Source organism: Doryrhamphus excisus, linkage group LG5, assembly GCF_037039965.1.
Source record: "Doryrhamphus excisus strain RoL-2023G ecotype Guam linkage group LG5, RoL_Dexc_Guam_v1.1, whole genome shotgun sequence".
Taxonomy (NCBI): Eukaryota; Metazoa; Chordata; class Actinopteri; order Syngnathiformes; family Syngnathidae; genus Doryrhamphus; species Doryrhamphus excisus.
The window spans coordinates 23,672,100-23,927,189 of NC_136361.1; the positions used below are offsets into that span (position 1 = coordinate 23,672,100).

The window sequence follows — 255,090 nt, forward strand, 5'->3', positions numbered from 1 at the left end:
CCGGTGCGTAGGAGTAAGACTGGCAAGGAGACGCGACGCCCCCCAACACGCATTGCGGCCATCTCACCTCATCAGACATTCAACATTCATCACACAGGCCTTTGTTTCAATTGATTGATCAGTTACTTTGTAGACAAGCAAACACGTGAAACAAAGTCAATGTAGCCCCCCCGCTGGTTCTGAGTGTCACCGTGTCCATCACTCATAACAAAGCGGAGCAACATGAGAGGCCAGTCAAAGGCTTCCACCAAAAGTGTCTTGCAGGACCACGGATGGAGACTTTTGGTGGAGGAAATTCAGAAGGTTTTCCTGATTCATAAAGTATCTGTCATTTAAGAACGAGCACGTTCTGCATAACGTTACACCACAATAGTCCGTTCACTCGTCACGCTCCGACACTGGCGACACGGACACGGGATGGGAAGATTTAAACGGAACCTTGAGGTGAAAATACAGACCTGATCAAAATCTAAGACCAGTTGAAAATTAGCAAGTTTTATTCTCTGATGAGGAAAAATGAAACCTTGAAGGTCCAGATGTCTTCTAACGTCACTGGCATGACAAGGAGATCCCACTTGAGATGTTTTCTACCCGGCACAGTGGGGGGGTCCATCATGATCTGGGGTGCTTTCCCGTTCAGTAGAACACTGGAGCCTCAGGTGGTGCAGGGTCGTCAAACGTGCAGATGTGGCGGCAGGCATCCCTCATGACGGAGGGTCCTGGTCTGTGTGGTAACAGCTGGGTCCTTCAACGGGTGACTAGGATGATCTAGCGTCTGCCTGGAAAAAAACCCTTAGAAATAATGTTTTGATGTCTGACGTTTGAATGCACCACACGCTGCCGTTTGCACCATTGGCTTGCTATGCCGGTGCAGAAGGGAAGGAAAGGCCGAGAGCCATCCAACACACAGCTGCAGATATCTGCTGGAGAGGAGTGTGTCAGTCCACAGGAAAAGAAAGGCCCAAATAAATATTGGTCCAGTATGTATACATTTATCATTTTGTGTAAATGACAGAAAATCCAAACTTAAGCACCCCAACTGTTTCTGAAAATGATTTGTAGCAATCAATGGCAAAACATGACACAAGATGACTATGTAAGTAAAAAGTCATGTCTGTTCCTAAGTATGTTGCTCTATCTGGAAGAGCGACACGCAGTGCTGAGTAAAAGTTCTGGCGGAGCGGTTTTGTGCAGCCACAGTGATGAGTCAGGGTGCTGAGCTGCTGCCGGGAAAAGCAACTCGACTGTGGTCGGTCCAGAAAGATGTTGAAAGAGTATATTTATAGGGCAGCAGGATGAGAAGCATCAAGCCGGACTCCTGGAAACGCTACAATAAACATCCAGCCATGCTTTTACAATCACTGCATCTCACCGTTGCTCATTTGGAGACATTTCTCCATTACAAAATCATTTATTCAATCAAACATTAGGTAGACAAAATAAGTGTGCAACCTTATCAGAAAAACATAAGCAATAGTTTATAACCCCCCTCCAACTCCAATGAAATAACATTTAATAAAGATTTCAGCAATATTTTTCAATAGCTTACAAAATCGACTAAACTGAGCTGCGGGCTTTTCCATTTCTCGCATTAAAAAAAATCAGTCAAAGAATGAAAGAAACAGGCTTTTTATTATCTGGAATGTAAAATTGAACATACGCTAGTATATGAAATCCCTTCACTTAAATGGATTTATGACAGCAGCAGGCTTGTCAGACTTAACACGGACAATAAAACGGATTGACTACAGTTCTAAAGCCGCAAATCACCAATGGCAGCCAGGTTTTCCCCAAATCAAATATTGCAAAATAGTCCAAAGTGTAAACCTTTCATACAGCAATAAAAACATATGAAGACAAACGCAGTAACTGTAGATACTGCTGACAAAGCCACTACACACTAGTATTGTGGTATTTGCTCATTAACTAGTCTCTGCACAAGTTCAACAATTTCATAAACGTCTTTTTCAAAATATTATTAACATTAAGGGCAGATCACGTTTCACATTGCATGTCCTCCTGTGTATCATTCAATCAAACATGAGCACGTCATGCATCTAAGACAACAGGCACTTGTAGATTACAACTATTTCACTCCTCCTGTCAGTTGGCATTCTGTACTAGCGCTAATAAAGTCAAATCCAAGTCAAGCGACCTATTGCACCGCATTGGGAATTTGACAGCAAACTTGATGGACGTAACACTGAGCAACAGCGGAAGGCATCCCAATCTCAGCCGTGGTAAACAAAAGGAAAAGAGCAGGCTATGGAAGAAGCGCTAAGCATGTGACATCGTCTGCTGTCGTTGGCACTTGTTTTTTGTCTAACTTTCCAGTGAAACGTCCAAAAGCGCAAGCCAGATGATGTGATGAAGATACACGTAAGCCCGGGAAGCTTCCAGCTCAATGATCCCATTTTCCGAATGAAAAACATCAAACCTTTCACCTGGAAAGTTTAGCATTCTTAAACTAGCCGTTTCCTTTCATGTTGTTACTTTCAGATCAATACTTGTTTATATTGTTTTTTCCTTTTCATCTGCCGTAGTCAACATTGGAAGTCGCTGACAGACATCAGTGACCACGTTGGAGAAATAAAACTCAACTTAAAGTCAATACTTCTTGTTCTTATGGCCTGGTTATTGCGAGAGCTTGGAGGAGCTTGAACAGATCGTTCCCAGTCTGCCGTTCACTTGGACCGTCTTTGTGGGCGCGGCCACCTAGATGTGGGAAAAAAACACACAAATAATTCGATGGGCATTGAACCTATCCCTACCGGACTGTTCAGATTGTCTCACAAGCAGGGCAGTCAAAAGCAGCCCGTTAAGGCCGGTAGCTCTTTATTTCATCAATGAAGTTGAATGCTTGTGCGTAATTAATTAGCCGCCTCTCAGGTTCTGACGGCAATCACACATAAATAAAGTCTGGGAACCACGGATATAGCCTATTCAATGTTGTTGGCTTTTTAATAGTTTTTTTCTTCCCTCTCTACTTTGGTGCAGACTCAATCACAACAATGTGCAAATCACATGGAAATCTGCCCTAAAAGTCAACTTTTTCTTCTTGGAAATATTCTTAAGTCCATAGCCTGATGAATCTGAGGTGAGCCCATTTGTTCGCCGTATGGAAAAGGATGAAAGATGTGAGGAAAGAACGAGGACACGTTTCTATGGTGAGGACTTTCTTGCTCCATTGTTGATAAGACGTCTTTTATTTCAATAAAGCCGCTTTGCGCTTTCACTTGCAGGGCTAATGGTAATACTTGGCTTTATTTTGGATTGTGTTTTCTTTTGCTCTGCCATCAGGACAGCTGGGACAGAAGGAACACTGGAAATGTGACGCATGGGAATGCATGAGTTAAACAGTAAAAAGTAGAAGAGTAAAAACAGTCAAATGACCTTTTTGAGCTTTTCTGCAGCTGATCCAGAGCGGATGGCTTCCATCATGGCTTCCCTGGCGATGACAGGGTTCATGAAGGCGTTTGCACTCGGACGTGCTACAGCGTTCTGCTGGGCTTGGTGCACGAAGGACGGAGGTTGTTGGTGAGATGCAAACATGGTGGGTAGCAGCAGCGGTGGCGATGCAAAGACAGGAGAAGAGTAAGCCAAAGAAGCTGATGAAGGAGAGGGAAAATGTTCCCTTTGTTCTTCTTCAGAAGCTGCCATCCGGAACCTTTGTAGCTCTTCAGCAGCCTCTGATTTAGTCTGAACCCAAGGAAGCCAAACAAAGATGCGGCATTAATATCAAATGGTCGGATGTCAGTCAGGACAACAGTTTTGTGGCTGTGAACGTAACTCTCATGGTCTACATTGCAACCTAAAGCTGATACTTTGGGCGAGAGTCGGGGTACACAGTGGACAGGTCGCTAGTCACCACAGGACACATTCCCGCTTACATTTACCCTTATGGGGTAGGTCTTCCAGTTGACCGAACATGCATGTTATCGTGCCAGAGAAGACCAGAGTACCCAGGTAAACACATGGAAGCACGAGAACATGCAAACTTGACAGAGAGGTCAAAAGTGGGATTCAAACCCAGACCCACGTGGCTGTGATCTGAAAATGCCAACCCAGCGGTTCTAAATTATCTGTCATGTCATTTTCCCCATGCACTCATTTGGAGGTTTTCAAAACCACAATGCTAATCGCTAATGCTAATGGATAATACTCCGCATGGGGGCACCCGCCCATTAGCGAACCACTGTGGAACCACATCAACCATTGTGCTATACCATTGGTGGTTATTTCTACGACCAAGACCTGGAGTTGACAGACATGGTCCAGTGGAACTGACTAACTGGACTCTGGAGTATTTTACCTTCCTAAGCCTTTCACAGCAGCTCTGGGCTCTAATGGCGGAAAAAAGAGCAGACCTATCACCGTCATCAGAAGAGGCCTCTTTGCTTCTGGTACCAGATGAGGATATCTAGTCATGTCAAAAAAATGTAGAACTGTAGATTAGTGTCTTCTTGCCCAAAGAAGAGAGCATCAAAGCCAAACTCTTCATTTTATCACATACATCTCATCCAAAAGTGACGAAGAGCTCACCTTCTTGAGCCTGTCCTTGGCGCCACTTGCTTGGATGGCCTCCATTAGGTTGGTGTGCAGAGAGGTCTCTCTCTCAATAGATCTACAGATCACTGGCCTAAACTTTTTAACCGGTCCAAATAGATTCAGAGGTGGAGGTTCCTGAGTGACAGCACTGTCCGACATTCTACGTAGTGGTTGTGGTTGTGGGTCAGCGGCTGTCAGACACGAGCTTGATTGAAGACGACTGCTACGAGAAGTCGTGGGGCTTCTACATTGATAATTCTGGACTTGTCTAACGCCGCCATCAGTCCCATCAGTCATGGTTGTTTGAGTGACACCACTTGACTGAAAGTGTTTAATTTTGTCCGACACAAGCCCGAGTGACCAGGAACTGCCTTGTGTGGAGTCAACACAGCTTCCTCCCTTGTCTTCTCTGACTTGTCTCTGGCTATCTGACACAAATTCGGGGTAGCTCTTGGACCTCACGGGACCAGGGTGCTCAGATTGACTCATCTTATTATCGATCAAAGAGATCTTGGAGGACTGTCGTGGATTGACTTGGATCGAGTGACCCAGCGAACGGAAGGCAACTTTGGGTTGTGTTAAAGGACTGGACTGCAAAGGGAAAGACACTATGTTGGTTTTCGTGGCGGTCTTGGGGGTGTACTTATTAATGGCAGACGCCACATATTGACTGGAGGTACATCTGGACGTTTTGAGGAAGGTGTGAAGGTCAGGAGCAAGTGGTGGCTGCTTAAAACCTGCAGGTACTGAAGTATTATTATTGACTTCTGCTTGTTGCTGTTTAGCAGAGACAATAGTCGTTGTTGATTGGTTGGTTTTACGATCTGTCTCTTTGAACTGGGTACACTCTGTCGGATTATTCAGTCTGTGTTGGGTTTTCACAAGTTCTCTTCTGTCAGTGCTCAACGTGGTCTCTGAAGTTTTCAAGTTTTCCAAGCTCCCCTTTGCCTTGTCAGTCACGCCTTTGCTACAAGGGCCTGCACATTCACTGGAGCTCCAAAAAGCTTTGGCTTTTCCTAACAGGGGGGAGGCATCGGTGCTGGGAATCCCAGACTGTGTGGGCTCAACTCCTTTGCTGTGGTGGCCGCCGCCGCATTTCATGATATTTCCTTGCTCGTCAATCTTAATGGCACCAGCAGTTAAGGGGGCAGATGCATTTTGGGGAGGACCTTGCATGACCGAGGGTTTGGGAGGAACAACAGTGAACGTTTTCATACCAAATCGAGAGGTGGGATTGCAAGTAACTTTCCTTTGCACAACATTAGAGCTGGAGTTTGGGTACACACTATGAGTGCCCCCCCCTTCCGTGGATAATGATCGCTGGCTAGCATGGGGTCGAACTGAACTGTCCTGAGGTGAACAATCAGCTTTACTCTTTAGATCAGATCTGAGACTTTGATTTTTTATCATGTTGTTGCTCGATTCCGGGGACTCATTGACTGAAAATGATTGTTTATCATCCTCCTTCACATCTTTAGTCATCTGGTCTTGTGCTCTTTTGTAAATGGTGTCCTTTGAGTCAACACTTGGCCCCTTTTCCTGTGGCATTCTATACTGATCAGGTTTAGATACGTGCTTGGCATTCACAATGCTTTTAGTAGACGCTGTGCAAGCATTGTTGTTTTTGTTGCTCAACTCTGCAGCACCCTCTGAACCTGTGATGAAAAGGGGAAAATAATCATCTCAACAGCCTTTGATGCATTATTAGTGCTGCTTCACATGGCCACAACTGGACTACATCGGGTGGTAGTTCTTCCTACCTTTCCTGTGAGATAACTTCATGTCAGTGAGTACGGTTGCCGTATTTCCCTCTCCAGGTTGATGGTCATCCACTATTTCATCTATAGCAGTGACCGGTACATCCATGTCCACCACAGAAACAGGCACCCTGTGGATCGCTGTGTAAATAAAGGTAGTTTTGTAAATGTGTATTCTTTTAAAAACTGTTATCTATGGTTAAGCAATGATGCAATTAACACTAACTGCAATAACACTAGCACAGACATGGTTGTTGAATACATTACAGGTGGTCCTCGATGTCAAAGATTGGTACTGGGGTCGTGGGCAACTCCAAAATTCAGACACTTCAGTGTGAGCAGAAGACGAGAATTTATTGATTTGAGGAGTACGAGATTAGGAGTAAGGAAATCCTTGGTAGGCAGTGCAGCCAAGGCTGGGCTTCAAACGATGGAGCCTTTAGGGATTTGCCATCAAAGACGATGTGATGATGTTTCCACATCAGAGCATACATCAGGACGCTGTAATAAGGGAATGGAAGATGCAAGGGGGAGGGGGGAGAGGGACAGGACCCGGGCCCCAGGATTGTCTGTTTAGGAGCGTTGGAAGTCACAAACAGGTCAAGGATCAAAGAGCAGGGTGTTCAAGAACTCTGGGATGTAACCTTCCCTAACCACAAGGTAGAACGTCAAGAACACAAGGACGAATGGTCGGCAGGTGGGGGTCTCCAACAGGTAGTGCCACTCCTCCAGGGCCATTCTGACCACCAACTGCTCGTTATAAAAACATAGCTGCAGCTTTTGATCCTCAGCGTTTTGGAATAACACTGCTTCGACACCGGTGTCGACGGCGTCCACTCCAACGACGTACCGCCTGGAAGGGTCAGCTTGGATCAGGATTTGGGCGGTGGTAAACAGCTGCTTAAGCTCCTGGAATGCTTTTTCTGCCTGGTGGTTCCAACTGAAGCTGTTGTCCATATTAATGCCACATGGGAATCCCACGTGGCTGAAAACGCTGCAGCCCCTTCCTGGTCTGAGGTGTTAGCTTCTCTGCCCAGCCTTTACTTTGTCAGTCCGTCTAGACACAGCCTTTTCCCAGAATGTAGCCCAGGAATTGAAACGCTTTGACAGCTGTTAGTTCTCCAGCAAGCACTGGAGAACCTGGCAAACATTAGAAATGTGTTCATTAATGTGTAGATGAAATGAAAATGTCAGGTAAGTAAACAAAAGCAAGAAGTCCCAAGCATGTCGCTGGTCAGAGCATGAAAGATGGTCGGGGTTGGACAGGCCAAACGGATATTCATAAAGCCCCAAAGTTGTGTTCCTCTCTGGCTCTCTCCGGCATCGCTGTTTTGGACTTGGTTAGACTTTGAAGGATCGCTGAATGATGTCCTCGTGACACCTTAGTATCAGCCAAAGACAAGAATTAGTTAATAATACGAGAAGAGGAATATGGGTGGAGGGAATCCTCCGTGGGCAGAAGGCTGTGCAGCGAGAAATGCAGCGGGACTCCGGTGGGGATGTAGGTCAATCTCACACTCCAGCCATCAAAGATGATGTGGCGATGATTCCACATCAGGGCCGTCTGAGGTTATACACCAAGACAATGTAATAAGGGAATGAAGGAGGCAAGGAGAGAAGGAGAGAAGGGAACCAGTATGCCGCAGGTTCCTAACATGTTGCGGTTCAGCCGACAGTAGCCTGTTTTGTTTTTTGCAACAAAGATCGCTATTCAACCACCTCCTCGTCATCCTTACAGCATCCGGGCAATTTATGATAGCGCATACATAAACCACAAACCGCCGTAAACCAAGGACCACCTGTACTACAATATAATCAAAGCAGTATCATTATCTGACGGCTCAGTAGGTGTAAGTCGTAGAACCCTCACCTGAAAGGTCTGCAGCCAAATTGGCCTGATGGAGCCATTTATATTTGTCTTCATAGGTGCCTTTTACTCTGCCTGACTTTGCCTGGAGTTTGATGTGACTGTGACAGAGAAGGATAAAGAATCAGAGGACATGCAAAAAGAGATAAGGGCATGCAGCCAACCAGCATTCTGTTCTCTTCACAGCATGATGTCTGTTGTACTGATAAAGAATAAAAAATATGAAGGGTTAAATGTACCATCCTCATCACTTAAAGACATTTCAGACATAGCAAACTGAAAACAAAATAACCAAATCAAATATAATGTCTTCAAAAGAAACACGTGAACGGCCGCCATTTTCAGAAAACAGTTTCCTGGAGCTTTCCTGGAATAGTTGCTAGTGACAACAGTTAGGTCACTCATACTGGATGGGATACCATTGATACTGGATGGGATACCAGTGATACTGGATGGGATACCACTGATACCTGATGGGATACCATTGATACTGGATGGGATACCACTGATACTGGATGGGATACCATTGATACTGGATGGGATACCACTGATACTGGATGGGATACCATTGATACTGGATGGGATACCATTGATACTGGATGGGATACCATTGATACTGGATGGGATACCATTGATACTGGATGGGATACCATTCATACTGGATGGGATACCATTCATACTGGTTAGGGTACCACTGATACTGAATGGGATACCATTGATACTGGATGGGATACCATTCATACTGGATGGGATACAATTGATACTGGATGGGATACCATTGATACTGGATGGGATACCATTGATACTGGATGTGATACCATTGATACTGGATGGGATACCATTGATACTGGATGTGATACCATTCATACTGGATGTGATACCATTCATACTGGTTGGGGTACCATTCATACTGGATGGGATACCATTCATACTGGTTGGGGTACCATTCATACTGGATGGGATACCATTCATACTGGTTGGGGTACTACTCATACTGGATGGGATACCATTGATACTGGATGGGATACAATTGATACTGGATGGGATACCATTGATACTGGATGGGATACCATTGATACTGGATGTGATACCATTGATACTGGATGGGATACCATTCATACTGAATGGGATACCATTCATCCTGGTTGGGGTACCACTCATACTGGATGGGATACCATTGATACTGGATGGGATACCATTGATACTGGATGTGATACCATTCATACTGGATGTGATACCATTCATACTGGTTGGGGTACCATTCATACTGGTTGGGATACCATTCATACAGATGGGATACCATTGATACTGGTTGGGGTACCACTCATACTGGATGGGGTACCACTCATACTGGATGGGATACCACTGATACTGGATGGGATACCATTGATACTGGATGTGATACCATTCATACTGGATGTGATACCATTCATACTGGTTGGGGTACCATTCATACTGGATGGGATACCATTCATACTGGTTGGGGTACCATTCATACTGGATGGGATACCATTCATACTGGTTGGGGTACCACTCATACTGGATGGGATACCATTCATACTGGATGTCATACCATTCATGCTGGTTGGGATACCATTCACTTTGCACTAAGGCCTTTCTAGCAGAATCACTCAAACTGAGCACTAAAAGGTTGAAAATGTCAGCTTTGGCTACAAATTGAATACAAACACATGGTGAGAAGCGTTCTTGTTATTACAGCTGGCACACTAAAAACTGCTGAGGCTTCTAAAAATGAACTGTGATGGGTGACTCTTCAGATGAAAACACTGGCACGGCATTGATCACCAAGTCAGTGGCTCCAACGCTAACAAGAAAAAGAAAGGCATGCATCTCTCTTGCCTATTGAAATTGATAAATAGTCATATATTTGTTGTTGGCAGATGCTTGGCTTCCAAAGTCAGATTGGAGCATACGGAGATGCAGCAAGTTAGAAAAGAAACGTCTCGATGTTCCATCAACATTGAAGTGCTCATGACACCAAAAGACATTAAAATTGATATTTCCGCGATGCAAAACAACATTAAAATGCATATTTCCTGTGTTAGAAGTGTGCTTGAATGTTGACGTGACTTTGATAACGCTCCCTCCTGGACTACATTGGATTCATATCGTTGTGTTGCATTTTTTTCATTTTCCGTTATGTATTTTCTGATATTACGTCCGCTTGTTGCGTGGCAGGCTTTTGCTCAAACACTCAAGCAGACAAAGCCTATTCATATTTTAAAAGGAAGCAATCGTCGCTTTAAAGTCTTCCGTATTTTGTTGGGCTCATTTGGAGGACACTTGTTTTAAAACTGCCTCGGAAAAAGATGATAATTTGGGACTGAATTTGCATTTCCAGAGGGTGATAATAACCATCAGCTGTCACGATTATCTTTCTTCGATTCAGACCAGGATCTTGGCCCTCATTTTTTTAAATAGATTTAATACAATATGGGCTTTCATGCCAAATGTCAATCACTGCCAGATATAGCATAAATCTCTAATACTTTATGTAAATATGCATAGTAGCATTCTCCTTGAGCCACACGGTGGCCGTGTGGTTAGCATGGATATCGGGAAAACCTGGGTTTGATTCTCCGCTTGTACATCTCTATTAACAAAATAGTTTTAGCACACGGATACTTTTTTTTTCAAACATTTTTTGGTGTCATGACCACTTTAATTTGGCAGATACAAAGGGCCGTGTTTAATTCCCATGCACCTTCCATGACCTCTTTACCTGTCGTTTGAATTCCAGGTGGCACATCCTTCATCGCTGTCACTGGAAATGTCCCGAACCGGCCCAGACTCCTTCTCTCGCCTGGCTTTACCGCTCCTCTCCAAAAACAAACTACCCTCCGGGGATGTGGGATGGGTGTCAGATGGAGAGCTCACCAGGCCCGAGTCGTCACCATCTACCATTCCTTCAGAAGCGGCATAACCTTGATCCGGGAGGCTGCTGCCACTGCTGCTTCCCAGGGACAGTCTCTCCTCCTCGGGGCCTTTATTTCCGGGGTCCTTGACGTGAGCTGCGGTGCTCTGCATCGAGTGCAGCCAGGCTGGAGAGGACAAACACATGTTACTCTCAGGGGTCGCTCAATGGAGGGATAGTAGCAGTTAGTACAGTTAGGAACAATCAACTCCAACCTCCACATCCACAAAAGTGCATTAAAAACGTACATAAAAGCAAATGTCTAAGAACAAGCTTTGATCGGAACAGAAAAGGAACTTTCCAATCGTTTGGTTGAACTGCTGGGAGTTCCTGCAGTGCCGAACGCAAAGACAAGTTTACAACACAAGAAGACAGTTGTTTGAAAAGAAGCACATGATGCAGCATCAACATCCTAACAGGCAAGAAATGGATGGGGAAAGAAAAAAAACAGGAAGTATTTATGTTAGTTTCAACATTCATTCTGGCACCACAAACACACAAACCAGAAAAAACACAAGCCAAATATACAAACACGAGCTCCGTGCACAACCACTTGTGGCTTGATAAAACAACTTAAATGATGTGTGGGTACAAGTACAGTAAACAAACCCTTTTAATTAGACTTTTTTACAGTACTGTTTTAGGTTCCAGGGAAGACACTATTGATTCATACCCTGTCATCTCTTTAGTACAGTTTGGTCAGTTTTGTGGATTTGGGGGGAACCTATTTAGTCTGTCACTGTCACTAACTAAACTCGGCCAAGAGAACAATGTACCATTTGTTGGCTTTCCTGCAGGCTGGCCAGCGTGCACAGAAGTGTGAGCTCAATAGAGAGTTCTTGGAAACGGGAGCGCAACCTTGGTTGTAATGCTCCTATTAATGATTGTGTGCACTGTGTGTGCGTGTGCATGTATATTTAGTCCGTCAGGTCATGATGTGGCGATGACTCAAGGCTATCGAGACTCCAAACTCATTTCCAAAAACAGCTTAGTCATGGCAGCGACATCCACACACGTGCACACATTGCCGCATGTGAAGTGTCAGATCTCCACTGCAAACATCAGACACATGCTTCACTTATTGCAATATTTTGTCATACGGGTCTGTCGCAGCCTTCGCAATCTTATTTGAAATCCTTTATTACAAACAATTCCAGTTTATCTGTTGTTTTCCATGTTAAAATATTATGCTTACAACTTTTTTCTCACATCATAATGACAAATTAATGAAGTACATGACGTATTAGTGAGCTCCAATAACAATGTACTTCCCATCGCTCTAAATTAACTACGTTCATCTGAAAAGACTCATTTAATCTGGATGCTTGGATTGTACACAACGGTGTGTGCGATGGCCTATCATGCTGACAAAGACTGAAAAGGCAATCATTGTAGCGTATACAAATACATTCTTGTCACACATTTGAGGACTATCCGTCTAAAAGATTAATGGCATGACTGAGGTAATCATTTTGATCATATAAAATGGCCGAAGCAGCCACCTCCAGCTAGAAGGAACACATCTTTGGCCCATGACCTGGTTTTCAAAAAGATTGTCTGCCAAACGAGACAGCGTGCATTCAGGCATCGGGTTTCTGAACCCCTTCAACACAACCAGTCAGAACATACAGTATTATGTCCAATTATTGATCTGCACATATCCCATCACCGTGGCTGATATCGCATTACCTTGCCTCGCTGCTCCACCTTTACATCACCCATCCATCACCTCGTAAGTGATACACGCCGGGCTGAGCTCATCTGTCATTGGATAACCTTCTGACCACATACTTTGCGTCCATTTTTACCGCAGCAGAGGGTCTCCCTCATAATCAATAGTAACCAGATCCAGATCGATCAAACTGATTTAAAAACAACCTAAAACTGTTTTTAAAGGATTTGTTTTTCAGCAACTAGTCAGTTTGCCCTCTGCTGTATCGTTCCGCTAATTCGGGTGCTCAAACAAAACACAAAGCTATACTGACTCAACTTGTCCATGTATTTTTTAGTGCCACTCCTAACTAGCCACCATGGGGCCAAATTAATGACATCCGTCAGGTATATACGTATTAATCATTATTTTCTGCATATACTATCAATTATTCCCAAATTTAAATTTGAGTGTTTAACGGCTCAGTGGATTTACATTATTTACCACTGTAGCTACAAATTGAAGGAAAACCTAACGTGAACAAACAGAAGGAGGCATCCAACAAAAAAGAGGATTGACTAAAGAGTAATAGAGGAAAGGGTGAAGTCGAAGAAAGGGTGAAGTTGAAGAAAGGGTGAAGTCGAAGAAAGGGTGAAGTCGAAGAAAGGGCGAAGTCGAAGAAAGGGTGAAGTCGAAGAAAGGCTTCAGCGGCGTTTGGAGCGCAGGCGTACCGGGCCGCAGCAGTACACTGCAAAAGGGTGCAGGGTATGGGGGGGGGGGGGGGGTGAAGAGAAGAACATACAATTTTTTTAATTTACAAGACTATGAATATGACAGGAATGGAAACGGAAACAATTTCATGGGTAGACCTAGAAAGAGAAAGAAATTGAGAGCAAGAGCCAGCAAAAAAAAACAAAAAAACAAAACAAAACACTGAACATGTGCTGAAAAATGGAATATGACAAAAGCCTTGGAGTATGCAAATATCTTTCAAACTCAGAATAACAGGCAACAATAAAGAACAATCTATGGTCCCAACCTGTAGAAAACATACAGTGAAGAAAATAAGTATTTGAACACCCTGCTATTTTGCTATTTCTCCCACTTAGAAATCATGGAGGGGTCTGAAATTTTAATCGTAGGTGCATGTCCACTGTGAGAGAGATAAACTAAAAAGAAAAATCCAGAAATCACAATGCATGATTTTTTAACAATTTATTTGTGTGATACAGCTGCAAATAAGTATTTGAACACCTGTGTATCATCTAGAATTCTGACCCTGAAAGACCTGTTAGTCTGCCCATTAGAAGTCCACCTGCACTCCATGTATCATCCTGAATCAGATGCACCTGTTTGAGGTCGTTAGCTGCATAAAGACACCTGTCCACCCCATACAATCAGTAAGACTTTAACTTGTAACATGGCGAAGACCAAAGAGCTGTCCAAAGACACCAGAGACAAAATTGTACACCTCCACAAGGCTGGAAAGGGCTACGGAGTAATTACCAAGCAGCTTGGTGAAAAAAGGTCCACTGTTGGAGCTATCATTAGAAAATGGAAGAAGCTAAACATGACGGTCAATCTCAATCGGAGTGGAGCCCCATGCAAGATATCACCTCGTGGGGTCTCAATGATTCTAAGAAAGGTGAGGAATCAGCCCAGAACTACACGACAGGACTTGGTCAATGACCTGAAAAGAGCTGGGACCACCGTTTCCAAGGTTACTGTAGGTAATACACTAAGACGTCATGATGTGAAATCATGCATGGCACGAAAGGTTCCCCTGCTTAAACCAGCACATGTCAAGGCCCGTCTTAAGTTTGCATATGACCATTTGGATGATACAGAGGAGTCATGGGAGAAAGTTTTATGGTCAGATGAGACCAAAATAGAACTTTTTGCTCATAATTCCAATAAGCGTGTTTGGAGGAAGAAGAATGAAGAGTACAATCCGAAGAACACCATCCCTACTGTGAAGCATGGGGGTGGTAGCATCATGCTTTGGGGGTGTTTTTCTGCACATGGGACAGGACGAGTGCACTGCATTAAAGAGAGGATGACTGGGGCCGTGTATTGTGAGATTTTGGGGAACAACCTCCTTCCCTCTGTCAGAGCATTGAAGATGGGTCGTGGCTGGGTCTTCCAACACGACAACGACCCGAAGCACACAGCCAGGAAAACCAAGGAGTGGCTCCGTAAGAAGCATATCAAGGTTCTAGCATGGCCCAGCCAGTCTCCAGACCTGAACCCAATCGAAAATCTTTGGAGGGAGCTCAAACTCCGTGTTTCTCAGCGACAGCCCAGAAACCTGACTGATCTAGAGAAGATCTGTGTGGAGGAGTGGGCCAAGATCCCTCCTGCAGTGTGTGCAAACCTGGTGAAAAACTACAGGAAACGTTTGACCTCTGTAATAGCAAACAAAGGCTACTGTACCAAATATTAACATTCATTTTCTCAGGTGTTCAAATACTTATTTGCAGCTGTATCACACAAATAAATTGTTAAAAAATCATGCATTGTGATTTCTGGATTTTTCTTTTTAGTTTATCTCTCTCACAGTGGACATGCACCTACGATGAAAATTTCAGACCCCTCCATGATTTCTAAGTGGGAGAAATAGCAAAATAGCAGGGTGTTCAAATACTTATTTTCTTCACTGTATACTGTATATAGCCCCCCCCCCAGTCTACTTTAAAGCACCCTTATGTATAAATCCAACATATAAAGCACTCCAGTTTAATTAGTGTTGACCAAAGCCCTGACCCTTTGGACCGGAGGATTATTGGTTGCCGTTTATAAACATGGAGCACCTTGACCTCACATGGACCCACTAACACTAACAAGCCAGTCTGCCGCAGTTGAAATCCGAGGAAAGAGTTCAATATTCACGTGCAAGGACAAAGGCTTCTGTGAAAGAAAAAAAGAAAAAGGAATCCATCTGGCACCTACACTGGGGAGCAGTGTCCTCCTTTTCCACGGCGCTCCGTGGGGAGCCGCTTTCTATGGGTTCAAATGAAGGGGAGTGCAGGGAAGGGGTAGACACGGTAGGGTGTTCCCGGGCCGGGGAACGACGGGGCTTGGGTGGAGCTGGCAGATCAGCTGTCCCTGGAGGAGAAACAAGTGTGCAGGCCAGATCATTTTACTTGTACGAATGGCGGATGGAACACAAACACCTCTTATCTGACTGAAAGTCGGAAAGAATACCTACAGTCAGTCACCGTGACAATCTTTTTTATAGTTTGGCAACATATTGGCCGTAGTGATTTCTCACTGCACTTTCCAGGGAGTGCTTGTTACTCAAACAATAGCATCTTTATGCTGAGATTTTCAGGTGATAAAGTTCATGTCTCTGCAAGCAGGCTGTTTAATCTGTGCAACAGAGTTAATACGTGCTGTGCAGTGGACCGTAAATGCTTTTTTACGTGACCGAAACCTGGCTACATGAAGATGAACTCGCAACAGGTCGACAAAACTCGTCAATTGCAGTTTACTACAAGGTGAACCCGTCTGCCTGTTGACTGGAATGGTGCCATGAAAGTCTTATAAATGTGTCCGTGCGTCTTTTGCCCTTACAAAAAAGGTTTATTTGATGAAAAACAAATCCATCCATGTGATTTACTGTGGCTGCAGGGGCAATAAGGCAATTCTGCAGACAGCATTATTCATACACGGCCAACAAACGTCCCGCATGGTCTTGCAATACATCAGTGTGCTGTCTCAGTCTGCACATACTGTTGATGTGCTACTTTATCTTTTACTCTATTGTATACATCGAGGCAGAGCTGAGATGACAAACCACCCGATCGTAACCCAAGCATGTTCACAAGCAAGGTGAAACTTCACCTGATGTCTGGTAAATACACACAATACAACACAATACAAACTTCTCTACAATAGGCTGCACTGTCTCTGCCTGGGCAAGGATGGGGCCACCCCGTGCAAGGATGGGGCCACCCCGTGCAAGGATGGGGCCACCCCGTGCAAGGATGGGGCCACCCCGTGCAATGATGGGGCCACCCCATGCAATGATGGGGCCACCCCATGCAATGATGGGGCCACCCCATTGTATTAAAAACTGTTGATGTACTGAATTTAAGTGAATACTAATGGTACACTAACTACATGTATTCTTTTTTTTTTTTTTGGTAATTCCCCACACGGTACACAAAGTGAGGGCCAGAAAATGTTGAGTCAGCATTGCGATGCACCTCCACAAGCCCGAGTAGCGTTCCTACATGCAACCCAAAATGCAAATCATTCAGCACACAGCAAGGCGAGCAAGGAGGCTCCAAACCTGGAGACAGTCTGGAGGCACAATCTCTCAGCGTGTCCTACATCTACCCCGGAGCGTCCTACTGGCTGGAGCATGCCAAGAACACCTCACCAGGGGGCGTCCAGGAGGCCACCGGACGACTTGCCCAAGCCACCTGAACTGGCTTCTCTTTATGTTAAGAAGAAGTGGATCTTTTCTGAGCTCCTCCCGGATGACCATGCTCCTTTACTTTAATGATCCGCGTTCTGACTATCCTCACACCATCGTGTGTTATCCCTCTTCCTGGTTTTATCCTCATCTTCAACCAGCTCTCCATTTAAACCCCCTGAAAAAGCTCCTGTTTCTACCTTCTCACATTCATCCTGCGGCCTCCAACTTCCCATGCCCCATTCTTTGAACTCCCTGCCTCTCACCTTCCTCGCCCTTCTTCTGAAGTTTACAACTCTATCATCTCCGCCTCCGTCACGCATGGCAGCCCTCTGCTGCAATCTCACTCTTGCTACCAGTAAAGATCTGATCAATAGGGGGGTAGCTGAAGTTCAAGTAGATCCTGTTTAAATCTGTGATGGATGTGTTTGTCTTTGTATCTGCCAGCTTTGAAGGATTATGTGAGTGGCTGCATGCATATGGGAGTGAGACGCAAAGAGTGGAAAAAAAAGGGGGGGGGGGGTGAAATGAAGGGATTGAAAAGTGAGGGCACGAGTAAAGGACGGCGGAGTTTCCAAATATGACGAAAACCAGCTCCACTCGTTCCTGCATTTGAAGAATGACACGAGCACATACAATCTTTCACCAGCTTATCATTCTTGGCGTTAAAATGTTAAAATGTTGCTGCAGGATGACAGCTCTGCACTTTCGTTCTAAACAGGGAGGAAAAAACTGCAAGCAATCTGGCTTAAACATTCACTGCTAAGATTATTGATTATTTCATTTGAGTATAAATTCTTCCCAGGTGAAGTTAGAAAATGTGAAACGCAAAGTGGTTGGAATCAAGGCATGAATTATTACTACTCTAAAACCATTCAGAGACTAGTATAGCTCTTTTGATTCTATTTCTGCTGTCTGTATCTTGGATGTAAAATAATATGTAATTATAATGTAAATGTAATTATAGTATAAATGTAATTATAGTTCGTATGCAGAAAACGCAAAATACATTTAAGTGATGCATGAAGTGAATAAATGAACATTTAGAATTTAACTTTTCTCATTTTCTTTACCAAAATGATGAGATCTCTACACAAGATTAGAGATAAGCCACATACTCACTTTCATCCTTATCCGTATTTATGTATTCACTCCTAACGCTCTGTGATTGGCCAGTCACACACAGACCGCCTCTCCCTAGACAGACCTCATTCACGTACACCATGTGTCGTGTCGGTCACACTGCCTCCACAATATTAGGTTTTCTTCAGCTCTATTTCGGTTTGTATGGAACGTTACTTGGTAAACATGTCTCGTAACGCACGCGGTGCATTTGGGTTACTCACGTATGCATCGGGGTAGCATGACCGATATTTTCCTTGAAATGTATTTTTGTCTTATTCCATAAAGGCAAGATAAAACAGGCGTGCTACTACAATATACCGATATGTTCATTTTCAGTTGCCGGTATACAGACAGTGGTGACCGTGACCCATTGACTGGCCATAACATTAGGTACACCTGCACCGTGTCGACATCCAAAACCCGCGGTCTAATATTACAGCCCTCTCAATATGTTGAAGTATGTATGCACACTGCGATCATAAACATAACAGTGCATTTGACAAGACATGTTTTCGTCTGCTCTCTTCCAATTTGGCTGGTGAGATAAAGTCACGTGTTATATATACAGCGAAGAAGGCTTCCTGTTTGCCATCATTGCATCTTTACACGAATCACCAACTTCCTACAGACAGTGGAATGATAATCTGGGAATCATTTTTTAAAATGTCAAGCGGGACCAAAGACTAAAACTGTACCTGAGATAAACGCTGCTTTGCACATTGCTGTGTGTTGTATTGATATTTACCCGTTGCGCTGTGTCCGTTGGTCTCGACTTCACTCTCTGTCCCGGAGATGCTAGTTGAAGCCACCACTGATCTGCTGGACTCATTGCCAGCCATTTCTAATTCCCTCTTTTTTTTGGAGGTTTTTGCAGGGGCTTGGATCTGCACTGATCCGCTTGCATTGCTGCTGGTGAGTGTACTGTAGCGGGATGTCGTGTCCGTGTCAAGATCAGAGTCATCAAGGCAGTGGCTGACTTCAGAGCTGGAATCCTGGATGACTTGGCTGTCGGAAGTGCTGCTGCTTGGAGTTAGGGAACCTCGTTTAGCGGCGCCGCTGACGACCGATGGAGGTTGAACCTCAATCCTCAGGGACTGTGGCCTAACTGCTGTGACGGTGGTGGAAGTGGCTGGGTTTGAATGGGCCGTCTTGGTGCGCAAAGCCGGAGAAGGTTTTACACACGTATGGTTGTCGGGGGTGGGCGTGGCAGAAGTAGACCCGTTATGGTCGTCTGGGGTGATGGAACCTCCGGTGGAAGGAGGCGATGGAGCTTTTCTTTTCCTCTGCTGGCTTTCTGAGCCATACCCCGTCTGATGGGACACAAAATGAAAATGGAGGAAATATAGTTAAGAAAATAAAAGGTGGACACCTCTTACTTGTTCGTGTGTGTGTGTGTGTGTGTTTTCTATCCATATATCAGCCTGCAAAATGATACATTCAAGAGTCAAGTACTAAGTAATCAAATCCAAGTAGAGTTTTGGCAAGCCTTTTGCTGTTCAATTCCCAATGCCAACATTCCTCTTAACTTTTCCAACAACACAAATTACAATGTCTGTCAGTAATACAATTCATTTGATGAAGTAGTTCTTCACATCACGATCCTTCATTCTGTAACTGTGACACATGTCATACTTATTCCAGGAGACAGGGGGCTCCTGCTGGATTACGTAATGCTTTAATGTTGAAACACTGTTCACCTCGGGCTTTTTATCGACAGGCCACTGATGGGAGTTGAGACACAGCTGAGACACAAGCACAATTATGGGATTTCTCCTCGACAAGGACACAAATAAACCAACATATTTATCAGGCTTTGGCGCCAAGAACTTGAAAGCAAAAAGGTAAAATGATGTCAAGTGATATTTAATTCAAACATGAATTATGACCGTGTTCTGTCACACCAACGGACACAAGGTAACCAATCACGATTGTACTTAAGATTTAAAAAAACAGCTAAAACGAAAGAGCGTCAGAAATAGCGGAAAGAAAGCGCTACGTCACAAGACTTATGTTGAAACCTCTTCTTCCAAAGAAACCCCAATTACTGCTGCAGAACTCTACTGGGATGCTGCATGTAGCCGTGCATCATGCAACACAACAAGAACGAGGACATCGGCATTATGTTGCCATTTTACAGGCTGGACCGGGTCCCCCCATGAACTCAATGAACTCGCTCCATGACATGCTATGTAAATCTAAATGCCCCCAACTGGTTGTCTTTCTACTCTTGCTTGGTCCCCCACTTATTTGCCTCTGTGGCATTCACACATATATGAATACTGTCACATACCAGTGGATGTGGGCCAAAGTTGAAGCTGAAATGGGTGAGTGACTGCGATGAAGACAAATGTGTGTATGTGGAGTGTGCACATGCATGTTTGTGAATATGCTCCCTGCAGAGTGAAACATAAGTCTGCAACCCAACCCTGCTTATGAAAAGAACAGGGCAGCCACAGCACACATTTTCCTTATTCACATGTACGCTTGGACAGACTCACATAAATATCGACACACACACACACACACCCGGGGGGGGGGGGGGGGGGGGAGTGCAGCTTATATCTCGGGCTGAGCTGCATGAGTGGATAAGGACATGGTTAAAGGTTAAGCAAGCCCTGCTCTCATTGGCTGACTGTTAAAAAAACCTCACATATTTTGAAGTTAGTGACTGAAACAAACACTTGCTGTAACTATTACTGTATATCACATACATGTACTACATTGAATTGTATATGTAGCAGCCTCATGAAGGCACTGTGCTAAGTGTGCTACTCTTTATGCATACATGCATCGTACAAAGTAGAAAAGCTAACATTGGTTATGTGAAACATGACCACACGTCTTTCTTTTTTATGTGTTCTAAAGAGACAACTATCCATGGAGTAAGTCACCATATTGATTCTGATACATGCAGCACATAGTGATTGCGATCACAGTCCATCTCGCCGTGTGCATACTAAACATGGAATGCGGGCTAATACTTTATGGATAATTTGGTGGTCTTTTTGGAGTTGTTTATACTGGGGGTGCTCCCATCGCTGATCTGTATCAGTGTAAAAGCAAGGTATTGATATCGGCCGATACTTGTTTTGTAACGCCGATAACCTCCGCCGATCCATCCGTCTCCACTGCAGCATTCAGCACAAGCATGTCTGCCGTGTGTGGGATCTTTTAAAAGCTTTAGATTGGTGCAGCATTTAGAGGGCGAGTAATTGGCAAGGTGTGCAATGTGATCATTCGTTTTTAGGGCTTCATAGCCAAAATAGGTGTGTCCCGTTACGTGCATTGTAAGCGCCCACATGATGGCTGTTTTTCATTTTGTGGAACACAGAAAAGGACAAAAAGACATTTGTTGTCATGTTTCATATAAAGACTGTGGATGATGGGCAAAAATACAGTTTTCCTTTAAATATTGAAAATAGACCAAAAATAGAACAAAATGATCAACTTTTCTCCAGCCTCTCAAACTGATTACTAGATAATAAAAGTATTAAAAAAATGCTTTTATTTTTTAGATTTACTGATGCATGATTTTCCCTGCCTACACACGCTCTGCACTTGTTTTCCTTCAACATGTCATGTTTGGACGTATATTTAAAAGGATATTTGTCTTTATGCAAAAGCAATTAGAAGGCTTTGCCAAGGGAGTTTGGTGTGTCTATTAAATTTTCCACTCCTTGGTTTGAGAGGCACAGGGCCCCATGTCGGAGCATGTTGATCAGATCGGACCACCCATGGAGGCTTCAACCTGGTGGCGTGACCATTCATCAGTTGTTTTGAGGCACTCTTGACGGGCGAGGGGCTTTGTAACAGGGCAACATTACGGCGCTAATGTGGAATGTGAAATAGAGTATGTGCGTGTTTGACAGAGGCTTACAGTGTAAATGTGAGCATGTGAACATCAGCATGCATGAGTACCTTCATATGTGCTTGTGTATGTGTGCATATTTCCAAGATGATAATAATAGAAGATGAACTGTCTCCACACAGCAAGGGCAAGAAGGTCAAAACCATTGTAACAGCAGACAGCGGGACAGTTAGCATGTGTTGGGGTCATTGTGTGTGTACGTGTGGTATAATGGTCGCGTGGATGTGCATCTGTGATGAAAATATTTACTGTTAACAATGTGCGTGGAAATGGTGAAGACGAGCCAAGGATAAGGAGACGCATGGCTGACCCAGTTCCACAATCATCTACTTTGTCCTACTAACCCACTCTGAGAAATGACAGGTTTGGCAACATGTGCGATTGGGCATACTAACATATACGTACGTATATACAGGGGCAGGCAAAATGATCTGACACATTTGTAGGTTAAATAAAAGGCAAATAAAGTACAGAAACAAAGACGTGTTTTTGAGAGAGACAGAGAGAGTATATATATAGTGTATATATATATATATACTGTATACTTATTAGGGTTGGCCGATATGGACCTTAGCGCATATCACAATATTGTTGGGTTATGGCATTATGAAACAATATAACATTTTAATTCCAGAGTCTTATATAAAAAGCGAGAAACCTTAAACCATTAATGACATACACTCTCAAATTATAAAGCAACCCCAAAACAGTAGTTTTGGGTTCCATGGCAAAGTCCATCTTTCAGTTAAAGGTCTTTCTCATCGGTAAGTGCTGTTTTGTAGGAACAAAACAGCACAATTGGAACTTAATGGCGGGATCGGTGTTTCCCACAGGACTTCAATCTATTGGTGGTGGCGAGGGAAGAGGGTGGTGTGGTGCAATCACGTCAATGTCACGTCACATCGTCAATGTCCAATGTTCATCTCCATGATGGTCATACATCAGGCAATAATGTGTAAGAAAAACCACTATGTTTAAATCTACAGATGGTGACCAAAACGCCAAAGTTATCAGTTATAAAAAGCAATAGCTTGAATAGCTTGTAAAAATGCTTGAAGGTGACATTGTGCAATTCATGTCTTCAACATGAATCCTCGACAGAAGCACAGAGGTCTGACAGTCTTTTCATAAAAAGTTCATTCTTGACCTTATTACGCCATAGTACCCAATTCCCACACCACACTCGCAACAGCAACACAACACCTCCTCATTAACAAACAACCACAGTCACGGCGACTGAGATGCATTCAAACCCACATGGCCCAGTGGGGGAAAAGGGATTTGTGTCATCAGACCACTATTTATGAGGAGTATTTTCCCAAAGGTTTGGGGATCATCAAGATGTTTTCTCACAAAAGCCGTGTTTTTGTGTTGTCATTGATTATTATTACATTTGTTTGATGATCTGAAACATTTAAGTGTGACAACAAAATAAGAAATCAGGAGGGGGCAAACACTTCTTCACACCGCGGTACCCGTGTCAGACGTGACAGCACCTAATTCTGACTTCCCTCTCCTGTTTTCTTGCTTCAGTTATTTTGCACTTATCTTTCCGCTTCCACACAACAGATAGGAGCACAAACACATTTGACTCAAGGAGGACCCACTGTTGCGTTGCAATGAAACACAAAGCTCCACAAAGCTCCAATCTCTGTTATCATAATGTAGACATAGCTTCCCTTTGACAACCACAATAACGGTGTGCCGAGGAGAAAAAAAAATAAAAACAAGCTTGTGTTTTCCTGAACTCTATGTTCCAAAACAATTCTGTTTGGTTCAGCACTCATACAAACGTACATTGTTCAGCTAAAAACAAACTTGAGAATGCATGACAACTTCTACAATCATCTCATCTCCGTGTAAGTTGGTATAACTCCCTTGGAATACCTCGGGGCTGTTTACACAGGGTTTTTTGAAGGTGGTTGTATTTGTTGCTACTACATTTAGCATAGCATCAGGTGCATTTGAGGAAATTGCAACAGTAGTAAAAAGCTGCTCCTTCCTGACCATTCTTCCGTCTCTCTCATCTCTTCATGCTTTTCTTCATCACACTTGCACTGCTTTAAGCCCCCAGTGAAACACTATTATGGGATCACCAATCTGCCCCCAGTGAAACACTATTGTGGGATCACCAGGTTTGCCCCCAGTGAAACACTATTATGGGATCACCAATCTGCCCCCAGTGAAACACTATTGTGGGATCACCAGGTTTGCCCCCAGTGAAACACTATTATGGGATCACCAATCTGCCCCCAGTGAAACACTATTGTGGGATCACCAGGTTTGCCCCCAGTGAAACACTATTATGGGATCACCAGGTCTGCCCCCAGTGAAACACTATTATGGGATCACCAGGTTTGCCCCCAGTGAAACACTTGTGGGATCACCAGGTTTGCCCCCAGTGAAACACTGTTGTGGGATCACCAGGTTTGCCCCCAGTGAAACACTATTGTGGGATCACCAAGTCTGCCCCCAGTGAAACACTATTATGGGATCATCAGGTTTGCCCCCAGTGAAACACTATTATGGGCTCACCAATCTGCCCCCAGTGAAACACTATTATGGGATCCCCAAGTCTGCCCCCAGTGAAACACTGTTGTGGGATCACCAAGTCTGCCCCCAAGGAAACACTATTATGGGATCACCAGGTTTGCCCCCAGTGAAACACTGTTGTGGGATCACCAATCTGCCCCCAGTGAAACACTATTGTGAGATCACCAAGTCTGCCCCCAGTGAAACACTATTATGGGATCACCAGGTTTGCCCCCAGTGAAACACTTGTGGGATCACCAGGTTTGCCCCCAGTGAAACACTGTTGTGGGATCCCCAGGTTTGCCCCCAGTGAAACACTATTGTGGGATCCCCAAGTCTGCCCCCAGTGAAACACTATTATGGGATCACCAGGTTTGCCCCCAGTGAAACACTTGTGGGATCGCCAGGTTTGCCCCCAGTGAAACACTTGTGGGATCGCCAGGTTTGCCCCCAGTGAAACACTGTTGTGGGATCACCAAGTCTGCCCCCAGTGAAACACTATTATGGGATCACCAAGTCTGCCCCCAGTGAAACACTGTTGTGGGATCACCAGGTTTGCCCCCAGTGAAACACTATTATGGGCTCACCAATCTGCCCCCAGTGAAACACTATTATGGGCTCACCAATCTGCCCCCAGTGAAACACTATTATGGGATCCCCAAGTCTGCCCCCAGTGAAACACTATTGTGGGATCCCCAAGTCTGCCCCCAGTGAAACACTATTCTGGGATCCCCAAGTCTGCCCCCAGTGAAACACTATTGTGGGATCACCAAGTAAGAGTCCGGCTGAACTCATTTTGACTGAATACTTGGTGCAGCCCAGCCTCACCCACCGTTTACCTGCAGCGGCCCCCAGCTAAGTGAAGTTTGAGCCCTGATTTGTCGACCACCTACATTTTGACACTTCACGACTACGCAGTACAGAAAAAAGCCTGCTTGTCAGTCAAAAATGTTTACAATGTTTTACAATGACGTACTTGTTGACTGAAGACGATAAAACAATGGCTGTCCGCTTTTATCCTTCTGACTGCACACGACACACGATGTGAAAGCTAAAACACGAGGCATCCTGCACTACAGCGTGACCTTGCTATGCATGGGAGCTATGAATATCCATTAGACTGTCAGGCAGGGTAACAGGCAGGTAGATAAATCTACCATCCATTAAGGCAGTCAACAAGTCCTTAGATGACCTTTCTAATTCTATTCTCTGAGGCTAGCCCTCTTGACTTCTGCCAGTGTCTCGCTATTTTAGCTGTGTTGTTTGCATCACTCTTAATCTTTCAGGTTGACAGATTATACTTTCTCTCTCGGAGTGTATGCGGGGTAATTTAACTCAGAAGGCTTAAGATTGTTGGATAAACATCACCCAAGTGTAGCTACTCCAGCTATGACATCCTGGTACCCTCCTTGCTATATTTCAGTTCCGAGAGTGTACGTACTAATACAATATTGTAATACAGTAAAACCTTGTTTTCCTACGCTCCAGTTGTCGTGCAAGTTGGTTGTCATCTAAAATGTTTGCCTGAGATCATTTACGCAATTAACTAGTCTTTGCCCTCTACGGTATTGGTCCAGGGCTGCATAGTGGTCGAGTGGTTAGCGCACTGGCCACACGTGAGGATAAGCGGTATAAGATGAATGAATGAATGAATGTATTGTTCCAAACAAAGCAACCTATGCTGACTCAGTGTCTTAATATTGATTTCATGAAACAAGACACAAGCTAAACATTTCCCAGCATGCAACAAAATGGGAGATAGCGTTTATGTTGATACAGGTCACCCTGACTTACGCGACTGAAGTACAGACCAAAACATTACAAGGCTTTGTCAAGCACATACTACGAAGCTGGAGTGCTTCATAGAGTCACAATATTTGATGTTTGATGAACGTCACATTTTTCCAAATCACAAAATGGTCTTTTATGAAAGGCAATTTAACCCTCCCTCAAAAAAATCCCTGCCACATGAGTCTGTTGTCTCTGGCTCAAGCAAGCAGTTGATAAAAACTTACCAAAACTGCATAAACAACTTCCAAAAAACATTTGACAGTGTGTAATACCCTCTTCCATACCACAAAATGGTGCAAGATAAAGTCTTTACTTAGTTGTAATGTGTATTATTGTGTACTTCTGAATACTTATATATACTCATATTACTCACCTGATCAGCCTCGGAATGACTGTGTCCCATAGAGGACACCAGGGGCCCTGGTGGTGGTGCTGGAGCCCTCCGCTTTTTGGTGTCAAGCTTGGGAGACGTCCTCAAGACGTTCACGACTGACTGAGACTGGGTCAAGGTGTGGGACCTGTCCTCTGTGCCTGGAGGTCCTCCCCGTGTGGACAACCCCTGGGGGGTAAGATGAAGAGTTAAAAAGGGCTGATGTCAAGCGAGGGCAACGATGCTAGGATCAATGCTAAGTTGTAAATATTTCACCAAAAAATGCATCTCAGCTTTGTGATATAGGCGAAATAACACAGTAGTTTGAACTTCACTCTTTTTTTTATTTTTCAAATATTTCAAACTTTCTTTTTGTCTGAAGTACAAGCTTTTAACATGGCCAGATATCCTGCATGTCTCAGACATTTACACAACACCAAACAAAGCCAAAAGACTAAAGCACAGCTTCGGTGCCGACACGGTCACAGACACATCCTAAATCCTTGAAATAACTACAAAGTCCTGGAAAAGACATAAATTATGAATCTTGTTCACTGTGCTGTTTGATTGACAGAGTAAGAAAAGGAAAAGTGAGAGGTAGGGTATATGTCAAATGGGAGTCTGTCAGAGCTAAAATAAATAATACAAGTGGCACATTGATGCAACTTCCTTTTGGACTCCTGAAAAACGTAAAGCTTGTGTTCAAAGTACAAGATCTGGATGAACTCTGTCTGACTTCTTCACCTGCTCGCTCTCTACAGTAAACAATCTGAAATCTGTCAAGAGCAAGAGATGAAAACATAAGCGTGCAAAATGTGTCCCAGCATTTGGGAGGAAAATAAGCTCCAAATGCCGGGAAGCCACAAGATGCACCTTCAGCTTTAGCTAAAATATTTGGAATCTTTACTACAATTCGATTTTGACCATTTAAACAGGAAATTGGTCAATTGATCAAATTCTAAAAAACTACAAGAATTCCACGAATTCCAAGTAATGAGTGTAATGAGCCACAGGATAACTATGTGCTCAATATTGTTGGCGCTGGTTTCAAGCGCTTGGCTTCCACGAGCGGCACTAAGGATAAAGATCGTATTGTAACGTCACACAGACGTTCCAAGGTTAAACGAAGCAGGCTACTTTTGGTGAAAACAAGTCAGAAATTACAGTCAACATAATAGCCGGGTCGCTGAGCCTCCGGAAGTGACGGTAAAAACTTAGTAGTAGCATTACTATCGAAGTGAAAAGGTTGCTCGTGCTTTGGATTTGGATGTAATATTACTAAGTCTTATGTATTCTGTCCAGCGGTCTGGTACAGTGGAGTGACTTGTGGTATAATTTAGGCATAAGAGCCGACTTGCACCAAAACTCAACTTACATGACAGTCCAGGAACAAAAGGCATACATAAGCAAACAAAGTACCATGTAATGTACTTTCCATGATGACAATCAGGGTAAACCCGCCTTGCAGCATGACATGCTTTTGTTTTAAGACCACACATGCACACACACAGCTACACGGTCAGGCCCCTAATGAACAATTAGAGATAAGAGGTTGGGCTTTTAGTGCTGATGTAGCCAAGCTGGGGTAATATGATGCCTTCATGCTGATAAGCCTCTGTGTGCGTGTGCATGGACATGGGTGTGTGTGGTCACACAAACAGATGTCCATCTGCATTAAAGGCCACTGGGAAGCACACGACCCCCCCACTGCACCCACCCACCACCCAGCTACTTTTTGGTGGCTTCACTAAATTAACTATTACTATTCAAATAATAGGGCAACGTTAACATTTCTGAGGGGAATGAGAAGTAGATGGAAGTTGAAGAGAAGCCTCAAGCATGGTGGGACAGCAGTGATTTAGAACGAGACAGGCAGCCATTTCATCAAACGTCAAACAGATCTGAGGTTATCCCCAGATGGATGCTGCTAACCAGAGGTTCATGGCTTCCTCATCAAATCAATGTGACTGGGTTGTGGGAAGCACAGGTAGGGAGCTACTTAATGCATCTATCATCCATTTGGTTCATTATGAATGTATGCTGCACAGCATTTCTTTAAAAGGGGCTACAATTACATTGAAATAGTAAAACACTTGGTAAATAACTGGTTGGAAATGACTGGCATTAGAAACTGACGTGACTTGAGCACAAAAAGGCAATAAAGTTGGTGATCATTTGCTGCCCTCTACAGGACACCATTAGAATGCAGGGTTTGATCACTGCAGGGTTTTTCACTTGGGTCGCAGGGCATGCTGGAGCCTATCACAGGAGGGATCCACCCTGGCCTGGTGGCCAGCCAATCACAGGGCACATATAGACAAACAACCATTCCCAGCCACATGCACGACCCCAAGTCAACAATACATCTACTTTGTGAGGAGAATTCCATAACTTTGTTGAATGAAGTGTTTGAAGTACTCACGTAGGAGCTTTGGTCTGCATATTGACTTTTATCATGGCAGTCATCCATGCCAAAAGAGGATGTCTCTGTCTGCAAAGGGAAGGCAAAGCTGACATGCAACATTCAAATGCCAAGCCGTGCAGTATTTGGCAACGTTACATCCGGAGGAAGTATGAATTGCATGCAGCACTCAGGCTCCATCAATGAATGACCATGTTGAGTCTCACCTTGGACTTCCTCCGGCCAAACTGGAAAAATCCAAAAAGGCCTTTCTTAGACCCCCTGTCTAAACTGGTGGAGCTGATGGAGCTGGTGGAGTCTGCAAAACAAAAAAAAATGGATTTCAGCACGTGTGTTATATATATATATATGTATATATATATATGGTTGTATATGTATACAACCAAATATTAGTTTGAACATAATGTTGATTGACAAGTCGACTAATGTATTCCTATTTTAACAGTGAAACAAGTGAGTGGCCAGGCAATGCAATGCTATGTTCAATCAGTAGAGGGCGCTACAGGGTTAGTACTGAGGTCCACTGGTTCCTAATCAAAATAACTGGAAATTGGAATCACTGGGGAAACACTATTAATTATTTTGGGGAGGCAAGCTATGGTAGTAAACACAAAAAGGTTGGGTTAGTATTGAGTAATATATGTTAGTGATGTACACTAGCTAGTGATAACGAGCAACATTATTATGGTTGTAGTCAACGCTATGATGGATATGACTAATACCTGAATAGTTTAGCGCAGGTGTGGAAGCCGTTTTTTGGTGCAAAACTGGAAAAAATGACAGGATTTAGTCGATACAATAGCTGGCCATTACCAGTGGCTGCTCATTAAACGTCTGTTTATTTAATGTTGCCTTGAGGACTTGGTAACGATTGTCAGTTAACATGAGAGAGGCACAGATATTCACACAACAAAATGAAAAAGAAATACCAAATTTCTTCAGTATTTACTGGATTTTAACCAAATTGTTGTTGGTATGAGCCAAGGAGTCTGCATGTTCATTCTCGGTAAAAAAAGAAAGTGCCCAGATTTACCTCGACCCTGATCAAGGACATAGAGCTCCTTAATTCCCAGCTGTGCTAGAGACTTGTCCAGTGGCAACTGGTCACGACTGATGCTGTCCTTGAGGAGCTGGACACGTCTCGGGTCCAACTCGCACTTTTCACAAATGACTGGTATCAGTGCCTGGAGTGGCACCAACGGGTTGACCCGCACCACCGCCTTCTGACCGCCGTGATAGTTCACCATCAAACGCACTGTTTTCTGGAGACGGACAAAGTTGGTCAAAAGTCAGACATCCAATTTTAAGATTACGACATGCCAAGGTAAATGAGTGAAGTAGACATAATCATTATTTTGACACAATTTGAAAATTCCAGGAATGTAAAGTCCTTTCTCTCTACCTCTCAGGGTACTAATACTTGGGACCCCACTCTGCACTCCAAATACACAGCATGTTCTATAAAGCCTCCTCAGTGAATCGACTGACCTTGTGCAATTTCAAGTTATCCATGCATTACTGTTTTATTGGATTTCAATAATGTTCATGGTCAAATATTAAATATTGCCATCAGTCAGTCGGCTTTACAATAGGTACTGCATCTTCAAATATACTCCGTCTGAGACAGTGTCCCTCCCTGGCCACAGGCCAGCAAACGTTCACATGGAGCGATCGCAGCCAATGAGTCCCCAGACGAGAAATAATGCATGGTAACCAAAGGTAAGGCACTCATCAAATATTCAAACTGTAGGAGAATCGTGGCGAGAAAGAGGAGAGAGGGTAAAATAGCTTAGCCACATGTGAGAAAATGATGTTAAAAAGCCCAGAATTACGCTAAAAACCCACTAGACCAAACCTCTGCCCTACCATGGCCCCTCAGAGGCCTTGCTTTCTGCCAGTGGTCAGAGGACCAAGGTAGATAATATATGACTTTAGTGGGGAGCTACGCAGAAAGGTATTATTGAAAAAAGCAAGCTGTTTCTGGAAGAAAATACATAGTCACAAGGATAATCACATTTTTATAAATAAACGTTTACTACGAGAAAATAATCTCCACTCAGACCACACAGAAAGCGTAAAGTTAGACATTAAAAACTTTAAGGGTGCGCGACAACGCCAACATTCAAATGACAAAACCAGATCACCTCAGGGGCTTTGGGTGCCAGTCTGCGCACCACCTTCTCTTCGTAGGCTTTCTCCTTGATGAGGACAAAGGCAACATTGAGGGAGCCCAGCAGTGCGTTGGGCTTGAAACCCAAAGAGTGGCCTTCGGGTGACAACAGCTCCAGGGTGTGCAGTGCTGGATTCAGATGGTAGCGGCTACACAGGTCGACCAGCAAGTCCATCAGCGCCTTACTGACAGAGGAACAAAGAGTGAGGGGAGGGGGGAAGAAAGTGAAAGAGAAGGAGGAAGAGGATGGACAGCAGGAATGGTGGGAGGGAGTTTGAAAGAAAGAACCACAGAAGAGATGAGGAGAGAAGATTGAGTTACCAAGCCAAGCTAGCTTTACTTCCAGTAAAGAGAATACTAATTACAAAACACTTTCACCTGATGGCCTCAAGACCAAAAGCAAGTCCGCTAGGCGACATTGATGCCAACAATATGAGCAAATTGATGCATCGGTTTCTGCCATATGCAAAAATGTCCATTTGCACTTCACTCATTCAAATGGCATAGCTGGTACCTCAAATTGGTTCATTTAGGAGAACACTCGCCATCCCTCCTTCATCGCATTCATTGATTCCAGACATGACCGTAAAAAGGGAATTTCAGCTAAGTTGGATTCAGTATTCAAAAATTGAATATTTCCATAACTGTTTATGACCTTCTAAAATGTTTTTAACATTAGATTAGAGCCCAATAAATGTGAAATAACACCCCTATAACGCGCCATCTTTATACTCACATTACCTGATATGGTAGATATGATAATAAATAATAAGACCCTTCGCATTGGGAAGGTTCCTTGTTGTTATAGTATCTTAAATATAATGAGGATCTTCCATCCTCCCTAGGATGCATGATTCTAGGATGTATGTCCCTAGGAGGCATGTCCCGAGGATGTATGTCCGTAGGATGCATGTCCCTTCATATATATCCGCCATACACAGACGTATACTCCAACGGGACTGCATTGAAGTGACACAAGCGATGGCTGCTGTCTACCGTATACTCACCTCACTTGTTAGCCTCCAATTTGCAGTATGTAACTGAAACTTACGGGTTTGAAACAGAGGAATGACAAAAGAAGCAGGACAAAAAGTATGACACAATGACTTAAGTGCATGTGTGCTAATAACAGCTGTCAAATTGGTTTACAATATTCAGTGTTACCATGTTGAGTGATTCCCATAAATTCATTCATCACACATTGGGTTAAGTCCCAAACACATGACTGACTCCAGACCTACAGGACGGAGAATACCATGCGTGCCTGTGCAGCTATACTGTGGAAATCTCAGAGACCTCAACGTCCTGAGGCTCAGCTCAGCGAGCATCATTAACAGTGTCAAGAATAATGTTGAGAATATTTCTGATGGCTAATGATGTTTGGGACCAATGTGAAGTTATGTATTAAAAGAGAAATAAAGCACTAAAACGACTTGTTGTTCTGTACCAGGTAGAAAGTCCTGGATTTCTGCAACTCATTAGGGACCGCCTGTTAAAAGCTCGGCTTCCATGGGTGCACTCCGAGAGACAAAGCTTCTGCTGAGACTGGGAATAGGTCCCTTGAAAAGGCCCCACTGGCACAGAAAGCCAAACAGACAGGGAGGGGACAAACCCACCAAGCAGGAACTAAATGATTGTTAAACAACTTGAGGTATGCAGGATTTGATGTTTTCTAGTCAAACAAAGGATTATTTAATGTGCCGAACACAAACAACCGCTCTGTTCTCACCTTCCATCCTCGGTTACAGATGTCCGGTAGCCTTGCGGGAGAGTCAACTCAAAATCCACAGTCAGCGTCATTATGTTCTCTCTGAAGTCCATGCCCGGTGTTCCACCCCCATCGGGTACAGGGTTTGTAAAGATGTGGCGAGGGGCAGGTTGAGGGGCCTGAGGCGGAGGTGGGGCACGTGCCTTCATTCTCCTAAGTGGCAAATTCAAATATCATTTAGTGATCATATACAGTAAATACTTGGGAAACAACATTATGAATCCACAAATATAACAACAGAAAATTATGCTTCCAATAAGTATTGTTTACACAGCATGGCCAACAGATGAAAGCATCAAGTAGCATGTTCTTGCCTGCCAGCATTTTATATTTTGCAACAATCAAGAGATACTTTGGGATGATGTTGTAATGTGCCATAACAAACAAGCATGGACATCAGTTTATTGCACTGGCTTCACGTATGCTTCTGGATAATACAGTTCTGCTGCAACATTTCTATAAATGACCAACTTTAGTTAAACAAAAGACATTTTAGCACCAATATCCACCAAAATGATGACCAACATCCAAAATAAAACTAACTGCAGTAATGCTAAGGTGTGAACTACAACGACATGTGTGCTTCTGACTATTTAGGTGACAGCTTCCAATGTGCTGTTGAAAACTATAAAGTGTACTTCCAGCTGATTTGCCAAACCACATAACGCCAACATAACCTCACAAACTCCCTCCCAGTCCAAACAGCACAAATATAAGATTAGATAAACGTCCCACTCACGTCAGAAGGAGTCCTTGTGCAGATGAAAGATTCTACAATTGTTGACAGTGTTTATCAATTCAGTTGAAAGGATCTGTCACTCAACATAGACAGAATGTGTGTGTGATCTGATATGCATCTGTCAAGGTATTCCAGCTTAATAAGAGGCCAGGGAAGGAGGAATGCATGATCATCACACAGCAAGCGGACTCTAACCTTAAGTTAACAATTAACTGTCAAGTAAGACATCAACTAAATGATTACGCAATATAGAAAGTGGTTTCTACGGGCTGGACTTCCAGGACTTGGAAGTGGTCCTCCCACATAGACACGATTGAGAAACAGGCGCAGCAGAGGATGCGCTTCTTGAGACTGATCAAGAAGTTCAACCTGCCTAAGGAACTGTAACAGCCTTCTATGATGCAATAATACGGTCTGTTCTTTGCACCTCCCATCTGTTTGCTTTGGCTCTGTTACCAAAGCGCAGACGGCAACAGACAATCAGGTCCACAGAAAAAAAACATCAGGACCAACCTGACCCTCTATAGGGGAACTGTTCCAGTCCGCAGCTAAGTGGAGGGCAGGCATCATCTCAGAGGCCACAAACTGTTCACCAAATTCACCAACCAGACACACAAAAATAGAACAGTTAATAGCACGCAGCCCCCACAAGCTGACATGCATGCAAGTATGGATGGAAGACATTTCACCAAATGTCCCAAATGCTCTGCAAACATTCCGCGCTGAAGGAAGAAAATCATTGAGCATCCCTTATCTGCCACCTCAAACGCGAGCATTGCTAGGACATGTTTGAGTCATTCTTACCTCCAGGGGTGCAGACTACAGTTAAATCTAAAAAAAAAAAGGCAAATAAGTTACTAGTATCAGTCTTGAGAAGCAGCACGTTATGGATATTGGTATCGGAAGAAGAAAATATTGTGCACAGCTAATAACTCAGCTAACAAAGACGCAAACATGTGCAGAAGAAAAGAACATTTCCCCCCAGAGATAGACTCTCCGATGTGGAAGTGACTTGATTTTTCCTGTCGGGTAGTAGAAGTGTATATTTGGAGTACTGTGCTGTACCAGTCTGGGTGTAGTCCAAAGGAAGCATCTCTATAAACATCCAATAGAGGTTCCTGACTAAATGTGACATATTGGTCTTTCAGGTACTCGAGACCAGAAAACAGTAGTCCAACGGCATAATAGCCCTTTGTCATAAACACAACTTAGGAAACTTGTCACTTTAATTGTTAATTTATTGGCAGACGGCAAATAAAGGGAAGCTGTGGGCTGAGGATCTAACCTGGTCCGCACTGTGGATCCCACTGGTCTAATGTGACAAGGCTGATTTGGGTCTCTGGGACGCTCTATCACTCTGTTTTATGTGGAAATAAAATGCACAAAAAGTATGTTCCTTTGTATCTTCTGCTATCTAAAATTAAAAATGAGCTATCAAAGAAATCTTGGTCAAATGGCTATTAAATCAGGAAATACAGAACACTATTCAGAAGTACTTCATGTGACAAATTTGGCTCACAAAACAATGAGCTACTATTCCCTCATGTAGAGCACTAATTGGGAATGTAGCAGGTAGTCAAAAATTAGCACAAATTGACCTCAATAAAACAATAAATAGCTTTATTGTCATTCATAATTATAGCTATATTGTATGTATGTCATATTACTGTGAGGGCAAACAGGCATGTATTTAAATGTGGTGACAAATGAACTTGAACCAATTTCCTTCAAAACACAATGCATACTTGTGTCTGTATGGAGTCTGTGAACGCATGCCTCGAGAACCAAACTCTCTCCCACAAAATGTGCACACTTGAGTTGTAATCCCTGTTTATGCAATGGGCACGATGAGCGTGACCCACATTGCATTCAGCCACTCCCTGAACACTCAACACACATACAGGCACCCATGTCCTGCTACCCAGGCAGCATGCCACTCTGGTGTCATGGTGTCGCCATGGCAACCTATATTTACACCACTTGGTTGCTGAGACGTGCAGACCTCAGTTTAGTAGCAGCTGTGGATTTTGAAAACACACAAGACGCAAATGACCAAGTTATTGAAAAACAAAGAAAATAGGAGTGAAATGGAGACTACAATACAATTCAATAAAGTATCATAAACACACGAACAATGTTAGGACATACCGCCTCCCAACATGCCTAGATGCTCCTATGACCAATGGGTGGTGAAAATACATCCTAATGTGAAGCTCCAAGTGGCCCACGTCAGAAGTTTTCTACACTCTTGGGATTTGACTGTGGATTGTTTGAGTCCTTCTAAAGTGATTTCAATTCTAAAAAGGTTAACTAAGCTATGTAACTGGCGAGGAGCAATTTCACACATTCAGTCATTTTCTGTGCATCTATGTTTGTGTTGGTCAAAAACACACACTCTCCATTCGGGACACAACTAATGTCGGTCTGTCTTCCTCGCTCACTACCCCGCATACCACAGTGACATGTGACAGCAGCTTTCCAAAAATAAATCAGAAGCCCATAACAGCTGCATAATATAGTCTACTGTAGATGCTTGGCATTGATCACACACGCTGTGTGGAAATAAGGGATGACTTGAGTCTTGAAGCAATTGAGGCACGGTGGTGTATGATGTGTATTTGGGTGTTGATACAGTGTCAACATGTTCATCATCGTCGCTTGGAAGTTGAGCAACAACAATATGGCAACTCCTTCCAGCACCATGAGTCTGTTCAATATGACACTGGCAGGAAAACAGGAAAACAGGAGTTCAGAACAACCAGAGCAAGATTCAAGATAGTATGCCATAGTCAAGCACACAGCGATCATTTATTCATTTAGAGAGTTATGATTGAAGCGCATACTGCAAAGGATAATGTAATTTCTGTTATATTTTATATCATATTTATATCATATGGGAGAGTGTCCCTACCATCTACTGTTCCAATTAGTTTTCCTTACTGAAACCGAGGGAAACAAGCACTGACGAAAGTGGAAATAAAATGTCAAAAGCCCAGAAGTCATTGGATCGTGGAAAAGTCTGCCAAGGTGGCAGTAAGTCAATCCACATGTTTCTACTAAGATTCTCATTTGCTGGTGACCTCTCCAGGGTGTATGCTGCCTCCTACACAAAGTCAGCTGGGATAGGCTCCAGCATACCCCCACAACCCTAGTGAGGTTAAGCAGCTTAAACAGAGCAAGATGAGCCTCTTTGCCCGATTGTTGAATGTGTGACATAAGACATAATACAGCAATTGCAAAAAATCTTATTTTTAAATGCACCGCAAGTTTCAACCTCAAGACATCTGCCTTCCTATTTGGCTAGCACAATTCCCGCAATGCTCCGGCATCCGGAAAAGATAGACCCCAAACGGATTATTTCCGTTGTGTCCTCCGGCCTCAGCAACCGGAGTTAAAGCATGCCAATAACAGGGATTTCAATCTTGCTGAATGCTTCCGGAGGCTGCACCGGAGCTGTTCAGGACTTATCAAGAGAATTGCCCATCAACATCATTTGGAGACATCCCAAAGCCAAAAGACCACTTCAAGGCAATTTAAAGGAGAGTTAAAGGAGAATTAAAGGAGAACAAGACAATGTGGAGTCTAATAAACTGGGAACATAAAAAGTGGAACATACCCGTGAACATGACATGCGTATACATAGCATATTCCGACCATATTGCAGTGGTTGGAAAATGTAAAGTTGACGAATGCCAAAGTGACACCGCATATTTGTTTCCAGAATGCAGCCCTTTGGGGTAAAAAAGTACTTGTACAAGATCCAAAAGTATCAACAATTCCAACAATGCATAGCTTAAAATGATCGCTTGAGTTATCTCTTCTTTCACTGGAGTTAAAATTCACTCACTTTTTTCCTAAATATACAGTTATCCTTCAAGTCATGGAGGGAAAAGAAGAGCAAACTCCCATTGGCAGCAGTGCAGACTAAGCGGCTGACCACAGGAGGTTTTACTCGGGATCATTTCTCTGATGGCAGTCCTGGGTGGGGAGGTTTTATTTGCAACACTTTCATATTTTCCGATCTTTTGAAACAGAGAAGGGTACAGTCAAATGACTCATTTTTTTGGGTGCATTGACAGACTGATACAAATGGTACCCAAATACTCTTTCACCTGATCAGTGGTTAAACACTGCAGCCAGCAATGGCAGGTCAACGCAAACAGGAGATGTGGTGGCCAATCGTTATGTCTGGGTGTGTTCTACAGACTGTAATGCCGTACTTGATATATCCTCACCCACTGTCTCTCTGTGGCTGGCTTTTTACAGCTGAACAGACGGAAACAGGAGGCAAAAAAGGCCTCTTTAAATGCATAGCAAGCCAGAGCAGCAATAAAGTGACAAAGTTAGTCCAAGCGGGGGTGCAGATGGTAGATCTCACAAACTCATCTGATTAAAGTCATCTTAAAAGTTTATGACTTTCTCAACATGTTGTGTCAATGAAAATATCTATTAAAATGTGAACAGCTCTGTTAGGCACTTAAGTACGTAGAATACAAGCAGGAATAAACATTTCTCTCGACTTGCTTTGGGAGTGATATGTACATTTTGAAGTCAGTTACAATCCAAAAACCGCTACTACTGTAGAATGACTTTGTGTACAGACTTTTATGAGTTGTGTTGCAGCTGTTATGGACAACATAATAAAAAGGTACAACTCCTAATCAAGAAAAAAACAGATAACAGGGTGAGTTGTCATGGCGCCGTGATACGGACTGCAATCACACCTTGAACGGATGAAAAGGTAACCGACACTGCAAGCTGCGTCGTATCACTAAAGGCAGACTTTACAGTGAGGGGAATTAGACCATGCTGCTGGTGACATCATCAGCACGGAGTATCTCTGCAAGTGATGAATGACTCACCAAACACGTGATGCATGTCTGCAGTGTTTAAAGCGTCCCTGACATGATCCATCAACTTTACCTGAATATGTTGTATATTGTTTGTAACCACGTTTTTGATTAGCAAAAATTACATTTACAGTTCACGGCACCAGCCACACCAAAGTTGCTTGCAGCTCAGCCTCATTTCCCAAAGTGACATCATCGGTGTGACGCCGCTCAGCTGAACCAGCGTAAACAAAGGTTTTGAGGTAGATCGTTGACTTAGTTCAGCGTATTTTTCATCAAGATAGTAGTGTGCCAAAATGTTGTGTTGCTGCTGGATGTTCACAGCACTCTAAACTTCACTATACTCACTGTAGACATCCACTTTCTTGTACACGGCTATGTTTGTTCACCTGAGCGGTAGTATCCTGATGGAGTCACTTCGAGAACTGAACTGCAAGGGCCAGCTTCTCATGGCTCTCGCCATGAACTATAAATGTAATTTTTGCAAATTCACTGCTCGATTTGAAAAATCCAACAACGCAGAACATAATTAGAAACAACATTTAAGCTAAGTTGATGAATCATGTCATGACCATTTAACCAATCCTGACATTGATTCATGACTCAAGCAAGTCAATGACACATCAGCATGCACAATGTCAAATGAGAATGACTTCAGGAAACTAAGCTGAGTGTAATTCTCCTCCAACGCTGAGCCAGGAGATGACCTCAAGTAGCCACAATTATACTGTAGTAAGCAGTCTTCATAAATAAATGTCGAGGCGAGACACTCCCAAGGTTTTTGCTCATTTTGATTTAAATAAACCGAGCACGTCACATGCAAAAACCCCCCAGGCAGGGCCGTCCAAAGTGTGGCCCGGGGGCTATTTGGGGACCACAGCTTTTTTTATTGGTCTGCACCACATACTAAAATTATTTAACAAGAAAAATTGTTTTATGCAAAATGGAAGAAGCAGCACTGATTTTACAAGAATAAAGTCAAAATAACAGATAATCAATGTGAAAAAGTCTACAGTAAGGCATAAACATGGGATGCTCCGCTTGACCGGCATAGGAATTCTGGGTCCCGAGAAAAAAACAAAAATCAGGTTGCCCCCTCCAGTATTTTTATTTAATTTTTTAAATAATCACCTATTTTGGGGGCTCCTGGAATTGTCCTGACTTTTCCTACAATATACTAATCTAAAAATGTATGGCTGACCCTTATTGATCAGAGAGGCTGCATCCAGGGCGGCCGTATCTTTCGCTTGTCCACCCTCACTCACACATTTTAATGGAAATGTCCGTCGGGCTTGTTATTACAACCCTGTACAGTAGATGGCATCATAACTCTGCTTCATTATCAGCTAATTAGCACAACCAGAACTGATGTAGTCGTGTATTATAACACATCCGTTCATTAATATAGCGTGGCGTTAGATGGTGGCACTAACTGACACGTGACGATAGTGTACCTCATCTGTCAAATCAGCACATACCTACACCGAGTCCAGAAAACATGAATGCTTTATTTTAATCACCCAGCCCTGCATGAAGCATGTTGTCTTTTCTCTCCCATACGCTCGGACACACACTTGACTGGTGGCCAATTAATCTGACTGGTGGCCAATCAATCTCCAATCCTACAATAAATACACGTGCCTTTCTAAATCAGCTGGTGTTTGCATCGACTGCCACACCCTGTACACAATAAAAACGCACTTTGGACAGCAACACCCGGCACTGATGTTCATTCTGTACATCTGTAATAGACCTTGGTCCCTTTCTCTACATAAGCAACTAAAGAGACAATTAGAGTAAGTGTGGCTGGCTTATAGAGAAAACACTGGGGGGGGGGGGGCAGGTTCATCCTGGTCATGCTGGAACTCACCAGCTGCAGACACTCAATGGCACAGTATCACTATGTACTACATGGCACAGTACAGTAAATCTGTATCACTATGTACTACATGACACAGTACTGTAAATCTGTATCACTATGTACTACATGGCACAGCACTGTAAATCTGTATCACTATGTACTACATGACACAGTACTGTAAATCTGTATCACTATGTACTACATGACACAGTACTGTAATTCCGTATCACTATGTACTACATGACACAGTACTGTAAATCCGTATCACTGTGTACTACATGACACAGTACTGTAAATCTGTATCACTGTGTACTACATGACACAGTACTGTAAATCTGTATCACTGTGTACTACATGACACAGCACTGTAAATCTGTATCACTGTGTACTACATGACACAGTACTGTAATTCCGTATCACTATGTACTACATGACACAGTACTGTAAATCTGTATCACTGTGTACTACATGACACAGTACTGTAATTCCATATCACTATGTACTACATGACACAGTACTGTAATTCCGTATCACTATGTACTACATGACACAGTACTGTAAATCTGTATCACTGTGTACTACATGACCCAGTACTGTAATTCTGTATCACTATGTACTACATGACACACTACTGTAATTCCGTATCACTACGTACTACATGACAAAGTACTGTAATTCTGTAACACTATGTACTAAATGACACAGTACTGTAGTTCTGTATCACTATGTAGTACATGACACAGTACTGTAGTTCTGTATCAATATGTAGTACATGACACAGTACTGTAGTTCTGTATCACTATGTAGTACAAGACACAGTACTGTAGTTCCGTATCACTATGTACTACATGACACAGTACTGTAGTTCTGTGACACTATATAGTACATGACACAGTACTGTAGTTCTGTATCACTATATAGTACATGACACAGTACTGTAGTTCTGTATCAATATGTACTACATGACACAGTACTGTAGTTCTGTATCAATATGTAGTACATGACACAGTACTGTAGTTCTGTATCACTATGTAGTATATGACACAGTACTGTAGTTCTGGATCACTATGTAGTATATGACACAGTACTGTAGTTCTGTATCAATATGTACTACATGACACAGTACTGTAGTTCTGTATCAATATGTAGTACATGACACAGTACTGTAGTTCTGTATCACAATGTAGTACATGACACAGTACTGTAGTTCTGTATCACTAGATAACTATCTCTGCAGCCCTTGAGCCAAAATACCCAGCTGGTACACACAAGCTACACATAGTACTACATATACTACATGTGCTGGTACCAATTGCTTTTCATTGACTTACCCAGAAGCCGCTTGTGAAGATTCTGCTGTTGCGGTGAAATCCAGATTGAGGAGAAGATTGCGGCGCTCAAGATGTGCTCCAAAGCTCCGCTACTTATTTAGAGTGTGGATATCCAGCGTGTTTTTTCCTGGAGGTTAGCAAAACAAAGCACGTATTTTGAGGGGGGCCACGACTTACTGTGTACATTGTGTCATAAGGTCCAACAAGTGGGTGAGCAAAGGTGACGCACTGGCGCAAAACACAACGCTAAGTACTTTGAAGGCTAACTACGACACGCAAAGGACAAAATTATGTGTTGTTTTTTTTAATTACATATTTTGCCAGAGGAAGAACTCACTTACTCAATGCCATTTTGCGTAGGCTGTTGCTTGTCAAGTCCACTTGATTTTAATCTTCGAGCTCTCCCCCAGCTGATTCTCCCTGAGCTACTGTCAATGTAGACAGTGACGAAACCCAACTTCCGGTTTACTGTTAAATAAAAGCTTCATTGTTGTTCTTCGGCGTGTTATAGAGCCTTTTGAAGAGTAACCTAGCTTTAATCGAGAAATATAAAGACATATAAATGTATATTTAAGTTACTAATGTCAGTTCTAAAATAATCTAATATAACATCACCTCGTTCGACTTTTATTTGAATAACAATGCTTCCGTGGAGCGACTGTTCCAATCTAACTTGATGCAATCTTCGTCTAACCCGCCTTCGTCAGCAGATCCCACGTCAATCTTTCTCAGTGGGAATTGGGAAATCACTTAGCGCCAGGTGGAGTTTGAAAACCCGCTTAAATATTTCATTGTCGTTACAATTATTCTCAAAATAAATTATTGTAGCAGTAGTTATTTATGCGTGTTTTATTATGATTAAAGAAATAAACCAAAAACTAAAAACTGAGATTCTGAAATGTATCTTCCTACAACCTCAAATTGTGCTGTGCAAAAGTAAGCAATACTGTTTTCCACCACAAGAGGTCACTACTACTACACTGCATACCACACCTTGTTTATGCAATACTGTACAGTACTTGATGGTAATCATCGGTGGCACATGCATGACATTTGTATTCATATCGGACAATTATTTTCTTTGTTCATCACACCAAAACGAATGTATTCAATTAGCATTTACGTTTAGCATGGAAGGCAAGTTAAAGTAGTAGAAGTAGTGCTATTTCTTTTGGTAAATCCTAAATGCCAAAATAACAGCAAAAATCTCGGACACTGTAAAGACAAAAGCTGAAACACTGATACTGATATTTTTATTTTAGATAAGTTTAACTATGCCTTAACCTTTTAATTTCAAGGCCAGTTACAGTCACTAATTCATGAGAATGTTTTGATGTACTTGCCCTTCCTTTATTTTGTGTATCTTCACATTATTATGCAGTGTCATGAGTACACACCTGATAAGGATCTTCAGCTTCACACAACACAAGAGCTTCTGTTTTTTCAAAGATCGGGACAGAGCACCAAAGAGCTGACAGCGAGACATCACGGATAGCGAACCATGTCAGGTAACATTTGTGAAGACTTTTATTGGAGAAATCTGAGCATGGATGTCTATATGTGCCCTGTGATTGGCTGGCAACCAGTCCAGGGTGGACGCCGTCTCCTGCCTGAAGACAGCTGGGATAGGCTCCGGCATACCCGCAACTCTAGTGAGGATAAGCGGCATAGAAAATGAATGGATGGATAAATAATTTGAGTTATGTTTAAAATTGATCATGTTGCAACCGTTTTCTCGCAGAGACAACTTCAGAGAATACTGTCACCGTCACCGTGACGACTGAATATGATTATTCAGAGTACTTTGATGGAAGTGACTATTATAGTCCTTGCGTCAGTCGTGGTACAATGGACTTCAGCAGGATGCTCATCACGGTTCTCTTCTCGTTGGTTTTCATCCTGGGCCTCATCGGTGAGTGTTGGCTACGCTAGCTACCACGTACGAGCTGACAACCTTCACACCTTTTCTTTCCAGGTAATGTTCTGGTGGTGTGCGTCCTGGTGAAACATCGCAAACAGAGCACCTTCACAGATATCTGCCTCTTCAACCTGGCTCTGTCTGACCTGATCTTCATCATCATGCTGCCGCTCTACATCGACTACGCCGTGGTCAAACGTTGGCGCCACGGGGACTTCCTGTGCCATTTTGCAGGTGGCTTCAAGAGGACCGGCTTCTTCGGCAGCATCTTCATCCTGGTTGTCATGACACTGGACCGCTACATGGTCATCACGCACGGCGTCAAGGTGGCAAAGTACCGCACCACCCGAACAGGGGCCGCCCTCACCGTCGTCGTGTGGCTGCTGAGCTTGTGCGTCTCCCTTCCTGCTTTTATTTTCACCAAAGAGACAAACGGGCCTGGTTGCGACTATGACCCAGAGAGCAAGGCATGGGGGGTGTACGACGTCTCGGCAAATACCATATTGGGCCTGGTGCTCCCCTTAATGGTGATGGTCATGTGCTACTCCAGGATCATCCCAGTCCTGATGAGGATAAGGAGTTCCAAGAAGCAGCGTGTGGTCAAGTTGATAGTTTCCATCATGGTTGTCTTCTTCGTCTTATGGACGCCATATAACATTTCACGTCTTCTTATCTTCCTGCAATCTGACTGGAATTTGCTGAACGACTGCGACTCCGCCCATAACGTGAAAATGTCCCTAGTAGTGAGTGAGACCCTTGCGTTCACACACTGCTGCTTGAATCCCATCATATACGCCTTTGTGGGACAGAAGTTCATGAGGCGCGTATGTCTGCTGTTGGGTGGCTGGGGGCCTGGGACCAAACGTTCACGCAGGGATTCATCGGATAGCTTTTCCAGAAGGAGCTCTGTGGCGTCCACTTTATCGGAAACGCTTCTCATTATGTAGGGGATCGGACTCCATTGCATCAAAGGCCTTGAAATATCTACTGTATCTACTGTATCTACCATATCCCCTTCAAAATAAAACCTGTTGAGGATCACAGGTGATTGAAGTTGAAGTTGAGGCATTCACCTTCTGAATGCCTTGTATTGTATTTTATATCAATTCACTGAAAATGCTTAACTTGAGCCAAGAATATGCAAAATTCATATGCATCGTTTTTGAGTAACAGGCTGCAGTCAAGCACTAAACACCAATAAACTACTGATTCATTTAGTTTCAATAAACATGAGAAATTCAGCTTCACGACAGGACACGCTACACTGTAAAAAAAAAATCCAAGTTGACTCAACTTGAAAAATTGTGTAACTGCCTCGCTGCCTTAAAATTTTGATTAAATCTCGCAAATTATTTCAGGTAATTTCAACTCACAACGAAGTTTCTCTAACTTAACAAGTTCACGTGACTTATTGCTTTGTTTTGGGAACTTTCTTCATTAGGTCAAATAAACAAATATTTTTGTTGTATCAACAATAGAACTCAAGTAATCTCAACTCACTTTTGATTTAGTCTAACTAATTAGCTCAAGTAAATTCAACTCACAATTAAATTGAAATTAATTGAAATAATTTGTTGACCTGATTTGAAAATTAGTTGAGATTACTTGATTTACTAACCCTAACCCTAACCCTAACCCTAACCCTAACCCTAACCCTAACCCTAACCCTAACCCTAACCCTAACCCTAACCCTAACCCTAACCCTAACCCTCTTACATGGGCCCAAAAGCGCCCATCCCCCCATCGAAAACCTGGGTGGGGCGGCCCGTGTCAAAGTTGGGATGTTTTGTCTGAAAGGTTACATTTATCGTACTCTGTGACAAAGTAAACACATCAACTTACAACCTCAATTTTCTGTCATTTTGTTAACCAATCAAGGATAAAAACCCAATTCCATTATCAGCGGACACGCCTCCGCTCACAGAGACCAAGCGTGGAGTAGCGAGAGAGGAAAACACATGGCGGTATATCAAGGCTGGCAAAATGATATGTATATGTGTGATCCATCAATTTATTCATTCCGTTTTGGCAAGAAGACCGTGTTCATAAATCATAAAGATGACTGCAAGACTGAACCGCAGGAAACAAAACGATTAAAAACACTAAAAGATCAATGAACCTAACGATCTAATCCAATCATTCCCAACTGCGTGTCAACCGGCCAAGCATCAGCTTCTGGTTGCTTTTCCGTCACGTTTGGCGCAAACATTTCTCAGCAAGTCACATGTCACCTCTGTGCGGTGCGTGGGAAACAACACCTTCGCTCGTCTTTTACCAGAAACGAGCTTTGCCACAGGATTTGACTAGAAAAAGGCAGCGACACATGTCAACAGGATGATGTGCAAGCTGACACGGGACAGGACGCCACTTGAGGTAACTCATTTTGGGAACTTATTTGACTTTTAGCTAAACCTCGTTGGCTTCGCTCACCAACTTCACAAAAAGATGTTGGAATAGTTGTGTATGTGAATGTGTGTGTGAATGTGTGTGTATGTAAATGTGTGTATGTAAATGTGTGTGTGTGCGGTCACACCATGACAGCAACAGGAAGTGAGGGTCGCAGGGCTGTCAAAGCTGTGGCTCAGCGTTATAAAAAAGTGAAGCCTGTGATGTTAACACAATTATACCTAAGACCACAGAAGTGGAGTCGGCCTTTATTCGAAACAAAGATGTACTTCCTGTTCCAAACCTCATGTTGTCGGTGTTGCACAGCCGATGCTTCGTGTTCAAATTAGCTATAGCGCTTGAAACAGTGTTAGCCCTGAAGGTCATAGCTGACGTTAAAGTTCAAGTGAAAGGGCAGGAAAGTCCAGCATATTTGACACAAAGTTCACGTCATGAACCAATGCACGGAAATGTTACAGAGGAATGGAGCATCTTCATGGTTAAAAGAACAAGATGAGCCGGTGCTTGTACTATATTATATAAATATATATATTATATTTGATATTTGTTCTCAATCAGAAAACACTCCACACTCTTTATTGCTCTCTGGTTCTACCATATCTTACTTTTTGGGTGGAAATATGGGCTAATAACTATAAAAGCAATCTTCACTCGCTAAATGTACTGCAAAAAAGGTCAGTAAGGATAATTCATAATGCCGCCTACAGAGAACATACTAACTCCTTATTTGTAAAATCACAAATACTTCAACTTGCTGATATAGTTCATCTTCAAACAGCTAAAATAATGCATAAGGCTAAAAATAACCAATTAGCTAAAAATGTCATCCAATACTTCTCTACAAGAGAAGAGAAATATGATCTCAGGGAAGAACTACATTTGAATACAAGGATGAAGAGTCTTGAACCAGTCATGATGTGCTATATATATCACTATATTGACACTTACTATGGTACCCATTATGGCATTGGATGCTCATATCACCAAAATAAATAAATAAATACATAAATACATAAAAAAACTTAAACCATATTAGGAAAGCAGGAAGTGAACAAATGTAACAGTTAGTGATTGTAAAAGTACCAGATGGAGGGGTAGGATTTAATAAGCTTTGCTTCTTCCTACTCCTTTTGGACATGTGGAACTGGGAACTGATTATGGGATGCACTCAATTGGAATCTGATGCATGTTCAAATGAAATAAAACCATTACCATTACCATTACCATTATCATTACCATTACCATTACCATTACCATTACCATTACAATTACCATTACCATTACAATTACCATTGCCATTACATTACATTACCATTACCATTACCATTAACTATTACCATTACCATTACCATTACCATTACCATTACCATTACCATTACCATTACCATTACCATTGCCATTACATTACCATTACCATTACCATTACCATTACCATTACCATTACCATTACCATTACCATTACATTACCATTACCATTACCATTACATTACCATTACCATTACCATTACCATTACCATTGCCATTGCCATTGCCATTGCCATTGCCATTACCATTACCATTACCATTACCATTACCATTGCCATTGCCATTGCCATTACATTACCATTACCATTACCATTACCATTACCATTACCATTACCATTGCCATTGCCATTACCATTACCATTACCATTACCATTGCCATTACCATTACCATTACCATTCTATTACCATTACCATTGCCATTACATTACCATTACCATTACCATTACCATTACCATTACCATTACCATTACCATTACCATTACCATTACCATTACCATTACCATTACCATTACCATATTTCAAGAGCATGATAACATAATAAAGGAGGTTACTTTTACCATTAAAAGCCAGTGTAGCATGGCAAATGTTTTATTTTGTGATTCAACCTCCCGCGGTTGATTTGTTGCTGGTGCAGTTTCATTTTGAATAAATGAAGCATATTTTGTATGAAGTCACGTTGTCGGTGTCTTCACGGGCACCGCAGCTCCAGGGGGGATTATGATGACATTTGGCACAAATCAGTCTAGTCCTTGTTTTATTTCTGCTCACACAGACCGATGGACGCCACAGAGAACAAGACCTTCATGTATGATTATGAATATTTTGATCCCAACTCCACAAACGACGGCGATGGAAGTCCACGCCACTCTGATGAATCCGTGGCCTTACGTGTTATCTTCTGCGTCCTCTTCTTCCTTGGTCTGCTGGGTATGTTCAGAAAATGAAATATGTCATAATAAAGATCATTTTAGCGATAAATGCTCAGCAGTCGACCTCACAGAGACTAGCGTTTATTCCACAGGCAACACGGCTGTTCTGTGGATTCTCCATCGCTTCATCAAGCTGAAGACGCTGACTGACGTATGTCTCCTCAACCTGGCCGTGTCTGACTTGACTCTGGCAGCATCTCTCCTCCTGTGGGCGTACGATTCCCACAACCTTGCACTATGCAAACTCGCTACGGGGGTCTATCAGGTGGGAGCGTTTTACCGATAACACCCAGATTAATACAGGACAGATTCCCCAAAATATGTAGCATTATTGTTTTGGTGTGAATGACAGCGATGGCGGTCTGTAGTTGAGGTATATTATTTTGGTACTTGATCCCGTGTGCCTTTTTTAATGAACTTAAGGAATCTCTGCTCCTGAACAGCTGGGATTCTACAGCGGGACTTTGTTTGTCACCCTGATGAGTGCGGACCGCTACCTGGCCATCGTCCATGCTGTGGCGGCCATGCGAGCCCGCACGCTGGGCCACGGAATCACAGCCAGCGCTGCTATCTGGGTTGCCTCCATCGTCATGGCAACCCCGCAGGTGCTGTTTGCCTCCATCGAGACGGGTGCCAACACCTCCCCGAGTTGCCAGCCCATCTATCCGGACCACCGCCAGCGGTTTTGGAAGATGCTGCGAAACTTCAGTGAGAACGCGGTCAGCATCTTCCTGTGTCTGCCAATGCAGATGTTCTGCTACGTGAAGATCCTGCTTGTCTTGTCCAAGACGAGGAACTCCAAAAAGGCTCGGGCTGTGAAGCTGATCTTCACCATCGTGTGCGTGTTTGTTGTCTGCTGGGTTCCCTACAACGTTGTCGTTTTCCTTCAGACGTTGCAGCTCTTTGAGATCCTACACACCTACAGGTCTTCAAGAGCCATCAACACGGCCATGGCCTGGTCGGAGATCATTGCGCTGTCCCACTGCTGCCTCAATCCTGTCATTTACGCATTAGTTGGGGAGAAGTTTCGCAAGCCTTTGGGCGATTTGGTGTCTAGATATCGTAACAAGAGCAGAGAGTCTGTCGGTCATGGAGACGCGTCAGATAAAGAGACGTCCAACACCGCCTTGCGATCACAACAAGGATAGGACCCACGTGCTTGACATAATCCATTAGCTGTGTGGAATTCACTGTTGCTTCATTTTCACTGATGTTCGATACCGCTGATCTAATTTCTGATCCGATACTGAGTAAAATATTTAAAATATATATTTGTATATATAGGCTGTTGACCGCAGTTCAATTCCATTCTCGGCCATCTCTGTGTGGAGTTTGCATGTTCTCCCCGTGCATGCGTGGGTTTTCTCCGGGTACTCCGGTTTCCTCCCACATTCCAAAAACATGCTAGGTTAATTAGCCACTCCAAATTGTCCATAGGTATGAATGTGAGTGTGAATGGTTGTTTGTCTATATGTGCCCTGGGATTGGCTGGCCACCAGTCCAGGGTGTACCCCGCCTCTTGCCCGAAGTCAGCTGGGATAGGCTGAGGATAAGCGGTAGAAAATAAATGAATGAATGAATATGCATATAAATATACATATATAGTAAATATACCGTATTTTCTGGACCATAAGTTTCTCCGGAGTATCAGTTGCATTTTTTGCATGTCATTTATTTCCCAAACTACTTGACCAAAACAGACATTACGTCCTCTTGGAAGGCAAGTTCTACCAATAAAAGAATAGAGAACAGGCTGAATAGGTGTAAGATATGCTAACACAATGCTTATTCAGCTACACAAAACATAAACATGAACACAAAAGGTGTCCAGTGTTTATATAATATAAACACTTTTTATAAGTTGCTCTGGAGTATAAGTCACAGGAACAGCCAACCTATGAAAAAAGAAATACAGTATATGTATGTAAACATATTCATTAAGACTGACCAGCTGTATCTCATCTCATGTTTCCATTGTTATTGTTTATTTTTAGATACTTTTTAAAAGTTCACATGAAAAATGTACAATGTCATGTTTGTTATGTGAATACAAATAAATTCACGATTCATATTTCATGTAGATTTATTCATCAGAGTAAAGTCCAGAGGTTCCAGCCATGATAAGCCATTTATTTCCTAAATAAAGCAAAATCATGATCATGTTAAGAGGCGAGCGCCAACACAGCCCAAACGTTGCATGTCGCTTTGCTCTCTGGCAGTATTGCAGTTGCGAGTTCAACACCTGGTACAACACCTCGCCGCACGCCACCCCTGACTTGTGGTTCCGCGTTTGAAGCATCCTCAGGAAGTGTCGCCTCGATGCCGCTGCTCTTATTTCATCCGTTTCAGGTGGTTCATTGGCCGACGTGATCAGGCCAGGTTAGCATCAACATCAGCTGAAAGGTAACGTTTACTTTTTACGTTCATAAACTTTGGGACAGATGGAAGAATTATGCAAACTGAATATGATTTAGCAAGGATAACATTCCCATTATTATCATTCCATCACAATTGTATGCCTCTTAATACGCTATATGTCAACTGTAGGTATGAACAATAACTGTAATATTTGTTATGAATTATCCACTTAAATTAAGTTTTACATGCAGAATGTTACCATCCTGTCAAAGTGCGGCTTGTGATGAACTTTCATTTTGCAGGCGGACAAATATGGCCGCACCAAGTCCTGCTGTTCTCATTGGCTTGACCGTACCGAAGTAAGAATCACTTTATGCTTTTTATTTCCTGTTGTTGCTGCCGTAGCCATAAATAAGACGCATCAGATGGCTGGGATGTTGGAACCGGTTCCTCGCTTAAAATAAGCCCCTGCTGGGGTTGTCCCCTGTGGGTGGTCGCCACGCCGAAGACGCCGATCTCCTGGCATGCTAGTCCACCGTGCGGCCCCATGACCAACAACGATGTTCTTAAACCTTGCCAGACGGGACCATGTTCACCGTTTGGGCATAGAACGCCACAGAAGATAGAAAATAAAAGGCAATTTTTTCACAAAATATCAAAGACTGATCCTGAAAACTGAGGATTCTTACTAAACGCACCATTCCAGGTCACTGGTGTCACTGGTGTGTGTGATTGACAGGAAGAAAAGCTCTGATTTGCTGGAGTCAATTGCTCTGTGACTCCATAAATGGCTTTTTTCCATGAAAACAAAGAGCTTCTGTTCCCATATTTGGGTCAATACGACATTTGGTTTCACGCTTACACCCGACCTTCCGAGTTGCCATGGAAATTTGAGGAATGAGATCCGTTTGTTTATGTCTTACTTTCCTCCTCCGGCTTCCCTGCAGGCCGACGTCCACAGCTTGGGCGGACAACTCGAGTGCAACGGCGGAGTACGATGACCTATACGACTACACCTTGCCTGACGATGGCGACTTCGGGAGGTGCGTTTACGAGCGTCACGGAGCCTATTTTCTTCCCGCCGTCTACTCCGTGTTCTTCGTCCTGGGAATTCTGGGGAACACCCTGGTCATCTGGGTCATCGTTTGTGGCTTGCGACTTCGCAACATGACGGACGTGTGCTTGGTAAATTTGGCGGTGGCTGACCTCCTGTTGGCCGCCTCCCTCCCCTTCCTGGCCCACCAAGGGCGGGACCAGTGGATATTTGGGGACGCCATGTGTAAAACGGTGCTCGGCATCTACCACATCGTTTTCTATGCCGGTATTTTCTTCATCACGTTAATGAGCATCGACAGGTACTTGGCCATTGTGCACGCCGTGTACGCCATGAGGGCACGCACTCGCTCTTTTGGGGCGACGGCAGCGGGCGTGACGTGGCTCGCTGGGTTTCTGTCCTCGTTCCCTGAAGTCACCTTCTTACAGACCGTACAGCAGTCCAACCCTTCCAAAGCCTCGTTCTGCTTCCCCGTCTATCCCAACCGGGACGGCACGAGCTCTCACTTCTGGAGCGTCTTCAGCCTTTTTAAAATGAACGTTTTGGGTTTGTTTGTCCCCGCGGCCATCATGGCGTTCTGCTACTCTCAAATCATCCGGCGGCTGCTCTCCAGCCAGTCGCCCAAGAGGCAGGCCATCCATTTGGTCCTGGTGGTGATGGCGGTCTTCTTGGTCTGCTGGGTGCCCTACAACGTGGCGTCCTTCTTCAGAGCGCTGGAGCTGCTGCACATCTACACGGAGTGCCAAAGCAGCAAAGCCATCAGGTTGGCTTTGCAAATCACCGAAATGGTGGCTTACCTTCACAGCTGCCTCAATCCTGTGCTCTACGTCTTTGTGGGGGAGAAGTTCAGGAGGAACCTGCTCAGGTTGATCCACAGGGCTCCGTGTGGGCTGTGTCGGCTGGTCAGGGTGGTCCTGCCTCAGGAACACCTCAGCAGGTCCTTCATCTCCCAAACCACCAGCCTGGATGAGAGGAGCACTGCCGTGTAAAGTGGCGGCCATGTTTAGTTTGGGGGGCTTTCATGGACCAGAGATCAGTCACTGGGTGGAGATACACCCACTGGACATTACATTAGGTACACCCAAGCTCAAAGGCACAAATTGCTTAAAAAGTAAAAAAAAAAAGGTTGGAGGGGGCGACACTGTCATTTAGTCTTGTTCTTGTTTTTTTTTTTTGTTTTTTTTTGTTTTTTTTAGAAAAAAGGACCTGCTAACTACGGCAGAGTATTAGGGATAATACTCTAATACTCTAATACTTTAAAGTATTAGGGCTGGAATTGAAAAATACAAATATTTTGACAAGAAAGTCATAAATATACTTTACTTATATACTTTATACTTACTTATACATAATATACTTTATTCTTGTACTTTGATGGGCGAAAAAATATATACTTCCGAGAATAAAGTTGTTAATTTATGAGAATAAAGTTGCAGATTTACAAAAATAAAGTCTTGACTTTATGAGAATAAAAATAAATTTATGTAAAATTGTCTTTTAAAATCTACTTTTAAAGAGTAAACCCGTAATCTCAGAATATTTTTATATTCCTAATAATATAACGAATTCATAAGAATAACATCATAAATTTATGAGAAAAAAGCCATAATATTACAGGAATAAAGTCCAAAATTTAAGGGAATAAAGTCTTAAAATTGAAGGGAATAAAGTCTTACATTTAGGGTGAAAAGTCAGTCAGTCATCAATGTTTGAGATTTAAGTGGGGAATAAGATTATACATTTATGGAACTTTTTTGAAACTACATTTATGAACTCAATTTTTAAAAACATTTACACACTTTTTTCTTGCAATATTACAACTTTTTTTACTTCTAAATTTACAGGAAAAAGTCATAATTTAACAGAGTAAAGTCCTAAATGTACAAGAATAGTTCTTCAGGAAATTGTGTATTGTTTAAATGGCAAGTGAGAAAATGAAGCAGAGCGAGTCTGTGAGATGTTGTGAGGTCACGTACTCGCAGATGCAAGAGGAAACGAGGGCAGTAAAACAAACCTTGAAGCCTCAACATGGAAGTCATGCCATAAACGCACCGCTGAATTCATCTGCATGTGTTGTGCAATAAAACGCTTGTGATGCACAGCCAGTCATCTTCTACGTTATTGCTACACCGTTAGCAGGGAGCTACCGTTTATCATTCATAGGCTTTTAAAAGCTACGCCATTTTCCACAAAAGGCTTTTGTCTTCATGGCGTTGTAGTGTGCGCCTCTAAATCATGTGATGACACCCCCAACATTAAAAAAAGTTCAGTTCCCACAATAAACATACAAAACCTCCCAGGCAGGACTTGCTCCTTGAACGTTTAATGGCAAAATAACACGACAAACTAAGATATTTACAACACGAAGTAACATGTAAACACCATCTTCTGTACAGAGAATATACATGCAAAAGTAAAAATGACGTCATCATACAACATTCAAATTGACATGGGCGCATCGTCAGTGTTGAAGGTTCCAATATTTCCAATATGAAACAGTCACTGAATGAGGTTTACATCCTGGCTGGAGGCCAACCGCCCCCCCGGCCCCCCCTCTCTGTACATCTTTACATTACCGGGAAGAGGAGGAGGAGGAGGAGGAGGAGGAGGAGGAGGAGGAGATGGGCTCACAAAGGCATTGACTTAATTACAACATATTATGCTGAGTCTCATCAGCAATATTTTAAGGAACTCAGATGCACAAAGAAAAATAGAAAATGTGCAGAACGACTTCTTCAACTTTGCCGTCTTCTAATCAAATTAGAAGCAAGTTTTCCTTTTCCTTTGCTTTCCTTTAGCTACCATACCGGACTGTCGGGACAAAAAGTGGCTCCATAAGTAAGAAAGGTCTCCTATATGTCTATACGCATATATTCATATACGCTATCTGCCTAACTTAGCTCGGAATGCACACAAAAGCAAGCAAAGCGAAGTCCAGCTTTTTCCTCAGCAGTGAAATCATAAATCATAAATTAAAAGTCTTAAATATTCGGGTTCCCTGCGCTCTCCATAAGTTAACACGACAAATCATAACAACATCGGAAATAAAAGCATGGACAACTTTGGTATTGTTATGGAAACAAACTAAAAAAGCATAAGTGCCTGATTCTTTTAATAGTACACGTTTGATACATTTTGCAGATATTAATACTGAACTTAATACAAAAAGAGTTAACACAATACAGACGTCTATCGCAGTACCGGGTACGTACATGCCTTTTTTGTCGTTAAAGAATACGGCTACAACACAAGTCTTCATAAATAGTTGCATACATGTTGAAGCTGCAACATTGCACATGGGAACCGATGCAGAATGCGTGCGCGTCCAACTTCGCTCCTCGCCAACATCCTTCCTGCAAACAACGTAAGACTTTCAGTCGAGTGGCGACCAATGAAAAAGCGACGTGTTTATTTACAAATAAGGCGCGGATCGTAGAAGCTTTGCTGAAAAGGTTTTGTTCACGTAGTTTGTGCCGACGACGGCACGCACGATTGCACTCCCGCGAGGGGAACCACGGTTTGGTCTTCACGGTGCTGGAAGGACAAGCGGGCCTCGCTATTGGCCGCCGCTTGGCTTCCATCTCCCTGCTGGTTCATTTGATGCTAACTGTACACTTTGACTTGGAAAAAGTCATCTCCTTACAAAAACAAGCTTGCGGTCAACTAAAAGCAGCCTGGCCGTACGCTTGTCTACTTCCTGTTTCCTTTTTCTCCACGCTAAGTCGGGTTTTTGTGCAGGCATACACGCGGCACGCCAGGGTTGGGCAGGGAGGGGGCGGAGTCAAAGGGTTTATCAGCAGACGTCAAATCAGTCAGTCAGCAGCAGCAGGACGCTTGTGGATCAGTGAGAGAGAAGGTCATCGGTGAGGAGGAACAGCAGCGAGGAACTTCCTGTCACATGTGGTTGAGCAGGCGGCTGTGAAGGAAGGCCTTCAGGGTCCCGATGGGCCGGGCGTCGTTCTGGTGTTTCCGTCTCTCAATGAAGGAAATGAGTCTGGACGTGTCCAGGTGCGATGCGCTGTGATGCTGCGATGGCGGCGGCGGCGGCGGCGATGCGGCGTATCTGCCGTCCCTGTCCGTCACTCCCGGAGGACGCAGCCAGCGGTCCTGGAGGCAGAAGGTCGCCGACGGCCGCCGCTCGGCCTCGCCCTGCAGCAGCAGGCACACGAAGTCGCGGGCGGCCGCGCTCACGCCTTCGAAGTAGTCCTCCGGGAAGCTGAAGTCCAGGCGGCAGATGTTCAGACACGTCTCCTCCAGGCTCTCATCCAGGAAGGGCGACGCGCCGCTCAGCACCACGTAGGTCAGCACACCTGCGAGGCAGCCACGAGTCAACGTTACATGCTAACAACATACGTGAGCTGAACGGGACACACACCTAAACTCCACATGTCGGACATCAGCGAGGCGGGCTGACCCAGGACCAGCTCCGGGGCTGAGAACTCCGGGCTTCCCACCAGAGGATGGATGAAGCAGGAAGGCGGGTTGAGCTGGACGGCATCTCCAAAGTCAGTGAGCTTCACCACAGGCTGAGAAGACACTTGTTCCACCACAATGTTCTCGGGCTAAAAAGCCAAAAAAAAAAACGTGTTTGGGCGGAGTTAGGACTCGTCGCACAGGAAACCATGACGACAAGGGGGCGTGTTTACTTTGAGGTCGAGGTGCGCTATCCGCCAGCCGTGCAGGTACTGCAGTGCTTCCAGGATATCTCGAAGGTACAGAGCCACCTTCTCCTCCGTCAGGTTGCCCCAGCTCACAATGTAGTCCAGGAATCGTCCTTGGTCGGCCCTGAACACACCAGCACCGCACCAACGCCACTTTGGCGTCACAAACATTCCGTGGAAGGTCTCAAACTTCTAATGGGATGGCGTACGCTAGCGTGCAAACTTACATCTCCAGTATCAGGACGTAGCTGTTGGCGGTCTCGTACGTGTCCAGCAAGCGGACCAGGTTGGGATGATCCACGGTCTGAAGGAGTCTGATCTCCTGCAGAACCTGTTCCCGACGCAACAGCTTCTTGTTGACGTGTTTGGCCGCCACCGTCCATTTGCTCCCTCGCTGGTCGCACCGCTTGGTCACCGAGAAGCGGCCTCTGGGAAACGCCACAGGAGGATTATTACATCATTTGGATTCCACTTCAATTATTCTGTGGCGCTCCGATATATGTAGACGCGGCAAGTCCCGTGGTTTGGATATTATTGTGGAATTCTTACCTTCCGAGTTCAGAAATATCCGTGTAGTGGGACTCGAAACCGCGTTTCCAGATGACGCTGCTGTTATCATCAGGGGTTCCTGGGAAAGAACAGGAGGATGTTCACGATTACGATGAAGTCATCGCCATTCGCCGATCAACTCAAACGGCGTCCGTGTGGATAAGAACGATATCTGGCACACGCCAGGACCAAAGTCTCTCACCTGACACTCTGAGGCTGGCGGAGGAGGTGACGGAACCTGCTGCGTTCATGGCCACGCAGGAGTACGTGCCGCTATCGTCATCAGACACCTCCAGGATACTCAGAGTCACCTCTCCTGTCTCGCTGCAGAAACACGCAGGTATCGTTTTTTTTTACTACGAGAGCCGTCCAGAAATACGACATGACGATGGCGAACATGAAGACCTGAGGACCCTTCCCTCGCCATCCGACCCAAACAGAAGTAATCGACTTTGAACCTGTAGGTGATGCTGTACTGTCCGTTGTTGCTCAGCGTGCCGCCGTCCGGCCCTCGCCAGGTGACGGCGGCTCGGGGTCGACCGCTCACTTTGCACCTCAGAGTCACATTGTCGCCGCTATCGCATGCTACATCGCTAAGCGGGATGAGGAACTCCGGAGGAGCTGCAAGGGAGAAGAAGAGGAGGAAAAATGAGAGTCGCTGAGTCGATGCTTGTGTATCGTTACACCCTAAAATGCTAGATATCAGAGATCGTTATATGCCCCGTTTTCCGGACTAGGAGTCGCTAGGTATGTATAATGAAAAAGAAAGGTCCATAAGAAATGTATTTTATAAAATCAGAGACCAATAAAAATAAACTAGGTGGTACGCTAACGTCTCATATTATTGAATTATTATTATTATATATTTTTTATTATTATATTATATTAATTAAATTATTATTATTATATAATTATTAATTATAGCCCATCAACATAATTACTTTACTTTGGCTTGTAATCTGCAGAATAAGATTTTCTTTTTGGGGGCCTTTGTGTTCCATCTTTCCGTCTCAGTTGTCTTTGAAAGTTGATGTTTACATTATAAATGTTTAGTCGCAGACCAACCAAACCATAAAAAAATCTGTACAATACGGCGATTAACAATGAATATTTTATTCAAATTCTTGCGTCGGTGTAAGTCTGCAGCAAAACAGACGGCGTTCCCGCTAATTAATGAGCGTGACGGCGGCCAACTTGGAAGATCACATGTATTGGCTTTCCAAACTTCCTGTACTTTGTCTGTGTTATCTCCAAAGCAGAAATTGTGTGTGAATTTTGCAAACATTAATATTGACTTCCACTGCGAATAGAGGATACAATTACAGTTACTATCAGCAATTACCATAAGAATTACAACCATGGAATGTAATTTCACCAACAGCTGAGACTAAAAGATCCTTGTGAAGATCCCTGCAGGTTCGGAGAACGTCTAATTAAAATATCGTCAGCGCAGTCAAATAAAAATAAGAGTGACTATCATCCTAGAATAGATTATGCTTGATTGACATGCTTGGGATTGACACAACCATGTGACCTACCATCATAGATGGAGTTGGTGTTGAGAAGCTGTAATAAACACAAAGACAAACATAAGCTCCCAGCACAGACGACATTCCAGAAAGAAAAGGAGGACGATGATCTCCATTCTCCACCTTGCCAGAGACTTTGCTGGCCAGGTTATCCTGAGATTTGCGGTATCCGTTCTCCAACTTCCTGCCTTCCTTGTCTCTCTTCTCGGACTTGCGTCGGATACGAAGTGCAGTATGCCATGAAAGTGATTTTCTAAACCCAAGTAGAGAGATGACATCACCACTGACCTTTTCCAGGACATATTTCTTCATATTTAGGCGACCATGTTGTCTTACTTGATGGTTCCCTCGGGGAGTTCAGGGGTGGTGGAGGATGAAGTATGTCCCAATACAAAGCCAGGAATCCAACCCTCGGCTGCGGGGCAGTGCTCGTTTGCGGCCCGATACACCAGGAACATGTTCTGCTGGTTGCTGGCTAGTATTTGAACCACCTCACCCTGCGCCACGCTGATCTCGTCCTCCTTCACGGCCACGTAGTCCTGGGTCACCAACATGGTGGACACGCTGCTGCTGCTGCTGCTGCTTTCACTCTAGTGAAGACCACAAGATAGGAAGGAGCATGAAACATCTTGCAAACATGAAGTAATTCATATTTAATATCAATCAAATGTATGATTTGATGATTAAAGGTGCAAGCGTTAAAGGAAGCAGGTTAAAGTGCTCGGCATCCTGGACGTGTTGATAGGACAGGAAAAGGGAGTGATGACTTTTGTCACATGACATTCGAAGGATGGGCCCCCGTCCACATGGAAACGCTCCTGCCGGAGTGGGAAGTACTCACATGTACACGGGAACGGATCACCGAGTGGAAAGGATGTAATACACAAGGCTCACCTACGTGTGGCGCTATACTATACTATACTATACTATACTATACTATACTATACTATGCTATGCTATGCTATGCTATACTATGCTATACTATACTATACTATACAATACTATACTATACTATGCTATACTATACTATACTATACTATACAGGAAGAACGCATGCATAAATCCGTCTTCCGCTTCCCAAGGCTGATCGAAATTTAGGAGAAGTGGAATTACTGCGAGTCATTTTGGAGTATAAAATATAAGAGGAAGCCGTTTTCCAAAAAATACAGTTTCAGGACACCCGGAAGGCCGTTTCCATGTGGATGGGAGGCTGAAAAGATCCAATACTTTGGACCTGAAACCTTTCCGTGGGGGTGACCCCTAAATCAGCGTGGAAACACACGAGTCCACGTTTGGAGGACTTAGGCTGGGCGAGGAAGGAAAGGATGTGATGCGGTCAAAGAGGCGTTTGTGTGTTAGAGCTGGTTCGGGATTAGGATTCCTTCTTAGAAGAATGACTGGAAAAGGTGAGAGACGATGCTTGTCAGATGTTCAAGGTCAAGGTCACACACAGCGAAGCCGGAAGAGAATGTGAAGTGGAAAGGCTCTATGGATGAGATCTTCTGTTAGTAGAAGAACCAAATGCTGGTCTCACTCGCACGCTGGCTGAGGTTAGTGCACTCGGCTAGCCGTTAATCTCCAGCGGAGTCGTCGCTGTAAGCCATTCTCATTCTGACTGACAGCGGCCAGTCAGTGAAGGCGGGGTTAGTGGCGGCGGGTTGCTTCTCCGGAGCCAAGACCTCAACCTGTCCTTACCCCGTTGCTGTGGGTGGAGTGTACGGACTGCTCGCTGGTGGAAGAGCACGTGCTCATGCGGTCCAAATCCTTACTGTGGGCGGAGTGGCGGTGATGAGGAGGGATCCCCCTGATGAAGGACTCCCCTCCGCCAAGACCGTCCCCCACGTAGGAACTCGGTCGCCGGGTGGGAGAAGCAGGCACTGGCGGGACCGTAGGCCAGAAAGGGTTGCCCTTATGAGCGGGGCTGGATGGGACCAGGGCGTCCTTTTCTCCTCCAGGAGACTGGGGCGAGACCAGAGGCGAGACTGTCCTGACGCGGGGGTTCTTGAGGGCCAGATGCAGAGGAGGGACCGCCATTTGTGGGATGGCGGCTGCTTTTTGGCTTTCTTCAGAGCCTCCCGAACCGTGTCTGACGCCTCGCTCCAATTTGCCTGCCGGTCTGATGCTGTTAGCTCCGCCTCCATTGCTGGCATCCGACTCCATCTTTTGCTCCTCTGAATCCAACAGTTGGCCGTTTGAAGGGTTGCCGGGATACAAGTTAGAGGGGCCGGACTGAGGGTGGCAGGGTGACCACGTACCTGCTGATCTGTCAGGCCCCTCGGGGCCCGGGGGGTGGTGGTGGTGGACTGGCTGGGGGAGACGCGAAGACGGCTGGGGAATTCTGGAGGGTCGAGAGCGAGGACCACACAAGGAGGAGTTGCCTGCCGATCCTCCAGAGCCGCCGCCGCCTCCACCTCCACCCAGACTGGCGGTACTGGTGGAGCTGCTGCCTCCTGGAAGGCCTCCGGTACCACTGCTGCTACTGTTGGGTGGACCCCCAGGCCCACTGCCCCCCACGTGGTTCCTCTGGTACTCTATGGGGGACGTCAGAGCTGTGGCAGGAAAATGAAAAGTTACTGGTTTTCATCCAATGTTTACATTTCAACTAAAGCGACTTTGGACGCGAGGCGGGGTCGACCCTGGACTCGTCACCAGCAGAACAAACACAGTCAAACATTTCCAATTTCCACTTTGAGTTGCTAATGTTGGGACCTCTCTCACCATTGAGGAAGTTGCGCTGGTTCTCCAGGATCTGGCTGACGTGGTGGATCCAGATTTGACTGACTCCAGGACTCGTGGAATGGAGGGCGTACCTCTCCACGTTACCAGCAGAAGACCTGGAGGTCAGTGTGAACTTGCAGGGGTCTTCTGCATTTTCTTCCAGACCCAACCAGCTCACCTGCCATGGTGGGATGGGATGAGATGAGCGCCGTAGGAGGACAGGAATGGTGAGAACCAAAAGCTCGTAGGAACAGACTAACCTTGATGCTGTTCTTGAAGAGGTAGCCAGGAGTAGAAAAGCCCTTTTTCTTGTCCAAGGGTTCACTGAATATAACAATCTGCTCAAAAAGGAAGACTCTCCTCTCTTTCATTCTGGACAAAAGTCCTCCATCCTGGTCTGAAACCAAAAAGGTGTCTTGGAGGAGCAACCTGCCCTGTGCTACAATTTTACCCTAAAGATAGAAGGAGAGCAGAGTGTCAAGTCTTGGGAGGGGAGGGGGTGAAGTAGTGAATACTGACACCTTGTGGCCAATGACAAAACTACCACTACTACAACGACTACTAGATGACATGTAAAAGAATAACAGTACAATATCAAAGTTATGAAAGGTGGTACAAATAAATCCTAACACGACCCCAACCTTCATGTCAGCGATAACTATGGTGATGATTGGACACCACGTTGTTTATAAATATCAATATATGAATACAATGTGCGTGAATAAGCCCATCTACCTGCCCACATGCACACAAAAAACTTATTATTATTTATTCAAAATTATTTAAATTATTTGTGCAATTTACGGTTTACGCTGTACATTGTTGTTCATATTAGATCTATTTATTCACCACATTATTATTATCACTATTTATTATTATACGTTTATTTATTATATTATTACATATATTATCCATCCATCCATCCATACATTTGTACATACATTTGTTTCTGTGTCCATGTAACAATTCCAGCCATTTCATTTCACCTACGACTAACAACGCCACTGTACACGTGTTCGGAGGCCATGTCATACACGTAAATGCCCGCCATTCATTTCCCAGATGCTCAAACAAAGCCAACTATTGACAGCAGTCTTACATCAAAGCCTTGAAGGCGTCCAACATTCATCATGTCGTTGCAGCGCTTGGGAACCACACACATCACCTCTACAGCTTTCTGGAAGGAAGGAAGAGAAGCAAACTGACTTCAAGAATACGGCTGCATGCATGCGTGATGTCACATCCTTCAGTAGGCCACATCATCTTTTGTTTTAACAGCTACTCCTACTTTGTAACAGACATGGTCAAAGTAGTATTTAGAAACGGAGCATTTAGTCTTACCTCCAGCTCCGTAGAATCCACTCCAGCCTTCTTAGAGACCTTGAGAAGATCCTAGTCATGATAATACACAAAGTCTTCAGCAAAAATGTCCATGCGGCGTAAAAACAAACACGTTGCAGCGCGTTACCTTGAGGAGTAGCTGGTACTTCATGATGCGTTGGACAGGCTTGATGAGCAAATCGGTGATCTGCAACCTGTGTCCCAAACGCTGCTTAAGCTCCTGATGGACAGATAGCAGGATTATTCCATCTGGCCTTCAAAACAAATGTTGCTCAATTATTTGAAACGCTTACTTCAAAGTAAGTGTCAATGTACTCGGACACAATGTGCTCGGATTTGGGCTTGTTCTGGCAGTAGACGATGTACATGTGGAAGCGCCGCTCCTGCAGGACGCAAAAAACAGGATGTGGGAGGAAATAGCACAAAATAAAAGTATCCGTTAGCCACATAAACATTTGATGGTTTAGCATTTATCTTATTTTAGCTATCAGGGCTTGTCAATTCTTTCCTATTATGCTCCTCCCCCAGATATGAAATACTATTAATAATCTTTTATTTGGCTGTACAAACCACCGTATGAGTTGCTGTCACCAGCATCATTCAAGCATCAATAACAACCTGTTGTGAGTACTGTCTTGTCCCCAGGGGTGCCCGCCCCACCATGGAGATACACGGTGTAAAGTATACCTGTTTGACAAATAAAGAAGCAAGTCTATCAGGATCCTCCAAACACTTCTCAATCTCCGCCAGGAAAAAGCTGTGGACAAAAGGCACGATTTCATAAAAAGACACATTAGGATATTAGACAAATATGATGAATACCGGATGCCAAGGAATAAAGGCTATGGCCATACTCTTTGTGCCAGTCGTAGATCTGATGGATGTTTCCAAAGACCATCTTGTCTTTTCCTCTCATGTCATCTGGAACGCCTTCTTCCTTCATCCGACTCATGTAACCCTGGGGGGGGGGGAGAAACCGCCTTGAACATTTTCAACTCCACAGCACATTAAGATCATATATATACTATATATGCTCTACTATATATATATATATATATACTACAGTACTTGGGCTCATACTACCTCCACTACTGATCCCAAATCTCTGACATAGTCTCGTTCGGTTTCCACCAGCTCCAGTAAGACATAACTAAAAGAAACAAGAGAAAGCAATCATTATATCATAAATATTGGCTTCAAGTACACACAATAGTCGGCCGTGTTCAGAAGAACACGAGACTCACTGTCTTCTCTTGAGAAAGCCGGACTTGCGCTCGTCCACCTCGTCCATGGGCGAGGAGGACGAGAGGAGGGAGTTGTCGGAGGGGTTGAGGGAAGGAGAGCTGCTGTCACCTTGCTCCACGGACAGAGAACTGGGACGATCCTCCAGGGACTGCAGGGGTGGAGAGCAGAGGGCGGTCAGATGGAGGGACAGGAAGGAGAACATAACACTAACTTTTAGACTCAACTAAATTGTAGGGTTTACTTCCTCTTTAAGTCTTCATCTTGGAAAGACATTGTGGACAATTCGACACGTCCAACCTTGTGGGAACGTTGTGGGAAAGGCCCTATTCTGTCACAAACACAAACCTACTGTGGTTGGATGAGAGCTGTGTGACCTCCGACGTCTTATTATTCTCTTGTTATACTTCTGGAGGAATGGACAACGCCAAGTTGATATACGTATTTTCTTTCACTTCCTGTTGTCACTTCATTGCGGTTAAACTACTTGACAAAATATCCACTAATGGCCCTGAGTAATACTACAGCTGCGTATTTGATGGTTCATGTTGTGGCGGTGAGGTATTTGTAGCGCTTTGATCCACAGGAAACCACATTTTCTAAGAAAAACATCCGGCCTCCAGACACACTCAACCAGCGTAAGGCCAGTGGAAATGTTTGCATTGGGAACGCTGGTGAGTGGAATGGTCGTTTGTTGGAAAAGACGACAGCAGGCACGAGTCCCAACCGTCCCAAATGACGGGTGGGACACCGCGCACGCGGACCCCATGCGCACATATTTCTCACCATCTTACTCTTCACCAGCTCCTCGATGGCGCTGACCAGTTCAGCAGCACTGGGAGTCTCTGAACTGCTGGGCCGAGCGGACAAGCGGGTGGCGGACTGGCAAACAAAAAAGAAACAAGAAGAAGGAGATGATTTTTGTATTTGACATACGATGATGAACTAATCCTGACATCTTCATGCATGCAGAAGCCCTGAAGCTTCAGTGGCTGCTGCTCTCTGTGTTTGTGATCGCGCTCACCAGTGGAGGGTTCGGACCCCGACACTCCACATGTTCAAATAAGGACCTGGCGGGTGTGTGGTCCCTAATAAAAAGGTTAAATCGGGGCCAATCACAGGTCGGTTTGGGGGAAACACGGTAAAGGGCATGCTCTGGGGTTGGCTCAGCTGCTCAAATAAAAACAAAGATGGATGTTGTTCAATACTCCATCAGTGACGGGGGCAGTTTGAGGCACAACGGCAGGCAAGTGGCGGTCCCATAAGCCTCATGAGAACATGGACAATGGAGTATTCGTTTCAGTAACAACATACGTAGTAACAACGCTCTGAGGGTTAGTGTCAATCGTCAGAGGAAAAGTCAAGAAGATAGACGAAAAAAAAAAAAAGGCGTGGGGATGAAGGTGGTCTTCACATGGAGAGATAAGGGAACTGGGAAAGAAGAGAGGCAGAACAGAAATCAACATAATGCTGACAGACAGAACATGCAGCCATGGAGAACATAAGAGGAAAAGAAAGGAAACATGGTTAGTGCCAAAGCAATTTGGATTTTTACAAATCTATTTTTAGAACACGTAGAATAAAAAAAGTGAAAATGTGCTGATAAAATGGATGAATAAATCAATTTAAATAGGAAACATGGATATATGGCTATGAACAAATGTACTGTAAAAAAATGATATCGATATTTCTCATGTCCAATGGGGCATATACTGTAGCTATATATAATATAATAATTACAGTTAGTTTTTCATATATTTACTTATTATAATAATTATCTACTTAGTTATCCTGTTTACGACCTTCTAAGTAGGATTTTTTATATTATAAATATAAGAAAAAAGACGAAAAAAGGAATGACAAGAACATTTTTTGTTTTTTTAATGTACCATAAATGCTCCAATTGAAGCCTCTATTGGGTCGCTGATCTACAAAAGCAAATAACTGAGCAGTGTGGGTATTTTACAACATTGGTTCTGTTGCCACGTGGACAAAGAGAACTTTGTTTTTCTTTTGACTTTCTGATGCACGCCAAATCCTCATTCAAGCCCACTTATTTGTTACGCACCACAGGGTGTCACATTTCGGAAATAACAACCTCGGCTCCAATTAAAAGGCCGTCCTATTTGTGGTTTGATTAATAAAAGTCCCGACCATTGTGGACTTGTTCCGTGCCGACCCACCTTATCATCCTGGGAGTCCGGCTGCAGCAGGCTGTGTTGCTGGATGGCCATGGGGGGAGGAAGCGGGACAGCATCAGCCCCCTCCTCGCCTTCCTCCTCCCCGCAGCTCTGCATGCCGGATGAAGAAGACTTGGACAGCGTGCCGCTGCTCAGGCCTTCGTTACGCATGCGCTGGAGGGGGAAGGAGAAAGAGAAACATCTCCAGATGATTGGTCAAAGTCCAACCACAGAGGAACCTGCTCAGTCTCTTCTCACCTCCTCCAGCGTCTCATCCTGTGGCGTGGCAGCACTGTCGTCAGAGTCCTTCTGAGGGCCTTGCATCACGTCCAGGTTCTTCCTGGTGCCTTCACGGTTCTTTTTGTGCTTGTGAGCCAGCTTCTTGACATGACCGTCCGCCTTGCCGGAGCTCAGTCGCCTAACGGGGCTGGTCAGCCACTTCCTTAAGGTGTTCCCGGGGCGTTTAGGGCCAGGGGAGCTGTGTGGCCCCAGGGTGTGGCTGGAGCCCGGCTGCAGGGTGTCATTGCTGGACACAGACAAGGTATCTGGAGGTGGGCGGGGAGAAGAGGAAATCTGTTAGTTTGCAAATGAATACTTCGTAAACATGGCATCCGTTTCAACACAACAGCATGAATGCTCGTCTGGCTCAGCAGGCGGACTTCATACAGACAACATTTATTTCGATAAGCATCATTAGTTCGCACCCAAGATCCCCAACTTGTTCTCATACAAGTCGGCTCCCAGAGGCGTACGTAGGTGGTCATTTCTATTTTTGTTATGTGTGGTGATGAGAACATTAATTCAGGACAAAGGACATGCTGCACGCTTCAAAAAATATCCTCTGTTCTTATTCTCTTTCCATCTTCTGTGTTTTTGAAGTCTACCTTCGTTATCGCAATGTCGACCCAACTCTGATACCATACAACATTTGGGGGGGGGTACACCCCGACCTACGTGCTCCTAGATGCTACCCAGGAAAACCTTGAACGTAGCCAGGTCGCAAGAAATCGACCCTCCATCCAATTTCGGATGGAGGGTACGTATATGTAAATGTAACACGTACGTACGTTGGGATGAGTCCCGCTGAAGCTCTCACGGTTCACCGATGGAATGATTTTATACAATTTTATATTCCACACATGAACACTTCATTATTGCTGTGAATATTTACTTACATGGTTTTATTTCTACTTCCTTTTGACCAACTTTTATGATGAATGTGGTACATCAGTAATGAAAGATGGATGTGGTACATGAAAAGTACTTTTGTACCACAAAAGTAATGAAATGCCTCTCATGCTGTTCTCAGCTGCAGCGGAACCAAGGCTCCAACTTGTCACTTGGCACAGGAAGCGCTCGAGTCAAGATGCACAAGTAAAGTGTGTACGGGGCCGACGCTGACTCAGAAGCTACGCCTACATGATTGTTGACGTCATGTGACCTTTCAAGTTACGGAACATCTCGAACAGCCGGCGGGTATGATGAGGGTTCGCGTCTACAGATCTGAATGCTTTGCAGTAGCCTGGCACTTTAGGGAGTATTTTTCCATGTTAAACGGCCGCAGTCATGCAGTGATGACAGTCGTTCATCCTGCAATATTTGACTTTGTTACGCATGAATCAGCGAAGTTCAAGACAGAAACACAGGCGAGGTATGAGGAGGCTGTTGGCCTAAAAGGGACAAGATGGAGAACCTGTACTCTAGATGTTTGCATGGAATTCTGTCGTCACGTATGAGACTGCTGTGGTACCATGCTGCTTTCCATCCTGATGTATTCTTATGATGTGAAATGTTTGAATCACGTGCCTGGAGGTGGAATAAATGAAAAAATGAAAACAGACCGAAATCCATCTGGAATAGGTGCAGATTCTGTAAGATCTAGAAAGCTTTCGATGCGGGTTATGGTGTGTATCCGCCCCTTAGGAGTCCAGAACCCAATACAAAGGGCCCAGAATGAGCATAGGTCCCCTTTCATGTCCCGTGGGTGGTGGTTAAGGCTTGGCAGAAAATAACCTCTGAGGACACACTCATCCACATAGGGGGCTTGACCTTTGTCCTTTTTGGTTTGGAAGGTCATTGGATGTATCTCCACAAGGCGACTATGCTCTCGTCTAAAAAAGCAAAGCCAAGCAAAGCCAAGATCTGTCAGTGAAGAAAGCAAGAAGGAAACTATGAGAATAAAAATGAGTGCATACTTTGGTGCTGATTCAAGTTAGAGGCCATTTTAGCCAACCAAAAACGATCCAATTTGGAATATCAGGACCCGGAGCGCATAGTAAAAGGTCAGCATGGAGAGATGAGTTGCTAGGCGTCCTTTCCACAGTCCAACAGTGAGACGATATCCCTGACATCCAGCCATAAATACACAAAATGGCGTGTAGCACAAGCCATCATTTCACGCTCCTCTAAAAACTGCCAGAACTTGAACCCTGCAGGTCGGTGTCCCACAATAGGATGGAGGGGAGTAATCCGAAAAGTGTCTCCAATTCTGCAGGAGCATGCCTGCGATTCCAAGGGTGTCACCAGGGGAGCGTCTTTGAGTGGGCTCTTCTCTTCCGTAGGAGATGTGGTAGAAGCGCGCCTACATGGGCTGGTGTGGGTTGGAGACATGCTTTTTGGAAGCAGAGGCTCCAAGAGAGGAGGACGTTCCTCTGGGGTTGTCTGGCTCTTCTCTAGACATGAGGACAATGCATGCTGAGAAGCTCTCACCACCAACAGCCACATTTAGGAAGGGCGTGTAGTTGGCATGGGCGATAAGGGAGTGGACACAGCATTCGCTTTGCATTCTTAAGTCAAAACACGCTCACATTTTTAGACTCTCCATGTCTACGCGATGAAGGTAAGAAGCACATCCATTTCTATTCAGCTGCGTCACCTTCTGCTGACAAGGACGGTAAAGTAGAAGACACCTGCCCCAAGATAGCCTTGCTTTACGTTTACATGGAATGTCGGACATTAACATCAACATTAAGTGACAGTGCCGTATGTTGTCAGTCTAAACGCCTTACCCAGGTCCAGCAGCCAGAACTTGCAGTTGTGCGAAGGTGCTCCCTGTGCTGAATCCATGGGGCAAAATGGGTACAGAGACACTAAAGACTGGATCCCATGGGCCATGTCAGTCAAAAACGTCCAACCAGTCCGACATGAAGCGACCCCTCACATCATCAACTTGGAATTCAAATGATTTCTTGCGAAAAATGTCACTTCTTTCCATAAATACGTGGACCGAGGAAGTCAAGTCCAGAGTGAGGAAAAATAAAAAGTCCAATGCAGAATGAGAGAGTTTCTCCCTCCCTCATCCCTCGCTCCCTCCCCCCGTCCCTCCCTCATGAGTGGGTTGCTACGAGGACATTGGGCGAGCCTCCGCTGTGTGTGTTCCAAGGGAATGTCTGGAAACATGCTGTGCATGGACCATATTATCCTTTGTGGGTACACCTACTCAGATCGAGGGGGCGGGTGCATATTTAACAAGCACGAGGATGCACGGAAGTTGTGCACGACGCCTTGAGACCAATATAGATAGAGTTATGAAATCCGAGCAGCGCAACCTCATAAAGTGCAGTCAAAAGAAGCGTACAGTCAAGGATGTTCTCTTATTGATGTCTGAAATTCCAACAACTTTATTGAAGTGCCTTTGGGCCACACAGACTGTTTAACTTTAACTTTGGTCACCTCTTTCATCAAAAATGATGAATTAATTTACTCAAAAAATTCAATTATTTAACATGATTAAATTTAACAGTGGTTACACCACTCAGATTGCATCGTGCAAACACATTGTGTGGAAGATCTACCTTTATTTATAACCTTTAGTGACTTCCACCACCAATTATTCCCTGCTTCCAGGAATTGGGGAGCTTTTCACTCTAATCCCCGAAACGGTCACACTTCTGCAACGCTGAACAAAGTGGCCTACACGGTGGCCAGCAAACACAAAGGAGCGATAAACCTTTTGTCATCCTTGTCGAGGAGCTTGAGGAGAGCTCCTTTACAAAACGTCTCCTCAAGGTCGCATAAAACATAGAAAGAAGGCAACCAATGAAAAGCAGACTAAAGACTAAAACCAGACCTTCTGCTGGCAGGAAGATAGGCACCGGAAGATAGGCATTCTCACCTTCCATTTCTACATAAGGAAAACGCTCAGCTAATTCCCAAGCTGTGACTTCCAATATCATTTCATAAATAAACACAGCCTCCTCTTATGAAGGTGCCAAAACAATATTTGTATTCCACATTGCCATAGAAACAAGCTCTCCTGCACTCACCCACTCTTTAAGACGACACAGATGCTTTGATGGTTGGATCTGTGAACATTTATGTTCCTGGTTAACGCTGCAGGAGCCGCCAGCCTTTTAAACAATCTTTCCATCAGCTAAGTATGGCATAAATTATGTGTAACAATCAACATGGAATGGGAAACAAACAACGTTTTAAAATGTTTTCTCTTTGTGTATTCCTCGTTTCCTGGTCCATTACAGCAAAATACACAACAGCCTATGATGCGTTTCCACCGAGCCTATACATAGACGTGTAAACTAAAGCCACACAAAGTCACATGGTTGTTTACCATGAAGTCGTTCACCGCCAGACATCCCCGCCATTGTAGAGGATATTTCAAGGCACATAGGACATTCTAGGTGTTCTAAGGTTATATGAACGTACCTAACGCATATACAACTTACGTAATTCTACCAATAAAGCATCAAAAAAGTGTAGAAAAGACGAGAAAAAAGCTTTGGTTACATTTCAAGCAGAACTTTCACTTTGACACAAATGGAGCCATATAGCGGTGTTTAGCCAAAATATGGAAACAACTACGCCACAACATAACAACACAAAAATGGTTGTTTTCCATCAAAATAATACACTAGTTCCAATTTTCACATTTGGAACTGAACATACGCATGTTCTCGTTTCAATGACATCTCGTTTCAATCAGTAAACGTCTGCACGCTGCACGGCTCCATGACTTTCCACTTCCGCCTTGCAGTCGAATGCTTTCATACGTGGAAAAGACTCTTAGCAAATGCATGTCTGCCACCTTGTGGCTGTTTTTACGGTTTAAAACACCACTAATCATGGCTCTTCTATAAAATGTAAAAGATATATAGATACGTCTAAAAGATGTATTAATGTGTCTTTGGGATCTGGCATTTGGGTTGAAAAAAACATCTAAATACGTCTTTTTAACACGTCTTTCTTTGTGTTTAAAGCACCACATGATGACTACCATCAGTGACTTAGATGGCTCCACTGGGCATACTGGGCTCCCAGTGAGCCAAGACAACAGCATCCATCAAGGTCTGGGGCCTTCCCCTACCTTTGTGATTGAAGAGACCCTCCATCTCCATGGAGGACCTGGAGTGTGCGATGCAGAGCATGGAGCAGGGGACAATGCCCTCTTGGGCAGGAGAGCGGTCCGTGGTCCGGACCAGGCACCAGTCCGGTCTATCGTGGAGCCGCTCCAGAACCTCCACTGTCTGGCCTCGTCGAACTGTCAGCTCCCCACTGCTGCCCCCGTTGGTGGCCACAAAGTCATGGATGACCACCGTCAGCTCGCAGCCGCCGGACAGCTGAAAGAGAAAGAAAAGTCTGCTGTTATCTTTGGATGTTTGCTCTCCACGAAGCTTTTCTAGAACTGACCCCCACAGGCACTGCAAGATGGCTGCCCATCAGCAATTCTAGACCCGTTGAGTGGCACAAAAGACAATCCCAATATGTCATTTCTATGCCAATATGGGACAGTAGATATTAATGGACACCCCAAGTCCATCCCAGTGTGTTCCAGCAGGAAAAGACATTCTCCCTTCATATTTCGGTCATATGGACCTGGTCATATGCCGTCATATGGACAGAAAGTAAAGCACATTTCCATGCTAGTACAAAGTACCACATTGACATTTCCGCTCTGACTGCCTGACCGCTGAGAAAACAAAGGAAATCAATTACCAAGTAAATAAATATGTGATTTTTCAGGTCAAAGGTCACATACACCAAGCGTTCACACTCGCCTTCACACCTCTGGCCAATTTAGAAGCTCCGATTAAAGCATATTTTTGGAGTGTGGGAGGAGACCTAAAGAAAATCCACATAAGAAACCCCACAGAGATGTTCCGATGGAGATTCAAACATGGATCTCCTGATTACAGGTTGCATAATTACTACTTTAATTGAACCTGTCAGAGCAGCATTCATTTGATAATATGTTGTGGTTGCAGTGTGCCGGCATGCAACGAGCCTTCATCTTTTCAGTAACACGAGGAGCAAAATATAAGGAAGTTTGATGTCGTTGGGATTTGTGCACGACTGTAAAGTACAGTCATAATCATAATACAATCATAATACATGGTTCAATGAAAATGAACATATCAATGCATGCAAGGTTTACCACTGCTGAGGCGTTACACGTGATGACCACATCAACGGTACCGGTATGATTGTCAACGTACCCTTTGGTAGTGAGGTAAAGCCAGGGAGCTGAGAAGCTGAGAAACGGGATGAGCGATCCTTTCCTCCAATTTTTCCATTGTTTTCCACTCCCTCATTGTAAGAAAAGTCCCAAAGCGTCCAAAACCCTGACAGCGATCTGACTCTACGGTCCGTTACACCAACTGTCTAGAATGACGTTCACTGGGATCGAACCTAAGCTAATCCACTTCTCTATAGTAAACAGCACTCTATTGAAGTGGGAATCAATCCTATTCAGTAAAGTAAATCCATCGCTGCCTATGAACTATCCTCCGGAAAGTCGCGCTGATGGCAGTTCAGCAACAAAAATCCACCAGGAATGGAGTGGGAAAAACTCCAGTGAGGTGAGTTGCCACAGTCTCGATTTTGGAAGTCTTGGGTCGAGAGAAAGCGGTGAAGACTTTAAAAGGTTCTTTCCTGTCTGGCATTAGAGGCGAGCATCCTCTGCGAGTGGGAGGCTGAAGCAGCTGACACACAAGTCAGTCACTAAAGCGGATGCACACAGGAACATGAGCCCTCGCATACAAAAAAACACACACAAACACGGCAGTGTCGCCGCCTCCTGAATGAGAGGCTTCACACAGAATCCTCACACAGAGGGATAAAGATGCATTCAAGGCTGGGAGATGACCCGGAATATCTATTTGCATGTGCGATTGTGCACAATTAAACGGTGCATTCATGCCAGGTTTAAACCTACGAACACTTGATCAGATTCTTGCTGGACACACGAACTGAGTTTTAAGCGCCAACGAGGTCACCATGCATGAAGCAGACATGCATGGCTTCACTTTGCAGCGACTTTGACTGGAAAGTATCGACTGATATCGACTGCAGCGGTGTGTACGCGTATGAGTGTGTTCGCTTTGCTCATACCGAGCGTGGGAGGACAAGCCTTCTGTGGCGCGATTACCAGATATAACTGGAGTCGGCTGTCCCTGCTCCCGGTGAAATTCTCTTAGACGCGCACACTGCATCAAATCTCCGTCACAGATGGACTGTCACTCGACACTTCCACAGGAAACGTGTTGCAAAGACATGCTGGCATGTCCGCGGGCTACGCTAACCGCAGGTCGATGAAGAGGATACCCGTGATGGAATGCTGTGAACACATCTTTATCTTTTATTCGTCTATCCTTGGAGGTGGAATGGCAAAATATGAACGTGTAAAAATGACATTGTCGACACGTTTGTTTGAAAAATGAAAAATTAATTTGAAATGTGAGCAAACTGACCATGGAACAACATCTGGAACACACTGACGATAGCGAGGTCTGATAACATCCATCTATGTTGGCATAGAAATGACATATATGGCCGATAATGACATTCCACATCCGAGCTCGGCATATCCGAAAATCTCGAATGCACTTTGCACTTTATTAAGCCAATTATTGTGTTTTATCGTTGCCAGCATTACAGTAAAGTCTCGTTATATCGATATTCTCGGGAGTCGGAAAAAATACCGATATAACCGGATTATCCATATATCCGATCCTGCGCCGAACTGCATTAAAAGTGGGCGGATCTTTGATATGGCATGTAATTTTCTCCTTGAGTTCATGGATTGCGTATCTAGCATGCTTTTGTACTACAATAAATGTTGTACTACAGTAAATAAAAATAAACTTACGCTGTAGTGATTACCGGTTACCGGGACATAATTCCCCCGGAACATAATTCACCCCGGAACTATCGATAGGGAAGGTGTTGCCACCCGGAGGGGTAGGCGCGAGGGACGGGTGTTTTCCGCTGTGTGTGCTGCACTCTGGTGGTGGAAGTGTGAAAAATAAAGTTGACTGGAAGCAGCCGTTCGCCGTGTTCTTTTTTGGTATTGAAATCCTTAAGCAAAGATTGATTTAAGCTGCTTTTGTATCGATATAAGCAGACCAAATTGGCTGGCGGGAGATGAAAAGGGCATCCTAGTAACCGGATTATCATAATAACCGTGTATCGTACTAATGGAGCTAATTATATCATGAAAGACTAGAAATTTGCCGGGAAATGAAAATAGTATCGTAATAAATAGTAATTCGTTTTAACCGATATCGATATAACGAGACTTTACTGTATTTAATTTGATTCTTATTTGTCAATTTATTAAGATTACTTGTCATGCTAGGACAATGTGTTATTTTGGTTGACTATTGCTCATGACTTCTTAACTCTTTCAATACCAAATATGTATTCATATGCTTTTATAATCCCAACAATGTAGTCTTCCATGAGTCTGATCTCTCTACTATAAAATGGCGGATAGTGAAGTGTTATCTTGGCTAGAATGACTCAATGAGGTCAAATGTTTTTACACTTACTTTGCGTGCGTCTTATTTTCCATACACAGTGTTTGTTTGTGAAATGCAACCAGTGAGAATAAAAGAAGCCTAATGTGTCCATTCATTCCAAGTTCTGCTCATCTCGGCATACCAACATGGCTAAGAGCGCCACTAACATCTCGACGTTCAACTACCGGGACTGCTGCCGCATACGCGGTACATCTGTGTGTTTTTCTACCTTATCACTGTCCAGCGTGTTCTGCGACGTCCGTGAGGCGATTGAGATGGTGTCAGGTTGACTGCTCGCATCTCCTTGGCTGTCAAGCTCCTCTCCATCCCTGCAAGTGGATAAACAATATCATGTGGCTGTACTGCTCCTCTGATGGAAACACAGTCCAGCTGTGTTAACGACGTGCAATGGAAGAAACCAGTTGCTGTTTTAGCGCACGCCGTCATAATGAGTGCGGCAAACAAGCCATGCCCTGTTAGCCTACCGTCTGCCTTTATGTTTGGCCGTGGTGGCTTTGGGGATGTGAATGGGCTCCTTCAGAGCACCTCGCAGATGGACCGTTCGCTCCTGAATGACCTCGCGGATGTGTTTGATCCAGTCCTGCTTGTTTTCAATGCTGGAAGCCTTGAACAGAGCAACGACTTCAGTCAATGACAAATAACAGCACACCCACCTAGGAGTCAGCCAAGTGGAGATTAAAGGAAGAAATAATTTCCTTTTGCAGCTTTCCGCTGAAAGACATTTATTGTCAGCGTCTAATTAACGTCACTGACACATCCTGCTCTCCCGCCTTCGCGTTGACACCAGCAACACCGAGGCTGCAGTGATGGCATGTTGCATAAGGAGCAGATCTCCATCACACGTTGTACAATGAAACAGACACACAGTTTTACCCACAACAGTTCAATAGTACCATATTTTCTGGACTATAAGTCGCACAAGGCCAAAAATGCATAATTAGGTAGACAAAAACATACATAAGTTGCATTTTGTTCCGGGTATTTTATTTTTCACTCTGGAGTACAAGTTGCAGAAACAGCCAACCTAGGGGGTTAGCTCCAGAGCTTCATGCAACCTTTCCTTTTGACGCCGACTGTGCATGAGAATTTGACTTATACCTCACCTTGAGCACGATCTTGTTGTCCGAGGTCGGCGTTCTACCCACCCACAGGGCAAACTTACAGGGGTCCCCCTCCACGTGTTCCGTCACCCCGAGTTCTGATGTCTGAGAACAAGAACATTGTAGTGAAGCCTCTATTGCCGACTAGCAGATGGAACATGAAACGGTGGGTTGCTTACAAACAGCTTGCTCTTGTAGAGGTACTTGCTGCGTCCGTTTGAATCTTTCACTTCCTTACTGAACACCAGCAGCATCTCAAAGAGGAACAGGTGGCGGTCACGACCTTTTCGGATCAGGGTTTTGGGATCCCAAACTTGGAAGGACTCCTGAAGTATCAGTTCTCCTTGGGTGTCGAGGTTCCCATCAAAGCCTGAAGTCGTGAGACAAAAGGTTGGATTCTTTGTCTGTCCAAGCATGTGGGTTGCCAGACGCCTGCATGTGCCACATGTGCCCCATGACATATTTCAAGTGAGGGAAGTGGCAACTGGCTACTGATGTGCGAGAAAATAAATTAAATAATAAACAAATTCAAATTATTTCTGCACAAAATCACAGATTTGAGTTTCATTCTTTCCATACAAAAACGTATTAAACCCAGACTGACAATATATCCCCAAATACGGAGGTAGACACCATACCATGCGTTACCGTTGCACCTTTATCAGTCATCCCCATACTTTTGTTAAGAAAGGCGGTCCTAAGAATGAGGTAACTGTGTAGTTGTGTTTCAACCTACCATCCAGCATAGAAAGGTGCATGGCATCATTGGCTTTCTTGGGTACACTTAGCATCACCTCCAGGCCATCCTTGATCTCACCTTTTCCTTCCTCACAGCATGTCAGTAGCTCCTACAATATAAACATGTAAAGGACCATATTCATATATATAGATATATATATTTGTCGTGTAAGGCAGGGGCAGAAGAAGCAAAGAGTGAAGATGAATGTGCTTCTTTATTTTACCTTAAGAAGCAGCTGGTACTTAGTGATTCTTTGGACTGGTTTGATCAGGTAAGAGGAGATAGAGTTGGCCAGACGATGCCTTTGTTGGATTTCCTGTGAAGGAAAGTCGCATCTGTCAGGTCATCGTTTGTCTACATATAATCATGTCACAGTAAACATTGCCTTTAAGACGAGCTTATGATATTTAAAATCACACCGAAGGTCATTGCATTTATACAACTCACATCAAAATATGGTCCGGCATGCTCCAAGATGAGCTGTGTGGAGTCCGGCTTGTTCTTGCAGTAGTTCACATACATCTGAAACTTGTCAGCCTGAGTGGGAGAAGAAGCACACCTGAGATGAAAGTCTTGGAAAAATCTTTGAATACCGTCCGGATGTGATCAGTAGTGCAACAGGCAGCACCGTGGACTCGTTCGTTTTTACGGATATGATAAGCGCATTATGAACCAGATGACAAAATGACTATTTCAATGTTTGAGCATCCTCTGAAGAGCAACATGTACAAGTCCAACCACAACTCACCCAGGTGACGAAGCAGTGGCCCACATCTTCTGGAAGCTGTTCATACTTTTCCAGCTCCTTCAGGAAGATACTGTGCAGAGATGGACCCATGATCAGCGTTTATGGTCATCTCCACCACGGATCAGAACTAATAAAGATGACTGACTTGTGGTGAAACTCGTAGAGATCCTGCATGTTCCCAAAGATGATGTGCTCCTTATTGACGATCCCTGGAGGAATCTCCTCCACACCGCTGGTCATCTCCCACAGGTATGTCTGCATGTCAGCGCATGGCTTATTAATGCATATTGTGGTCATGAACCCACAAATATAATAAAATATATGCATCTAATGGTTTTTCATTTCATAATTGAAATAAAGAAGTACTGTCATACAAATAAAACTATGTAGTGACATAGTAACGGGTAAGTAAGGAATATCTGTTACAGGGCTCCCCCTGGCGTTGTAAAGTTGTAACTAACTTTCTGTGGCTCATACAACTGATCAGTGGCTCATGTGTACGTGTTCGTGCTGGAATATGTTGGCCCCCACTTGAAACATGAGTGTGTGACAGATGGAGCGTCGCCACAGCTTGTTTATTACACAACATTTTTATATGGAAATACTGCTCTGCAAAAAAATACAAGGAATCTTCCCCAGTTGGATTTCCATATGTGTAATAAGTGACTGCATGGTTCTATCTGGGACTGGACTTACATCCATGCACTCTCTCAGGTCTCTGACGTAGGCCTTCTCCGTTTGGATCAGCTCAGCCATTATAAACCTGAAAGGGAGAAGACAATTATTAGATTGGCAGATGAATATCATCTTGTCTTTGCATCATCATCCTTTGGTTCAGTGGAAGTTGGGTGCGGGCAACCAGGCGATGTTGGACACAGCTCCTTACGTGACTAGCATGTCATGCTGGGTATTGTGGCAAAGTGGGAATGAGACGGTACCGCTCAGATTCATTGGGCATAGATCAAGATCAAATAAAATAAAGAAAGAATAAACTCCAATGTTCACATTTTGTTATGCACGTGCCACCGCTTGATAAAGCTTCATTGAAACCAATTAATTGGAATATCAACAGATAAACTTCAGTAGTCTGCTGGTGCCGTCATAAGATGTCTTAGGAACGCGGCGCTCACTCTTTTCTCCTCGCCGACTTCCTCTTCTCTTCATTGAGTTCATGAGCAGCATCTCTCAACTTGACCTCTGACCCCGGAGCGCTAGCTGGGATGATGTCCAGTTGTAGCTCTTTACTCTGTAAAAAAAAACAAAAAACGAGACAGTCCCTATTATGTCGTGCACAATGGCACTGGCAGCCTTTCACCAGCCACCACACCTACAGCAGCGTGTTGCACTCGTTTCTCGTTTCTCCGTTTCTCCCAGCTCATTACAACAGGCGGGAATGAAACATCGTTTCTGACATACAGAGTTGAGGCCTGTGGTTTACGGTATAATTCCTAGCTCCTTTTGGCAACCCGCTAGGCTAACATCTAAGGTCTAACAACAAAAGCCGCCGATGTCAGCTAAATCTCCGCCATCGCATTCATCCACCAGAACGTCTGACAAGATCTTCACTGGTCGACACTCACCGCCTTGTTGGAGTCAGAAGAGATGCCGAGCGCCGTTTCCAGGCACGTCCTGTATTTGTCCATACGGAGAGAAAAGTCCCTGTAGCCCTTGTCCACCGAGGACACCCATTTCTTTATCTCCAGGGCGTGGGCGTGGCCCTTGTCACAAAACCCATCAGCCAACTGGATCAACAGCTTTACGCGCTCTTTGGTTTGCTGTCAATAGCGGCACATTTGGGGAGGGCACAGAGAGGTGGAAAGGTAGATGGGGGGGGGGGGATTCAGTGATTGGCATACTAGCTGCTTCTCCAACACAATAGCGGTGACACAGCGTGGACACAGAACAATATGTCACCCTGTGAATGGGCCCCCCAGCTGAGTGCAGGAGAGTGCAAACAAAATATCACTCCGAGCAGAATACACCATGAAGTAGAATGGAAAAGGGAAAACAACCTTAGCGGTGATCTGGAAGTCTTCATGCTCTTTGAGAAGCTCCTGCGTGTGGTGGATGCTGGAGCCAGTGGATGTGTGTGTGGACAGGTAGAACTCCCCAGTGTCGTGGATCCACTCCAGTGCCTGCGGAAACACCCACTCACACGTTACACTTCCTGTGGGATTCCTGTTCAAATACCTTTGTACATCTGCACACCAGCGTACAGGATGTACTGTACTATATACTCTATATACTGTCTGTACTGTACTATATACTCTATATACTGTATGTACTGTAATATATACTGTACACACATTTCTTTATAATCTTGTACAAGTGTACTTCATGTGGACTTAAATGCTTGGAGTCAATGTGTTGCTCCATGTTTGCATTGTTACCCCAACACCACAAGAGGGCGCTATTTAACAGGAGCGGTAAAGTGACATTTGCGGCGCTGCTCTATCAACATGGTGGATTTCAACCAGATGGAACATGATGCATTTAAAAAAAAAAACGAAAAAGAACCCGTGAACTGTTTGCATCTCAAGTTTGAGTGATGTTCAATTACATAATGCAAATTATAAACCATAAACCTTTCCACAGAGGGCTGCACATAAAAAGAAAAAACAAAGGATGCTGGGGGCCATATATATTTTTTCTTTTATAAAAAAGCAAATTAAAAGCAATTTACATATATTTAAAACCAAAGCCTTGTCTGTTATTAATTGACAGAATGAATTTTTCACCACTTTGTGCCTTATTACAATTTCTTTCCCCAATTTTATTTCTTGGGGGTCAAAAATAATCAAGTCGCCGGCCGTACTTTGGACATCGCCGCCCTACGGCGGATGTTTCTGCATAGCCCGAAGGCCAAGATAAGCGATAGGCAGCTATGTGGTGATTCTCTGTAATAAACACAGCGTGTGCGCTTCCAGGGTCATGTACTGTAATCATAGCTTTCCTTACGACTGTCATTGTTACAAATGTCTCCCAGCTCACATCTTCCTGAAAAAGACACCTATCATTACAGAGAAAAAAACAACAACTCAACAGTGAAAGAGAGTCAAAATAAGATGGAGGCTGCATGGCCATGGCGACTTATTGATCCATGAGTCGACGCATCAAAGACGTGTGTGATCAATGACCAGGAAGGTCACTTACTGTATTATGTAATGTATAGTATAGTACAGTATACTTGCACACAATGACCCCCCCCCCCCCCATTCACCTGCTTGGCGCTGCGTTCAAACACAACATATTGCTGGCACTGATCCAGCCTTCGCTTTCTCAAGGTCCAGAAGTGGAGAACTCGGTTTTCTCTCTGCAGCAACTCATTCAGGATATCTAGTGGGGGGGGAAATAAATACAATCAAATAAACATCCAGCCTCGAGGGGGTCAATATTCCACACGAGAGATTGGAATATTCCTTCCCATGTATACACTGCTTTCTGGTGCGTCATTCGGAAAGATTCCATTCGGAAAGAGGAAAATCTCCTCATGTAAACGTGGATACTGAAAGGATAAAAACGGCTAAATCTGTAGTGATGAGATCAAGCGTGGTTCCACGTACTTTTAACCTGAGTCTCTGGAGCTTTGACGTGGGACAACATTCCAGGCATGTTCACACTGTTCCTGTGCAGGTACTTAAGGAAGACATCGGCATTGCGTCTGGCCAACGTGCACGCCTGGAAAAGGCCACAAAGTTTGAGACTGACCGACATTCATTAGAGTACCTCTCCTGTACATAAATAGTAGTAGTTAGGTGCTTAGGTGCTTCCCACCTTGAGAAATGCCTCTTTCTGCTCCAGATGTTTGCTGACCATGGGGGTGACGTGATCCGACTCGCTGTTGGGGCCCAGTTTATCAGCCCCCCCGCACCAGTCCTCTTCTCTCTTGTACTCCTGCTCCAAGCTTTCCAACACACTGCACACCTGAGATGGACCCGGAACACAGAAATCCTCATCAGTCTCATCATCCAGTTCCACCATCTCGCCCCAAACACCCTCCTTGGGATCGTCTAACATCCTTTCACATGACACGTGACTTGGCGTCCAGTCCAACACACACACACGCACACACGCACACACCTGTTCAGAGGTCTTGTAGAAGGCCACAGAAGCATTGACCAGCTTGAGTCTGTCCTCCATCTTCAGCATCAGCTGCTGCCAGTGGTCTGCCACCTTCAAGGTGATGCACACAGGTGAGCTTGGCGTCAGTCGAATAGTCAAACTGTGGCTCTACAAGTGGCACCGTAAGAGGGACAGACCTTCTCGGCACAGTCCCGGATCATGTCCATGTCGTAATGGTTAGCCTGGAGAAGCGCCTCAGCCTTCTGCTGCACCTGAAGTGCACTCTGATGGGTTTTCTACGGGGGCGATAAGAGAACCGTGTTATGCGGGTGATGCAACAGCGGTTGCTCCTAATTCAAATTCGGTGGACCCTCCCACTTTATTATTAATTGTGGATCTGGCCTGTTCATTTCTTTGGATCCTCATTCACGGCCGTTTCAGTGTTAATAATTGCTAATATATATGAAATATTAATGTTGGTACAGAAATATTTTTGTATTCTTTTTACCTCGATTGCGTGTTGAAATTGTTCGTGCTCCTTCTGCAACTGCTCAGCCTCTTGTAACGAACTGGCCGTGATCAGGCCGGCATTCAGCATGGACTCGCCATTCCGGATCCAACCCAGCACCTAAAAGACACACACACAATATTTGACAGACGTATCGGATATACACTCACAACAGGAAGTAACCTGCAGTTACCCCCACCACGCTACAACTTAACTCTTATTATTGACGTCAAGTGTGGAAGTGATCATAGGGGTGTTATTTCATATCTAGAGGTCTCTGAAAAAGTATAAAAACATATTTAGAAGTTTGTAAATGTGATTTCTATGCTCTAAATATTCCGGGTGTCCCACTCCAGTATTGATATCAATCCGATATCAACCCCCCAAAAAGCAGTATCGGCCTAAAATGTCAGATATTGGCACTGCGATACAAGCAGTCCATTCCAGTCTGTTGCACGTAACCACAGGTAAAATGTGGCTACACTTTCCCTGACGTGCCATAAAAAAGCAAAAGAAAAGATGAAGTAGCTTCTCAGGCAGGTTGCTGCTGCAGAACCCGAAGCTGCACAAGCGGGCCTGAGATGCAGGAGCATCACAAACGCATCGCATCACGTGTTGTTCATCTCATCGCATATGTGCTTTGCTGTCTTAGTGTGGCTGTAATTAATGTTGGCTGTGTTGCCGCTATGCAGCTATTATGATACCAGCCAGGAACGATCAGCTGTCCGTCTAATTTTCACGTTGAAAAGTTACTTCACACACGAATAAACGTGTCACTTGTGGTCTATGCGTATTTGCATTTTTTTGTAATAAAACCTTGCGTTTCAACATTGGACCACCAACCAGACGTGAAAATAAAAGCGTCAACTCCTGGAATGACTTTCTACAAGATCTGGCAGAGTCATCCAGATGATCATTTGTGAGGTCCATGATCAATGATGTTGGACGATAGCAGCTAGCTCACAACCATTCTTCCTTCCCTTGATGTCAAGGTTCTTGAGTATTTTCACACCAAATGTACCCAAGCATGCCTTCATGGACATGATGGAAAGCTGCTAAGATCAAGGATTTACAAAACACATCATGATAAGATAGAAGACGTGTCTCAATATTTTAGTCGCCTTGCACCACATAAAAGCATTCAGTGGAGAAGGATAGAAAAAGCCAAGAGAGACCAAGACAGGAAGGGGAAACATTGGCAAGAGGTGAGTCATCAGTCCACGGTCGTGTACAGACAGACCCGGCTGTGACATCACGGTCGGTAGGCTGAGGCAAGACCTGCTATTAAATGCCCCCCTCCCCCCGGTAAAAGAACCTTTTTATCCAAACATTTACACGTCAGAAGGTTTAACGGGTCTCATTTACATCGTGAATGGCTTTACTCGCCGGCCCCCTTCAGGGGCCACGCCGTACCTGTTTGACTTCAGCCTGGAGGTGTCTCAACTGGACACACTGCTCCAAATGTCTCCGGTGCTGCTCGGCAGCCACATCCAGCTCCTGCTGCTTCTCGTGGAGGAACTCCAGAAGATCCTGAACCCGCGTGGCCATGTCCACATCTCGGTCGCATAACAGCTCCACACCTGAACGAGACACGGATGACATGGAATGCTATTATTATTATTACTCATTCACCTTTGATTTATAACACCGGAAATAAAATGCAAAATAAAATATGAATGATTCATGTTAGCAGATGTCACAGGAGTCCTTGCTTGAGTACTCAGACCGTTAGTCTTCTTATGTTACAATATTTGCTGGCCGAATAAACACTCTGAGATGTTAATAACTGCATTGAAACAAATGTTGTATTCTAAAAATGACAAAAATATAACAAAAAGTAAAAGCGAAAAAAAAAAATAGTTGCCACAAACACGTGAAACACAAAACTGCCATCTGGTGGTCATAATGTGCATTGTTAAGTCCACAACTTCTGTTGCGGGACCAATTAAGTCTGAACGTGGATGTTGGGTTTTGTCGAGTTGCATCTTTCAAGTGCTAGAAGAGCAGCTGGCGAGGGTCAGCTGCCTTGCTCATGTGCACCCGAGATGTGTTTCCACAACCACTGACTCACCGGACGCCTGGACCTCTGTGACGTACTGCAGCAGCTCCTGGCCTTGGTGGATGACGTCGAAGGTGAGGTTGTTCATGGTGAGGGCCTTGTCTGCATGATGCTGGAGCTTCTGCTCAGCCAGCGTCAGGTCTTCTGTGTCGAAGTCAGTCATCTGCTGGGACAGCTCCTCGTTCCATGACTCCAGATCGGAGATGATCTATAGGCGGAGGAAATACGACTGAAGTAAATCGGAGCTGCTCAATCTTGGATCCGTACTTGGAGACTTTAGTTGTTCAGAATGGACTCTGGACTCCTCACTATGGGAATAATGTCGTCGTGTGGTCTGTGTTACTACGTGGACAGGCGGCTTGGCAAATCAATGTCCATCTAATAGGTACGACTCCGATGTGCCAAATTTGGCGGATCGCTATTTAGCAGGGCTGCGAACCGAAGCTTGTTATTGTAGCGCTAGCAACCAGACCAAAACATTATATTTCACGGTGCCTCGCTTCAGTGTTAAATGAATGCAGACGCTGCCATCTTTGTAAATATTTCATGGGACACATCGACGCATGGGAGACTCAAATATTTCCACAAGCATAAACTTTCATTCATGCACAGACGACATTCTCAGTGCTAATAGTTGTCATAACTCCTCCAGCCAGACAAGCACCCCAAGTCGACACGGCACAATGTCTGCCGTAAGACGAGATAGCGTCTCACTCTGACGATGCACGGCTGGTAAAGCAGATGTCAGCGCTTGTCTTAGACTAGCATCACAGTGAATCATGACACAGCGGCCACTCTGCATTCTTCATCTACATTGTTTCCACCATTCATCACTTTTGGCAAGTTGTTCAATTGTCTAGAAAATAAGATCTTAAATATTTCTACAGGTTGAAGCAAACATTTAAACGGGGGTGTCCAAAGTCTCGCCTGAGGGCTGGATTTTTGCCCACAGTACAGTCTAAAAAATTATTTTAACAAGAAAACTAAAAAATACATTGAAAACAAAAACTACATGAAGAGAATGTACAAAGATTATTTAAGATGAAAATTTAAATATCTGAAAAAAAGGCGGGTGAGCAAAGTTCTTAAAAAAAATAAAAATATGCTTTTTTCAATTCCATTAGAAAGCTGAAAGAAAGCAGTTAGCATGCTAACAACTGAGCACGGTGAACGTATACACTATGGAGTTACCATGCTAACAAGTGAGCATGGTGAATGTATACACTATGGAGTTACTATGCTAACAACTGAGCATGGTGAATGCATAAACTATGGCGTTACCATGCTAACAAGTGAGCATGGTGAATGTATACACTATGGCGTTACCATGCTAACAACTGAGCATAGTGAATGTATACACTATGGAGTTACTATGCTAACAAGTGAGCATAGTGAATGTATACACTATGGAGTTACCATGCTAACAAGTGAGCATGGTGAATGTATACACTATGGAGTTACTATGCTAACAACTGAGCATAGTGAATGTATACACTAATGAGTTACCATGCTAACAACAGAGCATAGTGAATGTATACACTATGGAGTTACCATGCTAACAAGTGAGCATGGTGAATGTATACACTATGGAGTTACCATGCTAACAAGTGAGCATGGTGAATGTATACACTATGGAGTTACTATGCTAACAACTGAGCATGGTGAATGTATAAACTATGGCGTTACCATGCTAACAAGTGAGCATTGTGAATGTATACACTATGGAGTTACCATGCTAACAAGTGAGCATTGTGAATGTATACACTATGAAGTTACCATGCTAACAACTGAGCACAGTGAATGTATACACTATGGAGTTACCATGCTAACAAGTGAGCATTGTGAATGTATACACTATGGAGTTACCATGCTAACAACTGAGCACAGTGAATGTATACACTATGGAGTTACCATGCTAACAACTGAGCATTGTGAATGTATACACTATAAAGTTACCATGCTAACAACTGAGCACAGTGAATGTATACACTATGGCGTTACCATGCTAACAAGTGAGCATTGTGAATGTATACACTATGGAGTTACCATGCTAACAACTGAGCACAGTGAATGTATACACTATGGAGTTACCATGCTAACAACTGAGCATGGTGAATGTATACACTATGGAGTTACCATGCTAACAACTGAGCATAGTGAATGTATACACTATGAAGTTACCATGCTAACAACTGAGCACAGTGAATGTATACACTATGAAGTTACCATGCTAACAAGTGAGCATTGTGAATGTATACACTATGGAGTTACCATGCTAACAACTGAGCATGGTGAATGTTTACACTATGTGTCCAAGGCAGTAACAGAACCATCAAGGTGCTCCCTCATAACTACGGTAACATTAATCGGTGGATAGAAATGAAAAGATGCCTTTGCAGCTGTCCTCGCTGCCTCAATCAAAGTGTGACCTCTGACCTCTACAAATAAAGTTTTATGCATCTCAGCCTATATGGTAATAGTAAGATAAACAATAGTTAATTATGAGGCTCATGGCAATTGTACAGTAATGTCCTCTACCTAATATTCCCTCAGCAGTACACATTAGCGATAAAACAGATGACTTGGCCCAGAGGAACGCCATGTCAAGGCGACTGAACAACGTTTTTCTTATTTGCAGGGCCTTAATGTGATTGGTTCTGTTGTTGTGTGCATGATGGAGGTGGACAATTACTACGTCATCTACTGTATGTGTCGTGTTAGTGATAGGGTAACAGTGTAACGTGCTGTGGTAATTGGATTGCTGCAAGGAACAGATAAAATGGTCTCTGGTAAATACAACTGCTGACAAAATAGTGATTGCAAAGACTAGATGATGAAATGAAGGTTTTTGTTTTAAGCAAGTTTCTTTATAGTGTGTTTGCAATTATTGTGTAGATTTTAGCCATGGAAGATAATTTCTGATGAGAACAAACTTCTCTATTTACTTTATGTGCGGCTGTTTTGTAATATACATTTTTGTCCAGTCCAACCGGTTCAGACATTGTTGGAAGGCCCTCAGCTTCCATTTAATAATACCAAAAGTAAGATTGACCATGTTTTTGGTAAAGATGTATTTGCTCTCTTCGAGTGTGACAAAGTGCTGTGGGCATTTCGATTCACACAAATGCACAGCGAATAGGAGGCTAACTTTCCGAGGGTTCAGAGTAATCTTATCAAACGGCCATAAGGCACGAATACAATACAATACAACCCTTAACCTTGGATGATCATTCACTAGGCTGACAAGCAAGGGCAAACTCACCAAGCAATCATCTGTACTCTTCCCTCTTCTCCGCATACAGTTGAGTAAAATGCCCTCAGCGTGCCAAAAGACCATATCAGTTGCTCTTAAAGTTGTCAAGTCCAACCGAGAGAGGAGCTGGAGCTCCTTTGTGTCTTTTCCAGCAGAACCCAGCGATACGGAGGGAATCATCTAAAAGGAAACCTCCGGCGTGTGTCTCACCTCACCTCAAAAAGACACACCCCCATTAGCGGCAGGAGGGTGTGTCCTTGAGTGTGTGTGTGTTTCTCGTCCCTGAGTGTGCATGGTGCTAATCCCCCCCACACCAGATCTTTGACACTTTAATCTCATGTCTTTTTCCTTTCAATCCTCATCAGGACAAAATGATTGAAAAGCACAAGTCTTCACCTTTTGGAAGATTCTGGCCCTTTTCCCGTACGTAGTCGTCAATCCTAATTACAGATCCGTTTGCCGACACCCGTGACTGGAATACCATCTGGTTTGAGGAACTAACTCGTCAGCAAGACAAGCAACCTGTCGCTGTCAACGTCTTTTGTATTTTAGCCTGCCTGAACTTGAAAAGGCTGACACGATGGTGGAGGATGCTTCATCAACTCAACTCCAGTATATCTTTATAGTATAGTATAGTATAGTATAGTATAGTACAGTATAGTACAGTACAGTATAGTACAGTATAGAACAGTATAGTATAAAACAGGATAGTATAGTACAGTATAGCACAGTACAGTACAGTATAGTATAAAATAGTATAGTATAAAATAGTATAGTGTAGTATAGTATAAAATAGTATAGTATAGTATAAAATAGAAGAGTGTAGTATAAAATAGTACAGTACAGTATAGTACAAAATAGTATAGTATAAAATAGTATAGTACAGTATAGTGCAGAACAGTACAGTACAGTACAGTACAGTACAGTACAGTACAGTATAGTATAGTATAGTATAGTATAGTATAGTATAGTATAGTATAGTATAGTATAGTATAGTATAGTATAGTTCACACTATTACAATATTAAACTATTTAAAGGAGCGTGTCGGACTTTGATAACCGGTGGTCTATCTGCTCTTTTCTACTGTCAATCATTTCAGTAGCATCTTGACTAAATGTACAACTGCCTTCTTCTCATACATTTAAGAGATGTACTTCATACCATACATGTCACATAAGTACCCGACTCATGAAATCAGTTGCTTCCTAACAATGAGCATATAAGGCCGTCCGTCCCTCTGTGATGTCACAAAGGAACAGTTTTACCACGCCTATTCAAACTTTTCAAACATTTATTTATTTTTGTATTTTCATTTATTTATTTTTGTATTTATTATTTATGTATTGACCGTGCCTTTTGTGGGATGAGGCCAAACGAATCCAATGTGACTGTAAGTCTACTCACGTCTATGGCATCCCTCTCAAAGATGCGAAGTTGGAGGAAGAGCTCCAGTTTGATCTTCCTCTCCTGGAAAAGCTCCTCCATTTGGCCCTGGGCCTCATCCAGCTGCTGGAGGACACTCTCAATGTGAGCCATGGAGCTGTTGTGGGGGGTCTTGTTGCTCGAGATGGCAGAGTCTCTGTGCACAGAAGCCACAGCATCCGACTCGGATTAGAATCCAATAATGTCCGTCATTTACTCCATTATCACAGTGTTTAGGGGACTAGGATTTAGCTCCGGTTTTGGCAGCCCCTTAAAGCGCCCATCAGAGGCGGGACCCCACCTGTGTGGAAAGAAATCTCCTGCTGTTGTATTGAAAGCAATTGTCCGACTACTACTGTATATGTCCAGTGGCGGTTCTGGCTTGAATGCCGCCCTGGGCGGATGGACGCGGGGCATCCAAAATCCGAGGTTCCCCTCAATTCCTGTACGGGTGTGGAAATAAGGCTGACCTTAGCTGCTGTATGAGGTCTTCCCCCTCCTTGATGACGTTGACTGTCGCTTGCAGGGTGGTCTGCTGCTGCTGACCGAAGCGTTTGATCAAATCCTGCACCGCTTCCACAGATTCTGCGTACACATCATCCAGCAGTTCCTTCTGAAGCTCCTCCAACCACGTCCACAGCTGAAACACAACACACACATCAGTCTTGATAGGTTATACGAGCCATGAAGGAAATAATACATCTACAGATGCAAAATAACCCCAGCCCTAACCCACAAAAATTATGTGTTTGTGTATACACTGCAGTATATGTAATATATGTACTGCATTTAAATGTAAGCGGGTGTGAAAGGAGAAAGGAAAAACAGGACAAACCTCTTTGACATGCGTATGGAAGGACACGGACATATCGAGTAGGACCTTGCGCTGTTCAACGCGCCGTACGAAGTCCTGGATGCGATCTTCAAGCTGGTGGGCGGCCTGGTAGATTTCCTCCGGGTCGCATTCTCCGGTCTGGGCCAACTGCTCCGCTGCCTCCAGCAGCTTGTCAGCATTGGTGTAGGTGTTCTGGAACACGGAGATGACATCACATCCATTAACTGGAAGTGTTGGGAAACTTTATTACAGTAACTTAAAGATAATTAGGGCGAGTATTTCAAATGGTACTTAATCCGCAGATTAACCTCTTCTGAAGCCACACGAAACAGGAAAAGTATACAGCTCACCTGTGCGACCTCTTCAAAGTCTTCGTGTCTCTTCTGCAGAGCTCGGGCTCGGTGCAGAGACTTCCCGACGCCAGTGTGTTTACTGAGGAAGGCCTCGCCGTGGTTCTCTATCCAGTCCAGTACCTTAAAACACGTTAAGAGTATGGTAAGCACTCGTACGTTTCAATCGCTGAGAAGATATTTGTCAATCTGGGCGACGCCAATGCAGTGCAGCTTTTACGCCAGCAGAGGGAGCACTTCGCCATTTCAATTCCAAGGATTTGTCATCTACTGTATTTGGTGTTTCTTCTGCGTGGAATACGTCTTAAATGATCGCTTACGTCTTTTTCTTGAGAGCAACAATGCAACGTGCCAAATTGGAGATTGTGTCCATTGTGAATGAATGTATTCTGCAACTTTATGCTATATATATATATATGACCTAGTGTATAATGGCAAGAAGTGCTATTTCAAGGTCTCAGGCAATATACATTGACAATGCTTGGGACATGGTGGGACAATAAAGTGCGTCTCCATGGAAACCACAACCAAGAGAGATGGGTGATGAGAGGCAGGACAGAAGAGGCGAATGCTAGAATCACGGAGATGCTACCTGAAAAGAGAGAGAGGAAGCCGGAACGAGGGGGTAGAGCGGCAGAGAGGAGTTCATGCCAAAGGGTAGAGAACAGAGAAGGCGGCATAGACCAGCAGTTTTTATCTAAGACCTTCGCCGTAGAGACCGTCTCATGGCGTTTCGCTCAGCAGACGGAAGCTTTTACTTAAAAAAAAAAACTCAGGAGGAAGCACAAAAGGCTTTGGAGATGCTAGAGCTGATGATATTATATCCTTTATATCGTACATCTGCTATCCTGGTGGAAATACTGCCTGTTAGCAGTAATACACCAACACACGAGGTATTCACCAACGGGAGTGTTGCTAGCTCACTTGTTGTACATCCTGTTGGAAGACGCACAGCTGCAGGCGTTGGTGCAGGCGGACTTTGCGATGCTGCCAGATGTTCTCCAGCTGCCTCTGATGATGGAGCACCTCGTGAATGATGTCCAGGACGTGGTGCACCGCCTTGGAGTAGTTGGCCGACGCCATCAGTGAGTCGGCGCTTCCTGGTGTCAGAGGTCGCTGTAGTTTGTCTAACAGAGACTTCCCATCCTGGCTTACCTGGTGAAGGTGAGATACACCAAGCAACAATTACATGATCGTTCTGCTACTTGAACACAACCCCTTATGGTGAGAACCATGAGGTAGTCCTCGGGATGCACACTGGTTGTGTTTATAGACTGAGAAGTAAGTCAAGAACACATGAAACACAAGAATGTGAGGTGAGACGCATGCTCATTGGGAGGAGAACATCTCAATGCTGATGCTGTTATCCCTGTCCATTCCCTAGGAGCAGGTCCTTCACATGATCAGGAATACCATCTTCATCCTTTAAGATGGTGGTTGAATGTTGAAAGAAACAGAGGACCTGCATTGTGCTTGTAGATTGTTGTGGTGCATAACGTCCCTGCATACTTGATCAATATTTTTCCCCCTCTCACACGGCTAATGCAGTGGAGTAGATCACCAAACTCACTAATATCACTTCCCAAATTATCACTCATATTTTACTATTTTATTTCTTAAATGATCTTTTAGTTTTGGAGTATTACTTTTTATTTTACTAGTCTGTGCAGCACTTTGGAAACTCTGTGCTATACAAATAAAGTGGATTGGATTGGACTCATTAAATTCATTTCTCAACTGGCCACTATTATCTTTCATCACTTGAAGTGGACGGTGCTTAGTTGAAAATAAGACGTGTTTAAGTCCAGCCTGAGTGTTAGATAGATAGATAGACTTCTTTTATTGTCATTACACAATAACACAGCAGTGAAATTGCCAACGAAATGTCGTTGCCTGGCTCCCGTATAATAATAAATAATAATAATGTGGAGAATGAATAGATGTCATCAAATATGAACAACAATACAGCGTACAGCGTAAACAGTAAATTGCACAAATAATGTAAATAATTTTGAATAAATAATTGTTGTGTTACACATAATTATTATTATTAATAATTCCACATGAATAATTGTTAATTGTGTACACACCTCGGAATAGGCAGTGGTGATGTGCTCATAGAGACCCTGGTGACGGTGGATGGTGTCTTCCAGATCCTGGAGCTCCGAGGGCAGGTCCCCCTCGCCACAAGCTTTGCACCAAGGCTCCACTTTACCCATGTACTGCGAAGAGAACAAACATTAAGTCAAAGAACTATGTTTTGCATATATATTGCACAGTAATGGACCCTACGGTGTATAATTCATACACTCATCCATTTTCTACTCTTTATATTGTTCATAAGTCATGGGGATAGATGCTATCTGAGCTCCACACCATCTGGGTGGTCAACCACGAGACTGGCAGTGAGAAATGCCAATATACTGTACATATTAGTATAAGGCATACTAGCATACTGCGGGTTTGCATGGGTCTGCGAGTACCTGGTCCGCTTTCTGGTGGAAGCTGGCAGACATCTCCAGCAGGGTGCTTCGTTCATCCAGTGCTGCAGCAAAGGCCTTCCACTCCTGCTCCAACTGGCCTGAAATCTGCTGGATCTGCTGGGAGGCATAGTGGCCTGATTCCAGGAGCCGGTTCCCTACCGACATAATCCTATTGATGTTCACATAGACATTCTGGGACCATGGAGAGACAGGAAGGAAGCACAGATTCAGACCCAATTCATTCTTATTTGAAGCATTCTGCCGCTCAACCAATATCCTCTCATGGTGGTTTGCAGAACAGATGGAGGAGAATGAGTGGATACTGCTGTTTGATTAAAAATCTCTGCGTGGTAAAAGTCATGTAAGTAGAATACAAACAGCAGCCGGTATCATCTCATACTGAGTCTTGTCATGCGGTATTTATCCGGTCCAGTTCGCCTACAGCTTGAGAGCTAAAATATTGTTTTGCTTCTGTTAAACAAGCCAAGGTTTAAGGCAACTCATCAAATTTAAGTACTCTCCCAGCAGTTGCACATTTTCAGCTTCTCCAGCACATTAAAGCTGTGCTAAATGAAATATTCACAAGATTACGTACAAACTCAACATTATTTATAAGAAAAACAAGTTTTATGTACAGTTTGATGTAATGATGTTTTATTGATGTCCATCAAACTCATCACTCACGCATGTTATTCACACATTTTTTTCAAGAATTTCAAGGCGAATAATGGGATATAACGGGATATAATGGGATATAACGTATTTTGCAGGCTGCAATCATGCTCACACGTTGCTAGACAAAGAAGAAGGACTCCAAGTCAACACAGTGGAACATCATAGTGTCATTACTTTGTTCCACAAGACTAAAGTCCAATTGTAAAACTACAAAAACACGTTTTGTGTTGACATTTTTCAGACTTGTGCTCGTTAGCGAGGAACTACAGTCAACCACTGATGAGATATCAAGGGCATCCGGTTCCTGCTAACAAGGATGCTTTGAGATAACAGGAACACGGTTGCCTTCACGTGGTGTAACTCGTATTGTACGCTTCTCAGAAAATCTAGGCAAACAGGCTAAATGTTGTGGTGAATTTTCCTAAACTAAGAAACACTCTAACCGGAGCGTACGCTAACCGAGGCGCCACCGTACTCCTCCAGACGAGGCTTGTGGACATTATAAAGCCATTCGCTTGGGACTCATACCCCCTGGGAATAATAAGAAAAGTCATTGTGCCACTCAACCATCTTTTCTTCTTTAATAGATGGGCTTCAAGCTGTTGTTTGCAGATAGGCACAGATCAGCGAATGCTAATTAACAGACTGTGGTAACAGGCCATTATTATTCTATTCAATTACTGCTCCCGGCGCCTGTTGGGCTTCTTACTTTGCTTGTCGAGATCACAACGGGAAGGCCAGATTAACCAAAAATCAACACCAGAGTGCAACAACAGCCGGAAAACAGAGAAAGGATGGTTCTGCAACCAACATTATGAACATTCAACAAAACTATAAAGCCATGACGGATCGGCAATGAGCTTTCTCTTTCACTACACGGCTTTGGGAGAGATTGTCTGATATTAGAAAAACGCATAATTTAACATCACAAATCCACAGTGGAGACAAATGTTGCCGGTGGGCACCGACGGTGCTGCAATGTTGTGAGGCAGCGGTGTGCTTAAATCTTAAGCTCACATGAGCACTTGAGGAGTCCGACGGCCCTCGAACACAGCAGTCGGTACGGAACACTAAAGAACAGCAGTGCATGGAGAAACTTTAATCCTATTACACAATTTACAAATCAAACATCCCAGAAGAACCATCTTAGGAACGGTGGCGTGGTGCTATTAGACTGCAGGAAACTCCAGGAAGACGCATGTAAGCACGTGCACGAACAAATAGAGAAGAACGGGGCTAAGAGAGGCACAAAGTTTCAACTAAGATACCTGAAGGCCTCTAAAAGCATCTGTAGAACATTACAAATGATATTAAATAACAAAGACCGGACGGCTAGAACTCAGCAGGTGACAAAAGGTTAATCTGAAACTGATGGATGGCAAGCAGTGTGGGGCTGGGCAGGGGAAATGGCATTCCTAATTCAAACCTGATGAGGGCAAAGGTCACTTCAAAGCAGGAAGTAGAGTAAGAGTAAGACAGTAAGCAACTGTGAATAGCTACTGTATGTAATAAAGTTTCTAGTTCTGTACTTGGAGCACGGAAACCAAACCCTAGTAAACATGCTTCTCACAGGTCTGCAATGTATATGTGGTTGCTGGCTGTTAGAATCGTCACGTCCGAGAAGTGTGTCGCAACAAACGTCATGATTGTTGCATTGTCCATGGAGATGTCCAGTGAAAGATAAAGATAATATTAACTGAGCAGCTCATCAGAACTGATTCAGATTGATTAATAATACTAACTGTTGTACGCCAAAGGAGAAGATATAGTAATAACTGACAAACCAGTCACTTTACGCCGTGACCTTGTTTCCAATATGAAGAAACCTAATCATACTTGGTCCCTCATTGTTCTTCCAGCCGGTGTTTCCATTCAATCATGCAGGCAACAGGAAAGGGAAACGCGGCTTCCTGTGGAAGAATGGGTGGAGGGTCGCGGCGTTGACTTCAAACAAGCCTGGTGACTTTTGCTCCATAAGAGCAAGCGTATGTTGCACTTCCATCTTTTTTGCTACTACTACTTCTACTACTCAGGAGTTACTGGTTGCTTTGACCCAAAGTGTTGGCCCCACTCGGGGCCCTCTGGTTCACATTGCTCCCTGAGGTTGCTACTTTTAGTTAGCGAGAGGAATTAGCCTGTAGGCCATGAGCTGTACTGGTGAAACTGAGACTTTGCTTGCATGATTATAAAGAATATTGGATTGGGCGCCATTTGATGTCCGCGTGTACCCAATGTTCCAGCAATCCTGCTTGGTCTCGTCATCCATGACAGACGGACCTTAAAAGTCAGTGGAATTCAAATACATAGATGATATCATACAGAATAAAGGGTCAGAGATGGATTTTACACAGCGTGTTTGCAGCGACGACACGCATTTGGCTGCAACATTTCAGATGTGAGCAAGTGGAGCAAAACACCGTTGGACCACGAGGTCAATACAGCATAACGTCCTCAACTCGGCTTATTAGTTGGGAGAGGAGCTTCGCTGGCTACAGAAAGGAGGGCAGCAGAGGGCAGCACACGGCTTTGGGAGGGCAGGGAGGCAATATGGGTCAATTATTGGGTCAGTGCTGTAATAAGACATGACAGAGCGAGGCTGAGTGGCAAACAGCTGAATAATAGGACAGACATGATGACAAGTCTCAGCCTAGGAGAGGGGAAGGCTTTGGGAGAGGAAGGTGTGTGGAGGAGAGGATGGAGTGTTACTGGTTACTGTGAATGACAGTAATGATGATGGCATGCGATTGCGGCTCCTCTCTCAGTGTGCGCGTGCATGTGCGTGTGTGTGCGTGTGCATGTGTGCATGTGTGCATGCCCAACACCAGCAGCATCTTACCATGCAGTTCATTGCAAAGTGGTTGTGCTGGGTTTGCAGCTCGACGGCGTGCTGGTGGTTCCCTCCAATCTCCGTGTAACTGGTGAGGAAAAGCCCCTTGTTGTGCATGATCCAGTCGAACATCTACACATAGAAAAGAGGAAGAACAGGAAGTTAGTTGAACACAATGTACCAGATAGAATGCGTCTTCTGTCTGCTGTTAAACAGACAAACACAAGATTTACTTGCCGTTGCTAGCAAGCTGATATAAACTCGTTTAGTTGCGCTTGAATGCACAGAAAAGGGAAATAAATGTGTTGATGTTTCACAAAAGAACTGGGAATGATGGGCAAAATTCCCAATAAAGTGCACTTCCCCTTTAAGCATCAGTATCTTTATAATTGCATACACGTGTATATTATTGTCTCCATTGCAAGTGGTATGCTGTGGTATTAAAGTGTACAGTATATACAGTATATACAGTAAACACATTGGGCTTTCATATTGCAGCAGCATCAGTAGCGGCTCCGTGTTGACATGCTAGGAGTATGGAAAGGTGTGTTTAATTACAGCCCTGAGACTTTCCACAGCAGTCCTCTGCAAATCGCCTCCAGCTCTGCCCGGCTCTTATAGCAACATTTATCAGCTCTGCACATGCCACTCACACTCCTTTGGAATACTGATGACAAACACGCACTCACTCGGACGCATTCTGCCTTCTGTATCCACGCATGCATGTACTAGTATGGCGGGTAATATGGTACTAGTATTATCTGATCAAAGAATGATAAGGAAAAACAATATTGTATTCCACCCTTCGGTCTGTAGGGGTCTTGGATGTCATTTGTCATGTTTTTTTCCAATTTATGCAACTGTAGCCTGGGAATCTAGCCGGAATGTGAAGAAAACTGAACTGCGGACGGTGGATAAGTGTTTGCAAACACCCTGCAATAACATTACAGCCGAGTGCATGAGGTAATTTTAACCTTTTTAATTAGGTACTAAGGTAACTTGGTCATTTTAAACCTTTTGTGACACATAGCACACCAGGAGAAAAGCATTCCCACCTTTTCTGCATCCTGTTCGAAAAGACGCAGCTGGAAACACTGGTCCAGTTTCAGCTTCCTCATGTGCCACAACTGCTGCAGGTTCTGCCGCGTCCCATGAAGCTTATCCAGTAAACTCGTCACTTTGGCCCCCAGATTGTGAGCGTCCGCATGCGTGTGGAAGCCATGATGGTGATCGTTGGACTCTCCGCTGGCGGCGCTGATTCGGTTCCCGTACCCGCTTTCGCTCCCACTCCCACTTCCCACCGCCTGGGACTGCAGCCTTTGGAGCAGCCTTCGTCCCTGCGTGTCAAGCTCCTCCACCGAGGCTTTAGTGGCCCTTTTCTTCAATGCCGCATGTTCCTCCATGAGCCGCCGAGCCCCTTCCAGGTCCCGTGGGAGATCCCGCTGGGACAAAGTTTCCTGTAGCTCCTCGAGGCGTGCCAGAGCTCGTGCAGCATCGCTGGCAAAGGTCTCAAATGAGAGCCGCACCTACAAAAAAAGTCGTTTTTCAAAGTGCAAATATAAGTTGCGTCTAAAGAAAAACTTAAGACTGTCTGCGTGAACAAAGTGCTGGTTTTCAGCAGCCAAACCTCAATCCAATCATCGTGGTTGTACTCTAAGCTCCCGTCAAAGTCGGCTGTCAGCTGGGACGGGTCCACAATCTTGGACAAACCCTCCAAGGAGACCATTACCGTCTGGTGTTGGTGTCACGCAGCAGGTAGGAAGAGAAGAAAGGAGCCATGATCATCATCATCCTCATCATCCAAGCGACCAAACCGCTAAACTTGTAAAAATATTTCCCACAGTCCAACTTAAGGACTGCAAAGAATGTGGAGCTGTGTTTGGGTTTTCACATCTACTGTTTATACAGGTGTGAAAACATTCCAGCCACTTCATGCAACGTTCATACTATTGGAAGTTACACAAATAGACATAGATATAGACCTGGAGACATAATAAACTGAAATGCACAACAAAAGTTATGCAACACCGAACTTGTGATTGACAGCAGGCGCAGGGAAGGGTATGACTGGTGAACTTTTGTCGAACAAACTTTGTTGGGAGTTTTTAACCACAAGTTGCTTGTCCAAGTACAGCTCACCACTGGGGCGAAACGCATCACGGTGTCCTATATATCCAGTTTCCATGGTAACTGGGTCAGGACTAAATATACCAGTAGCACACCACCACATGGGACGGAACGGTGCGACCGTCACGGAGCAGCAGTGCAATTAGCACTGACGAATTAGGACCCAAAGCAAACAACTTCACTCAATCCTGATACAGACTGCTCAATTGTTTACAGTCCATGGAAGATGAATAAACTCAAGTATCACAACATGCACGCCCCTACCTCAAACTCAAACTTGGAGCTGCCAAAGTTGGTCCTCTGCTTCTGCCAGAAGTTATCCGGCTTGATGATAAGGGCGACGTGGATGCAAGAAGGGAAGGACTCCTGCAGGATCTTCAGCAGAGGTTTGATGCTGTCCCATTTGGAGCCCCGCATGTCCACGATGACCGTGAAGCCATGTCTGACCACTTCCTCACTACAGCAGAGATCACATATTAGATCACACTGTAGTATTTCTGACTAACCACGCAGAACCTCAACAAAGTAACAATCGACTGACGGCGTTGAACCTCTCGGGTCGACATGGAAGCAGTAAAAACGTCTGCAGTTGCTTACCAGGAGCGCTGCTGCTCTATTAGTCCATAAAAGGTAATTTCTCTGTGTGAAAAGGTTTCAATCAGAATGCGTCTACTTAGGAGAGCAAAGCATATGCAGGGCCTCCTGCTCTAACTCACGCTGACCTCACTATGAAAACAGATCCATAGCCGCCAAATGGCCAGATAAAAAAAGGAGAGGGGAGGGATAGAAAGAGAGATAGGGAGAGAGAGAGAGAGAGAGAGAGAAATCAAAAGGACAATGAGGCAAATGGGAAGAGAGAAAATGATATAAAATTTCCTTTGACATATATATACATACATACATATACATATATATATGCATACACATATACTGCATGGAAACAGGAAAAGGGAAGCACAAACAATGGGAAACCTCTGCGGACGGCGAGGTGTAGTCCACGTCTATACACGTGTACGGTGGAAGCACGTCTGCTTCACATTAAGCCGGGACCGTAAAGAGGGTTAAGTCCCTGTGCGTGTGTACGTGGGCACACATGCTTTGTGTGTTTCTTGCCTGGGGATAGTAGCTAGGTAGGCTATGAGCCTGCGCAGGTCTTCCGCTCGTATTCTATCATGGTTGCTCCGTGCTGGGAACGTGAGAACCGGACCCCCTCGTCGGTCTCTGCCACCTGCGAGAGGAGAGGAGATAGTAGACGTAAACATAACACAATTAACGCTAACACAGCTGCTGCATAGCACCCTATAGGCCCAGATTGAAAATACAGTCCCTACATACATCAGAGCATCGTTTGATCAACGTGAAAGAAACCCATTCAGAAGTTCTTATGCTACTTAACAGCAGTCCATCTTATGTATGCAAATCCTTCTCCACAGCTCCTCCAACATCATTACAGGACACGCTGCTGGTCTTCATCCACCCATACAATATCAGCCGCTGGACTCTGGCTGGTCTCCATGGCCAAGAGGAGCCGCCGGTCACAGCACCAGCCAAGCAGCAGCAATCATCTCCGTGATTTCAAATGAGCATCACTCCACTCCACGGTGTATTTTGGCACAGAGGACACTGTCAATAAACCTTATTGTGAATTGTGTCTTGTTATTATTATTTAATATGTTCACTGAAATGAAGACAATCGGCATGGAGAATGGATGGATGGTTGTTCACCCAAATGCACTGGCTTCCTAGAAATTATATTTAGTATAACAAGCACACTGAGATCGATTGGCTTGGCCTGTGTAAGGCTGCTAAATGAACCCGGGAATTTTTACAGACTCGTTTTGCTTCTCATGGAAATAAAGGACAAAGTTGTGGTCGGCTCCATGAGGGTGTCGGCAACCCGGCATGACACAGCAGCGGCACACCGATCGTTTCTTGTGTTGGGCTTTTAACGGCATTTAAAGCCGATCACAGGCTGATGGATCGAAGCATCCCGAGTAATTATGCAAATAAGGAGCAGTCTTTTTGCAGCACGTTTTTGATACAAATGTCTGACCTGACAGAAAGGCAACCTTCTCCTTGAGGATGGGAAGTACATCGATGGCCTTCATGTCTTCATTGCGATGGAAGCCTACAACAGGGCAAGAGGACAAGAGGTCAAAGGTTGCAGCACAAACAGGAAAAAACCTGCAGAACAATGACAAAATGTATTCATACGTGTTTTTAACACATACATACATCAGCTGACAAAATGTGGTATTTTTTCATGCACGTTCGTTTCAGTTCGGATTTGTTATTTTAGGCTTACACTAAGTGATATTTATGCTGGAGTTTCATCCAAAAGAACACTTTCATGCGGACCCGCACCAGTTAGAGGAGATACAGCACAAACAAGCATTTTGTTTACTGCACCAGCACGTTGTTTGGCTGTTTGGGGAAACGGCAGATTCATTCCCACCCCGTTGCTTGAATGGATGCGGTACGCATGGTATTTCACACATCGATGAATAAATTTAGTTTTAAAGTCCCCTTTTATGGTAGCTTGTAACTGAATTCAGATCTGCAACATCTCATGAGAATTTAGGAGCAAATTTAAGGTCATGCCGGATTATGGATTATTCTATAGCACATGCATCTTGAATGAAAACAATAAATCGCCCGTCACTGCACATACTAACCCTAAGTAACAACACAATCACAGCAGCAATTGTCTCTCTTCACTTCATATAAACTACTCATTTACAAGTCTGCCAAGCATGAAACAAAGATTTTCAATCACTGACTGCTTGTGCATAACACTCATAATGGGAGCAATCTATTTTACTGACAGTCAGAGCCTCATAGCACGATCTGCAATTCATAGTACTCGCCACTGTGGTCACTCCTCTGCTTCTTCGTTGGACGACGGAAAAGCAGCGCAGTAGAGGGAGTATGCATCCTAGCAATAGACTGTGACGCAAATAAAAGATCATCTGAGCACGGGACGGGTAGTAAATTATTCTGCAGCACAGGAATGCCAGATGTTCGTCTCCCATTGGAAACGCATCTGTACGGGCGCACAACATGACGCACGCTTACGTTTTTGCATGTAAGTCGAAATGATTGATTGAAAAGTGATGACAGTCACCTTTAAATTGTTGCTCATAAAGCCATTTCCAGCAAGAAATACAGTTTGGGTCTGTTCCCCTACATACTACTACATATGTATCCTCCAATTCAATATTCTGTTTGAGTAATATCACTTGATCAAGCCATTTTCTAGTTTTTCTAGTATCGACATCAGCCGATACTGCAATAGTCATATCATTTTGGGAGCGAAAACAGTCAGCGTCTTTATTCACGCTTGAACAACACTAGTGCCAGCAACTCATACAGTTGTTTGTACAGATAAATATATGAATATTATCAAGTTCTCAATAGTAGTTTAAAACGAAAAACATGTATGTTTCCTGTGGGAGCCTATCAGAAATATAATTGAGAACCAATGCATTATGGGATTACAAATATACGGTATATCCATCCATCTATGAATTAGGAATATACGGTATATCCATCCATCTATGAGTTAGGAATATACGGTATATCCATCCATCTATGAGTTAGGAATATACGGTATATCCATCCATCTATGAGTTAGGAATATACGGTATATCCATCCATCTATGAGTTAGGAATATACGGTATATCCATCCATCTATGAGTTAGGAATATACGGTATATACATCCATCTATGAGTTAGGGATATACGGTATATACATCCATCTATGAATTAGGGATATACGGTATATCCATCTATCTATGAATTAGGGATATACGGTATATCCATCTATCTATGAATTAGGGATATACGGTATATCCATCTATCTATGAATTAGGGATATACGGTATATCCATCTATCTATAAATTAGGAATATACGGTATATCCATCTATCTATGAATTAGGGATATACGGTATATCCATCTATCTATAAATTAGGAATATACGGTATATCCATCTATCTATGAGTTAGGAATATACGGTATGTCCATCTATCTATAAATCCTGCAGAAGCCATTCTCAGTTAGAATGTGTTCCCCCATGATTTACTAGAATATGCTCCGCCATGATTTGCGAGCAGAAGCAGGCAAAAAAAGTGAAGCAAATAACACGGTTGTCCTCCCCAGCTCAGGGAAGCACCCCCTTCCTCCACCGTGTTGTCATTCTTTGCACTTAATGGGCAATAAAGGCTTGGTTGTGCAAAAACTACAATAAGTCTTTGCACATTATTTTAAAAGCAAAAGATCATTGAAAAGGTCAGCAATGGTTTGGTTCTCGGTGCAATGTTTAAGACAACCCACAACCACTGAAAACACAGGGGGACACGAAATTGAAGCTTCCACGTTGAGGTCACAGAATGAGCGTGGGAGTCTTCACGGTTAGCTTTAAAATTAAGGCTCGGTCTGATGTCTTTGCTCAAAGTCGAATGCTGTGACATTTCAAAAGCGGTGAGTGCATGCAAGCAAACTTTCTTTCGTGGGGGGGACAAAGATTCACACGAGGACGTTGGAACTGCTGAGATTCTCACTGACGTATTGCAGTGTAGATGTTTCTTGTCCATGTTTCTTCTCCATGCTGGATCCAAGACACACGCAATGGTCTGTCCTGCTATTTTTACTGTCTGTGCCTTTTTTCAGAATACAGACTGAAAACATCCTTGAAACCAAAGCTACGCGACCTCCAGGTTCTTCTAATGAGATGATGTTGGAATGACTGCACTAAATTTGGACTGGAATGGGAAAAGTAACCCCAAACCCCAAATTGCAACATGTGCAATAGCAAAAAAATGCCTAATGTCTTTACATACAAGCCTCTTGACTTTTAGGGCATTTGAAAAAAAGCCAAACTACATATTGGTGTCATCTTCCTCAGCCTCGGTACAAAGGGTCAGTCACTACTTTAGAATGCTTTAAACTTTAAAACAAGTTAGACTTGGCATCGTGCATCTGTTCCAAGCAAGCATACCACAAGGTGCCAATCATCTGCCTCATCACCATGTGACCAATTTTAAGCCAAACCGTGTGTGTTGGGGACAACCACACATTGTTGCTAAAATATTAGGAATATCAGCCAACAAGGCAACATGTAACATGTAACGTGGAACATGGCTGGAGGGGGGCCCAAAGAGGATCAAACGCCTCAGTCCACCTCTTCTCCTGCAGCCAACATTCTACCAAACCAAAACCAACCTTTTTCCAAATTTCAATGCCAGGACAAAAACCCAGTTGACATGAAATTATATTCCGCCCATTCTGGATTATTGCCTGATATCAGCGCCACAATCCAACCCATGCTTTCCCATCTAGGGTCAAAAAATGTTTTAGTACATTTTAGTGCACACTGCGACTCGGGGGGCACGACGTGGTATCTACAGTGTGCCGGCTACGGCTATTTTAATCTCACACAAGTGATTTATTTTTAATCACAGCTGCATGAACGTGAGCTCTGATGGAAACTGTCACACTGTGAGACTGATGAATTTCAGATGGCTGTTTCATACTTCATTTCTCCAGCTCAGTCCAATGAGTTCCGTAGGATCATGGGAAAAGCAGGAGTTAGGAGGTATTAGTCACGTTGTTCAGCCTGGTTGTGCTCAAATTGGCCAGACTTGGAGGGACATAACTTTTGGGGGAAACGCTTGGAAAAGTGTGGGAATAAAACTGTCTGGGACGGGATTGTTCATTTGTTTGAAAATTCCGCTAAAATTCCTTATTTTAGATCTCATTTTGACTGTGGTTCTATAGGATGTGTGTGTGGACGTGTTTTGGCCTGTTTTACTGTGACACAAAGGGATTCACACTGCGACGGCGACCTCTAAGAATAGCGCTTCCTACACTAGAATAGCAAGGATGTGCCAATAAGTCAGATTTTGGGGTGAAACCTTCCAGAACACAGGCAGTATAAAAGTAAGTATAAAAGACGATACACACACGTGCTTGCATGATGAACAGCATGACGTCAACACATCCCCTGCAAAGCTAAGTCTGCTGCCACAACTTTGAAAAGTAAGAAAGGTTTTTTAAAATCTCCATCACAGTTTCTGTACATGAAAACGTGCCTCCTCTTCACACTGTACACGTACCGTTTGTGTACATTCCTGTTGCTACTACCTTTGCTGCCTCCTTGTGAGTATACGCTTTGTGTTGACCATAGAAACCACAAGTACGATGTGTTCTTACAAGGGGCACACGATAATTTTCCATTTGATAATTATCATGCAACCCTAGTAAAATATGGGGAATTATAACATCATCCTGATAAATCTGCTCATAAAACCGATAAATTGGGCTGTGAACGTGAACAGTGTGTCCTAACGTCCCCTGTGCGCACTCAAACAAATAAGTTGATCGTGTGGAACTTCACATTGTTTCAGAAGACATTTCGCCAAATGCTTCAAATGCTCTGTAAACATTCTGCAAGGTGAAAAAACATTGAGTTTGAACACATTAAATCTGGTCAGCCACCTGAAATACACCGCTACCTGCCTGGGGCTTGTTCCTATCGCTGCGACCTCTAAAAAGTGGAAAAGTTGTATGAAAGATGGATGACCAGTCCATCGTTGAAGATACATTAAAGCCCTTGAACCACACCGCTGTCGCAATAACAACAGTTATTTATTTACTTTTGACTACATTGTCTTTCCATCACTTTCCCCGATGTAAGGTCACTTCTAGCAGGCTCCACTGGAGTTGTGTGTGACCTTCAGTTGGAGTTGGCAGGGGGCCTGCAGACTGTGGTGAGTTCAACTTTCATTGGGTTTCTCATATTGTTGTTACAGTGTGGCTTACAGTAAGAATAACACTTGGCTCCTACCACAACCCCGCGACCTGGATACAACCCCAACGCACAGACACAATGCTGGATTCATGTGTCTAGATGTATGGGAAAGGTAGAGTTTTCAGGACAGCGTTGGAGGCATTAAAGCACATCCATATTTTCAACACATTTTCATGAGTTTGCAACTAAAAAGGCAGCTTGAAGGGAGGAAGCCTGTGAGGGAAAAAATATTCTTATACAGCTAATGTTGAGGACATGGAAGTGCATAATTTAAGGAGTTTTGTCTTCATTGTCAGACCTTTATGCAATATGGGCGGTTTTATGATGCTACAGCTGTTTTGGTGTTCCTTTCACACCTCGGTGGGCCTGAATAACAACCTCTCCTCTGTGCAGAATTAGCAAATATTCGACTTATTTTACAATCTTTACTGAACCAAGGTTGTTGGATGAAAAACATCCAGTTAATTTAAAGCAAGACAATAACAGTCTCACTTAAAAAACATCCATGGAAGCCTCCCAATCAAACACAACAAAACAACCACATGCTGAAAGATCACAATTCACAATGTCGTGTTCAGCAGTTCATTTGTAGTCCTTGACTTCGGGAAAAATACAACAGTCCATCAGAAGAAATATCCTACCTGAGAGTTTGATCAAGACTTTTCCTGCCTGTGCATATTGCCAGCTGTGGTTGTCTAGCACCGCCATTGATAACCAAGAGGGTCCCAAACTGGTCCCGATCGGTCCAGATTACACCCTACACCCTGGCCGGTCCCACACTGGCCTGTTGTTGGTTGCTGTGCCATCGTTGCATGGCAAGGAGGCAAGCGTCCAAAGCCCTGTCACCCATTGAACGGCAGAAACTGAAAAACACTCCCATCTCCTTTTTTAGCCAACACCAACTGGCTTTTCTTTGCCATGCCCCCCCACCCCCCAGAAAAAAGAGAGAAATTAAGCCAGTCAAACAGTTGTCACTGGTGGATTTGTGGGTGAAATAGGCTTTACTCATGATTGGTTGTAATCTTCTCTCTGCTTATACCCTGAGCCTTTACACCCAAATCTTTTTTTAACGCCAAAATCTTAAAGAAAATATCTTAAAGTGTGTACTGGCTCCAAAAAGAAGAAACACAAATAACTTGACTTTACTCTACAATGCGGTTGTCTGATTGTACACATTTACAATTACAATTAGCATGCACGCCACGGACACAAAACTCTCTCTTATACAATCTTGGCGTCCATAAACTGCTGACATGCCCAAAGTGACCTAGTGTGTGTAAATTAACAAAGACATTTGTATTCCCCTTTTATACGTACGTCCAAATGGTTCTACTCACACTCTAATGAATTCCACTTTCATAAAACCGAGGCTTGATTTGGACTGAAAATCCTTCAAGTCAGAAAAGAAGACAAAGAGCTTATTCAATGTTTATTACAACGTCTCCCAAAAGGGAGGTTCTGAGAGAAGAGGAGGCATAAAGTTGTAGAAATTAAAATAAATGGGAGTATAACAACACATGGCATACCAACAGTTTAATTCTAGTGTTTTCTAACACATGTCGGGCCGCTGCTGGGGCTGCTGGGGCTGCTGAACATGGTTTGTAAATTAGGCAGCCCTTTCTATCCCTGAGAAAAGCCGTTTTGCACAAATGGGGAATAATACTGAGGAATGCTGACCCAAGAGGCTGGGATAATAAAATACGGTACACACCAAAGGTTTGGACACGCAACACAGCTGATGGCCCCGACTCAGTAATTCCCTGACAGGACACCCCTGTGAAGTAAAAACCATTTCGGGTGACTACCTCATGAAGCGTATACTTCTAGCACGCTGTTTTGTTGTGCCAAATATAACAATGCTGTGAAATACCTTCATAGAACAAGACTAATTCATTTGGACTGCCCAAAACGACATGAATTTGATTGTTACACAAATAGCTCTTATTGCTGATTTAAGACTACAATGTCATTGGCATATAATTACATATATATATATATATATATATATATAAACTGGAGACATCAAGCTTATTGAGGTAAAGCAATGCACTGTGTGTACACGTCCAAGTCCACAATTCGAGTTGATGAGTCCCTCTGATGATTTTGTGTTCTTTGACTGGACCATAATTCCATACACTAGTTTAATAGCCCTCCTCATTAACACATTATTATGGGACTTTTCCGGGGGTCCAAAAAAATGACATGCACATGCGTCATGGCCAATGATGCTATGATGATATAATAATGGCATATAGCACCCCCCCCCCCACACACACACACACAGTTAGAATGGTAATGTATGTCCCAAAAAGTGGGAATAAAAGCATAACACACTTGTTACTTATTTTACCCAAAAGACTAAATGAACATTTTGTGTGCTCAGAAGCTCCTTGCGAGGCTGTGAACTCATCGCTGAGCGGTGCAGAGCCGTCTCCGTGGTCTTGGAGTAAGGTCGCAAATGTTAGTGTGGCGGAAAGAGAAGGACTGAATTATCATGACAGAAGAGACGAGTGCGAGAGGGATCAGGGCTATAAAGGCGGAGGCTGGACCCATTCAGCCCCGAGTGTCCAAGAGCGCCTATCTGCATGTACGCTCCCAGTAGAATACAGTAGAAACACACTGTGCGGCCAGCTGAGTTGCATCCACACGTCAGTGAAGTAGAAAAGGCGACATAGCGGTGCTCTTTGTCCGGCTCAAGGAACGCCATTCATCAGCTCCCTCTATCCAAACCATCCTCAATCCTCTGATTGTACTGTCTGCCACACAACAAAACCCATCCAATAAACCACAGTGCAGCAAATAACACTTGACAGGCAGGGTGCAGAAGAGAGAGGAATGTGTGTGTGTGTGTGTGTGTGTGTGTACCATCGCTGCAATAGCTGCCTCGGAGCACAGAGGAGGAAATAGGAAGTTTAAAGAATGGCTTAGAAATAACAACATATCAACTGGCCAGACCAGAGGGGATGTGAACTGATGACATGGGACATAACGCGGGTGAAGGGGGGGTGGACATACACCTTCCACTATTGCCACCCGTCATATTGGAAGCCGCTATGTTGTGTAACTTGTGTGGAAAAATTGTTTGTTTGCTGAAAAGTATTTTTCTCACGGGCTTGTTTGCTAATTTATTATAGTGGTGCCATTGGCTTCATGTTCTATTGTTTATTGTTTATTCTATTCTTTATCTATTTATTGTGTTATTGTGGCATTTGCTGTTAACTTGTATTCTCCTATTGTAGCTGTTGCACTTTGATATCATTAATTTGATGTAAAGTGGGTTATAAATTAAAATTATTATTATTATTATTATTGTGTTACCTTGATGTCGGCTGTTATTTGTTTCAAATAATTGTCTGTGTTTATCATATCTTTAATGGATGCTAAAGCCAATGCTAACCAGTAGTGGAACATGCACGGTGTATAATGGATGCTACGTCATCTGGTTCAAATGCTATTGAATCAATAAACACAAATATGAATGAATTATGTAATGAGATTTCTTGCAGATTGACTACAATATAACGTTGACTTTTACACTGACATTCCTGTGTGTACCAATTTATTGCATGTCGAAGGCGTACTTTTCAGTCAAATGATGGTGTAGCTAGTGAATGTATGCCCTAAAATGATATAAGAATATAAAAACTAACAAACTGAGGCAACGTGGCAAGGATAGCCATACTCATCAGTTCATTGGCTGCTAATGGAGTGGGTGCACTGCTTGGATTCAACGAGCAGTGGTGCTGTTGGCCGCGGTCTATGAGAAGGTAGGTGACAGTTCTGTACGTCCACGCGGACCACTAGTTCTTGGATCTCGGCATCAAAGCAGGAGTTCAGAACACCTCATTTAAATAATAATTAAAGCTAACTGACCAGTGATGATCAATTTCCCACATGGTGGCTCGAGTGAATCCAGTTTTATTAGGCAGAAGTCAACTCACGTACCAGTAATTATTCAGTTTCAATAACTTGAAATAACTTAATAATATTTGCTGAAATAGTAAAGCAAAGCTTGTGTGTGGAGATTGGATCTGCACTTTTTTTAATCAGTGAAATGGAAACGCGAAAGAAATGATGTGCTGTGAGCACAAAAGCAAAATGTTGCTGAGCAACTGCGTTTGTGTACTTTCTTCAGAGAAACATTTGGTACTAAACGTCTGGATTGATGATAAACAGGGACTCCCTGTGGTCTTTGTTCCCCAAAGAGAACCAGCCCAACAAAATGATGACTGAATCCAATTGTTCTAATGCTTCTCTCCAGAAGTCCAGCTCGTCGTGTACGTTACAACCACTAAATGAAAGTACTATGTGTGTTTTCGCTTCCCTTATTTCTCCCCTTTTCTCTCAGCCCGATGATTTCCAAAACGCATCACTCCTCCTTCTATTCCTCTGTGAATAGATTCTCACTAGACTTGTCCTCCACAAAGGCTGCTGTCCTGTTGAGTAAACACCGAGCAGACAGGGAACTACAGGCCATGGCCCCGTGGCTCGTCTCCAGCCAGGAGGCGGTCAGTTGGTGCAGCGGCTATGGAGCATTGCTACAGCCCTGAAAACAACCGCTTAAGCAAACAGGACTATCTGGCCTCAATGCATGCACGCACGCTCGCCACTCTATGGTGCTCTCTGAGGTCGCCATTGGAGCAAAATGGTCTGATCCATACGTCAAGTAAATGACAAGTGCAACAAATTCCGTATTCTGGCTTCCATAAAATGAAATGTCATTTCCAACAAAGTCCTAATCCTGCAACAGTCAATAAGTTCCAGGTCTGATCTCATGTTTATTTTTAGCTTGATGAGGCAGAAGTACACGAATAAATATCAATTTGGTCTGGTTTTAATCTACTCCTGAATGAAGGCTCTCTTCAAGCCATTTAATTCCAGATCCTTTAAAAAGTGAACTTTTGGGTCTCTGCTTCCCAAGCGGCCCTGGACCACATCTAGACTCCACCGGGACTCCATATTGCATCCCTCCGTATAGTGAAGTAGTATGCATGCTTCCTGTTTTCATCAACATATTTCTGAAGCGGAAAAAAACACTCCTTTCCTTTCCATCTTTTGTTTTTTAACTGTAGTTTGTCCACACCTGGAGGTAAGAAGGACTCAACTAAAGTTGGAAGTGACAAGCTTGACCTGCAGATTTGTCCTCACTAAATATAATGGTATTACTACTACAGTATTAAGAAAACATAAACATAGCGGTGAAGTGCTGATGGTGGCCCCAAGGGCCACACATGATCGGTGGCATGTGTACATGTGTACTACATGTGTACCACAGCATGTGTACTACATGTGTACCACAGCATGTGTACCCCAGCATGTGTACTACATGTGTACCACAGCATGTGTACCCCAGCATGTGTACATGTGTACCACAGCATGTGTACCCCAGCATGTGTACATGTGTACCCCAGCATGTGTACATGTGTACCCCAGCATGTGTACATGTGTACCCCAGCATGTGTACATGTGTACCACAGCATGTGTACATGTGTACCACAGCATGTGTACATGTGTACCACAGCATGTGTACATGTGTACCACAGCATGTGTACATGTGTACCCCAGCATGTGTACATGTGTACCATAGCAAGGGCAGTGAGTGTATTTCAGAGTAGAGACCGCATACCCGTACCCTGCAGGCATACCATCAAAGGTTCAGGTCTAAAGTCTGGGACTCGAGGAGAGGAGTTCCGCTCAAGCAAGGAAGATGGATTTCTCTTTGCAATTGAGGAGAGCAAATCAAAGTGAGGCTTTCCAACTAATACATCTTCAGTTCCCCTGATGGTTCTACTCCACCTCTATGTAAGATTTTTGGATAAAGAGAGGTAAAAATCACATGACGCACACGTATTCATTAGTTAGCAAGCGGGCCAAAAATAGCGTAGCGATACTGTCGAGAGCGGGGGCTCTATCTTTAGTGCAGAGTAAAAGGGAAAACAAATGTTATGATTAATATTTGTATGAGTGGGGCTAACGTGGGTTTCTGAAAAAGATGATACTTACAAGAACCAGCAGTGATGATGGGAATGGAAATATCTTCTGCTGGTGGTCGCTACTTCTGTGCACAGATGACAAAAACAGCAGCGAAAGCATGCAGGAGGTAGGTCCATCCATGTGAGACTCTACTCCAAGTTTGCCTCTTTTTGCTTCGCCATCATAAAGACTGTGGCATTCTATTGCTAAAACAAGAGCATCCCCTTTTGATCATTAAATTGCTGTTCATAATCACTTACATTATTAAGCTACGATGATCCATTATCCCAAAATCCTGCATCATGCCCACTGATGAAAAAGAACTCCCCGCAGAGGTAGAGCTTCCAAAATGTCAGCTGTAAAGAAATCCAAGAAGATACCGCTATGTTCCTGCAGCAATGCATCCGAGCATCCTTAATGTCCCTCACGTCAAACAGCAACCAGCATGCACACACCACTTCCCCCACCCACCCCACCCTTCACGCTTAGCACCTCCCCCGTGCGCCCTCGGCCAAAGACGATTGGTGGATGGATAGGTGAGAGGATGACGGGGATTGGACCGGGCAATGTGGCGGAACCCTTACTCTGCTATGCATCGATGCTTTCCAGGAAAAGAGCATCTCGGAGGCGGAGAGGAAGGACAAAGATGACGAGGGGGGGCTGGGGTGAAAATGTAGTCTAGAACAACAATAGATAGATAATGTGTACTAACTGCAGTGAGATCAATGATGGAGACGAGTACAACAGTGAAGGTGTTGGCAGGGCAGAGGAACACTTGACTTGACTTCGGGGGGAATTGGACTTCAGAGCAGATGGATCTCATTAGCACAGAGCATGCTATCTGTGTACACGTATTTACCGAGTGTGTATGTGGGCAGGAGTGTGTGTTTGTTGTGGTTTGTGTGTGAATGATGTTGTCAGCCTCGGGGCTGAAAGCTCGGTCATGTGCCTTGCGGAGCCCCTCCCCCTCTTTCTGTTTCACACAAGCACAAATGTTACATAAGACTTCACAGCATGACAACTCTGACAGTCCATCAAATGATGTCAAAGGTGGAATAATATCAACCTTTTATTCTAACCTAAGAATAGATATTGGAAATGATGAGGGATCTTTAATCATTGTGATGATAATTGTTCAATAGCAAAAACAGAATGGTTATTAATACTTGGTGCTGTGGCCTGAACAACAACGTGATGCCAGCTAAGGCCTATCTTCACACATACAGTAGCTCTCCTCCATGGTAGGAAATACTGCATTTCAAGGAAAAATGGCATGGAAATAGAAGTTCAGGACATTCTGAGATGAAATATGACATTGCTTGACGGCTACCAGCGTTCACCAATCACCATGTCTTCTTTAGTTCAACTGTTTTTAAGCTTGCAGGACTATCTGTAGATACGTATAACATCTTGCCATCCAGCCCGTTTGGTAAAAAGAGAGAGGAAAACAATATCTGGAGGCCGGCAAAATTATCCACTTATGGCAACAGGCCTACCTGGTATACAATATGATGCAACATTAGTGGAAACTGGACTATTTTCCAGTGATGTTAGCAACATCTAGCATCTGTACAAACCTTGCACGATCTTTAAAAGTCCATCCACAAAACCTGAGCCAACTTAGTTGTGTTGAAAGTGGTTGATTTTTATATGAAATACACAGAGCATAGATGTATTTGTATTGTATTCCACAACACACAGTAATTACATTCTTACAGCCACTTTGAGGCTTCGGGTTCCACTTTGTCTTGCTTCTCCTGTGATCAAAATACAACACACACACACACACACACACACACACAGATGGTGGCTGGAGCTAAATGGACGACAGAATGAGTGTTGTACTTGGACTTGGATTCCCAAAGCTAAATATGATAATATGATAAATGCAGCAACAGATCTAGAGTCGTCCTGCGTGAACAGGCGGTTGGCTACTGTTGCAGATTATCTGGGTCTCGGCGCCAAACCATATCTGGGAACGTGTCAAAATATTTACCCTAAGCACGCTTAGCCTGTAAATCCATATGTGGGCCAAGAGTGTTTTGGGGACGGTTGCAGTCTTCTACAGTGTGTGTGTATCAATGTGTGTGTGTGTGTATGAATGTGTGTGTCTAAGAGAGAGAGAGAGTGTGCACCACCTGACATTTCCACCAGGCAACCGTTTGCCATCATCATTAAACAAACCTTTGGCAAAACTGCAAACTTTGATGAATGAGGGCTTGAGTAGTTCACCCTAGTTGCATTTCAAAGTACGTACTCCATCCATCCATCCATCCATCCATCCATCCATCCATCCATCCGTCCATCCGTCCATCCATGCATCTATGCATCCATGCATCCATGCATCCATGCATCCATCCATCCAAAAATGGCCAAAGAGGGGCGGACCTTTGAAAATGGCTGGGATTGATTGAGTTAAAAACCAACTTGTGTTGTTCGCGCTCAAAATATTGTGTAACACTTTTAATGATGCACTACCAGCAAGAAACAGACATGTAACCAAAGGCCTTCCTTAGTGTTGATGCACACAAAAAACCAAAACAATAACAGATTCGACAATGGGAGGGAATGTCGTCTTTCTGGTGCGAGACCACAACGCAAGCACGACACTAAAGTGTCTCCAAATCAAATGAATGCATTTTCAGCTATTATTTTCAACGGTGCACAAGAACATGTTGTATCTATCTATCTTAATAACAAGGCTAAGCAAAATGCCCCCCGTGCGAGACCCCCCGGAGAGCATTCATAAAATAATGGAAAAAAAGTGTTTTGAAAAACACGTTGGGCAGACGAGCCTGGTTTGGACTGAAAAACAGGACGGACTCAGCTGAGGTTTTGTCAGATCTTCTAAAGGAAACAAACAAGGACCCAAAGAAGCTGGGCCACAACATGGAGAGAAATGCTTTTTGTCAAAATGATAATGCTCCACAAAAACAGCTGTGCAAAGAGAAAGGGAATATTCAGGGAGAAGGATATACAGAAACTGCTGACTGGGTAGATGAGTCCAAAAAGACTGAAAAATAGTAACTTGCAATGTTTGGAATACTAGAACATGAATAACTCATTTTGTGAACTGTGGATGCTGGGTAACATGTTTACCAAGTGCAGTTTTCCTTTAAGCGATTAGTCCTTGTTATACAGCATCTCTTACACTGTCAAGCGCATGGCTGGCATACATTATAGCATTATAGACATTGAGAAAAAGTGAATCTGTCATCTGGTTCTAAGATGTTTCGTCCCCTGGTGTCTCGGCTTTAAGGTGCAACGAAGCTTCAGGCATTTAAGCGCAAAATCAACACTACTATATTCTTCACTGTTCATCTTGTTCACTGCAGTCTCATGACCTTAAACTCAACGTGAATGGCTTGGAATGTCTGTCTGATCCAAATTAAGATACACTTTTAACCCTCTTTTTTATTTTGACCGAGGGGGGTGAAACTCAAGAGGTTTTGGGCAGAAGGCCTGTGCACGGGATTTGGCGACTATGTCCAATCACGTCCTATTAAAGCCATGCTCAGATCCTGGCAACTGGGAATAATAGGTCAGACTGTCAGACTGGCAAAAAAAAAAAGTCTTGTAAAATGTTTATCTCTGGATGACCCATTTGGAAAGATCAGGACAGAACCGTGTAAATCACATGGCCTTTGCTGGGATAAACACAACACCGACTACATGGTAGTAACTGCCATAGATACCATAGATACCATAGATACCGTAGATACCGTAGATACCATAGATACCATAGATACCGTAGATACCATAGATACCGTAGATACCTTAGACATCGTAGATACTGAGTCTGCCGTCTCACTGTCCATTTCTATCTACTGCTAAACACCATTTTTATCCAGCATCACTGTAGAAAGAAGCAACATTCCCAAACTCTTATTCCTAGTCTAGTCTAATGGAGATTACACTGGATTATCTGTGTCAGAGGACCCAGACCCATACTCATTTAGGACAATCTTTGACCAATCACAAGTTGTTTCTAAAAAAACAACAACACACATCTCATTATACTTAGTGCAACATGCGTTATAAAGATGGGCATAAAAGTCAATGGGTCAATCAAATTGACAGATAAATTAATTGAATTGGTTGTTGTAATCCCATCCCCAACACCACATTGAACAGTGAACTGGATTATCTCATCTAATTTATAGATGACAATTATTAAATTAGAAAAACACATATAAAACCATAGTACTACTTTAAAAAAAAGTACACATTGCGTGTCCATGGTCTTACTAGAGTCTAGTCTAGTGATTTAGTTCCTTCCCCTTTTTGTCTTGACTGTAATTAGTTATTGTTTATGGGCGCCTCCCACTTTCATTTCAAACATTGCCATCACTTGCGGACATTTGAACTTAATAAACGTTGCTTGCTCCTTATTTAACTGTTGGCTTTTGTCAACTTTTACTCCTGATTTAGTAAGAGGCCTTTTAGCCGTGTTTAACTCTACCAGTCCGGGAAAGCTTTAAGATTTGCTTCTTCCTACTCCTTTTGGATACGTGTAACTGTGAATTGATTATGTGATGCATTCCATTGTAACCTGATGCATGTTCAAATCAAACTAAACCAAACCAAGAAACACATCATTCATCAAAGTGTGGAATTGCCCTAACCACAATAATCCAGTTTCATTCTGTTGGATGTTAAACCAATAAAGGTGATTGTAATCCATTTTGTAATCACTGATACGAGGGCATGGACATCTTCCACAAGCAGTGGATGTAAAGCTAGTTTAGCTCGCTGGCTAAGTAAGTAGAAGAAAGATGAATCCTACCTGAGGTCTGGCCAGGTCCATCTAGTTTGGGTTCACATTTAGGAAGTGAGAAATCTACAAAGACAAAAGATACAAACAATTAAATCCTGCGACTTGACAATAACACAACACTAAGGCTTGACATCGGTGTCCAGTTGAAATGTTCGATATCCTCATCTCCGTAAGGCAAACATCATCAGGTCTGTAGTGCCACCATGAGTCCTGGTTCTACTCTATCTTACACACACACACACACACACACACACGTTGTATGAATATCTGCATACAATCTAAGCAACAGCAGATGCAGTTGATCTGTTTTCCCCGGAGCATCCTCTTCACGGAGACGAGATGTTTCAAATAAATAATCAGACTTGACAGGAAGCATGCTTGTTTGATGTTTTAAAACAGCTTTGCGCTGCCAAAGCAGGAACATGAAAGACACAACAATACAGCTTGCTTACTTAACCCTGAACTTAACTATCATTATTTGATATTACCCAAGTCCATCACCGCGGACACGGTCTAGTCGGACAAACAGACATTTTGTATCAAACCCTGTTTCTGGGTCACGCCAGTAGGACACGGTCGTAGCACGAGATAGTCGAGAGAGAAAGCAGGGATGAAGAGCAGCTTAGATCTCCTCTGTGAGAAGAACAGCATGGCATATGCTGCCGCCTTGCCAGATTACAGCCATCACCTGTTCCCGTCCTGGATGTATTATTTCATAGAGTACGGCGTCCGGTCCGGTAGGATATACGTCTACGTGCAAGCCTATACAGGAAGATGCCACGTTTGATCCCCAACCTATTTCATCCGGAGCCGGGAAGGCCGAGCGGCAGTTTAGCCTCTCTAAGCCAGAGGAGCAGTGGGCTGGCAGTGGGCTGGCAGTGTTCACGCGACACGGATCAAAGCCTGCTGCTGTCTTCAAAGCAAGAGGGAATGAAGAGGCGGAGAGAGCGCAGTTTGTGTTGGACAGGCCGTGCACAGCTGTTGACAGAAGAAGAGTAGTCTCGGCAGCACGAGTTGACACATGTAGTGCATGCAGATACAACTCGAGTGGAGTTCCAACCCCCAAAAGCAGTTTGCTTTACTCTGAAATAAGAACTTGTCTTCTTGTTGGAGCAGAGAAAGCATGCCGTGATTGCAGAGAGGGGCAGTAAAGTGCATGTACCTGGCTTGGAATCACAAGTACACGTCAGAGACGTCTGACAGAAGCTCCAGTAAAAAGGAAAAATGTTTCAAAAGCACCCTATAGATAAAAAAGGAATGGCTTGAGTACACATAGAATTCATATACAATATGAAAGACAAACAACACTTGGAGTCAGGATAAGTTACAGTATGTGGTATGTGTATGTGTACTGCGGGAGTTATACAAGATCACTTGGACTTGTTTTGTTGTTACTGAGGGAAAACCAAGAACTGAACATTTTGGATAAGTGTGTGGATTGAGACCTAGATTATTCCTTGGATTAGGTTGTGGAGAATAACGGGCATGCACATGTGGGATGCTGTACATCCTGTGACAAAATAACAAAATAACACCAAAGCAGGGTTAACTTCATTCATCCATTTCCTATATAGCTTATCCTCGTTAGGGTTGCGGGGGCATGCTGGAGCCTATCCCAGCTGACTTCAGCCCAATCACAATCGTGTTCATTTCAATGACAAATATTTTTGGTGTAAACTTTAATGCCTTATCCTTTATAGTTTATTAAACTAAATCTACTGTCATTTTAGCCGATATAAATGTGAAATTTAGTCGACAAAATCTAAATAAATTTTTATCATGAAAGTATGACAAAAACTAAAATGTCAAAAAAAACCCTGATTATCATTTAAAAACTGTTGTGACTGCAACAAAGAATGCAAGGTGCTACCTCACTTTTTGTTATCGATTAATTTGACGAGAAGTAAAATGTACTGAACCTGAAGCAGTTTTTCCCAGAAGAAACAATGCAAGACTAATGAATCCGTTCCACACATCTAAAAATATGAACAAACAATACATACAAATGAATAATTATAGTTTGACATGCAGAAAACAACATGCCGATGTTCCTTGGCACCGTGGCAGGTTATTTAGCAGTCACAATCAATTAAAAATGCATAGGCCGCGAGTCAGCAACATGTAGAGGGTTTTGGGGACTCATGATTCAGAACAGCACGGGTGCAAAAAATACAACGAAAGAGTTGGAAAACAAAATGTAAAAAAGACATAAAATGTGGCGAAAGTGCAAGTTTAGCACTGTGAGGCGTAGCCGTTGTAACGGCAGCACGTTACGAGTTGCATCATCTCCTCCCAAATGGAGCGGAAGATCCGCGACAAGGTAAACTTAACGTAGCACAAATCAGTGAGATTAAGATTAATGTACCTTACCAACATAACGTTAGCCGTGCGGAGGGCTAACTTTCTCTTAATTATGACTGCTGTCCAATGGGTGGCAGTTTATTACCATGGCAACGGGACTTCCTACGGCCTTTATTTCAGCGACAGGGAGTGACAGAATGACAGCGAGGTGTAAATGATGTTTTTAAGATGTGCTCTACCTACATTTGGTTTTCTATTCACCCGTACACCTTGAAAGGTTTACGTTTTATACAGAGAGACTGATTGTATGCCCTATTTGTCTTTTTCCTCATCCAATTTCCAATACTTTTTTTGATTTTTTTAACAAAAACAGAACTAGAAAAAAACGTTTTAGTTTTCATCGACTAAAACCATCTATAGAACTGATGGTAATGTTTGACTGATATTGAAACAAACTAAAATTGTTTTTCTTTTCTCGGGTGGAGATTCCAGATTTCAGTCACTTCGATCCAGGCTTGCACCAAAATGCAACCAATTCTTGCTCATTTATGGGAATCTGTTGTGTATTTTTCATGTCATCTGAGAAGAAACAAGCAAACAAATCAACAACAAACCTCCAAACTGTTAACATATATTCATGGAATTAACAAAATTGCTGCCCATGTTTATTTTTCTTCACTACAACATTTAAGATTGCATCTTACTGCCAATAGCATTTGACTGTATGAGGCTTTCGAAATATTGCAGAACGAGATGATTGACCGCATATCCAGTATATAGCGGAGGCAAGGGATGAGGTAATGACGACAGGCTGTGTGGGAGACGCCTGGAAGAGGTGATGAAAGGAATGAAAGCAGGATAGCGGCGGTGGGAGTCGGCAGTTAACCGATCGAGGGTCCTCTATTTTCAGATGGGGGATTTGCAGGAGACACAGACCAGCCTGCAGCCTGTTCTTATGACCCCCTCCCAATCCTCCGAGCACCCATCCCTCGCTCACGCATCATTCCTCCATCCCCCTCGTCCTTACTTTGAGAGCCCAAGGCGACGTGGGTGGGATGTAGTGATTTATACCTCTGTGCTTGTGCGTTGGCTATGTGAGTGAGGTAATGAGGCTATCCTGATACGCTTACCTTGTTAGAATGAATACAAATGCATCGTCTACCGACTGGCTTTCTTTAGTATTAACATATGGATGCCAGCTAATTTCCATGTACAGCACTACTTTTCAAACTGAACTTTGGGGTGGGGGGGTGAGAGGCAGGGCGGGGTTTAAATATCAGTGCAGACCTGCCAATATGTATGAATTTGTCGTAAAATAGATATCGGTTTCTAGATAGTATTGCAAAAACATTTCTGTCCCCCAGAGGGGCCATGGGAGAAAATAACAATCACCGATGTAACATGACTGTTACACTGGAATGACTGTTACATTAAATACTGCATAGCTGACAATCTCCATTGGAAGACTTCAACAAATTGTTTCATACTTTTGATCATGACATATTTGTGGAACAAAGTGGTTTTAAATCTATAGATGATTGGGAACATTATGCATTTATTCAATCATTCCAAAGCATTTTGTCAAAAGCATTACAAATCAATAATTGTAAAATGTCTAAAATGCCCGCACAGGTAAACACACCAACATATTTAGTAATGAGGCTTCCGTGTCTTCAGATCGACATGACATATTCAACTCATCAATAATTGACCACTCAAAAGGGTTGAATCACTGTCGATATTGATCAGCATGGCCTGAAACGTGTCAATAATAAACACAGTGGCAAACAACCAATTCCAACATGTGGTTCCAAACTGTCGGAGCTTTCCGTACTAACTGCTCCTTCTCACTAACATCCAGGATGCTAGCCAAACAGTTTTGCTTAATGCTTCTGTTTGCCATTTATGACCAGCTGATGTATTGACTTTACTCATTCTCACTAAGCAAGGCAAGGTAAGCTAGGATTTTTTTGGAAAAAGGAGCTCAAAACATTCAGGCAGAATGCACTTGTTTTTGTGACAGTCGCATCGATGCAAGCCTTGAGCGGTGAACTAATGCCCTGCTCGAAATCTAAAATTCCAAATAAGTTGAGCAGACTGTCAGAGTGCTTTTATGTTTGGCCTGGTTAGTAATTCAGAAAAGGCTATACAAGACATGATGGCAAATACAGTGCACAAAAAAGGATGTTCGAGATAAAAATAAAGACAGACTTCCTCCAAACCTCCTTCTTCTGGGGTTCTGATAAAGCCAAGTGTACACGCAGGTTCCTCCAACGTATCCATGCTTTCGGTCTTTAACTCTGACCAACTGCCAATTAGACGAGCCCTTGAGTTCCAAAGGAGTTCAGTCTCATGAAAAGCCGAGATGCCTGCTTTGCACAAGGCGTGGTCCACTCGGACTTCAACTCTGTAATTTGATGGGTGACAGCTTGTTTGTCTCTTCAAACACACGTCTCTTCAAAAAACGTTTTATATTATATATAAATATATAAGACTGTCGTTCCCGCCATATGCACTGCGCTCAAGTCTGCTAGGGTATAAAAAGCATCCTTTGGACATTGCCCCCGTATTTTCCACATATGGGAATGAAATGAAAAATAACCCTGAATAAATTGAGTGAAAGCACAGGAAAACCTTATGCTCCAATGTATAAATTATTCCCTTGATGTGGAACAATCTATTATTCAACACTGCAGACTGGCACACATTTGAAAGCCTGTCTGCAATATCGTGCATGAAGCCAGAAAAGGAACCGGTCTGACGGGCAAAAGTGAGCCTCCATAAATGCTGACGTCCACCGTGCTATGGCCAGTTCGGAACGGCACCAACGGGGATACACGTAGCTTAAGATGGACTGACACTAGTTTGATCTTATTGCACTATGCATCCACTCACTTCGACGCCAATTCAATTTCACAATGCCGTTTTGTAGAATAATGCTACTGCACACACCCAGTAACTCCATTAGACGTCACTCATGAGACCATTAAAAGAAATGGATTGTGAAAATGTGCATCAGAAGGAAGTTATTTTTAGTTTTACCTTGAGACTCCCTCCACTGGGTTTAAACACATTTGATGGAGGTCATCTTAAAGATCTAATTAATCCAAACTGTCTGCTTGTTTTAAAATTGACAGAGCTAAAGATGGTGAACTTGGAATGGAAAGATATCTTGGCAGACTTAGAGGCGTGCATTCTGTCAGTTTGCGGAAAATACCCAAACAGAGAGCAGGAATGGCATCGCCATGATTGGGATATCCTGAATGATTACAATACCATGTAAACAGGAATAATGGTTTATTCCGAGTGTTTCAGAAACTGGACTATTGACCTTAAATAGTGACTGCATGTAGACATACTCATGAGTAAAGTCAGGTAAAGGAGATGAAAACTCACCATGCTCAACTCCACTGATGCTGACTGTCAGTTAACCTTGGCGATGAAAAGTCATTCATTCCGTGGAGGTCTGTTTGTTTGGTGGTGCCAATAGCTACATTGTTACCATCGCTGACAAGCAAAGCGCCGCCGGGTCCCAAGAAAAACACAAGCAAGACAAATCAGAGCCTTGGGAATACATTGCTTGGGATCAACTAGGCTGAGCAGCTGCGTGTCGAGAGTTCTGCGTGCAAAAAGCTGGCAGCACTAAGGGTGCCTGCTGGAGAGACCATGTAAAGTGGAAGTATACTGCTGCACAGGCATTGTATAAATAATAAAACCCTGGTTTCTGGGTAAATATGTATTTTAAACCTGCACAAGTCAATCAAAAAGCACTTGAATAAGCTTTTTTACCGCATACATCATTGGGGCCAGCAGGAAGGAATAGTGGTTGGCAGCTCAGTCTGCATCACAGTCAGGGAATCTGAGTTGGCTCTGCGTGGAGTCTGCTTACATGGGTTTACTGTATTTAGTATTGGTACTCTGGCACCCCCCCCCCCCCCCCACACACACACACACAGTCCAGAAGCATGCATGTTAGGCTAACTGGAGAGTCCAAATTACTCAAAGGCCTTTTAATGAATTTTAATGTGAATTGTTGGCTGTCTCTGTGCGCCCTGTGACTGACTGGTGATCAATCCATGGTGTCACCCGCCTTTCCCCCCGTCAACTGGGATAGGCTTCAGCTTTCACATGACTGTAATGAAGACATTGTAGTGTAGTGTTTGACATAACCGTCATGGAATCAATTACCACTCATTGTGTTTTTCAACTCCCCCACGAGTCCAGGGTGTCCAGTCTGCCTTTAGCCTGAAGTCAGCTGGGATTGATGGAGTCAAGATCAGTACAAAGTAGCGACGACTAGCGGTACTGCTGGTTTCCATACATGGCATTTTGCTCAGCATCAAACAGCGGTCACCCAAATCAACGAAATAAATGTTTCACTATAAGTCATATGCAAGACCTGAATCCAACTTCAAAGTACGTGGGATGGCCCAAAGAGCACATGAGAGGCCCCCGCTATCTGCTAGATTTGGAGCACTTTTGCAAAAGGAGTGGGCAAATATTGCAAAGTCAGGATGTGTCATGCGGATAGACTCCTACTCAAACAGACTGTAGTTGGCGAAGAAGGTGCTTTTGCCCTGTAAAACATCATGAGCGGTAAGACTTTTGATGATTTGCGATGTTATGTTTTTTTTAGATTAAATTATGCATACTTTTATTATACTGTCAATTTTTTATTGATATTATGACATGTCATATGTCTATATTCTTAAACAGTGGCAGATGATTCTGCCTAACATACGGTAGGTGAATAACGGTCGGACACGCAATGCATCGTTAGTAGAAGTAGAGAGCACTTGGCTCTATGATGGATCAGGATACCGACTGAGAAGATCAATACCATGTTTGCGTTGATGAATACGGAGAACATGGCTTCAGTGTATTAGGTTACAGAACAGAGTAATGGTCAAATGAAAAGCACATTAAAGGCTGTGACTGAATGAATGCAACTTTAATTTGCTGCATTCCCTCAAGTCCATCTCCATGTAGCAACAGAGAAGAGGACGAGAATATGACCAACAACAGACGATTATAGGCTTCCCTTTTAAGTTAGTGCCATTCCATCTTTAAACAAAAATCTGTTTTTCAATATATTCTATGCATAATAGTCTCTTATTAAAGTTTCCTGAGGCCATAACCTATTTCCCTCCATCATGAATACTGTATGAGCTGTGCTTGGTGCTGTACAAACATCCAAACCGTCCAACTTGTGCCCCCTTTCTTGCCTCATACAACACCAGTTCAAGAAAATACACAAATACAGGCAACTGTGACGACATCAAAATCAATTCTGACGACAATATCAACACGATGCTAATTTCTCATGCGGAGAATGTTAGAGCACATTTTCCAAAATATGCCAATACACAGCCTTTTAAAATGCTGTGCGTCATGTATGTGCGACCATGCACAACACACAACACACAACACACAGAAGACCCAACGGCACCAGTTGTCAGGGAGCCAAACAGCTGAGTGAGAGGGGGAGACAGCTGCTTCTTTTGGGGTGGACCACTGGTGGCGGTCCCCATCACTCCTTCCCCCCACAATGCACTTTGGTGTGACAATCAGCAGTAGAACATAGGTAAGCTTCAGGAAAATATCAGTTCCCAACTAAAATAGTGAGAAAAACTGCTTTTACTGAAGCGTAACTTTTACTTTGACGGATTTTGTATTCGCTTTTGTGACAGCTGAAATACCTAAACGGCCATACGACCATAAACAACACAAATAGGGGTCGTTTTACATCAAGATGACAATTTATTTACAAATATAACAACATGAACTATTTACAACTCTGTGACATGTGTGTGGGGGCGTGAATTTCCCTACAAAGCGCTACTTCCTGCACGCCACAATCCTCCACATTCTTCCACTTCCTCCTTGCTGTCACTGTTTCTTCCATTCAAATTCACACATCAGCTCGCACAGCAGATGCACTCCTGCCACCTTGTGGCCGTTTTTATGGTTTAAAACTGCTGTAAAAGTGAGGGGGGTGCAACTGCGTCACCTTTCTGTCTCTTGAGCAAAAAAAAAAAAACGTAAAAATATGTCTCTGGGATCGGGCGTTATAAAAACGTATAAGCGAAGGATAATAAAGAACGATAAGACCTTGACAATTGAGTTCACGTTAGTCAGTTGAGATTTTTTTGTGCAGCTCCAGTGCAAATATGCACCCCCCCCCCTCCCCACACTGTAAATCAAAAGTGGACAGTACTATCTTTGACATAGAGGGTGTTTCATGCAGCTGCTTCCTCGTCAGTGGGGGGTGGGGGGGGGCAGGTTTGCCCATTAGTGTGTACTGCAGCCCTGCAGCTGCAAGTCAGATGATTATAGCTGTCACAAGCACCATCACAACAACCACGGCGTGGATGACGTCACGCCAGGGTCGGCCCCATAAAACGTGTTTACGTTTAGGATGCATTGTTAGTGGGCTGGCCTGTGCTTGGTGTTGTGATCGTGATGCCACCGTTCGAAGGGCCCACGGATGCATGACGTATACGTTATCCTTTTGGGGGGGCTAAAATCAGGAAACATCCTGTCCCTATCCAAAGCCTTGGTGATCAATCCTGTCGGGATCCATAACATGTTCACGCTGCAGTTATCCACACCTGAGTGTACCTCAGAGCAGGGCCACGCAGCTCCTCGTCACGCACATTTGATGTATCATTAACGGTGCCGTTGGTGTCCGAAACCCAGCAGACAAGCCGGGGGGCTAAAATGTGGCCAACGGGCACATGTACGCTCACCGTTATGGTTCTAATTCACCGTGGGCCCGATCCCCCCGGTGTCATTACCCCCCCCCCCCCTTAAAAGCCCAGACTCGCCCCTTCTCGACTTACCGGATTTGAAAAACGCCGCTACGTCTGCGGCGTCCTTTGCAGCCTCATCCAGCCCTTCTCCTGCGCTCATGGCTGCGCTCTCCTGTGCACAAATAGCGCCAGAAATCCACAAACCGGAGCGATTCGGTGTCGGCTCTTATCGCACTAGCCAAGCGGAGCCTTTCACCGGAGTCGATCCGACCGTAAAATCGTCGCTCCCCTCACTAAGCCAAATACCTCCTCCTCCATTTTGACCGAGAAGGGAGAAATCCTCACGACCGAGCGGCGGCGCTCCCGAGTTGAAGGGAGGAAGAGGAGAAGGTGGATTTAAAAAAGAGGGGAGGAGGATTGGAAATGATTGGGGGTGGGATATCCTGGGATTCCGTTTCAGGGGGAGGAGGGGGGTTGGCGCATCGTGCACCACTCTTGCTTATGGCCCCCCTCCCACGTCACTGCGGTGCTGATGCGGGCCGTGAGGGAGTGTCGTTCTTCTGCCTTTCCGTATGAGCTCATTGATGCCGCTATCGCCTGCGTGGGCGTGTCTGCGTGCTTTTCCTTCCCTGCCTCTCACTGAGCGGCGGCCTCTGCGGTGACTTTCAGCTTTTCGGAGTCCGAACGTTCGTGGGGTCGTACATGGTTCGGTGTTGGGGGTGTTTCTCTTCTCGTCGGCTGTGAGGAAGATGATGCCACAGTATGAGGTCATTTGGCCCACAAATCTAACCCACTTCTCTTCCGGACCACTCTTCCTCGGACCTTCTGCGTGCCTAAAGTACGCTGCTGCCACCTAGCGGTGGACTTCTGTAGTTGCTTGTTGCAGGTTCAGCGCTACTAACAATACTAACAAGCATTATGGCAGTAAATATGTTTGTTATTTCAATGAATACATTTATATCGCATGTGAAGCTTATACTTCCTAAATGTGTTCATTTAAAATGTGTAATATTTAAGGTAGGAAGTACATTGGGTTTGCTAGTAGTTAGAATATTGTCAAAAGTTATTTGATTTTTGGAATTCAATTCAGAACCAGTAGAATACAGTTATCATGGGGTGCTGGGGGGGTCAAATTGAAGACCACCAGTGAATGTTAATAATCCCAGAGCAATTGAAAAGCTATAACAATGTCTATTTTTATACGTCGCAGTGTTAGTGTGACTGAATGACAACAATTCTGCAAAGATGAGTGGGCCAATATTCTTCCACAGTGCTGTAATAAACTCGTCACAAACACTTGATTGCAACTGTTAATGGCGGTCCAACCAGTTCTTAGCCTTGGGGGGCAACTGCTTTTTACAGTGCTGTACATTTTAACACATTTATACATTTATACCGACCTAGGGAGAAGGAGATGTCCATCCATCCAATCATTCTATGCCGCTTATCCTCACTAGGGTGGGGGTGCTGGAGCCTATCCCAGCTGTCTTCAGGCGTATACTTTGGACTGGTGGCCAGCCAATCCCAGGACACATATAGACAAACAACCATTCCCACCCACATTCATACATACGGACAATCTGGAGTAGCCGGGTACCCGGTGAAAAGCCACCCATGCATGGGGAGAACATGCAGAACCACACAGCGAAGCCAAGTGGAGAGTCCAACCCAGATCTTCCTGATCTCCACTCATCCACTGTGCAGCCCTGAGAATGAGATGTGTTTCCATCAACATTTCATGGGTTTTATTAGTTATAATCATCAACATTATAAAGATAATTATTGAAATGTGTACCTAATATTATGGCCAGTGAATGTGTCCATGAGTTCACAAGACGACCAACAACTCTCTAAAAGTTGAAATAGCCCCCATGTTGACCTCCCCCCCTCCTTGCCCACGTTGCCTAGGTAACCACTAACAACACACGGTCCCTGCACAGCAACACACACACACACATCTTTAAGCGTTTAAAACAACAGATGTGGAGAAGTGGAAGTGATTTGAAGGAGACATGTTAGCAAGATGTCTTCCACATGTCGTCAGGTTAAGGTCAGCTACAGGAGCAGAAGCAGCCAGCCCAGTGGGCCTGTGGAGTCCCTCAAAGAACTGCAGGTAGGAGCGCCTTTTCTCGGTCAAAAGTACACTGATTTCTACACTTTTTATGGAATGCCATAACCTCCTCCTCATATTGGTAAAACTGCTATCCAACTATACAAATACAACATACAATGTAGGCACTGCATGAAAAATACTTAAAGTACATTTAATGATATATACTTTATTTTTTATCGAGTTGTTTTTTTAAACCTAATCAAAATTACAATTAAAATGAAGTAAAACCAGACAATTCTATTTAAAGATGAATTATATATTATATCTTTATCACCATCACTTCAACAAATAAATTAAAAGTGCTCAGTGCATGTTTGCAATACAAGTTGAACATCCAAAAATGCAACCCCCCCATCCCTACCACTCAAAGTCTTCTTCACATTCCTGTATTTGCATTGTTTGCTTCTTTGCCAGGACACTAGAACAGGTCTATAGATCATGTGATCATGTATTTTCTTATCTTTAGACGCCATGACCTTGGGAGGAAAGGTGAATTGGTTGCTAAATCATTAAATGAAGGTTACAAATAGCCATGCATAAAAGGAAATATCATAAACAAAAGGTCATACAAACAGTAGATGCCAGAGTTAGGCCTACCTGTAAGACCTGCATTCATTCCAAATCAATAAAAGAGATCCAAGGGGAGTTCTCCACCACAAAACAATGAATTTCAATTAAATTCCGTAATTCTTTGTAATCTTGAGACTCTAGACTTAATTAATTTTCAGTTCACTTCTCCTTTGGGGGGGGGGGGGGGGGGGTAATTGCTTTGAGAATCACTACAAGACACTTTGACCTCTTCGCTATGATTGAAATAGTGTAACGATCTGGTGCACCGCCAGCATGTGTCCACTAGATGGGGGCATAGTCACAGGTTAATATGACAACTGGAGCTCTGCAGACTGACCGACATTATACTTGGCTTCTGGGCTTCTTAATGACTTTCTGTCATGGCCCCCACACCTCCTTAGGGACACAATCCCCCCCCCCCCCCCCCCCCATCTGAAATAGTAGAAAAACTGATTATATTTATTCATTTATCTGTACTGTACAGACTGAACAAGCATATTCAAGAGTCAAACTGCATGTTGTTTACTATAAATGTGTACATGTTGGTAGGTCTGCATTGAAATGAAGGTCTCTCACGCCCCTCCCTGACAGTTTTACTATACTCAAGTTGTTGTACTGTTGTGGCTCATTAGATTGTGCAAGTGTACTTAATGATGTGGCCAGTGAGTTAAAAACAAAATCCATCCCAGCCTCAGTGAGAAGCCTCCTCTCCTCCCTCTCAGATCTCACCATTGCATGTATAATTCAAAGTCACTTCCCTGTTTCACGGCAGCTCACGAGCTGACAGTTCAATATGGAAACTCAGTCATGGCGTATTGAATAATTGATGAAATAACTGCTTTTAAATGCAAAGTTTGGCAATGATTATTTTCAATACAAACCTGTCAGCCACGGCCAAGCAGAGGGAGCGCTATTCCTCATCGGCTGCACGTGGTTTGCTGGGAACACCAATGGGATTTCATATTCATTGGTGGGTGGTCAATGTGGGACTTTATTTGTGTGTGTGTGTTTGTTTGAGGGCATAAATCTCGTTCCACAATTACCTTTTATGCACTTGCTTCCATTCTAAGGACAAAAAGCAATTTCCCACAACATGAATTATGACTACTTGGTTCCAGTTGACTGAAGGGTCAGCGTACATTTTCTCAGAAAAACTTGCATCATCATCAAACATGATGAAAGTACATTGTGTATATGCTGTACATGTTCACTCGTGCGGTGAGGTTCAATTAAAATAGGCCCAATATATTGGGAACATCACCTCACAACTTACCTCGTTACTCCGCTCATCATCATAAATACCAATAAAAACGTTCATTAGGCTCCGGCCCGGTCCGGTCTGCTCTGGGCGCAGGCAAAGCGCACCCTGTGAAGTGGTAAATTGGCTGACACGTCACCAAAATCTCACAGGCAGGTTTTTCCAGAGTGTCAGGCACATTCCAATGCAACCAACAACCATTATTGAATGTAACCTTTTGAACCATCCAACCATTTTATATGCCGCTTATCCTCACAAGGGCATGCTGGAACCTATCCCAGCTGACTTCATGTGAGAGGCGAGGTACACCCCAGACTGGTGGCCAGCCAATGGCAGGGCACATGTAGAGAAACCATTCAGCCCGCATTCAGTACCAGGTCAAAAGCACACGCATGGGGAGAACATGCAACCTCCACACAGAGGTATTGTTGTCGACAAATTCTAGTAAAAACCCCACTAGAAATCAATTATTCCATAACATAATGCGACATGGCATACCGTAAAGGCCTTGGTGTATTGATATTGTCTTCTTTTGTGAACCAACAACGTATACCAGCAAGTCAACATCTCCAGTCCCACAGCTCCTCGTCCCCGCCTCCCCCCATCCCACTGTAAGACGAGAGCAGGCCTGCGATAATTACCTGGCCAACAGACAGTCATCCAACACCGCATTATCCTGTTAGCAGTGTGCGTTTAGCAGGAACACAGATAATTCCAGGCTAGCAAGCGTTCTCACATGGCTAATAAGAAGGCTGATTGCCCTCCCAGTTTAGCCAAGCCGCTTGTTCTCTGTCTCGTCGTCTTTGTCGGCTGCCCTAATTCTCTGATGTCATGAAAAACGAAGCCAATTAAGAGGGCGGACTGACTTGAAAAGAAGTGTCAGTGTGAAAGGGCAAGAGCGATGCTGCACTCAGAATATCAAAATGAGGTAAGGTGACCCAAGAGCTCGGAAGTTTCAGACAGCTTGGTTTCCAAGGTCAAATGCAATTCATTTGTCATGCATGATGTGGAATTTAGCAGAACTGATCACGTGTTTATAGCAAAAAAGCTAATCTTGAAGGGAAATAGTATGTTACAATCAGGTGGGTGTTTCATTTTACTGTATTTGAAATGAGGTTTGTTATGAACTAGCATCTAAACGCCATCTGAACACCACGTTTTGTATGTTTGCTGAATAAATCACATATTCAGCACTATAAGGGGGCTGTGGTGAAAAACAATGCAGAGGGTTGCTGAAGGTGAAATGGGGCATTATTTCTTAGCAATAAAACCAAAAAGTCCTCCAAATTAATTTGTCACAATAATACCTCTGTGTGGAATTTTCTCCAGGTACTCGTCTTTCCTCCCACATTCCATTTATTATTTACCGCAGTGGCTTGCTATGCTATGCTAGCGGCAGCCGTCTTTTATATCCCTGTAGTGATCCCATAGATAAACTAGGAGAAAACTACAGTGTAAAGGTGACTATAGGGTTGTTATTTCATGTCTATGGGGCTCTGATTATGTTTAGAAAGTTTGCATTTTATATGTCCTAAACAGGTTTTATATGATCTAACTACGTAAATATTTAGTTCATTAATATTGAAACGTACTTTCCGAAACAAGGGATGACTACATATCTATTTTGCCCCCCCCCCTCCTCGAAAAAAAGCCCTCACATGGTGACTGATCGGCCATGACATGCGCCCCCTCTGTCTAGTTGCAAATGAGGTGTGAATGCTTTCCTGTAGAGGAGGTCACCCGTCATGTCTCAGGTGTTTGGGAGGAAGCTTTGGAAACAAAGTGTCTCCAAGGTTATCCAGGTAGGAGAACTACGTACTACTTTTACGGGGCTTTATGCCAATAATTGCAATTCAAGTAAAAAATAGCTGCAAACTAATGAACTAATTGAAATGAGTGCAACATATGTGACTTGATATTCTTGTAGGGATGCGACTAAATTCTAATTGTAAATAAGTCATTTTAGATGAGTTATGGGCTACACTGTATAACAGTCCCACTGCAATATATTTTATATTTGTTTTTTTTTTAATTGAAAAAGCTTTGTTTGTTTCTAATCGGGATTGCTGGTCCCCATAGCTTATCTCAGGGGTCGGATTTGCCAGCATATGAATGCTGTACTTGTTATGACTTTGGTCTGCCAGCGCTATCTTCTCTATACAGTATGTTATATCTTATAATTGGATTGTGTGGTGACTTTTGACTGAATAATCCTCCCGCCATTACATCTGTATTGTTTGCTGCTGGGCAAACTTGGTCGTTCGCACAATTGGAAGAATAACAGGGAGCAGTGAAGCGGTTGGTAGCATCTGATGGCTTAATGGGGTTAATGTGTGATGTGAATGTCCATTAACGGCATGAGCGTTAAAGGCTAATTGAATGTACTGTCAGGTTTAAACGTATAGTTTTTGCCGTCCTCACCTGCTTCACCTCTGGCCATACATTTGGTGTGGGCGTACTGTAGATGGAAAGGCCATGATTGTGACACCCGCGCCTAGGAGTCCAAGTGTCGATTGTTGGATGCGGCTCATGGATGCTTTTTGAAAAGGTTTGAAAAATATGCTTTTTGCACATGTTTGTCACGCTGCAAACCGCAAAATGACTTTATAATTCCCTATATACAATAAAGTCTCGTTATATCGATATTCTCGGGAGTCGGAAAAAATACCGATATAACCGGACTATCCATATATCCGATCCTGCGCCGAACTGCATTAAAAGTGGGCGGATCTTTGATATGGCATGTAATTTTCTCCTTGAGTTCATGGATTGCGTATCTAGCATGCTTTTGTACTACAATAAATTTTGTACTACAGTAAATAAAAATAAACTTACGCTGTAGTGATTACCGGTTACCGGGACATAATTCACCCCGGAACTATCGATAGGGAAGGTGTTGCCACCCGGAGGGGTAGGCGCGAGGGACGGGTGTTTTCCGCTGTGTGTGCTGCACTCTGGTGGTGGAAGTGTGAAAAATAAAGTTGACTGGAAGCAGCCGTTCGCCGTGTTCTTTTTTGGTATTGAAATCTTTAAGCAAAGATTGATTTAAGCTGCTTTTGTATCGATATAAGCAGACCAAATTGGCTGGCGGGAGATGAAAAGGGCATCCTAGTAACCGGATTATCATAATAACCGTGTATCGTACTAACGGAGCTAATTATATCATAAAAGACTAGAAATTTGCCGGGAAATGAAAATAGTATCGTAATAAGTAGTAATTCGTTTTAACCGATATCGATATAATGAGACTTTACTGTAGTTTTGTGTCAGTATGCAAAGTAGCTGTGTGGGAATAGCCTACCTGCAGCCTGACCTGTGTGTATGGACGTGCTAAAAAGCTAACGTTTTCATTCTGACACGTGTGAGTTACAAGTGTCTCGCTATAAACATTACGTGTTAGCGATTGCTGTTGCGATGTCAATATGAAATTGTGTCATTGCTTGTTTTTTGTTAATTGGAATCAACACAATGACCAGAGGGCAGCAGATTTCATTGCACATCCTATATTGCATATAGTGATTGTTTTTGTTTAAAAAAAAATCCACTGGTTAACATTCAGTTGCAAAAAAGTGGTCAAATACATCTACTGTACTTTACAGTACTGACATATTGGTATAAGCAATCTGTTGCCGACTGAACCCACCCCAGGGCAGAACGGTTTAAAATCCTAACTATCTTGTCTCTCGTCATTCGCACCAAAAGGCTAAATGAGAGAATTGCAATGCGGGCGACACCCTGTGCTAACCCAGGTTTCACCTAATTTATGAGCTGACCTCTTCCTGTGTTCCTGTGTTACTAAGCAGCGGCGCCAGGAAACCGATTGGACCTCATTTTATTACCACGCCATCGAGAACACAAGACGACTGTTCAATAGACGTTTCACTGTTATTCCAATCAAAGACGGACTGAATCTTAATCCAAAAACATGCCGACTCAGTTTTCAAGATTAATATGTTTTAACTAAATTTATTTTTATATTATATTTTTTATACTCTGAATTGTCCATATCTATGAATGAGTGTGAATGGTTGTTTGTCCGTATGTGCCCTGCCCTAAATGTGACCAGTCCAGGCTTCTTTAAATGTATCAGTCCTCTTTGGCCTGCACCCCCCCGCCCCCCCCCCACACACAGTTCACATTCACGCCTGTTGGAAATTACTCCACACTCCAGAACTGCTAGGTTGCTACAGTATCCTTGAGCATGTTAAAGGATCTGCTCCGATGAAAGCAATGGTAATAACTAAGCAGTGTAGTGTTTTTTGGTGATTTTTTCATGTGATTGCATCATATAACTTTAGTTTGTACTGTTTTTATGACAGTATTTTATGTCTTTCATTTGTGTACAGTGTGAGTGACTTAGTACTAATCTAAGTATGACTTCCAAATGACACTAAAATGTCATTTCCAACGCTGGAAAGCAACTTGTTCAGAACCTGCATGAATCTTTTAAAGTTTAAAAAATCGAGGCGATTGCATAACCTCCCCCCTCACAACACGCAAATAACTTCAATCCTCTGTTATCAATTATGCTGTGCGCAAGAAATAGTCATCCTGATATCAATATCAAATCTGCATATTTTTTTTATCAGCAAAAGCTAAAGGAGGAGCGTGAAGCCAAGCGTGCCCAACTTGATGGAAGACATGACTACGTGCTGAGCATCGTGGCGTCATGCCTCGGACTAGAGAAGTCTGATGTGGAGGATGCCATCCTGGACGGGAACCAGGTCCCATTCCCACCTAATACCATCTGTATTTTTTGGACTTAAATAATAATCCAGGACTACTTTCATTATACGGTCCACTGTGTTGTGAGAAATGTAAAACTGTGTTTTCCTTAGCTTGAACGCATGGAGCAGTTCTTTGTGGCTGAAGGGCTTCCACACCTCATGTTTTACTATCAGGAAGCTGGGCCGGCGGAAGGAGGTGCAGATATTTTTGTGTGTTTTCGTGTATGGGACCGTTTGCACCGATACAATGATGAATCAAGACTTTAATGATGATTTCTATGTTGCAGCATCATCATCATCATCTCTACAGCTTCCGCATCCTCCTGGTCACAGCACAAAGTGTAAAGTGTTTGTGACGGACGGGGGGGATGTCGCCCTGACTGGAGTGTGTGTCTTCTTCACCAGAGCCAACGCTTCAAAGGCAATCACTTCTGAAAGCATCCACAGAGTGAGTCTGTTTGGGGAATCGAATTATAAAGGAGGGGTGTCCAACCTATTTTATTGGGGGCCACGTCGCGCTTCGGGTTGCCCTCGGAGTCAAATATACATTATGGATGTGCCCTCATGATATTACACTATTGCCCACGCATTTGATTATTATATTTTTGCTAACAAATTAATGGATAAATTGCCTTGAAATGACAAGTGAAGTATTTGCTTTTGAGAACAAAAAATGTGGCTGCACGGTGGTCGAGTGGTTAGCACGCAGGCTAGGCTTGGCTAGGCTTGGCTAGGCTAATTGGTGACTCCAAATTGTCCATAGGTATGAATGTGAGTGTGAATGGTTGTTTGTCTATATGTGCCCTGTGATTGGCTGGCCACCAGTCCAGGGTATATCCAGCCTCTCATGGAAGTCAGCTGGGATAGGCTCCAGCATACCTGTGACCCTCGTGAGGATAAGCGGTAGAAAATGAATGAATGAATGAACACAAAGTGCTTGGAATAGAACGGCACACAGTACTGTTTTCCTGTTAAAATGAAAGGACAAATACAATTAGACGGGAAAAGGTGGTCATTATTGACATTATTCCCAAGCGTCTGCGGGCCACATAAAAGGATGTGGCTGCCCACATCTGGCCCCCGGGTTTTGAGTTTGACACATGTGGTATAAAGACATGCAACTCTTTTTTGCAGCTTTTCAACTTTGATCAAATATTTCTTTCATATGCTCAGTAGTAGAATAATATGAATCGTATGCATGTGAAATAAGGCACCTTTCCTATTCTCTGATGTGTTTTTACACGGGAAAGATGCAACCGCTTCCTTTTGATGTACTGTAAGAGAGAATAAATGATTTGAATGGTAGATAAACAGTGTGGTGATGATGCAACATTTCATCTCCTCCAAACTATTTTTATGAAGAATCGCTTCTATTCGTTTGATGCAGTCGGTGATAAACATCATCCCGAAATGTTGGTTACTCTGCCTGTGTCAATGTCATTGCTTTTTCTACAATATACAATCAAGTTAGCGTAATATCACACATAGCGCTCGGGATGATGCAAGACACCACTGCAAACTACAATCAGCTATCATAAATATGTTACTTTTTATTGGCTGTCAACTCTTGTGTTGCATTTATGAGACTGTGCATGTGTGCAGAACGCAAAGGCTGGTCAATGTTTGCCCTGTTGTTCTAAGATGAACCATTGGACGAATCATTGCAGTGCCCTGGCAGCCTTGGCCAATGAAATGCTTTGCTGGGAGAAATAAAATTGTTGTTGTTTTTTTTGTTTTTTTTTATTCTAAACTTTCTTACCTATCTTTTTAGTGTTAAGTTGCTGTGTGGCGATTTTAGCATTCTTTGCAAGATGACACTGTGACTGTTCTATCGAGTAAGGACCTCTTGCAATTTCCAGTGGCAAGCTTGTCATGAGTTTTCTTGTAGCTCATGATTGGCTCCGGTCAAATAAACAGTTATCTGATCTTCACAGACTTCTGCATGCCACAATATGCCATTTTATGCAGTGGACTTATGACTTATGGTCCCGTGAAGCTGATGTACATCTATTTTCTCTTAAACACGGGGGTGTCTTATACACCGCATAATGCTGTCTAATATTTGTGCTCCACAGTGTCATACCTCACGCATGTTATGTTTATTCCAGGATGTCAACTTCAATATGTTGGACACCTCAGAAGGAGGCCTTTTAAAGAGTGTGGAACAGCTGCTCTCCGAGGTCTTCATCCCGACACTAGCCAAGATGAACCATGGTTGGGGAGAGCTGGCTAGTCCACAGGCCCAAGCAGTGAAACAGGACTTCATATCATCATTGGAACATTTTGTGTCTGTCCTGGCTGGTGCACAAGAGAGCCTGCGAGAGAAGGTGGGTTACAACAATGATGTGCGCCTTTAAAGACATTGTCTGTAAATGCAGTTCATGCGTCGTCCACAATTCATCTCAAGAAACGGCGGTCTGGCCCATGTCCAGGTTACTTTAAAGGAGTGCGACACATTTGACCTGCGGGTGCTGAAAGGCCCATCAGACTACATGACTGCCGCCAATAACACAGAGACCATCGAAAAGATAGAAGCCTGCATGAAAGTCTGGATTAAACAGATCGAACAGGTGATTATGGTTCCTTCATTTACAGTAAACATTTCATTTACAGTATGATACCTTCATTTACAGTAAACATCATTACATCTTCAGCTTCTTTTCGGCCAAATTCTACCCATTCAATAGCAATAAATACGATACATTTGTATATCTTTAAAACGACACATGTTCAGGTTTTAGCTGAGAGTGACCAGCTCAGAAAAGAAGGTGAGGATCTCGGCCCACGAGCAGAGCTGGACCACTGGAAGAAACGCATGTCCCGCTTCAACTACCTTCTGGATCAGCTCAAGAGCCCTGATGTGAAGGCAGTGCTGGGTGTTCTTTTGATGGCTAAATCTAAAATCATCAAGGTGAGATATCATCGCCAATGATATTTTAAAATGGCAAATTGCCATGTCATTTTTTTATAAGCTCCGCGATGGTTTGTTCTTTCTAGTTGTGGCGGGAACTGGACACCAAGATTACTGATTCAGCAAACGAGGCCAAGGACAACGTCAAGTATCTTTACAGCTTGGAGAAGTTTTGTGATCCTCTTTACAACAGTGACCCCGTAAGTATTTAGGAGTAACTTGACAGTTATGGAGATATATATGGAGATATACGGTACATTCTTGCTTGACAACAGGTATCCATGGTGGATGCCATCCCGGGTCTCATAAATGCCATCAGAATGATTCACAGAATCTCTCACTACTACAATACTTCTGAAAAGATTACATCACTCTTTGTCAAGGTAAGTGGCAGAAAACTAAACTGGTCCATGTCATGTTAAGGTACGCCGCAGCTCTAGTATACCGTAAAATACCATCCGGACCTTTGAACATTTTGTCCGTTATACTTGACAGGTAACCAACCAGATGATCACAGCCTGCAAAGCCTATATTACGAACAATGGAGCAAATTCCATTTGGGATCAACCACAACAAGTTGTAGAGGAAAAACTCCAAGCTGCCATTCGGCTAAACAAGGTAGTCCATGAAAGTAGCCTTGAGCAAAGTCTTGTACTTCCTGACGTTGCATATTACATCTTCCAGGCGTATCAGCAGTGTTTCCATAAGACCAAGGCCAAGCTGGAGCAAACTCCAACAGAAAGGCAGTTTGACTTCAGTGAGATGTACATTTTTGGGAAGTTTGACACCTTCAAGCGACGACTCCACAAGATCTTAGAAATGTTAGCCACCATTTCCACCTATTCGGCCCTACAGGACTCAAAGTTGGAGGGACTGGAGACGGTGGCCACCAGGTTTCAAGTAAGTGGCGATTTGCCAGAGCTTGTATTCAAAGTTCATATTGGTCTCATGTCAATCAAGATCCGCTGGCAGCCCCTCTGGGTCATGTGAACACGGTTTATGGGTGCTGCCAAATGTAGTTTTGACCCTCCAATTAAGCTTAGCTGATGTTTGCTCTCCGTCTCTACAACAACTGGATGTGACTTCATCGTCCTAATTATGGACAATCCAACATTTTTACGAACAAGCTTTATTGTCAAGGGTTAATGTTGCTTTTTTAATAAAATCTTTACACCTTTTCATTGATAAAATTTGATCTTTTTGTGCCTGTGCCGTCATGGATGAACAAGACAACAGAAATGCAAGCGAAATGGGAGGTAATGTTCAATTTACCGTATCTCACGGCTAATCCCAATTCTAAATGAATTAGGATTAGGCCATTGAGAATCCTGTTGTGGTTGTGGTTGAGCAATAACATTTTGGAGAGGTCTGATTGTTGTGGATTTTCTGTTTCTTTGTCAGGCGATCGTGTTGAACATGACGACTAAACCTTACAGTTTCCTTGACCAGAGAAGAACCGACTTTGATGTTGACTATGAGGAATTCTGCAAAAGCACCTCTGAACTTCACGTATGTTAAATGTGTATTCATTTCATGTATTTATTGAAATATGTATTTCTTTAATGCTGACTGACTTGCTCTCTTGTGTTCAAAGGAACAAATTCCTTGAGAGTTTGAAAGTAACTGTTTTTGTTTTTGCACATTCAGGAGCAGCTGAAGAGTTTTATGGCTGGCACCTTTGCCAAAATTCCAAACACAGAACAAGCACTTGACGTGTTGAAGAAGTTTGAACAGTAAGCCGCGGCCTTTCTGTTCTTCTGCCTTCTTTCACTGCCTGTAATTATCACAGGAGACGTGAATGTATACGTATGTTCAAGGTTCTGATTCTTTGGACAGTCATCATTCAAATCATCCATTACCGACATAAAAAGGGAAGCAAGCAAGTGTGCGAGATGATAGATTTATCTCATGTTTGGTGGTGTAGGAACACATATTATTATATTATTGTTATAAAATGATTAGAAGACAATTTGGCATAACATGAGACCTTTAAAAGACTCATGTATCCTGTTTTCTGTCAATAAACCAGATTGGGAATCCCCAACCTGGGAATTGAGGAGAAGTACCAGCTTGTTTTCCAAAACTTTGGCCGAGACATTGAAATGGTGTCCCGGCTTTACACGAAGCAGAAAGTTGATCCACCAATCGGCCGAGACTTGCCCCCAGTCTCCGGTCGGATCATGTGGGCTCGACAGCTGTACAGCAGGATCCAGGGCCCCATGGACCTCTTTCAAAAGGTTTACACGTCATCATTGTACTCAAAATGACCATAACATGTTAAAAATGGTTCATCTTCCAATGACTGCATATTTGTACAGCATACTGGAGTTCTTTCTACACCGGATGCCAAGAAGATAATCAGGAATTACAACAGAGTAGCGACGGTTCTGCTTGAGTACGAGATACTTCACCATCACAGCTGGATGAAAAAGGTAAAGAGGAGAGAAAAGATGATGTAAGACAGGCAATAAGTTTCTTCTAAGTCTGACTTTCATTGTCCAATAAGAGATTTAAATATGATGATATTTCTTGTACAGACGGAACAGCACAGCCAAAAGTCTATCAGTGCGTGCTGTGGTTCGCTACTGTCAATCATAGTACTTGGATATGGGAGTGGCAGCGGGCGAGGCAGGATCGGAACTGCACATTATAAACCTTGCAATTCTACTTGCACTCCGTGTTCCCAACTTCCTGGTGGCTCATGGGACCATGGGAACTCCAGTGCTTTTAGACCTAAAAATATTCAACTAATCAAATGCCAACTGCAATTTGAACATATATGATAAGTAGTAGCTACAATTGCCGTCATTATTTGAAGTTTTATCATTTTTACTTGTTTCAATTTGTGGAAAGAAATGCAACAGTTAAAAGCATCATGCTTTGGTCATGCATTTCATAATGTACAGTACTCACTTGGACTGAAAAGTCTGCACGTCCAGTCCTGCATTAAAACTAGTGACACCCGTACTCACCTCTGATATCCAGGTTGAGGACGCCAGGGCAGGCCTACAGGCTTCTTTGCTGTTCCGATCCCCGGAGACGGGAGAGTTGTTTGTGAACTTTGACCCAGAGATTCAAACTCAAATCAGAGAGGCAAACTGCATGCGGCGGATCAATTTAGAGATCCCAGCCTTTGCTGCTTTGCTGCAGCGACAGCAGGACACCCTGAAGATGAACTACAACAAGCTGCAGGTGGCAAACGACACGCACTCGCTCGCCATGAACAATCATTTCACCGAGAACGACATTTGACACATTCTGAGTGAATAAGACACTTTTGTATATTTTCCAGCTGATGTTGAGCGAGAACGCCAGAGTGCGAGCCAATATTCAGACTGCCTTTGAGCAATTGGCCATGCCACATGTAGCTAAGGTAAGATGCCGGGAACCAGTCCAGGGTGCACCCCGCCCGACACAAACATTTATTATAGCACCCTGGACCCTCAGAGCAATAAAGGGGTGTTTTTAAATGATCCCCCTGTTTTTAACGCAACTACAGTGTGAATCATTATTATTATTATCATTAACTTGACAGGTGGATGACGCAATACAGCCGGGGTTGACCTCCCTCAACTGGACATCAATGAACATAGACAAGTACCTGAGTAACATCGACAAAGCCTTAGGTAAGCAAAAGGGGGAACAAAACATCCTCCGGTGAGATCAATATCTCACTTGCTGAGACTCGAGTCATCCTGCAATTCAGCAGCGGCTCCATCTGATAACATTTACATTACGTTATCATCTCCAGCGTCTGCATTTTCATAGTGTGTGTTCCCTCATTCATAATTAATATACAGCCTGTATTCCACTCCACTACACATCCGTATTATATTACAGTCACTGTTTACAATTGATTGTTTATTTGCCTCCTCTTCCTCCGCTTTGCTTCGCCATGGTCGTCTCGGCCACGTCTGACTGCTTCCTCTCTCCTCCAGAGGATCTGGAGCTGTTGATGGACAGAGTGAACGACCTGGCAGAGTTCAGGATAGATGCAGTGTTGCAGGAGATGAGCACGTGCACATTATGCAGTCTCCCAGAAGACGAAGCAGTCAGCTGTGAGGACCTTGTGAGGACCACCAGGGTAAAGACATCCAGACTGTCAATAAAGACTATTCACACATTCATTATTTCACACTGTACCCGTGTTCGAGCCCATTAATAGCAAAGTGGTCTCATCAATGAAAGCATTTCTGGTTTGCGGATTCTAAGTCCATGATGCAATTTAGACGAGTGAGGAATTATAGCATTTCTACATTATAATAACTATGATTAATGTGTTTTTAAATGTGATCACTCAACAGTACAATGCTTAAATGATTAATAGTACATGTAATCACTGGAGACTCGTCAATACGCGGTGTATCACCTGCACCTGATTTATTGCAATTCATTTTTTATCTCGCTTCCGCAAGCTGTGTATTAAATAGAAAAGTAAACAATGGCTGAGTGACACTAATGAATACAGATGAATACTTGGTAGAGCTTTAAAGATCCAACAATAAGCTGCAATCCTCTTGTGCGTGTGGTGTTTGTGTGCATAGGATTTGTGTATCAAACAAGCCCAGAGTCTGCACACCAAGAGCTTGCAGGTGGAGGAAGCAGCTAATGACCTGATCAACATGCTGCTGGAGTTTGACAACAGTCAACGAGACGAGGCTGAGCGGCCGGAAGAAGAAAGCTGCTGTCAAAGCAACACGGAACAACACGTTGACAGCGAAGGTATCGCTGCTTCGTTCTGTCTCTTCATAAATTATGCAATATAAAACAATACAACACAATAACTAATAGGGTTAGGGTCAGGGTTCTTGTTGCATTGTACCCTATCTCTGCTACTATCGCTTTTGTAAGTCCACTGCCAGGAAGTGATGACTTTATTTTCATATTAAACACGTCATTGCATAATCGTGTGTATTGCAACAGAAGCTTGAAGTTGGGGTCATTGGTTGGTTACTGGTTCACACAGCACACATGTAGAACTGGTTGAGTTATGTAACAATGGATGTTTAGATGGTAGTTTGATGGTTGAAGGCCAGTTCATGTTCAGTAGAACTACAGCAGGTTCATGAAGGTGTTCTCTTTTACCTCAGGGGATAACGATGGTCTCTCAGACACACGCCTCCTGTCCAGAAACACCTTGCTTCCTCCTGCTAGCGTTGGTCCGTCTTCTCCCTCGGTGAGGAGGAAGAAGAGGAAGGACCTGATGGAAGTAATGGAGGAAGAAGCACAGGAGCTGCTGACATATTTCAACCACCGCAATGTAGATGCTTTGCTCAGACTGACACGGAACACCTTGGAGATGATGCGCAAGCGCATCCAAATCTCCCCGCTTGCACATTTCACAGGTAGGCTCGTATTACCAGTTGCTCCTTTGCCACACCTCCCATATTATCACCACCACTCTTCTGTTGTTCTTCAGGTGAAAATGACTCTCCCAGACGTGGGAGAAGCGACCATGGCCAGCAGGCCATTTTCAGAGTCAATGTGGCCCTCTCCATTCCAAACATCGTAGTCATTCCGAGCCTGGAGGATATTCAGCAGGCACTGAACCGGGCGGTGGACTCCGTGATCAGCGTCTGCAAGGGCGTTGGTCAATGGAGCGAGGAAAGGATCCCAAAGGTGTGATTGTAGATAGTTCATAAGGCCTTGAACACAAAAGTTGTATCCAATCATACAACGGTGAAGGTCACACAAAATGTGGTCTTGATGGCCAATGTTTTCACAACTGGCAATGTAAAAAGTGTAGAAGACCTGATAAAACAAGAACTACATCAGTTCTGTATAGTACAGTGAATTAATACTGCACACTGACTTCATTGCTATGGTATCCACCCTTCAGAACATGTATTTATGCTTGAAAATTCTTGAAAATTAACTTGAACATGCATACTTTTGGATTAATAACAGGCCATATTCAACCACAAAATGAATTTATGAATGAATATGTTTTGAAAAGCCATCATAGCCGCAACATTTGAAGGGTCGTGTGGTGAGGGACTCACTTTTGTCAGATTCTGTATTTGTTTTTGTTCTTTTGCAGAGAAAAATGAATGCAAGGCGAATAGCAGCATTAAAACCAGACACGTCTGAAAGTGAGTCAGAAGATGGAACAACAACATACAGAAGCTTGGCCGGTACTGCACAACAATTCCAACTATTATTTCATTGTGACATGAGTTCCGATGTCTAGACAAATACAAATGGCTAATCTGTACTTCATCTTCAGTCGTTTCTTCATTCGTCAGCCTGAACTGACCACAGCGTTTCATGCCGTACCTTCTAGATGGCAGCACCTCTGAGGTTTCAGCATATGCAAGTCAAGCTGTTCCCATCCAAGCCAGGAACTACTACAAGAATGTTTCTGAGAACAAGGAGATTGTCAAGCTGGTTTCCGTTCTCAGCACATCCATTCTTTCCACCAGAAAGGTATCCTTGGTTACATATCAAAGATTTTCTATCATTTTTTTAAATTTATGATTGACGTCTTTGCATGGTGGTGCAGGAAGTGATGCAAGCTCTGGACCGTTTCAGTAATTACCATCACATTTGGAGAAAGGACCGCAGTGACACGATGCAAAAGTACGATTCCTAGTACTGCTTCTAGTACTCAATGGCAGGAGAACTGCATTTTAGCAACAGTGTCTTAGGGATCTGATTTGTTTTTCCTAGGTTCGTCCACGGTAGTCCGTTGCTGTCAGAGTTTGAGAGCCAGATTCTCTACTATCGAGACCTACAGCTGGAAATAAACTCAGGGCCGGAGTGCATTGCTGTTGGATCCTTGGCTCTATTTACAGGTTAGAGAAGAAGAAGACGAAGACTTCATGCTTTTATACTGAGTAGTTTCAACCGTTTTATGCTTTTTTTTGGTACCAGAGGATCTGAAGATGTCTCTCACAGCTGAAACCAAAAACTGGATGGTGGACTACGGGCTGTACTGTAACAGGAAATATCGTTCCGAGATGGAGCAGATCTTCGCCTTTGTGAATGAAGTGGGAAAGAAACTCAACCGCCAGATTAAAGACCTTGACGACATTCGCATCGCCATGGCAGCATTCAAGGAGATCAGAGAGAACCAAATAGCCATTGACTTCCAGGTTGGCCCCATTGAGGTAAGGAGACCATTGGACTGCAGTCAACTATCCACAGACATGTCAATGAGAGGGGGACTTCAGTTTGCGTTCCAGTGATGTCGGAGTATTTCACGTGAAGGTTGCATGTGTGTTATTTAGATGAGAGTATGGAGGGAAGGAAGATAAGACTTTCAACTTTAATTCACTTTTATTTTGGGGCATTTTAACATTACAAGCGATAAAAAAAAACAACATAGTTGTGCTTTTTGTCTCTGCACAACGGTTCCCACAAAGCTGGAAGCAAAACATTATCTACACAATGAAGACTGATTGTTTAAAAGGTTGAATTTCTCTATGTAATGGATGTACATGTAAGTTTGCCCAATATTTTTCAGATGGAACTATTTTTCCGTCTTTGAAATTCCTCTTTTCTCTGCCCCACAGGAGTCCTATGCCATGCTTCACAAGTATGAGCTCTCAGTGGCCAAAGAAGAAGCTGACAAGGTCGACACGGTGCGCTACATGTGGGAGAAGCTCTTGTCCCGGAGCAACGAGGTGCAGAACGAACTGATTGCCCTGCAGCCCAAGTTCAGAGGAGAACTACTCACCAACATGCAGGTCTTCATGGAAGACTGTCAACAGTTTTACATGGACTACGATAAGGTGAATGGGGAAGTATCCATGCAAATACAACCGGATATTGTTATGTATACTAAAATGGAGGGATGCAAAATGTTTATTTTTCAAACCAATAGCTAATAGCTTTCTGACACCAATACACCCCATTCCAAAAACATGCTAGCTTCATTGGTGACTCCAAATTGTCCATAGGTATGAATGTGGGTGGGAATGGTTGGTCAGGACCCCTCCAGGGTGTACCCCGCCTCTCACCCAAATGTATGCACCCAAATGTGCCACATAACCAAATAGAATGGTTGCATTTCTTTTTCAATGTAGGGAGTGACACTGTCTGTGAGCGCGCATCATTTTGCAGTGTTTACATTGCCGTCCAAACGCTTCAGGAAGGGTTGACTGTAGGGACGGAGGCCCCGCTGCACCTTCACTCGTATTTTTTTGTGCCGTCTTCATAGACTTTCAAAACATTCAAAACTTTGTAGCATCATTTCCAGAAGATATTAACACTCAGCGTGTACTTTCTTCCTCCCCCCTCCAGGATGGTCCAATGGTCGTGGGGTTAGCTCCTCAGGATGCCAGCGATAGACTTATCATGTACCAGGTAAGATGGATTCCATTTACCATGAAGAAATACAGAAAACCGTCAATGACCGTTAACGAATAATTTATTTCCCCCATCTTCAGAATCGTTTCGATAACCTTTTCAGAAAGTACATCACCTACACAGGTGGCGAAGAGCTGTTTGGACTTCCTGTTACCCAGCATCCGCAGCTCTTAGAAATTAGGAAGCAGCTGTCTCTACTGCAGAAGCTGTACGGCCTCTACAACAACGTCATTGAAACTGTCAACGGGTACAATGACATCCTGTGGGCTGACTTGCACATTGAGAAAATCAATAATGATCTACTGGACTTTCAAACAAGGTGAGATAAGTCATTTACTGAACCATAGTCATTGGCGTGATCAACGTGATGACTTATAATAACCTTGTCAACGCCACGGACACGCCTTTAATGGGATGCAATGTCAAGAAGGAATTCAATTTGAGGAGTTTTTTGTGTACAAAATGTGCTGTTTGAGGCTCCGTGTGTCACTGACAATACACACCCTGCAAACAGTCATATTAATGTTTGTTTTGATTTTCATCTGCAGATGTCGCAAGCTCCCTCGAGCTCTCAAGGAGTGGGAAGCTTTCCTGGAGCTGAAGAAAATCATTGATGAATTCAATGAGTGCTGTCCCCTTTTGGAGCTCATGGCTAACAAAGCCATGATGATGCGCCACTGGAAGAGAATGACAGAGGTCAGTGGAAAAGTGTCATGTCATCACCATTAGACTTGCTAATGTTGACCATCTGGCTGGTTTCTGTCTGGTTTCTGGCTGGTCATGCGAGCAGGTGACAGGACATACCTTTGAGGTTGAGACCGATACCTTCAAACTGCGAAGCATCATGGAGGCTCCTCTTCTCAAGTACAGAGAGGAGATCGAGGTAAGGCTTGACTAGCCTCATCCAAAGTAGATGAATTCATAGAAAAAAGGGAAGCCGCTGCCTCCCGGGAAGGTGAGTGTATGCTTGGGATTCCCTCCACTTCCTCCTTATTTCCACAGGCCAAAGACACTCACCGTATGTTAGGTTAATTCAGTACAGCCTCAGGGAAGTAAATGTCATTGTGAATGGCCGTCTGTCTCTATGTGTCAGCCCCTTCAATGATGGCAAAGTCATCTGGGAAAAGTCCCAACCTCCACCTCCACACAGCAGTAAATGCTACTTGAGTTATACATATAAACCATGGGAGAAAAACATAGCTAATGTATTTATTTAAAGATATCAATGTGTTACAGACAGAATTCTTAATTAATCTCTGTGGGATTCCTCAGGGAAATCAGCATAAGTAGCTATTAATTTAGTATTTATTAATATTGGCATATTAAGTAGTGCATTTTGTATATTGTTTTTGTTATGTACATTTAATAAAGATATTTAGTACCATTTACTGTAGTAGGATGAATAGATGACATTTTGAAAAACAAAGTAAAACTTACTAAGTCGTTCATATGGTGAGGTCAGAGGCACTCCTGAGCGCCCTCAATCGGAACGCAGAACACAATGGGATGGTCCTCCAATCAGGACTGTTGTGGCTCTACATTTAACCAGCTACACATACTGAGAGGAGGTGGAGGGATGACATCTTTCCTCCAGCTGGACACATATGAGTATACACTCCCTCTACTGGTAGCAGTAGTAAGTACAATGACAGACACATACAACAGAGCACCGATAGGTCGTTCGAGTGGACCACAAGGACACAGAACACAAACGCTGTTGCAAAAACATGCAATAATGCACTTTTAAAAAATCAGTGAAATGTACCAAGGTAACACTGTATAACACAAAATTGGAAAAAGGAATCTGACATTACTGTATGATTTCATTGACGTGTTGGGTCGTCCATTGCAGGATATTTGCATCAGTGCGGTGAAAGAGCGGGATATTGAGCAGAAGCTCAAGCAAGTGATTGCGGAGTGGGACAACAAGACTTTTACATTCGCCAACTTTAAGACCCGTGGGGAGCTCTTACTGAGAGGAGACAGCACGTCAGAGATCATTTCCAGCATGGAGGACAGTCTCATGATTTTAGGATCTCTTATGAGTAACAGGTACGTCATGATCGACGGCTGTTAGAACGCCTAGTACGTCCAAAATCTCCAAAGCTGAAGACTGTGTTTTGCGTCCCAAAAACGATGAGTGCTTTCACTGTCCATTTTGTTGTACTCTACAATACCAGTATGGTTTCCCTCGGCCAGGTACAACACCCCATTTAAAGCCCAGATTCAGAAGTGGGTTCTGAATCTATCCAACACCACTGATATCATAGAAAACTGGATGACCGTGCAGAACCTTTGGATCTACCTGGAGGCAGTATTTGTGGGGGGAGACATAGCTAAACAGCTACCCAAGGTAGGGCATTCGATACTCAAATTCCAACAATAAACCTTCCGTGTAAGGGAATACGTGCAATATGCTCGCAATGACAAGCGTATTAGAAGTCCCATAATTGAAAGTCACATTGAATCCACACGGTATGAAAACCTTCTTTTAATTGCACGATGATAAAAATGATTTCTTCAACGTTTAGGAAGCAAAGCGTTTCTCCAACATTGACAAATCCTGGGTGAAGATCATGACACGAGCCCATGATATGCCCAACGTGATCCAGTCATGTGTTGGTGATGAGACAATGGGGCAATTGCTTCCTCACCTTCTTGAGCAACTGGAGATCTGCCAGAAATCTTTAACCGGGTAAGAACAATAGTCACAACTTTCAAACAATATTGGGATATTAAATATGTACATGTTTATATTGTATGATTCATTTGTGCTGACAGCTATTTGGAGAAGAAGCGTCTGCTGTTTCCTCGATTTTTCTTTGTTTCTGACCCTGCCCTACTGGAGATCTTGGGCCAGGCATCGGACTCCCACACCATACAAGCCCACCTTCTCAATGTCTTTGACAACATTAAATCCGTCCAATTCCATGACAAGGTACAATTTGGTAGCGCTCCTCGAAATATAACATTGACCCGAATATAAGATGATGTTTTTTTTCCCTAAACAAAAGACTGAAAAAGATGAGTGGTCTTACATTCAGGGTCTACAGATTTAGACGTGGAAATCAACAGGCGGCGCCAAACAGTTTCTACCGTAGCGAGTCAGAGCTTTTCTTCCTATCACCCACACACACCCGTGACTGGGCAAGTCATTAGGCAAGCTAAGAGGTCACTTTAAGATAATAGTGATCAATAAAGCAGAATCATCAAATTGGTTAATATGGTCTTCTTTTTGTCTAAAAAACATTGGTTCCAAAAAGCAGTGATCGTCTTATATTCAGGATTGTCTTATATTCAGGTCAATACGGTGGTTAGTTTGACTGATGTCACCTAGTACACCCTTGAACAAGAACTGTCAAGGGAATGACCCGCTTACAAAGAATTCATCAATCAAACGCCTGCAGATGTATGACCGCATCCTGGCCGTGTCATCCCGGGAGGGTGAAAAAATGGAGTTGGATCACCCAGTCACAGCAGAAGGGAATGTTGAGGTTTGGCTCAACGCCCTGCTGAAGGAATCCCAGAGGTCTTTGCACATGATCATCCGAATGGCTGTCCTGGCCATCCAGGATTCTGGTTTCCAGCTTATTGACTTTGTCAACTCCTTTCCTGCTCAGGTAGGTTGAACCAAAACACGTATATTTGAATGCATTCATTCTTGTCATTTGAACTCAAAATCTGGATGATATGATTGCAAAAAAGCCTTAAGATGTTATATATCTCCGAAGACTTATGATCAACTCTTAGACAAGAAATAGAGGCTGCCTTATTTTTGTAGTTCTTTAATTACTGTTTGTGTGACCAGATGGTTTAAATGTCAATTTCGGTGTTAAAAGTAATTTCAGTCTTCAGAAAGTCTTCTTCAGAATGTATGGACTTAGTCCATTCCATTCAGCTACTAACAAAAACTAACAAAAAAAAACAGAACTTGACCATCGCATGTTGGCGTTTCATTTAGGTGGGCCTGCTGGGTATCCAGATGATATGGACAAGGGACTCCGAGGAGGCCCTGTCTAATGCCCGACATGATCGTCGAATTATGGCAAAAACCAACCAAATCTTCTTAGACCTGCTCAACACTCTGATTGACATGACCACGAGGGACCTGAGTGCTGTGGAACGAACCAAATATGAAACTCTCATCACTATCCATGTACACCAGAGGGACATATTTGATGACCTGGTGAGTAGGAAATTGGAAAATGTAAGCAGGACACAATACTTTGGTCATATATTGAAGGACTACTGAAGCTCCCATTTTAGCCGGGGATTATATCCAATAAGAGTCTTTGGTGTTTGTGTTCAAACACGCTCTGTACAAAGGTGAAGGCTGTCAGTGTACTGTACAGTGTACTACAAAGAGTATCTTATAAAAACTCATTCTTTTTAGATGTAATGAAAAGCTGCCTAATGGGCACATTAATTACTGAGTTTAACAGGAAGTGCATTATGTACTTTACTCATTTTTTACTTCTTTTCTCATCCTTGTTAGTTCTCTTCAGTTCGGTCTTCTTTGACTGTTGTTTTTCCCGACTCATCCTAATAATCATCCCTCGACTGCTGCCGCTGTTCACTGTAATCCATTAAGTCGTTTTAATTATCTCCTTGTTTTTCACCCTCTCTTTGCCGTCTCCTTAAAGTCATTTTGGCTTCTAACCTCCTCTCTTTCATCTCACCTTCATCCCATTTTGTCAATGTTAGTATCATGTCCACCAACCCTCCCACCCGCGTTTTTCACCTCTCCCTTCCCTTTTCTCACCATCCTTACTCTGCCGTCATCCAGTGCCGACTGCACGTCAAAAGCCCTGGAGACTTTGAGTGGTTGAAGCAATGTCGTTTCTACTTCAACGAGGACACGGACAAAATGATCATCAGCATCACAGACGTGGGCTTCATCTACCAGAATGAATTTTTGGGCTGCACCGAACGGCTTGTCATCACACCATTGACTGACAGGTGAAGTCACATTTGAAATGTCAATTTTCAAAAAATATACAGTATCACTTGATTTGATCAGCCTACACGTATACAACCAGTTATGAATTCCATCATTTTGATCCAAAGTGGGATTCAAAATAAAATTAATCATCATCATAACCCAATTTGTATGAAAAGTGGCCACACAGTTAAAACATTGAATGTTTATGGCATTAAAAAAGCAGGCCACCATTTGTGTAATACGGTTTGACACGAGGTTGGGGTCAATCTGGAGATAGATGCAAATCAGAAAATGGGACTTCATGTCTATCACCAGGCAGCCCGTCACACCTTGATGGGACCGTACCTCATTTACGGCGCGGTCAGGCAGTGTGCGTGACAGGGATTCATGCCCCTGCCAGGCATCCACACAGGAGGAAAATACAAAAGATGAGGAACGGCCAGACGAGCGGATGGCAATGAGAAGTGACACAGGCAGGGAGGGAGCTACTTGTAGCAAGCTGGCCTCTTGCCCTCGGATGCCAAAAGAGATTTTATTTCCTCAGACTTCTTTCTGTGCCAGAAAAATTGGATTTGTTGTCATCATTTTCTCCACTCTGTACTACTATCTGTCCTTCACCTCCCTCACTCAGTGCCTGAGGTTGGAAAAAGAGAAAACTCAGAAGTGGAAAACAGAAAGGACAGTGATGGGTTTTTCCTTCAGATTTGTTCTAAAGGACGTACAAATGAGTTGTGTAATCTGAGAGACTAGATTTAGATTTCCCCAAAGAGACCAAGGTTAGTCTGTTCTGTGATGATGCTAACTGCTAATTTTCCATTCGACATGACATCACATGGACGGAATGGAATGTTCTATTCAAGGAAGCAAAATTGCAATTGTTAATAATCGTTTCTGTGTCTTCATCTACCTGCCAGGTGCTACATCACCCTTGCCCAGGCTCTCTGTATGAGTATGGGTGGGGCCCCTGCGGGTCCTGCAGGAACAGGTAAGACAGGGTGAATATGAGTATACGTACCTGTGATGTGACCAAAGTCTCTCTCTCCCAAAGTCAGCTGGTTGATTGAATTAATAGAAGAACAATGACCTTAGTTGTGCAGATCTTATGGATCATATCTGATATGATAATACAAATTCATGATTTTGATGTTGTTCTTTGGTTTTAGGTAAAACAGAGACCACTAAAGACATGGGTCGCTGTCTAGGAAAGTACGTGGTGGTCTTTAACTGTTCTGACCAGATGGACTTCAGAGGTCTGGGAAGAATATTCAAGGGTAAGAGTCAATGGAATTAGGGGTGTGTTTGCTAGCACAGTGGACCCTCAAAATCCACGCAAACGCAAACTAGTGCATGGGCGCCATAGGCAACCGATGATGTTAGCTTGTCTCCCCAATTGATTTCAACGTAACCCATGAATGGCTTTTGTCTGCCTTGCAGGTCTGGCTCAGTCTGGTTCGTGGGGCTGCTTTGACGAATTCAACCGCATTGACCTTCCCGTCCTGTCAGTGGCAGCACAGCAGATTTCAATAGTGCTCACCTGTAAGAAAGAACGACGGAAAAATTTTGTCTTTACTGATGGAGAAAATGTGGAGATGAATCCGGAATTTGGCATCTTTCTAACAATGGTCAGTGTCCACGTTTACTTTTATGTTAATAACACCTGATAGCCCTGCTATACCTGGGGTCCCTTTTAGATGGGAAAAACTGTATACAAGCACAAGTCCAAATTTTCCATTGATATTTCCATTATTGTTGTTGACTTGAATGTTGTATGAAAATAACAGTAGTTGTTGTGATTTGAACTTATGTACAGTACCTTTTTCATACTTGTATCATCAGAACCCGGGCTATGCAGGACGACAAGAACTTCCAGAGAACTTGAAGATCAACTTTCGCTCCGTGGCGATGATGGTTCCTGACCGTCAAATCATCATCAGAGTCAAGCTCGCCAGCTGTGGCTTCATAGACAACATGGAGCTGGCTCGCAAGTTCTTCACTCTCTACAAGCTCTGTGAAGAGCAACTTTCCAAGCAGGTAAACGCCCGAGACGCCTGGGATCGGAAATCTCCTGCAATTAGATTTGGTCTTTGACATGTTTCATGATATTACACAAGGGCTAAGATTTCAAGAGCGGCTGTGAATAATGAAGACTGATTGCAAATGAGCTCCACACCTTTAACCTTACATTGCAATTATAAGGTGCTAATTATTTTCATGGAGGCGTGGCTAGAATGTCTGCCTCGCAGCAAAGTGGCTCTGAGATTGAATCAGGTCTTGGTCTCTCTCAGCGGTCATGTAGCAATCTTGCCCAGAGATGTTGATATGAGTGTGAATGGTTGTTGGTCCTGTGATTGACTGGCAACCGGTCCAGGTCCAAATAACCTGAAAGAGGTCTCAGTTCACTGGGGACTCTGAACAGAATTAACAGCAGATGTAATGGGACACACACCAAAAAGTTCAACTTTTGTCTTTTGCAGATAACCTGCTTATTGAAACCATTTTCTCGTATTTGTTATCCAATCTCATGGGAAGAACAAGGCATAGAAGAGTACGAAAGTACTGCAGTGTGTAAGAAACTGTTAAATTTACCTTCTTGACTTATCCAGGTTCACTATGACTTTGGTTTACGGAACATCCTGTCAGTGCTGCGAACCCTGGGAGCTGCCAAACGAGCCAACCCCAGCGACACCGAGTCCACCATTGTCATGAGGGTTCTGAGAGACATGAACCTCTCAAAACTGGTGAGTCTCAGATACAAAACTGATTCATCCTCCTTGTGTGTTTCTTCAACCGAGCTGTACTTTGATAGATCGATGAAGATGAGCCACTCTTCTTGAGCTTGATAGAAGACCTCTTCCCAGGCATCCACCTTGATAAAGCAGGCTACCCTGAACTCGAGGCCGCCATTGACAAACAGGTTTGAACCAGCTGAAATCAAGAATCTTTTGTGTTTTCATTCACGCAAAGCTTATTAAATCCTACCCCTCCATCTGGTACTTTTACAAGATTAAGATATATCTTTATTCGTCCCTCAGTGGGGAAATTTGTAAAATCAGTTTACAATCAGTAACTGTTACATTTGTTCACTTCCTGCTTTCCCAATATAGTTTAATTTTAAATTTTTTAAAATTTTTTAATTTTTTGTCACGTACCGAAGTACGAGGTGATCTAGGAAAGATAGTAGAACAGAGGTGTCCAAAGTGTGGACTGGGGGCCCATTAGCAACCCACAGTTGTTTTTTCATGGCCAGCAGCACATTTTAAAAGTATCATTTCACATGCGCTAATTTCATATGAATAACATCATAATGAGAAAAAAAGAAAAAAGGGAACAATTATTGTAATTTTGAGCAGTTGTTATTTTATTTTAGAGTCACCCTCTTCCCTTTATCTGAGGTACAGTGTGAAAACCACTGTCATGGAAATGTAGCACACACAGCGAACGCCGTCTTTTGCAAATGTGAATAGGTTTACTCCTTCTATTAAGTGTTCCATCAAAATCATACAACAAGCGGGCGTAGTACCCAAAAATTCTACAACAACAACAACAAAATGCACCACAGCAACGTATTCCATGGGCAGTTCCAAGAGGGATAGACTAGTTTCAGTGACAAAGATGTAAAAAAGGATGAATATGTCAACATTTGAGCACAGGACATGTTTTGTAAAAAGGTATTGTTTCAGAAGAGTTAATATGGAGGAGAAATGCCATAAATTACTGCGCTCCTGTGTGTTTTAATCGTATACAGTAGAGCCCCAGTTTTTGCAGGAGTTCCATTCCACGCCAACCAGAGAATGGCGAAAATACATGAGTAATTGATGCACCCATCAAAATGTCTATTTTTAACACAGAGCTCGCAGCTTCCTCTCCAAACCCTCCTGCTCGCTTGACGTTGACAGTCTCCTCTGATTTGAAACACTATTTTCAATTAAAACGGCTGTTGTAATTATTAGATTAGATTCAGGTCCGGAACCGTCTCTCTTTTTAATTGTCATTGTTCATTGGCAATGGAAGCTAACAAGCATCCAGTACATTTAATCACACTTCTATTACAAAATGTTGCTCCCCCCACTACATGTTGTTAACACAAGTAAGGGTATACACACACAAAAGGTAGACAATGAAAGGCTGGACAACATTTACCGTAAATGCAGTACAATTTTTCCAGACACGCCATCGTCTAGACTGAGCTCCAACCACTTCAATATTTGACAGTTTAGCCAGGAAATGATCAATCACTGTTGTCATTCAGGTTGAAGATGCAGGTCTGATCTGCCACCCTCCCTGGAAACTGAAGATCATCCAGTTATTTGAGACTCAGAGGGTCCGACATGGCATGATGGCGCTGGGGCCCAGCGGTGCAGGAAAGACGACTTGTATCCACACGCTGATGAAAGCCATGACAGGTGGAAATCGAACTTGTTTCTGAAATATGCACTTGTGGTCAACTATGAGTAGCTTCTATTTGAACGTGTTTGATTTGAAACTAACATATGAAAATATGGTCTCCGCCTCCTCTGTCAGAGTGTGGTCAGCCTCACAGAGAGATGCGAATGAACCCAAAAGCCATCACTGCACCTCAGATGTTTGGTCGACTGGATGTGGCGACAAACGACTGGACCGATGGCGTCTTCTCAACACTTTGGAGGAAAACTCTGAAGGCAAAGAAAGGTCAGGAATTCTGTTACTTTAGCACATTGATAAAATTATGAATACAAATTTCATTGGCAAAATACTGTTCCAGCCTATCATGGAAATATTGTATGAAATTGTGCAATACAAAAATAATACAATTTAAATCAAAAAAATTTTGTTTTGTTTTTATTTGATACGTAGGGATATTTATGAGCCTGCCAGCGAAGCACAGCAGCCCATCTTACTATTTATCATGATCATATCTTACTCTGCTTTGCCATGTAAAGAACCCCTACATGTTACATCACTGGAGACGTCTTGATGATGGATGGTGTCCCATTTATACTGGGCAACATTTTGGTGACATAATTGACAACGAGTACAAACTACTTTAAGTATTTTGGCAAATCCCACTCAGATTTTTCTATTTGTTTGCTTTGAGTGTCATCTTTGAGCATTTTTTAAGGAATACTAGAGTCGGTTTGGGTGACGCTAATCTAATCAGAATTAGAATCATCTTTATTGTCATTGTGTTGCATACAGTGAAACGTGAGTGCAAATCCACGGTGCATTTTGTAGAAAGTAAAAATAAGAACAAGTAAAAGATTAAAAATAAAACAAGGAATAACAATATAAATATAAAAGTGGCAGGTGCTGTTCAGAATAAGTGTAAATATTTGTACATCAAAAACAATAACCTGGATGGAAAGTACCAGAGACCCGTTTATGGAATGGCATCATGATTCAGATACCACTGGTACTTCTTAAATCGGTTATTTATTTTGTTTATTTTAATAAACATACTGAAAAACAAACTGAAAAACAAACTGCCAGTATTTACCAAATTATTGTTAATTTAGAGAAGGGAGGGAATTAATTGACTTTTTCCTTATTGTCACCCCACATTCAAATGGTTTGATGCTATGTATGTATCAGATATCATATATGATACCTTCATATATGACTGACTTGTGTTGCACAGGAAGATAAGTAGTTAGCGGTTGTTTTCATGGGAGCAAAGAGACCATGACTTCACAAGCACATCTCTTCTACTTAGGAAGGAAACATGAAAGAGTTCCCCGGAGAGCTTCGAACCGATTCCTCCCATGATTCATTGGGGTCCTTGTTAATCAAGGGGAACTTTGCGGAAAGGGGTAATGTTATGTTGCTGAGACGTCGAAGCACCCAGAGACGTCCTCGCACTCATAGCTCATCATCACACCAAAAGTTGTTTTATCTTCCCGTGGTGATCATTAAAGATGCATGCATACAGTTGTGTGAATTTACAGCACATGTCTCGGCTTTTATGCGTGGCCTTTTTATGTGTGGCGTGCTGCTCACCACACAAGATGACTGCGGGTCACGCTTGCATAGCGACTGCAGCTCCTGAGACTTTTTAGGTGTGTTTACGAACTTAGCCTCAGAAATGACAAGTGTGTTGCCGTCAATTTCTAAGCACAAAAAGTATTCACCACAGCTCATTGAATCGATTGATGCATTGCATTGACCAAAGCAAATATTTTGTGTTCCATCAGGAGAGCACATTTGGATTGTCCTGGATGGACCGGTTGATGCGATCTGGATAGAGAACCTTAATTCAGTTCTGGACGACAACAAAACGCTGACCTTGGCAAACGGAGACCGTATTCCCATGGCTCCCAACTGCAAGGTGGTGTTTGAGCCACATAACATTGACAATGCCTCTCCAGCCACCGTCTCACGTAATGGCATGGTTTTCATGAGCTCTTCTGTGCTCAACTGGAGCCCCATTTTGGAGGTAAGTCGAGGGAATACGCAGATTTTGTTTGTTTGAATTGTTGGACTTTCGTGTTGAATGTTACGTTATGTCCAGGGTTGGTTGAAGAAACGTTCCCCCCAGGAGGCAGTGGTGCTCAGAGGCCTCTTCTCCGCTTCCTTTCCTGAACTGTACCGCTTCTGTGTACAGTCCCTGGAGTTTAAGATGGACCTGCTTGAGGCCTTTGTCATCATGCAGTGCATCAACATGCTGCAGGGACTCATTCCACCCAAGGTAAAATTGAGATTTCTCTCATTTTTGGGATCTGTGGCGGGCAGTACGTTTGGTACCTGGTCCTTTTCTGGAGGCTTAGCCAGACAGTATTTTTCTCAGCCCAGGGGTCAGCAACCCACGGCACCCCACATGTGGCTCTTCAGCCTATTTGTTGTGGCTTCCTTTGCAATGCTCAAGTATTTTTTTAACACCCGAATATTTCTGTGAGACCCTGAATGAATCCTGGCCAGTTCTGACTAATGATTGGATGAGCTCAAGGACTGGAGGGGAAGTGGTTTGGCTGCCTGCTTTGGTTGGGATGTTGCAGGTCTTCCCCCAACGTGGTAAACTAACCATGAACATAAGAACATTTGTGCTAACACAACACATGTTGGCTGGTCAACCACTAGCATCGAATGCTAAAGTAGGCAATCTGGAGTCACAATGCAATTATACCGTCATTAACAATCTGCACATGGTTTTAAACCCATGCACATGGTTTCATGATTACTTCACAGGAACAGTCTGGCGACCTATCTCAAGAGCACTTGGAGCGCCTTTATGTCTTTGCTCTGATGTGGAGCGCAGGAGCTGTTCTTGAACTGGATAATCGAAAGAAAATGGAGATGTGGCTGAGAGGAAATGGCGCTATCCACCTAAACTTACCAGACATCTGTCCGGACAGCGAGGACACCATGTTCGACTACCACGTCACCGCAGATGGTAGGTGATAAAACAAAGGCTGATGAAATGAGACCAATTGGCAGCATTGTTCCTGTCATGCTTTTGCTTGTCACATTTTCCAAGTTACATATTGAGATAAGGAGATATTCCCTCTGTTTGAGGACACTTTCTTTTCACAAAATCCATTGATTTTCCGTGGGGCTCCAATGTATGTGCATTCATTTCCCACCAGGTCAATGGGTCCACTGGAGCACGAGAGTGGAGGAATATATTTACCCCTTGGAAATAACGCCGGAGTACAGCTCCATCTTGGTACCCAACGTGGACAATGTTCGAACAGACTTCCTGATACAAACCATCGCCCAGCAGGGAAAGGTGATTTAACAAAGACGACAATATACGTTATACAATATATATCGTAAAAAGGGGTTATAAGGGATGGCCGGGTAATAAGGGACAATTTTGGGGAAAATGTTTCAAATGTAATTCTGCCTTTTCATGTTAAACAGGAAGCTGCTTTGTGTTGTTTTTTTCAAAGAACCATATATTCTTGAACAAATCAAGACAGATCAAGTGAGAGACAGGCTTAGTGGGAGGAGGAAATGTCAATAATCAGCCACTGCACTGCTTATGCTGTTATCACTGTCCCTTTCGTAGGATCCCTTCACATATTCATGTTCTGTATCATTTATGATGATCGCCGCATTTCAGCAGCTTGGACCGAGCATGCACCCGATGTCCATGTCTCCACTGTGCCGATTAGGATGTCACTTTCACTTTTACACGCTGTCGCCAGACGAGTCCGCCTCACTGCCTTGGGAGTCATACTAGACAGAAATCTTAAATCGTAACTAAAAAGAACATAGGTGATGCTGTCCTTCCTCTCAGTGTAAGGACGGAACTCCATCTTTCATACCAAACTCAGCCAAGCATGCTTTTATTGACCTTACTTCATGCACTGGAGTACAAGAGAAAATTGTAAGGAAGATGTAAAAATTGAGGGTCTAACCTAACCCTGACTGATTACTTTCATAAGGTGTGTCTCAATACTTTTGTCCATAATATACTGCATGTTACTATAGACTGATAGACTGAAGTGAAATTGGACCTTAATGGAGTCAATGAAGTATGGAATCCATAATGCCACACATCTTTTAGTCTTAAGAGTACCTTTCATTTCTTCTCTAAATTTAAAAACTTTATAAATTACCGACGAGACCCATCTTGGACACACTTGGCTGGTTTCTGCTCTGATAAAAGACCTGAAATAGTTCAATATTATATAATAATAATATAATATAATAATGGTCAGTATTTTCCATAAAAGTCCATTAAATATACCACTACATGGAACTCATAAAGGGTCTAGCATGCTTGAATTAGTCTCTTTAACAACGCTAGAAGGGCCTGCCTAGTTAGTTCCAGTTAGTTTGTTCTAAAGACTGTCGGGAGAACCTCACGAAATATATTCTGCCTTTATTTTCCTGATAAATTGAAGCTGTAGTTAAGTTTTGCTGTGAAAGAAAAAATAACCCCACACTTCTTGTTTTTCAGGCCGTTTTGCTGATCGGAGAGCAAGGAACAGCCAAAACAGTCATGATTAAGGGTTACATGTCAAAGCTTCATGCTGAGACCCACATGGGCAAAAGTCTTAATTTTTCCTCTGCCACCACACCACTCATGTTCCAGGTGAAGTCCAAGCATCCATCTTCTCCGCCATCCATTCATTGGATATTCGGCTGGAAACCAGTGTCTTAGTCGTAATGCTTCAGGCTCAACCAGTCTGTGGCCTTAAAATGAACAAGTTAGATTTAAGATGGTTCGTCTGTCACGGATGAGAATGCTCAGTCATATTGATCAGCGTGCAGCCTGATTAACGATGTGCAGGCTGGAGGTGGGGCCCGTGTCTTTGTACATGGTTTAGCAGCATATTGATCAGGCTGTCATGATGGATTATGTCCCAGAGCGTATCTCGGGAGAATTTGCTCTCTGGCTTTTTGTCTACCACATTTCTTGTTGTCTTGTTTCCTCCGAAATATGTCTCAAAATTCAGCTTTTTCTTTTTAGAGAACTGTTGAGAGTTATGTGGATAAGAGGATGGGCAGCACCTACGGACCCCCAGCCGGGAAAAAAATGTCAATCTTCATTGATGATATTAACATGCCTGTCATCAACGAGTGGGGAGATCAGGTTTGAAAAAAAGCCCAAAACAGTAACATAGTAACATTATCCCACTGAACGCATCACAATGCTTATCATTTTGGCTTCAGGTGACAAATGAGATTGTCCGACAACTGATGGAACAGAATGGATTCTTCAATCTAGAAAAGCCAGGCGAGTTCACCGGTATCATAGACGTCCAGTTCCTGGCAGCGATGATCCATCCAGGAGGAGGTCGTAATGACATCCCCCAAAGGCTGAAAAGACAGTTTGCCATCTTTAACTGCACCCTACCTTCTAACTCCTCCATTGACAAGATCTTTGGTGAGAACAAAAAGCCCCAGTACGATTTAAAGCCTGTTGGCGTGGTGATGGTAGTGTTGGTCACCTCGATATGTTTATCCAGGTGTAATTGGTGAAGGCTACTTCTGTGCACGCCGCTGTTTTGTTGATGAGGTTCGAAGCGCCGTGACCTTTCTGGTGTCCATGACTCGCCATCTTTGGCAGCTAACCAAGGTTAAGATGCTTCCGACTCCGGCCAAGTTCCATTACATCTTCAACCTCAGGGATCTGTCCAGGGTGTGGCAAGGCATGCTAAATACCAGCGCCGAGGTGGTCAACTCCACACAGGTGAGGGATTTATGGTGTAAGTTGGTGTAAGAAAATCAGTTTACCACCAAACGCAGCAATACGAGTGAACCAGAATAGAATATTTATGTAACGTTACTCCGTGTCTTTGCTTCATGGAATTCACACACACTGTTTTTCTGTCCGCCAGTCATTTGTTTCCCTTCACATAGCAGACTAATCAATTTTTCAGGTGCTTTTGGCATTATGGAAGCACGAGTGCAAACGGGTGATAGCTGACCGATTTATCATGCCTGAAGAAGTGGACTGGTTCGACCAGGCTTTGGCAAAACTGGTGGGGGACACACTTGGAGAAGACCATAGGAACATAGTAGACCTTGGCGTGGACAGATACTTTGTCGACTTCCTGCGAGACACACCTGAAACAACTGGTAGTCACATAGTACTTTGGAGTAATAATATGGAGTTATTATCCAAAATGAGTTCTAATACGAAATGTTTCCATTATAGGAGAGGAGCCAGAAGATTCTGATCTGGATTTGCCTAAAGTGTACGAACCCATTGAGTCATTTGAGAGCCTAAAGGGTCGACTGAACATGTTCCTGTGTCTTTACAATGAGAGTGTCAGGGGGGCTGGCATGGACATGGTCTTCTTTCAGGATGCCATGATACATTTAGTCAAGGTAATGTGGGTCTCACACTTAACAACACAACAATGACCCACACGTTCAATCATTTATTGTTAAGCCTAACCATTTAATAGTCACTTTGAGAATAAAATCTATCTGAGATGATACCAAAAAAACACGTTCTGTACTGTAATGTGAATGTGTACGCTTTAGGTGTCGAGGATAATCCGGACACCCGGAGGTAATGCCCTGTTAGTCGGAGTTGGAGGATCAGGAAAACAGAGCTTGACAAGGCTGGCGTCATTCATCGCTGGTTATGAGATTTTCCAGATCACTCTGACACGGTAGTACTCACACACACACAAATACACAAGGTACACTGACACAATCTAACAAGTTACACATAACATTTACATTAGAGGTCTTTGATATTTTGGGACATCATTCTAATTTTTATGAAATGTTTTTCTGTACAGTAGATTTCTTCAGTTACCATGTGAAGGAATTATTTATGCCCATTAAAGTAACAACTGGATGATTACCCTTTATTTTATAAATACCTCTTGTAGCCTACAACATCACAATCTCAAATCCATACATCCTAAAATGATGGCCTCTGCTCTAACAGACCTGAACTCCAAGATCTAAAACGTTTTCTACGTACGCAAAAGTACGTCTTTTTGCACAATATTTAGAATCAGAATCATTTTAGTGTCTGGAATACAAAAGTACTTTTGTTTGTTTATTGTGGCAACACATCAAACATCATCCAGAGCTGTGGTAGAGACCCCCCCCCCCCTCCAGTGAAACTGAAGCCTACTGATGCATTTGCTGAAAGTCTTCCAGGCCTCATTCCAGCATCAACTGAACTTCCTCTGTGGAACATTTTCATTGTCGCCTGTGAGACGTTTCCTTTTCATTGCAGTTTGAGTGGAACCCCCCCCCCAACTGATTCATTTGTCTCGCCTTTTTGTGTCTTGCCTCATTGTGTTCTGTGCCACTTCTGCCTACTTTTTGCTTCTTCTTCCCCTGTCCCCATGTGCATTGGTCTCAGTCGGATTTCCTTTCAGATTTTCCTTGCAGACTTGAGTGTGGCTACTTGGCATTAATGAGGGATCCTCGTGTTGCTCCTTATGGCCCCCACAGAGACAACTGGGATGACAATCGCTTGTCTCCAAATCCTCTCTTCTCCTCTGCTTGTTCCTTTTTCATTCTCCTCTGCTGCTTTCATTTCACACACGCACACACACACATGCACACATGCACATACACACACACGCACAGACACACACACACGCACATGCACACTCAAGTTGTACCTGCTTTTTTCCCTGATTTGACTTTCATTCCCGACACGATGAGTGTCTTACCAACATCTTTTTTTTTTTTGCCTCAGCCATCCTTCTTCGTCCTTTTTCATTTTCTCATCACTTCCCTCCTAAGTTCATATTTTCCACCAGTTTCTGCAGTTCAGTGAAATTCCCATACAGGCAAACACCAGTAGATGCAGGGGTGTGCAAAAGGCACGCAAGCAGAAAATTGAATATGTAATGCATATTATTATATCCAGCACACTGACTTATGTTTTAGAATCCTATGTATAAATAATTCTAAAAATAAAAAAACATTATTATGGTATAGCCATATTTATAAGCATCTCAACACTCATTTATATTCACACATTTTTAGTGCATCATGCCCAACTCCAACATCATTTGCATCACTCTATATACAGTACATACACAAGCATGCACATTTTTATTCTTGGCCTGGAAAAATGGAAAACTGTTCCGTTTTTTTTTTTTTTTAGGTCCTACAACTCAACCAACTTGATGGACGACCTAAAAGGTTTGTACAGGACGGCAGGCCTGCTCGGAAAAGGCATCAGCTTCATCTTCACTGACAATGAAATCAAAGAAGAGTCCTTCCTTGAATACATGAACAACGTTCTGTCATCTGGAGAGGTGAGGAGCTTTGTTGGAACAAATGTCAAAATGTGTTGAGAGGACTTATTTTTTGCTGAGCATTGCTGCTGAGGATGGATAGATAGATAGATGGATGGACGGATACAATCATGCAGGGAAACCTAAAAAATAAAAGTAAAAATTAGGCCATGACTATTTCCTAACGATTTTTCATCATAAAATGTTGGTTTCTACAACATACAAACAAAGTTTAGAAAAGACTTCAAGAGTTTGCAGGCTTCCTCATCTCCAAGTTCCAAATGGATTTCTCCTGCAGCAGTAAAAGCAGCAGCAGGTACCTTCAAAGTTGACCTTCAAGGTCAAGCACCACTGTTAGCACATTTGTCTGATGCAGTGTCCATCACCACTCCTTGCAATGTGTGTCTTTTTCAGGCTTTCCAACGCAACTAAAGCGTTTCCTCAGCACTTTACCGGCTCTTTGCTTCCTATACTTTCCTCACCGGCTTGATCTTTCTCGGCTTATTCTTGTATTTTCTGTCTTCTTGTGTTCTTCACACCTAAACTTCATAACCCCCGTCTCTGTTATGGTTAATTTACCTTCCATTTACCTCACATCATCATGTCCTGCCTTTGTTCTCTCACAATTTTCTCCCATCACCCGTCTTTCCTTTCCCCGCCTCACCCATTCCCAGTGACACATTCAACACTGTTATCTTCTTTCCTCTTCGCATCGCATCTTTTGATGACGAGCTGAAGTATAAAGCTTTCCACAATGTTCTTACGTGGGTGCCCACTCGTGCCCCCAAGTTGATACAGTCCTGTATAGACTGCATTATTTAAGACTTGTCAGCGCACTTTTATACCAGTTGTTCATTAATACATTTTCACTTTCACTTTCACTTTCACACATGTAACAATTCATTTTCTTTCAAGCAATTATGTATATACTGTATTCACACTTGCCCTTGCCAATAATATGTCAAATGTACCGTCCTGGCAGTCATGCAAATATATAAATATCACAGTCCACAGACTGACTTCTAACCAGACTCGATCCATCCAAGGTCCATTAATACTGTAAAACTAATGCACGGTCTTAAAGCCAATTAACCAAGAACAAAATGTCCCCGGACGGATTCCATTAATCACTCAGCACAAATTAATACTGTACTTGCAATTATAAGCTTTATGTGAGCTACAGTGGAACCGATCATTGAGTAATCACCTTTGCCAGTTATTACGTAGTATTCTACCTCATGTTGTTGTACCTCATGCAGCATGGCAACCATGTGATGGATGAGATGAGGCAACCTTGCCTGCCTTTCTTCAGCTGTGTCGACATAATTGGTATCTTTAAATAACTTGAAACTGGACAATGTTCCTGCAAATGGCCTGCAAAAGGACTGATGAACGAGTGATGAACGAGTGTTGAACGAGTGATGAACGAGTGATGACCGAGTGTTGAACGAGTGATGAACGAATGAGTCAGCATTATTTAACCTGATATTTCTTTGTTGCTTTGATACATGTTTTGTTTTAATTGATCTCCAGAAATTTGAAAATACTTTTGTTGAAACAAAGGGCTCTCGTGAGCAGTGCAATCTGGCGCAGCGTGGCACACCCACACCTCCATCCCTCCTACCGGTGCAAGTGGCAAAGAGGGAGGGGACAAGGCGTGAGGGGGTTTAACACGGACGAGGGTCATCTTAACCAATCTCGTTGCCTTTAAACGCGCGGGACCGGACTGCCATGCGAGCCATTCACCACTACGCCACCGCATCTGTTCCTGGCAGTTCCATTAAACACAGCATCACGCTAATCTAAGCATCTTACTTTCTGACATCCTCAGGTGTCCAACCTGTTTGCCCGGGACGAAATAGATGAGATTCTCAGCGATCTCGTCCCGATCATGAAGCGAGAGTTCCTGAGGCGGCCGCCGACCAATGAAAACCTGTACGAGTACTTTATGTCACGAGTACGACACAACCTTCACGTCATTCTGTGTTTCTCACCTGTTGGGGAAAAGTTTCGCAACCGGGCGTTAAAATTCCCAGCGCTGATATCCGGGTGCACAATGGACTGGTTCAGGCGCTGGCCGAAAGATGCTCTTGTTGCAGGTAAATGTTTGTTTTCAATACTTCCCGTACATCAGGTGTCAAATAGGTCTTCTGAAAACAGGATTGTCCCACCAACAACCTTTAATGTTAAACACAAATTCCCCCCCTCCCTTGTCGGCTTTTCCCTGTCTGGGTTCACCACAGTGAATCATCGCATGAGTGATTTTGTCTTAGCTTTTATGCCAGATGCCCTTCCTCCCGGGAATTGAACCCATGCCCTCTGCTATGAAAGGCAGCAGTGTGCACTGTTACCACCAGTCTCTTACTAAGAGGAATTCTTCCCAGACTGGAATCTTTATCAACTGATCGGGCACCCAGCATTTAGAATCTGGGAATATCATGCAAGCTCAAATCAAAAAGTAAACCAGTGTTGATATTAAAATGCCAACGGGGTAAAAAACAAAAAAACACCAGTCTTAGCTTCCGATATGACTGACAGGACATAATGCCTAGGTGGTCCAGCTCATGGCTCAATATGATGATTATGTGGGTCTATGATTTTTCTCACCAGTTTCAGAGCACTTTGTGTCTGTGTTTGATATCGACTGCTCACTCCAAGTCAAGAGTGAGGTCGTTCAATGCATGGGCTCCTTCCAGGATGGGGTGGCTGAGAAGTGTGTGGATTACTTCCAGAGGTACACGCATGCAGTATACTGATCAGTGACGTACTTCATACTATATATATATATCTTAAAGGGGACCTATTATGCTCATTTTTCAGCCCTTTGTATTGGGATGTGTAATCCTACTGAGCCGCTATACACAATAACCCGAACAGAAAACTATTTAGATCTTCCAGAATCTGCACCTATTCCAGCGGTATTTCTTTGAATTTCCAAAACAGTCTGTTTTAAGTTCCACCGAGCACGCCCACTGCGCTATGATTGGTCACACTTCCAAGCACACTCCCTTAAGTACCGTATTTCCAGACTTCTGCCAAACCCCACTTTCTAATTTTGTGAGTATGAGAGTTGATAATAAATGAATACAGCCTTTGGAGAGCTAATTGAAAAGTGGTCACTTTGGCACGATTTAACACGAGAATACAACAAAATAACAACATTTATTGGTCATAAAAGTGTAAAAAGCACAATAGGTCGCCTTTAGATACTATGAATAGGACACAAAGAACATTGATAGTTCCATCAAAACATATGTATTCCAATTTGAATGTAGATATCGCCGCTCCACCCACGTCACTCCCAAGTCCTACCTTTCCTTCATCCAAGGCTACAAGAGCATCTATGAGGAAAAAAGGTCTGAAGTCCAAACGCTGGCTAACAGGTAAATCCGCAACAAAATGAAATATCCGTAGATTTGTATTGGCTTCCTTAGCTAACATCTACATGTACATCTACATCATGTATGTGTTATGTGATACTTTTTGTAACACATACGAGTAACTGGCCTTAATTACTGCATGGAGCAGCTTTTCTCACATGTTGATTGTCAAAGTGTGCCAGACATTACAATTCCACATTGCTTAGTCAATAGGAAGTGACGCCCTAATGGAAAGAAAAGGATTGGATGAGCAGGACATAAAGACATGATCCAAGTAGTTTATCCAGGAACAAAATGGCTGCTACTGTTTTATTGTAAAACATCTCAGTTGCTTTTTTATTTGATCATGTCTTCATATTTGTAATCTGATGGGTGAACCCAAATGTAAGTTTGAGCCATACGGTGGTGACAGTCACAACGTCAATTCCGTATTTGTTTCACAATGCTTCTATTCAGGATGAACACGGGCCTCCAGAAGCTCAAGGAGGCGTCCGAGTCAGTGGCGGCACTCAGCAAGGAGCTGGAGGTGAAAGAGAAGGAACTCCAGGTGGCCAATGAAAAGGCTGACATGGTGAGTTAAAGCCGTCGTGATGTTAGTTAATTAGTTAGTGTAGGTGTGTGGGTTTATGAACAGCATCTTCCAAAGTGCATTAAAGTATGTCACAAATGTTACAATTTTACAGCAACGTGATCAACAAAATTGATGAGTCATGCTGCGGTACAAAAATGTTGAACATCATTATATTTTTCCTTATGTTTTGTCTTCTGGAAATGCTTCTATCATGTGAGGTACATCGATCGCAGTACATTTGGGTATTTTCCCAGGTGCTGAAAGAGGTGACGGTCAAAGCCCAGGCAGCCGCGCGGGTGAAGGTGGAGGTCCAGAAGGTCAAGGACAAGGCTGAGGCGATTGTGGACAGGATCTCAGCGGACAAGGCCATTGCAGAAGAAAAACTTGAAGCCGCCAAGCCTGCGCTGGAGGAGGCTGAGGCAGCGCTGCAGGTATGCAAACGATGGAATGACCTTTTTGATATCAACTTGTTGTGTTTCTTAGCGAAACGCGAGCGGGGGTTAGCTTCTGAATCAAACAGAATTCCTTCCACGTGTCGTATATCTTCTGTCAGTCTGGCAAAGTGGCTCATGGAAATATTTCTCTGCTTTGCATCAGTTGCTACGTTTTCAGCCTGTTTATATTCTGCACTCAAACTTCAGTGGCAGAATAAATTTGCCCAGAGGGAGTCACAAAGGTTTAGAAAAAACCCCTCAGTATACTGAATGGGAACCTCTTTCGGCTTATATGCATGGCAGTATATCATCGGCTTCTTTTTCTTGTGGTGTTTCAGATTATTACATATTCATATTAAGAGAAACAGATAGGTTGGCATGAGGCTGAGAGGCGGATACAGATGAAGAAGTAGTGCAACCGGATGTCCATCCATCCTCTTTCTATGCCGCTTATAATATAAGATACGATAAAATATGCCTTTATTCGTCCCTCAGTGGGGAAATTTGCATTGCACAGCAGCAAGAGTACAGAATCAGTTAAGCAGTACGAAATACACAATATATAAAAATAAACAATATAAACAACCCAAGTATTAACAAAATCAACAGTTTTACCCAGTTATATACAAATACAGTATGCAGATAATATGAAACGAGATGAGATATATGACCAGTCTATACACTGAGATCTTGCTAGTGAGTTAATATGAGGCATTATAGAAATACTTTACATCAAACATAATACATATATTGCATTTACAGCATTTATCCTCACTAGGGTGTCTTTGGCGAGAGGCGGGGTACACCCTGGACTGGTCGTGCATTAATAAATAAATAAATATAAATATAATACATGACTTATGGTCACAAAGCCGAATAACAAACAGTGATCCAGAGAGAACTCTTGAAAACAGAGCGCCCCCCCCCCCAGTGTTTCTGTGTGACAGCGGGGGTGTCTACAGTCAGCATGGCGCTCTGGGGTGAGAAGCCGTGTTGTAATTAAAGCTTGCCTCCTGGGTAGCATGCAAAGCTACAATGTCAGGTCCGTGATTAGAATGATTGTCTTGCTGTGGTGGACATAAAAGCGGATGCATCCTAACTAGTAAGACAATATGCAGGGCAAAGTTTCAGCATATCTTTCTTGACTGTGAAGAACGTATAAGCAGCATGACTTTTACAGCAAGTTTACTGCTGGCTGCACACGAGCGTTCTTACTTGTGCTTAAAGTGTCTTGTAGTTTGCAATCAGTGGTTTTGACATCAAGTCCATCAATCAGCCTACTTTCCTTGTGTTCATCTTATTAACAAGTTGATGCAGATGTGTCCATCTGGCATGTATTGATTTCTCCATAACACTGTTTGATGTTGCACTGGTGTAAGCACACATATATTTACATTGCATTTGCATTGCAATTGCCTTTAACCCAGTTTTTTTATTCAGCGGTGCTACAAATCAACTTTTGTTGTGTTATAAAGTCATAAAGTTGCAAAGTGTGTGAAAACATATTGATTAAAATCGACAAAAAAAAGAAAAAAACAGAACACCAGACAGTCTTTAATATGATATTGACTCCATGAATATAACACAACATACGTATTTTTAACCGAAAGAAGGAAGTGGCCGTATATTCCAGTCAAGAGACCGCCAAGTGACTTCTCTCTTTTCTTCCTGTCACTCACACACACACACACACACACACACACACCAGTGACTTAAAGAGTCTTCCCAAAATGTCCAGATTGACTTCCAGCTCTTCCATCCTTTGTCCACTCAGACAATCAAGCCATCGGACATCGCCACGGTGCGCACACTGGGCCGCCCCCCCCACCTCATCATGAGGATCATGGACTGCGTGCTGCTGCTCTTCCAGAGGCGGGTCAACCCCGTAAAGATCGACCCGGAAAAGAACTGCAACACTCCATCATGGCAGGAGTCTCTTAAACTCATGACAGCAGGAAACTTCCTGGGCAGCCTACAGGTATACGCTACTGTATACTACTACTACTACTACTCTACTCTACTCTACTGCTACTAAGTACAGTAGAGTGGCCGACCTCCACGTTCATCTGGAGGCCCAGATTGCCTCCTTATACGAATTTATACAGTTTTTTTCTTTGTTTTGACTGAAATATACTTCTATAAAAACAACTGTTACATTGAAATGTAAATAAAGAATACTAATGACTTCGAAGTGGAGCAACTACGTATAATGCATCATCATTCTATCCCAATAATTCTATTATTTCCATACTTGAGCAACGCCACAGGGCTGACATTCTCTCCCCTCGTTAGTGCATCCGACCTGCAACTGCTGAGCATCACGGACTTGCTCTTTCCCCCCACCTGGACTGTTTATTCCCGTTTTCCCCACGTAAAGCAAACCGCCTGTATCCTGCTTTCCAACGCTTTCATTTTCTCCTTACAGCAATTCCCCAAGGACACCATTAATGAGGAGATGGTGGAGCTCCTGCAGCCCTATTTTGACATGCCGGACTACAACATTGAAACAGCGAAGAGGGTATGCGGCAACGTGGCCGGGCTTGCATCCTGGACTAAAGCCATGGCGTCTTTCTTTTCCATCAACAAGGAGGTCTTGCCCTTGAAGGTAATCTTCTTTATCTTCACTAAATGTGATGCTCGCTACACGCTTATCCTCACTGGGTATGCTGGAGCCTATCCCAGCTGATTTGGGCAAGAGGCGGGGTACAGCCTGGGCTGGTCAGCCAATCACAGGGCACATATAGACAAACAACCATGTGGGAGGGAAGCGGAGTACCCGGAGGAAAGCCACACTCCACTCCACTCCAAACTCCACACAGAGGTGCCCAAGTGGAGATTCAGACCCAGATTGTCCCATCTCCTGACTTTGTAGCCAACATGCTAACCACTCGTGCACCGTGCGGCCCGTGTTCATTACAAATATTACAAAAAGCACATCTAAAATGGATGCTAAAGTCCTTGGCCTGCTTCCTGCTGTCCTGCAGTCCTGCTGACTGACAAAAGGGACCACAAACGTCAGTGGAGAACACAGCCACGGGCTGCTGCTAAGTCTGGATTTGATATGAGAGAAGATGAATTCATATCCCCAATGTTTTGGCTGCAATGCTTGGCAGATTATGCGGCCCAAAAACACAAAGCAAGAATAAAGACTTTTTTTTCCATTTAGTTTCCATTTAATCTCTTTAGAGCAGACCCCAGAAAATGATCTCCCCGGGCTGAGATCTTGGTCTGGACTATCTCAATACCAGTCAGAAATTGTAGAGAAGTACAGGAGGAAGAAATGAGGCTGGATGATAATAATAAGCAGTTTGCATGGGCTCGATTGTTTCCACCATCACCCAACAGCGGGCGTCAACCCACAACTGTTTGTCATTCTGAAAATAAAGAGTAGAACGTGACACATCAGCAAATATATATTTATATGTTGAATAAAACAGCAACATCACAGGAAGAGGTGAACATAGCTGACTAACAAAACGACTGTAATGCGATGGTTCCTTGCCAGTTATTAATAATAAACACCACATTTCATATTTTAAATATCGTAAATTCTGGTTTTTAAGCCACTACTTTTTTCTTAAACTTTGAACTTTTTGAACTTTTATCTCAAAATGTTAATCTTGTGATCTCATTTACTTGAGTACTACTAGAACTACGATCAGCAGTCATGACCCAAACATTCATATCTTGATAAAAACTCTTGTGGATGGTTTTAAGTATCATTTCAGCTCATGTAGATGTTGGAGGAAAAAGCTAAAAACTATGTAGACTTTTACTTTGGTAAGTCTGCTCCAGTTCAAATTGAAAACAAAATAAAAACCCAATAAACACTGAATTTGTTCTCACTATTTGAACGCAGTCAGAGGTTTGGCTGAGGGATAATTCCATCAAATTCACGAGTACAAATCCAATAGAGGTATTTTTCAGGTTAAACGTGTGTTCCAGCTTATTGCACTTTATTGGTTGTTCCATACGTTCCTGTGAAATTGTCCATAGAACTAAGTACATTCTACATGTCATGGTTTCAATTCCGTTCTATTCTGTTTTAATCAGCCACTTTTTATATTCCACCTCCTTCCTGCTGTTGCCTCTTGACGCTTTACCTCCACCTCCCGCATCTCAATCCCATCTCCTTTTGACATTCAGTCATGCAAACACACGATGAGAAATTCCCGAGCCCGACATTTTCCCCCAGGATGAAACCCAGCCTAGCAAATTGATTTTCTGATTTCCAGCCCATGTGGTGCCTCCCTTCCTGGGCCGGCGTGCCAAACAAACAGACGGTGAGATGGACAGGAATAGTCCTCTCCTCTCAGATGTCGATTAATATTAAATGAACACTTACACACTTGGACTGTACCACTTGGATGCAATCAGACTGGCGCAGCAACACGTACGGTACTCTCTAAATATATGTAAACCAAAGCTCTGCAGGATGAAAAACTCCCCCCCTCTCCTGCTGTTCCTTTCCTCGTGCCTTGCTGCCCCCATCACCGCATCATCCCTTTTTATTTTCAAGCTTGTCTCTCATTTCCTCTTGGAAATCTCAGTTACTTGCAACCCCAGAAACTTACGTCTGCACCCGCGATTTACTCTTTTACTTCTAAAATTGGACGTAATAGCTTAATTTCCTCTTTGCACGCTGTTTCTTAAGCTTTCACCGAGAACACGTGAACGCAGAGATACCGTTTCACTGCCTCTTAGTTGGTTAGTGTGGGTATTAAATATCAACATTAGTCAAAGAAACACAATACTGACTTCCATAAAAGACGGTTAGTAGCAAGTGTTAGCAATAGGCTTTCAGACATTAACCAATCAGAACGAAAACATGCCAATGTCACCGTGGGCCTTATGGGGTGAATCTGAAATTTGATTGGTTAATGAAACAACCCCAATGGCTGCAAGTGTGGATTTGACGGAGGCCAGCGCCCTGGAGTCTGAAGGACACGGGCAGATTACGATGGCCGCCAACACATACAGTAGAAGCTGACATCTACAAGTAAAGACGTGCCGCACTGGAATGTGGTGCCATGTGATTGCCTGGGATAGGCTCCAGCACCCCTGCGACCCTCGTGAGGATAAGTGGTAGAAAATGAATGAATGAATGAATGAATGAATGAATGAATGAGTGAATCATGCTGGTGGCCTTCATGGCACATCACGACATTCAGCACTTATTAGCACAGTCAACCACTAATTCCTGTCATTTGGTTAATTAATCATATAATTATGAATACACATTCATACATGTAACACTATAAATAGCTTTACAGTGTTTTTATCATAGATACAGACGCTACTGACAGTGTTTACATGGAGTTAAAGTGGGTGAACAATTTTCCATCCCGTCTCCAAATGTGTTCATTTAAGAAGTCCATCTATCATTTGTGGTTTCTCGCTCCCTCCACCTACTTTTCAGCGCTGTGAGAAAAGGTCATAACCCTTTTAGTCATTTCACGTGGAATAAAGCCAACACAGAGTCCCGTCATTTTCCTACTTCCTCTCTCAGGCCAACTTGGCAGTGCAGCAGAATCGCTTGGCCATTGCTCACGCAGACTTCCAGAAGGCTCAGGCGGAGCTGGACGCCAAGCAAGCAGAGCTGGATGTGGTGCAGGGCGAGTATGAGAAGGCCATGATGGAAAAACAGGTCAGTGGCTTCTTTCGTATCCTGGGACCGCCACAAGCAGGAGGTGTGCCATTGGAGCCCGACCAGTCCAACCAGTAGAACATCGGCTCTCATAAAAGTACAAAGCTGTCCTAAAATAAAGGACTCCTGAAAGAAAGACAAATCATATCCTTTGGATTTCATGTGGAAAGCCAGACGGAGGAATCCTTAATCCGACAGCCAAGTTTATTGTCTGCAATGTCATTGAAAAAAGGCCATTTTGCTCCTTTTAAAGCTGTTTAATCATCTTTATTGCTTGCAATTAAGTAGATGATTTTTTGAAGAAGGGGACAGACACAGCCTACTGGTCTGGAATTCATAACTCCACACCTTCATTTAGTTTAGAAACTTGGACTGTTCCATGTGACGTTTAAAGATAAAACTAGACTAAGTTCACACCGACCTCCTGACCTCTCGCTTTCCTCGCTCGCTTTCAGACTCTGCTGGAGGACGCGGAGCGTTGCAGACACAAGATGCAGACGGCCTCCAGCCTGATTAGCGGCCTAGCTGGCGAGAAGGAGAGGTGGACCCAGCAGAGCAAAGAGTTTGCTGCCCAGACTAAACGTCTTGTTGGTGGGTTTCGAAGCAAAATATCGACTTACGAGTGTTGTAGTAGCCGGTTGGTTAGCGCTGTTTCTCACTGAGGAAGACTCAAATATGAAATCATTGAATTTGAGTATGAATGGTTGTCGGTCTTGATTGTGTATCTGGCTTGTGATTGACCGGGGGACAAGATAAGTTGGACCATCAGCGATCGAGAGACATACATGAAGTACAAATGTGTGTGTCACCCCTGCAACTCTGCCTTTTGGTTCTAGGTGACGTACTTCTAGCCACAGCGTTCCTATCTTACTCCGGTCCTTTCAACCAGGAGTTTCGTAATCTCCTGCTGAGCGACTGGCAGAATGAACTGAAGCAGCGTCAAATCCCGTTTGGCAATAATCTCAATCTGACTGAGCTGCTCATCGATGCGCCGACCGTCAGTGAGTGGAATTTACAGGTCAGTGATTGACAGGCTGCTCATGTGTCCGCACCGCCTCGTCTCCCTTTTTGGGGCGACACGGACAAGGGCTGTGATTGGTTGGCTTTTAGTGCATTATTTCCTGTGCGTATACCAGTCATACGTGAGGCCAACAACCCACCTTCTCCTTCAATTTTGGATCAACATTTTCAACAAAGATGGCAGATGGTAGTTCCAGTTTCAATAAGACTACCATCATTCACTCTGATGGAAGGATCGTAACGATGGAACGATGCAATCGGAATAGTCCACGAATGTCATGGTTTCTCGTCGATTGATTGATTTACGGGAACTTCAGCAGAACTTTGAAAGTATCAAGATAGCATCGGAGGGGATGGGGGACGTAGTGACTGGTGTAAGCCAGGCTTAATTTGGGTGCAACTGAGAGATGACGGGACAGAAGGAAAAGACAGGCATGCCATTCCCTATGATTATGTATTATGTATATTGAGAAGGAAAATGTATATCAGGCATGCTTTCCTTTCACAGGGGCTCCCCAATGATGACCTGTCCATTCAGAATGGCATCATCAGCACCAAAGCTGCACGTTTTCCTCTCCTCATTGATCCACAAACACAGGGAAAAATTTGGATCAGGAACAAAGAGGCCAGGAGTGAACTACAGGTAATTTTTTATGAATATAACCTTGGTTTAATGTTAATGAAGTCCTGTTTACAATATGTACAATGTGCATTTTGTGTAAAATAGTCACCATTTCAGAAGAATCGTGACAACATGGACTGATTTTTTCCCAGAAGCTATTACTGTAACTTAATTATATTTACTGATATTTACATTCAATACTGACTGTGGAGTCCAAATGCTTTTGTTTCTGCCCGGCTTCATGAGGAGGTGCTGCGTAATACTTCAGGAGTAATCGGATTAACTACCCCTTCCTCCCTGGGCCTCTCAGGGCTGAATTAATGCAGTGTTCATTCAATTAAAGATTCAATATAGACAGAGTGGGGCCTCATTCAATGAATATGCATCGTTATGTTGTTATCCAAAAGGAGACCCACTGACTCATCCAGAAGGAGATACTTTATGCAAACCCGGGTTGAAGCCAGTCTGCGTATCAGGAGGTTCTCGTCAGGGCAAATGCTAATATATTTACTATATGTCCTCATCTTCTTAGATTACCTCATTGAATCACAAGTACTTCAAGAACCACCTGGAGGACAGTCTGTCTCTTGGGCGCCCCCTGTTGATTGAGGATGTTGGGGAGGAGTTGGACCCTGCTCTCGATAACATTCTCGAAAAAAACTTCATCAAGACCGGGTCCACTTACAAGGTAAGGATTGGAATCTGGCAATTCTAACTTTTTGTCAAAAATTGTGTCAAAGTTCATTCATATCTTGTTCATCCCACGGGTTAACAATTCCGATCTCTGAACTCTGAAATCAGGCATGTCAAAAAGACCCGCAAGATCCTGGGGGTGGGGGGGGGCAAATAAATTGCTGTCAATATTTCAATATTATTCAATATTATTGTGTTAATCCCATGGATATCCCTCTTCGGCTCCAAATGACACTTTTTTAAACCACTTGGCCACGCCCCATACACCCATGCAGTCTCCTACAGTCGGCTAAACATCCAATAATAGCTCATGTTAGAGCTAAACTTTAAGGCTTTAAAACTTTAAACTTTACAGCTAAAGTTGCTGTCATGACCATAAACAGATGTAATGCATCTATAAGTGTAAAACATTGATAACCAATTTGTCAAATCACCAGCAGATGCAAACATTTCAACTCTTGCTGCAACTTTGGTAAAAAATATGCCACCAAATCAGACATTTTAGGTTGCAACCATCACGAAACACAGGTCTGCTAAATCCTGGCTGGACTGAAAGATATTTGTTATATTTAAATTTAGCTGCTGTACAGTGGTCTGAACCTAGAACCTAGGTGCCCATTCAAATAATGGAAAAATAAAGTTGACCTTCGCATGTTCAGAAAAGCCTTCCCTGTTTGGTTTTGTGAAGGATGAATGTTTTCATTGTGATTCGATTCCTCATACAGGAATTGGCCTCCACAAACCTGAGCTTAGCTGGAGATTATAAGACCTGCCACGTGAACGTCTGCTTGCAGCCGTTTCTCTCTCATTATCACATCTCTGGCTTTGGATGATCTTGTTTATTCCCCAGATGTGGCACCCCCCCCCACCCCCATCATGCACAGAACAAATACACAGTGCACATATGAAATATACCGTACAACACACACACTCTCTCAGCATGAGGAGCACGAGGTTAAAGAAGAAACACCTTCAGCCAGGAGTCTCTTAGTCGCTAATGAGAGACCCCCGTCACCCCCCCCCCCCCCCCATCCGTTCATTTCTAGTAATATCCAGGCTTGAGTGGGATGGATTTCTGCAACCGACAGCTCTAGGGACAAACAGGCAGATGGATAATTACAAGTTTTACTTCCATGAATAATTAAATGCTGATCAGAGCAAACAGACACGCGTATTGAACGTACGTGAACACCTCGTACCTCCAGCAGCTGCTCCTGCTGCAACCTGCACGCCTTCATCTTGCTGGTCAGTACAGTCGTTCATTTCCACGTGTGCCGTCTGCCTAGGTGAGCGTGACTGTCATGACAAACGTGTGACTTCTATTCTTCTATGCAGGCTGGCAGCTTCACAACTCGTCCATCGGGTTCATCCGTGGTTCTTTTCGTTTCTTTTTTCCTTTCCTTTTCTGTTCTTTTCTTTTGTCTTTTGTCTTTTTTTTTCTTTTTTCTTTTCTTTTTTTTCTTTTCCTTTTTTTTCTTTTTTGTCTTTTCTTTTAACCATTGCGTACCCCTTCAGACATGTTATGCAAATCATATACTCCATGGATGGAGTATATACACCATCATCATCATATACTCCTGCACACTTTCAAAACATAAAGCACACAATGAGTCATTTTTTTATATATTATTAAATAAATATTATGACATTATTTTTTTCAACTCTTCTGTTTAGTGAATCCATGTCTAACAAGCGGTGACAAGCTGTGCTCAACTGATCTTTACACGTTGGGAAGCAAGCAGCCAAATGTCCTAGCCATGACGTGTGGGGTCCATTACCCCGCTAGCATTCATTAGCATTCAATAATCTTTATTTTTAATGATGGTCATGAGAGTCGAGTAGTTGAAACCACAAGAGCGGCCTTTACCCTCTCTAAGATCTTTTCATGAGGTTCGTTTTCTCTTCCGTGGTGATGGCTTTCCGTTGTGTTTCATTGGAGTCCTGCTTCTGGAGACATGACGTAAAGTGTAGGAAGTTAACTTGTTAGTGATGCTATCCTTCTTCAGTGGGTCAGTGGTGTAGGCTCACACTATCGTCCGCCCAGCACAAGGCACACGTTGAATTCTTGTATTCTTCCACCAGCACTGTTACTCGCCTCTTAAGCGGTTTAGACCGAGTTGCGTGTTTTCAAAAAATTAACAATTTGATGCTGTACTATCTTATACGTTATATGCCATTCTACAGGTGAAAATTGGAGACAAAGAGGTGGACGTCATGAAGGGCTTCAGACTGTATATGACCACCAAGCTTCCCAATCCGGCATACACCCCTGAGATCAGCGCCCGCACCTCCATTATTGACTTCACGGTAACGATGAGAGGACTGGAGGACCAGCTTCTCGGCCGAGTCATCCTCAAAGAAAAACAGGTGACAGGCTCCTTTACATAAAAAGCATCATCAGTTCTAGGATAATAATAATAATAATAATTATTATGATTATTCAAAAGAGTGGTGTGTTCACATTCATCCTAACTGGCCTTAAAAGTAGTTGTAGTACGATAATACCCACAGGTACAAATATCACAGCTAATGACTGTGATAACACCTTCCATCACGATGGATGCCCCCTGCAACATCACCACATGCAATCCGCCGTTTGACGCCCCTGCACAACCTGAAGCTCCATTGTGGCGTGTAGGCCATCAGGAGCATCAACGTTACATTTCCTTCTCATCAGGGAATGAAAGTTTCTTTCATGTTTTCATGTCCCAAAACATTTTGTCTTTTTGCATCCTACTTAGAACTTCCATAAGATCCAGTCGTGCCAAGTGGGAATTATTATCACAATTATTATCATTTGTGATTGACATGTGTGTTTTACTCATCCCAGGAACTGGAAAAGGAGAGGACAGATCTCTTGGAGGATGTTACGTCAAACAAGCGGAAGATGAAAGAACTTGAGGACAACCTCCTCTACCGACTGACCAGCACACAGGCAAGTCACCCCCCCCCACCAAGATCAGACAGCAATTGAAAAGCCATTTTCCAACAAAAACACTATGATAAAAGCACGACATGATTTCATTTATTAGTGTTGATGGAGTTTTATTTTTGTTCTTGCAAATCAAAGAACATTACAGTCGAAGGAAACACGCAAACATTTACATTTGCAGAAGCGAGTATACTCCAAGGTTGCCAAGGTCACCCAATTAGACTCTCCTGGTTCAGCTGTGATTCTCCACATGTTTACACTTTCATTTCCTGACTATTTGTCACAAATACTGTATTTCTATTTGCAGGGCTCGCTGGTTGATGACGAGAGCCTGATTGCCGTTCTGGCCAACACCAAGTGCACAGCTGAAGAGGTCAATCAGAAACTCCAGATTGCAGCTGACACTGAGGTCCAAATCAATGCTGCCAGGGAGGAATATCGACCTGGTGGGTCAAAGCAGAGTTTGCATCCGTTGGGGAAACTTTTGTGTCGTTGAATGTGTTACGGCCGTCTTCGTCCACGCCACGTGTTGGAATGTAGTTTATGCACTGATGCAGGATCAGGGGCAGGGTGGGATCCTCGTCCTCGAAGTGTGCCTTGCTTTGGCGCGGATCAGTTTGCTCTCATATGCTGTACTTTAGATGTGAAGTGGGACCAAGCACGGCGCCATTTACCTCGAGTGAATGCGCATTTAGGACAAGAGGCGGGTAACACTGTTCTGATCACCTGTCAGTCATTGAACTCACTTTCATCAGTACAGGCAATTTAAGGCAACAGTAGATTCATGTTTTGGGACTACCAGCAAATGCAGAAAAAACACAAATAATTGTGCGGGATTGATATTAACATTCTTCACCAAATCCAGATGACCATTTACAATAAAATTAAAATTGTAAAGTTGTAATTATCAGCTCCGAAACCTTCCCCTTTTCTTCTTATTTGCCATTGTTCACTCACTACACAATTATAAGCCCTAAATTATTATTAAATTTGTTTAAAGTGTGAAATATACAGGTGGAGTCAGAGCCATGCAGAGTGTGAAATTTCAGCACTTACAAAAAAAAACAATTGACGCAAAAAGACATAAATATGTAAAAATTGTGGTAAATGTATGCTTATCTGTATTATCACACATTATATATTAGCATCTTGTTGAATGAGATGTGCTTTTTGTGGGAAAAACTGTATTTTTGTAGGAGAAAAAAGATCACTTTTGACCATAAATCTCCTAATTTGCGGGCTCATGAATGCTCTACGGAGAACAGAGAGAGCTCCGTACAGGAATAACACGGGAAGAACATGACCATGATCATGAACATGAAGTCCACACACGAAGGTCATGCCAACAGTCCAATTGAAGCTGAGCTAATTATTATTAATGTTTTAAATTCACGCTGCTTTGCCTGCTGTTTGTTTTCAGTGGCCACCAGGGGCAGCATCTTGTACTTCCTGATCACAGAGATGAGTATGGTAAATGTAATGTACCAGACCTCCCTAAGGCAGTTCCTGGGGCTTTTTGACCTTTCACTGGCCAGGTACGAAATTCACATCATATTCAATTGAATATTGAAATACATGAACAAGGCATATTTTAGGACATTTTTTGCAGGAATCCATGCCAACTTTCAGTATCAGTTGTCTGCTCTTGCTGATGTTGGGCATCTACTTGCTAGCTCAGCAGACAGATAGCAGGTTCTCACGGAACGATCCAGTTTAGTTCCATTTCAGAGTCTTTACTTTGAAGCAATCTACAGAAATAAACATGTCAAATATGATTTACTTGGTCGGAGATCGGAGGATGTGCCCACCCGATTCTTAAGGTAACTGCCATAAAGTACTCTGTTTTTGCAGCAGCAAGCAGAAAGTTAAAGGAATCTTGGTCAGCCGTCTGGAAGTACTTCTGTATTGTAAAAGAAAATAGTCCAACAGCCAACGCATTGCCAATGCTCTTCATAACTCTCACAAACTTTATAATCTTCCAGACGCACCAAGAGTTTGTAGGTAGCATTTGTTCCACTTTGATATAATATGATTAATATTATGGCATGTGTGTGGTTACAGATCCTTTAAAAGCCCCATCACCAGCAAGCGTATTGCCAACATCATAGAGTTCATGACCTTCGAGGTGTACAGGTATGCTGAGCGGGGCCTGTACGAGGAGCACAAGTTCCTCTTCACGCTGCTCTTGACTCTGAAAATCGACATGCAAAGCAGCAAGGTCAAGCACGAGGAGTTCCTCACCCTCATTAAAGGTGAGAGGCAATCCAGCGTACAAATCTTTCCTCCGCTTTCAGGTGATGATGTTGATTGTTACGGTAAAGGCACTCGGGGGCTTTTGTTCGTCCATCCAACAGCGGACTCCTTGTCACCCATCTTCTTGCTGAAGACTGAATTATGTCGGCTGGTTCCTCCTTGATGTTAACCTCTAAAAAGTTCTATTCTTTTGTCAATGGCAACCCAGACTGTGGAGCTGTGATTGGCCGGCTTAAAGTACATCATGTCCGGGTTTTCCTTCTCATAGCCGGGCCAAAAAGTAAGCCATAACGAAAGAAACGGAGCAAATTGAAGAACGTCTGGGCGGAAACGTGTGCAAATATGAACACCTGTGAAATCTTGTATCATCTGATAGTCACTTAGAGTCTGACGCTCTTTTTAAGTTTTATTGCCAAGCTTAACGTCAACACAACATCAGAATTCACAGTATCAATGTTACGACACCAACAGGGTGGTTAGCTTTTTGTGGATGTTGCCAGTTGCACTTGTTTACAACGTTCTTCCATGGCCGGAGAACGATGAATCAATGAGCACGTAACGGCAAAAGACGAATTAGTGTGCCTAATGGTATACCTGTATGGTATCCAGTATATATGTACATAGTATATAACTGTACAGGTCCAAATTCTTGGATTCAATGCTTCCACTCAATGAACTGAATTCATTTTTTCTTAAATTTTGTGATTCATAAAACGTCTGGACTGTCTTTGTATGGGTTAAACTTTGAAATCAGCAAGAGATCAATAATAATTTGGATGAATAAAGTGTGCATGAATAAAATAAAATAAAACATGAATAGCATTTGCAGCACCGGAATACGAATACGGTTCAGCCGATGTTCAGTCCTCTCATAGACTTGCTTTGAATTGCATCAGATGCGACCTTGCATCCGAGTACAGATGCTGGCCCCGCAGATAACCTGTCTCCAATGCGCCCGCTTTCATATATCAACAGAGAAAAGCAGCAGTTGTGAAAAGAGCCCCCAGGCTCCTTGATAAGGTTCAACTGAAATTGCTTTTTTCCAAGCCGTGATACACTTCGTGGGCGTACACGCACATTCCAAACATGTTGGCGTCATAGCCAGGTGCTCCTGTGGAAAGAAAGCGAGCTCTGGCGACTCGCAAGGCCAAACACAAGCGGTCTGCCAAATGCGTGCAGATCCAACATCTGTCAGCTCAGACCTGACGACCATCGACCCAGACGATGAATTCATTCACACACACAACAGAGATGTTCCAGAACCAAATAGATGTATGCTTTTGGCGGGTAATTGGAACCGGTTGTCTGGTAACAGAGTGAATTAGGGTTGAAAATAAGCTGCATGTGTGACCTCCAGGGGGGGCATCACTGGACCTCAAGGCCTGTCCTCCCAAACCAGCAAAATGGATACTTGACATGACTTGGCTCAATCTTGTGGCGCTCAGCAAACTATGGCAGTTCTCTGATGTGCTCGATCAGGTATTTATACACACACACACGCACACACACACACACACACACACAAACAAACTTGAGTGTTTAGGAATTCTCATACTATGTGATTGGCGCTTAGAAGCATGTCAGTATCAGTTTCACCATCTTAATCCATCTTTTAACACAACATATACACACAATAAGATGTTCACACACACACATACACACACACATGATTGACAGCTAGGTGGTACCCATTGTGAGAGAAAGCCAGCGTTCTGCGAAATGAATTTAGTTCGGAGAAATTTCCAATCAATTAAGTTCTGAAAAGCACACATGCACTCTAATAAAGACGCGTATTCCTGCCGTGATTATGAACACGGAGAGGCAGATTAGCAGCTCTTTGTTTGATGAAATGTCCTCTCCAGAGGGAAAGACGGAGAGAGGAGCGAGAGAACGGAAGAAAGCCCAAACCTGAGTCTGAGTCTTCACACATGAAACACAACACAGCAGAAACTTTAAAACTCTACTTTATTTCACGCCTCACAATCGGAAAGACCGTCGTTTATCTCAGACTGTTGGCTGGTAAAAATGTCAGGTTGGCATCATGAAGGTTTGAAGCTCTTGGTTATCACAGCTGGGAACGCTCACCAGATTCAAACTACCAACCAGCACTTGAAATTACATATTAATTAATGGTAATGGTAATGGTAATGGTAATGGTAATGGTAATGGTAATGGTAATGATAATGGTAATGGTTTTATTTCATTTGAACATGCATCAGATTACAATTGAGTGCATCCCATAATCAGTTCCCAGTTCCACATGTCCAAAAGGAGTAGGAAGAAGCAAAGCTTATTAAATCCTACCCCTCCATCTGGTACTTTTACACTAACTCTTACATTTGTTCACTTCCTGCTTTCCATAATACAGTTTAAGGTTTGTTTTATTTAGTAATTAATTAGTAATTAACTAGTAAAATAATTGGTAGTTAATTTCATTATTAAGGTCATGTTGTCAACCTATGTCGGGATGGATGGGATTTTATGATATAACAATGGTCTATCCATACAGAGGACATATACTGTAAACATATGGACAACATCCAACACTATATGAATATGTCATTTACAGCTGCTGATGATCCAATCAATCAACAACCATTTTTGTATTTGAATTTGATTAAAATGTAACTAATCTGACGTCAGCCGTTCAAATGTGAATATTTTCATTTCTTCGTCATCCATGACAGCAGATCTTATTATTATCTTGGTGTTCAAGAGAAACGAAGATATTCACACACAAGAGTTTTGCCTTTGGAAAACCGTGATTGATATTTTTGTCTTTTTTGCGTCATGCTGTGGACCAAACCACCAACCACCAACTCATATCAACTCGTGTTGATTCGTTCTGTCACACGAACATCTTAGCTGCCCGAGCAGGCGCCGTGAATATGCCTCCATACTCACAAACTTTCCATAAATGGAAAAGTATGAAATCAGATTCCATGCATTTCCACACTTTTCATACTTGCATCAGAACCCTGGAGAATAGAGTTAGCGGTAATAATTACTGACACGGAAACACTCATGGGCGCCGATAGGTCCATTTCCATTATGTTCCTAAAACACGTTGGGCAATTTAGGCAATTACTGATGTTGGTTTTCTGGAGTCATTTAACAGAAATATCAGATGATCCTGTCGTCTTCTTCCTGATTCATGGCGAACCAAGCAAATGAATATTTCCGTGTGCACAGATAAGCCGTAATGAGAAGCAGTGGAAGATGTGGTTTGATAAGGAAGCCCCGGAGGAGGAAAAGGTCCCAAACGCATACGATCAGTCCCTCGACTGTTTTAGGCGCCTGCTCCTTATTCGCTGCTGGTGTCCTGACCGGACCATTGCACAGGTCAGTAATGATCCTCCAGCCATGCGTGCAAACATCATGCATCATCTATCACTTCTAGTAGGGTGAGCTGGAGCTTATCCCAGGTAAATCAATCACGCCAGCCAATCACAGGACACATATAGACAATCAACCATTCACATTTATACTCCCAAATATTGACAATTTAGGGTCTCCACTTAACGTCATCCATGTTTTTGAACCGTGGGACCCGGAGCAATCCATCCATTGCCTAATTGCACTTGGATCGCTATGAGGGACCACTAACACTTAATTAGGCTCAGCTGAATACTCCCTGTAAAGGAACAAAGCAGCTGTAGAATATTCTTAATTAAAAACAGCCAACGGTTGCAAATCAAATCATGCTGGTTCCCTTTTAAAGTTCGGTATCTAAAATCTCTTAATTGACGCTAATATCTCAGATGGTCAAAGCTTTTCAAAAAAGGAAGAAAGGCGCATCTTGAATGAATCAGCTTTCTTTCAGAGAATTTCAGGCTAATGGACGCTTGCTTTCTGTTTTGCTTCTACGCTGCTTTTAAGCCTGATGTGCAGGTTTGTTTGGCTCACAAACACTCGCCGTCTGATCCTCGAATGCAACTTTTCAAACAAAACAGTGGCGAGCAAGGAAATAAACACTGAACTTGTTTCTTAGTAATTATCCGTATTCAAAGGTAAGATTCCATCGCATTATCTAACATCAAATATTTTTTGCCTCATTTTCACCTCCTGCAGGCCCGTAAATACATCATGGATGCAATGGGGGAAAAGTACACTGAAGGGGCCATTCTTGACCTGGAAAAGACTTGGGAGGAATCAGACTCACGGACGCCCCTCATCTGTTTCCTGTCGATGGGCTCTGACCCAACCGACTCCATCATTGCTCTGGGAAAAAGACTGAAGATCGAGACTCGCTACGTCTCCATGGGACAAGGGCAAGAAGTCCATGCCCGCAAACTTCTGCAGCAGAACATGGCGAATGTAAGTGAATGTCGCTGTTTTTCTCGTTAAAGCTCTGTAAACGTCTGCGATAGCCTCTAGGAGTGATTGATTCCATCTCATTACGCATTCTGAGTGAATGAACACGGCCATTATTCAATGTCTTCAGGGTGGCTGGGCCTTACTCCAAAACTGCCACCTGGGTCTGGACTTTATGGCCGAGCTCATGGACACGGTAACAGACGCGGACTTTGTTCACGAAAGCTTTCGCCTGTGGATGACCACCGAGGTTCACAAACACTTCCCCATCACGCTTCTTCAAATGTCAATCAAGTTCACCAATGAACCACCGCAGGGCTTGAAGGCGGGGCTTAAAAGAACCTATGGAGGTATTTTGGTTTCTTTTGCATCACAAACATTCAGTAGAACCTGGGTGGAAATCAATGATGAATCAATAGGATAAATTTTGCTTTCAATGAAAATGTGATTATGTTACCAAAGACACCATGTGGCAGAAACATCCACACGGACGCCATGTTTGTTGGGAATGCCACCAAACTTGCTACATTATTCAAGCAATTGCATGGACTTAGACTACATGTGCTTTGAAAAAATGGAATATAGTTGAGGTCGTCAGAAAGGTGGATGTGCTACGAATAAGGATTCCCACATCCTCTTGTCGGTCAATACTCTGCTTTGCCCCGAGATGGTTGCTAGGCGAAAATATGGCAGAAATGAATGAAAATGTAAACAGATTGATCCGTGGTTTGGAGGGTCCAATTTGTGTCGGCAAGAAGGGAAAAGGAAGTCACTGATTAATAGGGGTGTTGCCAGACACACACATCAGGTGATGAGACGAAACATGACAACAAGACGAGACGAGATTTTAACATCAATTATCAGAAAAATACAATGAAAGATAATGACGGGAAAAGCAATCTTTCTTATTTAACGGTCACAAAACAATGCAGGTGCTTATTGTCCTACAAATTGACCTTAAACAATAATGCTGTCAACATTTTTAGAGACCAAATGAGCCACTGTTATGATGATTTATAATAATAGTAATATAATAACTTATTATATATTATTATAATAATGCAATATTTCCTTTAATATGGCATATTTCGCCATGTAACGTTGTATTTTGTCACAGGCAATTCGAAGCATCTATAAAACGTTTGGAGCACTTCTTGAAATCCTGGCTTTTTAACTGTATTACAGAGCAGCGTTTCTTTTAAAGTACACTCCGTGTGAACGTACACCGTTTTGCGATGTTCTATTTGGACTTACTTAGCCGATCAAACCTCTCAAAGTGTGTTGACTGTCGGTGTGTAGTTTTTTTTTCCAGATGGGAAAAGTGTGTCTGGTGGCTTTGTTAAGTTTGTTTATGTTGCCATTTTTTGAAAGCCATCCCTCTCGGTTTTTGGAAGCAAGCGGTTGGGTTGAAACAAACGAATAAATATGTCTACGGTAGCCAATGACTTCATATTCTCACACGGGGCCGTGGCATTTGGCTTTCAATCATCTTTTATTACTCCTAATTTCATCTGCCTTGCATTGCTTCTCACTGTGAGTATGCTTGCAGCCCCGCCTCCCCCCACAGAGACAAAGCAGCCATATGACAGATGTCCCACTCCGTGTCACAACATCTCAAACCATTCTATGAGCCTCTCGGTGCTCAATCAATGTTCTCTTTCTGTCCTTTTGGATGCGAGACAGGAGCAAAACAGACGCTTGCGCTTGTCAATATACGGAGGCTGGAGTTCGTTTTTATTTGGTGTGTGTTTCATTTATTGATATTTTATCACAAGACATTTATTTTGAGATCTCGCGGCACCCCTTGTGATGAACATCAAATATGGAGTTGTATTCTTCCAGTACTTTGGAACCATTTGATCAGTGATCAAAGCTTGTCATCCGAGGAATGACATCAAGAGAATTCTCAAATGTGCAGATGAATTCATGACATTTTTACAGCATGCATGCTTCTTGAAATTTTAAACAATCTTGTCATGATTGTTTTAGATGGAGAAAAAAATAGTTAATATGTATGAAGCAGCTGTCTCTGTCTGTTTCAAAATGGAAACTGATACATGCAGTTTCAGTGCATGCTTTTCTTCAACTCCCAAATGGCGGTTGCAGTGGAGGATTTCAATTCCTTATGAATTTAGAGACATGGACCATCTAGAATCATTCAAGTCCCATTTTTTCCACATATACTATATTGATGCATCTGAGCAATCCTGTCTTGTGGATAAAAATGGATAAAAATGATTTCACAACACTACACTCCCCATAAACATTGTGTGATTTGTGAAGGGTTTGCAAAGCCCTTTGGGTTGCTGTTCAAATCCACAACAGGAACAGTAAGGAGCTTTCTGTACCTGTAGGTCTTGGGCATCATAACTTCAATTTTACTCCTGCAGCTCATGCGTTTATCCATGATTCCCCCCACCAGGCATAAACCAGGACCTTTTGGATGTCAGTAATATGGCCCAGTGGAAGCCAATGCTCTATGCGGTGGCATTTCTTCATAGCACTGTCCAGGAAAGGAGAAAGTACGGCCCTCTGGGATGGAACATTCCTTACGAGTTCAACCAGGCAGACTTCAACGCCACCGTGCAGTTTGTTCAGACCCACCTCGATGACGTAGACGTGAAAAAGGTAGGAACACCGTCGGGGATTTAGAAGTCTGTGACCTTAGCGCCTGAAGTCATGACCTCCACTGGCGCCGTCAGCAAATGAATTACTGTTGATTTGTCTATTTGGAACCGATTTCAACCTAAAACCATACCAGTATATCAATGTGTCACAGTGTCAGTGTATAGGCAAGGCAAACAAGGAAATAATTAGGAATTATTTGTGAAAAATGACTGCAATACAGATTATTACATTAGTACGAATGAAGGTTTCCTTCTGCGGTAAAACCACAAATATGCAAAGTGAGTCAGGAATGCTTCATGGTGAATATGCGTGGATCCACTGTAGTCTGCATGTGATATTAAAGTTCTGGTCCATGGTTTATTATTCTAAACTACATTGAGTGGTATCATGAAGATTGGCAGGTTGGCTGGGGTCTCTACGGTTCACCTAATGCTAGTGTGATTGTATGTACGTTTTTCAGGGTGTGTCATGGAGTACAGTCCGTTACATGATTGGAGAAATTCAGTATGGCGGCCGTGTGACAGACGACTATGACAAGCGCCTCCTCAACACATTTGCCAAAGTGTGGTTCAGCGAGGAAATGTTTGGACTTGCTTTCAACTTCTATAAAGGCTACAGCATTCCCAGATGTTCAAATGTTGACCAATACCTTACCTACATCCAGGTAAGATTCCCTATGCCTGTCTTTCTACTTCCCTCTCCTTGATCACAGGATGTCACTTTGCCAGCCGTCAGTGACGCCATGAGCTAACCGGCCTCCCGTCGCATCCAGGTTGAATCTGCTATATGTAATGTTCAGATTTAATGCCATTTTATTCCATATCTTTTATGATTTATGAGTCCTACACCGCCGTGTGCTGTGGTCAGTTGCTGAGCTAGTTTCATTAAAGCTTGTTTCATTATGATGGATGTATGAGGCTGCCGGGGTCGGCAAGCGTATTCCCAACTCCAGCCTCCCGAATAGAGGATGAAAACACAGCTATACAAATGTACACTTTAAACACTATCTGCTATCTAAATCTACTTTCCCAGCTTAGACATAATAATCAAGGTGTCTTTTTGGTGTTTGCCCACGCATTTGTCTATGAAATGAATGTCTTGAGAAAATAAAAAACAACATTTGTATTGCAACAACACATCATCAGCAGGGTAAAACTAACCTGCCTCACATTTTCAAACTCTACAAAGGAACGATGTTCATTTTAGGACCTGAAATCATCATTGCTTAAAAGACCTGAGGGGTTTTCAACCTTCATATTCATGTGTTTGTTTCTGACCCTCGGTCTGCGATGCTAACTTGGTTTTGCTGCGCTTCAAAGAGGTTTGTTCTGCTTCAAGCACATGAAATGAAATGATTGCAGAAGCCCTTAAAATTGAGTGAAGAACTGTTCAATGCATTATTAATACCATTTTCTTGTAGCAAAAAAAGAAAAAAAGCAGTTCAGGGCTTTGTGAAATAAAACTTTTTTTAAAAAGAGCAATTTGGTGCTATCAACACAAATACCCCGCATGATTCTGTATGAAAGGAGTGATGGATTATACGGCAACTGAAGACAATGAAAAGCGTTACAAAATAGAGAAGCATGGCATACAGGCAAGGAGCATGCCCAAGATTTTTAGTTTACAGAAGTAGGAAAACAAACTTTCCCACGGTTGAACGAGCACTTTGGTAACAAAGACATGAAACTTGTCCACCTCAACCACTTAGGTTGAGCAAGAACGACAGTGGAGTAATGTGCCACTGTGTTGGAGAGGCCATCTTCACTCTGCAAACACAAGCACTCAGTTTTTATCTGTGTGCTTCAAACACAAAAGGGAGCATGAAGCACATGGAGCCTTTCATACATTTAACATAATGCTCAACATTTGGCAAAACGTGCTCCAGTACTGTGTTGCCTGTGCTATTATTCTGACACATACACCACATGGTGGCGCTCTTATTAAATTCAAAAGATGAACCCGTAAGTCAGATTTAAAATAGAATTTTGGAAATTTTAAGAATTGGCACAAAATTTGGTTTTCGCCTGAAATCAGCTGGATAGGGAGAAGATGGATGGATGAATTGATGGATGGATGGACGGATGGATGAACAGATGGATGGGTGGATGGATGGGTGGACAGATGGACGGATGGATGGACGTATGGATGGATAGATGGATGGATGATGGATGGATGGATGGATGGATGGATGGATGGACGTATGGATGGATAGATGGATGGATGATGGATGGATGGATGGATGGATGGATGGATGGATGGATGGATGGACAAATGGATGGGTGGACGAATGGATGGACAGATGGATGGACGGATGGGTGGATGGATGGATGGACGGGTGGATGGATGGATGGATGGATGGACGGACGGATGGGTGGACAGATGGATGGATGGATAGATGGATGGATGATGGATGGATGGATGATGGATGGATGGATGGACAGATGGATGGATGGACAGATGGACGGATGATGGATGGATGGATGGACGGATGGACGGATGGATGGACGGATGGGTGGATGGATGGATGGACGGGTGGATGGATGGATAGATGGATGGACGAGTGGATGGATAGATGGATGGATGGGTGGACAGATGGATGGATGGGTGGACGGATGGATGGACAGATGGATGGGTGGACGGATGGATGGACAGATGGATGGATGGACAGATGGATGGATGATGGATGGACAGATGGATGGATGGACAGATGGATGGATGATGGATGGATGGATGATGGATGGATGGATGGACAGATGGATGGATGGACAGATGGACGGATGATGGATGGATGGATGGACGGATGGACGGATGGATGGACGGATGGGTGGATGGATGGATGGACGGGTGGATGGATGGATAGATGGATGGACGAGTGGATGGATAGATGGATGGATGGGTGGACAGATGGATGGATGGGTGGACGGATGGATGGACAGATGGATGGGTGGACGGATGGATGGACAGATGGATGGATGGACAGATGGATGGATGATGGATGGATGGATGATGGATGGATGGATGGACAGATGGATGGATGGACAGATGGACGGATGATGGATGGATGGATGGATGGATGGACGGATGGACGGATGGAAAACACGGTTGTGATCAAGCAAAACATCTTGTTCACGTTTGAGCACAGCCAATGGTGGGTCCCACAAATGTGATCTTCAGCTGTGTGGGCTGTCCTAATTTTTAACATGACTGTTTGTCACATTAGGGGAAAGACCATCTACTGTTTAGCTATACGTCAGTCCCCAGCTGGTGTCTTATACATGTTTATGTATCGTGTCTATGAATCTAATGAGGCCACCTTGAGTCTAATAACTTGTTTGTTTTCATAGGGTCTCCCGGCCTATGACACTCCTGAGGTGTTTGGTTTGCACCCGAATGCAGACATCAGCCACCAAAGTAAATTAGCAAAGGACGTATTGGACACAATTCTCAGTATTCAGCCTAAAGATAGCTCATCAGGGGGAGGGGAGACCAGAGAGGCTGTGGTGTCCAGGCTGGCTGATGACATGCTGGAGAAACTGCCTGCAGACTATGTACCTTTTGAAGTAAGCCTGTGTGACTGTGTGTGACTGTGTGTGACTGTGTGTGACTGTGTGTGTGACTGTGTGTGTGACTGTGTGTGTGTGTGTCGGTTGATGCCCGTGCAAAGCCCGAGGGGAGTGTCTCAGTGCAGCAAAGCATCGTGAGTAATGTTCTTCACCTTCCACTCGTGGTGTGCTAAGTGGCAGGGTGGGTACACCCAAACAGGGGTGTGTGAGCGTTAGAGATAGTAACTGAGAAAACAACGCTAGAAATAGACATTGGCGGTGAGAATAAAAGCAGGAAGCGCCACCGTCCCAGGAGGACCAGGAGAAGACACAAAATGCATCCATGTCTAATAACATTTCTATGCATCTACAGTATGTCTAATAGGATTTTTCCAGTAAATGAAGACTTGAGTAGATACTTGAATACAAAGAATGCATGCCCATTCTTTTCAAACGGTAACTATAGAAACCTCCTATCCTGTGTATGACCGCTTTGTCTGCTTATCTTCACCGCTGATGTAAGGCTGGTCTATCAGAAGGTAAAGAAAACCAGGCTACGTAATCAAATGATGCCTGTGCAGAATAGACACTAGTTGAAGTTGGTTAATGGAAGAGTCTCCTTCTGATAAAAAAAAATCCTTTCTTTTTTGAGCTTTTGCCAAATTCTGTTAAATCTGCTGCTTAGGAAAAGATCTCTTCAGCCACTGTTGACAAGCTTAGGTTTTTGGTTTTGGTCAGTACCATGGTTGTCGACTCAATACCAGTGCTGAATTAATCCAACATCCATCTCCGTCTTCATGAAACTTACCAGGTGAGAGAGCGTCTCCAGAAGATGGGTCCTTTCCAGCCAATGAACATCTTCCTCCGTCAGGAGATAGACCGAATGCAGAGGGTCATAGTTCTGGTCCGAAACACCCTAACCGATCTCAAGTTGGCCATTGATGGTACCATCATCATGAGTGAGAACCTTCGAGATGCCCTGGACTGCATGTATGATGCACGCATTCCTGAACGTTGGAAAAAGGTCTGTGGAAAAGCTGTTCTTCTATGAAAAATAGAAAGTCACTTTTGTATTTGAATTGGTGTTTCTGTGCAAATGTAGGCTGATGACGCATGAATTGACACCCATGGTAGTAGTATCAATCACTAACACTGTAGTAATGTTCTTCACTAAAAGTCTTTCGGGAGAAAGACTACAGATTGTATCAGATATAAATATCCGGGTATCATAAGCGACACAAAGGTGTTGGTCCCAGCAACCATGAGAAATGAGATCTTCGATGTGTTCTCACAGTTGATACAACTCCACTCAAGTTTCGTACTTTACGTTTCTCTTGCTGCACAATCATTCACACTTCATTGTTTTCCACGTCTGCCTTTGGCCTTCCCTCAGCTGCGTAGCAGACAGTTTTCATTGTTCTAATGGTGTTGTGTTGTCATTGTGTTGTCATCTTCTGAAGGAATCATGGGCCTCCAGCACGCTGGGATTCTGGTTCACAGAGCTGCTGGAGCGGAACAGGCAGTTCCAGGCTTGGATCTTTGAGGGCCGCCCCAACTGCTTCTGGATGACGGGCTTCTTCAACCCGCAGGGCTTCCTGACAGCCATGAGACAGGTACAGGCCGCATCAGGATACCTGCCCACCACCGATGGGGGCTACCAGATGGGATTCAGAGTGAGGGGCAGGCATCGGGACACACATACACGCACACTCGAACGCAACACAGAGTCACAGGTGACAGCAGGATCAAAGCAAATGACGCAGATGAGGATGATGTGTGCTACAGCCTAATTAGGGCCATGTTGGTGCAAAGCATTAAACCATTAGAAGCACTGAATATCACCAAGGGCAAATTTCAGGTTATGGTTGTTTTTTACAACAATGACCATATTTCAGAATGTAGCAGCATTGCACTAATTATCCCTCGTGTAATAATCTTCATTTGCATCCCTATTTGCATACTGTACTTCTGGCCTCAGGCACTACGGCCTTTCTTGTGTTTTACTGAACAGTTTTCAACTGAACATTGATAAAACACGTTACTGCTTGTTTGCTTTCTGTACTTCACAATAAATGTGGACGAGCAGTTGCGCAATCTTTATGTAGTGACATTGCCAACTCGTACCCCAAAACAGACTTGAAGTCATGGAGAGAATGGCGATAGCTACACCTCCTTCAGAATGTTGTCAGTCTCAGTTAAATCCAGGATCAAGGTACAGTGTATTGTGTGCTTTGAGGGGACGGCCTCCATAATTGAACAAACAAGCTCTGAGCATTTATGAAATGCATTTATTTTACAGTTATAAGCGTAGATCCACCTTTTTTCATTTTTTTATTTTCCGGCTATTCATGACAGGCGTCGTCAATCGTCGTCATAGTTTTTACACCGGATGCTTATCTCCATGCAACACGCCCGTTTATCCTGGTTTGGGACCGGCACTGGACATCTTCTATGGTTGGGTCTATGAATCGGACCCATCAAAAGGCAACAGGGTTTATCGTCCTTATGCCAACTGGCAACCCACCTTCCTTACTTTGTTGATGTGTCACCTAAAACAGTACGTTTCCTATTTTTTCTTTTAAAAGAATGATTTGTCTCCTTCACATTAATGGGATTTTTTACAGTAAATTTTGGATTAAAACAATGTTGTCTATTTTTAAAATACCCCCACATATGGAGACCAGACACGGATCGGCTCCCACATAACTCAAACCCTGGAAAGAATCTTGGCCAAATTGATTGCTTTCTTCTTTCCAGTGTATTCAATAAAGATTTGAGTCTGAATAATGAGTGAAAAGATTCAGCCGTCACATTCTTCATTCTACTTCCTGGGCTGTCTCCGCGTACTCGCTGCGCTTTGAGTCATATTCCATTGATTTTCTTCGTTGGCACAACATCTTGTAAACACTTTGTTTGATGGAGTGTACTTCTTTGGCCTACAGTGTTTTCATTGAACCTCTTACAGCCTTGTTGTCACAATCAATCCCGGTGGTGAAAAAGTACCCAAGTCCATCTCTGTCATTCATTCATATTTCTCCCGCGCTCGTACAGGAGATCACCCGAGCCAACAAAGGTTGGGCTCTGGACCGCATGGTGCTTTGCAATGAAGTGACCAAGTTGATGAAGGATGACATCACGCAGCCCCCACCCGAGGGAGTTTATGTCTATGGTCTGCACCTGGAGGGGGCCGGGTGGGATCGTCGGAGTTGCAAACTCATGGACTCCAAACCCAAAGTCCTGTTTGAGATGATGCCCGTGATCCGGATGTACGCTGAGAATAATGGTGAGATTGCGTAACGCAGACAAGCCAGAGCGAATGTTAACCTTTTCCAGCGTTTTCCAGCTTGTCTCTCTTCCTCAACATTTGCCTCCCACACAGCCAGTGTGCTCAGAATGAATAGACACTGCAATTTAGTCTGTCTATCGATTGATGGCACAAGCGTTTGTTCCGGACAAGAACAGGCTATTTTCAAGCAGGCAGCAAACACCAAGACACCATGCCCTCTTCCTCCCTCCCTCAGACTTGCTGTTTCCATGAGACGACTCCCTGCTGTGTTTGTGAGTGATGAACGGGGATAAGCGGAGCATCCAAATTGCCCCGTTACCGGTACATTATCTGTGACAGCTGACTTGGATAGATTTCCTTGAAAAAAAGTTTTTTTTATATATACTGATAAGGGCTGTGAGAAATATTTATATAATATATATATATATATATATATACATATTTGGCACACGGAGATGACAAGTCATACAAAACATGATGTGAAACATCAAGTGCCTTTTCTACTTATATTCTTTAGCAGGTTTATAGCTTGAATCTATACCTGGAAAAAAACATACACATAAATAAGGCGTACATTCATGTCTGTGACCAAAAGTGTGTCAACAGTGCTGCTCACTATGATTACGGGGTAAATGTTGCTATTGACTTTCGGTTTTTCCCATCCGGGGCTGCTGGAGGGAGTCCATACAGAAGAGCAATTTTTCGTATTCCGATTTGAATACACTTGAAGAGGTGGACTGGCACCCCCAAACTCTAACCCCTAACCCCAAGCCCAAACCCTAACCCTCCCTACCCCTAACCCCAACCTTAAAACCCAAACCTAACCCCAAACCCTAACCCTAAACCTAAACCCTTAACCCCAACTCCCAAACCCTAATTCTCCCTAAACCAAACCCCCAAAGCCCAAACCCAACCCTAATCCTAACCCCAACCCTCAAACTCTAACCCTAAACCATTAAGCCCAACCTCAACCCCCAAACCCTAACCCCAACCCCCAACCCCCAACCCCCAACCCCCAACCCTAACCCTTAACCCTAAACCCTTAACCCATAATCCTTAACCCTAACCCTTAACACGATCATATCACCTCTTGACCACTCAATAAAAAAGATTTCCACAGGACTCAGGACTGCAAAATGTAATGAAAAGATTCCATGAGCTCATTAATATTTGTTGCTTGTCAAGAAAACGTAACAGGAACCTCCTGACAAGAATAGCTATCCATTATTAGGGACTTCAGTGTAACAAATCAAAACTGTAGACAGGAAGTTGCAACCCCTGCTCATGAAGAGATGCGCTCCTTGGCAGAGGTAACTCAGCAGTAGCAGCAGTTCCTGGTCCCTATTTGACACTTTCACTCCCGTCTGCATCTTAGAAGAAAGGAAGAAATGTCACCTTTGCTTCCATCTCATCTCTGCAGGATCCAAGGACAGTCGTCTTTATTCCTGTCCCATCTACAAAAAACCCGTTAGGACAGACTTGAACTACATTGCAGCGGTGGACCTGAAGACCTCACTCGCTCCAGAATTCTGGATCCTACGTGGTGTGGCGCTCCTCTGTGATGTCAAGTAATCTCCAGGCATTAAGAGGATGTGAACCAACAGTGGAACAGTGGAAGTTGTTTGTTCCCACCTGGTTGGGTTTTTACAATAAAACAGATGTAACAGATGAACCTTTTAGGACTTGCAGTAAAATGATCACGCAGGCAGCTTGGAAATGTGACCTTTACATGTGAAAAACATCAGGCACGGATGTAACAGGATGTGACCCTCACGGCAAAATGCCTCATTTATAGAAAACTGAAGCTGCTCTAACGGCTTCATAAACCGCATTCAGCTGTGACTGTCTTGGTAGAAGACTATTAAAAACCAAACGAAGAAATGATGCAACTGCGTGCGACTACATTCACCACATGCCGATCCCTTAAGAGGTGTCCAAACCCTTTCATACTGAAAATCAAAGGATGCAGGGGGCCACTTTGATATGTACGTATGTATTAGTGAAAAAAAATAGCATTTACATGGCGCAATCAAGTATTAAAGTGATTTCGAAACAGAAGAGTCTAACATCGCTCATTGCAGTAGCGGCCAGTCGTTACTAATTTTGTATGATTTACTGTCTTGATGATGAGTATTGACTTCACGCTGCAGCTTGAAGGCATTTCTTTTGTTCTGCTTCAGTCTTTCTTTCATAAAGTCAGATCATTTCCAAGCACGTCACAAGGCTGAAATACATAGAAATTTAATGACATTTTTACAAAAAAAACAAAAAAGGTAGTAGCATCATTAAAACAACAACACCTTTTGTGTATTATCCTCTTTGTTTTTGTGTCTTTTACAAAACCACTGTACCATACCACTGTTATGTATAGCTACCCTGTACATCCCAGCACGCTGACATCGTATTCTGGTCTAACATGTCACTTCGGCACACGTTTTACATTCAAGGCTCTGCTTCCAAGGTAGATGGCGTTACAGTATATACACGTGTCTCTTTGCTTTCCCTCTGCAACCGTCGCCATGCATTATTCCTTCGCTGATCTTAATTTTAATAAAATATGCTCCATTCTGGCCTGTGCCATCAAGTCAATCACATCATTGTTATTATTCGCACTGACATTTGTTATCCGATGACAGAGAAAAGCCTTTCTTGTAGTTCTCCTCATACTTTGCGTTGCACAATCAGCTGTAATCCAACTTGTCATACGGTAAGGAAATGGAACACAGATTCATCTTTTGATTGGCAGCTCCGTCCTCCTTTCCTTTCAAACCTGCCCGAGTGAGAATACTATTTGGAGAAAAAGTCGCTTGGTTGAACCAATTCATGCCACTTTGGCTAAAAAAAATACAAAATAAAAATATGATACATTTCATAGGCTGTACATGCTACACTTACATAAGTGTAAAGTATAAATGTATACTACAGCATCAGAGTGTTTAACTGGCAATGCAAAAAATAGGGTTTTTTGTCCTTGCAGTGCAGGTTTTTTTTTTTTTTTTTCCACAGTTTGGCCGCCACCGAGATGCTCCCAAATCCCCAACCTGACATCAATGTTGGCTGTGCAGCTTAGAAAAAAAAAGACTCAAGTCTCATGGCATGATATTCCCTTGGGACAGTGAGCGGGTCATTTCCGTGTGAACAAAGTAGGTCTTGAGCTCTCCTTTGCCCTTGACGTTAATAATGCCTCTACAGGAGCACACATAGCCCAGCGTCAGCAGGATGCGACTCGTCTCCTCCGTCACCTGCAGAGAACAAAACAACTCAGTCATTTCAGAATTTCATTCATTTATTTTCTACCGCTTATCCTCACGAGGGTCGCGGGCAGTTCAGAATTTTATTTCATTTCAAGTCGGCGCTTGGATTTCATAAATTGTGTAGTTCAAGGAGCGATTGGCCGCCACCCGACTGGTCATAAGACAATCGGTTGAAATTGTGGCCTCCGGTCCCTTCTATTCCAAATGTTGATCCAAAATCGGAACAACATCAGGTTAGGGTTTGGAGTTTTATGTGAGGTAGGGGGTTAGTATTCCCAGATTCATAATGTTACAGAACACGTTGAAATTCCTGTTTCCTCTCAACCAACTGCCTCTCCCCAGTGCCAGAGTACTCATGCCGCAGACCACGGGTCGGCAACCTTTACCGACCTTTGAGAGCAATTTTGCTTCCTCCTCCAGTCAAGAAAAACAGCCCAGAGCCGCACATTTTATAAACTTTTAAAAGTCGTAATCTACACAATTGAACTAACAGAAGTAATAAACACTGAGCTACGTCAGCCTTTTTGACCGTGACCGTTACACTACCACCACCGTGCTTGACTGTGTACTGTAAACACGCTGTGTACTGGACAGTACATATACAGCTGTACAAGGTATAGACTTGCGACTGTAAAGTGTATCATCAGTATCGTCCTCGGTTAATCCGTGTCAGTGAATTGTTGGATCGGCTCTACTTAAGTTCAAAGAGTCCACTGAGGTCCAGCGTACTGCTGGAGTGTATGGCGTATACTCTCTCGTAACTCGTCTCGTAAGACATCACCGGTATCAGCTTGTTGAGGCGCTAAGGAATTAGACTGACGATGGTCACAAGATGCTACATGCTCTTGATTTGAGCCTCCTGCATAAATCATGACAGGTTGATGGCAAATCTTTACAAAAGTAATTTGGTAGAGACCAGAAGACAGATACGGGCTGTCTCACAAGGCTTCTGAATATTTTTGGATCATTTCAAGTCTTAAAATATCAACTGCGAAGTAGTACTAGATGCATGCTCTAGTTTAGCCACAAAAACACATCTCATTTCATCTAAAATGTGAACAAGCTGAAGATGCGTCATAAGAGGTGTGCTGTCCTTTCTGCTAGAAATAGACTGTCTAGCACAAATAAAAAGCTGCATGCATGCCTTTTGTCATTTGACAAAAACATAAAAGGTGGCTGTCAGTAGCAAAAGCAGTTGCTGAGAAAACGCTGAATCCGGTTTGTCCCAAGAAACGGAAAATGGCAGTAATCAGGCTTCCCGGGTTGTGAACGATAAAGTGATGTGACTGGATATCCGCTTTGATGAACGACTCGGCTGTAGCCTGTTGTTCCGGCTAGCTCATCCAGCTTCACAGTAGCATTACAACGTGGAATATTATTTTCATTCCGCCATTTGAATGCTTGAAAATTTTGGCAAAAATATATGCATTTTGGAAAAACCATGACAGAGTGAGGCTGCGGAATTCAAGGGATTACTGTGCTAACATTTTTTTTTTAGCTCAGTGGGAAGAAAGGCACCTCAGATGAGTATCATTTGTTGGCATTGTCCTCTTGGAAGGCCATCAGTGTCAATGGTTAGAGTACACACTAACATATTAGCTAGCACACTAACGTAGCAGCTTACCTGTATCTTGCCCAGGACTCCCGTGCTGTCCATTCGACTTGCTACATTGACTGTGTTACCCCAGATATCGTACTGTGGTTTCTGTGCTCCAATGACTCCAGCGATCACTGGTCCATGGTTAATACCTGTGCAAAATAATGTGTCCGGGCTATCATTACTATTCTTTGCTACTGGCAACATCTTTCTTTCTTTTTCTCATGTGATAAGTAAAGGTTTTGTTCTATGAAGTAAACAAAGCATTTTTCAATATCTCAATGCAACCTGAGATTCAGTGGAGGTTAACCGTATAGAGCTTGATCGTCTTGATCGTCAACACTGCACAAAAGCACGTTAGGGTGCAGAGCACAGCACACGACCCCCACAGTGGTGGAAAGTAAAGAAACGACACACCGATATTCATTTCTTATGTCACAGTCGGTAGAGCCGTGTACTGGTTTCTTTAAGTGGCCTGGGAGCAGCAGGGACGTGCTGCCACATCCACACTCCTGAGTTCATGGAACACCATAGACCAGGCCCAGGTTGACGTTATTGACTCTTGCTTTTCTCCTGTGTTGTCATGGTTGCCTTTAACTATACACGGTACAGTATCTAATGGCGTACTTCTACTTCCTTCTTAAAAGTGCAGACAAACGCGTGCATTTGTTTTAACCCACCAACTCGGAGTTTGAAGTCATTGAAGGAGTGTTTGTTGATAACGTCCAGCTTCCCCACCAACGCAAATGCAAACTCCACCATGGTGCCGATGTGCATGTACTGTCTGTCATGTTCCTGTCAATGGAGAACATATCGCCTGTTTGTTTCCCATACAGAAAACTCAAGTCCATCCATCACAGATGACAGAGCTTGTCTTTGGAGGTTTTAAGTGTGTGAAGGTCGCGTACCTGTGTGGGGTACTCTGGTCCAGGTGAGGCATTGAGCCCTGTAGCCGCCATGTATGTGCTTCCAATGGTTTTAATCTTTTCCACACCACTGAATTTAGGCTTAGACAACAGCTGGACATACAAACGCAGCGTTCAGTACATGTATGACGTATTACACCTGGGATTCTAATCTACATGACATATTTCCATCTTTGTTGTTCTATTATTAACATTATCATATTTGTAAATCACAATAACCTAATCACCCAACCAACGTTCCTTTACCTCATCAAAATCAGCAATGATCTCATTGAGGAGCCTGAGACACTCCAATCCTTCCTTGTTGACGTCCGATTCTGTGTAAAACTCTTTAAAGTCTGGGATGGACGCAAACATGACGCACACCAGGTCGTATGATTGGTGGTACAGGTCCTGCAAGATGAAAAGCAGAAGTCAAGACATCCAGTAATCTTTGCCAGAAGATATGAACTAGGACACAGTGTAAATGCTTTTCATTGGTGGACCAAATCTCTGGATATCATTCAGCCTTCTAACCTCATTCTTCCAGTTTCGGGCCAAAAAGTGCTCAGCGACGTGTGCAGGCAGGACATTCTCCAACAAGACCCTGTTGAGGTTCTCCATAGTCTCAATCTCCTCGCACTCCTTTTTGAACTTGTTCTTCCACAGAAAGTCTAACCTACAGTAATATTCATTCTGTTACAAGAGGACACAGAGGTGAAGAGACTGAAGGTACACTTGGATCGATTATTTCCATCAATCAACAATTATAGAATCATCAGCAGCAATCAGGGATGTCATGAGATCATGTTTCTCTGGAAAAGAGCATCCGGAAGTCTATCAGATTGTGAGCTACGGCATCGCTACTGAATGATAAAACACGTAATATGGAGGTGGTAGTGTGGAAGTCGGGATGAAGTGCTTTGCACACACTATAAACCTTGCAATCCTACCTGCAATGTCACTTGTCACTTGCTTGGTGGGGGGATGTTTTTTTTCCACTGGAATTCCACAGCTGTTGTGGTGCTAATGCTAATGCTAATGCCAATGCTATTTCACATGTGACCTTTCTTATTTCCCTTTGGCGAAGCTTGAATTTGACAGAAAGTAGCCAGAGGCAAACGTCAACCAGCCTGATATTTGCATTTCGTAAAATCTCTTACTCAAACACCAAAGCAACAGAAGCTCATCCTTACACAAACCCTGTCTGGGCACTGAAATACATTCTTCCACAATAATACACACGCAAAACAAAACCACTTCATACAACCCACAAGGTATGCTGGGAAGCCCACAGTTATAACAGGAATTGAAATAGTATTGTTTGGCATGCATAGTCGTGTTACATTGTGTATTCCACATTTGTTATTTGTTTACTTTTGGTTTAACTGAGGGCGAGATAAGTGTATAATAATCAGCTGATAATTATAATCACCTACTATTGGTTTGTGTTCGAGTGACAAAATAGATTTATTTCTGGGCATTGATGGGTGGTCCAAGTAGGAAACAGTTGCAAAAAGGGAGGCTTTAGTGTACATGTTAATTGATTGTTAATTTATTTTTCATTGATTGTTCATTGATTGTTCATTGATTGAAATTGTATGATTAGCAATACTATGACAATTATGATATTTACATGATTGCTTACAGATGGTTAATAGTGTCTTTATGGAAGAGTTTATTTTGCATTATTTGCCATGATTTGATGCAAAGTCATCAAAAACTGGAGGTGAAGACGTGTCCCACAACACACCATTGAGGTGCCAACCTCCGAGAGCTCAGGTACACCACTGCGATGGCTCGGGTTCAAATCCGATTTGCTGATTTGATGGATACGATGGATAAACCAAAAGGGAAGGCATGATGAAAATAAAAGAAAATCAATAAAAAATGTATTTAATGGAGAGGGGGGTAATCATTCTATTGTAGGATTAGCATGAGCCAATAAAGTCATAATTACTCTAAACAGATGGGAAGGGAAGAGGTGATGCAACACATGACACCAAACAGACATGTTAATAATAACATAACATATAACATAACATAATTGCATGGAAAAGTTGACTGGAAATTTCATTACGCCGCGACTAAAGTCATTTATCTTCTGCAAAAAACATTTACCATCCACTCCGACACCATGAGGGGGTGCGAAAGGTCACAGCTCCATATCAGCAGCACATGTTGCTTCACATTCATTCTGCATGTCTTTTACTTTGAAATGATTCAAGCGTGGACTTACCTGCCGAGCAAGCACAAGCAGAGTGATGAAGAAGATGAAGAGTGAGATAGAGCCCATCGTCTTCAGGTCTTTGAGGACTCCTGGTCTTGAAGCACCGAGAGAAAGGAGACGTGTTTGGAGAAAGCGAGAGGAGATAAAATACAAAGAGATTAAGGCCGAGATGTGACAAATGATGATAAGCGTAGCAGAGAGAGAGAGAGAGAGAGGAGGTGGGCGAGTAAACGACATGAAGTCGTCATTTGTAATGCAGATTGGAATCATTCTGTCACATGATTGGTTAGCAGACCGTTTTACTCCAAGCTGTTACTTGATTAAAGCTGCCACTTGTGCTTGGCTGTGACAAGAGCTTGTTTACAATTTTCATTCCGCAAGCTGAGCTTGTTTTCTGCGGCATAAGAAGTGTTTTCCCAACGGCGGAGCACGGAAAGGCAAAGATTCCGTGCTAGCGATTCACTCCGAGCTGTACTTACTGTCAAGCCAAACTTGGTTTAAGCCTCTTTTAATGAGAATTTGGATGGATTTGGTACAAAATACACAAATTACTAAGATGATATTTGTGGAGTTCGAGAACATGGAAAAGGTGGAAACTCAATTTGGCCCTTAAGTTAAAATATATAGAGAAATTCCTTGTTTATTGTGGTTCATTGGTTCCAAATTTACATTTTTCAATTGAAAATTTCAAAAAGGCAGATTCTGTATTCATCAGTTCCCAGGAAGAAAACTTGTTTAAGACATTCGGAATACAGGTTTTTACCATGATTAGAGTCCTCTAGTCAGGAAATAACACCCCTATAGTTACCTTTAGGCTTGCAGTGCCCAATATAGTAGGCATAAAAGCAGAAAATAAGCCATTTAAGACTGGTTGCTGTAAACATTTTACAGTGCTGAATGGGGACCCGAATGGGGAGCCGAATGGGGACCTGAATGGGGCACGGACTGGTTATGTCTGCTGTGAGATAGTTCACCTGCAATAAAAGCCTGTTATTCTGGTGATCGAATGCTTCTTCTCACCGAACATTCCAGTAACAATACTGACACAGAGTAACCAATGTAGAATACTACATATATTTACCACTACAGAATACTACAGTGTTTGTGTTTTAGGTCATGTAGACTTTTTAATGTTTTACATACTTAATTTAGGCAAAATATCTGTATAATGTACGTATATGTGCATATTTCTGATTAATAATTGGTTGTATTCAGCCTCCAAATTATGAAGTTTTGAATGTATTTATTTTTTGTATTTTATGATTGAGTGACAGCGTCGAAATTCAACGTGAAGTGTACCATAGCTCTCATGAACCGATTTGACATTTATGCACAGTCACGGCCTAAACCACAGGAGGAAAGGGTGACTTAAAGAGCACAGACATCTAAAATCTACAATTACTCTGATTATTTTAATTGAAGTTTCAAATGTGCATAGCACTCAGGCAAGCACACTCATTTTAGGCTGCATATTTTGCATATTAATGACTTTCGGTCTTATCAACTGCAAAGCTCTGCACACAGCGCTGCCTGGGTCATTATCGCATTCGCCCTCGACACATAACAAAACAGACAGTGGGTTGGGGGGGGGGGGGTCCACCAAAAAAGATATGTTTATATTGACTGAGGACAGCAAACATTAAGCCAACATTTCAACACCAATTTCAGTCACTAATAGCGACTAATGGAAACTAGCCTTGGTTTTTTTTTATCATTACACTTATATCGTTGATATAATTATTGTTGTTGTGTTTGTATATTGCTCATGAATATTTGTTTGGTTTGTCCTATGTTATATTCTGGTCAAAAATCACAAAATGAGTCAATGAGCTTGAAAAATGATGCACTTGAGCAAGTGTACTGATACCAAACCTTGCAGTAGAAAGCCCACGCCTAAATCGAAAGCCTTCCTTCGAAAATAGTTTCCCTGCACCTTCACAGCACATCTACTTAACAAAATAAAAGATGAGTACTACTGTGCACACATACCTGTCCAGGCTTTCGGATTTGTACAGGAATCTGCTGTATTCATCCAGCAGCGGCGCGTGCGTTTGCAGAATGATGATGTTGTAAACCACCACAGCTGTCAGCATGGTTATCATTTTCAGCTCGTAGTTGATCCTCAGGAACACGGAGCAAGAGATCAGGCCCAGGATGCAGCTGTAAATTAAATACTGCACAGGCAGACAAGAGAATGAGGTGTTTATAGAAATAACATTTCAAACCGGAGCATCTCACCTAATCTTACACTTACAGGAAGGTAGAAGTTGTTTTTGTCAGTAAACGCAGCTTGTTGTCCATTTGGGGAAAGCTGTGTTTCATTGGATGAATTGGAAATGGGACCTGGTGGCAACACATTGTCCTCCAAAAAGAACTGGAACGATAAGAAAACCAGGGAGAAAAATAACATTACTCATGCAGTATAAATCGTAGCATCTTTATATTCAATACCTCTTAGTCTGTCAACTCAAGCCTACCTCAGCTGACTGGGCTACAAGAAGGATACGACCAGCAGAAACAGGAATGGCTGTACGCGTAAATTAATTTGTTCATCTACCCTGAGCGACTGACCCACGTCAGCCACAAAACAGGATTACAATCGCCGGAAACAATTTGTGGATTTGGGAAAGGTCTTATCCAGAGAAGTAATACTGTGTTTTATGGTGCTATTCTAACCTCAGGCTGATATTTCTATTCCATCATCTTCAATCTTAAGCCTGCGATTGGTCCCTATAAACAAAAAAGCTATAAAGTAACCTGGAAATATTGCTGAGGAGTGGAACACTTCCATATGCAGCTGCAGACTGTAAGGCCACAACTACAGTACAAAAACCTAAGTCTAATTACAGGCTAATTACTGGTTCCAGACACCCCGAAATATGAAGAAATGATGCATTTTATTGAAAATAAATATCATTTTACATGCACAAAAAAAAGTGAAATAAGATGACAAATGGATGTAAGTTATTGTTATTGTTGATGCCGACCATCCTTCATCCTGACCAGAACAAATTCAAAGGTGTTTGTCACCATCTTCATCAAAGTGCGGGCAGGCATACGTCCTGCCAGCTTATTTAGCATTTGGCATGGTTGGCCAGTACAGGACAGTACTCTATTGCACAAAAATGGAGGCAACTTTGACAGAAATTAAAAAAAATAAATGGAAAACTGACTCTATAAGCATAATGCTCCAGAATGATGGAAGACGCATAATACTGTTGTACACACAGTGGTTCTGACCTTGTGCAAAAAAAGTGTACCATATATTCTGTATCTATATTGCATTGCATCCCTGAATGATGTCAGCTTATGATGTTTTCTCGTGAACCATGCCACGAATGAGGAGATGAATTAGTGTTGTTCTGGTAACAAGCTTCATTTGCAGGCCTGTGATAATGAATTCCCAACAAAGGCTGGTTGGTAGCCAACCCCACTTTGCATCATCACAGACAGAGTGGCAGCTTTTACCATGTTGAAGACCGCCATAGTGAGTATGAGGGCCGTGGTGGTCAGGGTGAGTGTGATACGGGGCCACGGCTTGTTGGCAATAATGCCCGAGGACCGGAGGAGCCACATCCATGAAGTGGGGGCACTCTTACTCCAGTGCTGCACGGACACACAAACGACATATTCAGACACGGATAATGGACGAAGCTCAGGGAAAAGGTCAAAGTAAGAAACGCAGCTATAGCATAGATTCCTACAGTACATACTGTATACAGAGTGCTTATTTATTTTGTTTTTGGGAAGATTATTTATTAGTAAATTCAGTCACACTGTACAGTTCCAACACATCTTTAAGCCCATAGTTCATCAGCAAGCATCCACCACCGGCAGTGATATTATTATACAGTGGAACCTTGGTTAATGGCGGCACGGCGGTCGATTGGTTAGCACGCAGACCTCACAGCTAGGAGACTAGGGTTCGATTCCACCCTCGGCCATCTCTGTGTGGAGTTTTCATCACTGAATGACCAAATCACTAGCATGTTCATCCTTTAGCGCAACATCTGAGCACCACAGCAACTGAATAGGCTTTTACATGTATGGCCATAAATATACATTTACATAACTCAGATGAGTACATACCATCACATCATGTGGGATGCCACAAGGAGCCGTCCTTGTATGTTAGACACTGAATGAAAGGCTTGTTCATGAAATGCGGACCTCCACAGCAGTATGAACAAAACGATGAAATACATGAACAAACATTACAATACAAAGTGAAAATGCCAGTGCTGCTTTAATGGGATGTAAGTTATTTAATTTGAAATTGCTGTGCTTGACCTTTCGATGGTACGAGCGCCATCTTCCTCTAAAGAGGCTTTTGCTTGAAATGCTTTTGGACAAGAAATGAAGGATTAAATAAGCATGCATACATAAAGCTTGTGTGTCTGACTGCTTTATTGGTTATATTTCTTTTATTATGCTTTACAGTGTTTGTAATGGATTGCTTAAGTGATGAAGTATACCCGTACGCATCACATACAATTACTCTCTGCTAAATAATGTAAACAACATAATATTACTGTGTATAGCAGCTCTACACCACTCAATAATTAACATGATTCATCTTTTTATATCCCTCTTGTAGTGGATCTCATTATATTGGGAATGTGTATTTACTGGTAAAAAAAACCGCTACGAGATGAGAGCGTGCCTTCAAACGCTCGTACGGAATCAGTGGCTCTTACAAGGACACAAGCAAAGCCAAGGTGAATCTTTTTTAACCATTTTCAGGATCAGTTTTGGCTGCAAGATTACATCAGCGTGGCTTCCGTCCCAAACAAAGACAATGAAGGTGTTTTCAAAGTGACCAATTTGTGGGGCAACAGGATGACAATGAAGTAGAAAAGTGTGTATAGAATATATTATAGAAGAAGCAGACAGACAGCGGTTAAAACAGCCATGCAGACATTTTTATGGTAACATGCCACTCACCAGGAAGTGTCCAATGAAACATATGAAGACAATCAAGGAAAGGACAAAGAATGCCATCCCAAAAGATATTCCCAAGATTGCTGTCCTGGAAAAAGATAATCACTTCAAATATACACTTCATTTTGTCGTTTTTTTTTCCATCTAAACATTTTCTCCCACAGAAAGCTCATCTCATTCACCCTGAGTGTGATTTCTTATTTTTTAGATGTTTCCCATCATCAAAGAAATATAAATATTAGTCAATGACAACACAACCGAACATATTTAAAAATACAGTTTTTAAATGAAGCGTTTTATTATTAAGGGAGAAAAACAAATCCAAACCGACATGGCCCAGTGTGAAAAAGGCATCGCCCCTTCTTCCAAACATAACGTAACTGACATGAATTCAAGCTTCGGAACTCCACCACTGTGTATGCTCCTTATGATAAAATCAAATATACTTACTTGGGCAGGACGAGAATCTGCACAATGAAAATGCAGGAAAAGATGAGACAGGCGCAGGTGATGTAATATTTGAAGGCTGGCAAGATTGTTGTTCTGTACTAAAAAGATAAAATAACAATGATATCGTCCGCACAATAAAAGTGGAGCAACGTTGCTAAAGCAGGCAAAGCATCGTGGGTAGATGGAAGTGCTCCTCACCTCCCTTTCCAAGGATTTGTTGTGAAAGAACAACGATATTCTTTCAATGTCCTCGGACTTGAGCCACTGCCTGGGAAGACACGCATGATACACTTGGAATATTTTCCAAACAGGATAACAGCAATAATATCATAATAACATATTCATACAGCTGCCCTTACTTTTGTGAATTTATGCCATCGAAAGTCCTGATCATCCTTTCATTAAGCTCCTCCTCAAATCGCTTTTTCTGAGACTTTGTCCTTTAATGAGAATGAAAAGAGACAGAATATTTGAACTTGCCTCACGATTAGTCATGCATATCAAAGCAGGCAGCAGAAGTCAAGAGTTATTAAAAATCTTGTCGCTTTCCACAATAGCGTCAAGGGAACGGGATAATCCGGTCAAAGCAACTGATCCTGGAGCAGCGAAACAAGAAGCTTGCCTTTCAGATCTCCTCTGGAACTGATACTGCCCCATTGGCACATCCTAGACGGACACAAAGATGAGCGAGACAGCTGATTTCCCAATGTCAACAAATGCAGCATCAAAGTGTTGCGTGCTACACACAACCGTGCTGATCTTTCCGTTCTCGTTGGTCATGCTGTCCCTGTGGTGCAGGTTGGCGAAAGGCTTGGCCGCCCCCCAGGACTCCAGGTAGCGCGTCATCCTGACCGAGGCCCTCATCTTTGCTCCGTCCAGAGTGTGTCGGGGCCGGTATGGATACTGCGGGCTGCGTCGCTCCACCTGGACGCAGTCAACGCTTTAGTCCATCATTGAAACAGCCGATCAATACCAATCAAAAACAGGCGTCCATCAATACCTTTGGGTTGATAACCAAATAAGTCACGACGCCATGTTCCTTTAGATAGGGATCTCTCTCTTGTCCGTCCCCGTCTTCCACCTTGTAGGCGCCATTTAGGTGCTCTAGCGTCACTGAAGTGATGTGGACTCGCCTATGAAGGATAGATTTGGTAATCACCCATTAGCCCAGTTTTCAGAACAATGATAATCATGATTTCAATTATGTTTCATTTATTTAATTACAATATCAAGAACTCTCCAGCAGAGGTGTAATGTGGATAGACAAAAGGTGACCAAACCTTTTCAATGATAAAATGTCCCACAAATATCTTGTGAAATATAATATTACATACAATTGCACTCAAAATGACTGAGCCCCGTAGTACCGTATTTTCTGGACTATAAGTCACTCTGGAGTATAAGTTGCACAAGGCCAAAAATGCATAATTAGGTAGAAAAAAACATACACAAGTCGCACTGGAATATAAGCCACATTTTTTGCGGGTAATGTATTTTCCAAACTACTTGACCAAAACAGACATTAGGTCCTCTTGGAAGGAAAGTTCTAACAATAAAAGAATAGAGAACAGGCTGAATAGGTGTAAGATATGCTAACACAATGCTTATTCAGCTACACAAAAAATAAACATGAACAGAAAAGGTGTCCAGTGTTTATGGAACATAAACACTTTTTTCATTTATTAGTCTCTCTGGAGTATAAGTCACAGGAACAGCCAACCTAAAAAAAAAAGTGTGACTTATAGTCTGGAAAATACGGTAAATGACTTAGCGTTCAGAGTTTAAAGGATGGACCGTATCCCAAAGAGAGGCTAAGGCAAATAAAGCCATGCGACGTACAAACGACTCCACTCACCCTGGTACACCTCCCGCTTCCATGTGATTGGCCAGCGTGACATCATGTGACCAAACATCATACTGCCACTTCTGGAGTCCGATCACACCACACAGGACGTTCCCTGAATGCACGCCCACGCGCATATTGATGTCAACCCCCGTGGCGTCACGCACTTTCCTGTTATGCATCAAAACCACACTTAGGACTGTGGAGCAGGAAGTAGAAACATCAACATCCAAACTATCCATCTAGAAAGACAGCAAATGAACGTTCATCCGTCATGTCTGCTATTTCTATTCAGGGCTTATTTTCACACTACTGTATGTAGACATGTTGTAATTATGACACACGGTCTACGGATTTACTGAGGGACCTCTGAATGAGGGTCTTGTAAAGGTCTTCAATCTTGTAATATGGAGCGATCCGTCATCCGTGTTTGACAAAGCAGATTCCGTACTTAACTGCTCAGGAACTACAGGAATTCTTTGATTTCAGGCATTATTTATAAATGTAAAATAAAATGGAGATAGGCAGAGTTCCACAGACAGCAACATACGTTTCCGTTGACTTACTTGATGGCCTCACACATGTCCAAGCCCATCTTGACACAGTTCTTGGCGTGATGTGACAGAGACTCTGGCAAGCCAGATACGCAGTAGTAACAATCACCAAGGATTTTAATCCGCATACATTCATTTTCCTGTGGACAAAAGATGGAGCACATCAGAAGATCCCCCGAATGGAGACGTTAGCCTGGATTAACACCATGTGATTGCATCATTTATACTATGGGGGGTGGGGGGGGGGGGTGATCATGGACTCCTACTCTGCTTTGCACGCTTTTCTACATGAATGATATTTTTCTGCATGAAAAAATCGGTCAGTGATGACGTCCAGCAGTTTTCAATGATGGGATATTTTACCTTGGCAATTTGGTCAAATTTGCCAAACAACTCATTGAGCATGTGGACCAACTCTCCAGGGGAGCAGTCACTGGCGAGGCGTGTGAATCCAACGATGTCAGCGTACAGGATGCTACAAATGGAAAGATACGTACTGTAATATGATATCATATCATCAGCCTAAAACATGCATGTCAATCATACATGCCTGACATTAGTGTGTCGCTGAACGTAGAGGTTGTGAAAATTGTTTGTGTTCTCCATCTGACCAAAATTTGGTCCTTTTAGTCTCTGGATGATCTCCGCCTTCATCACACGGGCGATGTGCGCTGGCAGCAGAGACAATAGAAGACGCTCCTGGTGGCAACACAAAAAGTCAGTAAGTCCAACGATTCGATGGGAGAAATATCGGCATTTTTGCAATAGAAATATCAGATTATGAACACATAACTTCAAGAGCTCAAGACACCAAAAAAACGTGCAGGCCGTTATCAATTCCTATTTATGTACTTAGTTTTTTACTTTAGATGTTTTTAATGGATCTAATACACGTCTGAATGATTTTCCTTTTAATGAGCAACCTGAGTTAACCTCTTAACAAGCAACCTGTATTAACATTTTAAAAGTGTCTCCCCAGCCATGAACCGCCCCGCACGTCACCGGTACTTTGGATGGAAGCCGGACGCCAGCAGCATATATTATGAGGGCACTCAGCGCTGTTGCTACCATCTGTCGCAGGCTGCAATAACACCCCAGGGCAATTTGAAATACTCAAGCCAACGTGTTTTTGGCTGCAAGCGTAAAAGCACGAGATGATTTCAGCATGGTGAAAACCAGCTTTTCCTTCTTTTCTAAACCAAAGACTTCAGTTGCCAAAACAAAAAGGACGAGTCTTTCACACAGCGGCGGTCCAAACATTCATCCACACCTCGATGGCTCACAGCCGGCACGTACCAGCGGGCGCCAAGGGGTGTGGGGCTTCCTACTTTGGACTTTGCAGGTGAGAAGGGAAACTGTTGCTTGGGCTCAATAAAATATTGGCATACCAAGTCAACACAAAGTCTGCTTTCCAGCAATGGTCACCAGCTTTTTGGAGCCCACAAGCCCTGGTCTTGGACATGAACCAAGACAAGATGTCGGCCCCTTTTTTTGGAGAAAGTTTTTTTTAAAGACAAATCTTTGCGTATTATTGATTATTGCTGTCAACATTTTGGCTTTTTCATATTGTGACTGTCTTGCTACCATTTTTGCATTTTTTTCAACTTTGTTTCTGCAGTGTGCCTAAGGCCAATGGCAAATGAGCCACCCTACTCATCGGGTCATACCACAATTACATTTGGTTTGATGGCTCCTCATGGTCCTGCGAGGAGAAAGAGTGTGGGAGCGTTGAGCTGGTCGAAGAGTGAGAATTGACGATCTGCGTGGAGGTGCCCGCATGGTGCATTTGTGGCGAGCGTGTTGCATGTGTTGGCACGTGGAGATTTTATTGTTACTAATATTTTGGAGACCAGGCAGGATAATAGTCCCAAAGTCTGAATGGCCCATCGCAATCAACGGGAGGGCGACACCCCCTGTACAGCATATTATTATATGGAAATGTAATCATTTTCTGTTAAATACCATTTTGGTTCTATTTTCAAAAATGTCCCGTGTTAAAAAATATTCATAAAAGGTCATGATTTGGCTGTCGCGCACATTTTGGTTGATTTAAGCACACATTATAATACATCTGTTCCTTAATATAGTGACAGATGTATAATGATGTTATATGGGGGGGGGGGGCAAATGTGGGGTTACAGTTAACACTTAGACATTTTACATAAAGGTTCAGTATTATTTTGTTTAATTTATATCTTAAATGTCTGCACCCCAACGAGGATAATTGGATGGATGGATATCTACAACGTGAACGAGAGGCCCTTGTTGCCAGTTCAGGGGGCCCCAGGCGGACCCACCCCACTATTTGAGTAAAGCTGAGAAATTTGTTGCAGTAAAGGCTGCTTATTGCAGATTTAATTTCATTTGCATATTTGGCTGCCGAGTGAAGGAATGGAGCAGTATTACAGGTTAAAGAACTGTAGATGTGCCTTTACTGTGATTTTGGATTCAATACCAATCATCATTTTACCTGCTGTCTCTTCTCGAATTCCAGCTTGATTGGGGATTTGATGCAGTTGCACGTGTCCTGGTAAGTCTGCTTGAGCGCCAACTCCATCAGATGTTTGTGGTAGGCCCCTGCCATGTTGCCACACATGAAAATAATGATGTTGGCCAAAATCTGTAAAGTCAAGAGACAAAGAAATATAATTCTCATTAAGATTTATCGGTGTTATGTACAGTAAACATATTCAACACTGGATTTCAGGAAATGTATTTTCTCTGGATTGTCCCAAGGATTCATAAATTTCTGCTGCTACATGATTCAGATGCCTCAATGCCTTTTAACGCTTATGAAAAAAGAATGTGCAAGGAAACGAGCTAAATATATTCACCAAGTCTTAGCAACCGTAGTAACCACAGACAACTGGTCTCATATACCGCTGAAAAGAACCACCTCACTAATGGCTGAAGGTACAAAACGTGTGATGTATGGTCTTTCCTCCTGCTCTCTGGGGGGGGGGGGGGGGGGGTTTATTCTCACATAGTGACATCTGGATTGAGTCGAAACATTCCATTTTCACATACGAGCAGGTCACCGGTGACTTAGCAACAGCACCATCTTCTTCACCTTCGTGTTGCCACACTGTCACGTCTCATTTCGGTTGAGGTTTCTCTAGGAACGACAACATCAACCCTCACGGTGGCTGGATGGATTGCTTTGGAAATCAGGATGGTCACCTTCCCATCGGTAGCTTCCAAATATGAGGATGACCCATTGAGATTTGGGAAGTCTTCATCGTGTAGACATGATCATACACACACAATTTCAAACGTTGGCTGGAAGAAAATCAGATATTGCACAATATTGTACCATGAAACATCAAAATCGTTGACTTGATTTGGACTTTTTCACGTGATGCAAATGCTCGTCTATACTGTGTGTCTAAACCATGAAGGAACATCGAGTGTGTTTTCCAGTTAGTGTACAATATGGCACGCTATTTGTTGTGTTATTAACTCATTCAATCCCCGCCATTTTTCAATGGACGTCCCCTCCCATTGCGTCCATTGATTGGTCTTTCAAGGCACATCGAATATTGTGTCTTTGTCAAATGATTTATTTGCTTTCATTTTATTGGGGTATTTTGCAGCTGTGATGGAATGAAAAGCAGAAAGTTAAGGTGAGAAACACGATTTAGCTGAAAAAAAAACTTGTGACAAAACACAAAAGGTGGTGTGAGTTGATCTCGCCGCCAACAACACGTCTTTAATGAAGGTAAATGTTCATTCATCTCTTTCATTCATCATTCCTACGCTCTTTGCGTTTTCTATTGTTTTTGTTTGTGGTAAAACTATAAAAACGTGTTTTGTGCTTACATTTTTGGCTTTTTAAATTCATTGGATTTACATTTTTTTAATGGGTTAGAGTACATTTTCAGCTAAATTGGACCTTCTGGGTCGGATTAATGATGCAAACCTAATCTCACAGAATTTACTAGAGGTCACTGGGACATTATTTGAAATTGCAACACAGACAAAAAGACCAGTGGGGACTGCATTGAAGTTAAGTTGGATTCAATTTCAATGTAAACGGCGGTCATCCCACTGCTTTCATCAAAGAGAACAGATATCGACCTTAGCATTTACCAAATAACCAACCCACCCCCATCACTAACTTCTTACATCGCCATTGTAACAAGAACATAGACAAACCTTGACCAAGTCAACACAATTCATGGAATATTTTCATTTGGTGACTCCGGAAAACGGACTTCCATTCTACTCATTCCTTTCTCTATGCTTCATTCAGATTGAATTGGAATAGTTTGACTGACATCATATACGATAATAACATTATGCATACGAGGGAAAAGCGGCTGCCGGTAGCCTTCAGCATTGAATGCAGCACAGATGTGTGAAATACGTATGTTGAATGTTTCATGATGTTTAATGATGCTAACTGAAGCTCCTACTTTATCTTGTCATAAGAGTCTGACTTCACACACAATTACTGACTTAGTTCCAGTCATATTTCCTGTTAAACGTACACGAGCTACGCTAGGTGTTTTAGTGGCACACAATCGTTAAGACTGTTTTCTCCGGGTTGGATCATACTGCACCCATAAAAGGGCCTAAAGGACAGCGTCACCGACACATGCATGAAAACGGACCTTCTAAATGTCATGTATATCATTTTAGACCCAATTGGTGTTCCAAGCTCTCCAGATGAAAACAAGCTGAATCATGAAAGGCTGTTCTTCTAAAGGTTAAAAGAAGTTTGCAAAGTTATGATGACAGCATGGTTAGTCTTCTCCAAACACCACCCGCTGGGATTCAAACAATGAACAAGACTTGTCAAGAACATAATGGCTGGCATTTAAAAGCCTGAGTCAGGCTTTGTATTCTGTGGACTGATGTGGGCACACCTTCAAGTTCATTCCAATCTCCAAAGTACATTTCACTGGGAACCAAAACTGGTATTTCCGGCCAGCGATGGACTATTATATTATGTTATATATATTATAATACCAAGAAAAATATGTCAGGACTTTCATTCTGTGTTTTTAGGCCAAGCTGGTACAACATTTTGGTGTTTTTGGGACAGTCCAAGATTATCCGAATCTGCTTAGTGCAAATGCAGTTGGCCAGTGAAATGAAACGTAGGAAGACGCCAGACGTCAGCGTGGACCAATCATATCGCTGGAGGAAACGACATGGAGGAAATTAATATTAGTGACGGACAAACTGGCCTTGCTTCTCTCATTGATTGGTTTCACTGATATTGTTTTTCATCATCAGTGTACCAAGTCTCTGAGCGACCACCTGAGAAGGTAGAGAAGTTTGCGTCTTCCAATGATTCTTGGAGCTGAGTTGTGGGGGGGGCTTCATAGCCCTGGCAGGACCACCCATGGTAAACAGCTACCCTGACTTTACCCTGTCACTGCCCCCCCACTGGAGCCAGGCCTGAAGATGGGGAATAATGGGAGGCATCTGGTGGCTGGGTCCCATAGGTACGGCCCGGCACAGCCCGAAGACGCCCTCCCATGATGAGTTGGCACTGATGGTGGCGGGGCGAGGGGGGGGGATTCCGGTCAGATCTGGCAGAGCCCCCCGTAATTTCTCTTGAATGTTAGACTCCACCAGGGGTGCCGTTTGTAACGATTCTGTTACGATTCTTAGGTGCAGCCAAGATGTGGAGGCGATCCGGTTTGGGGGCTGCAGGATTGGATCTCTTCTGCTTTTTGAAGATGATGTGGTCCTGCTGACTTCCTCGGGCCGTGTTCTTCAACTCTCACGGGATGGCTTCACAGCCGAGTGTGAAGCGGCGAAGAATGAAGAGTGTGAAGAATCCTGGGGTCTTCGGTAGCGAGGGATGGACTGCGAGATCGACGGGCGGATTAGTGCAGCATCTGCATCGATGTGGACTCTGCATCGGCCCGTTGTGCTAAAGTGGGAGCTGAGCTGAAAGGCAAAGCTCTCAATTTACTGCTCCATCTACGTTCTTCCCTTCTTCCCCTCCTCGAGAAAAAAAGGTGATGTGACCAAAGGTTTGATAAAACCTGAAAATTGAGTTCAGGGTTTTATATTTCGACTGATCACATGGAATAATTAATTTTTCAATCATGATAACAATAATTTATGATGATTGCTAATTGCCAGTGGAAAAGTCAGGACAGGGGACTCAAAAATAGATCATTACTAATAAAATGATTTATTAATTCATTGAAGGGGGAAAGCAGAATTCCTGGCTACATGACATGAAAGAACCATAAAATCACCTTAAATCAGACAACAGCATATTCTACTTCGAGAGAACATATGCATGGCCTTCTCCAAGATTCTCCATCCACTGTTTGTTCCTCAAATGCTGTATTAAATTACAGCTTTTTAATGTGTTTTCGTGGCAGGTAGACATGATTGTTTTTGATGTTGATGTTTGCGCAAGACACTAAACTGTAGGCAGAGATCCCCACGGACTGCAATAGTACGTGATCAGCATTGAAAGGCATTGATTGGCATATGCCGATCGGATGATATTTCATGGAAATGGGCCGATACTGATCAGTGGCCAATGATGGGAGCATCCACATTGAAAATTAACTTAACTTCTATTTAGATTTCTAAGTATGTCCAGTATATCCACTCATCCACTCATGATCATGAACACAAACTCCATGACTGAACGACTCACCTGCCACACCACCGGCTCCATGTGATCAGCTGTGATGGACAAGCAGACACTCAACACAACAGTGTGAGAGCTGGAGGTGAGGACGCTGGCGATGATGGCGTCCCGCATGGAGAATGGCAGCATCGTGTAAACCACAAACACAATAAACAAGAAGAAGGACACCTGCGGAGGAAGACATGTCACACCTGTGAAGAAAGTGTCTTTTACAGAAGGTAGTCTATTGTTGGCTTAAAATGTTGTGTAAAAGTCATAAAAACACCAAAGGGAGCGTTAAATGAGGCCGTGTTTTAAAAAGTCTTATTTTGTGTTTTGGCATCTCGTCCACATGCAAAAGCAGGTTTTTGTCGTGAAGAACTCTAGCCAGAGTCCAGACGTTCAAAAATTGTGGCTTCACCGTGTGGATGGGTACAAGAACAAGGCTGACAGAGGATGAACGGCTTTGTCCAGTTTTAGGCAACAGTAAAATCACCACACTAATTCGTCATCAAAGCTTCATTTAAATAAAAAATGAAGTTGTTCAAAAGAATATTCGGGTCATTGAGCATATTTCGGTGTGCTAAAAGTTGACCCACATTAACACCAGGAGCTCTGCCGGCTTAGCTAAGCACCCTGGACTGCATGCTGCAGGAAGGGGGTCAGGAGGCACTTCTACCTCAAAGCTGTCACCTCTAATGCAGCATCGGGAGGACTTGGCATTTTTACACCAGCTCGGAACACACATTGCACAAATTGTAATACTCCCATGTGGTGCAGGGTTGGGGCCGCTCATCTGCTGGTGTGCATGCAGAGAAAGAGGTCAATGTTCTCTCACGCCGCAGCCAGATGCCAGTTAGCCTTTCTCGGTTATTTTTGGGACATCGGGAAGGCGGGGTTAGTGTTTGAAGACAGCGAGACGAAGGGAGTTGGGAAAAACAAAAAAAACAAAAAAAAATTCTGATTAACAGAATAGATAGTGTACGTCGAATTTGTGAAAATTTTTTTTGGCAAATATCATGCAAAAATCCAAGACTGCTATTAGATGTTATTGTAATCATACGCATGTCCGACTATACGTAGAAGAATATAGACCACCTCTAAGGTCAACTGTTCAAGAGGATGACCAACAGAATGATTCTGGGAAGAGACGCCTTCACTTAAGTGACAGTGAAAATCAATTCCTGTATCCTCATCAAAAATGAATGAGTCTTCCCTGATGAAATCGGTACGGCACGACTACAATACCGGTAACCCTTGTTTATCACAGTGAATCGGTTCCACACCCGAACTGTGATTCATTCTTCATAAATGAAGTAGTCAGAAAAAACAAACATCTAAATATGCTTTTTTTAGCATGACTGGAGAACTGAATATGAAATAGTCCATGAGCGGTATCATCCGTTGCGACAAACTCATTACAGTACTTTTTGTTTTTCATCCAAAAAAGTGATTCCATAAAAGCAGCAGTAGATGAAGTTCACTCATTGCCTGACTTCCACAGCTTCTACGTATTCCTCCATTCATGCAGGAAATCACATCTCATTTTTGAAGTGAATTTATCTTGTAACACCTCAAACTGAAATGGTTGACTTTTTCACTTGCAATGGCTTGTGACACGACAAAAGCTGACAAGGTGACCCGCAATGCCACCCGACCCTGGGCAATGCATTATGGGCAGGACGCTGCCACCGCCACTGTCAAGGTAAATATCTAACCTCGGCACACAAACGTCCGCACACGTTGGAAACAGGAACCCAAAAGGTGGTCACTCCACGGTGCAGAGAAGTCAGCCACATGAAGAACCGTCATCCTGTCATATAATACACGTGACCACTCATCCACATACTGTAGAATCTTGGTATAATCTGCTTCATAGGACTGGTAAGTACTGCTTTCAGTAGTCGTGAGTCTCGGTCAGCATCACTTAATTAGTTGAGTAATATGGGCAGAAAAACTACAATCCTTTGTACACATAAAAGGATAGTAGTACACAGGACCCGGCATTGGTTAAGTGGTAAACACAAAGTAGAAACTACTGTATATGGTAATCCCATGTCGGAGGAAAACAAGGCATTAATTTACTTCCCAGTGCCTGACGGCAGTTACTAATTGATGCCCAGTATCATCTATCGCCACAACATAATTTGCTTAGAGTGCACAATGTTTTTTCTTTTTCGAAATGGATGCTCTGATATCCAATGCCACTAATTGGATCATGAAACCGGGGCATAATGGAAGGGTTGTGGGGTGAAATACACCTGCTGATTCTCCTTCATACCGACGTTTCATGTGGTAATGGAATTGGAAGGAACTTCCTTCAGCGTGGTTTCGCCAAACACATGAGCATCCTTTCACCGAATATTACGTTGTCGAGGCTGTTTCACGATCCAGACAACCTGTGCTGCTTCCAGCCCATGAATCAAATCCTCAATAATGCCACAGTGGGTTCATAAAATAAATTATGAAGACAGAGTGTCAGATTACATCAGGCTTTCAGTCCTCAGTCTGCATGGGATCGGCTTAAAGGTTTGATTTACAATGCAATCATGTAAGGTGTATGTTCGTCCGTTAATTCGTCCAACAAATTTTTAATTGCATGCTACAGTTATTATTACACTTAAAAGCCACATTACAAAGGTGCTTAGTTTGCAGCCTCTCTAATCAGTATGGGCTGTAATTCCAAACGGGGTGAATTTATGCAGCGCTCGCACCCAACGTTGCTCCAGGCGGTCGAGCGCTCACACACAAACACGGTCTCGGCAGAGCCTAGCATGTGTGGTGCCAACAAGCTCAGCGGCAATGAAAGAAACATGAGCCTCTTTATCATGCTGCATTTCTCTCCGTCTCAATGACTTGCTTCGCTCCTTTTTGGGGATTCGTTCTCAACCTTAGCTTCCGCACAATTCCTGTTCCAGAGTCAGACGGCGTCCTCAAGTCAATAAGTCAAATCAGCCGTGATAACACTTCAACCTAATGATTTGGTGAGTAAATAACATCGTTGGAATCTGAAGCTGCATTGATGAATACAATTGACATTAGCCGTCATTAGCGACGTAAGACAGGCTTTAACATACTGCATCACAAATCTGCAGCAGTTATTGATTCAGTGGCGCCTTTCATACAGAAAGCAGGCTACTGTGCTTTCACACAATTCTACAATTACACCCTAACCCTAACTCTGTGTCGCAGCGACAAAATGGCAGGAGAAGCGACTCTTCTCAAGCAAGGAAACAGCATTTGTTTTTATTGTCACGACTGACGTAGCATTGTTTTTGACGTAGCGACTAATTTATGGTTGTATTCTGGTCTTGCAACATCTAGGCATCTTGCACAAAAATCCAGACAAAATTTTAACATTTTCAACAAAAAACGAATCATACAAAAACTCGTATTATCAATGCTGTTTTACTTGTGTTTTTGGTGTGAGAGTAGCGTAGCATGGGCAATGCCAGCAGTATATTTAAGAAGTTCGGAAGTATTTGTGTAAGTTTCTCTGTCTGGGATTTGGCGGCTGAAGGATGGGAAGGAGATGAGCAGGGTGCGGACATTTCTCTGGACCACACAGATAAGCCTTTCTCCCGAGCGTCAGCAAACAGAGGGGGCTTTGTGGGAAGCGGATAAGCATCCAATTGATTTCAGGTTTGAAAATGGAGCCTCAAATTTACAAACCTGGGACTTTGGGGAGTGGAAAGGCAACGGAGAATTTGGATTCTCAGAGCTTTATTTAGCTTACAGCATACAGTAGCTCGCTCTGCTGAAAGGGCACAACAGGGTTGGCTATCAACACGAATACCATCGTTATTGGGTAGGAGACTGTGTCATTATGGTAGACTAATTTGGGGGGAAAATCCATGAGAATTTCTTTTAAAGAGGACCTATTGTGCTCATTTTTCTGCCCTTTGTATTGAGTTGTGGACTCCTGTAGAGCAGCTACACACAATAACCAACAGAAGAAGCTTTCCAGACTGGACTGTCCCAAGAAAAAGAGGTCAAGAGACACAAGAAGAAGAGATGTCACTTCAAGAGGTCTCTCAGTGGTAAGCAGCTTTAGCTTTACAGAAATGCCGTTGACAGATTAAAATATTGTTATTTTTCTGGTAGGGAATCAGGAACTCCAACCACTGAGGCCTGATGGTGGCGTCAGGAGGAATTGTAAACAAATGTGTCTTTCCCTGACACCCGAGGAAACACTTCCTCAGAGATGGAGAAGCAGAGCTGGGGGGCGAGCAGGGAGCGTATCTGGCCGACAGTGCACGCCCATATAAGGACGCCCGGCATTCTGTGACATCACAAACCACCAGTAGTATATTGCCTGTTGAAAACAAGAGACATCCCCAACTTCTTTCAGGGTTCAAACTTCATTATCTGAAATGTTTAACGTGAGAATCCAACATTCTAACTACATTTATGGGTCAGAAAAGTGGAAAAAGCATCATAGGTCCCCTTTAAGTACATGTCAAATATTGCTATTTTGAATTCTCATCGGTAACCCACAAAGAATCTTAAAAATGAGCGTAAATACGTATATGTACAATAAGGCCGCCAAGGGCGTCAATCCAAGAGTGAGTCAAGAATAACATCTCCCAGATAGATGTTCATTATCATAATGGCCTGACATTTTCAGCAATGGATGGAAGAACATGTGAATCAGTACACAACGAGACGCCGCTCGGTGACCAACGAGTCCACATGAGACTCTAGATCAGTATTTCTAGGTGCACGTGAATGAAGTGAAGAGCAAACCATTCAATGTGCTCTGCAAGTTCCATTAAAATGAGCTATATTTGGCTGCACAGCAAACAGCAGGGCTACGAGCTTGCCACTTTCAATTGCGATGTTGTCACCTAATACATGTGGAGTCCATAAATAAACCGTGATCAGAGCCCAACGGGAACTAGATGTCTCTCACGGAACAGGAAAAAGAACTTACAAAACACCAAATGCGGTGGGTTGAGCTCCAAGCTAAATGGTTTTCCACAACGCTGAGATGTTCAAAAGAAGTGAATATGCACATTTCCATACTGTTGTTTTGAGAAATTTAGGTTTGCTTAATTTATTTTCCATTGCTTATCAATATTATCTGCCACTTGCATCTAATCCTTTCTGCTCTTTCAAGAGAGAAGATGGATATAAAGCAGGGCTGGGCTAACCTTTGACCTGCCAGCCACATTGGCTTAAATTGGCGGAGGGGCTGGTTATGTGTAGATGGTAGCGGAACACAACAACATACTCGCTCACAGTAGGCTCGACCTAAAGAGTAGACCTGATTGCTACAAAGTAATTCTGCATGCCCTTATCAGTGACCAAAATCCAGCTATGCTTTGCATCAAACAGGAAACAAAAAAACAAAATAAGAGCACAAAACAGGAAACATCGTGAAAACTGAAAAAAACAACTCAAGTCCAACTTGTGATGTGGAACATGACATAAACTGGTCTTGCAAGGATAGTAAGTCGGTTTTCTTTAATATTTCTAATTTAATATGCACTATCTACAACTTCTATTGCCGTCCATCCATCCATCCATCCATCCATTTCCGTCCATGGTCAGTGAATATCGGTATGGCTAAGTGATGGGAACGCCAATATCGAGCATCCCTACTTCAAAGCCATTCATAGAAATCTTTACTGAGTTTGCAGATGAAGTGATCGCTTTCTCAAAGTCTTTTTTTGGCAACCATGAAATCTCCCTGCAGGGCATTCAAAAGAATTCCAGTTTCAGGCACTTCGACATTGGCCTCGTTTTCACACCCGTGAGGTATGTTTAGTTATTTATTCCGTCTATGAATAAATTACAGAGTGCTCCACATGATTTCATAACAAAAATAAATCCACCACAAAATTCTTGGTCTTACCTGGTCCCATGGACAGACAATCCCTCCTGAAAACATAAAAAGGTAACCCATGGCAACCAAGCAGGCCCAGATGACGAGGGAGAATACTCGAAGGAGCTTCTTGAAAATGGATTCGATGCAGACCAAAACAAACACGGCCAGGAAGATGGCCAACGCCGTGGGCACAGTGATTACAAAGGCCATGTGGTCTTCAACGTTCTGGAAGAAGAAGTGTAGCATGAGATTAAAAAGTTAAGATATTTTGATTGATTATAACTCAAGTCATACTTGGGAAGTTCTCCACATGTTTGAAAACTTGTATTTGAGGGAACAACTGCAGTATTTTGGAAAGGAAGTGTTTGCCTTTTAAGAGCGTGGATTTGATGGCATTTGAGTGCGTGGAGGAGGAGTGGGAGGTAACTGCCACTTAGCAACCGAACATGACATTGAGTAGACGAGCTAGACAACGCCTTCAGGTAAAAGTCAAACCAAATTGTTCATAGTGGATGACTAACTGGCGCCCAGTCCAAGTTGGACTGGTCTGATTCTCCCCCCAAGTAGATTTCCTGCAACTCTGAAACGGATAAATGATGGGAAATGGATGGATTGATGGATATAAAAGATGCAGGGGGAGGGAAGAGACGGATGATGGTGCTGAGGCGTGTGTCAACATGTTTCCAAGACACTACCGTCATAAAAAGGGGGCTATGCCCGTTCACGTAGAGCTTCAAAAACACCTAAAAATGTTGTCATTATGCAAATGACCATCTATATCAGAACCCTCTAATGGTCTTTTATTTTGATTTCTTTTGGAGCAAAAGAGGGACAGCACTTTCGAGGATTTATTAATTAAAGATTATTTTGACTTTGACAAATCAGTTGCATGATAAAATACTGCAGTACTTTTATCGTATTCCATGACTACCTGCCAGCGTTGACCCTGTACAAGGGCGTACTCCGCATACTTGTTGACAATTGGAAGATTTCCTCATTGAAGGGATATGACTGCAGAAACCAAAGACGTTTATGAATAATTCAACTGTGTCAATTTTATATAAGTCAGCAATATACATGACATCTTGAAACTAATCTTTTTTAACTGAGAGTACGGTAAGTAAGACGTGAAGTTGAAAACACCCCCATCATGCATTTGGCTTTTCTGTTTCTGACATACGCTGACATGTGAAAGTTTTCATTAAAAATTCAGGACGTTCTTTCAAGGTGACTGTAAGAGGTTGGCGCCATGTAAGGTGACACCGCTTGATGGCGCTAGCCACATATCGCAGCCTCGACCAATGGGCTGAGGTGCCAGGGACAAAGTTAGGTGTCCAGCCCCATCCATCCAATTTTGGCTTCGTTTATGTCGGGTGGATGTTGCTCCCTACTTTGCATCTTCTATAAGCAATGACTTGCAGTTTGCTGACACAGATACCTTATTGATCGCCAGGGATTCAGTATCATTCACCCGTGGTGACAAAGCTCTGTCCTGGTGTACTTTTGTCTTTTAGAAAATACAGTACAGGATACATTCAGGCTGCGGTGTTATCGAAGTAAAAGCAGAAATATTAGATGTTTTTACGCAGTAATCTGGCACCACTTCACGCTTAACATTTCTACTTTATCACAGTTTTCATCCATCCATCCGTTCATTTTCTACCGTTTATCCTCACTAGGGTGGTGGTATGCTGGAGCCTATCCCAGCTGCCTTCGGGCGAGAGGCGGGGTCCACCCTGGACTGGTGGCCAGCCAATCACAGGGCACATATAGACAAACAACCATTCACACTCACATTCATACCTATGGACAATTTGGAGTGGCTAATTAACCTAGCATGTTAACGGGAATACCCGGAGAAAAGCCACGCATGCACAGGGAGAACATGCAAACTCCACACAGAGATGGCCAACGGACAATCGAACCCAGATCTTCCTGTGTGGCCAACATGCTAACCACTCGCCACCCTCAGTTTTCAAAATGTTAATAAATCAATAAAAAATGAGAAGTTGAGCTGTGTTTAACTTTAGAGGTTCTGCCTGTATGTGTAATACTGCATGGACCCAAATATAATACTGTATTTCCCCTATTACATTTTTGATGTGGTTGTACAGTATATTTGAATTTGACACATTTATACATGCCAACCAGTAGGTGGCGCCAAAGTCATGCTCCCATAATTCATATAATTCTTTTTTGAAAAAATAGTGTTGTTTTATAGTTGGGTCAATATAGTATTTTTCATGTACTTGCCACTTTTTCTTTCATCTTGGTAATACTGATCTTTGCATCTGGTTGAAGGTAGCCCCCCCCCCCATCTTTCCTCTTGTCTCTTGCCCATGCATGCAGTCAATGCAGCGGGACAGGCGAGGGTGCGTGTGGTTGCAGAGAGAATTTGTCTCGCCCAGAGCAGAGCTCCCAAACAGAGCAGGATTTAGGTCATCCAGCTCGCAGGAAGGGGGGATGTTAGGATACAAACCAAAGAGAGAGAGAAATCCGAGAAGGTGAAAGATGGCAGGCACAGAATGAAGACTGGACAGAAATAGAGGAGGATGGAGAATAAAAAGGGTGGAGCAAAGGTCACGCCGATCTCGCACAGACAATGCAACGAGGCAGGATGTAGGGCGGGAAGACTCGCCATCGTTGTACAACCTCCGCCTAGAAATGCATTGTTGGCACTATTTATTTTTGGAATATTTTCAGAAATATTATCACTGCAGATGTAGAATATGAAAGATTTCAGTGGGGCACCATGGAAAACATCTCTCTCTGTTTAAGTTCAACTCCAGCAAGCTGTTACACTAATGCTAATCTTGGTCAGACGTATTGGTCCACTAATGGGACAAATAGGACTTGTGGCTCAAGTGCTGAGGCAAAAAAGGAAAAAGGATGATTTCTCACAAAGATACGTCATCATGGGCAAAACCACAAATGTACTTATGACAAACTATAAACCCTGAAGACTGTTTTTGCCTCTGCTAGCAACTCCACAGCTTGGTGGCTCATCAGACATGGATGACATAGAAACGCATGGAAGCAAGTTGCTGATATTATCTGCTGATATTATTATGTTTGCATTTTGCAGGCATCCTCCGTGTGTGACATGGCTACGTGATTCTCTTCACAAGAGTATTATAATAATCCCTTCTTATGAGCGCTTCCATCAGAGATGGAACATGAAAGGGATCTCTTGCTAAAATATGTTCAACTATGACAATTTCAATCCTCAGAGGTGCTAATGAACACGTATGTCAGTCAACCGTGGAGCGTTCATGTGATAATATTTATTTCACATGAATATCTTCAGTGATTGACAAATCAACTAAATGCAAGAAACAAACATTCACATTGTGGAAAATATTCTGGTTTGATGCTACTGAATTTTTCTGCGCTTGGAAAACTGTCAGTATTGATTATTAATAACTAATTACCAGCAAAGAAATGAACATTTGTTCAGGAGCAAGGGGAAAAATCCAAACAAACTACAAATTAAATGTTTAAAATACATGCTACTGTAATAAAGTTCAATTCAATTGGGCAAAATGTTAGGGAATTGCAGACTAATTCACAATTATGGTTATATTGATATCATGCCAGTGGCAATAATATCCCAATATAGCATTTAGACATATGGTATATATGTACAGTAATCCCTCAATTATCGCGGTTAATTGGCCCCAGACCCGAGCACCATAAGTATATGTCCATGAAGTAGGATTCCTTGTTTATAAATGAAATATTGGCATAATTATGGCATGAAAACCCTATTTAAATATGTTTTTAAACATTATTACAGCCATCTAGACATAAAATAGTCATTGTAGTAGTCATTGTACAAAGTCTGCTGGCAGCAGGTATGAGAAAAGGAAAGTAAAAAGTCAAGTGAAATTAGACATCATAATCAACGCAGTGACCCTCATGAAGGATAAAGATGGATAACATTTATTAAGCATGTGAAACGACCTTCTCTTATAAAACGGACAGTGAAGTGGTCTCATTACTGAGACGTCCTCCTCACGACTGCCCTTCCAGTGCAAGACATCCACACGCATAAAAGGAAGGAAATGTTTGGTTTTGTTTTTACTTTTTACTTTTTTTTCATCTCATTCTTGTATTGAATCATTTTATGACTATATGACTGTTAAGTCCTGTTCTGCGTACCCTGGGTGGCTAAGGTGTTCATTTCCGTATAACGTCACTATCGACACTAAAACTCAACTTGCATCATGGTCCAAGGCCCACCTGGATTTTGCCCCGCCCCGGTCCTTAGATTTAGACTTTCTGCTTTTTGGGCTTCTTGCTTGCTCTGAATGTGTCAGGGTTGAAAGCAGAGGTGCTCTAGCCGAGCCAAAAAGGGAGGCAGGAAATCAGCTCCTGCTTTGCGTAGTCCGGTCAACCGTGAGCCCCCACGATACCTAAGCCCTTACCTAAGGCCCCCCCCCCCATCACTTTTATCTCAGCTTCTCTTCACATTAGTGCTGCCATGTGGACCACTTGCTGGGGATGTGCACGTGTACGTCAGCATTTGTCAGGCGTTTGGCTGTGTATGACTTGGGGGGGTGGGGGGGGGGTTGTGTTTTGACACCTACGGAGATGATGTGTGTGCGTCACATGCTCCTGATCAACCTTCATCTTGGTGTGATTGTTCATGTCTGTGTTCCTGTGTGTCCTGGTTCTCCCAGTGCCGCTGCTGAATGGACCATCCTGCTGCCCCACAACAGGAAGTGATGCCCGAACGCTGCGTTTGAACATGTGCATCATGGATGTGCGGCTTTGGAACTTACCAGTCCCGATGCGAAGAACACGGTGAGCAGAGCCAGGCATGCCCCCATCACGATGAGCAGCAGGAACACAATCAGAGGATGCTGCTGGCTCATACAGTAGTAGGACTCGTACAGCCAGTCCCGGGATCTGCTCCTCTTCTCCTGACCTCCTTTACCCCGCTCCCCAGACTCCCTGGCCCGGTCCAGGAGGTACCGCTTCCTCCTTATTGCCTCTTGCCACATGGATCTTGGAGCAGAGAAGGGAAAAGCGGGAGAGAAACCAGAGGAGGTGGGGACGTCTGAGGTAATAGTTTCCACCACGGATGAGGGGCAGTTGCTGTGCTCCACTTTCCTCCTGCTGCTGTTGCTCCTTCTGGGGACCCTGCTGTGAGGGCTCCTGGGGACCCCCCCGACCTCCTCCCTTCTTAAGTCCTTCAGGCGGATACTCGTGAAAGGTGGCTCTGAGTCAGAGGCGACGTGCGCTGGCCGGAGAGGTGGCAGGAACGCACCGAGGTTTGAGCGCAGCATCCTCCACAGCCTCCTCCACAGCCTCCTCCTGCCAACATGTTGGAGCGGGAAATGAAGGCAGAGGCTGAGTGCGCTTTGGAGTGAGAGGGAAAAAGTGGGAGGGAATGAAGGGTAAAGGGAGGGGGAGACCACCACAGGGGGAGGGGAGGAATAAGAAGAAGGTGCGGCAGCTTTAAGGAGGAAATAAAATACCAGGGTGCCATGTTTTACTTTTTGTCCTGTCCACTGCTTGTCCCACTTAGTTAGTTGGTTAGTTAGTTAGTTAGTTAGTTAGTTAGTTAGTTAGTTAGTTAGTTAGTTAGTTAGTTAGTTAGTTGGTTAGTTGGTTAGATAGTTAGTTAGTTGGTTAGTTGGTTAGTTGGTTAGTTGGTTAGTTGGTTGGTTAGTTGGTTAGTTGGTTGGTTAGTTGGTTAGTTGGTTAGTTGGTTAGTTGGTTGGTTGGTTGGTTGGTTGGTTGGTTAGTTGGTTAGTTGGTTAGTTAGTTAGTTAGCTAGTTAGTTAGTTAGTTAGTTAGTTAGTTAGTTAGTTAGTTAGTTAGTTAGTTAGTTGGTTAGTTGGTTAGTTGGTTAGTTGGTTAGTTGGTTAGTTGGTTAGTTGGTTAGTTGGTTGGTTAGTTGGTTAGTTGGTTAGTTGGTTAGTTGGTTAGTTGGTTAGTTGGTTAGTTGGTTAGTTAGTTAGTTAGTTAGTTAGCTAGTTAGTTAGTTAGTTTGCAGGTTTACACTGACGCTACCTCAAGGACTGAATGGGTTGTCATCTGTCAGCTCAACCTTTCAAAAATGAAACAAAAACCAAACATTTTTGCTCAATTGTTCCGGTCCTTAGCTTCACCTGTGACCTGCCATGCTCCTCCTCCAATCAACTGTCTCCAGGTGTGAAAAGCCATTTTTAATGACTAACTTTTTATACCCCGCCCCTCCCCACCCCGCTTTTAGCCTTGTTTTAGCTCTGAATGAATGTTTGGATATTGTATTTTAATGCATCGTTTACCGTAATCATTTCTTTTGTCTCTACTGTAAAGCGTCTTTGAGTACTCTGAAAAGCGCTATACAAATAAAATGTATTATTATTATTATTATTATAGATGATCTTGATTGGATTGCCCTAAGCTACATTTTATTTGAAGACGCCCCCCACCCAGACAACTGTGGTCACCACATTTGCGGGACCTAACTGACCCCGGTAGAAGCAGTAGTTATACTTGTGCTTTGAAGCAGTACAAGTACATTTCAAAGTAAATGCAAATCGTGCCCGTGCCCTTTGCTTTAAAAGGCAGCAGCTGTACCGTTACACCACAAGGGACTGGCAGGGGGCTGATGATCTCTGCCATTTTATTCTGTTATTCTGCCGCATGCTGTCAATCATTGGGGCAACGAGCGTGGTGTCATACTCTTCTCTTTTTTTCTCCTTGGCCTCGGGCTGACTTGGTGCTCCATGGCTCGAGGCAGCAATGCCTTGATTCTGAGATGAAACAGATAAAGTCAAATACTTGAAAATGGAGAGTCCGTCCCTTTTGTGGCCACTGCTGGTGTTGATTGTAAACTTGGGACCCCAGAAGACGTTTTGGAACATTTGACAGATTATCAAAACTCTTACGATCTGCGCTTGCTTCCACATACGTTACCATGGCAACCAGTCACGTGCAGGGATTTTCATGGCTGGTGAACTACTGACTTTCTTGGGTGGCCAAGGTGAGACCATTACTGACATTGGGGGGCCAAGGTGAGACCATTACTGACACGGGGGTGGGGACTGGGGACTGGGGGCCAAGGTGAGACCATTACTCACATTGGGGGGGGGGGTTGGAGAGTGACCAGCTCCGCCACTGTAAGACAGGCTGCTCATTAGAAGAAGCTGGCGGTGCTGCTGTGAAAAAAGATGGCTTTTCTTCTCTATGGAAGGACGGCAGTGACAAGCACCTTTCAGCTCACGCATGCCATGCATTAAAAAAGGCGTTCAAAAATAGTTTGTGAACATCACATTGGTGACTCTAAATTGGTATGAATGTGAGTGTACTCTGCCTCTTGCCAAAAGTCAGCTGGGATAGGCTCCAGCATACCTGCGACCCTAATGAGGATAAGCGGCATAGAAAATGGATGGATTACCAACACGGATGAAAACAACACAAATGGTGTAAAGTCAACTCCCAGCATAATGCACATACCAAAAGTGAGATTCATGGCTACAGCGCCCCCCACTGACCGGGGGGGGGGGGGGGGGGGCAGATGCAGCCATCCAGTTCCCAAACACGGTGATGCCGTTTGTGTCATAAATGAGCAGTTTCAAACAGATGACTCTCCATTTCTTCGTGGGTGAGGAAGCCTCCCTGAGAGAAGACGTGAATGCAACATGACATTGCCCAAATACTGCATGCACTCAACTGTGAGGGCACACATGAAGACCCCCCCCCCCCCCCCCCCACACACACACAAAGAGGCTAACCAAAATACAGTATAATGTGCTGCTGGCCTAAATGCGACTATAAAATGGTCTAAAGGTCTAATGGTCTAAATCACTTTTTTGGTGAAGTGTTAGCGGTTTATCTAACAGTGAAGGACTTAAATTGTCTTAAAGTGTACTTATAGTTTACTACTTTATGAAGTAGAGATGCTCATTCAATCTATTCAACTCTTTCTCTGAAAGATGCATGTTTAGTCTTTGTTAGCTAAGCCTTGACAAGATGTGGAACGTCTCAGGTTATCTTTTGCTCCATTTGTTGTATTGCTTCACTACAGTCACATTTTAGTAGAGTCAGATGCGACTTATATATACATATTCAAATATATGTGTCATTTAACATGTGCTACTTTTAAGTTCGAGTTGTAAAAGGAAGTGTTTCTGGCGACATCTAGTGGCCGCAATAATTCATTGACTTGAGCTTCTTAGGTTCACAAATAGAATATGATGATACAGAGCATGCAAGGTGCTTTTTGTTAAGGAGTACTTTAAGGAGTAATACACTTTAAGGAGTAATACACTTTAAGGACTAATACACTTGGAGACTGTGTGTCTGTAAGAAAGCAAAATTATATGATACCTGTGTGGATTGAGGAATGTCATATTACAGACATCTGTGTTGTTTAATTAGGACACTAATTATATCATTACACATGAATACGAGTCTTCAATTGCTTATGTTCTATAATGTCTAGTAATATGAGTGGAAAGGTGACAATGGGCGGGTTATTTTATTCTTAACAATAATGTTAAAATCCATTAGAAGGCCCTAAACAGGTTGTCTGTGCAATAACTACAAAATATAAGGAATTGTACTTTTTTCAATGATCATGGTTAGGTCTGGAACCGATGACCTGCGATAAATGAGGCATTATTAATTAACAACAATAATAATATTAACAATATTATTGTTGTTGGTAGTTTGCAGTGATGTAGAGCAGCACGGCATCATACTTGTGGTGGTCTTTCTCATTGAGCTTTAATAGAGGATAGAATAATGGGAATAAAAACGGCGTCTATGATTGGCGATGGTCGACATGGTTTGAATTATTATTGAAATGGCAATGGTGTGTTTTTCCCCTCAGGTGACAGAAGCAGCGACAGAAATAGACCGCAGAGAGGCGAGGAGCTCGCCTTCATTCACACATGAACACAAGCGGTAATGAAGCGACTGGCGGATATTGACCCGTCCGGGGTTAAGTTAAGGGCAGGAAAAGCAAGCAGGGCTTCTTCTCCAGACGGGGTGTTTGTGCTGTGTACCGTGTATACGCATGTACACGCATGTACACGCATGTACACGCATGTACACGCAATTAAGACGACGCTTGCATGATCCGTTGCTGAACAGCTTCAGTATATTCAGATGGTCCCCATCACCATTCGCCATCCTCTGCAGTAATAAACGACATAAACGGTGACGTGTCTTTACTGCGCTCGTACCCCCGACATCGTCCCACAGTCACGCAACACAATGCCAGAGCAGCACTTTGTAGAGCTGGAAAAGGAAGGACAGGAAATGTTCCATTTGCATTCTAAGCAAAGTTTGACGAGCTGGACGTCACCGTATTTTGGCTCTTAGCCAGCAGATGATTGATTGAATGTATTTTGCCGCCATCACCATTACCTTGCACTTTTGCTTCTGTCAGCAATCTTGCAGGAACGGCTGCTGTTCCCTTTCTGTGAATGACTCAGACGCCACGTAGGAACTTTGGAGTTCAAATCCTGGTGGAGTTAAAGGTAAAGCAGAATTGAATCCATCTATTTATCTACGGGGAAAGGATGTTCTCATTTGGTCTTTGGCGTAACCTACATTCCTTTAATACTTGAATGCAGCGTGCTCATTATCCTTGATTGGTCAATGGAATTAATCATCATAAGTCGCCCTGCACTACCCCGATCGGTTTAACCATTGGGAATAAATTCCACTGATTGCGGTTGGTTGATTGAATTTGATTCGGTTTAAAATGATAGTTTGTTTAGGCTTATTTAGGTTTTTTACATACAATACATACAAGTATGTATGTACATGTACTGTATTTGGAATACATACAAGTAGAGAAATATATATTGTACTTGGCATGGTGGGTGGGGAGTTAAATTATAAATATAGTAAGCCAATCAGACTGCGAACTAGCTAATCGCTACTGTGAACGAGAATATATGTAATATGGAAGTGGCAGCGTGCAAGGCATTATTGCAACGGCAGCGCTACTTAAGCTGTGTTTTCATCTGTGTTGCTTTGACCTGTGTCTTGATTTAAAAGCCTTATCAAATTAAAATTATCAGTCATTTCTATCTTCTGCTGAACTGCCAAACTACCATCCTACAAAATCAAGAAACATTTAAGGTAACAGCCTTCCTGCAAAATGACATCACACAAAAGGAAATATTTCCAAGTGTGCTTGCAGAGGAGTAATAAACATTGGAGTAATAAACATTTGCTCAGTGATAATTCAAAATAGCAAGCAGCTATATAATATGTGTGCAATATACAGTCGTCCTACGTCAGCCGTAAACCATAGAGGCTATACAGCCGGTGTTATTTATTGCAAGGATCCAACCTTGAAATAAAGGCCGCATGGGCCGGTATTTCGCTTTGACAACTGGACTAAACGCAGCCCACAGCGATGGCGACAGATCCTCCTCAAACAGCATGAGAAAGTTCCCTGACAGCAGCGACTTGTTCCTAATTACTTCATGTTGCAACTGTGCCTCGTTCAAGGAAACAGATAAGAAGATAAAATCATGAAAGCGGCGTCGAAGGCCGCCTTAACCTGTTGATCTGAGAACGTTCCCTGGAATCCGAAACCGAATCCACCAGGATTGTCACTGAATACAAAATGTTTGTTAACTTTCTTTTGGGTTCTGGCACTAGGATTCTGTTCTTTCAGGTCTCGTTTGTACCTGAAATATGTCATCGGGTAAGCCACTGTGGTCCCAATGCTAGACTTTTAACGTCGGAAGGCTGTGATTACTGTACTGCACGTGTACGTACTGTATAAGTACAGCATGCTAACAAATGACTTCCGTGGCCATGCATGCTGCAACTCATCCCTGCAATTGTTTACGGCCTTAGAAAAAAGTCAGTCAACTGTGACTGGCGACAAAAAGCCCACCGTGAGTGCCGGTAATTCATGTGTCCACGCTTGGATGTGAAGACCGGCGGTTTCTTTTGTTCAACGGCGCTTATGAGAGCCGTGCAGGCTCTCTCGCCGAGGACCGATAAGACTGAAGGGTGGCACAAAGACATTAGAGCCTCGTACAACCGCACGCCGCTTCAGCCGGCTTGCCAATTTACACCATTCAAGCGCCTCCAGGCAGACGACATCAAGACAATGGAGGTGCTCGTCTTTGAAGGATGACTCAATGGTAGTGTGGCATTGAATATGATTCAAATGTCTCTCTGGAGGTCAGCCTTTGTCTTGTAGTCAATGAAAAGTACAGAGTTTATAATGACGGCAAGACTTTCTCTTACTAGCATGTTGGCAATGCAGTGTGGAAGTTCTCCAAATATGACATTATAGTCAGTCATTATTCCTATGTCATAGTCACATGGTTGATGCCGAAGTCATCGAGCCATTGATGAGTTGACCCCATGCATCCAAACCCGAGGAAGAGCCACAAAATCAGGGGTGCCCAAAATGCCACCAGGGGCCAGGGGCCAGGGGCCAGGGGCCAGGGGCCAGGGGCCAGGGGCCAGGGGCCAGGGGCCAGGGGCCAGGGACCAGGGACCAGGGACCAGGGACCAACACAACCAACAGAACGCCCCATCAACAAACTGCACCAAGCGTTACTCTGGATGATCGACTTCTTCAGGCCGACACACACACACACACATCCAAGGACAACAACACACGTTCACATATACTACACACATGCACGTGCTAAAATATGGCCCAAACCTTTTTACCAGTTTCCCATAGCAGCAGAGTTTTGGACTCCTGTGCTGAGCTGACAGACATCAGCTACGGGCCTGGTGGCATCATGGTGGCATCATGGTGGCGTCATGGTGGCGTCATGGTGGCATCATGGTGGCGTCATGGTGGCATCATGGTGGCGTCATGGTGGCATCATGGTGGCATCATGGTGGCATCATGGTGGCATCATGGTGGCATCATGGTGGCATCATGGTGGCATCATGGTGGCATCATGGTGGCATCATGGTGGCGTCTGCATGAGTGGATGGAAACATGAATTCCAATATTTGCTTTGTACAGCGTGACCCGCTCCTTTAGGAAAGTGGGCCACCTGGCACTTTTCCAGCATGATAACGGGCCCAAACCTCCGTGAAGATGACGAGTCCCTCGCTGAGGTGATGGAGTGGCCAAGTCCAGTACGGCTCCACACCCCAGCCCACTTGAGCTCCTGTGGGCTAGGCTCAAGCCAAAGGTGGGAACCACCTCTGCTGAAATCCATGCCCAAGAGGATTAAAATGTTGATATCATTTTGCAAGCTGATATTTAGGCAAATTCCCGTTCCCATTTTGACGGCATGTTTTTAAACATATGGAAATGTGATGTTTAATGTTTGATAGTTGATCCTTAGACATAGAGATGCCCTTCACTGGAAGACAAAGGGTTTTGTGTCAACGATGCAATACAGATTTAGACATGACTGGACGGCCAAAAGGAGACAGTTGAGCACGTTTGTGAAAAAATGCAGCAAAGCCCAAAGAAATTGTTATGAAACCCTCACATCATTGAATTTTTTATTGAAATTTGGAGGAATAAATCTTGTATCGTTAAACATTAACCCTGTCTAGGTTCATTAACCTTGACCACCTGTCATATTTCCATCTCATATTTGATGAAACATACTGTATCTCAAATCACGGGGAGGCACAAAAACATTTCTGTCCCCCCCCAGCGGGGGCACGACAGCATATAATTGAGACCCACCGATCTGGCAACACGCACGTTTGCCTTGTTTCCTGCCGCTGAAGGCCAAGCCTCGCCGCCGTGACTCATCTTGCAGCGTTTGTGGGCTTATTAAATGAATTCTCTCAGAGTGGCAGATACATTTGCTGGAGCACTTTCCTCCATCAAGGCCAGACCAGACGGAAAGAGCAAATATGGAAGCCATAAGTGGCAAACAGCCGTAACTAAGGTCTGCTCCACTCAGCGCTAATGGTTTCAAGTCAAACTTTGGGAGAAGCATTACCTTCGACTGCCGCGTGTGGGTCATTAGTGACGTTATTACTGCAGACGGGCAGAAATAGGCTGCTTCCCCCAAGGTGGAATACATGATGCCTCAGCAGAATATTTCATGTGGGTACACTCAAGTAGGATATGAAGTAGTACTGGAAGGCATTTCTAGTCATAACGTGGCGTGTACATCGAGGAGGAAGGGTCGTCAGAGAGGTTGCATGTGTCTCGTATTTGGGAAGTCGTGACACCCACATGATGGACGCTCAACGTCCGTTGAAGATTGCTAGCTTTTAGATTCTGAGTGTGGCGAGTTTCATGCAACTTTCCTACGTTTCACTCACTGCAGACGTACACTACGTGTGGGCATTGTACGAGACCCACAAGATGGCCGTGCTGGCCTGCTACTGCATCTCCAGCCATCGTGACTGGGAGTGTCCAGCGGGAAGCGAGGTCCATGGGGTGGGGGGAACCACAGTGTACGAGTACGTCTCCTGCCATGGAAGGAGTCGCTGCTGTGGACAGGAAATGTTCGCAATGGCTACACAAAATCATTTCCCACACCAGTACCAGTACCAGTACACCAGTAGTAGAGTCCAGTGAAACAGCCCCATGTCTCTGTGGGGCCACGACAGGCCATACTGTACGTATAAAGGCCTAATGGTGCCCCCGTTACAGGTGTGTACCGGCGGCTGAAAGACATGCCCGTCATCTCGAAGTGCATCTTCGCACACGTCCCATCGTGGGTGGCTTGAAGCCATAAATTACGTAATGACAGAAATGTGCCTTGAGAGCACAACAAACAGAGCTCGTCTATCACCGAGGACGGGTCTTTCATCACTTGACCCCCACTGAGACGACGAGGTCCCAAGGTGAAGAGGTGCAGCAAGAAAGGCCCGTCAATGTGAACTACAAAAAGTGAAACTGAAATAATGTTACACGTTTTGTGGCGTTTGCGTTGCTGTTGGAGGACACTAAAGTAAGTATCCTTGTATGAAATTCTATTTACGTGACAGGAGATAATATCCACTGGTATCACTGGAATCACACTGGTAGCCAAAACACGTCACAGCACGGCTGGATGTGCCGGGACCCGGAGATGGACGCAGATGATTATGCTGTCAAAGAAATGCCACTGGATCCGGAAGGTAAAACCACTGACCTTGGTAGCAGGCACTTTCCATTTCCATCAAACCATCATCATCATCAGCAGCTGTTATTGCTGTCACCCAGGTAAGTACCTTTACCAAAGGCGGGGCACCCTAAAATGCATTAACAAGCATTGTTAATGACAAGCATTAACCATTGGTTAACATTAATAGAGCCTTCTAGACATGAACTAACAACCCTAGGGTCACCTGTACGCTCATATTAGCTAATATAGTAGATATAATAAGACATAATATAAGACTTGTTGTTGTGTCATGTATATTGCTATCAACATACATTCACTCATTTGTGGCGGAGTGGCGGACAGGAAGTGACATTGAGGGTTCAAAGTTGAGTTTGTGGGCTAACAGTAGCTGGCGCTAGGGATTATTGTGCCTGTCGTGAGATAATTCCAACCTGCAATAAAAGCTTGTTGTTCCAGCGATGAGGTCTGACATGAGTCTCACCAAACATTACGTTAGCATCACTGACAGAGTGACCAGTGTAGAATATCCGTAGTATACATCAACATCTTTAATACTGTATATTTTCAACATATGTACTACAACTGGGAAAATGGGAAAAAAGTGTCCAACTAGGTAAATGACAGCTGAACGGCAGGAAAAAAAGAATAACGAGTAGCAAAAGAGCGAGACAGCCCAGGAAGAAAAGGGAACACTTCAAACAAAAAGCTACCTGGAACGATGGCTGCCAAATATGCATGAGCAGAAAAACGGTAATAGTCACAGCATGGAAATGTGGGCACAGGGTTTTAGAATGGCACTAATTGCAGAGAGCATCCGCCCACTGGACCTCCGTACCCCGCCCACTGGGCCTCCATGCTCCGCCCCAGCCCCCAATGCATATTTCCTTCCAAAGGAATAATATCTAATAATGAGTATATTCCACTTTTCAAACGAATTTTTATTGGTCTGTGACTCTGCCAGAGAACTATAATCATATTGATAAAGGTGGGCAGCAGCAACACCCCCGGGGGACCTCAGAGCTCAGTAACGGGCTTTCTTTATACACAAGACAAAACACACTGGCACGTGGTGGAGAACAAACAAACTGAAGATGGTTTCAAAAATGAGGCATAATTAGTGGACAGGTACAGTATGTTTAAAGGGAATACTGTAAATAATACATACTGTACTGATGAAGTGATGACAAAGTGATGACAGATTCTAGAAAGTGGATGGCAACATAGCTTAGTCGGCTGATTTATGTCAGGAGAAGGTAAACAGGGTCCAGAGTACTTCCTTATATATGTATTTCCTTGGTTTCAGCTCCAATAAAACGACAGCTGAAGCACCCAACTGATGGATTGACTTCCATTGTGCTGGCAGCTGGAAATGATTTACACTCAGCAGAGCGAAACAATTGATCGAACAGCGCCCTCCTCTGGGAGTCGCTGGTATTACAGGACATACTCGCGAGTGAAGTTAATTTTATTGTGCAATTTGACACACATTTTTTTTACAATCCAATCACGTCATTGGCAGTAGTGAAGCTATTTTTACAGGTGACAAACGGTTCTGCTTTGTTTTACTCCACACGTACTAAGTACTACAGTACTCATTTTTAGTATAGTAGTAGTGGTTTTTAAGGGTAGTTGACGCATGCGCACCAGAGCAAGCACGCCTCGAGTTCGCGTTTGAGCTCCCACGCAGTCACACAGTCTGACGCGGTCTTCAAACGTAATTGTGCCCTGACCACATTAACAGCAGTACAAGTCCAACACCGGACACTGGATGGAGTTCCAACTCACGCATGTCGCTAGGCCGTTCATCCTGGGAAGGACACCACACTTCCTGGCGTTTCAAGAACGCGAGTTGCATTCAGGGACAATCAGAACATCACACAAACGGCTTTATCACGCGTGTGTGTATAAAATAATTAACAGAACGATAAGGAAAAACAAGATAAGGACATTTCCCCTTCGAGGTACTAATATCTTATCAATAGGCATATCTTATTTTATCATATCTTAAGTGGATATTCTTATCACTCACTTTATAACTTTTAATTTACAAATTTCCCCACTGAGGGACGAATAAAGGCATATCTTAATTTGGATATACACTTTGCTACATTTAAGCACAGTGGAAAATACACTGAAAAAAATATTTCATATGCAGAGAACTGTTGGCTGGAATCTCAATTGCATTTACAGAAAAAAAATGCTGTAATTTGTTTACCCTGTGTTTGAAGTATATGTTTAATCTGGCTATCGCTTCAAACCACTGTAGCCTGTTTGGCATGGCCCTCAAGTGTCAAGATAATCACCCAAATATCATACAGGAGCTTGCATTCTCCCTCATGAAGGGTTGGGGCAGGCGGGAGCTCCAGGTGCTTGTCACTGCCATCCTTCTATAGACAGCTGCAGGTCGAATGCATTGAATATATTTTTATGCTATGCTGAATAAATATGACTGCAAATATGGACGATTAAATAGATCCAAGCTCAGCAAAAAAAGATCAGAACTTTTCCCGGAGAAGGGTGCGTGTACTTTAGGTACAAAGAACAAGACCACAAATCCTTTGCAGTTAAAATGAATGTGAAAAAGAATTTAAAAACTACATTTTCAGCCAATGCCTCACCAGCCATGAAACACCGTACCTCATGGTCATAACAGCTTACAGGCAACTCCGTATCACCTTTGTATACCCCCCCCCCATTCTTGTGAGGCCCCAACATGCAGAACAAGTACTAACACACATCACAATAAAGTGGCATTTAAAATGTTTATTAAAAAAATAGAAAAACTTAAGACTTAAAAAAAGAGAATACATCTATAGCTCAGTCATTTACACTTCCTTACATAGATACGAGCTGGGGATTTGGTTTGGTGTCTAAAGATGTAACCACTCATTGATTATCTTGAAGAGCTTAACAAAAACCTGCTTTTCAGTATCAAGTCTGATTCATCAGTTTGGATGGACTAAATGCTGAAACGACTTCACAAACGTTTGTTTGGCTTTTAAACCTCCAACATTGGACATGTACATGACATAGACCTAGCCATCAGATGGATTCCTTGACATACTTGAAATATAAAAAGGAAAAAGCAAGTGATGGATGGATGCCATGTCGACTGACACGTCATGATGCTCATGACAACAAGAAACTACAGTACACATGAAAGATTCAGGCTGTATGGGAGAATTTGGTCATTGGAGAAGGCAGTGGACCTTCTGCTTTCACACACAAAAAAAGCAGATATAAGGCAGAACATAAGCACTTGGCTGGTTAGAAGTAGCACCAAATATTTCTGAAATGACAATAGGAAAGGGTGCCAAAAAGTGATCTTTCCACAGTATGACGATATTTGGACTGGTGAAATTTATGTCATGACGGTCACATGATCATCACAATGTCATGATCATGTGACCGTAATTTCAACCGCAAAATGTCACAAGATTTTTCTGGCACATTTCTCATGTCGCTATACTACAGCTCCCCCTCAGTTGGAAAGTGGAACATTCCTTCAAGGCCCTTACAAATCCGTATATTGCACAGGTCAATGGGACTTGGGTAGGGGGGGGACAAAGTGGGTGTGGGGGGGCAAAATGCTAAAAGAAAAATACAAAAATGTGAAATAAATTAAATAAAAGCAACCTATTATTGCATTTGAATGCAACATAAATAAAGTGCCAATGTGAATGGAAAAAAAAAATCCCTCAGTGACAAACACAAGCAAACAAAATAAAGTTCGACACACAAAATTAACACTCAGTACATTCAAACAAGTCATCACAGTTTAAGCACTTGAGACAGGGTCTGTTTTTGTGCCATCACACCAAAAACATTGAGTCAGCGCTGTGCTGCATAGCTAGAAAGGTAGTGCGTCACTTCAGTCCAAAAGACTGGAGTCCAAGCTGTAAGAGCATGGCAAAAGGAATGATGCATTCATAGTAACAAATTAGTCAGGAGAAAAACAGATCCAAAAGGCCCAATAGGAGTTAAAACTTCATGAACCCATTCAGTACTATGGCACATGACTTTGCTTTCTGAGAGGATTTATGGGAGTGGCACAGGTAGAGACCCCCACCTCGGTTGGCAACTCCTCAAATAGTGCTGGTGTGCTTCATACGTGGGAGTGTTTCTGCGGGCCAACAAAGATGGCTGTATAAGCACAGTTGAGACGTTAAAAGGCAGTCGTCCTTCCCCTGCGTACCGTGGCCTTGTGCTTGTAGTACAGAAGCACAGATGGAGCACTGGTCACTTGAACAATGGAGACAATGTGAAATGTCTTCCAGGGTGAGCGTGTGTTCCAAGACAGTTTGACAGCCAGACAAGAGCCTCAAAGCGCAGTAGAGTGTCGAGTGGTACAGTGTCGGTCCTTCATCTGCTCTGATTCAGAGCCGGGAGATTGTCCCTCTTCCTGCGTCGCCAGGTGTTGCGGTTATATTCCTGCTGGTTCCTCAAGCCTGGCGCTGTATTGTGGCCCTGAGGAACGACCCGCCGCTGGGGACTGAAGCTACCTTGAGAGTGACTTTGGCCACGCGGCCCACTGCCTTGGTTGTGCTTGAAGCCAAATTTGTGAGGCTCAAAGGGGCCTTGGGAGTCAGGTCGCACAGCATACGTGTGCTGGTGCTGCCCTCCCATCCGGGGGCGGTGGAGCTGGTGGAGGGGGCTGAGAATGGGGCTTGTGGCGTTTGAGTGCTGGGAGACGGAGGCTTGTGTCAAGTTCCGGTGCACCACGTCGACAGATGGCGGATATTCATGGTAGAACTGGCAATCAGACAGAACGGGTACGGTTAGCGTTTAGGTTCATTTCACCGGTTGCAAAACAAGGGGAACAATGCGTCTTATTCGCTTACACAAAGTTTGATACGTTTCAGGAAAAGACCAACCTGGGGTGCAGCGTGGATGAAGCCTGTTGGATGTGTAGCCATGTGCATTAAGGAATGGACTGATGCCAGGTTGAGGGAGTGAAGATGGATGGCATCGTGGCTGCTTAGAGGAGGATCAGACTCCTGGGGGGGGGGGATTAAACATTGAAACAATGAGGTAAATATTTTAAGACAAACCCATCAGCTGGCCTTACAATGTCACTTCCAGAGGAGGACGAGGAGTTCGAGCAGGGAGATGATGACGAGGATGAATGGTGCTGTGGGCTGTTGAGGAAGACTGGAGATGGAGAGGGGGAGTCCGCACTGAGGGGGGAGGAAGTGTCTCGCTGGTCCTCCACTGAAACTAGCATCAGCCTGGCAAAGTCCTGCTCACAGGTCTGTACATCTGGGAGCCAACAGAACACTGCTCAGGCAACATTCTCAACTATTGGCCAGAATACCGCCAAGTGCTCAAAGTGATCCCTGCATACTTGCTACCCAACAATCAACACTTTTTGGTGCAAAATATTTTTACGTGTTATGTTTCTTGAAAAATTGCCCATTGTCTTCCACTTAAACTTGACAGTTTTTTTCCTACAAGACCAAATACTAACTACACACCATGATTCTCACGGTTGGCATACTGCTTGGCTCCCCACTTCTTAATGGTCCAGTCTCTGTAGGCCAGCACCTCTGGGAAAACCTTGATAATGCGCCCCAAAGTACTGCAAGAGAGTGGATATTGTTCATCTTTAGTACACACACTAAAGATGCATGCAAGTTCAAATGGACGCCCACCTTTCGTACTCCTTGTTGGGGTATGCCCGGGCAAGAGGAGACACACCATGACTGAGCACCATGTAAGCAAAGTCAAACACCTGCTTGACTTTCAAGACACCGTATGAACTTCGGCCCACATCGTTACCTGTGCACAATAACCAACCAGCAACTCTACTGCTCAGTCTCATGTGATGAAAAGAGAAAACAACAAAAAAAAATATCCTAAAACCAGTCCTGACCTGGCTGAATTGGGTCTTCAATACAAAGCATGGATGGCCGGTTCCCGTTCCCCATGGCTTTGAGCATCTCCTCCTTAGACAGGTACGCCCCACCGGTCACTCGGATGCCCGTCTTCATGTAGTTGAAATCGCGACCGTACAGCTCGAAAAACTCAATCAGAAGAATGCCCAAGTTGATGTTGGTGCGCCGCGTGTCGATGCGGGGGTGCAGCTGATGGACAGAACAAGGAAAGCTCACGGTAGCTTCATGACAAACATCAACCTCGTTTACTTTCTACCGCTTATCCTGGTCAGGTTGAACCATATATATATATATATATATATATATATATATATATATTAACAACCAACACGTGCAACCATGCATTTCAAGGTTTACATTTAAACCACAAGACCACACACTGGGCACTTCCACAATCTAATTCGATTCAATACATGAACCTCGTGTCACGTGTACCTGCAGGAAACTGATGGCCATCAGTATGAGACTGTAGGAACTGATGCCTCCGGTAAAGACTTCATTCAGATCCCTCTGGAGTAGGAACTGCTTCAGAACGAAGATCAGTGGTGGAAGAACAGTGTATTTCTACAAAAAAATAAAAAATATATTGACTCCCGCTGCACAAAATCCTTGAAATTTCCACAAACGCGTCGAGCAACGCACACGGTGCTGTAATATTTACTGCACGTTACTTCCCAGACGCTTTGTGTTCACAAAAAAAAATAATCCAAATTGGGCATCACACCCTGCAGTGTGAAGGTAGCCATAGTCACTCCCACATGTGCTGGGCCTTCCCTTCCTCGAGGCATCCTGGTTGACCACGGCCATGACAAAAAGAAGTGGTGACTCTTACCTTAAGGTAGCTCTTAATGAACTGCGCTGCTTTGACGGCAGTCTCCACATTGAAGCTGATGTCAACTTTGACCTCTGTTTCATGGTCAGTCAGCTTGATAATGGGCACCTGGGGGGACGCCTTCGACAATCAATGCATATTCACAATAATCACCCCCCCCCAAAAGGATAAAAATCCCATGGAGGTCCGAGTGACTCACAGTAGCTTTGTCAAGGACTTTGATGGGATGTGGGCCTGACACGTTGTGTCTCTTCAGTGCTTGTTCCAGTTCCTGCAGTGGTGGATGGTCCCACTTTCCAAACACCACCAGGTCAATGTCACTGACAACACAAGCAAGATGTCATTTAGCTCAATTTTTTTTTTTTACAGAATCAAGACTATGTAAACTTCACAATGACCCCAACTACAGCTTCAGCACTTCACAAATAGGTGAACAGATTAAGCTGGACGCAACACAAACCTCAACAGAAATGGACATTTTGGAGTCACAACCATTAGAAAACGTTTCCCTACTTAATAGCATGCATGCATTGTAGGAGTACGAAAAACGAGTTGTACAGACAAAAGCAGGCATTACCTGGTTGGAAGATAGAGTCCCGTACTGAAGCTGCCAAATATCTCCACCTACAGAACACATTCACACAATACTTACTGTACAGTTCTAATATGCACCCTTAGCAATATGGAGGAGGGTTGTTGGGGGGGGTGGGCAAATGCTGCTACAAGACAGTGTATTCCACAACCATCACACTCTTACTGGTAATAGCAAATCCAAAGACACAGGAGATATTTTTACATCAGCGCTGACTGGTGTGTGGGTTGACTTACATTATAATGGGGCGACAAGAAGCCAGTGAAACATTTGCACATCCTACCCAGTTGGTGCGAATTACCATGCTCAAGAGCAGGAAATATTAACTTTATTGCAAGTGTCATGTTATTCATGTGCCCCAAACACAATGCGAGGGTGAGGGATTAACCTAGTGGATATTAGTATGCCAATTTATTGAATAGATAAGAGCATGAAAGGAACATGTTACTCTGAAACCTTCTAAAAACTACTGAATGATTGGCCATTTGTCTATATGCTATCTGTCTGGTGATTGACTGGTGACCAGCAGGTCTCGGCTCCAGGACAAGCAGTATAGTATCATTGATGAATGAACGGATAAAGATACAACACGTGTGATCCAGGACATCATCTGTTGGTGGCACAACTAAGAAATGAGATGATCCAAGACTCATCCGTTGCAGTGAAACTCATAAAAACCTTGCACGAGCTCACCCGAGCTGTAGGCCAGAGTTCCGTGATGACGGTCTCGATCCGTTTCACAACATCTCTGCGCATGGCCTCCTCTTCGGGACGCGGTGACATGAAGTTGAAAAAGTCCACTATCTCTTCGTGGAGACTGCATGGTAGCAAAGGAGCATGTTTAATATACAGTAGAGATATGGAGATAGTGTATTAAGCCCATACTTGGGAGTTGTTGAAAACAAAACATGACTGCAATTGGCATTCACAGGACATCCATTCCACACACCTGCATGATTTAATGAGATCCTGCCTGAAGAAGAGCTGCATATGCACTATACAAAAAAAGTACTCTGCCCTTGCAAGGAAATGTTTTGAGGGCATTGAGCTGCTATAGGAGTATCCATGTAGTTTATAGTTGTGAATATTTAGCAATTTCTAATATTCCTCCAATGTGTTAATACATATGACAGTGGAAATGATTAGCCTTCTAATGATGGTGCAGGTGTAGCTAATATTGCGGACGGTGAGTGCATAAAAGATGCATGTTAAGCAAATAAAGTATCGAGGGATCCTGTGAGTCCCCCACCTACCCATTGACACCTGGGCTGTAGCGCCTGGTCTTCCACAGGCTGCAAGAGTCTGCGCGGTGTCCGCTGCATCCGTGGGCCAGCAGCGGGTTGACACCGTGGAACGTGTTGGCACGGTTCAAACACCTCCTGCGGCCCGACGACTGGTAATGGTGCTGCTTATTCCCGTGCTGGTTCTTCATCCTGGCGGGGGTGTGGCCGCCAGATTGTTGCGTGCTGCGACAATGTTGGGGAGCAGCGTGGAGCGGCGGAGGGGGGTGTTGCCGCCTCACGTTCTCGTTCAGCTCGTGTTCGCCGTAGTGTAAAAACCGGCCGGCCTCTTCGGCGACGTTTAAATTGTCTATTTGGAGAGAGGAGCCGGAAGGAGACGAGCTCTCGGCCTCCGAGTCCAGAGAGGACGACGACGGCGACAAGGAACCCTTCCTCCGGGCGCTCCCCCTCTCTCCACCGCCGCCGCCGTCTCGCTTCGACAGTTTCCCGAACACGGCACCGAGCGGCGCCTCCACACTTTCACGGCACTCGCTGTTGGAGTCGGTTGGGATAACGTTTAATGTTACGTGGCTGCGTTGGTACTGGATGTGGTTGTCGATGGCGGAATTTGCGGCGAATCCCTGAGACGTTTCCCAAATGTGCATCCATAGGGAATTGGCAGGTCCCTTCTGCTCTGGTTGGATCCAAGCGGTCCTGGGATCCATTGGACTCGAGTTTGACCGACAACCTCTCAGCGGCAAAATTGGCGAGCAAGAATGCAAATGGAAGACTTTTCACTTGAGCAAACAAATGATTTCCTACCGCTCTGGTTTACTTGTTATCCTCGAAGTGCTTCATGTCCGGAAACTGGTGTGGTTTTTTAAAACACGGCTTTCCCAACTCCGCTCCCCATGTAAGCCAGCAAAAATGGCGCACCCAGCAGCACTCTCCGCTGTCTGCGCATGTGTGGGGGATTTAAATCTTTGAAAACACACCCCCTCCACACCGTGAGGGCCGTCAAGCCAACGGCATTCACCGTTACCGGAAGTTAGGTCACGTTGGTCGCTTGAAATCTTTGGCGGTATCCGCGATGCATTTTACAAACAAATATACAAATACATTCACACAAAATGGTTGACGCATTTAATGTATGTCTACGGCGCATAATATGTTCCAAACCGTTTTGTTTGGAACAAAAATGTGATGCATATTATAAATCTTTGGGAAAGTATAGTCCAAAAAAGTACAAAAACTCTTGCTGTACTCCACATTTTTTGTGGCTAAATTACTGGTGTAATAATTAGAACTACAGTCGTGTTTAGATATCAGTACCCATTTAACACAACATTTTAATCCATCAGCTTCAGGTAGGACAGATATTGGAGTTGGAACATATTGCAAAACAAGGACACTACAAGGCAGAGATTATGTTCAATATGTAGAAATTTTAATAGTAAAAGTAAATATTCTCTGAAACAGTGCAAACATTTAGTATGGGGTGGTCTTGTTTTTCTTTGACGGAGACACAATTTATATGTACAAGCTACATTTGCAACAACACCCCAGTCGAACCAAAACATAACCATTACCCGTATTTAAAAATATTACCAGAGCATAACATAATGGCTGTATGTACATTTATTTGCAACAGAGAGTGAAGAGTTAAAATAGTTTAGCCAAAATAATTATAAAAATGATTACGCATTTGCCATTTCAATTTCTTCATTCCCCCCCAAAGTAGACATAATACATTTTTAAATCAACAAAATCAGTGTACAACTTCTCAAAATAGCTCTTAGGAGGTCTTGAGTGAGTAAACTGGCACAGTAAGGGTCAGTTCGCAAGTGCTTTTTTCTAGCTCCCCCAGAGGTGCCATTGAAGAGTTACTACGTAGCTTAAATGGCCTCTTCCAACAGAAGCTGTTTGAAATAGGCAGTAGTGGAAATCGTATTTTGGAGAGGTGCAACACACTTGCACTTCCTGAAGCATGCATCACTTGTTGTTGGCTCGCCTGCAGACCGAGGCCAGCTGGTTCATGCTGCTGGTGACAGCAGAGGGAACGCTCTGTGATGCTTCTCTTCGCCACTCTGCAAGCGCTTCCAGGGCTTCTTTGGGGTTGCATGGAGACAGGTCATGGATGCAGTACACGGCTGCTAACTGCACCGGCCAGGGCACACCTGGACAGTACAAACATTGTCAAATCACCCATACGGCTTTAACAGATAATACTGTCTCCATTACATACCTTCAATCTGGCCGTGCCTACCAAATGTATTGATGACATTGGCGATTGTTAACACTGAAGACATGCTCTTTTCTTTGATTCCCAGTTGGCCAAGGTGGCCTGTTTTGAAAAACCAAAAAGGCAATTAAAAATTCAGTTGTGCTCTCGTTCATAGAGGGAAAAAAAGGCAAATAGAAAATACATGAACAAAACCAACTGACCTATGAGCCGGAGGACAGTTGCCACAGTCACGTTTGAGATGGGCACTTGCTGGTCTCTGGACTGTGACACCCAAGTGTTCATTATTGGCCATAACTCTTTACTGTCGGTGCACAAAAAACATACATGACTTGTCATTTTATCATAAACAATCACAAAGAGAGTATAATTAAAGGGGACCTAATACTGTTCCACTTTTCTGGCCTATAAATGTTACAATGTTGTATTCTCATGCCAAAACATCAAATGATGAGCTTTGCGTGTCGTGAGCATGAAAAGTTTTGGATGGCTTCAAAGACTTCTTTAACAAAATGGAATACAATTTTAGCTTTTCAAAGTGTGTTTCGTACCTCAAGATATTATCATAGCTCCACTTCCATGACTTGTGTGCACAGAGGAGCTGCATAGTGAAGACGTGCTCCCAAGCCTCTGTTCCCAGGTCTTCACCGTATCGACTGTTTTTCATGAAGGACAACGTTGAACTTGAGCGCATCTCAGACAGCGTCCTGGCAATTAGCACGTCAATGTCACAAGGGGGACTCTGAATGGACAGAGGATATTTTGGTGTTAGTAATCTTGCAAGTGGAAAAACACACAGAAAGATCAGGAAGACAGTGACACAAAATAAAACTAAGCATTCTAATATTTTTAAAGGCATCTATGACTCTTCTGCAGGTACAGTCGACATGAATGACTGAAGCTTCCACTCTAACCTTTTCCCATCCAAGGTATGCTGAGAGGCACTTGGAGAGATCAGGGGTTGCTTTAAGTTTGGTGACTGTGTGTATGGCTTGGCAGAGGAAGCTGCTATGAGACAAAACACCGGGCCATGTTGTCACCATAAACAAAATCAGCTTGGAGCAATCCGGGAAATCTGCAAACAGGAAAGACAGGATATTAAAATGCATGGATCCAATTTAAAGTACAAGTGGTGCCAATTGTGGGCCAATGTTTCAAAGTGTATTTTTTATTAAAGCGAATGTTGGTCTTTTGCGTCAGTATTCATGTGTGTGTATGTGAAATACATTCAGCCTGAAAGTGAACAGAGCACCTGAAGAGACAATATCTCAACAATTTGGTATCATCAGATGGCATCCAAAATATTGCAAACAAAAATATGACGAATACCACAAACCTTCTAGTAGCAAGCTGTAAGCCAGGATATGAGCCTTTTCAAAGTCTGTCTTCTGTCGACAGATGGCCGTGTAGACTCTGCAGAGGGCCTGCATATATTTTTTGCACAGGTCACTCTTCTCTGTCTTGAGTTTGTTCAAGATGGCCGACATCATATCATCTGCCTTCAGGTGAGAAGAAAACACACACGTACCAATAAGTTCACATGGACACGGAGTGTAGTAATTTACCCTGCAGAGTACAGTATATAGTTTACATACCATTTTCCATTTAATACCACAAGGATGTAGAATAGTTATGTTTCCAACAACAAGAACATAGCTGAAAACGAGCTTTGTCTATGACAGGCTTCTCAAACTACTTGAGTGGACTGATGCCGGCTCCCTGCATGCCAAAAGAGAATGAACAAAGTTGCTGTTTATCATCCTCCACTTACAATATATAAAATATGCCTTGTGCATGGGAGGTCTACATGTCACAGTGTGATGGTCATGGTTATTTCTTTTATGGCACTGTGATTCAAACTGTGATGTTGAGTAATGGCTCCTTGACGTTTCTGATGATGTCTTGCAGGCTGTTTTGTGTTTCTGTGAATGAAGACGTATCCTTTGTGTTTTGTGAGTGGGAGATACATACAGTATATGACGTTGGAACTGCACTGCTGCTGACGTGTTCAGGTCAGAATAAACTCATAAAAGAGCATATATATATATATATATATATATATATATAATACAGAGTATATGTCAGTGTTTCCTCTACTATTCCATTGGGGGGGCATGTTAAATACGGCACAGGACCGTTTTGGTTTTGACCGAGTGTTTTTCCTGATATCAAAACAAAACAGCAAACAGGCATACTAACCAAGCTCTTGTGACAAATCTCTGAGACGACTTCCTTCTCCTCTTCTCTCAGGATAGGTTTTTGAGGCAGTTTACGAACAAACAGGTAGCTCTGGAGTACAGGCATCAGATCAAAGACCTGGTGTTCAATTCTCTTCAAAAAGCAGACAATAGTATTTTCCTCAACAGGTTCTTCATCCTCGATTGATGGATCGTTTTTCGTATTTTCAATTTGACTGAGCTTTGGAGTCTGAGGCGATTTGGACTCTTCTCCACTGTTGGTCGGGAAGGGAGGCTCCGCTTTGTGGATGTCATCTGGAGAGCTGCTGTCCATCCGGGGAAACTTGCTGTTTTTAGGCTGGGGCAAGTCATTGGCAGGTCGTTTTTCTCCCCTCATCTCAGCCTTGATGAAAACAGTTGACGCCAAAGAGATGCTTTTAAAACTCGATGTCTGACTGTCAGTCGTTTGGGGTGAGGCTCTGCTTTCTGAAGAACTGATGCCGAGATTCCCCCTAAGAATGCTCAGCGTGCGGGCACGTGCAGAGAGTTCTGGGTACATGCTATCCAGAATCCTCATTGAACTTTCCTGAGATGGACAGGCGGCTGCAGAAGGTGAGGAAGTGACTGCAGCGGGCAGGCGACCTGGGACAGGCACAGCATGTTTTGGGGTGGCAGAGCCAAACTGAAGAGGTGAGGAGGGGACTTCATTAGTGGGAACGGGACTGCCGAGAGGTGACGATGACCTCACATTCGGATTATTGGGAGTCACAGGAGTCTGAACGGGAGAGGTAGGAGAAGCTAGTCTACCCACTGGGGAGGGAAATGAAAGCTTTTCGATGGCTTGCCGTGGACTGATTGGTTTTCCTGCTTTTGGAGGCGTCATCAAAGGGGTGATGACAGGAGGGAGCGGAGGACCCATTTCTGTGCGAACTTGGCCGATGGACTCAGATGACTCGGATGTCACCGAGCCAGCTGTGGAGGCCCCTCCTATGATTATGCCATGATGTGGTTCATCCAGCACTTCAGTAGACTGGTCAGATTTATCCTGTCCATTCACTTCTGTAGCAGTCAGTTTAATAGTGCCGACTGCTTGACCATCACATGAAATGTCTTGAGTTGAGTCTTTGACCGCAAGCACGTCCTCCTCTAAAGCCGCTGATGCCTGTGCGGGTTGTTTGCTGTTTGAAAGGTGTTTGTCATTTCCACTGAGGTGAATTTCTTGTGGTTTTAGTTTAGCTGCACAATCCTTGTTTGCATGAGGTTTCAGATGAGAAAGACTCAACTGACTGCATAGCAAATGTGTATTTTCTTTGGAAGTGTTAGAGTTGAATGTTGTGTCTGGAAGACAAATCCCAAGATCAGATTTTTTGTGTTTTTCATGCAATGCATCTTCCGGCATTGGAGTTGCTATAACACAAGGTATATGGCACACATTGCTTCTATCTGTATTATTAATACTCGACATTGGAGGTGACAATGTAATGCTACTCGGATCGCTGGGAGGAATCGTTCCCTTACCTCCGACAGTCTCCTGTGCTTCTTCCTCCATTTTGTCAGCAAAAGAGACTGCCTTCTTTTCTTCTCCGCCGACACGTTCTGTACTGGCGACATTACCGCTGGTGTCACAGGCTGATATACAACGTTTGTCTTGTCGCATTTCTACGTCTTCTCCTTGGTGCTCTGCATTCTCCTGGCAATTTAAGACTCTGCCATCCTGAGCTCCTTGTGCAACACAGCCTGAGTCCTGATTGTTATTCTTACTTTCAGATGCATGTTCCTTACTGGAATTATCTGTGGTCTGCCCGGAGTTGATCAAAGTAATTGACTGCACATCCATTTCTTCCTCCTTGACCACCAAGTTAATTGCTTTGGGAGAATCCTCACAAACATTGGCTTGGATTTTGCTGATGTTCACCTTGCTAATAACTGTCGACTCACCATTGTCTACTTTGTCTTCTTCTCGTGAATCTGTAGCGTTACAGTGGACGCTTTCTTGGATGATACCTTCCGCACAGCTTGACTCCTTTCCAACCATGCTTGATGGGGCATTCTGAACCAGAACTGCGGTTTCTGATGAAGAGAAGAATACCGACTGCTCCAAAGTACTCTGCATGTTCTCACCCTCCGCATTGAGCCTTTCATCTTTCAGCTCTGTGTTAATATGTTCACTGGAACAGCATTCCATTTCATGTGTTGTGACATCACATAAGCCTACACTTTCCTTAACTATTGGTGAAGGAGGTTTTACGGTTGAAAGGACCAAGTCCACTTCATTAAGGTGAAAGCTGTGTTCGCCGAGTGGGACACTCTTGGGTGTTTCTCTGTGCTCAGTCTCCATAAGCTCTGCTCCTTTTTCCTGCAAGAAACAAAACAAGAAAACTTATTGAATCATGTGAGTAAAACTGTGAAATGTTGTCACTGTATAATATTCGACATCCTTACAGTGTCTGATAGTGGAGATAGGCAAGGACGCAACGGCTTAAACCATTCCAATATCTCATATGGACTGGAGGTGTCACAAGGCTCCTTTGGTTTGTCTTCCCGGGAGAAGTGCTTGTTGGTTGTTGGACTGGGTTTTTGTTTTTGCTTTGTGCGCTTAGTTGGTTGTGGAGATGCTTCCTTGGTGGTCTTTGCACATGGAGAGGCTTTCAACTTTGTGTTAGTCATTTTGGTCTGGGTGGTGGATTTTTGGACTTCCCTGATGCTGTTGACAGGGAACTGGGATTCAACCTTCTGAGGAATGTGCGTGCTTTGGGGAGAAGTGCTCAATAATTGCTTGGCATTGGAGGTGAATTCTGAAAATCCAAGAGAAAAATAAGGATGCATTCAGAAAACACAACTTGGAAGTAGCCTGAAGCCAGTATCCTAAATAAAAGCAGTTGTAAAAGTCAATGGGTTTAACTTAGTGGACTCACCAAGTAAGTGCAAGACGTTTGCTGGTTGCTGGTGTTGGGGTTCTACACAAGCCCACAAATGTTGAAGAAGCATCTGAACCTTTACTGCAAAAAACACCAGAAAACATCCACTAAATATATTCACATTTGAAACTTCAAACTAAACTTAGTCATTTATAGTAATAGCTCACCTTTGTCAACTTTATGTTCCGGAGGTGGTGTTGCTTGAGTTGATGCACTCCTATATTCTGGAGGGGGGAAACACGTTATACAGTACATAGTACAACAAAATCCCAATTTTAAAAGTGCTTACCTTTCTTTCTTTCTTTCTCAAGTTTTAAAAGTCTTGCCTGGAATTATAACAACATGAAAGTGAAATTAATGAACAAATGGAATGACCCATAGCAACTTCCAATGAAGTCATTCAACATCAAAGACATTTTTAGTATCCCGAATGTCCGATGCCAACAATGTATTTACACGTCTTTTATTAATTTATACATTTTTATTATTACGATTGGTGAGGCCAAACTCTCCACTAATTTCACTTTTGAAAACGGCCACAAGGTGGCATAAGTGCATTTGATCAGAGCTTAGCAGAGATCAAGTAAATGTTCATTCATTCATTTTGATTGAAAGCGTTAACCATTCATAAAAGGGTACCTTACCTGGACGCCATCAATGTTTATTTCCAGCAGCCGCTTCTCTTTAGTAAGCTGGGTTATTTGATTATTCTTTTGAGAAAATGATTCTGAAAATGAGGGGAAATAGAGCTATTATAATAGAGCTACACCAATCTAAGGCATGTTTATGATCTATATAGACATAGAAAGGAAATCCAAACCTTCTAGCCGTGCAAGCTTATTTGTAAGGTTGTCCTTTCTGTTATAGAAAAAAAAACACACTAGCATAACATGTTTTTAGAGCAACTCAAAGGTTCATGAATAAAAACAGCCAAAACATTTGTTATCTGAAATAAACATTCATTTTCTATGCCGCTTAATTCTCACTAGGATCACGGGGATATGCTGGAGTCTACCCCATATGAATTTGGACGAGAAGCGGGGTACACCCTGGACTGGTCGCCAGTCAATCGTCGGGCAAAATAAAATATAAAAGCAAGTTTTGTTTTACCAGTAATTTCCATTTTCTTTGACGGCTTTGAAGACATGTACAATCAAAGCACATCAATCAAATAATGACTTTTTCTTACATGCTTGTCATCTTGGCATGAGCCTCTTTCAGTTGTTCCAGTTGATCAGCCTTTTCTTGGGATTTCTGCAAGGACAGCTGTGGAGTGCAGAAAGACTTTCATTTAGTCTTTGCCGGATACAGTAGGACACTAGGTAGTTACATTTCACTTACTCGTGCTGTCAGTAAATCATTTTCCAGCGTGGCCTTTTCCCTCTTCAGTCGGGCATTTTCAAGACACTGGCTTTCCATGCGCTCTACACATTTCAAACAAAGAAAGAATTCACAAATTGCCCTGTGTGTGCCTTCAAGTGTTAGTACTAAGTACCTTTAGTATCCTTTAGGTGGTTATCAAGGTTCAGTTTCCTGAGGGACAAGAAATATATTGATATAAATATAAATATATATAAAAATTAAGAGTATTAATACCTGCTGACGACTTACTCAGCCAGTGTATTATTGTTTTCCTGCTTCAACTTCTCAACTTCCTCAGACATTTGTTCATAGCCGTGAAGAATCCTCTGTAGTAATCAAAGTTGAATTATTACACTTTATAAAGTATTTTGCTTTGTATACTTAACATCCACATTTCTTAGACATGCTCAACATATTTAATTGCATCACACTGCTTTCAATGGTTATCTTCTATAGCTACATATATCTTTATTCTGACTGTTATGTAAAACGTCGTATTACTAACATTATTATTATTATTATATTACTATCATTCACAACTTTGGAGTGTATATCACAGGTTGGCCACATTAAGGAGATCTGGAGATCACATACCTTTTTTTCTTCCAACTCATCTTGCACAGATTCATAATCTTCGGTCCTTTTCTTCAAAGTAACCAATTGAATCTGAAGCTCCTCCAGTTGTTGTTTCAGCCGGATTGAGTCACTGAAGCAGACATGCCAAACGTGCGATTAATAAACAAGCATGTTAATATTACATACAAAGCATTGTTTTGTTTTGTATGCATTACTTGTACATTCTTACTGTGGCATAAAACATAAACAACGTTTAGTAAACAAATGACATGTCGGAAGTTGCATTAGGCAATACTCACTCCGAAACGATGATCTTTTGCTTGAGTGCCAGGAATGATGACACATATTCCGTCAAACTCTGTATAACAAAAATAACATAGATTAACAATCAATCGTTACACATGACAATTCATTTCCATCAGACAACGCGGGTAAGATAAGACAAGTAAAACAACGCCTGTAAATAAACTAGCAGAGTGTCCTTTCAGACCTGATGCAAAACCGAGCAATTTTGACAGTTTCCAGAAGTCGCGTCGGCAGCGATTGCAACAGTTTTGGGCTGGCTGTCTCCTGGCATCGTGGTCCTAAAAACAAACACCAATCTTACGACCTATAAGGTTTTATACAACGAATGGCAGCCATGTATAGGGATCATGACTGGCTGTGCAGATTCAAAACACATTTCGTGTACTCCACGTTGACCAAGGACCCAAGTTAGGACCCATCGGAAAAAACTTCCGGGATTGCCGGTCTCAATTGAATCACACTTTTGGCCCAACACTATTCCAAAAAATAAACATAATTCAAGCCCATAAAACGCAGTAACCTGTTCATAGTTAATCTGCTATGTAGGTATGATGTGGATATATTTTTGTCAGCGCGCAAATAATTTTGTTCAGGCATTCATTTAAGACTACTACTACTACGACATCTACTCCACTTCGAGTGTGCCCATTCAAATCAAGACGTCTGTTGCATGATGTCTTTTTCATAGCTGTCTGATTTGGAAATTGAAAAATAAGGTATACAGAATTTATTTGACGTATAGAAATGTTACAGGTGGCAATGTACGTCTGTAGGTTAACAGACGACCCTTATTCAACAGCGTCTCTTAGTGGTGACGATTTCACACTTCACCTGCCTAACGGGGACCTTTTTGTTTTTGTTTCTTTCGGCATTTTCATGATTTCGGAGTCGCTACCGCTGCTTTCACAAAACATTTATTGCTAATGCCGACAGATAAAAAACAACATATTTATTAATGATTACAGTCTCCGAAATACCACATTGGTGACTGAATTGTATTCGTTCATTCATGTCGCCATTTGTGTTGATATTACCAGAAGATGGCGCTGTTGGTTACATTACAGCACTTGTCACTTGTCTGCACTATTGGATCATGAGGAGGTTCTAAGTACGTTCCATGGGCGTACAGCACACCAAACACAAACACCTCATCTGATTTTGGACAT

General features: G+C 43.3%; 9 protein-coding genes across 22 annotated transcripts; 4 read left to right on the forward strand and 5 right to left on the reverse strand.

The window, feature by feature from the left end:
- Positions 1-958: 958 nt before the first annotated feature.
- cobl (cordon-bleu WH2 repeat protein) lies at positions 959-42,446 on the reverse strand. 4 transcript variants are annotated; one of them, XM_058053643.2, is made up of 18 exons: positions 42,347-42,446; positions 42,006-42,132; positions 33,186-33,377; positions 31,431-31,641; positions 30,320-30,548; positions 30,009-30,053; positions 29,493-29,584; positions 29,287-29,355; positions 26,868-27,053; positions 19,049-19,613; positions 15,708-15,863; positions 10,916-11,234; positions 8,176-8,273; positions 6,309-6,446; positions 4,543-6,203; positions 4,313-4,420; positions 3,394-3,699; positions 959-2,715 (listed from the first exon to the last, which is right to left on the reverse strand). In XM_058053643.2, exons 3-18 carry the CDS (start codon positions 33,371-33,373, stop codon positions 2,635-2,637), a joined length of 4,452 nt encoding a protein of 1,483 aa, XP_057909626.2. In that variant the 5' UTR covers positions 33,374-33,377; positions 42,006-42,132; positions 42,347-42,446; the 3' UTR covers positions 959-2,634. The 4 variants fall into 4 exon arrangements, with proteins under 4 accessions (XP_057909626.2, XP_057909631.2, XP_057909632.2 ...); XM_058053648.2 differs by lacking the exon at positions 30,009-30,053; XM_058053649.2 differs by lacking the exon at positions 15,708-15,863.
- Positions 42,447-43,803: 1,357 nt separating this feature from the next.
- On the forward strand, positions 43,804-44,891 carry LOC131105711 (C-C chemokine receptor type 1-like). Its single transcript, XM_058054118.2, has 2 exons — positions 43,804-43,917; positions 43,981-44,891. Exons 1-2 carry the CDS (start codon positions 43,854-43,856, stop codon positions 44,868-44,870), a joined length of 954 nt encoding a protein of 317 aa, XP_057910101.2. The 5' UTR covers positions 43,804-43,853; the 3' UTR covers positions 44,871-44,891.
- A 1,276-nt stretch (positions 44,892-46,167) lies between these two features.
- LOC131105710 (C-C chemokine receptor type 4) lies at positions 46,168-49,711 on the forward strand. The gene is made up of 4 exons (XM_058054117.2): positions 46,168-46,296; positions 48,407-48,561; positions 48,656-48,828; positions 49,007-49,711. Exons 2-4 carry the CDS (start codon positions 48,411-48,413, stop codon positions 49,709-49,711), a joined length of 1,029 nt encoding a protein of 342 aa, XP_057910100.2. The 5' UTR covers positions 46,168-46,296; positions 48,407-48,410.
- Positions 49,712-50,934: 1,223 nt separating this feature from the next.
- LOC131105448 (C-C chemokine receptor type 8-like) lies at positions 50,935-53,119 on the forward strand. Of its 2 annotated transcripts, XM_078790478.1 has the most exons (3): positions 50,935-50,966; positions 51,224-51,280; positions 51,869-53,119. In XM_078790478.1, exons 2-3 carry the CDS (start codon positions 51,234-51,236, stop codon positions 52,962-52,964), a joined length of 1,143 nt encoding a protein of 380 aa, XP_078646604.1. In that variant the 5' UTR covers positions 50,935-50,966; positions 51,224-51,233; the 3' UTR covers positions 52,965-53,119. The 2 variants fall into 2 exon arrangements, with proteins under 2 accessions (XP_078646604.1, XP_078646605.1); XM_078790479.1 differs by lacking the exon at positions 51,224-51,280.
- Positions 53,120-54,281: 1,162 nt separating this feature from the next.
- triob (trio Rho guanine nucleotide exchange factor b) lies at positions 54,282-125,574 on the reverse strand. 8 transcript variants are annotated; one of them, XM_058052917.2, is made up of 61 exons: positions 124,864-125,574; positions 115,730-115,783; positions 100,212-100,286; positions 99,272-99,386; positions 98,423-98,615; positions 97,659-97,763; positions 97,087-97,557; positions 96,041-96,163; positions 92,530-92,721; positions 92,137-92,268; positions 90,971-91,201; positions 90,047-90,169; positions 89,697-89,888; positions 89,332-89,501; positions 88,844-89,018; positions 84,198-84,393; positions 83,540-83,706; positions 82,127-82,246; positions 81,816-81,914; positions 81,637-81,729; positions 81,331-81,480; positions 81,120-81,234; positions 80,777-80,892; positions 79,569-79,691; positions 79,137-79,331; positions 78,687-78,802; positions 78,253-78,319; positions 77,702-77,811; positions 77,557-77,626; positions 77,256-77,345; positions 77,032-77,124; positions 76,806-76,917; positions 76,249-76,439; positions 76,073-76,174; positions 75,434-75,573; positions 75,178-75,277; positions 71,516-71,768; positions 66,454-66,740; positions 66,199-66,369; positions 64,802-64,897; positions 64,018-64,166; positions 63,857-63,923; positions 63,628-63,731; positions 63,461-63,530; positions 63,067-63,156; positions 62,901-62,993; positions 62,774-62,824; positions 62,532-62,609; positions 61,693-61,884; positions 61,433-61,610; positions 60,410-61,263; positions 59,051-59,304; positions 58,838-58,967; positions 58,724-58,751; positions 57,644-57,806; positions 57,388-57,509; positions 57,186-57,264; positions 56,864-57,064; positions 56,622-56,760; positions 56,351-56,537; positions 54,282-56,285 (listed from the first exon to the last, which is right to left on the reverse strand). In XM_058052917.2, the coding sequence occupies exons 1-61, from the start codon at positions 124,931-124,933 to the stop codon at positions 55,870-55,872; spliced, it is 9,438 nt and encodes a 3,145-aa protein (XP_057908900.2). In that variant the 5' UTR covers positions 124,934-125,574; the 3' UTR covers positions 54,282-55,869. The 8 variants fall into 8 exon arrangements, 7 of the variants coding, with proteins under 7 accessions (XP_057908900.2, XP_057908904.2, XP_057908898.2 ...); XM_058052921.2 differs by lacking the exon at positions 124,864-125,574 and adding an exon at positions 116,516-116,534; XM_058052915.2 differs by lacking the exon at positions 124,864-125,574 and adding an exon at positions 116,266-116,467.
- Positions 125,575-133,240: 7,666 nt separating this feature from the next.
- dnah5 (dynein, axonemal, heavy chain 5) lies at positions 133,241-196,142 on the forward strand. The gene is made up of 87 exons (XM_078790944.1): positions 133,241-133,438; positions 133,553-133,637; positions 133,729-133,889; positions 135,550-135,768; positions 135,874-136,011; positions 136,176-136,352; positions 136,439-136,552; positions 136,628-136,735; positions 136,848-136,970; positions 137,037-137,252; positions 137,582-137,608; positions 137,754-137,861; positions 138,000-138,085; positions 138,382-138,589; positions 138,671-138,784; positions 139,338-139,544; positions 139,645-139,725; positions 139,888-139,978; positions 140,291-140,436; positions 140,897-141,074; positions 141,443-141,697; positions 141,772-141,971; positions 142,393-142,486; positions 142,636-142,778; positions 142,855-142,931; positions 143,022-143,146; positions 143,226-143,461; positions 143,867-144,085; positions 144,597-144,659; positions 144,743-144,981; positions 145,211-145,358; positions 145,453-145,545; positions 146,515-146,714; positions 146,862-147,015; positions 147,194-147,357; positions 147,444-147,600; positions 148,070-148,282; positions 148,624-148,848; positions 149,449-149,621; positions 150,519-150,589; positions 150,768-150,875; positions 151,039-151,226; positions 151,441-151,635; positions 152,208-152,342; positions 152,411-152,518; positions 153,854-154,007; positions 154,126-154,272; positions 155,772-156,013; positions 156,089-156,265; positions 156,763-156,967; positions 157,161-157,303; positions 158,483-158,617; positions 158,996-159,118; positions 159,199-159,412; positions 159,495-159,718; positions 159,909-160,107; positions 160,187-160,359; positions 160,519-160,649; positions 162,116-162,269; positions 164,080-164,347; positions 164,859-164,982; positions 165,524-165,631; positions 166,085-166,199; positions 166,454-166,630; positions 168,408-168,611; positions 169,059-169,238; positions 172,143-172,280; positions 172,736-172,871; positions 173,117-173,298; positions 173,809-173,943; positions 174,455-174,610; positions 176,800-176,982; positions 177,446-177,550; positions 177,855-177,993; positions 178,968-179,082; positions 179,609-179,799; positions 181,158-181,279; positions 182,993-183,142; positions 183,872-184,117; positions 184,245-184,464; positions 186,537-186,742; positions 187,203-187,406; positions 190,087-190,302; positions 191,096-191,308; positions 191,745-191,897; positions 193,336-193,567; positions 194,991-196,142. The coding sequence occupies exons 1-87, from the start codon at positions 133,241-133,243 to the stop codon at positions 195,140-195,142; spliced, it is 13,959 nt and encodes a 4,652-aa protein (XP_078647070.1). The 3' UTR covers positions 195,143-196,142.
- Positions 196,143-196,345: 203 nt separating this feature from the next.
- Positions 196,346-227,285, reverse strand: adcy2a (adenylate cyclase 2a). Of its 3 annotated transcripts, none has more exons than XM_058052766.2 (25): positions 226,566-227,285; positions 221,809-222,006; positions 215,979-216,140; positions 211,815-211,964; positions 209,895-210,043; positions 209,708-209,819; positions 209,357-209,484; positions 208,803-208,961; positions 207,948-208,080; positions 207,695-207,871; positions 207,570-207,613; positions 207,307-207,387; positions 207,146-207,215; positions 206,948-207,045; positions 206,501-206,585; positions 205,025-205,162; positions 203,811-203,930; positions 203,546-203,730; positions 201,566-201,650; positions 199,864-200,022; positions 199,594-199,740; positions 199,330-199,440; positions 199,102-199,216; positions 198,449-198,573; positions 196,346-196,812 (listed from the first exon to the last, which is right to left on the reverse strand). In XM_058052766.2, exons 1-25 carry the CDS (start codon positions 227,070-227,072, stop codon positions 196,660-196,662), a joined length of 3,591 nt encoding a protein of 1,196 aa, XP_057908749.2. In that variant the 5' UTR covers positions 227,073-227,285; the 3' UTR covers positions 196,346-196,659. The 3 variants fall into 3 exon arrangements, with proteins under 3 accessions (XP_057908749.2, XP_078647071.1, XP_057908750.2); XM_078790945.1 differs by having other exon boundaries at positions 207,698-207,871; positions 226,566-227,118; XM_058052767.2 differs by lacking the exon at positions 221,809-222,006 and having other exon boundaries at positions 226,566-227,118.
- Positions 227,286-238,527: 11,242 nt separating this feature from the next.
- On the reverse strand, positions 238,528-245,305 carry LOC131105056 (terminal nucleotidyltransferase 4A-like). The gene is made up of 12 exons (XM_058052769.2): positions 244,377-245,305; positions 243,817-243,940; positions 243,109-243,155; positions 242,731-242,851; positions 242,532-242,639; positions 242,135-242,263; positions 241,678-241,888; positions 241,457-241,583; positions 241,280-241,383; positions 240,874-241,064; positions 240,680-240,802; positions 238,528-240,557 (listed from the first exon to the last, which is right to left on the reverse strand). Exons 1-12 carry the CDS (start codon positions 245,066-245,068, stop codon positions 240,168-240,170), a joined length of 2,367 nt encoding a protein of 788 aa, XP_057908752.2. The 5' UTR covers positions 245,069-245,305; the 3' UTR covers positions 238,528-240,167.
- A 463-nt stretch (positions 245,306-245,768) lies between these two features.
- On the reverse strand, positions 245,769-254,326 carry ice1 (KIAA0947-like (H. sapiens)). The gene is made up of 20 exons (XM_058052765.2): positions 254,109-254,326; positions 253,918-253,976; positions 253,637-253,748; positions 253,292-253,368; positions 253,176-253,213; positions 253,022-253,104; positions 252,870-252,946; positions 252,501-252,538; positions 252,325-252,407; positions 251,970-252,006; positions 251,848-251,904; positions 251,678-251,761; positions 251,205-251,557; positions 248,785-251,118; positions 247,922-248,084; positions 247,500-247,660; positions 247,137-247,327; positions 246,789-246,889; positions 246,589-246,687; positions 245,769-246,520 (listed from the first exon to the last, which is right to left on the reverse strand). Exons 1-20 carry the CDS (start codon positions 254,193-254,195, stop codon positions 246,336-246,338), a joined length of 4,419 nt encoding a protein of 1,472 aa, XP_057908748.2. The 5' UTR covers positions 254,196-254,326; the 3' UTR covers positions 245,769-246,335.
- Between the last annotated feature and the right edge of the window lie 764 nt (positions 254,327-255,090).

Coding starts and splice junctions, on each gene's coding strand:
- cobl (XM_058053643.2), bottom strand. CDS start 33,373: ATGAAGGCACGTGCCCCACCTCCGCCTCAGGCCCCTCAACCTGCCCCT. Junction 29,585..30,008: donor ACCTGCGCTAAACTATTCAG/GTATTAGTCATA, acceptor TTTGTTTTGCAG/ACTCCACCAGCTCCATCAGC. Junction 11,235..15,707: donor GGAGGACACTGCTCCCCAGT/GTAGGTGCCAGA, acceptor TGTCCTCTCCAG/CCTGGCTGCACTCGATGCAG.
- LOC131105711 (XM_058054118.2), top strand. CDS start 43,854: ATGGACTTCAGCAGGATGCTCATCACGGTTCTCTTCTCGTTGGTTTTC. Junction 43,918..43,980: donor TTTCATCCTGGGCCTCATCG/GTGAGTGTTGGC, acceptor TTTTCTTTCCAG/GTAATGTTCTGGTGGTGTGC.
- LOC131105710 (XM_058054117.2), top strand. CDS start 48,411: ATGGACGCCACAGAGAACAAGACCTTCATGTATGATTATGAATATTTT. Junction 48,562..48,655: donor CTTCTTCCTTGGTCTGCTGG/GTATGTTCAGAA, acceptor TTTATTCCACAG/GCAACACGGCTGTTCTGTGG. Junction 48,829..49,006: donor TCGCTACGGGGGTCTATCAG/GTGGGAGCGTTT, acceptor GCTCCTGAACAG/CTGGGATTCTACAGCGGGAC.
- LOC131105448 (XM_078790478.1), top strand. CDS start 51,234: ATGGCCGCACCAAGTCCTGCTGTTCTCATTGGCTTGACCGTACCGAA. Junction 51,281..51,868: donor ATTGGCTTGACCGTACCGAA/GTAAGAATCACT, acceptor GCTTCCCTGCAG/GCCGACGTCCACAGCTTGGG.
- triob (XM_058052915.2), bottom strand. CDS start 116,371: ATGCTGTTCTTCTCACAGAGGAGATCTAAGCTGCTCTTCATCCCTGCT. Junction 100,287..115,729: donor TGGACCTGGCCAGACCTCAG/GTAGGATTCATC, acceptor GCCCTGTTGTAG/GCTTCCATCGCAATGAAGAC. Junction 81,481..81,636: donor TCTACAAGACCTCTGAACAG/GTGTGTGCGTGT, acceptor GGTCCATCTCAG/GTGTGCAGTGTGTTGGAAAG.
- dnah5 (XM_078790944.1), top strand. CDS start 133,241: ATGCTGTGCGCAAGAAATAGTCATCCTGATATCAATATCAAATCTGCA. Junction 136,012..136,175: donor GGATTAAACAGATCGAACAG/GTGATTATGGTT, acceptor ACACATGTTCAG/GTTTTAGCTGAGAGTGACCA. Junction 173,944..174,454: donor AGGCCAGGAGTGAACTACAG/GTAATTTTTTAT, acceptor TCATCTTCTTAG/ATTACCTCATTGAATCACAA.
- adcy2a (XM_058052766.2), bottom strand. CDS start 227,072: ATGCTGCGCTCAAACCTCGGTGCGTTCCTGCCACCTCTCCGGCCAGCG. Junction 201,651..203,545: donor AAATCCGAAAGCCTGGACAG/GTATGTGTGCAC, acceptor CGGTGCTTCAAG/ACCAGGAGTCCTCAAAGACC. Junction 198,574..199,101: donor TGACTTCAAACTCCGAGTTG/GTGGGTTAAAAC, acceptor TATTTTGCACAG/GTATTAACCATGGACCAGTG.
- LOC131105056 (XM_058052769.2), bottom strand. CDS start 245,068: ATGGATCCCAGGACCGCTTGGATCCAACCAGAGCAGAAGGGACCTGCC. Junction 243,156..243,816: donor AACTCTGGCCTACAGCTCGG/GTGAGCTCGTGC, acceptor TGTGTTCTGTAG/GTGGAGATATTTGGCAGCTT. Junction 242,264..242,531: donor TCATTAAGAGCTACCTTAAG/GTAAGAGTCACC, acceptor ATTTTTTTGTAG/AAATACACTGTTCTTCCACC.
- ice1 (XM_058052765.2), bottom strand. CDS start 254,195: ATGCCAGGAGACAGCCAGCCCAAAACTGTTGCAATCGCTGCCGACGCG. Junction 253,105..253,175: donor CCACCTAAAGGATACTAAAG/GTACTTAGTACT, acceptor TGAAATGTGTAG/AGCGCATGGAAAGCCAGTGT. Junction 251,558..251,677: donor AAACGTCTTGCACTTACTTG/GTGAGTCCACTA, acceptor TTGGATTTTCAG/AATTCACCTCCAATGCCAAG.